We start from the raw sequence: 272,591 nt of genomic DNA, 5'->3' as shown, positions 1-272,591 counted from the left end.
TTCTGTGTCTCCCTCTCTCTGCCCCTCCCCTGCTTGTGCTTTATCTCTCAAAAAATAAATAAACATTAAAAACATTTTTTTAATAAAAATAAAATCCAGATTCAAAAGAAATGCAAATAGCCTTTTAAACATATCAAAAGATGCTCAACCTTGCTCATAATGTGATAAAATAAAAACAATCCTGAAACACTGTGTTTTGCTTAGCACATGGGCACCCATCTCACAGTCTGGCTACAACGTGCCGTGGGTGCTCTGGTCTCACAGGTGCTATCACGTGCTGCTGGTGGGAATGAGAGGCGTACAAACTGCCAAGGGCAAGGTGAGAGGGCTACATGTGTGTGGACCCTCTGACCCAGCCATCCCACTCCCAGGATTCTAGCCCCAAAGATCCTCTCGCAAAACTAGGAAGAGAACACTTGTCGCCCCACCAGAAGCAGCCAGCCAAGGCCCTTGCAGCACCTGAGAAGCCATATCGCCCCCCCGTGGAGGGGCCAGCTGCATCCAGAAGTGCCCAGGAACAAGTGGTTTACACACACATGATCATACGTTTATTACCAAGGAGGTTGTGGAGACTCTGAAGGCCACCACCCATGTGAGTTTCAAAAAAAAAAAAAAAACCAAAAAACTTGGCATCCAGAAGTTTTTTTTTTTTTGGGGGGGGGGGGGGCGCCTGGGTGGCTCACTCAGATAAGCTGACAGCTCGGAGCCTGGGGCTTGCTTCAGATTATGTGTCTCCCTCTCTGCATTGTGCTGGATGCTTTATGTGTATTACCTCATTTAATCCTTGCGGCTCTTTTTTTTTTTTTAGATTTATTTATTTTTTGAGAGCAAGCGAGCAAGCAGGGGCAGAGAGAGAGAGGGACAGATGGTTGGAAGTGGGCTTTGCACTGACAGCAGCAAGCCTGATGCGGGGCTTGAATCCACAAACCATGGGATCGTGACCTGAACCAAAGTCAGACCCTCACATACTGAGCTACCCAGGCGCTCTCCCCGCTTTTTTTTTTAAGTGAGTTCTCTGGCCAACATGGGGCTTGAACTCACAACCCTGAGATCTAGAGTCACATGATCTACGGACTGAGCTAGGCAGGCCCCCCCAGTCTTTAACTCCTGAAGGAGGAAACAGGCTCGGGTCCACGAAGAGCTCGGCTGACTTGAAGGCCACTCCTTACCCCTGAGACGCCCTACTGGTGGCAGAGGCTGCCAAAGAGCAGACTCAAGTTCCCTCCATAAGAGTGGCCTGGATGTCACAGGAGGGCCTCTAAGGATCCCTCTATTGAGCTGGGACCTCAGGCAGGGCAGAGGCACTGCCAGCACTGATCTGGTGCAACTCCTCTACCTGCTCGGGCCCAAGTCCACCATGCAAACCAGAACCAGAGGCATAAAAAATAGTCTAATTTTGGAATAACAACTCATGACCAAGCTATAGCACAGCTTTTGAAAATTAAAAAATATTACACCTCTAGGCACAAAAATAAAAACTGTTCCCCCAACAAAGACTCAGCACCGTTAACTTCATGTAAGTGGAGAAATCTAGCTCAAGTGTGAATGGAAAAGTACCCATCATGTGCAGCCACTGAAGGAGGACGACATGGGAAGGAGCAGGTGCCAAGTGGCCCCGGAATGGCCTTTGGCAGTCTGCAGTCATGCTCACGGTGGTGGGGACTGGCATCCCACCGAGCCGTGGTTGCCGCACTGCAGATGGCAACCCCAGTTGTGTGATATGTGTGGCTGGGGGAGATCCTGTTTGAAAGAGGAACGGGATGAGTGGGAAACAGTAACCAGATGAGCCCTGTGTGGTCCCGTGGGGTATGAAGGCATGAGGGATGGACAGACTAGGGGACCGTCCCAGGAAGGTGCCAGGGCTAGGGAAGCAGAGGCAGGAGTAGGGAGGAGGACGGGCAGTCTGATACCCTCTAAGCCAGTAGAGAGAACTGGGTTTGAAAACAGAGGGAATAGGGGTGTGTGGCCAGCTTAGTTGGTGGAGCATTCGACTTGATCTCGAGATTGTGGGTTCGAGCCCCACGTTGGGTGTAGAGATTACTTAAAAATAAAATCTTAAAAGAAGGGGTAGAGAATCACGGTCGGGGAAGGCAGAGACACAGGCTGGCCTCCCTTCCCATGGTTCCTGATACCCTCCCCTTGGGTCCAGGGCCCAGACATCAACTGTGACTCAGCTGATGAAATGCAACCCCATGGCTCATTAATTAGGGAGCCTGCAATTAGCCTGTCTCAGGAACCAGGATCCTCCAGAGAGAACCCCTCTGTCCTGCCTTCCTCTCCCTCCCACCCAAAAGATGAGATCAGGCTTGGGGGGAATCTGGCCCCTGGGAACAAGGAGGGGCAGGGGAGCATGAACACCAGGGGAAATGAGATGCCAGGGCACGCGTTTATGCATGAGATGGCCTTGCAAATTGACCCTTGGTAATGAGACGACGGAAATGACAGTAGGCACCCCCACCCTGAAAGTTTCTGGGGACAGGCTGGGTGCGGCTGGCTAGACCTGCCCCAACTTGGTCTGCATAATGCTTGCAAGTCTGACCACCACAGCTCAGTCTTAGAGCCATCCAGTTCGGGGCCAAAGAAACAGATTCAGCAACCTAAATGCCATTTCACACCGGGCTGTTACTCAGCAACACCTCCTAAAATCCTCCCGTCCCGGCCACCTCCTGGCCACCTCCCATCCACCCCTTGTCCCCGTCCCCTGGCCAACTTCCGGCCACCTCCCATCCTTCATCCATCCCTGACCACCTCCTGGCCACCTCCCGGCCACCTCCCGTCCCCTGGCTACCTCCCATCCACCACCACCCCCGCCACCTCCCGTCCCCTGGCCATCCCCCCGGCCACCTCCCATCCACCTCCCACGCTACTCCTCTGCAGCTGTTCTGTCACCTCCCTTTCCAAGACTCCTTGGAAAAATGGATCTCAAGTCTTAGTCTTCATCCTTTCCTCCTGACCTCATGCCCCTGTGACTATTCTGTTTTTATTTTTTAAGCTTATTTGTTTATTTTTAAGTAATCTCTACCCCCAACGTGGGGCTCAGACTCACAACTCCGAGATCAAGGGTCACACGCTCTTCCAACTGAGCCAGCCAGCCGTCCCCACTGTGACTATTTTAAATGACCAGTTGCCAGAGTGCCAAGTGCTCCTCCATCCAAAGGGGCACGCTGTTCCTTCTTTCGACTCCGGACGGGCTTGTGGCTGCTTTGACCAATTGAGTGTAGCAGCCCTGACCCTGTGTGATTTCTGAGGCTGTCACAAAATGCCACAACACTCCTGCCTCATTTGCTGGAACACTTGTCAAGCCCTGGTTTGCTAGAACACTCCTGGAGCACTCTGGAAGCCGGAACACTTAAGAAGTCCAACTATCCCGAGGCCACCAAGCTGCAAAAAGCCCCACAGAGGGGCCACAGGTAGTACCACAGTACCACAGGTACTCCAGTCAGCAGTCCCAGCCAAGCCCAGCCTTTGGGTCACCCCAGCCCAGGTTCCCCAGGCATGCAAGCGAAGAAGTCGCCAGAGGACTCCAGCTCCTAGCCATGCACACGTCCAGTCATTGTGGAGCAGAGAAAAGGTGCCCGCTGTGCCCTGTGTGGACTTCTGATCTACGGCAGTAGTAGACGCAACAATGAAAAGATCCTAGACGGCTGTCCAGAGAGGGCTGGGGGGGGTTATGGCGAGGAGAAACCAGGAAGGCAAAGCCAGAGTCCTCCTCGGCAGAGAAAGGTGAAAACCCGAAGACGTTCCTAGGCTAATACTCTGCATCCTGACACGTGTCTGTGCTCCCGGCACAGACAGAGGCACATGACGCTCACTGGGGCTCGCCACTAAGTCAGTCATTGACCGAAGACCCTGTGTGGGATGCACTGGGTCCGGGGACCCACTGTAGAAAGGAACACTGTCTGGTGGCACAGAGGGACAGGGAAACACGTGAACCAAGCATTTTGGGGGTACCATGTCGACCCACAGGAGGAGGAGGTCAGTTCTGCTAAGGTTAAGTTGGGGGGCAGGAAAGATGGGACTCTGGTTCTGATTTCAGAAAAATCGCTCTGTGGATGTTTTTGGTGGGGGGAGGAGTTCGCTCCGCAGCATCCATTTGCCCCTTCATAATACCGCCTTGGTTTTCCCTCAAGCCTCGGCTTCTTTCTCCATTGGATACAGTCTGAGGGAGCTTCATTCAGACACCTAGGGGATGGGCATAGGAGGCGAGCAAAGCCAGACTCCACTCCCCAGACCGTGAATCTGAGCAGAGGGACGAAGTCATCCCACGGCGGACGCCGGGCCCGTTCGTCCCCCAGATGCTGTGCACATTGCACATGGCTTACGGCTGACCTGTCTCTAAAGACCTGCCCTCGGCCAAGGGCAGCCACCTCACCAAGAAAATGCCTGGGAGATCCCCTCCCCCCGCCCCCAGCCCCCAACTAATACTCAGATATGTTAAAAAAAAAAAAAATCAACCCAGGGGCACCTGGGTGGCTCAGTCGATTTCAGCTCAGGTCATGATCTCACAGTTCGTGGGATCGAGCCCTGTGCTCCCTGCGCTGACAGCGCGGAGCCTGCTTGGGATTCTCTCTCCTCTCTCTCTGCCCCTCCCCCAACTCGAGTTCTCCCTCTCCCTCTCTCTCTCTCTCTCTCTCTCTCTTCTTTCAAAATAAATAAACATCAGGAAAAAAAAAAATCAACCCCCTGGCCTCAAAGCAGGGCAACTCTGGAGCTGTCCGCGGAATCAGGCTGAGGCTGGTCTCCAGCTGACCCACCTTTGCCTGGCTTCTTCCCCAGCCCAGTCCTGCTTCACTCACTCCCGAGAGCCCTCCCTCCCTCCTTCGACAATCACGCGTGCAAGAGCCCCCATCTCAGGGGCTGCCGCTGGGGAGATCCGACACAGCCATTCCAGGAGTCCTTCCCAGGTTCCTGTTTCATGATTCTCCAGAAATAGTTTCTGAGCCCCGGGTCTCCAGCTTTCCCTTACATTATGAGCCTTTCAGTAAGTTCCTTTTGCTCAAATTTACCAAACCTTGTTAGAGAACACGGAACCAGGAGTAGAGGGCTGGCGCCAGACTCTCAAGAACATGAGGGGCATGTCGGAGTGTCCAGAAAGGGCCAGAAGGTAGTGAAACTGACATGCACATTCTGGTTTGGACCCCGCTGCCCTGTGGCAGGTGGGGGATGAAGCAGCTGGGTCGTTGGAGTCACGTGGCCTCCTGAGGGCGGGGTTCTGGCAGATTCCGGTCTGCTACCACAGGATTTCAGGGTTTTAGGGCTTCAAGGACCAGTAAGGCCTAGGAGAGGGGCCTCGGCCCTGGCCTCATGCCTCAGAGGGCCTATTCTGACCCTCCTCTGGGTGAGACCAGGGGACATACCTGCCTTGAATGGGTACCCTGGGGACTGTGCCCTGGAACACTCTGTTGTTCCCATGATTGTTTCTGGAGGAGCTGGAGGAGTCCTTTCCTCTGGGTCTGTGCTCAGGGGGACCCACTTGAAGTGCGCAAACATGTCTGCGTTGTGGCAAGAGGAGGCGGTTTGTGAGCCGCAAGGGCAGAGCGTCCACCTGTGTGCATGTCCCTGGGGATGTGGGACAGAGCCAGGCTGCAGGGAGAGGTCAGCTCCCCCGCCGCCAACTCTGCGGCCGGAGTCCCAAGAGCAGGAGACTCCAAATTTGAACCGGGGCTTCCAGATCATTATGAGCACATACGTGTCAAAGTAAGATGACAGAACATGCATTATTTAACATTTTGTCAGCCTGACCTACAACCTGGGTCAGTAACTCTGTTACTGCCTAGCTGTGCGACCCCGGAGGACAAGACACTGAGGTTCTTTGCGCCACAGGGTCCTGCCTCGTGAAGTGGTCTATATGAGTCTACAAATCCCTCCCAGCCTGGGGCCTGCAGCAAACATAGTCACTGGCCAACAGCCACTCCCTCCTCTTCCTCACTAACAGAACCCCATTTTGGAAGGAGCCCGTGAACACACCCAGCCCTGGGGTGAACCTCTGCTGGCCTAACACACAGCCAGTTTCTTGCCCAGCCTGGAGGAGCTTGGGAGTGGGGATCCCGGGTCTCCTGAGGGCCCCTGAGAAGGGAAAAGCTCAGAGGAGGGAACCATTTTGTGGCGGCCCTCCTTGCCATGAGGAGAGACACCCAGACATGTGGAGGGTGCCAGAAGGGAATAAGAAAGCCCTGGGTGACCCCTGAGCCAGCCACAAGACCACCGACCTCCAACTTTGAATCCTAGTACATAGTAATGTCTTGGTGAGTCAGCCATAACTGGCCAATTATGAGACAGTGGAGTGGTGAAGGACACAGACCCTGGGGCCCAGTTCTGCTGTTTTGTTTTGTTTTGTTTTAACTTGTGCCTCCTTGGGCAAGCCACTCAACCTCTCTGTCCCTGTCTCCTGTCAGCAACAGTCAATAAAAAATACTTCCTCCTTTCTTAGGGTTTTATGGGGCTAATGAGTTTGAACAATTTGGCCCCGTGATGGCATAGCTCACTGCTGTGGAAGTCTGTGTTGTCCTCTGTGGGTCAACAGGTCCTATAGCCTGTGTGTCCTGTGCCGTGTCCTTACCACACCGAAGGACTGAGGCACCGAAAGAATATTCTAGAAGCCTTCCCGGCACCTTGGCCTCTGCTTCCTGCTCTCCCTGCGGTGCACCCCTTTCTCAGACGGGAGCGCAGGGCCTGGCCGGGTCCCCAGGGGCGCCCCCCACCCCGCTGGTCTGGCGGGGCCGCAGGCGCCTCGCTCATGCGGCTCTCAGCAGTCAGGGCACGGCTCTCGCCGCCACTGGGTCCCCGAGGCCCTCGGGGCCTCTTCCTGTCTTCCTTTCGGTCGCCCCACAGGGCTCCTGGCCTTCCCCTGGGCTGCTGGGCGGCAGGAGGCGGGATAGCGCAGGGGACGGCCTCTGTGGGCCCAGGAGTGGCAGCCAGTAACCCCAGCAGGGACACAAAGCCAGGCCACTGCTGGAGCTGAGCCCCCCAGAGGTGACTCCATCCATCCTGCCGCCACAAGATTTTAACACTGGAGAGAGTGTCAAAAATACGTCTCCTAGCTTATTTTGCCTCTTATTTAAGTTGTTTTTTGCAAATTAGACTTTTTTTACGAGGCCTTTTCATGTCTGACTCCTTTAGGCTTAACGTAACCCCCTGTAGACATCTGATGAATATTCGCACTGAGCTCTCCCCATGAGTGTTTTCTCCCCACTCGTGGCGTGGATGCATCTCAGCTCCACACCTGTCTGCCTGAAGCCCAGCATTTTCTCCCGTTGTCCTTGCTCAGTGTGTCGTCTGGGATTCAATTCAGTAAGCAGTTTGTGTTCACTGCTGTTCACCTCTTCACAGTTGACAGGGCATTTGTGCGTCTACACTGCTGAGGGTCCTCGAGTCACACTTGTGGAAAACAGGTGAGGAGGGGGAGGGACAGACTTACTTCCGGCAGCAGAGTCCCTTAGAAGAGGAAGATGAGGCCAACCCCTGCCAACAGGTAGCATGCATGTCACGTGGTACAGCCACCGGGTTGATCCTGAGAAAAGGAGAATAAGAAACGAAGAAACGAGTGGAGGGACGGGGGCAGTTAACTGTTACCTGTTCTCAGAAAAGAGGGTCTAATGGTGAGGAAGTCCTTTAAAGAATATTCTGAGATTCGAGGGGCGCCTGGGTGGCTCATCTGGTTAAGCGCCCGGCTTCGCTCAGGTCATGATCTCAACAGTTGGTGAGCTCAACCCCACGTCAGGCTCTGTGAGGGCAGCTTGGAGCCCTGGAGCCTGCTTCGGATTCTGTGTCTCCCTCTCTCTCTGCCCCTCCCCAGCGCATGCTCTGTCTCTCTCTCTCTCAAGAATTTAAAAAAAGAAAAATAAATAAAAATTACATGTGAATAAAGATCCATGAGCCCAGGTGTAGGAAATGTAAGGATAGAGAAGGTGTGAAAAAGCAGACTTGAAAAGGGAACATATAAGGGAAGTGTAGGAACATGGAGTGTCCAGAAGGTCCATGTGACATGTGAGGTGATATATGTGAAATGCCACTCAGCACAGTAACAAGACTTTTTCTAGCCCATGTGTGTTCCAAGAAGATGGATATAAGGAGAAGCAGGCCTTCCAGCTTCTCAACGGAGATGGTGCTTGGGGTCTTTAAGGGGTCCCTGGTGTGAGAGGCAAGTCTTAGAGTGATCGTCTGGGTAGACATGACTGGTTGGGACATGAGTGTCCTGGCCTGTGTCAGGGCCTGACCCCTTCAGTTAGTGTAGTGCCATCCATTTTCAGATGACAACTCAGACCTGAAGTGCGGAGAGGGTAAGGTGCCGGGCCAAGACCACAGAGCTGGCCTACACCAGGCCTGTGGCCTCCACAGCCCAGTGTCTCAGGAGGCAATAATTTAGACCCAGCTTCTCTCTGGGCCCCATGAATGGAATGAAAATGTTCCTGCTGGGTTAACCCAGAAAGCTACTCTCTCTGGAAAACTCTCTTCAGTTTTTAATAAGAATAAAGGCATTAATAAGACAATACTATCGGGGCACCTCAGTGGCTCAGGCGGTTAAGCATCTGACTTTGGCTCAGGTCATGAGCTCATGGTTCATGAGTTTAAGTCCCATATTGGGTGAACCCTGTTTCTCTCTCTCTCTCCCCCTCTTGCTTTCTCTCTCTCTCTCTGCCCCTCGCTTACTTGTGCCCTCTCTCTCTCTCAAAAAGAAAAAAAAAAACTACAATACTGTTATTAATTAGCTTTACGATGGTGCAGGACTTTTCTAAAGCTCTTATAGAGTACATTATTTCAGTCTTCACAACCCTGTGAGGTGTATCCAGTATCTTCCCGACCTCACACTGGAAGAAAGTGAGGCACAGAGAGGTTGGGTAACCTGCCCAAGTCATGACGCTTTGAGAGACCAGATTCTTGACAGGCCATTGCCTCCAGTGTCCTCACCGTCCCTCAGGGGATGTTCCTGAAAAGCCTGGCATCAGGTCCTGAGTGTGGTGGTTCCCTCCCTGGGATACTGGAGCCCCTCCAGCACTTGGTGGGGAGAAGGCAGTCAGAGCTTTCCCGCGGCACCCAAAGAGGAGGCAAAGAGTCTGGGGTTAGAAGAGCTGGGGGCTGAGTAAATCCTGAAAGGACTCATGTGGCTAGCCTGGGTCCAAGGACGGGACGGGCGCTTCGGTGGCCCAGGAGAGGGAGGCTTTAGTCCCTTCATCCCACGAGCCTGAGGTCACCAACCAAAGTCTGCTTTCTCAGGCTGGGCTCATTTGGCTGTGGCTCCTCCCATCCCCCAACAAGAAACCTTCCGTGCCCCTACTTCCACCCAAAGCCTGAGATGGTACCTGCCCTGGTCCCCATATGCTCCTTAAAGGAGTAGGGATTGGGGCAGGTGGCTCGCCCCTCACCTCTGAACCTTATTGGGTTTGGATTTCTCCTTTCCTCCACAGAAACTCCCTTACCTCCGTATTCCCACCTGAGAGGGGAGTAATGGGAACGTGCCAAGAAGCTGTCCTCGAGGTCTCCAGCGTCTGAGTCCCTGAACCCTGCTCCGGGTGTGTGTTTGGGGGCTGTGTGTGTGGGAGTGTCCCCAGCTTCCCCTGGGAGCCTATCCACTCACCCTGTCAGTCCGGATTCCACGTTGGTCCCTCTGCCTGGTCCATGGCAGCCATTTCCTTTTCTGGTGCAAAGCCCTCTGTCTGCACCACCTTGGGTCTGTGCCGTCCTTGGTCATTTTTCCTCTCACAAGGCTAACCATCCTCATGGAGTTCTACACACCTGACTGTCCCTTGTCCCAGCACTCCTGGGCTGGGGCCTGACCCTGCTCCTTACACACCAGCCACTTGGGCCTCCCTCACCACTTTCTCAGGGGGCCGTGTCTGGGCACAGGCTCACTGACCCCTAGCCTCTTCTGGGCTGCCGGAAAGATTGGGGACGGTCTCCTAGAGACCCCCTCACATCTGTCCCTCTTCCCAGGTCCAGAGAGCCACAATTACAGTCACTGCAGCTCCTGTCACATCGCAGCCACACAGCTGCCAATGACAGCACAGAGGCTGGCACCCCTCCCCCACAGGCCCCCACAGACAGGTCCACGTGCGTCCCCAGATGCCTGAATCACTGCTGACGGTTTGGGACCTGGAGGCCATGGGCTCCTGGGGAGCCACTGGGGAGGGGGGTGGCGGCCACGTTGTCTCCCAGGAACACCTGCGGACATAAATAGGCAGCGAGCGAAGGCAGCCCAGCACAGTCCGCACAGCGGCCCCACACACTGTGCCCACCTGCTCCAGGATGCCGGACACCATGCTACCCGCCTGCTTCCTGGGCCTGCTGGCCTTCACCTCCGCCTGCTACTTCCAGAACTGCCCGAGGGGTGGCAAGAGGGCCATGTCTGACCTGGAGCTGAGACAGGTATGACTGTGGCCCATCTCAGGGCTGCATGGAGGGGGCAGAGCCCTAGGGCTGGCATCTAGTGCAGGGGCTGGGAGGGAAGGAAGTCATGGGGGAGGCAAGGCTTTAGGGGACCGGCCCAGAAGAAGGGAGGCTTGACATGGCTGGGCAGAGGGGGCCAGGCTGCCGGGCAGGCTAGGATGGGCTACAGGACTTCCTAGACACTATCCCCAGCCAGGCAGGGGATGCAGGAAAGACAGCTGTTACCCCGGTCTGTGAGACCTGGGATTGGGGCCGGTCCATGAGACCTGGACAGCGAGGCCTCCTCTGTGCCCATGGGGACCTTGCAGCCCCGACAGGCTCTGTCCCAGCCAGGATTGGAGGCTTTCCCATCCAGCCTTCAGCCTCTGCTGGCCACAGGCCCCTCCCAAGCCTCACACAGAAGCTGGCCATTGTTCTGAGCTCATTCAAGTGAGGGTGCCACTTCCTTCGAGGAAGTTCTGCTGGGTACCTAGCCCAGTTCTGTGCTGCACGACCTGTAGATTCTCTTTTATCCATTCCCTTCCATTTCCATTGGAAGGAAATCCAATCAGCATGCCCAGTTCTGCCCAGGCCACAGGTGGCTAAATTTTGAGCCACTGAACAAACTAGAGTGGATAGGGAGCAGCCTCCACAGACTACTCTTCTCTCTGCTTGGCACCTTTGGAAGCCTGAGTCACCAAGGGGCCTCATGCTCTCCCTGGGTCTCCGGCTCCTTTCACCCACAGTCCACAGAGGTGAGCAGAGGTCAGGGCCCAGAGAGGCCCACCAGCTTGCTGCGATGGGACAGGAAAGGGGAGGAAGGGCCTGGAAGTGTTCTGGGCATGGCAGGACGCTCTCTCCTAGGGGCGTGAGTGCTGAAGATCAAGTTTGAGTGAGGGCTCGGGAGAAGGTCTGAGTAATGGGAAGGGCGGTGGGCAGCTGAGAAGGGTGCACACCACTGATGGCTCCAGAGCTGAGAGGGAGGGTGTCTTCCGTGTAGCCCGGGGGTGGGGGTGGGGTGGGACAGGGAGGGTGCTGAGGGCTGTCACTGAGTGCGGTATCCTCAGTCACCTGAAAACCAAGGGGGTTTAGTGGACGTGAGCCCCCGCCCGTGGGCCCCTGCACACCCCGGGCCTCGCAGGGCCCGCGCTCACCCCCCGCCCCCCGCCCTCCCGCCAGTGCCTCCCCTGCGGCCCCGAGGGCAAAGGGCGCTGCTTCGGGCCCAGCATCTGCTGCGGCGACGAGCTGGGCTGCTTCGTGGGCACGGCCGAGGCGCTGCGCTGCCAGGAGGAGAACTACCTGCCGTCGCCCTGCCAGTCGGGCCACAAGCCGTGCGGGAGCGGGGGCCGCTGCGCCGCCGCGGGCATCTGCTGCAACGACGGTGCGCTGCCGGGGCGGCCCGGGGGTGGCGGGGGCGCGGCCGGGGTCCAGGTGGGGGCGGTGGGGAGGTTCCGGTGGGCGCGGCCCCGGGGACGGGCGGGGGCGGGGCCGGGGTCCAGGCGGGGCAAGTCCGGAGGTCCCGGTGGGCGTGGCCCCGGGGGCGGGCGGGGTCCCGCGGGCTCCGGCTGGTCGATCAGGGTCGGTCAGCGGCGCGCTCTGCCCGTGCCCCCCGCAGAGAGCTGCGTGACCGAGCCCGAGTGCCGGGAGGGCGCTGGTTTTCACCGCCGCGCGCGCGCCAGCGACCGGAGCAACGGGACCCAGCTGGACGGGTCGACCGGCGCCCTGCTGCTGAGGCTGGTGCAGCTGGCGGGGGCGCCCGAGCCCGCGGAGCCCGCCGCACCCGGCGTCTACTGAGCCGCCCGCTCCCCCCTCCCGCCCCCGCAGTCCAGAAAATAAACCTTTTAAAATGCACCCGCGAGTGTCTGTTTCCGTCTCCAGGGGTGAGGAGCGGGGCAGAAGAGACGGTGGGGCGCGGACCCCCCCACCTCACCCGCCGCAACTAGTCCGGGATCTTTAAGGGAAGAGATCTTGGCTCTGCAGAGTTCTAGGGACCGGGCGACCTGGGGGGGGGGGGAGCGGGGGGGGGGCGCAGAGCCAGAGCCGGGAGTAGGGCATCCTCTGGCAGAGGCATAGAAGTAAAGGCAAGGAGGAGAGAGACATTGGTGGACAAGATAGTGAGAGAGGACAGAGGAAGCCGAGATGGAGAGAGAGAGGTTGAGAGCCTCAGAGGGAAGCGCGAGAAAGGCCGAAGGGGAGGAGCCAAGGGAGTTCCAATCCCTATTTACATCCCAGGAGACTGAGGCACAGCTTCAGGGACCCACCCAACACCCCAGATTTCCAGTCTACTATTTCATTCAGGGTTGTGCCGTGTGTGTGTGTGTGTGTGTGTGTGTGTGTTGGGGGGGGGGTGGCAAATCACCCCAGATACACCAGAGAGAGGGCCAGGTACTCTCTGTCCAGGAAAAAGCTAAGCAGGTCCCATGGGGGCCCTTCAGCCAGAGTGGGAGAGGGAGCCCACCGAGACCCTAACTACATGCCCCCCATCCGTGCTGCCACACAGACCAACAAATAATCATGAGCCGCATTCCTTATGATCCTTGACCACAGTTACAGATGTAGACCCTGAGATACTCATTCAAAATCACAAACACAACAGACTCAACCATGGACAGGTGCACACACTCACATTAGGGCCTTCCACCCTTGGACACATGCAACTTCAGGGAAGACATCCCCTGGCATTTAGCCTGTGCTATTCTGTGTCCCTATGTCCTTCTTTGTCCCCTCTATTCCTTTATCCCCTTTGCGCCTCACTCCCCTCTCTTTCCCCATCCTCCAGCTCCTTGGCCCACTCTTGCTTCTCTCCTTGTCCCATTACATCCCTCCCTTGCCCCTTCTGCCCTCTCACTCCCTCCGTCACCTCCTAGCCTCTCTTTCTGCCCCCTCTGTTCTCCACATCCTATCTTTGGGATTTCTTGCTCCAGAACTTGGGGTGAGAAGAGGCTGCATCTCCTCTGGAATCTTCCACTTAGAGGCCAGGAGGGAGCAAAGACAGACTCTGTGCCCTGACCCTGACACCCTACCTTGGGGCAAAGCCTTATGACTCAGCCTCAGTCAGACCTGGCCAGGTTCCACGTGCCAAGCCAAGGTCAAGTTTTTTCTGGTCTTAGAGCTCCGTTTTCTGTCACCCCTGACCTGGCTCAGTGCCCATCATGATTAAATGTAGAGGGAGGGCAAGAGCTGTGTGGGCTTTTATCCCTGCCATGGTCTCCTGCCTCTGCCCTGGTATGGCCCATCCAGGGTGGGTCCCAGGTCTTGGTAGGACTGTCTGTGGCAGGACCAGATCTAATAAGAATTTAGAAACCCTTCCTGACACAAGAAAGTGGAAAAAAGCATCTTTTTTTTTTTAATTTTTTTAATGTTATTTATGTTTGAGAGAAACAGAGACAGAATGCGAGTGGGGTAGGGGCAGAGAGAGAGGGAGACACAGAATCTGAAGCAGGCTCCAGGCTCCCAGCTGTCAGCACAGAGCCCGATGTGAGGCTGAAACTCACAGAGCTGTGAGATCATGACCTGAGCTGAAGTCAGACGATCAACTGAGCCACCCAGGCGCCCCACAGCTGGTTTAAAAATGGATCATATACCTAGATGTAAAACCTAAACTATAAAACATCCTTTTTTAAAAAATTTTTAAATGTTTTGTATTTATTTTTGAGAGCATGTGAGAGAGAACAAGTAGGGGAGGAGCAGAGAGAGAGGGGGACAGAGGATCCGAAGCGAGCTCTGAGCTGACAGCAACAAGCCCGATGTGGGGCTCGCACTCTCACAAACCAAGAGATCATGACCTGAGCCAAAGTTGGATGCTCAACCGATTGAGCCACCCAGGAGCCTCCAAACTGAAACATCTTGAAGAAACTATGGAAGAAATGGTTCATGACCTTGAGCAACATCTCAACTCAAATTTTTATTCTTTTTTTTTTAACATTTATTTATTTTTGAGAGACAGAATAAGACAGAGCACAAGTAGGGGTGGGGGTGGGGTGGGGGGGACACAGAATCCAAAGCAGACTCCAGGCTCTGAGCTGTCAGCACAGAGCCCGATGTGGGGCTTGAACTCACGGACCACGAGATCATGACCTGAGCCAGAGTCAGACGCTTAACCGGCTGAGCCACCCAAGTGCTCCTCAACTCAAATTTTTAAATGGGCAAAAGATTTGGGGCCCCTGGCTGGCTCAGTCAGTAGAGCATGTAACTCTTGATCGCAGGGTTGTGAGTTCGAGCCCCACGTGGAGTGCAGAGATTACTTAAAATCTTAAAAAAAAATAAAATAAATAGGCAAAAGATTTAAACAGACATATAGCCAAATAACATATATAGGTGGCAAATAAACATATGTTAAGATGTTGAACAGCATTAGCTGGTGGGGAAATGCAAATTAAAACCACAATGAGACATTCATTACAATGACTTTAAAAAGTGCTAACAATATCAGGTACTGACAAGGCTATGGAGTGACTGGGACTTTCGTATATTGTTGGTGAAGACGCAAAATCAGGCAACCACTCTGGAAAAATGTTTAATAGTTTCTCATAAAGTTATGCTTTTGCTTACTGTTTAACCCAGCCAATCCCATCAGTCATCCAAGTGAAATGGAAATGTTTGGAATGGCTCTGTTGGTAATCAGCAAAACTGTGTAAGTCTGAAACAGGTGAGAATTTGAGTTAACCATCCTGAGTTAATTTCTATATTGTCCAAGTTATGGGTTGCGGTTCGTTTTTGGCATCTGGGTAGTCATTTGTCCCTGCACTGCTTGTTCAAATGATGAGTCTTTCCCTTTTAGGTTGTCTTCGTAACTCCCACAAAATCATTTGACCGTATCCATGTAGGTCTATTTCTCGACTCCTTAGTCAGTTCCATCGGTCTGCAGAGCTGTCCCTTCTCCATTACCATCTTGTCTCCAATATGATAGCTTTTAGTAAGTCTGGAAATCAGGTAGCATGACTCTTCCAACTTTGTTCTTTTTCAGAATTGGTTTGGGTAGGGGTGCCTGGGTGGCTCAGTCAGTTAAGTGTCCAACTCTTGGTTTCGGCTCAGGTCATGATCTCACAGCTTTGTGTGTTCAGGTCCCACATCGGGCTCTGTGCTGGCAGCGCGGAGCCTGCTTGGAATTCTCTCTCTCTCTGCCCCTCCCCTACTCATCCTGCCTCTGTCTCTCTCAAATAAATAAACTTAAAAAAAATTTTTTTTAGTCTTTTTTTTTGGTTTTTTTAATTTTTTATTTTTTATCTTTTTTAATGTATGAAATTTATTGTCAAATTGGTTTCCATACAACACCCAGTGCTCATCCCAAAAGATGCCTTCTTCAATGCCCATCACCTACCCTCCCCTCCCTCCCACCCCCTCTCAAGGCTCAGTTTGTTCTCAGTTTTTTTTTTTAATTTTTTTTAATGTTTATTTATTTTTGAGACAGAGAGAGACAGAGCATGAACGGGGGAGGGGCAGAGAGAGAGGGAGACACAGAATCCGAAACAGGCTCCAGGCTCTGAGCTGTCAGCACAGGGCCCGATGCGGGGCTCGAACTCACAGACCGTGAGATCATGACCTGAGCAGAAGTCGGACGCTTAACCGACTGAGCCACCCAGGTGCCCCTGTTCTCAGTTTCTAAGAGTCTCTTATGCTTTGGCTCTCTCCCACTCTTAAAAATGTTAAAAAAAAAAAAAAAAAAAAAAAAAAAAAAAGAATTGGTTTGGGTATTTTAGTTCCTTTGCTATTCCATATAAATTTTGCAAGCAGCTTAATGATTTCTACAAAAAAAAAAAAATCCCACACAAACAAACAAAAACACACTTCTGGGAGTTTGGAATTACGTAGTAATAGATTTGTAACTATATTTTCCAGCTTCCTTTGCAGGGAGGTGTGTCCATATGACCATGTTCCTGTTAATAAAATGTGAGTAGGGGCGCCTGGGTGGCTCAGTCGGTTAAACGTCCGATTTCGGCTCAGGTCATGATCTCGCGGTCCGTGGGTTCGAGCCCCGCGTCGGGCTCTGTGCTGACTGCTCAGAGCCTGGAGCCTGTTTCTGATTCTGTGTCTCCCTCTCTCTCTGACCCTCCCCCATTCATGCTCTGTCTGTCTCTGTCTCAAAAATAAATAAACGTTAAAAAAAAATTTTAAAAATGTGAGTAAAAGGGATAGTGAACTTGGGGTCTTATGACAGTGGGTGTGCCTCCACCCCACTCTTTCCTTTCCCACCCGTTGGAATCCACGGCATCGTAGACTCAAGCATCAGACAATGACAAGGACGAGGAGATGCCAGAACTGCATGGCAGAAGAAATCTGGGTCCCTAAGTGGTGGAATGGGACAGAGCCAGGAATGCTCATCTTAGGCTGATAAGAAACAGAGAAATAAACATCTACCCTCTAGAAGCCTCTAAAGCCTCCTTACCATTTCAGTGTTTTTATTACAGCAGCCTAACCTTAACCTTAACCAACCATAACCCCTGAATTCCGCAACGATTGAAAAGTGAAACAAAAGAACGTGGCCTATGGACGCCGCAATACCACCTTTATTATTGATAGAGCTGATGTTAGAGAGTTTCTATCTGCTGGCAAGTGGGCTTTGTCAGGCCGATTAACAAGTTGGAGGCAAGTTTACCGTCCCAGGCACAGGGAGCTGGACCTTCTTCCCAGGACTTTCCTGCTTCTTTGCTTTTCCATGCACTTACCATGATGACAGCGTGTGCTTCCCAGGCTGGCAGCCTGATCCCATGAGGCATCAGAGATGAAGGGGTGGGCTTGTGCACGTGCACATTCCTTTCCCCTCAAACCATCCCATCAGCTACTCCCCCCCTACCCCCCCCCCCCCCGCCGCCCCACCTCAAGGAGAATTACCTCAGGGATGCCTATAAGAAGGAAATATCAGGAATGGGGAAAAAATATCCCCGACCTCTGCCCCATAGACAATCGTCTTTTATGATGCTTGAAAAACTTTTGGTAGATTTTCACGCCATTCCAGATTTAAAAACTAAATTACACTAAACTTAGGTATGGAAGAGAAGCAAGCTTGCTTAACCTATGCGTACGGACCCTACAGAAAACAGAAATTGCGGCCCTTCAGCATCGCACCGCAGATCGTCGCTAATACAGCACGATGGGAAAATAAATCGGCCGTAAATGTTCAGCGATCAAGTTGATGTTTATAGTTTTCAGACTGGGGCGCCTGGCTGGCTCAACCAGTGGAGCTCGCGGCTTAACCTTGGGGTCATAGTTTAAGCCGCATGTTGGATGTTCGGCTTTGAGTTTACATAAAAAAAAAAAAAAAATAACAAAACAGGGGCGCCTGGGTGGCTGGTGAAGCGTCCGACTTCAGCTCAGGTCATGATCTCACAGTTGGTGAGATCGAGCCCCGAGTGGGGTTCTGTGCTGGTAGAGCCTGCTTGGGATTCTCTCTCTTCTCTCTTTCCCTCTCTGTCTCTCAAAATAAATACAATAAAATAGTGTAAATTAGGAATATGAATTATGTAAATAATAATACTAATTTGTAAAACAACAGCTGTGTGAGACTTTAGGACAAGAGTGTTCCAGTCTGAAAACCATGCTTTTTTTTTAAAATTAGTTTTTTCTAATTTTTTAAAAGTTTATTTATTTTGAGAGAGACAGAGCGTGAGTAGGGGAGGGACAGAGAGAGAAGGAGAAAGAGAGAGAATCTCAAGCAGGCTCCATACCATCAGCGCACAGCCCATGTGGGGTTGAACTTTGAAAACCAGGAGGTCATGACCTGAGCTGAAACTTACAAAACCACGAGGTCATGACCTGAAACTGAGAGTCTGACGCTTGACTAAGCCACCCAGGCGCACCCCTTTAATTTTTTTAAATGTTTAATTTTGAGGGAGAGAGAGAGAGAGGAGAGCGAGAGCGAGCATGAGTGGGGGAGGGGCAGAGAGAGGGAGACACAGAATCCAAATCAGGCTCCAGGCTCCAAGCTGTCAGCACAGAGCCTGACACGGGGCTCGAACTCAGGAACCATGAGATCCTGACCTGAGCGGAAGTCAGACGTTTAACCCACTGAGCCACCCAGGTGCCCCTAAACAGACTCTTAACTGTAGAGAACAAACTGATGGTTACCAGAGGGGAGGTTGGTGGGGAGATGGGGGAAATAGGTGAAGGGGATTGAGTGCACTGGTCGATGAGCATTGGGTGATACATGGAACTGTTGAATCACTACATTGTACACCTGAAATTAATGTAACACTGTGTGTTAACTATACTGGAATTAAGGATAATGAATTAAAAATAAACATGACCACACACTGTTGCCACGCATATGCAAACTCAACGATATATTAATATCATAAAGCATTCAGGCACTATTTAAATTTCCCCAAGTGTTCCATGACTACACTCTTTGCAATTAGTTGATATCTGAGCCTGTATTTTCCTTAAGGTACAAAAGAGAATTTTTTTTATTTTTATGTTTTTAAATTTTATTATTATTTTTTTAACATTTATTTATTTTTGAGGCAGAGAGAGAGAGAGCATGAACAGGGGAAGGTCAGAGGAAGAGGGAGGCATAGAATTTGAAACAGGCTCCAGGCTCTGAGCTGTCAGCACAGAGCCTGACGCAGGGCTCGAACCCACAGACCGTGAGATCATGACCTGAGCCGAAGTCGGACGCTTAACTGAGCCACCCAGGCACCCCAAGAATTTTTTTTTAAAGTAAGCTCTACTCCCAAAGTGGGGCTCGAACTCATGGCCCCTAGATCAAGAGTCACCTGTTCTACTGACTGAGCCAGCCAGGCACCCCACAAAAGAGAATATTGATCCTGGTTGCCCTTCTACCTTTTTATTTTCATTTTCTTTTTTTAAAAAAAATTTTTTTAACGTTTTATTTATTTTTGAGACAGAGACAGAGCATGAACGGGGGAGGGGCAGAGAGAGAGGGAGACACAGAATCCGAAACAGGCTCCAGGCTCTGAGCGGTCAGCACAGAGCCCGACGCGGGGCTCGAAATCACAGACCGTGAGATCATGACCTGAGCCGAAGTCGGCCGCTTAACCGACTGAGCCACCCAGGCGCCCCTATTTTCATTTTCTTACGTTATTTTCCTGAACGTCTTATAGAGAATGGGTCCCAATTTCTTTTTATTATATTTGTTATAAGTAGAAACTGGATTGTGTGTATGTTGCCTAGCGTAGCCTTGCCTGTTTGGTCACGTATTAAAGTAATATTTTGTACTAAATTCCTTTTCTCTATATTACTGCTAAGACTAATTATACGTTTTTTGAAATTATGTGTAGGTGGGCATATTCTCTAGGAATTTCACTTCCGGGTAGAAGAAGAACAAAGAATAAAGTTACACAAAGTGGGAACCACTGCCCTGGACAAGCCCCCAAGCACTTTGGAGGTCTGAAGGGGTCATTCTAGCGAGGACCAAAGGCCGTGGGACTGAGCAGCCAAGAAGAATGGAAAATGACACCCAGCTCGCTTCTGTGCCGGTGGGGCCACTGGACCCAGCTTGACGCCACCTCTGGGACAAACTCAGGAAAAGAGGCGTCAGTCTGACCCTGTGTTTTGAGGCAATAAAATACTATCGACCTTTGGATTCTTGGGAAGAGTGGGACAGCAAAGTGGGTGCCTGAGTGGGTGAGGGGACCTGAGCTCTTTCCCAGGGTGGGGACAGCTGGGCTGGCACCCCAGGACACTCAGGGGAAGCAGTGAGGTCTCAGGGAGAGATCCCAGACTTCCTGCTAAGGTGGCGGGGGGGACTCTCCAGCTCGGGAAAGCACAAATCCGTTCCCACACGTCTCTAGTTGAGGAGCTCGGTCACCTCTAGCTGCAGCCGTCTCTGGCTGTGTGGTTTCTGAGGGACACAGAACTCTGCGACTGTCCTCAAATACCCAGCTAGTGCACCGAGTCCTTCCTCATGGTTGGTTTAAACGGGACTCCGCTTTGAGTTATCTCGTGTCCCTTTTGATGACTAATCCCCCCAGATGTGGGGTCAAAGGAGGGGCTAGTCTCATGGCCTCAGCAAGGACCGCAGTCTATACAGTGGAATATTACTCAGCCATGAAAAGGGTGAGATCTTGCCATTTGTGCCAACGCGGATGGACCTAGAGGGTATTATGCTAACTGAAATAAGACAGAAAAAGACAAACACCGTATGGTTTCACTTATATGTGAAATCTAAAACAAAACAAATAATAAACTAAAAAAACAAACAAAAAGAACCACAGTCCAGGTTGCTGTAAGCCACTGGGATTTTCAAAAGCCTCATCTCTATTCTTCTTACACATCTTAGCAATAATGATCCTTTTTTCATTTTTGAAATGAATATTTATTCAAATACGATATGCATATAAAATATAAAAATATATTCAAATATGATATACATATAAAAGTTAGCAAATCACATGCACATGTTAAGTTTTCGGAAAATGAACACACCTGTTTTACCAGCTCCCAGACCAGGAGAAGAGAGTATGACCAGAATTGCCCTTGGACCCCCTCCAGTCACCACCTCATCCAAGATTTTGCCTGTTTTCGTAATTTATAGTAAAAAAAGTCTTAAGGTCCGCTTCAGGGTATTTTTTTCTCTCTCCACCCGGTGAGACCCACATACTGCTGTGTGTGTGGAGTGCTATGCAGACCTCCAGTGTGGGAGAAAGCCCTAGAAACTACACTTTTTCTAACAGCGATCTGTTGCTGTTTCACTTGCAGGGGGGAGTGTGGCCGTGGACCTTCTGAAACTGCTCGGGTAAGTGAATGACCGCATGTTTTGGGAAAGAGGAATTAGGCCGTCTTGATTCCCAAAAGGGTTTTGGATCCAGGAATGGCCGAGAAATAGGTTGAAGATTCTGTTTGTTGGCGGCTTTTGTGTTTTGCGGTCATTCTGTGGCGGTGGGCTCCCAGGAGTCCCTGGCCCGCGGGGTCCCCAGCACTGCCAAGTTCCTCAGCCGCACAGGCAGAGGCAGGCCTGCTGGGTCCTCGGCAGCTCGGCCACCTCTTCTGCGCACCAGTGGCCTCCGGTGGCCTGGAGTCCAGCTCCTCGGAAACGTGAAAGCCCTTCAGCTGAGAGGCCCCAAACCCAGCCCTCGGGTCGCGGTTCAAGCCTCCCTCCAGAGGTAGGGAAGTCATTCCCCCGCCACTGGCCGCCTCCCCTTCCTCTGGTTCCCTGTCAGCACCCCCGTCGTTTGGGTTCTTTGAAATGTTCCTGGTTAGGCCACCTGCTACAGGCCCCCAGCTCTGTTTGGAGCGGGAAGCTGGGGTCTGTTTCCGTCTCCCTCCTTCGCCAGCCCGTGCAGGACTTCGGCTGCGGGAACGGCGCGCCCCGAACCCCGGCCCTCCCGCTCGGAATTGCCCGGACACGCAGGCCCCGCCAGGCGCGACCCTCGGGGTTCCCCCAGCGCCCTCCTTCCCGTTTCTGAAAACAAGACGCCAGACGAGTTGCAGGGGGAGAAAATTCTGCTTTATTTTATTTCATTATTTCTGGGGGTGGCTGCGGAGTGGCGAGGGGCGCGCTGCGCCGCTGTCCGGGCCGTCGGCTCAGCGCTGGGAGAAGGCGGCCTCGGCGTCGCAGGCGGGGTCGGCGCGGCAGCCGTCTGGAAGGACAGCGGGTCAGGGGCCGCCCTGCGCGGTCCCCTCCGGGTCCCGGGTCCTCGGCCTCTGCCCCCCCTCCGCGCCCCCGGCCCCGGCTCACCCCGGTTGCAGCAGACGCCGGCAGCGGCGCAGCGGCCCCGGGGGCCACGCCCACTGGGACTTCCGTACCGGCACCACCTGGACTCCGCCCCCGGGGCCGCGCCCACCGGGACCTCCGCACCGCCCCCACCTGGATCCCGGCCCCGACCCCGCCGCCCCCGGGCCGCCCCGGCAGCGCACCGTCGTTGCAGCAGATCCCCGCGGCGGCGCAGCGGCCCCCGCTTCCGCACGGCTTGTGGCCCGACTGGCAGGGCGACGGCAGGTAGTTCTCCTCCTGGCAGCGCAGCGCCTCGGCCGTGCCCACGAAGCAGCCGAGCTCGTCGCCGCAGCAGATGCTGGGCCCGAAGCAGCGCCCTTTGCCCCCGGGGCCGCAGGGGAGGCACTGGAGGGAGGGCGGGGGGCGGGGGGTGAGCGCGGGCCCTGCGAGGCCGGGGTCCCGGGCTCGGGGTGTGCAGGGGCCGCGGTCACGGGCGGGGGCGCACGTCCACTAAACCCCCTGGGGCCCCGGCGGGGCGGGCAGAGGCGGTGGGTCGCGGCGGGGGCTCACCTGGCGCACGTCGAGGTCCAGCGCGGCCCTCTTGCCGCCCAGGGGGCAGTTCTGGATGTAGCAGGCAGAGGTCAGCGCCAGGAGGCCAAGCAGGCAGCAGGCGAGGCTGGAGCCGGCCATGGTGTGGACACACTGGGTCGGGGGCGGCGGCTGCGGCGGCGACTCTCCCACCGGCCTTTTTATGGCTGGGGCCGCAGCAGGCGGAGCCCTGTCTAAGAGGGCCGCTGTATGACTGGTCACAGCGGGTCACTGCGGGTCAGGCCCTGGGCGCCCGGCGCGCCCCCTCATTTGCAGGGGCCTGGCCCTGTCACGGTCACCGCCTCAGCTAATGGACTGGGGGCAGGGGAGGCAGACAGTGAGGCCGTGCGGGGGAGGGTGGCCTGTGCGGTGACCTAGGGTGGGACAGGGAGTATGGGGGTCTGCGGCCCAACCAAGGACTGTGTAGCTCGTCTCCCAATACCTGGTGGATGGGTTACAGGGCAGACCCTTGGACCCCGCCAGGCTCCCCATCTGCCCTCTGCCCTGGCCGCAGCACATCCTGTTTCCTCTGTTCCCGAGGTCCCCGATTGCTGAGCCCAAAAATCCAGGAACCCACTTCCACCCTCCCACCAGCACCCGCTTCCCTGCACCTGGAACTTGTATAGGGAAAGGGCTTTATTTTCTCTAACTTCTAACCGAAATTTAGCCTTTGCTTCAACCATGAGGTGGGCAAAGAACCAGTGGGATTTGCAACGCATGTGGCTTTGTCACAAATCAAAATGACAGATATTCTCCTATCACATTACAGCTATTGCAAATGTCTCCAAACATTGTTTAGACTCATTATCACTTTGAAATTATGGCAGTTACTGGACGTTATCTAATGCTGCATTTATGTATTTATATTTTTAATATATATTTTAAATTTTTTATATCTAATGCTTTAAATAAGCATTGTGACTGTATCACAAATTTGTTTTAACATTTTGATATCTGATATAAATATAATTGGTTTCTTTTGTAATCCTATGTCTTTTGTTTTATGCATTTAAAAAGAGTGCTTTTTTTTTTGCATTTTTAATATATCTTAAAATGAAAATAATTACAGATAAAGACAGACCGCCACAGTGGAAGGGATGTTGGTCAATGTCATGAACAAGGAGATGCTCAGAACCAATCCTTCTAGAAGGGACCTGCGGGGGGTGGGGACCTGGGTGGCTGAGTTGGTTAAGAGAAGGACTCTTGATTTTGACTCAGGTCATGATTTCACGGATCATGAGTTCAAGCCCTGCATCAGGTTCTACGCTGAGAGTGGGAGCCTGCTTGGGAGTCTCTTTCCCTCTCTCTGCCCCTCCCCTGCTCATGCTCTCTCTCTCAAAATAAATAAATAAACTTAAAAATAAATAAATAAGAAAGAAAGGACCTGCTGGGGCACCGGCTGGCTCAGGCTAATGAGCATGCAATTCTTGATATCAGGGTGGTGAGCTTGAGCCCCACATTGGGTGTAGATAGATATATATATATATATATATATATATATCTTAAAAAAAAATGAAGGGAATTGGGGGTGCCTGAGTGGCTCAGTCGGTTGAACGTCTGACTTTTGATTTCCTCTCAGGTCATGATCTCTCAGTTTGTGAGTTTGAGCCCCATATGGGGCTCTAAGCCTGCTTGGGATTCTCTGTGTGTCTCTCTGCCCCCATCCCAATCACTCTCTATCTCTCTCTCTCAAGATAAATAAACATTAAAAAAAAAAGAAGAAGAAGAAGGGACTTGCCACCCAGCTGCTGGGAGTGTGGTCAGCAGACAGCCTTTGGTGGCCACCCATCCAGGGCCTGTCTCAGCTGCAGAGAGCTGCCTGGCCCAAGGTCACACCCTTCCCTGGCGGCCCATATCCAAAAACTGGTCCATTGTGGCCGAATGCCAGGCAACTATGAAGGACTATTTCGGTTCCGTACCTCTCCATAAGGTCAACTGAGGCCTGCATACAAGTTCTCCCTCTACCTAATCCTGTTTCGACCCCTTCCCTCCCACGGGTGTGGGTCCCGAGGGCCCCTGGTAACGAACACCCAGCATGCTGGACGCCATCTCAGAGGGCTCCCTGGGAAGCCCAACTTGCCACTGCACAGAGGAAATGAGGCCAGTGTCAGAGCAGACTCAGTGGGCTCAGGCTCTACACGTAGGCTAGGATGGCCCCAGCCGCTCCGTCACTCTTGTGGACCCTCCTCAAAAAGGGTGCTGAGGCTGCTGGGGCTGCGCAGGTCACAGCGCCCGGCTGGCCCCGAGACACTTGTGTCAGCCGCCTGGCATGAGGAGCTGGTCAGGCCGACCTCATTACTGTCAGCGGCCAATCCTGTTTCTCACCCAAATCAGCCCATCGGTATTGCCGGGCTAGAAGGCCAAGGGCTTGACCCTGGAGGCAGCCCCAGAAGGGCCTCCTGCCTGTCCCTTGGGCACCCTGACCTCACCCAAGTTAACACATGCACATAAACTGCCCTCGCATAAAGGCCCCCCAGGGCTGGCATTCCTTTAGCTCATCAAGGCCTCCTCCTCCGAAGATGCACGGGCTCCCAGTGCAGATGCCTGAAACACTGGCGAACCAAACGGACAAAACTCCCCGCTCTCAGGGGCTTATATTCCAGCAGAGGAAGGGAGGCATTAAACAATAACCCTATTTCAGCAGGTTAGGAGGTAGCGAGTGCAGTAGAGAAAAAGGGGGGGGCATGTTGCAATTTTTCTCAGGGTGCTCAGTCCAGGCCTCTTTGTGAATGTAACAGCGGACACTTGGGCATAAGGAAAGAAGGAAGCCACGTGGCTATCTGAAAGGTGGCCCTGTTTTCTATGGTTACATAACAAATTACCACAAATTTGGCAGCTTAAAGCAGCACCCACTTATTTCCCACCCCCGCCCCCCATCCCCAGTTTCTGTGGGTCTGGGCATGGCTCAGCTGGGTTCTCTGCTCAGGGTCTCACAGGGGTCATGTCAAGAGGCAGCCAGGCTGCATTCCATCCTGGAGCCTGGGAGATTGTTGGCAGAATTCATTTGCTTGCAGCTGTAGAACTCATGGCTTGCTTCTCCAAGGCCAGAAACAGAGGGAGAGAGATCTCTCTCTTTTTGGTGCTTCCAGTCTCTGAGCATAGGGAAACTTCTTTTAAAAGGATCACCTGATTAGGCCAGACCCACCAGGATCTACATTTTTGTTATTATCCTTTTTCTTTTAAACGTTTACTTATTTATTTTAAAAATTTAACATTTATGGGGCGCCTGGGTGGGTCAGTCTGTTAAGCGGCTGACTTCGGCTCAGGTCATGATATCACGGTTCGTGAGTTCGAGCCCCGCATCGGGCTCTGTGCTGACAGTTCAGTGCCTGGAGCCTTCTTTAGATTCTGTGTCTCCATCTCTCTCCACCCCTCCCCCCTGCTCATGCTCTGTCTGTCTCTCTCTTTCTCAATAATAAATAAATGTTATAATGGCACAAGAACAGACACTCAGATCAGTGGAACAGAATAGAGAACCCAGAAATGAACCCACAAATGTATGGCCAACTAATCTTTGACAAAGCAGGAAAGAATATCCAATGGAATAAAGACAGTCTGTTCAGCAAGTGGTGCTGGGAAAACTGGACAACGACATGCAGAAGAATGAACCTGGACCACTTTCTTACACCCTACACAAAAATAAACTCAAAATGGATGAAAGACCTAAATATAAGACAGGAAGCCATCAAAATCCTCCAGGAGAAAGCAGGCAAAAACCTCTTTGATCTTGGCTACAGCAACTTCTTACTCAACACGTCTCCGGAGGCAAGGGAAACAAAAGCAAAAATGAACTATTGGGACCTCATCAAAATAAAAAGCTTCTGCACAGCGAAGGAAACAGCAAAACTAAAAGGCAACCGACAGAATGGGAGAAGATATTTGCAAACGACATATCAGATAAAGGGTTAGTATCCAAAATCTATAAAGAACTTACCAAACTCAACACCCAAAAAACAAAGAATCCAGTGAAGAAATAGGCAAAAGACATGAATAGACACTTCTCCAAAGAAGACATCCAGATGGCCAACCGACACATGAGAAAATGCTCAACATCGCTCCTCATCAGGGAAATACAAATCAAAACAACAATGAGATACCAACTTGCACCTGTCAAAATGCTAACATTAACAACGCAGGCAACAACAGATGTTGGCGAGGATGCAGAGAAAGAGGACCTCTTTTGCACTGCTGGTGGGAATGCAAACTGGTGCAGCCCCTCTGGAAAACAGTATGGAGATTCCTCAAAAAATTAAAAATAGAACTACCCTACGACCCAGCAATTGCACTGCTAGGCATTTATCCAACGGATACAGCTGTTTCGAAGGGACACATGCACCCCCATGTTTATACCAGCACTATCGACAATAGCCAAAGTATGGAAAGAGCCCAAATGTCCATTGATGAATGAATGGATAAAGAAGATGTGGGATATACATACAATGGAGTATTACTCGGCAATCAGAAAGAATGAAATCTTGCCGTTTGCAGCTACATGGATGGAACTAGAGGATATTATGCTAAGCAAAATTAATTAGTCATAGAAAGGCAAATATATGACTTCACTCCTATGAGGAATTTAAGATACAAAACACATGAACATAAGAGAAGGGAAGCAAGAATCATATAAAAACAGGGCAAAACATAAGAGACTCTTAAATATGGAGAACAAACAGAGGGTTACGGGAGGGGTTGTGGGAGGGGGGATGGGCTACATGGGTAAAGGGCACTAAGGAATCTACTCCTGAAATCATTGTTGCACTATATGCTAATTTGGATGTCAATTTGAAAAAATAAAAAATAAAACAAGTTAAACTAAAATAAATAAAAATAAAAAAATAAACGTTATAAATTTAAAAAAAGTATTTAAAAAATTTAACATTTATGCATTTTTGAGAGAGTGTGAGTGGGGGAGGACAGAGAGAGAGAGAGAGAAAGAGATAGAGAGTGCAAGTGGGGAAGGGGCACAGAGAAAGGGAGAGAGAGAATCCCAAGAATCTGTCAGCACAGAGCCCAACATGGGGCTTGAACTCACGAACTGCGAGATCATAACCTGAGCTGAAGTCAGATGTTTAACCTATCAAGCCACCCAGGCACCCCTCTTTTCCTTTTTTTTTTTTTCTGTTATTGTTCTTTTTCTTTTTTTCTTAAAATATTTTTACTTGAAAGGTGCCTGGGTGGCTCAGTCAGTTAAGTGGCCAACTTCGGCTCAGGTCATGATCTCACAGTTTGTGGGTTTGAACCCCACATTGGGCTCTGTGCTGACTGCTCAGAATCTGGGCCCTGTGTCTTCCTCTCTTTCTGTCCCTTCCCCGCTCGTGTTCTGTCTTCCTCTGCCTCTCAAAAATGAATAAATGCTAAAAAAAATTTTTTTAGGGCGCCTGGGTGGCTCAGTGGGTTAAGCATCCGACTTCAGCTCAGGTCATGACCTCGCGGTTCGTGAGTTCGGGTCCCACATCGGGCTCTGTGCCGACAGCTCAGAGCGTGGAGCCTGCTTTTCGGATTCTGTGTCTCCCTGTCTCTCTGCCCCTCCCCCGCTTGTACTCTGTCTCTCTCTGTCTCTCAAAAAGGAATAACCGTTAAAATTTTTTTTTTAATTTAAAAAATATTTTCGAGTATAGTTGATACACAACGTTACATTAATTTCAGGTGTACAACATAGTGAAATCTCTATCATTCTTTTAACTCAAAATCAAATTGGTTAATTTGGATAATTGGGACCTTGAATATATCTGCAAAATCCTTTCACCTTTACCATATAATGTAAAGGGAGTGATACCTCATCATTTTTACCATGATTTTTATTGGTTAGAAGAAAGTTACATGTCCTACTCATATGCAACAGGAGAGTACACAAATGTGTGGATATCAGGAGTGATATCAGGGGCATCTTGGAATTCTGCCTGTCATGGAAGGGGAGTGTTCTAGGCAGCAGAAATAGTAAGTGCAAAGGTCCTGAGGTGCAAATGTGTCTGGCATGTTCAAGGAATAGCAAGGAGGCCAGAGGGGCCAGAGCAGAGTGAGTGACCAAAGACCTGGGGTCAGAATGTTAATGTGGGGCTAGGTCAGATTGGGCCAAGGTCAGATTGGGCCAAATGCAATGGGGAACCAGGGAAGGCTCAGCAGAGAGAAGCGATGTGACTGGATTTACAAGTTATTAGGACAACTTTGGAGATTATGCTGTGAAAAAAACTATAGGACAAAGGTGGAATCAGGGAAGCCGGTGGGGGAGCTACTGCAGAATCCCCACAGGGGATGACAGTGGGCTGGACCAAGATGGTGGGTGTGTGGAGGGAGAAGTGATCTGATTCCAGGCATGTTTAGAAGGAAGTGTCAGTTGGGGGTTGTTGATGGGTTGGATACGGGCGAGAGAGAAAAAGAGGAATCCAAGATGACTCCAAGGTTTTAGAGCTGAGCAGTGGGCAGGACAGAGCTGCCATCAACTGGGATGAGGACCCTGAGTGTGGCACAGCTTTGGGTTGGGAAGGGCAGGAGCTCAGTGTGGGCATATGATGTTCGAGATGCCCATCCCACATCTGAAGGAGACTTTGAGCAGGCGTTTGGATACGAGGGTCGGGAGTTCAGGAGAGGGCTAGGCTGAAGACATGTTCATCTGGACATCATCAGTATCAATATTTAAAGGCATAGACCTGAGCGAGCTCACCCAGGAGGAGTAGAGATGGAGAAAGGGTTGAATTGTGCTCTTAAACAGACCATGGATGGAGTGCAGGTAAGAACAAGAATGTAGCGTGAAGACAGGCTTTCAAGGAGGAGGCAATGATCAGCTGTGCCAAATGCGGCTGTCATGAAAGTGGAATTTCACTATTTAAACAATTTCAATAAGGTATAACTTGTGTAGCATAAAACCCACCCATTGTAATCACACAGTCTGACGATTTTAGTAAACGGTTGTGCAGCCTCTACCCCAATCCAGTTTTAGAACACTTTCATTCCCTGAAAATGTCCCTCATGCCTGTTTGCCATTGCTCCCTGCTCTCATTGCCAGCCCCAGGAAACCACTGATGTCGTTTCACCCTTTGTAGAAAGTTCCTATTAACGGAGGTATATGGTGTGTAATTTTTCGTGTCTGGCTTCTTTCATTTGCCATAGTGTTTTTGAGGCTCATCCAAGTGATTGCATGTGTCAGCAGTTGGTTCTTCTCTATTGCTGAGTAGTTCACGGATGTACCTCGTTTTGCTTATCCATTCACCAGCTGATAAACATTTAACTGTTTCCTGTTTTGACCATTATAATAATCTTGCATTTCTATACAAGTCTTTGCATGGATACGTTTTCATTTCTCTTGGGTAGTTATCTAGGAGTAAAATTGCGGGGTCATAAAATATATGTCCCGTTAACTTTTTAAGAGGTGAACAGTGTCGGGATGCAAGGGTGTTTCAATGTTTGCAAATCAATCAATGTGATATATCGCATCAACAAGAGAAAGGACAAAAACCATATGATCATTTCAATAGATGTCAAAAAAGCATTTGACAAAGTGCAACATCAATTCATGATTTAAAAAAAAAAACACACTCCACAAATAGGTTTAGAGGGAACATATCTCAACATAATAAAGGCCACATGTGAAAACCCCATAGATATCATTATACTCAATGGTGAAAAACTGAGAGCTTTCCCCCAAAGATCAGGAAAAAGACAAGGATGTACACTCTCACCACTTTTATTCAACATAGTACTGGAAGTCCTAGCCACAGCAATCAGACAAGAAAATAAATAAGGCATCCAAATTGGTAAAGAAGTAAAACACTCACTCTTTGTAGATGACATGATACTATATACAGAAAACCCTAAAAACTCCACCCAAAACTACAATTAGTGAATTCAGTAAGATTGCAGGATACAAAATCAATGTATAGAAATCCGCTGCATTTATAAACACTAATAACAAAGGAACAGAAAGAGACATTAAGAAAATAGTCCCATTTACAATTGCACCAAAAATAGGGGCACCTGGGTGGCTCAGTCAGTTGAGTGTCCAACTCTTGATTACAACTCAGGTCATGATCCCAGGGCTGTGGGATCAAGTCCTGTGTTGGGCTCTGCATTGAGTGTAGAGCCTGCTTAGGATTCCCACCCCCTCTCTCTGTCTCTCTCTCTCCCCCTCTCCCCTGCTTGCGTGTTTGCCCTCTCGCTAAATTAAAAAAAAAAAAAGATATTAAAACAATTAAACAAGCAAGAACAATTGTACCAAAAATAGTAAAATAGCTAGGACTAAACTAAACCAAGAAGGTGAAAGACTTGTGCTATGAAAACTATAAAACACTGATGAAAGAAAGTGAAGATGGCATGAACAAATGAAAGGATATTCCATGCTCGTGGCTTGGGAGAACAAATATGACGAGGATGTGGAGAAAAAGGAACCCTCTTGCACTGTTGGTGGGAATGCACACTGGTGCAGCCACTGTGGAAAACAGTATGGAGTTTCCTCAAAAAATTGAAAGTAGAGGGGCACCTTGGTGGCTCAGTCGGTTAAGTGTCTGACTTCGGCTCAGGTCATGATCTCTTGGTTCATCAGTTTGAGTTCCGCATCGGGCTCTCTACTGTCAGTGCAGAGCCTGCTTTGGATCCTCTGTCCCCCTCTCTCTTTGCCCCTCCTCCATGCACTCTCTTTCAAAAATAAATAAACATTAAAAACAATTGAAAGTAGCATTACCATATGGTCCAGTAAATTCCACTACTGGATATTTACCCAAAGAATATGAAAACACTAATTCAAGAAATATATGTACCCTTATGTTTTATTGCAGCATTATTTACAATACTAAATTACAGAAGGAGTGTCCAAGTGTCAACCCACAGATGAATGGATAAAGAAGAGGTGATATATATATACATATACACACACATATACGTACATATACACATATACATGTATACATATACGTATATGTATATACACATATACATATATGCATGTATATGTATATACACATATACATATATATGTATATGTGTATATACACATATGCGTATATACATATATGTATGTATATGCATATACACATATACACATATACATATATGTATGTATATATATACACATACATATACATGTGTATGTATATACACATACATACACACATACAATAGAATATTACTCAGCCATACAAGCCATACAAAGGAATGAAATCTTGCCATTTGCAGCAACACGGATGGATCTAGAGAACATAATGCTAGCTGAAATAAGTCAGAGAAAGACAAATACCATACGATTTCACTCGTACGTGGGATTTAAGAAAGAAACGAACGCTAGCAACAAGAGACTAACCAAAAAACAGACTCAACCATAGGGGGGAGGTGGGTGGGGGGATGGGTGAAATAGGGGAAGAGGATAAGGGCCCACTCATCATGACCACACTGAGGAATGGAGACAACTGTTGAATCACTATATTGTACCCCCAAAGCTAATATAACACCGTATCTTAACTATACTGGAACAAAAATAAAGATAAAATAAAATAGAAACAATAGAGTGCTGTAGAGCAGTAATCTTAAAAAAAAAAAAAAAGAAAGAAAGAAAGAAAGAAAGAAAGAAAGAAAGAAAGGTGAGCGGTGTCCCCTCCGCCTGATGGTCCTGGTGTGGAGCCAGTTGAAGCCCCAGAGGAGGACTCCCAGCGGTGGCTGGAGGGACAGTAGGGCTGACAGGGCTGAGATGGCGTGTGCATGCGTCCCGCAGAATGGTCTACGATGCTGAAGCCACCTTCTCTATTCTTATGCCAGAGGGGCTGAGCAGTTCCCACGGAAATCGCACAGCCCCAAGGACAGCAGCCCCGGGAGTGGTTTCAACGAGGCTCTCAGGACTGTTCGGGAATGAGGTTTCTTTGTTGGGGCTAACGGTTCTCTCCCCACATCTTGGTTGCAGATCTCGAAAATAGCCGCCCCCCCCTCCCCCTCTGTGGTCTCTGAGCCCTAAGTCTACCCTCAGGAGGCTGTTTCTGGTGTTTTCCGAGGCCCACCTCTCGGATGGGTGCGCGGACAGACCAGAGAATCCATTGCCCTCTTTCTTTTCCCATAAAGGGAGTTCCTCCATCAGAGGCAATTTGGTGGGACATCCATCGTGCTGTATGAGGCGTCCGGTGGGTCCCTGCCGCTGTCGGGTTGGGCTCTCAGCAGTGACGGTAGCCAGGTCGGCGTTGGTGAGGGCAAGTCCGTGAGCTCGAGCACGCACTCGGCCGCAATCCCCACCACCGTGACCACGTCATTCTTGAGTCCAAGCAACAAGACGTGCGGTGGGAGGGGCTGAAGGGTGCCTGACATGTGCAGGCACGGAGTTACCTTATTCCCGGATTACTGACAGCCCACCTCTGCTGTAGGTCCTTTTGGTGAGCTTCCTAAAGAGACACAAATATTCCCCAACTTCAGGTCCGTTCTGAAAGTCCATCCACATACTCTCCCACAGGCCTCCGTGTTACCCTCCCCCCCCACCCCACCATCACATTGCTGCTAAGCGCCAAGCTCCTTATCATGCAGCCAAGTCATCAGCTACTTGCCTGTCCCTAAGGGTGTCTCTAGTCCCAGGTAAAGCGGTTGTGATACTGCGTCTCCAGGGCTGCTAGCTGGGGAAAGCCATCTCCTCACTGTCCTTCAGGGCCACTCGTGAGCGAGACAGCAACACCACAGCCATCTGCCATCTGGATATGAGCTGTTTAAAAACAGGACTCCGTTTTCCTCCTCTTTGGTCAGTTGGCCACATAAGACTCCCCATGAGATCACAAATAGGACTTGAGGAAGGCGCATGCGTTCGGGGACAGTGCATCTGCCCCTGCCCCTGCTGCCATCTGCCCCACAGCGGGCCGCACATACATGAGGGAGCCCAACCGAGGGCAGACGAATCATCCAGACATAGACTTGTGAGCAGTAACAAGTATTTATTGTTTCAGACCATGAAGGTTTGGGGTGGTTTGTGATACAGAATAGGCTAACCGAAACCCACCTGGAGTGTCAGCATCAGGCAAACTCTGACAGGGCTGGGGGACTAGGGAAGATCTGTTTTTCCAAGGGTGCTAGAGACTTGTCAAAAAGGGTTATAGCTTTGTTCTGAAACCTGAGGGACTTCTGACGTGAGATCTCACTGGAGCTTGCCACAGGCTTCCCCAGCATTCTGGTCCACGGGGGACATCTTAAGCACGAGGGGACTCTCTGGGTCACAGGTCTAGAAGGCAGAACTGCTGCATGGCCCGTGGTGTCCTCTTGGCTTAGAAGACTCTCCGAGCCGGCAGTCATTCTGGTTCGGGCACATGGGTCAGAACAGCACATTCAAGGGTGGCCAATGTGGACCCCAAAATCGAGAGGGTCATCATGCACTGTGTCCCCTTTTCAGGGGTAAAAGGCGCAAGGTATAGCAATTGGCCCATCATCTTTTGGGGGTAGAAAGACCATCTGTTTTGCTGTTAACTATAAAAGCAACATACATATTTAGGGGCGCCCGGGTGGCTCAGTCGGTTGAGCGACCGACTTCGGCTCAGGTCATGATCTCCTGGTTCGTGACTTCCAGCCCCGCATTGGGCTTGCTGCTGTCTGCCTGCTCTGGATCCTCTGTCCCCCTCTCATATGCCCCCCTCCCTGCTCATATGCTCTCTCTCTCTCTCATAATAAACAAACTTTAAAAAAATAACAAAACAAAAGCAACACATGTTTATACAAAGAGGATGTTCATACGATGCCCTCTTTACCTTCGTGGCCAACAAATTTATGCAGTCACTTCTCACTACGTCATCGTGCCCTTGTGATGGAAAGTATTTTTCCTTCGCTTTTATTTACCAGAGTGAAATTTATATAAAGTGTACAAACCTGAGATGTACGGTTCAATGGATTTTTACCTATTGACACACTGTGAAAATAGTACAACGACCAGCACCCGCAGAGACGCCCGTGCACTCTCTTGTTCAGCAGCCCGAGAGCCTCTCCTCTAATGAGTATCGTAATTGGTTAGTTTTGCCTGGTTCCCAATCCATCTGGGTGTAATCATAGAGTATGTCCTGTCTTATGTCTGCCTTTCTCTGCTCGACATAATCTCCCGGAGATTCACCCACTGCTGTTACATACAGTCGTGGCTCAACTCTGTGTTATTGCTGGGTAGGGTTCAGTTGTACGAACATACTAGAAGCTGTTTACCCATTACTCTGTTGGTGGACTTTTGGGTTATCTTCAGTTTTTAGCTATTATGAATAGAGCTTCTATGAACAACCCTCTGTGTGTCTTTCGGCAGACGTATCATTTCTCTTGGGTATATACCTGTGAGCGGAATTGCCAGATTCAGGAGTTTTCGTATGTTTAGTTTTCCCTATCAGCACAGTGTGAGACATCTCTCTTACTTTTGACGACATGTCCCAACTTGCCCCAGACACAGGAGTCCCAGAAATGTCATTGACGTGGCAAGCCATTGGGTTTCCATGGGGTTATCTCTCACCGCCCCCTGCCCCCCCAACACACATATATTTTATAAAGGTACGAGGCTACATCCTGTTTCCTAGGTCCTACTTACGTCCTGACTGCCACAAGCTTTGGTTCTGATCAGAGGGCCACAGTGGAACTCTGGGTCCCTGGGGATTAGTGTACCCAGAAATTCCAGGAAGGTCTGGGTATTTTTCCTCCCCCACTCCAGTTACACAGGTAACTGGACTCTTTGGCAAACACTAGGAGGAAGATGTATAGTACAAACATGTAATGTTATTGTAGGGTTTTTCCTTTACCCAAGTGGCCCTGGTCTATGAATGAAGACAGGTCTGGTGACTGGGCAAGGGACTACGATGCTATATTGCAGGGGTGCAGGTTGGGCCCCAATTCACCACAGAGAGGGTATTTTGGCCATTTAGAGTGGGACCTTAGTGGGCTTCCTGATTATTTAAGACCTGGGAGACCCATGATAATTAGTACCTCCCAAAGATCCCCGTGAATCAAATCACTCTTATTAGCACAGCATACACACTCAACAAAGGGCTCACAGTCACAATCTGAAACTCCTACAAAATCAACTGAAAAAGACAAACGAGCCAAGAGAAAGCCACAAAAGAAGCTATACAATTATCCAGGGGCCCCTGGCTGGTTCAGTTGGAAAAGTGTGTGGCTTTTGATCTCAGGGTCATGGGTTTGAGCCCATGTTGAGCATAGAGATTACTTAAATAACCTTAAAATTTTTAAGAGAAGCAAAACAGTTGTCCAGTAAAAATGAAAAGGTACTTATCCCACTGGTTATTGGGGGGAAATTAAAATTAAAATCATCAGGAGATACATGCTCACAAGAATAGCTAGAATTTGGGGCACCTGGATGGCTCAGTTGGTTTAGTATCAGACTCTTGGTTTTGGCTCAGGTCGTGATCTCACAATTTGTGAGTTGGAGCCCCACATTAGGCTCTGCGCTGGCCGGGGCACAGCCTGCTTGGGATTCTCTCTCTCTCTGCCCCTCCCCTGCTCTCTGTCTCTCTCTCTCTCAAAAACAAAAAAATAAACTTAAAAAAAAAAAAAAAAGAATAGCTAAAATTTAAAAGGCTAGCATTACCACGTGAATACAGAACAGCAGGAACCTTCATACACTGCTTGGTAGGGAACTACTTGGGAAATCTCCCTGCAGTGAGATTTCTAAAGCTGAATCTGTACTTACCACATGGCCCAGCAGTTCCACTCCAGAAACATACCTCTGAGCATCAAAAGACACATCCAAGGGTGCTTATCTTGGCGGCACTATTTGTAACAGCCCCAAACTGGAAACAGCCCCTGTGTCCATCAACACCAAAGTGGACTAAATGAACTTACACAATAGCAATAAAACAACGAAAAGAAACAAACTACTACTATGTGTGAAGACATCTCCCAGTCATTGTGTTACATGGAAGGATGTATATGGATAGAAAGGTGTGATTTCATTTACATGAGGTTCAAACGGAGGCCCACTGAATTCCTTGTGCTGGGGAGGGGAAGGAGAGGAGAGGGGCTCCCATCAGAGAGATGCTTCTTGATCTGGTGTTGATTTTGCACTAGGCTTATTTTGTGAAAATTAGCAAAATATTTAAGATTTGTGCACTTTTAGGTATGTATATTTCAGTTAAAAAGTTTGAAGTAAGAAGAAGTTTCTTGTTCTGTAGAAGATGAAACACGCATACTTCGCCCTGACTCTCTCACTGAACGCTAGCATGCTATAATTTTGGACAAAATGCGTGGAGTGGCTGCCTGAGGACTCTGAAATGTGAACGGTAGCAGGCAGGTGGGGAGGGAGACTGGAATACAAAGTTCCAGGGCACGGGTGGGTGAGCCGACCATGCTTTCCCCTCTAGTACTGTCCGGCCACAACTCAACGTGCGCACCAGTGTGGACAGAAATGATTCCGAAAGTCCTGTCTGGTCTGGGGAGTCAGGATATCGTCTCCTAAAGTCAGAGAGAGTGGGGAAGCTCCCTTTTTTCAGTCCTCACCGCCTGATGCTATGGCAGCAGAAACGATAGCAAAATGTGGAAGCAAAGCAAAAGCAGTGGTGCCCAGACGGGCACTTAACCGTCTGCGGGAGGGGGATGCTTGTGACTGTCGCGCAGCATCACGAGAGTACTGGATTGGGTATCGCTGGCCTGAGAAAAGAACAAAATTCAAAAGTCGAAGTACGGTTTCTACTGAATGTATATTGCTTTTGTACCATTGTAAAGTCGAGCCATCCTAAGACAAGTACTACAGCGGTCAAATTCTTACATTTTTTGAGGGTGCTGTCACTGTCTTGATAAGACTGCCCTCTGCTGGAGGTAAGGGGAGCTGCAGGGCAGATCTTGGCCTCTTCCAGAAATTCATTCCCAGTTTGACTGTATTTGGTATGTAATTCTTCTTGGCCCATGGTATGATTTGAGATTGTTCTCTAGTTTAATTAAAAAATAATAACACAACCCCCCCCCAATAATCACATTAAAAATGAGCAGAGGATGTGAATAGACATTTTTCTGAAGATATACAGATGGCCAACAGACACATGAAAAGATGCTTAACAATACTCATCGTCAGGGAAATGCAAATCAAACCATAGTGAGATATCACCTTACATCTGTCAGAATGGCTAGAACCAAAAAGACAAGAAATTACAAGTGTTGGCAAGGATGTGGGGGAAAAAAAGTAACACTCATGCACTGTTGGTGGGTATATAAATCAGTGCAGCCACTGTGGAAAACAGCACGGAGGTTCCTCAAAAAATTAAAAATAGAACTGCGTATGAGCCAGCAATTCTACTACTGGTATTTACCCCTAGAAAACAAAACCACTAATTCAAAAAGATGCATGCACCCCTATGTTTATTGCAGCATTATTTACAATAGCCAAGACATGGAAGCAGTCCAAGGATCCATCAATAGATGAATGACTAAAGATGTAAGACACACACACACACACACACACACACACACACACACACACACACACTGGGATATTACTCAGCCATATAAAAGAACGAAATTGTGTCATTTGGGACAATGTGAATGGACCTAGAGGGTACGATGCTAAGTGAAGTAAGTCAGAGACAGAAAGACAAATACCATATGATTTCACTTATAAGTGGAATCTAAAAAAAAAAAAAGACAAAACAAGCACCTGGGTGGCTCAGTCAGTTAAGTATCTGACTCTGGATTTGGCTCAGGTCATGATCTCACAGTTCATGGAACTGAGCCCCATGTTGGGCTCTGCAATGACAGTGGGGTGCCTCCTGGGGATTCTCTCTCTGCCCCTCCTTCACTCTCTCTCTAAATAAACTAAAAAAAAAAAAAAATTAAAAAAACAAAACAAAACACTCTTAAGTACAGAGAACAAATTGGTAGATGCCAGAGGGGAGGTGGGCAGGGGGACGGGGAAAATAGACGAAGGGGAGTGGGAGGTACAAGCTTCCAGTTATGGAATGGATACATCACGAGGATGAAGGGTACAGCATAGGGAATACAGTCAATGATACTGCAGTAGCCTTGTATGGGGACAGATGGTAGGTACAGTTGTGGTGAGCACAGCATGATGTACAGAGTTGTTGAATCACTGTATCGTCCACCTGAAACTAATGTGACTTTGCGTGTCAACTATACTCAAAGAAAAAATAGCATTCAACGTGTACTGAGCACTTACTGTGTTCCAGGCACTGAACTTAGCTTCACGTGAATGTCTCATTCAATTGCCACAACAATCTGATGGGTAGATACCAGTATTGTTCCTGTTTTACTTTTGAGGAAACAGACCCACAGAGACTAAGAGATGTTCCCAATGATACTTGAGGGATCTGGGATTCAAGCCCAGGCAGATTGCACCAGGCCTGTAACCACTTGCAGCCTTGATTTATTCATATGGATTTCTGGATTGAAGCAGTGAGGGGGGCAATCAGGCAAACCATCTCCTATTTCTTGGAGAATTTTTTTTTTTTCTTTTACCAGATCTGATTTTATTTTCATTATACACTCACAGGAGGGTCCAGGTAGCTAAGAGGTGTGACTCAAATCAGCTCAAGTCACCCCCAGATCAGTTGCACCTTAACAGCAGTTAGTATACATGCAAAGATCATCCAAAATCAAACACAGATTTAAATTTCACCAGGTCAGGAACTGAAATACTGGAAATTTGTTACTAAAAATTTTCTCTTAGGCTTTGAATGTTACAGGGAGCAACAAAATATTCAGAGGGAAAAAAAAACACGTGTCTCACACAAGGAAGTGACAGTCCCGACGAATGATGGTAAAAGGGGTATAGAAGCTGCTTTCAAAAATACACATTTTAATGATGATTTTTGCCAAACGTTAATTTGGAGATATTTTACACAAAATCCCTCTTGACAAATACAGTTTATACATTATTAGAAGTTGGAATTGAGCTACATTTGTTTTGGACAAAAATTACAAGTGTCAGAATGTTTTCAGATTGGAAACCAAGTGGGTGGGGCACCTGAGTGGCTCAGTCGGGTTAGGGTCCAACTTGGGCTCAGGTCATGATCTTGCGGTTTGTGGGTTCAGATCCGGCATCCAGCTCTGTGCTGGCAAAGCCTGCTTGGGACTCTCTTTCTCCCTCTTCTCTTCCCTTCCCTGACTTGTGCTTTCTCTCTCTCTCTTAAAATTAATAAACTTAAAACAAAACAAAACAAAACAAAACAAAACAAAACCAAAGAACAAGGGAGTGACGTATGGGGTACCTGAATAGCTTAGTTGGTTGAGCATCCGACTCTTAACTTCAGCTCAGGTCATGATTCCAGGGTCGTGGGATTGAGCTCCTTGTTGGGCTCCGTGCTGAGCAAGGAGCCTGCTTAAGATTCTCTCTCTTTCCCTTTGCCCCCTGCTTGAGCTCACTCTCTCAAATTAAAAGGAAAAAAAACAAAACAAAACAAACAACGAATCAAGTGATATAATTATTAATAACTTTACAGAATTTCAGAAAGTATAAATCCCTAATTGTCAAAATATATTACTGTCTCCAAGTTCATTTCACTTTTTAAAAATTTTATTTTTTTAAGTGATTATTTTTAAAAATAGTTATTTTACTTTTGAGAAGGACAAAGCGTGAGTGGGGGAGGGGCAGAGAGAGGGGAACAGAGGATCCCAAGCCAGGTACACGTCGACAGTGGTGGGCCAGATGAGGGGCTTGAACTTGCGAAACATGAAATCACGACCTGCAACATGAGGTCAGACACTCAACCAGCTGAGCCACACAAGGTGCCCCTTAAAGTCATTTTTAAAAATGTTTATTTATTTATTTTAAGAGAAAGAGACAGAAGGGGGGGAGGGGCAGAGAGAAAGGGAGAGAGAGACAACCAAGCAGGCTCCACACCCAGCACAGAGCCCCACATGGGGCTTGATCTCATGACCAAGAAGAGATCATGACCCGAACCAAAATCAAGAGCTGGACGCTCAACTGACCGAGCCACGCAGGTGACCCCATTTCACCTTATTTTTAAAAAGTCCCTGCAGGGGCGCTTGGGTGGCTCAGTTGGTTGAGTGGCCCACTTCAGCTAAGGTCATGATCTCATGGTTTGTGGGTTCGAGCCCCGTGTCAGCCTCTCTGCTGTCAGCATACAGCCTGCTTTGGATCCTCTGTCCCCCCCGTCTCTCTGCTTCTCTCTCACTCATGCGCTCTCTCAAAGTAAATCTAAAAATCTTTTTAAAGATTGAAAGAAAAAGTCCCTGCAGTACAATTCTGCAGAGCTCGCTCTACATACTGTAAGTTGTGACAAACAGTGCCGCAAAGTTGTTCATCCACGATCCTCAGTTCCACAGGCGGCTGGAGGTCTGCACACCATATGTCCACACTTCCTTGCCAGCTGGCCTCCGTTAGGACAATAACCTAAAAGTCTCTGGCAAGGTTTGTTCTTGTGGCCAGAGGAAGGGTGAATCCACATTTCCCCTCAGCATCTGGGTCACCTCTTGCAGCCACAAGTGGCTCCTGCTTTCCTGCACGAGACTGGACTTCAACAGCAACAGCAGCAGGTCCGCCAGCACCAGCCCCTGTGGGCTTGGGGTCTGGCAGGATGGGCAAAGGGGCAGTAGCCATGACTGACATCCACATGTCAAATTTCGTTTGTGTCTCAAACGCACAAGACCTTGACCACCCACCCGTAGGACATCACAGTGGCTATGGAATCCGTAGGCACAAAATCCCACTCCTGGACCATCTCTTTCCCCCAGGGGCCAGCAATGAAAAGAAAAAATAAGAGTGTGAAAGAGAACACAACTTCCCAGAGACTTTCAATCCCTTACCTGTGTTTTTACCCTCAGCAACGGGAAATGCCAAAGCATTTGTGGGTGATTATTGGCTCTGTGACCCACAGCGCCAACGTGGAGTACTGGTGAGGGTGGGGCCTATGTAGCTCTGACCTTGTCCCTTTACTGAGGCCTTGGAAGCAGAACTATGAATTGGACGCCATGTTCTGTTTCTTGACATGGATGTTCACTTTTATGGATTATACACGTACTTGCAGTGAGGAAATATTCATCAAAGCGACCAAGAGAAACGCTGGTCTCCGGATTTGGGGTTGTAAATATCGCTTTTGACTTCCTTCCTGGGAAGGCAAGGGAGTTGCAAGTTTGACTCTTCCTGCTGGAACCCAGAATTGCCTTATTTCAGCAGTCTGCAGGGCTTATTTCCCAGGGAGCCCTCTCACCTCTGCACTTGTCAGGAAAACCACCACAGGGTTAAGTTCCGGAGGGAACCTCCCAAAGATTTCAGGGAATATTGGATACCTGTAACTATATTCCACACAGAAAATTTGGAGTATACTGGAAAAATCTGGGGAATGACCTTAAGCTTGCTCAGGTCTAGTGTGGTCTCCTTGATAGAAGAGATTACGGCGGCACCCGGTGCCCATCCGTGTGGCAAATGCACTCGTCTCTTTTCCTGCCCACTTGGACTACCACAAGCAATTTGCCTTTACCTGGCGGCAGTATACCACTGCCACCCAGCCCAAGATGTGAGTAACTCTGCAGTTTTGTGGGCTTTTTGTTTTTAAGATTTTCTTTTTAAGCAATCTCTACACCCACCGCAGAGCTTGAATTTACAACCCCAAGATCAAGAGATCAAGAGTTGCACATTCTACTGAGTCAGGCACCCCAATAAGTCCGAAAATTTGCTCAACCTAATCCTCAAGACCTTGACCACCCACCCCAGGACATCTTGATGGTCCACTTCACTGATGTCATGTTGCTTATCTCGGAGAACTGGAAGGGGCAGTAATCCAGGTGTAAAACATTGATGCTTGCTTGGGGAGATAAATCCTAGGGAAAAACTGGCCACCCAGCAAAGTTCCCGGGGTGGGGGGTTGGCATACTGCCACCCCCCACCCCCAGCCAAGTGAAACACAAATTGCACTTGCCCCTCAAACTACCCTCACTGCCCCATTGTGCACAGAGCATGGTAGGGAGGCAGGCCTCTTCAAATCTTGGCGAAAGCACTTTCGTTTGGGTATTGTTACCCAAATGCATTTACTGGGTAGCCCTCAAATCTACTATGCTCAGATGGGCCTTGAGCAAGAGAAGATTCTCTAGGAGATCCAGGCTCACATTGTGTATAGCAGACCCAAGGCATATTTGGAACTTGAGGTAAAACTCAGAAGAGCCTCTGGTGTCTTTGAGGCCATCAGGTTAACTATCAGGGTTCTATTAGAGATTAGGCATTCTTCCGAGGGATACCACATAACTGCAGTCTGGACCAGACAGGATACGATAACTTCCCTATGCACCTGACGACACTCTATGATCCATTAGATATAGGTAGAGATGGGATTGGGCTTGATTTAACCTGAAGGTACCAGTAAGCTGCCTATCAGTGCCTATACCAGGAAGATGGGTGAAAAATAAAAACACCGAAGCTTGGTTTACAGGTGCTTCTGCATGACATACTGGCATCAGCAGTGAATGTTAAGGAATTACAGTCCCATGCAGGACCCTAAAGGACAGCCGCAGCCCAAGGGAAATAAGCAGCCCAAAGACAGAGCTTCAAGTGTGATACACTCTTCTCTGGTGAAGACAGATAGCTTGTGTCTGGATCCTGGTGCAGAAGGGCAGGGACTTAGCAAGAAGGAAACCAGATTTCCTGACACAGGCCATGTCCCATGTGACAGGCTTCCACTGCAGGAGACCAGATGGTCCACTTCTTACCACAACAAAGCCCAAGGCTATGGGCACAGTTGTCAACCCATGGCCCACAGTGTGCACCCATCAGCTCTCACCTCAGAAGTTACACTGAGCACCTGAAATCAAGAACTGCACTGTCCTGTGCCTGGGCTCATTGCCAGGGAAAACATTAATCAGCCTGAGAAGGGAGGCCATTGCCGTCAGGGGTACAAGGCCCTGATGGGAGCTGGGTACAAGGCGATATAACCACTGGCCCTCTGCTTATACCTCTATACCTGCTTCCTCACCTAAATGTTGAGGGGTGGCTCATATTCCCTAAAAGGTTTTCACGTCTTAGGTGTTTCCAGATCGTCTCAGCAACATGGGAGCTGGGGAAAGAAACTAGGATTCTGTTCATTTTCCTCTGGTGGTAACTGGGCAAGTTCAGGTGAACGGTGACAAAGGGGCACCAGCTCTGGCTCCGAGAAACATGAGGACTTATGTCTGAATAGGGGCCATAAATCTGTATGTTCACTTATTCCACCTTGTGAACTTCAATTACAAGTATTTCTGGTACCTGTAGGGTTTGGTCCAAGTGCTTGATAAGCCATATTGACCTTGTAAAGGTCAACCAGTACCAATCTGGGGCATGGTCCAAGGAAGCTGGCAGTGCCAGGGTGCATGTGAGCCACTGAGGCCATGGGTAGAAAGAGCCACCAGAAGAAATGGGGTCTCCTCCTTGTCTTGTGTCTTGGGCACACCAGACCCTAGCCGCAAATCTCAGGGTCAGGCAGAAGCAGGTCTTTGGCTAGTGGTTAGCTTGTTTCTCAGGTACTGGGTGATACTTGATAATCTGGTTGGAGTCCTAACGCTCTAGATCAGGAGCTGACAAATTTCTTTTGTAAAAACCCATGTATAAAATATTTTAGACTTTGCAAGTCAAATGTCGCTGTTGCAACTACCCATTTCTGCCATTGTAGTGTGAAAGTAGTCAGTGAACGAGTGTAGCCGTGATCCAATAAAATTTATTTACAAAAATAGGCAGCGGGCCAAGTTGGGCCCAAGGACTGTAATTTCCCAACCAGTCTTTGATGACACTTAGTAGACGACCTGGCTGCCTGAGGGGACTATGATCCATTCTGCTTCTGTGAGATGGAAACCTCTAAGGTCTGGTGCTTTGCAGACTTGTACATGGGTGTAGAACAGGGCATTGTGTATGGGAGTTTCTGACCAAGTGGTGGGTGCAGAGGCCAGAATGTGAGGGCCACACCAGAATATGTTGAGCTTCCTTCTTCGTAAGAAACATCAACTGGTTTATTCCAGATCAGGCCCAACCCTCCTACCCCATACACACATGGTCCCTGGGTAGGCACTGTCCTTACTGGGCCCTTAAGAGCCCTTGTGCTGTGGCCTGACCACCAGGCCCTCTCTGGTGATGGCCCAGTTGTAGCTCTTCGGGGAGTCCAATGCTTCTTCCACCCGTGCCTCCAGGTTCTCTCGGGTGATGAAATTTTTTGCCTCCTCCTATTGTGAGAGAGAAGGCCAGCTGAATGGAAGTCTCCAGCACATGCCTGCTGCCTGCTGGCCTTTTGCCCACTAAGGGAGAGGCTCCAGCTCTCTTTGGATGGATGCTTGGAGCCTAGGACCTCTGTAGAGGAGGATCCCACTACAGCTACGATCCTGCGGACCTTTCAGTGGAAAAATATCAGGCAGCCTTACCACGTTCGTCTTTCTCAGAGAAGAAATCGCACCAGTTGTGACAACCTCTGGACCTGCTAGGTGGAATCAGTTCCTCAATGTTGCCTCAATGTCCTTCTTAATCTCTCTCAAACTTGTCCTTCTCCTTCTGCTACTTTAATTCAGACCCCGTCCTTTGTTGCTGGATCACTCCTAACTGGTCTGCTTTTAAGCCTCATACCTGATATCCTAGCCTAGAACATAACTTCAGCGACTTTATCACCTGTAAGGCAAAATATGAATTCCTTGTGGAACCGGGGGTCCCTCCCAGATGCAGGCTTAACATCACCCAGGTACTTGAACACTTTCCAGTGTCAACTCTTACTTCTGCGCCTGCCAGGCACTCTCCTCGCACGCCATCTTTCCCAAATCCTCACCTACTTGCTGACTCTCAAGACCCAAGGCTGTTCGCTCTCTCTTTGCACGCAGCCAGTGCCCCATTTCGCGGCGCCCAGGACTCCGAGTGCGGCCCAGGCGGAGTTCCTGGCCTCTAGCCCCAGCCCCTGGAGACACGGCCCACCTGCAGCTGCAACGCTTCCTGCTCCTTGAGCTGCGTCCAGGCTTGTGCCTCTCGGGCCCGCCGGGCCTTCTCCTCCGCCTGCCGCTGCTCCTGCTCCCGCGCTTCCTGCCGCAGCCTCGCTAACCTGGGGTGGAGGGCAACAGGCAGAGACTCAGTGCGGCTGGATCTCCCCCGCGCCAGCCAGCGGCCCGCCCCGCCTCCCGGCCCACTCACCGCAGCTCGTGCAGCCGCTGGTTCTCCGCCTGGTTCCAGGCCATCAGGTCGCGGTGCTCAGTGGCTTCCTGCAGAGCCTTGCGCTCTGCCAGGACCCCGGCCCGGGCCTCGTGCATCTTCTTCCGCACCTCGGACACGAACTCAAGCCTGGGCAGAGACGCGCCAAAGTCGGCACCCTCTACGCCCGCCCGGACACACCGCCCACGGCGCCGACGCCCGCCTCCCCTTAAGTCGCACACACCTGAGGGCGCGCACCGTCTGGCGGTACTGTCGGTAACGTTCCGTCAGCACGAAGAACTCTACAGGATCCACCGCAGGCGGGGTTGTCACGCGCCCGAGCTTGGACTTGGCCGGCGGGTCATGGCGGGTCTTGCGGCCGCGAACCGGCTGCAGCAGCGGGGCCCAAGGCCCGCACGGGGGTCTCGCCCCCAGGACCCTCAGCGCGCGCAGCATGGCCCAGGATGCCCCGCGTCCGGCGCGCCGCAGGGCATCACGGGGCCCGGAAGCGGGCGCGGGGCACCACGGGACTCGTAGTCCGCGGGCTCCGCCTCCCACCTCCTGGAGCCGGGTCGAGGGGAGCGCACCTGCCAACATCTGCATCTACCCTTCAACGTCTGCGTCCACCCCCGGCCCGCTGGCTCTGGCTTCGCCCTTCCTGCGAGGCCTGCCATGACCCGCCCCGTGTCCCTCCCGCCGGCGGGCCGGGCCCGCGTCCCTCCAGCCCCCGCGCGGGGTAGGGTCTCAGCGCGGGTGGGCAAGGGAGGGGACGACTGAGAGAACTCGAGGCAGTAGCTTCAGGGAGTTCACATCGTTATTGGAGGGCTGCAGGGCGCGGCGCTCTAGGTTCGGTCTGCGCGGGGAGGAAGCGGGCATTTTAGCAGATGCCCTGGCAGCCCAGCTGCGACCTTGCCCGCCCCCTCTCCTCCAGACCTGTCCCCGCGGAGCTGGACGTGGCCTTCTGGCGGACGCGCCTTGGCTGCTAGAGGACCCAGCGTGGGCGCTCTGTAGCTCCTTGGGTGTTGCCCACCCTTAACCTGGTATGTAAAAGCCTGAGCTCACACCGACTTAAACTCGGTGATAAGTTTTTGCCTTATGGGAATTTACCACTTTCTCCTTCAGTTGGCGCCCTGCTGGTGCACTTTAAAATAAATTTGCAAAGTAGTAGTAATCCATCTCTGCACTCGGTCTTCTGCAATCACCAAGTCATTGCTAGTGCAGTGACCACCTGATTCTGGGGCCCCTTCTATTAGTGTGAGTTCACACTCCTCATCTCTTCCCACTGGGAGACACACTGGGTTCTCCTGATGATGAGAAAGAAGCCTAGAGGATCCCGCTACAGCTATGGTCTTACTTATGGAGGCTTTAAGCACAATTGTCTCCTCCTACTCCACTAATGACTTCTAATCTTTTACTTTAACATAAGTATCTTATCATAAATTGTTCCAAGAATTCTGGGAAATAGGAAGAATAGCAGATGGCATCTGGCTGTGTGCCTGAGGGTGCTTTGGCAGGGGGCGTCTCTGTGTTTTCTCATTACCCCCTCTTCTGTCCACATAGCCCAAGTCCTTGGCCATAATGGCCCCTGGTGGCCAATGCCTGGGCCTCTCTCTGTACTTACCAGCAGTGTCTGCACCAGGCGCTGCTTCCTGTGGAGGGACCACCAGCCTGTGGTTCTGGCCTCCCAGGGCACACTGTTCTCAGGGGGAGCCAGGGCATCGCTTGGGAGGTTATGGGCAGCCTTGTCTGGTCTGCTTGCTGCAGTGCCCAGGACCCTTCCTCAGAAGGGAGCGAAGGCTGTGGCCTGCCCACTACCCCATCCCAGGCTCACGGTAGGTGAAGGAGCTCCACCCAGCACCTTCTTCCTCCCACTCAGGCTGGGGAGACCCTTAACCTACCTGGGAGCCTTGGGACATGCTGTGAGTGCTGGGCTGAGCTGGAAGCCCGCTTTCCTCTGGGGTACCAGCCCTGGGACCAGTGCTGAGCCTTCGAGCGTCCAGGGTGGGCAGTCGGCAGCAGCAGTAGCAGAAGGCCTAGCCTGCAGTCGGCCATGACAGGGCTGCTCCCACGGATAGTGGACAGCACTCAAGAAGGCGGATACTTCCATCCACACCTCCTTCCTTTTCTTCCGGGGTCCCCTTGGACAGCTGGCGCTTCAGGGGCAGCTTTAGTGGTTCCTAATGCCCTTCCCTCTTCTGCCACTGCTCCTCATCCCAGGAGTCCAGGGATCTGGACCCCAGAGGCTCCTGGCAGCTAGCCTTCCCCAGACACCACCCCCCCCCCCCACCAGGGCATAGAGGATTCCAGCCTTGCCAGCTGAGGGCCCTTCCTGGTCAGTCAGGCCTACCCCTCCTCCCGTCAGGGATTCCAGAAGTAGAAGGTTGGAAAAAGTAACAGAGACTCGGGTCAGGGGAGCCCTCCAAGAGACAGGCAGCAGTGTAGGGGCACTGGGGGCACCTGGTGCACAGCACCCTGCCTTTTCTCTGTGGGTTGCCATCTCTCTTCCATGGCAGTTGGGGATGTGGAATGGATGTGTGGTGGTGACAGGGGCAAGTGCTTTTACCCCTCATCCCTCCCACACTAGAGGCAGCAGGCATAGAAACAGTGTTGGGGAGAGAAAGGGAAAGGGTTCTTTTTGGGACGTGATTCATGGGTAAGAGGGACTTGGGAGGGAGAAGAGGAACAGAGTGCCATACACCCAGGACAGACTGCCATCCAGGAGTCCCAGCCCTTGGGGGAAAGCAGCCTCTTCACTCACGGAGGGAAAGCTGTGGACGAGGTGGCTCCTTGAGGTGGCTCCTCCAGGTGACAGTGGGACCCCCAGACAGCCAGCTCTGGGATTTATGGTGACTCCTCCCCCTGCTCCTGGTCCAGACTCCAGTGACGTCTCTATGAAGGGAGGAGGAGTAGCCTGCCACCCAACAACACTCTTCCCTTCCCAGTGCATGTTCCTAGCCACTGACCCTGGGGTCACCAGACAGATTGCTCCCGCTCCCTGTCTTCCCAGGGATCGGAGGTGGTAGGACTGCTCCAGCCGGGCCACACCCTTAAGAATCCTCCTCCCACTTCCGGGGCTGCATCCTCAGGCTCCTGCCCTTAGGCCTACAATGCCCTCAGTCTTCCCTGACCCGAAAAGGAAATTGTGGCCCGGAGGCGGCAATGGCTGGGGACCCGTGTCCCACGCAGTTGGCAGCCTGAGTGGGGAGCCAGCAACCTGTGGAGAGGTCTGGGGGAGGCCATGGGGACCTAAGGGCTTGTTTGCTCAACTGTAAAAGGGGGTGGATGGAATGAACCTCATCCACACACCTGAGCACCAGGGCTGGGTCGCTCTAGATGGAGGTAGTTTTGGGTGGGCCTTCTCTCTCCTCCCTGCAGGCCCATGAGAGGGGGCTCAGCTAAGGGGGCAGTGCAGCATCTGTGGGCCTATGAGCAGGGGGTAGGAATAATCTTGCCTCTCAAGGTTCCAAGCCTTCCCCATCCTGTGCTCAACCCAAGACTATTCATGGAGTTTGGCACAGCTCACCTAGACACTTGAAACATGCCCCTGCCTCTCATTCTGCATCAGCTCAACTTTCCACCACGGACCAGCTATTAGCTTTCCACCAGCTATTCGCCTGGAGCGGGGGTGGCGGGCAGAGGCCTGTTTACAGGGTTAATAGGCAATTTCCGCATTTGGGCTGAACAGCAAATGCAAGTGCCAGGGTCAGGCTTGGTGGCGTGGTGGCCAGTCATTAGGAGAGCAGGTGCGTCAAATCCGGAAGCAAAGAAGGGGGAGGGGATGGCACAACAGGCACCAGTTATTCATGGGCGCCTGGACTTCAGCTTCCCATGCAGGAAGGCACACATCAATTTCCAAACAATGTGTGGATTGTATGTTCAGTGAAATTGTTTTGGAAAATACTTTGTTCCTATATGTGTTGGTTAACCAAATAATTTTTAGGAAAAACATTTGTTTTATGGTTTAGTGAAAATGATTCCTTTGAGTTCAGTAAACTAGCTTAGTTCTGGTTTGGGTTTACAGAATGTTTTATTCAAAGTCCCTTGTGTTTATTTTAAAAGAGGAATGGGGTGCCTTTATTTTTTCTGTAGTTTGTGGTTTTTCCTAAAACATCCAAACCAGAACTAAGCTTCCCAAAAGGATGCTCTTGTTCCTTTCTGGCCACATACATAGCTTTTCAGGAACGTTTGCTGTCCTCTTCCAGACTGTAGACTCTGGAATTGATCCTCATATCCCTCTCAGCAGGACACAGAAAGCCATGTGTTCACCACTGAGCAACTAATGCTCGGTCCTGAGGATAGGACTTCATTCCAGTCTGGGAACTGCTTGTAGCCGGCTGGGAAAGCAGAGGCATAGAGCAGTGTGCTCGGGTGCTGCTGGAGCACAGAGGGGCACAAAGCCCTGAGCAGATGGTCTGGATGAAGGATGACAGAGTTAGCTGGAGTCCGCACACAGGGCAGCAGCGGTGCTCCAATATAAGGAACAAAATGGAGAAGAGTCAACACAGGAACTGCTGGCAGGTCTGGATCTGTGGGCTAGGGGTGGAGGGAGGGAGGCGCAGAGAATGCTGGAAGGCTGGAGGAAGGGACCGAAGACTCTGGAGAGACAGGGTGAACCCCTGGGCATTGGGAGTGTGAGACAGGTGCCGTGGATCACCGCGTGCAGTCACGTGGCAGGAAGCCGACCTGGAGCTCAGGGTTGGAGAAGAGCTAAGGGGGCATAACCTACAGACCACAGGAATGGCCAGTCTCTGAAGAAGGAGAAAGGAGGAGCAGTGGCTCCAGAGTGAGGATAAAGTCAGAAGGCGGGAACTAGTGGACAGAGAGTGGATCCCCGGGAACTGGAAAGAAAGGAATCTGTGGGGATGAACTATGGAAGAGGTGAGAGTGAGTCTATCATAAAGGCAGAAGACTTTAGGCCTGGGGGAAGTGGTGTTTGTTTGTTTTTAAAATTTTTTAAATGTTTATTTTTGAGAGAGGGAGAGAGAGTGCGCAAGTCAGGGAGGGGCAGCGAGAGGGGAATAGAGGATCCAAATCAGGCTCTGCTGTCAGTATGGAGCCTGATGTAGGTGTTTGGGCCCACGAACCAGATCATGACCTGAGCTGAAGTCAGACACTTAACTGTCTGAGCCACTCAGGCACACCCCCCCCCCTTTTTTTAAATCAAAGACTTGTACATTTGGTGGTGGTCAGAGGGGTGTTGAAGGGAACTGAATGCCCAGGAGGGTGCTGACTTGATGAAGTGAGGTCTGAGCACGGTGGGCACTGGATGCCTCGCCCTCCCCCTTCTGAGAAATCTGCACTGGCTCACGCTCCCTGGGGCATAGCTAACTAGCTGGAGATGGGCAATGGATGAAGCAATCACCCTTGCCATTCTCACATGACTGTGTGGTGTGAGCCCTGATACACTTCCCTTTAGCCTCGACTAGTTCCCGTTGGGTTTATGTCTCTTGCAACCATGCAAGGCCTGCTTGAAGATGTCTGTTAAGCAACCACTGGTATTTAAAATACTGGCCTAGCTACCAAGCAAATCAGCGTGGACTCCAGCAGAAAGCTGCCAGCCCACACTGGTGAGTTGGTAGAGATACTCAGTCCTTCTGTAAAAACCCTTGTAAGCACTGGTGTGTAAGCTGCTCAATGCCAGCCCGAGCAACAGGAGGTAGGCAGCCTGGTGGGGGGTAGCGAGGCAGCACAGGCATGAGAAGGGCTCTCCTATAAGTTGGCTATGTAGCTTGTTGACCCCAGCCTGCCCTTCTCCATCTGCCAGGAGGTAGCCTGCAAAAAATCAGGGTCTCCTTCCCAAACATGGCACCTCTCCTCAGAAATCCTTCATATTCTGTCTTTGCTTAACTTACTTATGCTTCTTTGAAAACCACTGAGTTTTTAATTTATTGCCCCTTGGAGTTCCTTAGTTCTTACAGAAGGACCGAGTACTTCTGACACATACTCACCTCACAGAAACTTCCAGAGGTTGTCTGTCATGGTGCCCCTGCCTCCTGAGGATATCCTGAATATATGGTGAACTTGGCTTCCATCTTGGAGCCAACCCATCTGTTCACCTGGGCTCTGAGGCCTTCTGTAATGTGGCTCTGTATGACTTTGCCTCCTTTTGCTCATCCAAATTCCCAGCATCCCTTGGGTAGCTCAAGTCCCATCTCCACCAAAAAGCACACCAGCAATGACCTGAGTGTGCCTCCACGGCCCAGAATGGAGTGCCACTTCTCACTCCTGAAAGCCTGAGTAGCCCAGGGCCTATCCCTGCTTCTTGAAAAAGGCCCCACAGGCCACAAGACTCTCTCAGCCTCGCACTGAGGCTGTCGCAGCTGTGGCAACCAGTTTACGCTCCTGTTCCCATCAGGAGCTGCTCATGAGGATGAGAGGCAATGAAGAGACCCACCCTCCCAGCTGTGCCAACCAAAGACTACGTTTCCTAGCAATTCTATTGTCCTATGGTACAGCTTAGGACTAAGTTTTAGCCAATGGGGTATGAGTGCAAATGGAAAGAAGGCTGTAGGAAGCTTCATGTCCTTAGAAATGAGGTTGCTTGCTCTCCATCTTCTTTCTGCTTCTCCATGGGAGAAGACGGTGATCCAGCTTCAGCCACAAGGACATGAATAACTTCCTAAAGGGACACTGGGACCACAAGATGGGAGGACACTAGGTCTCTGGACTGGGCACACCGTTACATGAGAAATAAATGAAACACCCACCTTATTTAAGACACAAAAGTTAGACACTTTTGTGTAATACGTCAGGCTTGATACCAAGTTGGGATCGAAGACTCCCATCACCCTGGCCTCTGGGTCTGAGGCACTTCTCATAAAAAAGTCCAAATATGAAATGAAGTGAAATTTTGTTAAATTAAATGAAAGCTATTTAACCCAGTAAGTGTGGATATAAAGGCTTATCCTGGACAAAGCAACACAATCCAGAGTTTTGTAGCACAATCCAGATTGGCATTACTTAGCCAGCTACCTCCTCTCTCTTCCATGCCCCGCGCTAGGCAAACAGTGGGGACCCTGGCCATGTTCCCAGGGAGCGAAGCTGGCTGGGATCACCGCACCAAAGACGTGCTGAGAATGAGACATGGGTCCTGGCAACTAGCTAAGAGCTGGAGAGGCTGCGCGGGTCCGAAAGGAGTCGTCGAGAAGACTACGGCTTCTGAGACCAGCTGAGACAGCACACTGAGAGCAGGGCCAGGAGTGGCCTGGGAGAGCCCTGGCCCTGGTACAGCTGCCCCACCCCAGACAAAGGGAGACGCTTCCTTAGGGAGTCAAAGCTTTTATTACCTGATAATCCCTAGTGTGGTGCCAGAGATACCGCTCTGGTCCCCTTACTCCCCACAGTGGGTTGTGAGTGGTGGGGGAGGGGGTAGAGAGGGGAGGGATTATTTACAGAACAGGGGGGGTGGGGGTAGGCACCAGGACAACCAGTTTCCTCAAGAGCTCTGAAAACTTTGTGCTTATTTTCTTAGTTGACACTGAGCTACCTGGAATGAGTTTTGTGTTTCTTCTTCAGGAAAAGATGTCTAAACCAAAGAATAATACAGCCCAATTTCCAGGCAGAGGATTTCACGATATCAATCCAAACATCACACTATTTAATTCCCCAATAAAACATTGGAAAAAGGACTATCAGTGCTAACACATTTACATATAAAATCTCCACCTAATAGGTAATAGAAGCCTATGTACCAATTTCTAAAACAGTTATAAGATATATACACAATTTTGGGTATATTAACAAAACAGAATATTACAAAATATTAAAGGCAATTTTCCTGTCCACCGGGTCTCATCGCCTCTTACTTGAAGTTGGCATAGTCTGAAAATGCGTCAATATATTCCTGCACCACCTTGTAGCAGAACTCATACTGTTCCTGGAGAGCACAAGGAGGGAAAAGCCAGGGTTACTGACAAGAACAAGGTACCTGCAGTTCCTGACAAACCTATTTTACAAAAAATGGAAAACCGAGAGGAAATGAACGTTCTTGGACTTGCACCTGAGCCCTGACCTGCCTGTACTCTCCTTCTGGGTTGAGTACAGCTAATTTCCTCTGGATGGAGGTGAGCTGAGAGGAAGATGTCGTCCTAGGCCTACAGTGGTCAGACGTGAGTGTGCCGGGCTGGCAAACCACGCAAGCAGGGAGACGGCTCTGTGGGGCCCACACCTCACCATGGTAGCCAAGCTGCAGGCGCCCTGGCTCTCAAAGCCTCACCAACTCCCCAAACTCTTAAAATGTATTTTTCTTTCCCCTTCAGACATGTCTCTCGGAGGTTCAGGGACCCTTTTGGATGCTTATCCCCATACTCGGTGGTTACTGGTCACCGAGACGGTCAGGAGCCTGAACCAAAGAAAGGAAGCACTCCTGAGACTTCCCACGCCAGGACCCATGGAGCCCCGTGGGGCACCCAGGCACCCCCTCTAGCCTTCACAGAGTCCGCTTGGTTCTCTTACTGGTGGCAGGGCTGTGCCCCTCTGCTCTCAATGCCCGCAAGGCTCATTCTGTATGGGGCACCTTGGGGGAGGAGGGGCTGCTTGGAAAAGCCTCCCCCTGAGATGGCCCCGACAAAGAAGGGCTGTAGATGGGGCGGTGGTGTGGGCAGCATACCAGTGTCTGGACCATGTGTGGCCTCTGTAGCCGCAGGCTCTTGACGGTCTGGAAGACGTCCAAAATCCCCTCTGCTTTCACCCGTTCCAGGACTGTGCTTAGGGCACAGAAGGTCCCCGTCCGTCCTGCCCCTGCGCTGTAATAGAGCAGATGCACTTACCACATCTGTTACAGCCCACTGTGCTGATAAGGTGAAGACAGCGGCAACGAGCACATAAAGGCCGAGGGTAATGGTGACAGCTCTTGGGAAAGGCTGTCATCTAATGGAGCTGCTGGGGTGGGGTTGGGGCAGGAGGCCCATTTGCTCCTCTCCAAGTAAGCCACATGCTCAATCTGCTCTGAGGAGGAAGTGGCACCCCAGCTGTCCTTCCTGCACGGCCCACTTTGCGTGCTGAGGGACTTGCCCACAGGACAGCGAAGAACCTCACACATACCCCCCTCCTACCCAGCACTGAGCCTTCACTGTCTACCTGCAAATGTGCCTGAGTTGCCCTGACCCGCTGCTCACTCATGTTGGGATTCTAGTCTTGTCTTTCCTCTCCTGAGAAACCCTGCCCCTCTGCGCTGGGGTGTGTGTGTTGATTCTTTTCCGTGTCTCTCATTTGCTTCCTAAGTCCCAGGAATCCAGGCTCTGACCATGATATTATCTGCCCTGTTCAATGTCATCAGTTGCTTCAGCAGACCTTTCCTGAGGGCCTGCTGTGTGGCAGGGGCTGTGGAGGGGAGCAGTATCCCCAGACAATACGATATGCAGTGTGGGAAGGAAAAAGAGGAACAGGAGTTCTAGGCAGGGTGGTTGGGGAAGGTTCTCTAGTAGGAGGTCACATGAGCAGAGACCTGAAGAAGGCGAGGACCAAGGCCCAGTAGCTGTCTGGGAGAGGAGTATCTTAGGCACAAGGCAGGATGTCCAGGTGTGGAAGCTGTGTAGCTGGATCTGATGGATGGACGGACGGACAGAAGGAAGGAGCGTGGTCGGGGCGAGGTGAGAGCCCTCAGATCATGTTGGGATTCTAAGTGATGTGGCCTGACTGAAGTTTTAAAAGGGTCTCTCGGGCTGCTGTGTTGAGAACAGGTAGGAAGGTGGGACAGGGAAATCAGTGAGGCCAGTATAAGTACTGGGAAGAAGGGGTGGTGGCTTAGAGAGGTGCTGGTGGAGGGAGTGAGAAATACTTGATTCTGAAACTGCTTTCCATGTAGAGCAAGGTCGAACATGAGATGTGCATGGGTGAGGAAATAAGGAGAACAGTATGGCTCCAAAGCTTCTCATAGGAGTTAGATGGGGGACTGAGATGCCACTTACTGACTTGGGGGAAGGCTGTGCAAATAGAAGGCTTAGAAAGAAAGACCAGAAGTTCTTATCTGAACCCTTTAAACTGAAGATGCCCAAGTGGAAATGTTGAGTAGGTAACTAGACATATAAATCTGGAGTTTAGGGGAGAGGGTGAACCAGTGATAATGACATGTGGGAGTTGGGATGAAAGCCAGGTGACAAGATGGGCTCACAAGAGGTCCAAGGACGAGGCCCTGGACCATGGATGAGGAGGAATCAGTCAATGAGGACACAAACCAGGAGAGAAGTTATGCTGAAAGCATTCCACAGAGAAGTGAGTGGTCAACTGTGTTTGATGCTGATGAAGGTCAAGGGTAATGAGACAGAATGATCTCTAGACTCAGCAACGTGGACGTCACAGGTAGCCCCCACTGGGGCAGCTGCAATGGAATGTGGGAGGAAAGGGGTTAACTGGAATGGGACAGAGAGAGAGAATGAGGAGAGAGGACCTGGGGCGTTAGTCTGGACAAATCTTTTGAGAAGCTTTACTATTAAGGAAAACAGAAACAGAGGGCTACCTGGAAGGAAATTAGAGGTAAGAGTTTTGTTTCTTTTTAAAAATTTTTTAATGTTTATTTCTTTTATTTATTTATTATTATTTTTTTTTTAATTTATTTTTGGGACAGAGAGAGACAGAGCATGAACAGGGGAGGGGCAGAGAGAGAGGGAAACACAGAATCGGAAACAGGCTCCAGGCTCCGAGCCATCAGCCCAGAGCCTGACGCGGGGCTCGAACTCACGGACCGTGAGATCATGACCTGGCTGAAGTCGGACGCTTAACCGACTGCGCCACCCAGGCGCCCCAATGTTTATTTATTTCTGAGACAGAGAAAGACAGAGCATGAGTGGGGGAGGGGCAGAGAGAGAGGGAGACATAGAGTCAGAAGCAGGTTCCAGGCTCTAGGCTGTCAGCACAAAGCCCGACGCAGGGCTCGAACTCACAAACCGTGAGATCAAGACCTGAGCTGAAGTCGGTCGCTCAACCAAATGAGCCACCCAGGTGCCCTGAGGTAAGAGTTTTTAAAATATTAAGATGGGAGAAATTATAGCACATCTATATGAAGATGGTAGTTATCCAGACAGTTATTCAGAGGAAAACCTGATGATGTAGGATACTGAAGTCAAGTCCTGAGGAGACAAAAGCGGATAGAACTGATATCCAAGTGGAGGGTGTGTGGCAGACAGGCCTCACCGTGGCCCCCACGATCCCCCACGATATCTTCTGTTGTTCATGCCCTCGTGTGATCTCCTCCCCTTGGGTGTGGGCAGGACATGTGCTGTGCTTCTAACCAACAGATTTACAGCAAGCGTGATGGGATGTATGTAACTACATGCATATGATGTTATGCGGGATCATAATGCCTGTTTTGCAAGGAGACACCCTCTCTTTGCTGGTTTAGAAGAAGCCAGCCGCCACACTGGGAAGGTCCATGTGGCATGGAATTTCAAACAACAGAGGCCCTCAGTACAGCCGCCTATAAGGAACTGAATGCTACTAACAACCAGGTGAGCTCAGAAATGGATCCTTCCCAATCGAGCATCAGATGGGACCGCAGCCCCAGCCAAAACCTTGCCTGCAGTCTTGTGAGACCCTGAAGCGCAGGACTCGCCTAAGATGTGCTCAGACTCCTGACCACAGAGACTGTAAGCTAAATGTGTGTTGTTTTAAGGTGCGGAGATTAGCAATAGATGGTTAATGTAATGGGCTACAGAGAGAGCTCAGACAACTCATCCACTGGACAGGAAGGATGCAGGGTCCACAGCACCACGGCAGGTGGATTGGCAGCTGTGGTGGTGGGAGCCTGTGGGAGTTCGGATTGCTTCTCTTTTCTTCGTCAAACAGAAATCACCGTCCTCTCTTAAGCGTGAGGACAGAAGAGGCAGTGGTGGTTTTAGGTTTGAGAGGAGGTGTGAAATAGTCATACAGGACAAAGTCTGGCAAGCTTTTCTATCAAGGGCCAGATAGAATACATCATAGGTTTTGCTGAGAAAAGACAAAATCAAGATGTAACAGCGCAACTCTGACTTCTTATGTGCTGAGCAGCAGTGTGAGGTGAGGAGAGGACCACGTATGGTCTCAACTCTTTTGCTGGAGCACCAGAGCAGCCAGTACAGAAACAAATGGGCACAGCTGTGTTCCAATAAAACCTTATATGGGGGCACTGAAATCTGAATTTCAAGCAATCTTCAGGTCATAAAATAGTCTTCTTTTGAGTAAAAAAATCTTTAAAAAATTTATTCATTTGTTTTTGAGAGAGACAGAGCACGAATGAACGAGGGGCAGAGAGAGAGGGAGAAGGACTGTAGAGCCCCAAGTGGGGCTCGAGCTCAGCTGAAGTTGGGGCTTGAACTCACGGACTGTGAGATCATGACCTGAGTCGAAGTCGAATGCTTAACTGACTGAGCCACCCAGGCGCCTCTAGTCTTCTTTTGATTTAAAAACAAAAAAACCAAAAAACCAAAAAAACATTTAAAAATGTAAAAATAGTTCTTAGCTTGCAGACCCATATAAAACTAGGTGGCAGGCCAGATATGGCAGTGGGTCCTAGTAGGTCCAGCCCTGGTCTAGAAGCGTGGAAGGTGCGGAAGGACAGCAAGGCAGCGCTAAGGGCCCACCATGAGACCAGCGGTCAGGATCATAAAATGAGGCCTGTAACCCAGTGCTTTTCTTCAGCCACACTCAGCTGCACGGTGCAGACGCAGGGTAGCTAGAGAATTTGGAGTTTGCCAAGAGAGGGTGACCAAGGGAGAGAAAAAAGTGTAGGGAAAGAAGTGTTTATCTGGCAGGCCAAGAAATCCTTTTTCCTTAACATTTTTATTTATTATTTTCTAATTTAATTTTTAAAGTAATCTCGAAACCCAACATGGGGCTCAAACGCACAACCCTGAGGATCAAGAGCTGCATGTTCCACCAACCAAGCCAGCCAGGCGCCCCACCAAGGAATCCTTTTAATTTTGCCAATCCAATGGATAAAAAGCCACGCTGCACTATTTTCATCCTCATTTCTCAGAATATTACTAGTAAAGTTTAGCATCTTTTCATGTTTACCATCCGTCTGTAGTAGCTGCTGCACTTGACCACTTCTTCCTTAAGATTTCTTTCTTTTCTTCGTTTTCTTTTCCTTTCTTCTCTTTTCTTTCTTCCTCTTTTCCTCTCCCTTTCCTTTACCTCTCTTTCTTTCCTTTCTTCCCTTTCTCCTTCCTTCCTCCCTCCCTCCCTCCCCTCCTTCCTTCCTTATTTTGAGAGAGAGAGAACAAGTGGGAGAGGGGCAAAGAGAGAGGGAGAGACAGAATCCCAACCAGGCTCCACAGTGTTAGTGCAGAGCCTGATGTGGGGCTCAAACTCATCATGCATGAGATCATGACCTGATACAAAATCAATAGTTGGATCCTTAACCAACTCAGCCACCCAGGCGCCCCTTTATTTTTACTTTTTTTTTTAAAGTTTATTTTGAGAGAGTGTGTGCACATGCAAATGCAAGGGCAGGAGGGGCAAAGACACAGAGTGAGAGAGAATGTGAATGGGGGAGGGGCAGAGAGACAGGGACAGAGAGAATCCCAAGGGACTCGTTCTCATGATCTTGAGATCATGACCTGAGCTATGCTTATCTGCCTGAGCTGCCTAGGTGTCCCCTTCCTTAAGATATTTTTAAGTGATCTCTACACCCCACATAGTGCTCGAACTCAGGACCCTGAGGTCAAGAGTCTCATGCTCTACCCACGGAATCAGCCAGGTGCCCCCCAACAGAAACCTACGTTCTTTCCCTATCTCTCATTTGCCTTGCTCACAAAACAGTAAGTCTAGAGGATTAACCCATACCCAGTATATAAGCAGACTCCTCATTAATCTTTGCAGCTCTGTAGCATGAGATACATCAGAGCTTATGGAATCAGTCCCCTATTAATGTTTAGATAATTTACAACCTTCCTGAAGCACATTCACTGGATACATTCCTAGGAGTTCCTTTGCTCATTTTTCTATTTTTAAAACTAATTGGCAGGGATTTATACTCTAGTTTTCATTCTCTTTTAAGAGTTTTTTTTTCTTCCTAATTATAAAAGCAATACAAACTCATGGTACATTTTTTTTTAAATAAAATGCAATCAAACATGCCCCAAACAATTCACCTTCACCACCCCGCCTCAAATGAGTCCCCTTACCATCTTCTGTCAGTGGCACCAACTACTATCAGTAACCCCGTTTCACACTTCGGATATATCCTACACCCTGGACTCCTCTTCTCTTTCACAAGTATGTTTTTAGTTTTGTTTATTTTTCTTCAAACTGTTTGAAAATAGTTGCCCTTTTCTCTTTTCCTGTGTTTCCTTTTTTTATTAAAAAAATTTTTTTTAATGTTTTTATTTATTTTTGAGACAGAGAGAGACAGAGCATGAGCAGGGGAGGGGCAGAGAGAGAGGGAGACACAGAATCCGAAGCAGGCTCCAGGCTCTGAGTTGTCAGCATAGAGCCCGACATGGGGCTCGAACTTACAGACTGTGAGATCATGACCCAAGCTGAAGTCGGATGCTTAACTGACTGAGCCACCCAGGTGCCCCTCTTTTCCTCTGTTTCTTTTTTTTTTTTTTTTTTTAAATTTTTTTTTTTTTTTCAACGTTTATTTATTTTTGGGACAGAGAGAGACAGAGCATGAATGGGGGAGGGGCAGAGAGAGAGGGAGACACAGAATCGGAAACAGGCTCCAGGCTCTGAGCCATCAGCCCAGAGCCCGATGCGGGGCTCGAACTCACGGACCGCGAGATCGTGACCTGGCTGAAGTCGGACGCCTAACCGACTGCGCCACCCAGGCGCCCCTCTTTTCCTCTGTTTCTTAAGGAGGCCAGACCCTCACCCCCACATTGTCCAACTGGTCTCTCCACTGTCAGTCTCCGCTGTTGCTCTCCTGTATCCCATCATGGTCTCAAATGCTCCTCCTGCCCAATATCTTAATATCACCGATTCCCTAGCACTTAATGCGAAGTTCAAACACCAAGACGCTCTTATCATCTGGCCCCGTGCTGGTCGTCAAACTTGACTGCCACATGCTCACCGGGATGCTCATGGTCGCCTTCCCTGCCTGCCTCTCGTCACTTTCTCTGCCCCTCAGAGGGCTGGGGAGAGTGGTACCTGCAGTGCACAGTGATGGGGTGGTTCCCTGACTGCTGCTGCTGCTTCTGCACGGCTGCGATGATGCTGATCATGCCCTTTCCGTCGCTGGGGATGCCCACTTCGGGCCAGCCATGGAAGTGGAACTGCCGGATCTGCCGGCTCTTGTTCTCCTTTGGAAGAAGGGGGATCAGAGATGCAGGGCACTGTGGCTCTCCCCGTGGGAGGAGGTGCACCCACCGGCCACCTTACCCTGGTGTTGGTGACTAGGAGGTCTCGGACGGTGTAGCTCTCACATTCCTCCTCCTTCTTCAGCTCTACTGTGATGTCTCCATAGGACACTACTCCATCCGAGGGCCAGTACTGGGCACATTTCTCCTGGAGAGACAAATGGGAGAGGTGAGGCATCCGGGATATGATGTGTGGCAGAGGCAGGGCTGCCTTCTGAGCTGCCTGGTCCCTTCTTAGCCAGCTCTTACTGGACACACTTCATCTCCAAGGTACCAAAACCTCAGTGCCATTACATTACTTAATATCACTCCAATTAACTTCTGATCCTCACTAGGACATCTATAGCTGACCCTTGAACAACACGGGTTTGAGCTGCATGGGCCCATTCATATACAGACTCTTCTGGATAAATACAGTACAGTACAAATGTATTTTCTCTTCCTTACAATTTTCTTAATGCCATTTTCTTTTCTCTCTAGTTTATTATGAGAATACAGTATAGAATATGTAAAACATACAAAATATGTGCTAACGGTTTATGTTACCGATAAGTCTTCAGGTCAGCAGTAGGCTAGCTATTCATTACATTTTTTTGTTTTCTTTTGTTTTTTACTTTTTTTTTGAGGGCAAAGGGAGAGGCAGAGGGAATCTTTTTTTTTTTTTTTTTTAATGTTTTTATTTTATTTTTGAGACAGAGAGAGAGCATGAGCAGGGGAGGGGCAGAGGGAGAGGGAAACACAGAATCCGAAGCAGGCTCCAGGCTCTGAGCTGTCAGCACAGAGCCTGATGCAGGACTCGAACTCACAGACTGTGAGATCATGACCTGAGCTGAAGTCGGGACACTTAACCGACTGAGTCACCATGAGCCCCTATTCATTACATTTTTGATGAGTCAAACGCTATAGACAGGTTTTTTTTTCTCAAAAAATTTTTAAGTTTACTTATTTTGAGAGACAGAGCAGAGGAGGGGCAGAGAGAGAGGGAGAGAGAGAATCCCAGGCAGGCTCTGTGTTGTCAGTGCAGAGTCCGATGTGGGGCCCAAACTCATTAACTATGAGATCGTGACCCGAGCCAAAGCCAAGAGTCAGACGCTTAATCGACTGAACCACCCAGATGCCCCGGCACAGATTTTTTTTTTTTTAATTGAAGTACAGTTGACACACAGTGTTAATTTCAGGTATATGACACAGTAATTTGGCACATCTATCCATTATACTGTGCTCACCCAAGCATAGCTACCATCTGTCACCATATAACGCTATTACGATACCACTGACTATATTCCATATGCTATAGCTTCCATCCCTGGGATATACAGATTTTTTTTTTTAATGTTTATTTTTGAGAGAGAGCAAGCGAGCAGAGGAGGGGCAGAGAGAGAGGGAGACACAGAATCCGAAGCAGGCTCCAGGCTCTGAGCTGTCAGCACAGAGCCCAATGCGGGGCTCAAACCCACAGACCATGAGATCATGACCTGAGCGGAAGTTAGATGCTTAACTGACTGAGCCACCCAGGTGCCCCTACAGATTTCTGACTGCACAAAGTGGGAACAGGGTGCTAGGGGTTGAACAACAACAACCCCCATGTTGTTCACGAGTCAAATGTAAATTTAAAAACTTAATTCCCTTACTGGACATAATCCCTTAACGTTTCGGTGTTACTTACAGTCTAATTTGCAATATATTACGGTATCTCTGAAGAGCTCTGACCATCACCTCAGCTGCATCCAACACTCAATGGCAGGGTGGAGAGAAATGTCTTTGCTCCAATGCCTCCCCATCCCTTGTTCCCTTGGGGTGTTTCCACATCTTACAGATGTTTACATATGTCAGACTGCTAAGCCAGAGAAACTGACCCCAGTGACATTCCCATCCAGCCATGGTGCTTCAGACAGCACAGGCCACAGCACCCTTTCATCCCCTTCCTCTTTTTTTTTTTTTTAATGTGTATTTATTTTAAAGAGAGAGAGACAGAGAGCGAGCAGGGGAAGATAGAGAGAGAGAGGGAGACACAGAATCGCAAGCAGGCTCCAGGCTCTGAGCTGTCAGCACAGAGCCCGACGTGGGCTCATTCATGAGATCATGACCTGAGTGGAAGTCAGATACTCAACCGAGCCACACTGGCACCCCATCATCCCTTCCCTCTTTATCTTGTTTTTGTTCTTTTTTGAGAGAAAGAGACAGACTGGGGGAGAGAGAGGGAGAATCGTAAGCAGGCTCCATGCTCAGCACGAAGTCTGACACGGGGCTTGATCCCACAACCCTTGGACCATGACCTCAACCAGTCGGCTCAACTGACTGAGGCACCCAGGAGCCCCTCTTCTTTATCTCTTGATCCTGCAATGGCACCCGCACTGCTGTCCTTGCTAGTGAGCAGGAGATGGTTTATGGCCTGTCTTGCTGGCATCTGGCTCAATTTCCTCCACAGCTCCTTGTGGGCAGCGACTGCCACTTTTCATCTTTGTCTCCCCGGCACCTTGCACACTGCCTGCATGTGGTAGGCTCTCAGTATCTGGTAAATGAATTTGTTCAATGCTTGCAGAATGGGTCAGGCTATAAATACATAAATAAAACAATATAGTTATACTGTCCATTTATTCAGAGCATTTCGGTGAAGATCTCGGACACTTCACTACTGGCAATTTTAAAATCCTCAACCACAAATGTATTTTACATTCACTGGGAAAATTATGAGAAGTAGAAAAATAAAAATCACCAGTAGTCTCTCAGTCCGAATAAACTAATCATTAGAAGTCCATTTTAGTGACTCTTCTTGCTTTTCATATGTGTAATCATTCATTACCCACTTTATAAATGATGTTGAGCTCATTCTAAAACACACAATTATTAAAGTGGTGGATCACAGCAATGTCATAGACTAGTGCTTTTCTACAATGTGCCCACTGGGGGCCCTGGGGATGCCTTGGGGGTTGGGGCCCTGGGACCTCTTCTCAAGAAGAACAGCTTAAAAAAATTCTAATTAAGGCTCTTAAACAAGAGATTATGTTGGTTTTTAGGGCACTAGTGAGTGGAATGAGTTTTGCTGCCATAGTTCCCTCCCAACACTGCCTTTACACAGCTTACCAGCTACGAGTGAAGACTGGAACTTTAAAACCATTACCAGTGCTAAGATCCAAATGGGCTTGAGAGAAATGAAGTGTATGAGCTAGAATCACAGTATGACTAGAAAAAGAAATAGTACGGACCCACAGTTGATGGCTTTCAGGTATTTAAGACCTTAGTGGTGAGGCACAACAGAGAAGAAAAGGAGCAAACTGGAAGGAGGCCTCCAGGGATACAGAGTTAGGGAACTAAGTTTTGAGGGAGAAGGCTCTGGAATACACAAGAACAGCTCCAGTTTAGAAATCTCCTGGGGTGACTTTTCTCTGGGCCAAAGGAGAGGAACCCCCTTCCTTAAGCAGGCAGAATGGGGACCTGAGGAATCCAGAACAGGGGCCAGCAGCCGTACCTACTGATGCCCAGGGCTACAAAGGCCTTGGGATCCTGCTGAGGAGGGAGATGTGAGCTGGAGACCAGGCCTGTGCAGAACACAAAGCAAGGGCAAAGGTGGGACCCCCCCCCCTCGCAGGGAGTAGGCGGTGACCCATCTCAGAAGCCATGCTCCACTCAGCAGCTAGAGGGCAGAAGGGAACGAGGGAAAATGGAAACTGTATTTAAAATGAGCAAGGGAAACTGTGAGGAAGAACAATGTAATTCAAGTCTTGGGACTGGATATCAATATGAAAGGTTCCTAAATTTTGTATGCATAAGTAAATTTCCCCTCAAGATCTCAGGAAGCCCCAAATGGACTTTAAGCAGTGACCACAGTTAGGTTTATGTTTTCAAAATGATCTCCGGCTGCCATGTGAGGTGACTAAAAGTGGGTGGAATGGAAGCAGGTAGACGGGCTGCCAGGCTACTTCAGTGGTGCAGGTGAGGGGACGGTGGTTTCTAGGACGGGTCAGTAGTTACACTAGAGAGAAGCGGATATGGTCAGCACAGGTCAGACCTCACCGGTGTGAGGAGTGAGGAAAGGGGAGCGATGAAGGGAACTCCTAGACTTCTCCCTGAACAACCGGGTGGAAGGCGGCACCACCTACTGAGATGGCAAGACTGGGGTGGACTAGTATGGGGGAAGGAGGAAATCAAGTTTCATCTGGGCCAGGTGGAGTTCGAGATCCTCAACGGAGAGCCATGTGAAGATATTGGGTGGGTACGTGGATACACAAGTGGGAAGAGGGGGCTGGGTTAGAGACACAGATTTGGGGAACTCTGGCGTATAGACAGCATCTGAAGCCACAGGACTAGATGAGGTCCTCAAAAGATAGTGTGTTAAGACAAACTACAGAGGGTTAAGGCCTGAGTGGAGGACACCTCAATGATTAAAAGGTCATGCAGAGGAGGAGGTGGTCACAAAGAAAATGAAAGGAACTGCCGGGCCAGTGAGGGGGTGATATTATAGAATTCAAAGGAAGAAAGTGTTCTGAGGAGGCGGGAGGCGTTGAGTGTTCAGATGCTGCAATAAAAGGACCAGAGAGACAAGAGAGAAGAAAGGCCTTTGGAAGGGCAAGAAGGCAGTCACCAGTGATCCTGACCGAGAAGGAACAGGATGAGGACAGAAGTAGAAGGAAGGAAGCCAACTCCTCAAAGGAGTTGTGCTGGGAAGGAAGGGGTACAGAGAGACGGGGGGGGGGGCAGAGGGAAGGAACTGTGGGACAGGAGAGAGATTTTCATCTTGTAAAGACAGGAAGTGCAACAGTGCGAAGGCTGGTTGGCGTAATTGGGTCGGAGAGCGCTGCAGCAACACACTTGAGAAGGCGGGGGTGGGGGGGGCCCGGCACAGTGGACAGGTGGATAGAGAGGGGCAGGGACCCTCTCCCGCTGCAACAGGAGAGAAGGAGAGAGAATGCCTACAGATCTGAGGAGGCTGGGTGCTTGCAGCAGGGAAGATGAACCTGCTCTTGTCTGATTTCTTAGAGAAAAATGAGCCAGGCTGAGAGATAAGGTGCCATGAAAGTAAGAGACTGGGGGGAATAACAGATGTTAGCAAGGGAAGGATTATAATAATGACAAATCACAAAAACTCTAGAGAGAGTAGGGAGGAAGGTGAGAACATGAGTGGGGAGTCCCAGGCTGAAAAGTGGAGGAGTCAGTGGCTCTGGAAGAGGATTTTAACCACTTCCATTTTGACCTCAGTCTGTACTTTCTGATTAATTTTCTTTCCAGCTTCTCTCTTAACGCAGGCAAAAGATCCGGCAAGCAAAGCATCCAGGGATGGGAACTGAAATTATCCCTGAGGCAATGATGACTGCCATGACTTCAGCAAGACCCCACATGTCTGACCATGATCGACCTGACCTTTTTGCCCACCTGCACGTACCCACTGAACTTTGTCCCACAGCTTCCTTACATGAACCTAGAAATATTTTCAGCACTTGGAGATAGTCTTTGAGATGTTAGTCTGCTATCGTCCCAGTGTCGGCCTGACTGAAATAAATTCCTTTCTTGTTTCACCTCCACTCGTGTCCCTCGGTCTGTGGATTTTGTCAGTGGTGAGTGGCGAAACTGTCTGTGTCGGAGACGTGGAGCCAGGTGCTCTTATGCCCCCGGGCCCTGGTCACACTCTAGAGATTTGGTGGAGAGAAAAACTTAACTGGAGTAAGAGGAGGGAAGTAGTGAGGCTGGCGATCAGCAGATGGTAAGCAGGGCAGGACCCAGGGTTGAGATCTCAAAGGCAGCGCAGATATTGGCAGGGACAAGGCTGTGATTTGACTGGGTGGCTGAGGGAGCCGAGAGGTGGAAAGACCAAGAATAAGTGGGTCGCCCACGTGGATACTTATGCCTTCAAGAGCAGAGGCAGGCATCAGGCACAGGGGCCACTAAGGGGCAATAAGGCAGGTGTTAAAATCATCAGTAGCAGAGGATGGGAGATTGGGAATAGATGTGCTCAAGTCCAGCAGCAGAATACTTGGGAACAGGGCTTTAATCTCAGATTTATGTTTTCGGGTTATGGATTCTGGAAAAGATAGCCTAGAGAAGCTACAGCAGAAGCTTCTGTGTCTTTTCTCCTGCTGTCTTTAACTTCCTCCCCCTGGACAGCAACTGGTCTCTGGCATGGTCCGAGGCTGACAACGGTTATGGGGACACACGCTTTATGGCAGGTGCCTAATGCAATCTCATTCTGCCGACACTGGGTAAGGGGCACACAACCTTGGGTTGGGCTGTCCTCATGCAGAAACTGCTGGAACTGCTCTGCCCACTCGGACGAATGGTCCAACTTACAGCTGTTGAGGGCACCCAGGCCTCACAATCATCTTGGTGGACCCCTCTGGTTAGGATAGAGGAGAAAAAGAAAACAGGGAGAAGAGGACTCTGGATTTTAAGTTCTAATTCTTTTGGGATTTTAATGTATATAAAATTTACATTTTGGAATTAAGACTTTTTCCTTGAGAATTTAAAACCAGGCGTGGGCAGTGGTGGTGTCATGTTGTATAAATGTATCAGTTAGGCTTACTGTGTTCGCCTCCCTGGAGGCTACACTTGACAAGACGAACAGGAGATGGAACAGGAAGCGGAATTAGGTCTTAGGGGGGGCAGTGAGGCCTTGTAAAGAATGTTATTAATATCCTGTTCTGATTCATTTCAGAAGCTTCTGAGGGCAAGAGCTGCTACCTGTCTCCCCGGCCCTGCAAAGACAGAGGCATAAGGCCGAGTGGTAGGTAAAGGGGAACGGGCCTCAATCAATTGACTAAATCCCTATGTATTTAGTGAGGTATTCACTGGCCACATTTCCTTCCAGGGCAGTGGATGGAGACAGGATACTTGTGCTTGCCATCCCGGCTCTTCTGTCTGCAGTGTGGGCCTGTCCACCATAGATCTGGAGGCAGGGGGCGTGGGGATAACCTCGTGCAGGTCTGTGGTTTACGTGCACCTTCCATCCTAGCTTGTCACAGAGGGCCAGGAGACACACACCTAGTTCCTGATAACACAGCAGCTCACTGCACAACTGCAGAGCCAGGAACTGTGCCCCAAAACTCCACTTCATCAGTATTGTCATTAATGATAGATGAAGACCCATGAAGTATGTCTGTTGATTAGAGACGTGATGGAAACTTGGAAAGAAAAGCCAATGTGCTAAATGATTAAGCCTGAAAAAATTCTTGGCGCACAGAAGAGCTGGGTGTGCAAATATGTATAAAACTGTATCAAGATTAAAATAAACAAACTGTACAAGTACAGAACGGGGAAGATGTAGCTGGTAACAACTAATGTAGGATGTATTTAGTAATTTTTATTTTTAATTGGTTGCAAATTCAGTGACTCATAAGTGGGTGTCATCCTTAATTCTTCACCCTGCCCAGTCCATGCATCTCTTCACTATCTTTTGGGACAGACCCCTTGTCACCATCCCTGAGTCTAGGCCACCAGCAGTACTGCCACGACTTTCTCTCTGCCTTTGGTGTGCTCGTTTCTGATCTGTCCTCACTCAGCCAGAAGGACTTCAAAAAAACCCCACAAATCTGATATTGTCAAGGGCTCTTAAACTGCCCTATAAAGTCTAAACTCTTCACTGTGGCTCAGAAAGATCTTTATCACCAGGCCCTTGCTGGCTTCTCTCAATTCTGATCCCTGTTAAGTCACGCGCCAGGCATAACGAAGCAACCATTTACTGCACTCTCACCACAGCAGAAAGAGTTTTTAAGATCAGAAACACTGTGTGAACACACACTGGGCCACCCAGCAGAGGTGGGGTGGGGGTGCGCAGAGAAAGAGCGATCTCTGAGATTCAAAGTGCTCAGGAGAGGCTGCACGGTGACTCAAGAACAGTGTTAAGAGAGCTCCTACACTGAATGGAGCTGACCTAAGGGGGCTTCTATGGTCCCTTATATTCAGAGTTCCCAAGCAATTCTACTTTTTAAATGACTAGAGGACATTTTTCTTTAAAAGATTTCCTTGTTGGGGCACCTGGGTGGCTCAGTCGGTTAAGCGACCGACTTCAGCTCAGGTCATGATCTCGCGGTTCTTGAGTTCGAGCCCCGCGTCGGGCTCTGTGCGGACAGCTCAGAGCCTGGAGCCTGCTTCAGATCCTGTGTCTCCCCCTCTCTCTACCCCATCCCCTGCTCATGCTCTGTATCTCTCTGTCTCTCAATAATAAATAAATGTTAAAGAAAAAAAAATTTGAAAGATTTCCTTGTTAACTGAATGTTAACTTATAAATATCCTTTTGTGTTGTTGTTATTTCTCAAGTTCCACTGTTTCCTTTACTGTAGTCTGCAAAGAGGCAACTCATCTTCCCACAGTCCTTTGGTTCATTTTTCTGGCCTGGAAGGCACCCTCTTCTTAGAGACACTCAGGAACTCCACATCAGAGCCTCGGTCTGGCTCTGCATCCCTCATTTCACCAGCTCTGTCCCTGCCAGGGGGGTGGGAGGAGGAGGTGTGCACAATGCTAGGCTCGGGGCGAACTGTATTCAGGACAGAAGTAAAAGGGTGGGAACTGTCTGGGGACTCAGATCACACTGCCCTTCCAGTCCTGAGAGAAGCTCCAGACTGCTCACATATCAGCTGCTTGGATATGGCTCTTTGGGCAGTTTATGCCAAACATATCTTCTTAGCTCCCCTCCACCCCTTTTCCTGTGGTCTCTTTCTCCCACAGCCCAGGACCTCTTTGAGCTCACCTGGCCTCTCTCCTCCAGTTCTGTTAGCATCACGATAGAGCAGGATTTCCACTCCCAGATCATTCGCCAGAAGTCCTCAATGGTGTGGAGAAGAGGGCCCTGGCTGGCGATGTAGGAGTCCTTCTGTCGGTAGCCCTATGCAGGCCAGGTCAATGGTAGGAGTAAGGTGGTTTAATCAGGGAGGGGAGAGCAAAGAAGACAGGCCACTAGGATGGGATGGGGCTGCTTGGAGGCAAACTCATCCCAGGCAGAGCTCCCTTTGGTCAAGGACCAAACCCTGTGTGACACGCTAGTCTCTTTTTAAGAGGGTGAGGGATGGGGGTTTGGAGCTGGGATGAAGAGAACAGATATGGGAAGGACCAGAGGCGTTTAGCCTTTGGTGTGTGCTTTCCCTCTAGCTATCACTCTGGTGTGTGCCCTCTGTTTCCTCCCCACCTTCTGCTCTCTGGGGCCTGGAAGACCTAGTGTACAGGTTGGTATCAGTTCTGTATTTGTTGACTGACTCAAAGACAACCCTCCCAAGCACTGGGAGGGTGGCACTGCGAGGCCCAGCTGAGTCTCCATGGAGGGTGGGGAGCTCTGGGGACACAGCCACCACTTACATCAATGAAGGATGCATTCACGTAGTCGGTGTTCTCCTCACCCCTCTTAACTGGAATGATCACTCTGTTGAATTCATCTGCAGGAAGGACAGCAGCTGTGGCTCCCCAACATCACCTTCAGGCTCTCTTTCAATCTCTCCTTCCCACCCATCCCAGCTGGGCAATAACATGCCTGTTCCCAGCGCAGGAGGGAGAAACCCTTTGGCCTTCATGCTTTTTCATTTCCAGAAGCCACTGAAGAACTGAGAGCGACAAGAGGCAGTGCCCTAATTCTTGTCTCCAAGGTGATCATTAATTAGTACCTGAGAAGTGGAAGGGGTGAAGGGGAAGGAGGGAACGGGACACTAAGGCTTTGGGATGGGGAGAGGGCTCTTACATGGAATGATCTGTAAAACCCGGTTCTTCTTCATGTTGGCTGGAAGGTTTCCAGTCCGCATCTTGTCATTCTGGATTTTGATTGATGTTAATTTCTGAATTGGGAAGGAGAGGGGAAACATTACTGCGCCCCATAACTTGGCAAGATGATGCCTTCACTGGACCTGCATCTCTAGGCTACTCTGGCGTCTACTGCTCCTCACTGGAGCCCTGACCTCCATTTCCACATTTTCTTGCTGGAACCCAGTTCCTTCTGTCATAAGCTCAGTGAAGAAGCCAAGAACAAGTGTTTGGGAAACACTGCCTTGAGGGCTCCTGTGGACGCTTCTGGGATTCCCTGGGACTGGAACTTTATGATCCTGGAGCAAGGATCCTAGCTTCATAGGAAGGAGTGTGCCTGCCTTTCCTCTCTCCCCGCTGCTCTGCCAGAGGAAGACTGGACTCTTTAGAAAACTTTGTTCAAATGCAAATGTCCCCTTCTCCTGATTCTGAGGCTCCTTCTAGATCCTTACTACTCAAAGTGTAGCCCAGAAACCAGCATCAGTCTCACTGTGTTAGAAATGAAAAATCTTAGGCCCTAACTCTATTTCCCCCTGCTGAATCAGAACCTGCACCTTAACGGGATCCTGTGGTAATCTGTGTGCCATTACAGTTTGAGAACTGCTTTAAGGGATGTGGTCTTTCCCACTGCAACCCAGAAATCTCTTCTTCTGGGAACACTTGTATTGACAAGGGTGTGACATATTCCTTAGGTGTGCTAAGAACCATTGTCCAATGGCACACAGCAGAGGTCAGCAATCTATGCTCCATGGGCCAAGTTTGATCTGCTGCCTATAAATAAACTTTTATGGAAACACAGCCATGCTCATTTGTTTACATAGCATCTATATGTAGCTTCTTTTATGTTACAGCAACGGTTGTAACTAGTTGCAACAGAGACCACATGGCTTGCAAAGCCTAAAATATCTACTCTCTGGTCCTTACAGGAAAGGTTTGCTGTTCTTATGCATTATAATCACCTGTGTGTGGGGGTGGGGGGGCAGACTTGGGGACTTAAAAAAAATATTGCCTGTTTTTTCTTTCCTCCTAATACCACCAAGTGATTTTAACATACAGGATGGGTTGAAAGTGACTAGGGTGTGAGTAAAGGACCAGAAACCCACATAACCCCTTAACCACCCACATACCTCACAAGGGGATTCCCCAGAGCACGTGACTCCTCCAGTCTGAATGAAGGAGTTCAGCTCCAACTCACCTTAAACTCCTCCTCTAATCCATTGTTGCTGGTCCCTGGGATTTTGTTGTAAATTTTCTGCAGATGTGTTTCTAGAGAGGTCACCTCTAGTTCTGTATCTCCGTACAGATAATGCTCCAGAAGGGCTTGGTATATGAAGACATACTGCATCTGAAACGCCACGATGCCCGAGTTCTCAGTTATACACAACATAGATCACACCCTCCCACCTCCAGTTCACTCCGGTCCACTTCTCCTTTGACCCTAGCAGGAATAAAATAATTCACCCTCGTCCCGGGGCAGGACCTGAAATGCATGAGTCCCTCTGGGGGTGCTTCACTTAGGAGGGAGGGTCCTACTCTGGCAGCCTCCTAGACTGGAAGCCTGGAGAGAAGGACAGATCCAATTCCTGCTCATTCTGACAACACACATTTAATAGTCTGAAGGGGTTGTCAAAATCTGGTGACACACAAAACCTCTGCCAGGCTCCCTTGCAGTGCTGTGCGCTTTGAACCCCATGCCCCAACTACAGAGCGGATTGCTGCTCTGTGGACACGGCCACTGCTGCTCCTGGACATGGCCAAACTATGTCACAACTCTGTGGGCACTGGTTCTCTCAGCTGCCTGCATGCTTCTCTTAGGACCTGTTCCTTATCCTTAGGAGTCTAGTGCAAATGACACCTGCGTTCCCAATTCCCGTAGGCACAACTTCCTCTATGCTCCGTGTCTCTTTTAATACATAATTTATAAGGGTCCTTCATTACACTGCATGCTGATCATTTACAATAACCTAGGAGCTGAGTAATCCATGAGGCTAGCAGATGTTTTGGTCTTGGAATGTGCCCCCCCCCCCCCGCCCCACCTTATCCACAAATCACTCACATCTGTTTGCACCATCTGGCAGCGCTGTGCCCGGATCCGGCTCACGAAGCCATACACGTCCACTTTCCGCTCTGTATGCATCATGTCCAGCATGGCATCAATGACAACAAAGGTACCTGTACGCCCTACACCCGCACTGTAGCCAGAGAGCAGGGGTGTTACTGGGACGGCCAGCATGCCTTATGGGAACATACAGGGAGGGGGCAGCATAGGCCAGGGCTCTTTCTTCAGGCCACTAAATTCTAATTCTGAATGGTGACTAGCTGGAACTCTCATGGAGCCAACAATCCCACTGCACCCCGGACTGTGTACCTTTACTTATTAGGACCAGGGAACCTCGACACTTAGAAAGGTCAGAAGGCTCCAAGTACACAAAGCAGCACTCAATCTAGCTTTCTGGCTTCATAGCAGTGGTCTGCCCATCCCCAATCTTGGAGGACTACCCTTCCTTCTTTCCTCAAACGCTCTATACCCAGCACCAAAACTTGAGGAGTCTCTCTGGCTGCTGTCCCAGGACCCTAACAGCTGATCTGCTCTGTGCTAGCCCCCTCTCCTCAGCCAGGGCCCCCGTGCTTTCCCCTGCTCTAACTGTGGGAGAATATGGTATATGGGGAGCCAAGGGTCAGCCACACTGACCTGCAGTGGACCACGATGGCCCCTGCATACTGAGGGTTACAGGCTTTCACCTTCTTGAGGAACTTGAGCATGCCGATCGGGGTGAAAGGCACCCCAAAGTCTGGCCAGCTGGTAAAGTGGAACTGAGTGATGAGGCGCTGTGGCTTCCTGTTGGTCATGTCGCCCACCTGTGGAGTGAGGAGATCGTGTGTGTTGGCCCTGATAACCTGGGGTAGGGGAGTGCCAGGGGAGGGGAGGTGAGGCTTGGGGGCCAGGGCAGCTGTGGTGGTCAATGACAATGGGAAGATGAGAGTGAACCCAAGGAAGTGTGAACTACGGAGACAGGATCTCTTCCCAGGAACCCCATGGAGGTAGGCAGGGTTGTTACTATTATTCCCAGCGGACAGGTGTGAAACGTGAAACTCCGTGAAGCTGAGTGACCCCGTCAAGGTCTCAGAACTAGTTAATGGCAAGATCAGAACTAAAATGCAGGTCTCCCAACTCTTGTTAAGTCCCCTTTTCATAGCACCACACCACCCCGCAGCTCTGAAGGCAACTTTTGCTCAAGCCTCCAGGGTCACTCTGGAGGACCAAGAGGAGGGCCCACCATATCCTTGATGTCAGGAGCCTTTGGAGTAAGAAAGGAGAAGGTGGGTCAAGTCCCCAGAAGATTATACCACCTCCTGATGCACATACATCATCCCGATGATGATCAAACTCCATCTCAATAATACTTTTTTTTCTCCCAGTCATGAAAATGCTCCTCCCTTAGCTTTGACAAAGTTCCTTGGGAGCCCAGATCTCTAATCTCAGAGTCCAAACATACCTCACACTCAGTGATTCCTGACCACCCTGGATAAGAGGGGGGATGGCCCAGTTTGTTCCACTCTCTTAGTGGTCAGCAGATCCAAAATACGAGAGGAGAAAGGAGGAAGGAGGCAGTACCTGCTGAATGCAGAACTTTCGCACTGTGTAGTCCACCAGGACGGTCACATCCTCTACTGACACTCGGATATTCCCATAGGTCCAGCAGCCTTGGTCTGGCCAGTACTGGGCACACTTACACTGGAAAGGAACAGACACACATCACCTGATGACCTCAGACCTCCTGCCCCCAGCAGATGTGAAGGACCTGAAGGAAAGGAGCACAAAAGCCCAGACAGAAGTCCCCAGAGAAGGCCTCTTCTCTCACCTCCGTCAACTGCAGACTTATTTAACTTCTTTTTTCAAGTCCCTCAGCTTCCATCCTGTTTAGCACTATCTCTTAAATTATACATAGCCCCAGCCCTATACTTCTTGCTCTTTCCCACCCCTGTTCCCTCAGTTCAGGGCAAATCAAAAGCTACTTTACCTATAAAATGTGCCCTTCCACTATGCCAGGTCATGGTCTAGGGACAGGCCTGCCTGATTCCCTGGAACCAGCAACCTGCTAAGGGGGTAACCAGGGCAGAGTGATGCCTTCTCTGGTGCCTGGACCTTGAACAGCTTCTGAGAGTCAGAGGTCAGGTTGGAGGAAACAAACCTACAGCCCAGCCCTAGTACCAACCCTCCTAAGCACTGTGCAACTGCTGATTAACACACTCAACACCTCAGAGTGGGGATCAGGGTAATTTAAGGGCCATTCTAGGAAGACTGTCATGAATGGGGGTTATTCTCTGGGGCTTGATCTAGAACTCAGAACTGGTTTTAGCTATGGCGCAGTGAAGGGCCTTGCCAGGCATGGACTTGGCAGCCACAGACACAAAAGGAAAAGGATCAGTCAGAAAGTTGAGTGCATGATCAGACCAGGGCCTCTGATTCCCTTGCACCCCACAGGGTCTCAGTTCATACAGTTTCCTCTGTTGACTCAGAGAAGGTGCAGGAAACCAGGGTAACGAGGGATTGGAGAAGCCACGGGGGAAAAAAGCTCCTCTGGAGCTTTTCTTGGCAAATGGCCCAACCTTTCCTTCAGGTTGTTTTGAAACCAGGGTGAGTTGTCTGACTATCAGACATAGGCAACATGCCCTAGGCACACCCCTGAAGTTCATCTGAGACTTCCAGGCCATAGGAAAGTCTGATAAGCACAGTGGCCTGGGCTTTGTCTGATCAATGACTGGCACAGGAACCACAAAGGGTAGACAGCCCAGGCTCAAACACAGAGGAGTTCCTCTGCTAGTTATGCTGGCCTATCTAATGTCTCCACTCACCTCCTTTCTCTCCTTCAGGTTGGTCACCATGACAATGGTGGCTGTGTTTTGTTCCCAGATCATCCTCCAGAAATCATTCACTGTTTCTTCTTTTGGTCCTAAAGTAGCCAATAGCAAAGATGAGGAGAACACACACCAAGGGGAAGAAATCTGCTGGGAAATTGGGAACATTCATTCCTGACTTTTGGAAGCCTGTGCCCAAGTGTCCCCAGCTAAATATCCAGTCCATCAATCCATCCACCCACCTACTAACTGAACATTTCCCATCCACTCTGTATGTGCCAGGTACTTCACTAGGGAGTGAAGTGGGGGGTGGGATGTTGTCGAAATGTAAAGAGAACATAAATAATGTCTCCCAAGGGTATTATAAATGAGGATTAGAAATCATGACTGCTTGCTAAATACCTGTGTTACTGGCCAGACAGTGAGCTAAGTGCTTTGCATCTCATTTACTCCTTCCTATCATGTTCTAAGGTGGGTGTCGTTAGCCACAAAGAGGACAGGTTGATTTGCTCAGGCTAGAATTTAAAATTTACCCCAGTCCAGCCTTTCTGGGAAAGCCCCTGAAAGATTTCTTCACAAAAATGAGGGCGCAAACAAAGAGAAGGAAATGGGAGCTAACATAGGATAGAGGCTAATGGAATTCCCTGGGTATTGGTGAAGGGAAGGCTCAAGATGGGAGCTCTGAGGCTAGAGGGCAACTGAAAAAAGTTCTAGGAGGATCCCAAGATTAAAAAATTAAATTTAAAAAGAATTAAACCTCATGTATCTGAAGGTACTGAGAGAAAATACATACTTCTAGTGGAGAGTCTGGGGGGAACATCATTGAATACTATGTACTTTAGCTGTAAATAATACTAGCACAGTAATAATAATGTAAATAATAAATATTGTCTTAACCCCAAACTGTGATTTAACTCTATTGGGAGAATGGGGAAAAAGGATTTGTGTATGCATGTCTGTCTGACTGAGTGTGAGGTAATCTGTAAGAGGATTAAATAAATTCTCTATCCTAAGAAGTCACCAACAGATAAAAATGGCTGAATTAGAGTGAAAGGAAGAGGAAGGGGGGGACATTTTTTTTTTATACGCCTCGCAATACCTTTTTGACTTTCTTAAACTTTATATTCCCTTTGGTTAAAAAAAAAAAAAAGTAACAAGAAGAAAAACAAATAATGGCAGAAGTGGACACATGCCAAAAAGATGCACAGAGGCCTTGCCACTGCCTGGCAAGGTCAGGAAAAATCTCCTGGAGGTGGTTCAGGTGGATGGGAGTTTAGAAAGGGGACATAGGGAGAAGAGGTGCTCCAGGCAGAAGCGCAGGGGATAGCAGCAAGAAAGAGCATGAGATGTCCAGGAATTATAAGGAGTTCAATAAGGTGATTGTGGACGGTACACGGAGTGGCAGAAGACAGAGCTGGAAAGACAGGTAAGGTATCAGAATCTAAAGGGGTAGAGGTCAGACTAAGGCAGGCTTGTTCTATAGATAATGGAAAAGCGTTAAAGGATTTTCAGGAGTTCTAACAAAAGTTTTGCATCAAGAAAGGCCATTTTCGTGGAAGGAACCCAAGAAGCAAGGCTGGGCCTAGAGGGCCAATCAGTAGGCTATGACAACACAGCTACAAGAGATGACAGGAGTAAGACAGTGTGACAGAGAAGACAGATTTTGGAGAAAGAAATAAGAGGACCACTCATACTCAGAGAAAGGAATGGGTAGGAAATTTGGATGATCCCGAATCTGGCTTGGTTGATTAGATGGGTTGCATTCCAGTCATGGTGACAGCCAGAGAATACAGGAGAAAAAGCAGTTTGGGGGCTGAAGGAGAGGTATATTTTAGTGAGTTTCTTTTTTTTTTTTTTAGATTTTAAGTAATCTCTACACCCAATGTGGGGCTCAAACCTGCAACTCCAAGATCAAGAGTCACATGTCCCACCAACTGAACCGGCCAGGAGCCCCAAGGCATATTTTAGTTTTTGATGTGGATGGGTATGTGGAGGTATCCAGGTGAAGGGGTAGAAAATTAGTTTGAAAGTGTGGCTCAGAAGCTCAAGAGAGGCAGTAGCCAGTCAAACAGGTAGGTATGAGATGAGGTCTCTCAAAGAGAATACAGAAGAGAAGAAAAGAAGGGGTCAAACAGAGAAACCTGGGGATCTGAAGCATTATGCAAGTTCAGATAGAAAAACTTGGGAGGAAGACTAAGGAAGAGCGGATGGAGAGGCAGACCTGAGAGAAATGGTGCCACGAAAGATAAGAATGGAGCTGCAAGAAAGTAGTCATCCACAGGTTTGGGGAGAAACTATATCTAAGAGGCAGAAAGAAGAAAAGCCAGAGAAGGGATATTTAGAAAAGTGAGAAAAATCGAGAACTGAATGTCAGGGAATAATAACAGGGGAGAATTTCAAGGAGTGTGAAGTATTGGGGAGGGGTTCAAGAGGATGGGAGTCTGAGAAAAGGTGCATCAGAAAATCATAGGTGACCTTAATTCAATAAATATATTGAATATTGTTCAACAATAGCATCAACAAGGCCCCGTGGCAAATAGAGAGAGGAAGAGACTGCACATAACTGTTCGCGCTAAAATGATCACTGAGTAGGGGGCAGTTGAGTTGGGCTTCAGAGGGTAGACCTGACCTGATGGGTGGCTACAGAGGGTGAGAGAAAGCAGGGCCTGGTTAGGCAATGGCCAGGCCCTAGTGGGAGACTGCAAGGGCAAGAAGGATCTAAGGTTTTTCCTAACCACCTTATTTTACCTCTCTATCTGTTTTATCTCTACCATGATACTCATCCAATAGAATTTTCTGCAATGATGAAATGTTTCATATCTGTACTAGTATGTTAGTCTCTAGCCACATGTAGCTATTAAGCCTTAAAATGTGACTAGTATGTTTAAGAAACTGAGTTTTAAATTTTATTTAATTTCAGTTAATTAAAATTTTAATTTTAAATAGCCACACGTGGCTAGTCGCTATTGCATCAGTATAGCTACTTATCGAAACTTGTTAATTTTGGTGTAAACTGTCCTCTACCAACTAAGGGCCCCAAAAAGGCATGAACCATATCCTGTTTTATCCCTTTACATATCCCCATCACCTAGGGCAGTGCCTGACACATAACAGAGAGTCAAAAAACATTTGCTGAATGACTAAAACAATGGACTTTGATGGACCACCAATAACATCCATTATTTTTAGTGCTGCAAACATCGAGATACTTTTGCTAGGATCCCAAAGGTGGAAGACATGTGTTAAAACTCTGGACTATGGAAACGTGTGCAGAGCACGTACAAGGCAATGGCACTGGGTCCCTGCTCTGAGGGTTCCTAGACAGCTTTTCTGTGAATAATAGATGAGCTCAGGCTCAACAACTGGGGGAGGAGATGAGCCAGCCTGGACCCTGTGAGGTGGCCGATCCTCTCCGGACACCAAATTCAAATTCAAACCCTTAGCTGCCTGGCCTGAACCTAAGGTTCCCATAGGGCCCCCAAACAGAGGACCTCATCAGACTGTGGTGTGTGTGTGTGTAGCCTTTTCCAGTCCTTTTTATGCACATACAAAAAAGGACTACTTTTACAGGACCCCTGGATACTAAGTCATCAAGATGAAGGCCCTTAATTATAAATGTGCAAGGCAGACTGCATTTCTTTCAGGTGACAGTAATTACAGAAAAGTTACAGCATTCTGGTTAATCTATTTAGCATTTGGAAGAAAAAGTCCAAGCCCACTAATGAGCTCATGGTTAAGCCTGAAAGTAAAAAACTGTCATTTACTTTACCTTGTGCAGCAATGAATTTGTTCTTTTCTTGGTAGCCCTGAGGGTGGGGTAAGAGAGGAGGGAGGGAGAAAAAGAAAGTGAGAACCAAGAATGGATAGGAATGAAATTCTCCAGACTCCCAACCAGTTAACAAAGCCTCCCTTGTGAAAAGGTCCAGGCCACTAACAAGATTTCCATTCTAGAAATTTCCAAAGGATTAGCTTTGGGTATCAGGAATCAAAGATTACAAAGATCACATGGTCTAGGTAGTCTTCTCAAAGGGAATTATTAATGAACACTGATGTAAGAACATCCAAATACCAACTCGTAGGCTAGACTTTTTTTTTTTTTTTGGATGAATAAGTGTATTATTGTCTTTATCTGAAAAATCTTCATAGAAAATTGTGGTTTGAAATTATGGAAAGAGCCTAAATGTCCATCAACTGATGAATGGATAAAGAAATTGTGGTTTATATACACAATGGAATACTATGTGGCAATGAGAAAAAATGAAATATGGCCTTTTGTAGCAACGTGGATGGAACTGGAGAGTGTGATGCTAAGTGAAATAAGCCATACAGAGAAAGACAGATACCATATGGTTTCACTCTTATGTGGATCCTGAGAAACTTAACAGAAACCCATGGGGGAGGGGAAGGGAAAAAAAAAAAAAAAAAAAGAGGTTAGAGTGGGAGAGAGCCAAAGCATAAGAGACTGTTAAAAACTGAGAACAAACTGAGGGTTGATGGGGGGTGGGAGGGAGGGGAGGGTGGGTGATGAGTATTGAGGAGGGCACCTTTTGGGATGAGCACTGGGTGTTGTATGGAAACCAATTTGACAATAAATTTCATATATTAAAAAAAAAAAGAAAAGAACATTGTGGTTTGGTTTATTAGCTCTCAGCAGCCCACTCCTCAGCTTCTAAGGAAGCTTGCCTTCTTCTGAGCTACCCCATCTTTCTGCTGGGCAACAGACATTTGGGGATGGTTCCACCTCTTCTTTTTAACTTCTTTCTTAGCCCTGCATCCAAACAGCAGGTGAAGGCACCGAGTTGACCTCAATGCTTTCCACATTGTATTCATCTCCAGTCACTTCTACTTGGCCTTTATAGATCTTATCCATGGAGATAAGCCTGGAGAAGCCTGCAGGCCAGCAGCAGGCCAGTACAATATGCTGCAGCATAACTTGTCAGGCCAACCTTCACACCACACTTGGGGAGTTCATGAGCATAAGCTGTATAAACTATCATGTCTCCTTCTATATGGGAATAAACAATCTGACAAATGAGATCTCTGTTGGTTACATGAACTATTATTCTGTATTTAGGTGTGTTGTACTTATTTTTATCCTGAATTACCAAGTGTTTCCGGGCATAGTAATCAGTTTTACCCTCTCGTTTTCTTCTAAATTTCACCTGGTATCTCTTGAAGTAAGCCTTATTCTTGACAACTTTAACAAACCCCATCCTGTGGAACAGAGACCCGCGTCCGCAGTTCACCACAGACCAGCAGCTAGACTGTTTCTGATGCTTTCTCAGCAGCTGACAATCTAGGTCTTAGTGTTAATGTTAATGGACAGGAACCCTCTAAGGCAGAAGCATATGTGGTGGTTCCAGGGATGAAGCTGGACCCTCATGAGGAAGGAAAAGGGGTTCTTCTCTTTTAAGGGGTTATTTCTTTGATAATGCTTTACCCAGGTATAAAAACTTTTGGGGAATAGCCTGTGGTATGTGGAATAGTTCCCAGTGTTAGACAATGGGGTTCTCCATGACAGGTAGTAGGAGACAAGAAGGGGCCTGGGAATGCCATGTAACAGAAAAGGGGCCTCTGAAAAACTAACAGCTGGCAGTAACTTTCTTTTTCAGTCTTTGTTTTAGTTATGTATCTTTTCAACCTCTTGTTTAATGTAGTGTTTACTTGCGAAGTCCTAGGTAAGTGAAAATCATCTGATTTAAGGATTGTAAATCACCCTCTGCTGCTCAAAGACAGACACAGAGTGGGCAGTGAGGAAGGAGGCAGCTTCACAGATGGGACACCATTTCACACCAAGAAAACGGTGTGGAATACAAGTGTGCAAGGCAGTAGCAGAAAAAAGGAGGGGGCCTGAGTCTGAGAAGCCATGTCCTATTCTAGTTCAAACCAGAGCAGGGCTGAGTTCCTTCCTAGCACAGTAGAAAGCTTTAAGCCCAGAACAGTAATGAGCTTGTTAAAGTTTTTATTGAGAAGGGGAATTCACGTTTCTGCAAATGTTTTTAATCATTAGAAGATGAAAACTGAGAAAGCCTTAACTGGCTGAGAAGCTCTTAGAGTATGTTAAGCCATGTCATATCCTTGCTCCACAAGAAGGCACTGCTAAATTCTCACAGGAGCATGTGGGCCATGAATAGTTAAAAAGCACTGTTGGAGGGCCCAGCCACAAAGTGCTTCCTGTCCCAACCAAGAGTATGCCATATGTCCCCTACGAAAGCATGCTGATATTGTGATATGGCAGCACTGCTTAACCAATAAGGTGTAACTAGAATGAGGCAAAACTACTGCTTTTCCTTGTGTTATGATCAAGGGAAAGATAAAATGTGACTGCCTGGTTTCTGAGACATCTTAGAATTCTGAAATTCAAAACTTGGCTCGCTCCAGTAGCTACATTCCTATGAGTTAAAAATAAACACTTCTAAAGACCCTATATACTCTTAGACATCTAAGGTAAGACTCCAGGTTGAAAACCCACTTGCCAACTGTGTCACTGTCGGTTTCATCACCTCCTGTGACCAATGTCAGGTTTGCTTTCAGACCTTTGTGCTTTCTGAACCTTAGGTCTCACTCCCCCCTGCTTGCTGCCACCACTCTATGGTGCTGGGAACCATGTCTCTTCAAGACCCACATTTCATCTCAGCTCTCTGTGAAAAGGGCTTATTAAAGGGTTGCCAGGGGTGGAAATGGGGGTTAACTGTAAATAAACAATAAAGTTCTTTTTTCTTTTTTTTAAGCAGGCTTCACGCCCAGTGCACAGCCCAACATGGGGCCTGAACTCATGACCTGGAGATCAAGACCTGAGCTGAGGTCTAGAGTCGGATGCTTAACTGAGCGACCCAGGTGCTCCAAACAATAAAGCTCTTATTGAGGCAAAATGTTCTATAAGAGGCAATAGCTAGGGGGTGAAAGTTTCTTTGAGGTTACGAAAACATTCTAAAGTTGGATAGTGATGATTACACACATCTGTGAATATACTAAAAACCACTAAATTGTACACTTTAATGGGTGAAAATTATGGTATGTGAATTACATCTCAATAAAATTGTTAAAAATGTTTTTAGGGGCGCCTGGGTGGCTCAGTTGGTTCAGCGCCTGACTCTTGATTTCCGCTCAGGTAATGACCTTGCGGTTCATGAGTTTAAGCCTTGCACCGGGCTCCATGCTGGCAGTGCGGAGCCTACTTGGGATTCTCTCTCTCTCTCTCTCTCTCTCTCTCTCTCTCCCTCTCCCTCTCCCTCTCCCTCTCCCTCTCTCATTGCCCCTCCCCTGCTCATGCTCTCTCTCTCTCTCTCTCTCTCAAAATAAACAGGCTTTAAAAAATGGGTTTTTTTAATGTTTATTTTTGAGAGAGAGAGAGAGAGAGAGAGAGAGAGAGAGAGAGAGAGAGAGAATGAGAATATGAGCGGGGGAGGGGCAGAGAGAGAGGGAGACACAGAATCCAAAGCAGGCTCCACACTCTGAGCTCTGAGCACAGAGCCCAACACGGGGCTCGAACTCACAGACTGCGAGATCATGACCTGAGCCAAAGTCGGATGCTCAACCGACTGAGCCACCCAGTCCCCCTACCCCCCAAATATTTTTATAATGCTGATGACAGCAGAACTGTTATCACTGCAATTCTGAATTCTACACTTTAAATATTTACATTTTTGTTGTAGAAACTATTCTTCAATAGAGGGAAAAAGTTTGGTTAAGTGTGAATAACTGACAGCCCACAATAAATGTCCTCTATTTGTTTCAGCAAAGGACACTGTTTGCCCCTATACTCCAAGTCCAAAGCATATCTGCTCTTTATTTCCCAGTGATTTCTAACCCTGCTGACAACCTGATGCTTCCTCAATGCTTTCTTTATCCTTTTCCCTCTGAGATACTCTTCTCTCCTGGTCTCCCTCTGTGTCACTCATGAGCCCCTCTTGCTCAGTGTGCCTGGCAGAGGCTGGGGGGGCCCAGGCCCCACTTTTCTTTCACTAATGACTTCCAAGGCCATGGCTTTGGAATATCTCCTCTGAACTCCAGATCAATATGACCAACTGTCTGGTGGATACACCCATGTGGACCACCCTATACTCCATATACGCCCTACGGAGTATCACCCTATAGTCTCTCACATATATAATCAATCACCAAGTGCTAGATTCTACCTTTAAAGTTTTTACTTTGTTGCTTCCTCTCCAACCCTTCCATAGGCCCTCATTATCTGTACCCTGCTACTATCCAATTGGTCCCTCCTAAATCCATGTTGCACATGGTAAACCTAAATGATCAATAAACAAATGTGGCCATGTCACTCCTTGTCTTTAACGCCTTTAAACCTCACTGCCTAGAGAATTAATCAAAACCTTTAGCTGTACTGAAAATTTGCAGATACTGCAAGATGGCTCACTCAGCACCCAGTCCCACCTCCTTGTAGCTGGACTTTCTTACTATAGAGGCTCAGAAATGAAAAGCTATATTCCCCAGATTCCCTTGCAGCTCACTTCTGTATAAGATCTAGTTTGTTACTAGCAGATGCTCCCATACCAAATCTGGGACAGAAGTAAATAAGCAATGTGAGAAGGTGACTGTGCTAGAGGGTCTTTGGCTAAGTATGGCAGCAGAAGCATCCAGTTCTGTAGCACCTGTGCAGAGGTTTTCAAGTCACATGGGATAGCTGGGCTCATCTACAGCTGTTCTGTTCCATGCTGACAGCACCTTAGCTTGATTCACTGGCTCTCCCACAGATTTTGTGAGCTACCCAGTCAGTATCTTATAATAAATCCTTTCTTGACTATGAGGGTAGATAAAAAGTGGACTCTGTTGTCTGCAACTAAGAATCCCAGTGGACACATCTAATATTCAGTGCCTTCTAAGACGCAGTCCCTACCAATTCCCCCATGACTTCTTATCTTTTTTTTTCTTTTTTTAAATTTCCCATCTTATACCTTATAATCTAAGATTGCAGTTTCCAGTCTCTGACTTTGCTCATGCTTCTCCTCTTGCTTTGAAGTTTCTGCCCATCTTTCTTCTCTTGATCTCAGAGTTATCCTTCAATATTTAGCTCTACTGGATCACCAAGTTGTCTGAATGGTTCTCTACTAAGTCCCACAGAACTTGGCAATACTAGCTTCATACACATTGCTCACTAAAGGAAATGGTCTGTGTGTCGTAACAGGGACCAAATGTTATCTCTGTAACCTTTAAGCCTACCCACACGGTGCTCTGCACAAAGCAGGTGCTCAAAAAAACCTGTGGACCTAAATCTTCTTTAATCCCTGACTCTTACTCATAGTTAACCTTAAGCTTTTTCCTGCCTTTCTACTTTCACTGAGATCATAAGGGTCCGAAATTTAACTCTCTTCATCTAAACTTTCATCTCACCTGTTAATAACTCTTCAGTAACCATCAAAGCATTATAGGATGCCCCAACGTGAGCTCCAACTAAGCATAGTCAAAGGAATGGTCTTGTTTCCTCCTAGACCCTTACTCACCACCACCATGAATAAACCCATCTTACTGCTTACCATCTTTAACATCCAACTTTTTTTTTTTTTTTTTTTTTTTTTTGAGCAGCAGGCAAAAGTTTATTAGAGTATAAGACCAGAAAGGAAGAAAAGTAGAAAGCTCTCAGAAAGGGGACATTCGAAAGTGAATGTCCTTAACATCCAACTAATTTTTGACTGTCTTCACCCTCAAGGCAGGGAGGAGGCAAATTGATTACGGTGATACACAATGCTGGTTACCAACTAAAAAAGCCACTCTTCCTTTTCTTCCTTCCATCAGAACCATGATTTTGTTTGGATATTTACTTTCCACTGGCTTGTAAGGTGACCACTCCCAGCTTCAGAAGGGTAAATCACGGTAATTCTCAATGCCCTATCTAGTGACTAGAGACAGGTATAAGCATGTGATCCAACCCTGGCCTGCTGACCCTGAAGAGCATGGTGCTGCAGAAGCTTCTGGAAAAGGTCACATTCCCTAAAAAGGGTAAAGCATGTGCAGAAATGTTCCCCATCTATGCTGTTTGTTGTATTTATAAGGAATGCTTGGAACTGCTGCAGCCATCTTGTGACCACAAAGATAATGTGGACAGGAAGAAGGTAAGCAAGTAGAAAGATGGGAGCATCTGGGTGCTTCTTAAGAAAGTCACGGACTCAGCCAACGCTAGAACTGGCCTACAACTGTCTTCAGATTATATGAGATAAATACATGTTGCCATCTAGACCACTTTTAGTTGAGTATTCTTTTATCTACACATGGATACATTCTATAGCAATATATTGCTATATTCTTCTGTGTAACAGTCAAGCTGTTCCTCCCATCCCCTTCATCACAATCCTTGAAAGAAGCCTGGGAATCCCAGCTGATCACTAGCCTTTCTTTATTTTCCTTATCTAGCGGCATCCATCATGTCTCTTCTAGGCTGCCTTTCCTTCCAACTATAAACACATGACCATCGTGTTAAAAACATACAAGAATGTCAGCAAATCTACTCCAGTGAGCATGTCTGGACTGCTCCATTTCTGAAGTTCACCCAATAGCCTATTTGTTGGGTAGTCTCTTGTTCCTCCATCTTTCTCCTTGTCTTATCCCAAGATTGTTCTTCCACCTTCTCAAGACCTAGAGTTACTTGACCCCACCACCTTTCCCTAGTGCAGTTCATTCCAAATGTTACTCTGTTTCTCTACTGAACCTCTAGCACATGGCTGACTACTTGAAGCAGCCCCTTTGTCTGAATACCACAACTTCTCTGCATATTACCAATCCTAGGGTACAGTTAGAGAAAAATCACACAACTGAGGCCGTACACATCAATGGTTTCCATCTTGGCCCCTCAGTGCAGCTAGACATGCCCTTTTTTTTTCTTTTCAGTATTCTTTCTTACTGATCTCAGAAGCTACTCTAAAACTTTCATTACTCTAATGTCACAGTCCAATCCCTTTTTTTCCACCAGATAACCAGCACTTGACTTCTTAGAAAACAGATGTGGGGCACCAGGTGGCTCAGTCGGTTAAGCATCTGACTCCTGATTTTGGCTGAGGTCATGATCTCATGGTTCATGACTTTGAGCCCCACATTGGGCTCTGTGCTGACAATGCAGAGCCTGCTTGGGACTCTCTCTCTCCCTCTCTCTCTGCCTCAACCCTGCTCGCATGCTCTCTCTCTCAAAATAAATAAACATAAATACCCACATCTACAAACCATCTCTATCTATTCAATATTCTCCTTTACCATCAATCTCAGGGGAACAAATGCCGTTTTTCATGTTCAATGCTAATCTCTCCATCAGTATTCTTTAAAAAATTTTTTTATATTTATTTTTGAGCAAGAGAGAGACAGAACGTGGGCAGGGGAGGGGCAGAGAGAGAGGGAGACACAGAATCAGAAGCAGACTCCAGGTTCTGAGCTGTCAGCACAGAGCCTGATGCAGGGCTCGAACTCATGAGCCGTGAGATCATGACCTGAGCCGAAGTCGGCTTAACCAAGTGAGCCACCCGGACGCCCCCCATTTTAGCCATTTTTAAGTGTACGGTTCTTAAGTTTATTTTCACTGCTGGGCAACTATTACCACCATCTACCTCCAGAACTTTTTCATCTTTCTCAACTGAAACTCTCTACTCATTAAACAATTCCCCATTCCCCTCTCACCTCAGCCCGTGGCAACCACCACTCTACATTCTGTCTCTATGAATTTGACCACTGCAGGTACCTTGTGTAAGTGGAATCAGAAAATATTTGTCCTTTTGTGGCCAGCTTCTTTCACTCAGTATAATGTCTTCAGAATTGTAATGTGTCAGAATTTCCTCCTTTTTTTGAGACTGAATAATACTCCACTGTATGTATATACATTGTACTTATCTATTCATCCACTGATGGACACTTGGGTTGCTTCCACCTTTTGGGTACTGCGATTAATGCTGCTGTGAACTGTGGTGTGCAAATTCTATCACTGTTCTCTTCACACATCCTGCTTCGGTAGTCAGGTTTGCTCTTGCTAGCTTGCGGTCACTTTCCCTCTCTCTTTCTCAAACCTTCTTTACTGGTTCCTCACAGCCCACAAAATGTACTCAAGTCTCTTAAACCATTTCTGTAAACATTCTCTAAATCACCACTAAAAAATCCCCTCCCAGTTTCAGCTCTTCCCTCACAGCTAACCAGACTTACCTGGTGTCAGATATTCTTGCCCTGTTCTCCCGTACTTTTACTAAAGATAACAAGACCTGCTTTTCTTAGTCATCTGAATAAGTTCAATAAAGGATTCACCGACTCTTACAGAAAAGTACACATTTAGATTCAGATTTTTGCATGGGAAATCTCTGGGAATGATGACAGGGTAAACATAAGAATACACATGAAACTACCTGGTCTTTAAAAAGAATTTTTCGGGGCGCCTGGGTGGCGCAGTCGGTTAAGCGTCCGACTTCAGCCAGGTCACGATCTCGCGGTCCGTGAGTTCGAGCCCCGCGTCGGGCTCTGGGCTGATGGCTCAGAGCCTGGAGCCTGTTTCCGATTCTGTGTCTCCCTCTCTCTCTGCCCCTCCCCCGTTCATGCTCTGTCTCTCTCTGTCCCAAAAATAAATAAAAAACGTTGAAAAAAAAAATTAAAAAAAAAAAAAAAAAGAATTTTTCGTGGGGGGCGCCTGGGTGGCGCAGTCGGTTAAGCGTCCGACTTCAGCCAGGTCACGATCTCGCGGTCCGGGAGTTCGAGCCCCGCGTCGGGCTCTGGGCTGATGGCTCAGAGCCTGGAGCCTGTTTCCGATTCTGTGTCTCCCTCTCTCTCTGCCCCTCCCCCGTTCATGCTCTGTCTCTCTCTGTCCCAAAAATAAATAAACGTTGAAAAAAAAAATTAAAAAAAAAAAAAAAAAGAATTTTTCGTGGGAATGCAAGCTGGTGCAGCCACTCTGGAAAACAGTATGGAGGTTCCTCAAAAAACTAAAAATAGAACTACCCTACGAGCCAGCAATTGCACTACTAGGTATTTATCCAAGGGATACAGGAGTGCTGTTTCGAAGGGACACATGCACCCCCATGTTTATAGCAGCACTATCGACATAGCCAAAGTATGGAACGAGCCCAAATGTCCATGGATGAATGGATAAAGAAGATGTGGTATGTATATATACAATGAGTATTACTCGGCAATCAAAAAGAATGAAATCTTGCCATTTGCAACTATGTGCATGGAACTGGAGGGTATTATGCTAAGTGAAATTAGTCAGTCAGAGAAAGGCAAAAATCATATGACTTCACTCATATGAGGACTTTAAGGGAAGGGAAACAAAAATAATATAAAAACAGGGAGGGGGACAAAACAGAAGAGACTCATAAATCTGGAGAACAAACAGGGTTACTGGAGGGGTTGTGGGAGGGGGGATGGGCTACATGGGTAAGGGGCACTAAGGAATCTACTCCTGAAATCATTGTTGCACTATATGCTAACTAATTTGCATGTAAATTAAAATAAATAAATAAATAAATAAATAAATAAATAAATAAAACAAGTTAAATTAAAAAAAAAAGAATTTTTCAGTTTCTTAAAAAAATTAGACTCCTTAGGGACAACTTGCCATCACAAATACTCCTTCTAATGTGCAGCTGGGAAGGAGCCAGTAATGGTAGCCAACGGTCATTCAAGGTAATAATGAGAAAAGCTCAAGTTCCTTACATTGATGAATGAAGCATTGATGTAATCAGAATCTGGAACTCCTTCAACTGGTGTCAGATGGACTCTAGAATGATCATCTAGAAAAAAAATTTAACGTTTCAGTTCACGATACAACCAGGCCGGTTGAGACATCTGTGCCTATGTGCACAGAGACACACATGTATTAAGATGTCAATGCAGCACTGTTTAAATTTTTTTTTTTTCAACGTTTATTTATTTTTGGGACAGAGAGAGACAGAGCATGAACGGGGGAGGGGCAGAGAGAGAAGGAGACACAGAATCGGAAACAGGCTCCAGGCTCTGAGCCATCAGCCCAGAGCCTGATGCGGGGCTCGAACTCACAGACCGCGAGATCGTGACCTGGCTGAAGTCGGACGCTTAACCGACTGCGCCACCCAGGCGCCCCAATGCAGCACTGTTTATAACAGCAAAAATTTGGACACATCTCAGCTATTATTCAGGGACTAGTTAAATAAATTAAGATATATTCACAACATGCAACAGTAAGCAGTTGATAAAAAGGAAAGTGAATGCTTCTGTTTCTTGACAGATGAACTGCCAATATACACCATTAAAAGAAAAAAGTCAGGGGCGCCTGGGTGGCGCAGTCGGTTGAGCATCCGACTTCAGCCAGGTCACGATCTCGCGGTCCGGGAGTTCGAGCCCCGCGTCAGGCTCTGGGCTGATGGCTCAGAGCCTGGAGCCTGTTTCCGATTCTGTGTCTCCCTCTCTCTCTGCCCCTCCCCCGTTCATGCTCTGTCTCTCTCTGTCCCAAAAATAAATAAACGTTGAAAAAAAAAAAATTAAAAAAAAAAAAAAAAAAAAAAAAGTCAGAACAATGTAACCAGGATACCAATTATGTTTAAAAAAAAATTATGTAATATGCATATGTTCATATATTAATAAGAAAACTTCAGTATCTATAAAGGCCTAGTATAGTGATCTCTATTATAGTATGTACCCAAAAATACACCAGAAATTTTTTTAAAGGATATTTTTTGAAAAGGCAATTATAAAAACAAAGCACAGTTCAACATTTTGCTCTCCCATCCCACTGGATTATACACACCCCATTTTGGAGACCACTGGCCTAGACAAATGTCTGTTAGGTTATAAATCAACTGACTAGCAATGACTAACTCTGGGAAGGGGTTAATGAAGAGAACTCTGTATTAGGATTTCATTGCGATAAGCACTACAAAAACCTGTAACAATCACATACTTCCTATCCGGTCCTGGTGAAATTGCTCCTCTTGACCCAGAAACTTGAGGCCTATGGGCAAGCTCCTCATTGAACTTGATGAGCACCTGGGGTCACTCTGGGGTCTACAAAGGCTCTCCCAGCCCAAAGGTTTGACCCTACTCTTATTACCAGCTCTCCTGTGATCAACCACGAGATTCTTTCCATCCTCAAAAAATCTGGCTAGAGATGCAGTTTCAGATTATACGCCAGGAAACTCTACAAACACTCACAAGGCAAGATGTTGACATATCGATTTTTTTCCTTGTTTTCCTCCTTGGAGGCAGCTTCACAGGTGGCTTGGATAGGACAAGCAGGGAGAGCCTGAAAGGTTAAGAGAAATTACAGGAAGTTACTAACAGGGATAAATACCAAACATGCCAAATGCTGCACTATCCCCCAACCTGACAGCAAGTTGTACCCTTACTTGGGGGAAAAAGATGGGCCCAGGGAATACTTTCAGCCTAACACAGAGAGTGCACCTCTCCTCTAAATATAGCCTGCAAGCTCCTTAGAGTTTAACACCAAGAATCCCCAGGGGGCAGAATACTCTTTCTGTTACTAAAAGTGCAGCATGCTCTTTATATGATTACTGAGTGGTTAGGGATCTGTTACAATGCTGGGTCAAAATGGACCACCCCTGTAAACAGGAATGGGGACAGAACTGAAGGGATGGGCCATTTATCCCCAGGTTAACCAACATGCAAAGATGAGAAGCATGTCAGAGTGAACCACACAGGAGGGGTCTGGATGGTCAGCTGAGTTAAGCCCTCTCTAGGGACCTGAAGGGTATGACAGCCCCGTCTCCCGTACCACGTGGCAAGAAAGCAAGGACAAGCAGATGGGTGGGAGGGCATTCACATGGACACAGCAGTTAGGAAGCAGAGGATTTGGGTTAAGTGACATTGAATCTGCACCATTTTAGCACTGGGAAGTGTGTGGGTAGAAATAAATGGTTTGACATGAGACAGTCTGGATTGTATGAACTTGAGAAAATCTGTTAAACTTTCTAGGACATTTCCTCATCTGTACAACTGGGCTAATGATATCTGCCACATGAGGAGTAAATACCATAATCTCATGTCTGGCACAGAATAAGCATTCAATAAATTAGTTTTACAGGAGTGGGAAGCTAAGTTTTATTAATTGAATTGCTTTCTTCTTACATGCTCCATATATTCAAAATTCAGAAAGCAAAAAAAGAAAGTTTCAAATTCCAACCTAGATAACCTTTCTGACAAATGATTTGGAAATATGTTTTATGAGCCTTAAAAGTATCCATACTCTTGACCTAGCAACTCTACTTCTGAGAATCTAGCCTGAGGAAATAAAAATCTTTGCTCAAATTATTTACTTTATCATTGTTTGGAACGACCCAAAACTGAAAACAACCTCAGTTTTCAACAGCAGGGGAACAGTTAAGTAAATCATGGTTCATGTACTACTTTTCATTTATTTTTTTTGACAGATATACATTATGTACCTATTAGGTGCTGGGATAAATACAGAGCCAACAGTGGTGAATCAGTCATATACACAGTCCTTCTTCTCAAGGACAATACAAACTTGTGAAAGACATTAAACAAATAAAACAAATAAATACAAATTACATACCATGATAAGTACAATGAAAGAACAGAATGTTACTACAGAAAGTATCAGAAAGCCTAAGAAACACCCAAATTTAGATTAAGGGTAGGTCTCGATGAGGAAGGAGAAGTGTGGAAAGTAGTATTCTAGGCACAGAGACCAACATCTGTGATGACCCAGAGGCAGGAGAAGGCCTGGATGTGTGAGGCGAATGAAAGGTTAGTGAGGGTATTCGGTAGACAACGTGGAATGTGGTTGGTGAGGATGGCAAGAGGAAGTGGAGGGGAGAAGCTTGGCAAGGATAGTATGTACAATTCCATGTAGGTCCTTGAACAGAGGGTTTGAATTTTATTTTCAGTGTATGAGAAAACCATGTAAGGCTTTTCAACTGTACTCCAACTTACATGTTAAAGAATCACTCTGGCTGCTATGTGGAAAAGGGACCAGTGGGAAGGCAAGAATGGGAGCATGAAGGATGATGGTACAAGGAAAGATGCATCTGACACATATTCTGGAGTTAGAATTAGAGATGGGAAGGTGGGTTGGGAAGAGAGAGACAGGAATAAAGGATGACTCTCAGGTTTCTAGCTTTGAATATCAAAGTGTACCATTAAATAAAAGAAATGCCAGCCTAAACGCAACAAATTTTTCCAGACAGGTGCAAAAGCTTTAAGAAGAGAACAAATACACTTCCCAGGAACAAGCAAGATCACAGTAGGAGAAACTAAAGTGGGAGACCCTAACAGAAGTCAGGGTCTCATAGTCCACCTGCCTTCACTCGCTCATGAGAATTTCCTTTCAGAGTTAAAGTCCTGCAGGTTCTACATGTCATTTTACGGAGAGAGGCATTTCCTTAGACCCTGCGCTGCCAATACCTAAAGGGGAAAAGGGAGTTTCCTGGGCTGGACTCTTGCACATGGAACAGAGACCTGACTGAAGACTGGAATTTCCCAGTTCACCCCCGGTTTGCCTTCTCTTCTTCCAGACAGGTTAGATGTCCATAGGTTTCCACCCTGCTACAGGGCAGGATGAGATACAAGTCCTCATGACAAGCCAGAGACATTATTTTTCCGTACACCCCTTGTCTAAAATGATGTAGAGCACAAGTAGTGACAGCAAGACTCTTGAAAATAGGCCTCAGGGGTCGGTTAGGACAATGACCACACCTTATAGTCCAATCAGCATTCCCAGCTTCCCATAGTGACGATGCAGGAAAACTAGGTCTCCAGCAAGGCTGAGACCCCTAAAAGGAAAGTTAGGGAGAAACAGGCACCATTGTTTGGCAAGAGAAAAGAAAGGGCCTGACCCAGAAAACTTGGTGCTACATGCAATGGGTCACACTGAAGAATCCAGGGCAGGGGTGAAAACAAGGTGGGGGGTGGGGGGGGCGGGGAACTCTATACTTTCAGTTTCTACTCTGAAAAACCTAGTTCACGGAGCGAGGCACAAGCATCTGAACCAGAAGGCTACCAGATGTTAAAATCTCTAGAAACACTAGGTGGCATCAAAGACCATGTCATCCCTTGCTTAAGCTCTTTCTGGAAGCCAGGCTATGAATGAAATCATTTTTTTTAAATGTCAAGTTTTTTAAAAAAAAATTGTTTTCAACTTTTATATTTATAAAAAAGGATATCCATTGCACAATTTAAGTCTATTTATTTATTTTTGAGAGAGAGAAAGAGAGCAAGCAGGGGAGGAGCAGAGAGAGAATCCCAAGAAGGCTCCTCACTATCAGCCCAGAGCCTGATGTTGGGCTTGAACTCACAAACCCTGAGATCATGACCTGAGTCGACACCAAGAGTCAGATGCTTAACCGACTGAGCCACCCAGGCGCCCCTCCATCACACAATTGAACTTAGAAGTTCTCTTTGGGCCCTTCCTCTTCATATCCTCTTCCTTTTCCTCCCACAAGTAAACGCAGAATTTTGTGTTTACCATCACCTTACTTTATTTGTATCCCACACATTCTGTATCTTTGAACATTTTATATTTTTTTGTTCAGTCTCTTTTTTTTTTTAATAAAAATGGAATCATAATCAAGGGGTGACCTTTTCTCTTGCCCAACATTATATTCTGAAGATTCACTCAGGTTGCTCCAGGTAGCCAAAGTTCATTCACTTCAACTACTTTGTAGCACTCCATTTTGAGACCACACCATTTATTTATCCATTCTACTACTGATGAATATTTGGGTTGTTTACAGTTAACAATCCTGCTCTGAGCACTAATTTCTATGTGTTTCCTCGTGCACATGTGCAAGAGTTTCAGGTATGAGCATCTTTAATCTTACCAGATAAGGCCAAACTGTTTTTCGAGATAGTTGTACCAATTTACACTCCCAAAAGCAATGTGAAGTGTTTTAGTTTTTCTGTATCTTCACCAACATTTGCTGTCAGACTTTAAATATAGCAAATGTAGGTTTAATTTACATTTCCTTGATTATTAATGAGGTTCACCATCTTTCCATAGTTTCCTGGTCAACGGGATTCCCTCCAAGTGTTTCCCCTACTTTTCGACTGGATTGCTTATTTATTTTCTTATTTATTTGTGGGAGTTCTTTATATATTCTAGATACGCATCCTTTGTCAGTACAAGGGTTACAAACATATTTTACAAAGTTGTGGCCTGCGCTTTCGTTTTCTTTGTCATATCTATTTATGGACAGAAGTTTTGCATTTTAATGTAGTCAAGTTTATCAATGTTTCCCTTTATCAACATTTTAAATCTTAAATCCTTTTTCACTGTGAGTTCATAAGTATACTTCCCTCCATTACTATCTCTATGTTTCATTGTTTTTGTCTTTTAAATTACAGTGTCTACACCAACTGGGACCAATGTTTTGTTTGGTATGAAACAAGAATTCAACTTCATTTATTCCAAAGGGTTACTCAATTGTCCCAGAACTACTCATTGTAAAGACCATCCTTTAAACTGCCATGGTATTTCGGCCATAAATAAGTTTCCACTCATACATGAATCTGCTTTGGGGCTCTCTATTTTGTTCCAGTGGTCAATCCGTCTATCCCAGTGCCAATACAAAACTATCTTAATTAATTTTGTAATAACTCTTTATATCTGGTAAGGCAGGTCTCCTCACCTTGTTCTTCTTCTTCAGGAATGTCTTGGCTATTCTTGAATCTTTTCTCCTCCATATAAATTTTAGAATCAGCTTGTCAAGTTCCACAAAAAACCTGTTGGGATTTTTATGGGAATTGCATTGAATCTATATATCAGTCTGGGGAGAATTGACATCTTTACAATATTGAGCCTTCTAATTCACTGATCTTAACTCTTCACTGTTTAGGCTTTTTCTTTAATGCCTTCAAACATTTTTATAATTTTCTCCAAAGATTCTGTAAAATTTTGTTAAATTTATTCCTTTTGGATGCTACTGTAAATGACATATTTTAAAAATTATTTGATTTTCTGATTGTGGCTTATGTGTAGAAATTCATTAATTTTTTATGCTGTTTTTGTATCTATCAACCTTGCTAAAATAACTTATTAATTCTAATAATTTAGCTGATGGGTATTTGGATTTCTCCAAGGACAATTATTCTCTTCTGCAAAAATGCATATTTTGTTTCTTCTTCTCTAATCCTTAATGCCTTTCATTTTTTTTCTTGCCTCACTGTGCTGCCTAAGATCTCCAGATGGTTGCTGGGTCTCATTCTCTTCTAAATCTGAATCCCCTTGCAAACACTCTCACCCAAGCAAGAGTCATCAGTGCCTAAGGACTCTGACACGACAGGGTATCTACTTCCTTTTAAGGCAGTTCATCTCATTGCAACAATTCTGGTTAGGAGGACCCAATACCCAGACACACATTTCTTTTGTATTTACCTTGCACTGACTAGTGGAAAACTCAGAGGTCAGCTGGTGCCTTCTCTGTCCCTTGGACACCCCAAACCCCCAATTCCCTGGACTCTGAATTCCAAAGCCCCTGACACATTTCCTGTCGATGCCTATAGGTTTCTGACTCTGATTCATTTATTTAGAGACAACTCGGTCAATGTACAAGCTATTCTGCCTTCCTCTTACTCAGATGCCACACAGTTCTGTTGCCAGATCACACACACATGCTTCTCTACTTGGAAGTCCAAGAGTTAAGCTGTCTCTATAAGGATGTAGAGTCCTGAGTTGGAGCAGGGAGGGTGTCACATCCTGCTTGCAATGTGACATGGCAGATCCAGACCATCTCACTGTCTCCACTCTTCTCTCTCTTCTCTGTCACTTTTCCTCTCAGAAGCTAACTAAATTTTGTCTTTTTCTTTTAAGCCTTGAACATGCTTTAGGGACCTCAATAAGTGGCTTTTCAGAGTGTTTCTTTTAGATAAATTCAATGCTTCTAAGACAAATGCTGGTCAATTTAAAACGTCCAGCTTATACCTCTAGGACGAAGGCCATCGCCTAGAACTTTCAGCCGTTGTTGGGTTTCATAGAAATGCTACACACTCTCCTTTTAGCCTCAAATATCTGAAAACAGCTGTCATGTCCTATGCTTATTATCCCTTCAGCTGTTCACCTCCATGGTCCAATTTTTCTCCACAACAATTTCCCATTTGGTGATATTCCTTTCCAAAGAGACTGGATCACAAGACTCCTGGGCACAGTTCAAGCTGGGACATCAACTTTTATTTCACATGTTATATATCCATTAAAGTACAGTGGATATTATGCTAAAGCTAAGCTCCATTAGTTTCATTTACCATATTAAAAAACTCTACTTTTTAAAATGTTATGAAAAGAATATGCTTATAAAAAAAGTCAAATAATTCAGTAAAAAGTGAAAGTTCCCGATCATGTCTCTCCTATATTCTACCCTCCTTGTAGTTAACCACTGCTCATAGCTCACAGTATTTTTCCAGACTTTAAAAAGTATTTTTTTTTTCAACGTTTATTTATTTTCGGGACAGAGAGAGACAGAGCATGAACGGGGGAGGGGCAGAGAGAGAGGGAGACACAGAATCGGAAACAGGCTCCAGGCTCCGAGCCATCAGCCCAGAGCCTGACGCGGGGCTCGAACTCACGGACCGCGAGATCATGACCTGGCTGAAGTCGGACGCTTAACTGACTGCGCCACCCAGGCGCCCCTTTAAAAAGTATTTTTGGGGGCAAATGGCTGGCTCAGTCAGTAGAACATGTAACTCTTGATCTTGGGGTCATGAGTGTAGAGATCTTGGGTGTAGAGATTATTTAAAAAAATAAAATCTTTAGGGGATGCCTTGGTGGCTCAGTCGGTAAGGCATTTGACTCTTGATCTCAGCTCAACTCTTGATCTCAGGATCATGAGTTCAAGCCCACATTGGGCTCCATGCTGGGTGTGAAGCCTACTTAAAAAAAAAGATAAAACCTTTAAAAAATAAGAAGTATTTTTAAAAAATGGGATTATACCATGTATAGTCCTCTGCAATGTGTTTTCTCCCATAACAATGACTTAGAAATCTAGGTCAAGACATTTATTTTTTATTATTTTTAATTTTATTTATTTTTTTAAAAAGTTTATTTCTTTTGGGTCGGGGGGGAGTATGCATGCACTCGTGTCAGCAGGGGAGGAGCTGAGAGAGGAGAGAGAGAGAATCCCAAGCAGGCTCAATGTTGTCCGCGTGGAACCTGATGCAGGGCTTGAACTCATGACCTTGAGATCGCGACCTGAGCTGAGGAGAAGAGTCGGACACTCAACTGACTGAGTCACCCAGGTGCCCCTCTTTTTTAAATCTTTATTTTAAGTAAGCTCCACACCCAATATGGGGCCTAAACTCATGACACTGAGATCAAGAGTCGCATTCCCTACTAAGTGAGCCAGCCAGACACTCCTAGAATTTCATAATAGATGCAAGAAATAATTTAGCCATTCTGCTATTTGACAGATATTTGCCTTTCATTTTATTTTCTTTGCTATTATAAATAATGCTGTAATGAACAACCTTGTACAAATACATATTTGGTTTTCTGTTAGAGTCCCAGAAGTTAGGTCAGATAGTATAAACATTTAAAATTTGATTGATATTGCCAAATCATCCTCCACTGCTACCCCAATTTAAAACTCGCTCTTGGGGCGCCTGGGTGGCGCAGTCGGTTAAGCGTCCGACTTCAGCCAGGTCACGATCTCGCGGCCCGTGAGTTCGAGTCCCGCGTCAGGCTCTGGGCTGATGGCTCAGAGCCTGGAGCCTGTTTCCGATTCTGTGTCTCCCTCTCTCTCTGCCCCTCCCCTGTTCATGCTCTGTCTCCCTCTGTCCCAAAAATAAAAAATAAAACGTTGAAAAAAAAAAATTTAAAACTCGCTCTACCCGTGCATAAGAGTATCTGTATCCCAATACCTTTGCCCATACTTCATCAATCTTCTTAAATTTTCAAATCTAACAGGCCCAAAATAATGGTTAGTTTTAATCTGGATTTCCTTGACTACTATATGTAGTTGAGCTTTTCATATGTTTATAGACCATTTGGTTTCTTTCTATGAACTATCAACTTTTCTACTGCACTGTTTACTTTTTTCTCACAGGTTTATAGAAGCTCTTTATGTATTATGAAAAATTCTCTACCTGCAGCAAACCGTTTCTAACAGTTGGCCATTTTATGACATCATTTTTCATAGGAACATTTAATATTTTAATATATTTATTATCTTTCAATCTATTCCACTGTGGATTCTGAATCTTGTGTTTTGCTTAAAAAGGCCTTTCTCACCCCATGATCATATTATTCTGACAGTAGACACAAGCTGGTATGTTTGCCCTATGTGTTACTCCTTCTCTTTCCAGCCAGGGCTGACTGATGTGGGCACAGTCACACCTGAGCTGCACTGTGCCAGACCAGATTCTCAGGACTGTGATACCAAGAAAGGACCAGAGGCTTCCATAGAGAGCCCCAGAGCCACCACGATAGGGCTTGTTCTGCCCCAGGGCTAGTAGTCCACATCAGCTTTTGATTCTGCCAGCTTCCCCAGCTTGATGCTTCCCAATTAATGCTTTGGGTTTTTGTTGTTGCTTAATTTGGTTGAGTTGACTTCTGTTTTTAAACAAAAAACCTTAACTGACTTAGCAGTTTAGTATTAGGGCAGTGGTGGAGAGACCGAGGGGGGAAATGAGGGCGATGTACCCCTGATCACTGGGTTCAGATGAAGGGAAAGGAAATGTCAACCAAGTTACAGGATGAGAAAGAGCAAGTCACCCATAGTTCCCGACTTCAGTTACTGCTTGCAATCGCCTGGGATATTTTCTCACTGGTGGTAAAGATGTGGAAGAATCCCAATTAAAAGGAAACGAGAAACATTAAAACCAAGGTGTGGGGTAACTTCCGGCACTATTAGATAATAAGAAAAAGCCCAGCTCCAACATCAAATGTTTATGTCCAAAGACAGCACAAAACTTAGGGCCTTTCTATGACTGTGCCATGCATTTTGGTGAACCAAATGTTAAGATTTCAGTATTTTGCTGATTGCTGAATGTTAATGCTAATGGAATTTACATCTTTCCTGGGTGGCTCATGTGAAAGACAGGGCCTTAAGTGAGACAGTGAAAATGATGCCGAAACAGAGGAGTTGGGAGAAAGCCAACTTCTAAAAATCTTTATTATGCTCTCCACTGCACCCTACTTTTATGAGGAAGAAAACTGCCCCATAACTCAGCTCTCATCGCTCATGGATAGCCAGGATACAAGCACAACACAATTTGGAGGTTAAAATACATAAATAAAAAGAAAAGAAAAGAGCTAATACTTAGAGGAAACTGCAGGAATTCATGGGTTGGATCATCAAAAATCACATAGGAACAGTTGTTGATACAGATTTTAGAGATTTCAGACCAAGGAGGGAAGAGCATCATTCTTGGATAAGGCCAAATTTCTAATTTCAAATTATAATATGGTTAAGTGAACTTCTGCAGGTAGCGTAACAGCTCAGGAGACTGGCCACAAAATGGCAGGCTAGGCTGGCCAGTGGAAACCTGGACTGCATGCTAAATCCAGCTAAGTAACAATGAAAAGCCAGAAAGCCTTTGGCACAAAGTGTGGGATATCAGTGCTACAGGGGCTCCCAGAGGCTCAACCTTCTGAGTGACACCTTCACTGTGTCCCTGATAGGATAACATTTGCCTTCCCAGAGAGTGCACGTGTGTATGGAAAGCACTGGAATCTTTCAGAAGAGCTTTCCAGTCTTTACCAGAGTGAGATGCTGGTGGAAGGGACTGGCTTCAAAATGAGATTCGTGATGTTAGTGGGATGGAAGGAGCCTCAGAGGCCATAGTCACCAGGGCTCTGACATCTCTAGTTGTGGATAAATCATTGTGAGGCTCCTAATAATAAAAATGGGAGGCAGCTAGCCTAGGTCAGTGAAGGGGGACTGCCTAGAGCACTAAGGTACAGAAAGGGCTCCTTTGCATCCAACTCCTGGCCTGGGTCAGTTCACGATCCAGAACCCTTCAGTGTTAGGCATATGTAAGGAAGAACTCTGCCCCATAACATCAACACTCATATACCATGAACTTCCTCTTCATCTTCCCTTAAGAATCTACAGCCACCTACCATGGTAGCTCCCCGGGGTAAAGAGAAATACACTGTTCGGGATCTATTAGGTTCTGGCCTTGAGCTAACTAATTCCTGGGAACCCAGAATGTCACTATTTTATGCTAGTTAGAATGGACCCTTTGCAGGCCAGGAGATGGAAAGAGTTTTGGCCCAAACTGCACTTACATTAGGAACTACCTATTTTTCCCAATGTATGGTTGGAACAGCTATCTAGAGAAAGTGATAGAATACCCACACTGGTCTCTTAATCCAATGGATAAGGAGGACCATTAAAATAGCAAGAGCAAATGCAAGCTTTGCCAAAAGGCTAAGTCTCTAGGTGAGTTACAGAGGTCTGAACTGCTACAGAAGATTATAAGTTGCAGGAAAATGAGATACTACATCTCCATGTGTGAGTTTAGTGATGGCATGAAGCGAGTGCTCAGTTAACTACTAGTATTAGCTATTCTGATGCTTCCTATTACCACCTCCCCACATGCAAACTACAAATAAACTAGCATAAAAGACTGGCAGTGTTTAAGGATGTCAGATTATAATATACGAATCGTGTAGAGGTGCCGATTTACAGGTGCTTTTCCAGATGCACTCTCCTTTCTACAAATTAGCATAACTGCTGGAATATAGCTATTGACTAATAGCTGTTTTTTCCTCTACCGTGCACAAAGACCACATGAAGCAGTTCCCATTCTCATGGCAGGAGCAGCCTCAGGGATTAATCATCTTGACCTCTCTCTGATGTGATCTGGTTCGTGAGGATTTTGTCTGTTTCACAGGGCATCACCCTGACAACTATGCTGATGACATCAAGCTCATGGGACTTGAAGGAATTATGTACCTTAGCTGTTCAGGCTGGACATAAAAAATATGGCCTGCCACTTCTGCCAAATTTTCTGGAAGTCAAAGACCTGTGGCATGTCAGGATATCCCCTCCAACATAAAGGACAAGTTGCTGCTCCTTGCCCATCCCCCTCCCTCCTTAGGAAGGACTGATGCATGCTGAGCCATTTTAGATTTTGAAGACAGCCTATACCACAGGCATGCTGGTGTCCTGTTCTGATTCATTTATTGAGTGGTATGAAAAGAGAATGCTCTCTAGCTAACCCAGGCCACAAAGAAATTGGTTCTGGTTGATTCTGCGGGGCCCTAATTGTGCTTAAGGCTGAGCAGAAAAATCATAATGAAAAAGTTTAGGATTTGGGGACAAAACCATGATCCTGTCAGCAAGTTTAGCTGGGTTGCTAGCTTAGCACTGGGCTCTGGTAGAGACGATAAGCCTGACCATGGGTAACTAGATATTCAAGTCACTTCAGCTGCCCATTATCAGCTAAGTAGTATATGACTTAATAAGCTACAAATTTAAACATGTCCAACAAAATTCTACCACCAGATGGAAGTGATGTGCACAGAACACCTGCCACCTAGCCACTCTAGACACACCTAATTTCCCAATGATATCAATAGTTAACAGAAGAAAAAAGTCCAGCCTAGTGCACAAATGGCTCTGTGAGACATACTGGCCCATTCTGGAAGTGGACTAATACGGGATAATCTACTTAAGAGATGTTCTGAATGAGTACAGAAGAGAAATCCTTCCAGGAAACAGAACTTCAAGCAAGGTATCACACTACCTCACTGGAGGTCAGGATCTAAGCCGATCCCTGGGTGGTGGACAACTGGAACAAGAAAGACAGGAAATATTTATGCTTCACCTGTATGCTCACCAGATAGCATTCACCGTTAAAAACCCAAGAGATGTTGCTTGGCCCTTTCCTCCACTACCTGCGGTGCTAGCCCAATGAACCCATGAACACAGTGGCCACGGTAGCATGGCAATTGGCTCTCACCACAGTATCTGTTTAAATCTGCCTACCACGCCTCTAGGAATACCACCTCCAACCAGGGATTTACTGGAATGTTTTTATCTCAGGCAATATTCCTCCAAACAAAAAACTCATTTCACAGAAAAAGACATTTGGCCATGAGGTCACAAACCCTATTACCTAGAAGCAGTGGGCACTATAGATTATGAAACAGTAGACTGCCTATTTGGGACCTAGCTATGGTATTCAGGCTGGGTGCTATCTTCGGGGATGAGGTAAATGTTCCCAATCAATAATGAGCACTACACAATGCCATTTTTCCAATAGCCAAAAAAGAGTCCAAGTTACTCCATTAACTCTTGCCCGGTAAATGGTCTCCTGCTTTAACTCTTGCCTCTTTCCTATCTATTCTCCACATCATTGCTAATGATTTTCTCAGAGTGCAAAGCTGCTCACATCACTCTCCACTCCTCTAAGCCCTTCAGCAATAAAACAGATATGAGTGGTGACTCACCCACCCAATAACCATTCTTCCCTTCCCCCTTGCTACTATGGCTTCCATTCTGTGGGCTTGTCTGCCTAACCCTGACACGACACAGGAAAAATCTGGACTGATCTCAGTCAGTTGCAGTAAGCTTAATTCTCCCTTGCTTGTGACTGATTTAAGAAAGGGCATGTGACAAGGGAAGTCTTCAGAAGCTCTTGGGAAAGTTTTCCTCACTGATAACAGGAGACACACAGGAAGAAACAGTCATCCTTTTCCCACTGGACCTTGTTATACCTCCATGTGGCACTTAGAACTGAGGAAGACGTTTTGGCAACATGAGGGGAGTCAGCCTAGAAGACAAAGCTGACACATGGCTGAGTGGGAAGATGTGAAGGAGACTGAGAGTTTAACAATGCCCCAGTTGATGAATTAGCCAACTCTGGAACTGTTCCTCTCTGTCCATCCCCCTCTCTCTAATCATTACCACCTTTTGTCAACCTATCAGCACCTCGGCTCTTAACAACTGCTGCAGCCCCTAACTGTACTCCCTGCATCCATTCTGGTCTCCCTATGGGCTCTTCTCTATTTAGCTGCCAGAATGATTTTTCTCAAAATATAAATCTGGTTTGTCCATGGCTTTCTCTTCTCTCATCACAATCCACAACATCTACAGCCTGGCCCAGTTGCCTTACACAGTTTCATATCTTACCACTTCCCCAAGTCTCTGCCCTTTAGTCACACATAGCCCTTCTTTATTTTTTGGATGCGCTCTTCCCTTACCCACCCTTACTAGTGATAGCTTGGCTCCTGCTATTTCCAGTGCCTGGAATATTTCCCACACCACTTTTACCAATGCCCTTGCCTATGATTAGGTCTCAATTAAAACATAATTTTTTCAAGGAAGTTCTGAACTGGAATCAGAACTGGTGGCTGGGAATATCAACTGCTAGATCCCCAAACATGTTCAGCTTCCTTAAGGGAGTTACAAAAAAAAAGTACAAATCTAAATACCCCAAATGATGCCTGTGCTCAGCAGTCTTTCATGGTCTTCATTTCTATACTGATTTATTCCTATTGTCTATTGCTTAAGACACTCTGTGACCCCTGTTCCAGACTCTAAAAGGCCACCTCTTAATATAGGCTCCTACAACTATGCACCAGTCCTTCATGTCTTATATTACTGTCTGAATTTATATATTTTTGTTCTTATTTATGGGGGTTTTCCTATTGGACAGTGAGTTCCCTGAGTGCAGGGACTGGATCTGTTTTTGCTCCCCAGCAAATCCTTGGTGCCTCACACATATTAGATGCTTGGTAAGTATTTATTAAACAAACAAAGTAACAGATGCGATGATGGATGGATGGATGGGTAGATGAGAGAGGTGAGGCAAATCTTATTTCATTTCCTGTCTATGATCACATAGGAAAGGAGTCAGATGAACCTGGTAGAAAATTTCTCACCTCTTAACCCGTTAGAAACCTGTTTTCTACCCCATGACTCAAAAGGCCCGACCTTCGGTCTGCCTTCCTCCCTGCTGACACACCAGCCTCAGCAAAGAACTCACATTGAATTCTTCTCTGAAGAGCTTATTGTCATCAGCCATTCTCCGGTTAATCTCCTCTTCCAGCTTGTCCACGGGTAGGGGTGGATACTTCCTGTTGGTGCTTGGAGACCTGGCCAGAAGTGGCACACTCTGGGGTTCTGCAGTATACAAGGGGGAAGGTTGGTCAGGTGCTCTGGAGACCCAGCCCTTCTCTGGAGACTAAACTGGGTGTTCTATCTCATGCACCAGGCCTCCAAAAACCAGGACTGCTTTCTTCAAGTCTTCCCCCTCCCTGCCCTTTTAGGATGGGAAACCCCTAATTTCTTGATTTTCTTCTCCACAAAGGTTCCCCATGTCATTAAGGGGGGCCTTACCCACATCCTCAGTGCGGCCATTGGATAAGCGGAAAGAATTGGAATGGCTCCCAGCTTGCTTGTATTTCTTAAACCTAATGAGAAAATGTTCATAGTGAAAAAGCAAGCATAGAGTCAGGAGAGACCAATCACTAGCTTTATGTTTCCATGTATCAATTCAGCATCCTAAATCTCCTTTACCAAATAAACATGTTCTTTTAGAGACAGGTCCTGCACATGCTGAGGCAGCTCCATTCCAGAGTGATTGGGTGCCTCAGGATGTTCCTGCTCATCCTCAGCACACTAGAATCCAACCCAGGTGCCATAACAGTATATTCTGGCTTGTATGGCTCCTCTGTGTGGCTCCAGTTCCAGGACTCACTGGAGATGACAGCCGCACCAGGTGGAGAAGGGGTAAGTGAGTAGAATACAGTGGAGGGGAGATAAGAATATCCCTATTAAGCTAAAATGCTGGTATTTCCCCGGTGCAATCAGGGAGAAGCCCGGACCTTCAGACTGGGTGGGCACAAGTCTGGCTACAAGTCTCCTGCAGAATGGTGGAGACACATGACAAATTGTAGGGGTGTGTAAGGTTCCCTTCTCTTTATCCCTGCAAAAGAACAGAGGGAGCACAGAGCAGCTTAAGCCAAAGATAAGGGCAGAGTTAATCCCAATTAGCCAGGGCAGTAACTTTAGCAGGAAGAGGACAAATGCATCTCTCTCTTCTCTCCCCTGGCTTCCCCTTGCTTGCTTTTCCTTCCTGTTTGAGGAACAATATCTAGAGGACCCTGAAGAAAGTCAGAAGGGGGAACTCTAATTCACGCGGTTCAGTTCAGCACACCAGGGTCAGGGATCCTAGATCTTAGGTGTGCCCCCAAAACCCCCAACTAGAAATATAGGTCTCTAGTCAGCGCACCTTCTCCATTCAGGTACTTTTAGGGGTTGCTACAGTAGGGTTAGATCTGGGGATCTTAACCCACCTAACAGCAATGACACAGATTATATCTTTTCCCTCAACCTCAAACCACCATCCTGGGCTTTAGGTTAAACTGGAGCTGGGGACTGGATTTGGGCAGATGGAAGCAAAGTGGAGGGGCTGGGTCTTGAGGAAGACTATGTAGAGCTTTTAAACCATTACTATGTAGAATTTTAATTTTAGTATCACAAGGCAGTCCCCTCTATCCTATTCACTGTTCTTATCTCACTATCTTCTGGACTGTGTGGGCATACTGAGACCCTGGGGTATTGAAACAGAGTCCAAGAGAACGTAGAAGCTTTAGCATGCTCACCTTAACATGTACAGAACTATGATAATAAACACGATCACGAGCAGAGAGGACAGGGCTACCATCACTGCAATAATTGGCGTCTCATCTGAAATGGAGAGAATACGTCATTACCATTGTATGCAATGGAGAGCTCACTCAATGCTTCTGTAGATGGCAGGCCATGGACAGTGAGTGAGAGACAGAACATGTTCCACTGCCACCCCAGGGCCAGTGTGGGTGGAAGGCGAGGCAAAAGGTAGGGTGAGGACCCAGAGTGACACGCCCATCCCATCTCTGATTTGGACATTTGTTTACTGGCTCCCTGTATTAGAATAAAAGCCCTATAAGGCAGAGACTCTGTTTCTTTCATTGCTATAGAGTCTAAAACAGCGCGTAGCGCATGCGTGCGTGCGTGCGCACACACATACACACACACACACACACACACACACACACACACACACAACAAGAAACAAAAACCAAAAAACCCTCAAATATTTGAAAGCATGAACATGTCAATCCTGATGGCAAGCTAGGTGTGTAGGGCCATCAGTGCACTCGGTCCTAGTCTCAATGGGCTCCATCTAGAGGAAGATAGGAGAGGAAGGTAAAAGGGCAGTTTTCCTATTGTAAACTCAAATGGTTTCCTGGCATAGAGAATAATGTTCCTGATTAAAGCAAGGGACATTAGATCCTTAAGCACTACATATCTAAAAATGCCGGGTACTCTTTTGTACCTCTTTGCATGGCTACCTTTTACCAGGAGCTCAACTACAGCAACATCTGGCTCAGAGACAGAACAACTTCTCCCTTCATTCCAAAGGGCCTGGCTTCCTATCCACCCAATACTTAGCCTCCTTTCTCATGGCAGCTAACCAGGTGCCGACTCATCCTCCTCCAGGCCCACACCCCCACCATGAACCATACAACTAGTCTGTGTTTGTAACTAACTTCACCATTTCCGTTTCGCTAAAAGGGAGGGTGTGTCCCTCCCATGCAAAGATCAATCCTGTCACATATGGTCTGGATTACATCCATTATTGTCACCTCAAAGACTTGTCTTACTTTTTTTTTTTTTAACTTTTTTTAACTTTTATTTTTTATTGAGACAGACAGACAGACAGACAGAGACAGAGCATGAGTGGGGGAGGGACAGAGAGAGAGGGAGACACAAAATCTGAAGCAGGCTCCAGGCTGAGCTGTCAGCACAGAGCCCGACTTGGGGCTTGAATTCGCAAACTGCAAGATCATGACCTGAGCTGAAGTTGGAGCTGAAGTTGGACTGAGCCACCCAGGTGACCCAAAGACTTGTCTTCTTGATCAGTAACTGTAGTGGGGCACTGTTCCAGACTCTGAGAACAGAGAAGTCATCAAGCAGACAAGTGACTGAGAGCCTACAATCTGGGGGAAGTAGGGGCATATTAATTGACAAACAAGTAAACATACAATTTCAGACAAGGACAAGTGTTATGAAGAAGAGTAAAGGGAGAGACTGATGGGCTAGAGGGGGTTATTTTAGAGTAGTCTGGGAAGGTCTATAGTGCTTACACTGAGCAGACGTCTAAATAATGTGAAGAAGTAAACCATCGAAGATCTGCACAAGGAGCTTTCTAGGTACAGAGAACAGCAAGCATAATCTCCCTTAGCAACTTGGCAGGTTCAAGAAATAGCACAAAGGCCAGTTTTAGTACAGGATGTGACTGCAGAGGTGGGCAGGAGCCAGAAGACTTGGGGCTTTGTAGGCCATGGTAAGCAGTGTGGATTTAATTTTGAATGTGATGAGAAGCGCTATGTGATTGGAGGGCTCTGAAAAGGGAAGAAATATAACTGGATTTACATTCTTTTAAAAGATCAGCTAGCTAAACTGACTCATAAGCAGCAGTCATGAGATGGGAAGTAATCTGGCAGAATATGGCATCATAAAAGCCAAGAAAACAGTGTTTCAAGGAGGGAGTAATCAACTCAATCAGATACTGTCAATAGATTTTAAGTAGGTGAGTTTCACAGAGAAGTGAAACAAGATATGACAAGACAGCAGCTATTGGTGACTTTTTTTTTTTTTTTAACATTTATTTATTATTGAGAGACAGAGAGACATAGAGCATGAGCAGGGGAGGGGTAGACACAGAATCCGAAGCAGGCTCCAGGCTCCGAGCTGTCAGCACAGAGCCCGACGCGGGGCTTGAACTCACAAACTGGGAGATCATGACCTGAGCCAAAGTCAGTCGCTCAGCCAACTGAGCCACCCAGGCACCCCTATTGGTGACCTTTCAAAGAGTGGTCTCAGTTGAGTAGTCGGTGAGAAAGCCGAAAGGGAGTGAAATAAAGATGGAAAGAGAAGAGAGTGAGATACTACCTCTTCTCTGAGGTGAGGACTTTGACCATAAAGAGGTGCAGAGAGAAGGAACAGCAGCTGGAGGGAGATGTGGGATGGAAAGGTTTTTTAAAAGAGATGGGAAGGGGGCACCTGGGTGGCTCAGTTGGTTAAGCGGCCGACTTCAGCTCAGGTCATGATCTTGCGGTCCGTGAGTTCGAGCCCCGCGTCGGGCTCTGTGCTGACAGCTCAGAGCCTGGAGCCTGTTTCGGATTCTGTGTCTCCCTCTCTCTGACCCTCCCCTGTTCATGCTCTGTCTCTCTCTGTCTCAAAAATAAATAAATGTTAAAAAAAAAAAAAGAGATGGGAGGTATACCATGCTTCTTTGTTGATGGCAATTTTCAAACACACCCTGGTATGTGGCTCTCATATGAAATGAGCATTCAAACCGGCTACGTACTCCCTCCTTTTTGAAGAACTTTCAGCTCTTGGTTCCCACAACAAAGCACTCCTCTGATTTTCTACCTCTTGGCTGCTCCACCTCATTTTAACCTTACTAGCTGTTCCTCTTTCAACAACAGGTCTCAAAGTGTCTGACTTCCTCAGGGCTCCGTCCCTGGCCTCTTTTCTTTTTCTTTATTTAAATTCTTTTAATTTTTTAAATGTTTATTTATTTTTGAGAGAGGGAGAGTGTGAACAGGGGAGGGGCAGAGACAGAGGGAGACAGAGGATCCCAAGCAGGCTCTGTGCTGACAGCACAGAGTCTGATGTGGGGCTCGAACTTACAAACGATGAGATGATGACCTGAGCGGAAGTCAGAGGCATAACTGACTGAGCCACCCAGGCACATGCTGGCACTCTTTCCTGACCTCTATCTAGCCAATCTGATCAGACAGATGGCTGTAAGCACAAATGATATGCTAGCAGCGCCCACATTTGCACTGGTTGGTCAGACCTCTCTTCTGGGCCTATATGCCACCTCCACTTAAATTTCACAGGTAGTGAAACCTTCCGTGTCTAAAACCTTTCCCTCACCATTCAGTAGTCAGCACTACCATGCACCCTGCTGCTCAAGAAACGTGGATATCCCCTTGATTTCTTCCTCTTGCTTATTATCTATATCCAACCCAGCTACAAGTAATATGTTTTAGGGCTAAAATCAATGCCTCAAATTTGTCTGCCTATTTCCATTCTGTTGCCATCACTGTAGTTTCAATCCCCATCCTCTCTCCTCTGGACCACAGTAAGCCTCTGTCCACTGCCAATCCATTCTCCCCAAAGCAGGCAGAGTGGTCTCTAAGAAAGCGAGTCAGACCATCTTCTTCTCTTATAAAACCTTTTGATAGTTTCCCAAGCCTTTAGAAGGAAATCTAACTCCCTTACCCTGGCCTAGAACAACCTCCCCCGCTCGCCCCTGCCCACCCTATCCCCTGCTACACTTTGCTTGCTCACTCCACTTCTGCCTCTAACACCCTTCATGCTGAGTTCATTCCTTCCTTAGGCCTTCAAATATGTTATTCCTTCCTGCTTTACATAGCCTCCCTCCGTTCTTTGCTTGGCTACCTCCTAGTCATTCAGTTCTCATTTTAAGTGTTACTTTTCCCAGAGAGGTCTCTCTTGACTTCCTAAAACTAAATTAGGATCTGAAGTCTTAGTTTCCTTATCTCTAAAATAAGTTATCTGCAGATTAAATGAGATCATCCATGTAAAGTTCTTGGCGCAGTAAGCAGGTACGCACGGTATGTATTCAGTCAGTATTGGCTACTATCTTCCTTGTTATTCTCACAAAGCATTCTGTTACTGCTGTTGATAATACTTCCCACACTTTGTAGTTATATACTTATTTGAGCATAGTTGATAATGAGTGTCCTTTACACCATAAATTCCACAAGGGCAAGAATTACATATCTGCTTTGTTTCTCACCACATACCTAAAACCCAGACAGAATTTCACATACATTTGGCACTAAACAAATACTAGATTAATGACTTATTGCTAAATATGGCTTTGTTAAATGTCAATCACAAAGGGCTGTCCACCACGCATAAAAAGAAGGTAATTAGAGACATCTGGCTCAAGAGACTGAACTGAATCCATAATCTTACTTCTTTCTCTTCCCAAAATTACATTGAAATGATAGAAGAAATATAAAAATACTAATGAATCAAAAGCATATCTGGAAGGCAACAAAGAGTGGCATTAGTAGACCTGAAACAGGGATCTGCAGAAGACAACGCAGAAGGACTAGACTACTGGAGAGATCAATCAGAGCCGAAGAGCCTCCAGTTGAAAGGTTAAGTACTAGCTCAACAGGTCTGGGAATGGAAACACCCCAAGCTTAGAGTCAACCAGGCCTACCCGTGGATGAATGTAGGCCTTGGGGTAGCAGGATGGTATTTAACCAAAGGTTTGTCAATGCAGGGCCCGTACACCCACAGGCTGGGTAACAAGCTGTGTGCCCCATTCAGACTTAGCTGGGAAGACAGCACTCTATATAGAGTAGAAGTTCTGTCAGAGAGTGCTGATGACTTTTTTTTTTTTTAAATATAAGTTGCACATATATTTTTAAACTTCGTATTATGGAAAACTTTCAAACTTACATAAAGAGAACACTACAGCAAATTCCTGTGTACATATCACTTTACTTCCAATGTTATCACTATATGTCAGTTTTTTAAATCTCTACCAGGGCTTCTCAACCTCGCACTACTGACATTTTGGGCCAGATAATTCTCTGTTGTGGGGGGACTGTCATATGCACTGTAAAATGTTTAACAACATCCCTAGGCTCTACCTACTAGATGCCAGCAGAAAACCTCAATTGTGATGACCAAAGTCATCTGCAGACATTGCCAAATGTCCTCTGGGAGAAATCCACCCTGAGCTGAGAACCACTGGTCTATACCCACTCCACTGGATTATTTTATCTTATTCTTTTTTTCTTTTTTGAGAGAGACAGAGCGAGAGAGCACGTGCACACGCAGGGGAGGGGCACAGAGAAAGGGAGAATCTTAAGCAGCTCCACACTCAGCATGGAACCTGACACGGGGCTTGATCTCACAACCATGAGATCATGACCTGAGCTGAAATCAAGACTCAAAGGACTGAGTTGCCCAGGCGCCACCCCTCCCCCACTGGATTATTTTAAAGCAAAGCTGAACTTATCATTTCAGCTGTAATTATCTCAATATGTAACACTAAGAGATAAGGATTCTTAACATATCCAAAATACCATTATCCTATTTATAAAGCAACATTAATTCCTTAATCTAATCTAATATTCACTTACTGTTTAAATATCCCCGATTGCCTCATAAACGCTTTTTTCTGGTTTGGTTAGAATTGGCACCCAGAAAGGGTTTTTACATTGCACACGACTGCTAGGTACACTGGGCCCATAGAGAGTTTCCTGGGTCAGCCCTGATGACAGAGAAAGGGCAAGGATTGGGCCTGAGGTAATTCTAGGTGGCCACAAGACATGAAGAAGGGGAAAAAAGAAAGGAAGGCAGCTCCACCTACAGGAGAACTGCGTCCAACTTCCTAAACCATGACTGAACCACTAGTTTAGGATACGTCCCTGTTTGTCCTCCTGAAGCGAAACCTACTGTGAGCACATTCTAATCCACTCAATGCTCCAGGGTAAAGCTCAACCAGAGCTCTGTTAAGTGACCTTCACAGATACCAAGGACAGCGATGGCAGTCCTGGGAAACAGACACAATACAAGAAATAGAGTATTTCTTTAAATAGAATAATCTTTAAAAATATACTGCAGGGCATCTGGGTGGTACAGTCAGTTAAGCGTTCGACTCTGGCTCAGGTCATGATCTCATGGTTCGTGAGTTTGAGCCTTGCGTCAGGCTCTGTGCTGACGGCTCAGGGCCTGGAGCCTGCTTCAGATTCTGTGTCTCCCTCTCTCTCTCTGCCCCTCCCCCACTCATGCTCTCTTTCTCTCTCTCAAAAGTAAATAAACATTAAAAATATATATATTAAAAAAATAAAAATATATTGCAACAGCACACTGCATCAATTTTTTTAAAAGGCCACTATAAAACAAGGAGCAATCTCACACCTATCAGGGACTGCTGCTATCAAACAAACAAACAAACAACTCCAGAAAATAACAAGTGTTGGCCAGAATGTGGAGAAACTGGAGCCCTGTGCACTGCTGGTAGGAATGTAAAATGGTACAGCTACTGTTGAAAACATTATGGTGGTTCCACAAAACATTAAAAATAGAATTACTATATTATCCAGCAATTCTACTTCTGGGTATATGCCCCCCCCCCCCAAATTGGAAGCAGGATCTTGAAAAGATATCTGTATTCTCATGTGTGTAGTAGCATTAGTCACAACAGCTAACATGCAGAAGCAATCACATGGCCACTGGTGAGTGAACAGACAAGCAAAATGATGTATACACACACAATGGAATATTTTCAGCCTTAAAAAAGGAAGGAAATTCTGACATATGCTACAACATGGATGAACCTTGAAGACCTCATGCAAAGTGAATAAGCCAGTCACACAAAGACAAATAAATACTGTATGATTCCACTTGTACCTAGCGTAGTGAAATTCAGAGTCAGAAAGTAGAATGGGGGGGGGGGTGCCAGGGGCTGGAGGGAGGGGGGAATGGAGAGCTATAGTTTAGTGGGTATGGAGTTTCAATTTTACAAGATGAAAAGAATTATGGAGATGGATGGTGGAGATGATTGTGCAACAGTGTCAGTGAACTCAATGCCAGTGAATTGTACACTTAGTAATGGTTAAGATAGTAAATTTTGTTATGTGTGTTTTACTACAACAAAAGAAATGGGAGGGAAAGGAGCAATTTGAAAATTAAGAAAGTTCTTAGAAACTAAAACACGACTGGGGGAGAAACAATCTCAACAGAAAGGCTGAACAGGAGAACACATGAAACTGAAAAACCAATTAGTAATGTGAAAAACCACATCATGGAAGTTCCCAAGACACAAAGCAGTAAGAGTGAGATAGAAACTGTGACAGTAAAGAGACAAACTGGACAGATCTAGGAGTTCCCAAAGAAGAGAACAGTAAGGTAGGAAGGAAAGAAATTATACAAGAAAGTTTGCTCAGTTATCAGGCCAAAAGGGATCATCAAGTTTGAGTGGCAATACTGAAAAAGAAGATTTACCTAGATACATCCTGACCAAGCTTTTAAAACTTTGGATTGAAATCAACCAATTAACCAGAAGCCACCCTTAAAAACTTCCAACGGCGGGGGGGGGCCTGGGTGGCGCAGTCGGTTAAGCGTCCGACTTCAGCCAGGTCACGATCTCGAGGTCCGTGAGTTCAAGCCCCGCGTCAGGCTCTGGGCTGATGGCTCAGAGTCTGGAGCCTGTTTCCGATTCTGTGTCTCCCTCTCTCTCTGCCCCTCCCCCGTTCATGCTCTGTCTCTCTCTGTCCCCAAAAAATTAAATAAACGTTGAAAAAAAAAAAAAAACTTCCAACGGAAGAAAAAAGTTTCCCTATAATAGAGAAACAAGAATCAGATTTATGTATGACTTCACATCTATAATACCATCGCCAAAGCCAATGGTGCCCTGTCTACCAAGTTCTTAGGAAGCACTTTGAACCTGGAGTTATTCATCTAGCCAAATTTTCATTTCAGCAGGAGGTCAAAAGAAAGCCATTTCCAGAGCATGGGGCTTTAGGGTCAGACAAACCTGAGAGTTCAAATACCTATTATCCTACTTAGTAGTAGTGTGACAACCTCTTGGAAACTTTGTGGAATGCCTTATGAAATACAAACGTATTATCACTCTCCACCTCTTCCAGTTAATGGATGATTTAAAAGAAGCAGCATTTGCAAAGTGCCTGATATCAAGGGAAGACATTTGGCCTTGGCATCCAAAAGTTCACATATTAGCAGAGAACCTCAGTCCAGATTTTGGGCTCAGGCAAGTCTCTGTCTAAAACAGGAAAACTACAGCCCAAGTGTAGCCCACTGCCAGCTTGTATAAATAAACTTTGATTGCAGCACATCCGTATTCATTTACACACTATCTATGACTGCTTTTGCACTACTAAGGCAGGGTTGAACAGATATGACCAAGATATTATGATTGCAAAACTGAAATTATATATTATCTGGTCCTTGATACAAAAAGTCTGCCAAACCCTGATCTCGAATGTTATTACCACCTCTCCACTTATACAATTCCAGATCAAATATCACCTTTTGTGAGTAACGGCTCATTTCCTGTACTTCCATAACACTATGTACCTACTCTGCTACAACACTAATCACACTGAATTAAAGTCATTGCCTATATGTCCATTAAATTACAAATTTCTTGAAGGCATGGATTCAAGATCACACTGAGATATCCCTGCACTCAGCATTTATTCTTTCATTCAATAAATATTTGAGTGACTTATTGTGTCAGGCAGGTCTTGAGGGTACAGTAATGAATAAAATCAAAATTTCTTACCCTCATGAAGCTTACAGTCTAGTAGGGAAGAAAGAACAGGTAAGTAAAGAAATATATAATACATGTAGTTATGAGTGCTGTGAAGAAAAATAAGGCAGGGTAAAAGAGGAAATGGAGGAAGCATTCTGTGATGTAAAGTGGGGTGGTCAGAACAAGTCCTGAATGAATGAATGGATGGAACAAGTACCAGGAAGCAGTGCAGTTTATGACCAATGCAACCACTGCAAGCAATATGACAAGAGACTCAGCTAGCCTGATAACTTAGGAATTAATAAAAAATTATTACAGTGAGTATTTTTGCACTTCTATAGCAGGCACAGAGCAAAGCACCATGCACATATTATATCACTCAATTAACCTAAGAACCCTTAGATACCATTATTAGCCCTGTTTGAATGGGTGAGGAGACTAAGCACAGACATTAACTTGCCCATAAAAAGCTGCCACTCTAAAGCAAAACCACAAAGTGACACTATTCTCCAGGCTCTTAATAAACTACAGGACAACACCACTTTAACTATTCCATGCTTTTAGGCCAGAACAGTCCTCTGTCACAGAAGCAAGATTTTACCTTTTGACATATGAATTATATCCATGGTTTTTGGTTTTTTTTGAGAGAGTTGGACACACATGGACATGAGCGGGGGATGGGCAGAGGAAGAGAGAATCTTAAGCAGGCTCCATGCCCACAGAGGAGCCAACACAGGGCTCAATCTCATGATCATGAGATCATGACCTAAACCGAAATCAAGAGTTGGGACACTTAAGCCACTAAACCACCCAAGTGCCCCTACACCCATGTTTTTGATGTGGTTAAAAACAATACAGATAGGAAAGACATCCCCACGCTGCTGTGAGGGAAGGAGACTCAGATCTATTAACAAAAGAGGAGAGAACTTATAGCTCCCTGTATCAAATCTCAGACTTGGACACAGACTCAGGATCAAGGCACTCTCCTAGAGTTCCTCCATAACTGGATAGACTGGTCATATCATGCTAAGGCATGTCCTGGTCTAGGTCTTCCAGAGAGGTGGCCTTGCATGATACAGGCTGGCGTAGTCGGCAAGGCAAGCACATTGGTCTATTCCTTGCCCTCCCCCACCTCCTATCCACTATCCATTCTAGCAAAATTTCACTTTTTAGACTCCGACTATGGGACAGAATTTCAAAAACACTAAAATGATGTTCTGGGACAATAGATGTCTATTTGCTATCTCCCTTTTCCAAGAAAACAAAGGGTCATGTTATTCTAAGGGTTCACATGTAGACAGGTGAGTCACTTAAAGACTTAGACACACCTTGGCCAACTACAAAAATAACCACTGAAGTAAAAGTCATACTCCTCTAGCTCAATTCCTGAGGTCCATTTTGTGTCATCTCTACAGTTTTTGACAGAAGTATTTATCAGTTCTCAAAGGCAGAGTTAAAATATTAAGTCCTTCCTATTGGCTCTAAAAACAGCAAAAATCATCAGGTTGCCTCAAGAGCCCAAACCACTGGGCTGAACCCAATCTTGTCTAGGGCCAAATTATTACTGAGAAACTAATTTCCATTGCCTACCTATCTTCCCTAAGGCCTCTGGCGTTATCTTTCTAAAACAAAAATCTGACTATGTCATCATTTCCTTCCTTCCCATCACCAAGAGACACCCTGACCCTTGGGCCCACTGTACCACCGGGTCCACTGTGCCGAGGCTAGATCTGGCCACTCCCCAACTCATGCACATCAACGGTGCACAGTTCCTCATACACCTGACTTACTCTTTCACCCTACCTGGTACATCTTCATTTTCCTCAGTCACCATATTAATTTAAACTGCCTAAAGCTCATCCTCATGCCTCCTTCCCACTCTCCAGGCACAAATGTTTTCAAGCTCCCTGGCAGCACTTTGCATGGTATATCCAAATAGTGTGTAGCCAAGTGGGCTCTGATGCTTGGTGTTCACGAGTTTCTTCCATGAGACAGGGAATGTATATTTTTTTCTTTCTGGAATCCTCACATCTAACAGGTACTGAATGAATATATGATTACTTAGGGAAAGCCATTATAAATGGAGTTCACAATAATGTCACTTACTATGATGATAAAAAAAAAAAATACTTCTTTAAACAAGAATGTGAACCCCTTTCTAGATTCCAACTTTAGCAAAGTATGAAAGCCAGGGGGAGCAGGTGATCTGATGAGAGCTGAGAAACTTAAAGGAGCCTCTGTGGTTCAGTAGAATGCTTACTGTGTCTGGTTCTAGAACTCTGTAGTTCAAGGGCTCCTTCTTCACAAATGTTTAGAGGATACCATTTCTGGATATAAAAAAAAAAACACCCCAGTTATATAAACTATTACACCTAAAATAATCTAAAGTATGATTACAATAGCTTTACCTTGTGTTCTTGCTATTTAACAATTATCAGTGATAAGGTCTTTATGTAAAAATCCTATTATTAAAAAAAACTATTAAAATAAAAGGTAGGAGGAGATGCGTTTATGCAGAACCTTGTTTAAAAGGTACAGGGCAGAGGAACAGCTAAATGTCTACCGTTGTAGTGGTACCGTTGCAAGATGATCCTGCCTTGGGATCTGTGCACACACCAGCCTCCAGGAGGCCTACGATTGCCCCTGTTTCTGTGAGTCCTGATTGACCAACTGAGATTCCTGACCTCCTTAATCTCCCATCAACTGTAACAATAACAGAATAGTAGGAGTAGCAATGTGATAGCCAGCACTTGCTGAGCAACTGCTATGTGCTGACCCAGCACTAGGTCAAGTACTTTATATGTGTTACTTCATTCTCCAAAACAACCCTATGAAAGACACTGTGTTCCTATCTGATTTTGCAAATGGCAGAAAGAGTCACAGGAAAGTTAGACAACTATCCCACCCTGCTAGTAAGTGGTTAAGAGTCAACACACAAACCCAGATGGTCTAGCTCCAGAGCCCAGGCTTTTAACCAGCATACACTGCTTCTCTGAACATTCCACTATGCCACTCACTCCCTAGCCTTTATATATCAAGATCATTCAATAGCATTTTCTCACACAAGAAAATCTCTAAATAGATGAATGAGAATATGCATCACCACCTGCTCAAACTTCCTGAGAACAGTAGATGTTATACATTCCCCTTCAAGACCAAAGAACCCATTCTCCTAGCTGCTAGGAGGGTTAGTGGCTAACAATTCTTAGTCAAAGGCTTTCACAGGAACTGCCCTTGGCCTACAAGAGTAGCCTGGCCCTGGGGTGCCTGGGTGGCTCAGTCGGTTAAGCCTCTGACTTCAGCTCAAGTCATGATCTCACGTTTCATGAGTTCAAGCCTTGCATCGGGCTCTGTGCTGACACCTCAGAGCCTGGAGCCTGCTTTGGATTCTGTGTCTCCCTCTCTCTCTGCCCCTCCCCCGCTCACGCTCTTGTCTCTCTCTCTCTCAAAAATAAACATTAAAAAAAAGAGAGAGAGAGAGTAGCCTGGCCCAGGGAAAAGCTCTTACAACCCCATTCCAGCTCCCAAGCTCCCTGCAGGATTTGAGGCCTTTCCTACGTTTGCTCTTGTGGCATCTCATGTCCTGTCTCTACTCAATACTACTGCCTTTACTGCTTCACAGGTGCCAGAGAGAGAAAGTACTCTCCAGTAAACTTGCTGCATGCAAATCTGTCTCAGAGTTGGTTTTCTCTAGAACAAAACTAATAAAATTGTTATGCAAAATTAGTGAAGACTAAATAACAGCTGGAGAGTGTACTAGTGGCCAGGGACTTCATGGTGAAGATGTACTTAAAAGATAACACCTGAACTGCACTTAATGCATTACTATATATTACACAAACCACCCAAATTAATACCAGTACGAATGTTTTAAAAGAAAAGCTGGTTACAAAAGGAAAAATATTATTGTGATTCCACTTAAATCAGGTATCTACAATAGACAAATTTATAGAGACAGAAAATATAGTAGTGGTTACCAGGGGCTGGGGGAAGGGAGAAACGGGGAGCTAGCGGTTTTTGTTTAAAAAAAATTTTTTTTACATTTATTTATTTTTGAGAAACAGAGTGAGACAAAGGTGAGCGGGGGAGGGGCAGAGAGAGAAGGAAACACGGAATCTGAAGCAGGCTCCAGGCTCTGAGCAAGCGGTCAGCACAGAGCCTGATGCGGGGCTTGAACCCACGAACTGTGAGAGCATGACCTGAGCCGAAGTTGGACACTCAACCGACTGAGCCACCCAGGTGCCCCGAGGAGTTAGTGTTTAATTTGGGATGTTTCAGTTTGGGATGATTAAAAACTTCTGGAGATGGATGGTGGTGATGGTTGCACGACAATGTCTTAATTCCACTGAACACAGTTAGAATGGCAAATTTGATAGGAAGTATATTTTACCATAATCAGAAAAAAAGCTAGTACTACTAAATAATGAGGGATACATTAAAAAAAAAATACACATGAGAAGACAACCAGTTTCTTAGACTTCAAAAGAAAGGAAGCAAAGCTGCCTGCCTCCCTTCCTCTCTTTTTATTCCTTTCTGTTTTGACAATTAAAACACCAGCCACTGCTGTTCAAAAGCACCCCATCCCAGAGACCAGTGCAGAAAAGCTGGTAATTTAATTCATCTGCATATGACATACTTCGCTTAGCAAACCCATTATGATGCAAATATTTTTTAAAAATTTGCCTCATTTCTCAGAAAGCACTTGGCTTTAAAATTAGAATGTGATATCAAAATTTATAGAAATATTTCTAAAGATCTGCTCTGGTAAAAGTGTCATTACATTTGGGGCTTTAGATATTGCTGAGAATATGTATGTCTCTTCATTTTCCTGTTTGGTCAAAAGCAATTATATAAAATTATTTTTTTTAACTTAAAAAGGATATGGGCTAGTACATATAAATAATGTCACAATTAGCAATAATCTAGATAATCAAGGTCATTTTATTTCTTTTTAATCATAATATTAAAACTACTCAAATCCTTATTTGTTACCTAGGTAAAACAGGGATAATACCGGGGCAAGGAAAGGCTAAATATTAAGAAAATACACACTATGTAGAGGAAGAAATCAGAGAGCTATATGTTTAGTCTTCAAGCCTACACCACTTGGACTTTTCAGATTGGTTAAAAGAGTTTTAAGGAGCAAATATAATTATCTATTGCAACATAAATCTGTTAAGTTCTACATCTGATAGTGAAAATCTAGTAAGCAAATGTGAATAGCAAAGACACTACTTAATAGAACCCAGTTCCTGAGTTTAAGAAAATGAGAGCTGGATAATCAAAAGACATGTGTGCACAGTATAACACCTCACTAATCCTCACCAAATACATTGGCAGATGGACAACACATAAAGGGTTATATATCTACTTTTCTGATTCAGATGCTTTCTACTTAGTGGGAATTCATAAGCCTTCAAATGTTCCATTACTTAATTATGCAGGAAAAATTGTGCATGGTTAAATAACAGAATAAGAAAACAAAAAGCCTCAAGAAGTCTCATTTAATAAAGTAGGTGACATATGAGAAAAACTGGTTCACAGATTAATATTTCGAAACTCAAATGCAATGATCATTCCTTAGATTTTGGATGATCTCTTTCTCTTACACCCTCTGATGACAGTCTTACTACTCTCCTAAGCAAAATGTGTCACTGCACATGAGTACTCCCATATCTGTTCTCTGGTGACCAGGGGTCCGGCAGTCCTGCTTAGACCACTGACACAGCATCTCCAGTCACAGGGATGTCACGCTAGAGGGTGAAAACCCATAAAATCCATACAAAATGACAAAGGGTCGATGCTTTATAGACTAGGGAAAACAACACAAAAAACTAGGATGTTTATAGGCAATTATGGACTAGACATTAGGAATTAGCTCTGGTGTAGAAATAATGGCTTAATATCACCAAAAGGTGATATTAGCAGGGTGATATGGTAAAATAAGATACAGCTGTTTTATTACTTGTTAAAAGATCTAAAAGATATTATAACTGCTAGAATCCATAATCTGTACTTGAAAACATAATGAATATTTGTTTCCGTTACTCTTGTGAATGAGGTTAATATGGAAACAATTTAAGGGAAAGTAAACACACAACCGTACAGATGCACAAGGTTACCAAGACTGAGCAGAGGAAACATGATGAATTCTGTACACTGTAAAAGGGACAACAACAGACATAAGGTGACTGGCTCACCTCTTCTGTCCTTCGAGTCAGAATTACCTGTGTAGTAAGTGAAAAATAGAAACATTCACTCAAATTAAAGAAAAACATTACTATTCAACCTAAGTTAAGACAAAATCAGCTCTTTCTTTACGTATGTTGGAGCTAGAATGAGGTACCCTCCAACAAATGGGAAACAAGATTGCCCAGACCCACTAAACTTTAACCAGTGGTTTGTCCTCTCAGAGCACAAAGGCAACACAGCACCAATATTCATAAAAAGTATAAGAAGGCAAAGAAAAATACAAACATAACTGTATTACAGGCCTTTATGTCTTTTAGGTCATTCATGAAATACAACAGGGCAAAATTAAGTTAAGAATATAAAGGACTTAAAATGGCAACAGGTAATAAAATCTAACCAGTGTAGACCAAATTCTATATACTAACAGAGAAAACTTTTTCAAAGTTTTGTCTACTTAAGTCACTGAATTTTGGTCTGTCTTTATCAGAATATTTAGAATGCACCATAACTAATATAACTACCCACAGGAACACTTATGGAATATGGCTGAAGCTGTGCTTACAAAAATTCATAGTATTAAATATATTAAGTGGGAAGACTATAATCAAGTCAAGCATTCAACTCAGGAAGAAAGAAAGAGCACAAAATAAATCTAAGAAAAGCAAAAAGAAAGAGTAAGAATTGAAAAGAAATTAATGAAATAAAAACTGAAAAATAAAAACTGAAAAAAAAAAAAACCACTCTTTGGAAGGAAAAAAGCAACAAACTGTGAAACAGATAAATGGTTAGCCAACTTAAGCATGAAAATGGACATAAGTATGTAAGATAACAAATATTAACACTATGTAGGAAATTAATCTTAAGAGATGACTTTTCTTCAAATCCATTCAAGTAATTTTGAAAACATGAATGAGATGCACAATTTTCTAGGTTAAGTTCAATGATTTCTGTGAAGCAAAACAAAACACTGACAACTAAAAGTTATCAAAAATAGCACACAATTAAAATTAAAAAACAGCACACATATAAAGGAAAGATATAAACCAATTTAATTTAGAAATAACTTACAAATTATCGATGGAAAAATCCCAAATAAAGTAGTATCAAACAAATTGCTACAGTTCATTCAAGAAAAATACAACATGCCTAGTATGATTTTTTTTTTGCAGAAATGTGAATAAAGTTAGGAAATCTATTAAAATGATTCACCATAGCGTATTATAAAAAGAAGAAAAAAATCAGAAAGATCTTGCTCATTGATGCTGAACAGGCAACTGGCAAAATTTGACATATATGCTCTTCAAAACAGGAATAAATTAATAAATCCTAAACATGATAAATATGTTTATATCTCAACCCAAGAGTCAGCGCCATATTAATGGAAAACCACTAAAAGCATCCTTGAGAGTCAGGTACAAGACAAGGCTGACTTTTACCATTGTTTTCTAACCTTGTTCTGAAGATACTCATCAAATCATTTAAAGACAAAAAGAAAGACTAATTTGAAGGCATGATAATTAAAGAAAATTATGTCAAACACTGAGGAAATTTATTTTTTTAAGTTTACTTATTTACTTTGAGAAAGAGTGAGAGAAAGAGACAGAGGAAGGGAGGGAGAGACAGAGAGAGAGAAAGAATCCCAAACAGGCTCCACACTGTCAGTGCAGAGTCCAATGTGGGGCTCAAACTCACAAACCGTGAGATCATGACCTGAGCTGAAATCGAGAGTTGGGCGCTTAACCAACTGAGCCATCCAGGCACCCCAAACACTGAGGAAATTTATTAAGATGATCAGGATAAAATATACCTACAAAACCCAACAGCTTTATGTAGTATACTCAAAACTAAAATAATGATGTGTGTCAAAAATGACAGTAAAAATAATGACAGTAGCAGAAGCCTTCACAGCCCCGACAGCAGCCAGTTAGAGGACACAGTGGAAGAAAATACTCCATTTATACTAACAACAAACAAAGCAAAACACCAAAGTAACAAAGAACCCCTCTGAAATATCTAGAAATGAGCTGAACAAAACATGTGCAACATCAGTGGCAAAAACTTTAACACTGCCAAGAAATACAAAGTAAGAATTCAGCAAATGGAATACACTGCATTCTTAGATAGACTTGAAGACGTCAATTGTCCCTGTTAATCTATAAATGTGACATGATCAATAGAAACTTTTCTCCTGCTATATAAGTTGATTCTAATGTTCATAAAGAAAAATAATCAAGAATTGCTAGCAAAATTCTGAAAAATAAGATTAACAAGGGATGACTCACTTTATCAAATACTGATTATTTTAGTTACAATTATTAAAACGGTGGGGTTCTGTACAGAGAACCGAACAGTGGGGTTTCTGGACAGAGAAAACGATTAATAGAAAATAAAAATGCCAAGAAATCGAACTCACATAACAAATGAGAACCTAAATACATATCAGATATCAGAATTCAATATATGATAAGGTGGCATTTTGAATCAGTGAGGAAAAAAACATAATTCATTAAAGGGTACTGACATAAAAAAAAAAAAAAAAACAACACCAAACTAAGAAACAAAAAGAGGCCGGGGGGGGGGGGGGGGGGGGGAGGGGTTGCCTGGGTGGCTTAATTGGTTAAGCGTCCGACTTCGGCTTAGGTCATGATCTCATCGTTCGTGGGTTTGAGCCCCATGTGATGCTCTGTGCTGACAGCTCAGAGCCTGGAGCCTGCTTTGGATTCTAGGTCTCCCTCTATCTCTGTGCCCCACCCCCGCTCACGCTCAGTCTCTGTCTCTCTCAAAAATAAATAAACATAAAAAAAAAAGCTAAAAAAAAAAAAAGGTATTGGGACAGGGGCGTCTGGGTGGCTCAGTCAGTTAAGCTTCTGACTCCTGAGTTCAGCTCAGGTCACGATATCACAGTTTGTGACGAACACCTAGTACAGCTCTGAGCTGACAGCATAGAGACTGCTTGGGAGTCTCTTCCTCTCTCTCTCTCTCTCTCTCTCTCTCTCTCTCTCTCTGTGCCCCTCCCTCTCATGTTCTCTATGTCTCTCTCTCTAAATAAATAAATAAATATTTAGAAAAAAGGTATTGAGACAAGTCATTAACCATTTTGGGAAAAAACAGATCCATAGTTCACACTTCACATCAGAATAAATTTTAGATCGATCAAAGATTTATGCACACACCTGCATGCACACAAACGTACATATACAGAAGAAACCATAACTCTAGGAGAAAACGTAAGGAGAACTATTTTGTAATACTGGAGTAAGGAAAGCCTTCCTATATATGATCTAATACCTAGAAAATATTTAGTCAAAATAAACTGACAAATTTTTTAATTAAAAAAAATTTGAAATTGCTTATGATAGCTTCTGCAATGCAGAAAAGCTAGATGAGCAACTGGGGAAAAATATTTGCAACTTTATCACAGGTACACAAAGTTTCCCTAACATTTAATACAATTTTTTAAATGGCTGTTTATTTTTGAGAGAGAGAGCGTGTACGCGCGCAAGCAGGGGAGGGACAGAGAGAGAGGGAGACACAGAATCCAAAGCAGGCTCCAGGCTCCAAGCTGTCAGCAGAGAGCCCGAAGCAGGGCTCGAACCCACGAACCGCGAGATAATGACCTGAGTGGAAGTCTGACTGTTAACTGACTGAGCCACCCAGGTGCCCCAGGGTTTCCCTAACATTAAAGAGCTTCTATAAATGAGTCAGAAAAGCCTAACATTCTAATAAGAAAAACGGGCAAAGGATACCAACAGAGTTCTTAGAGAAAGAAATACAAGTGATCTTTCCAAATATGGAAAGATGCTCAACCTCACTCAGTGAAATGCAAATTAAAGCTACACTTGAGATGCTAATTTTCACCTGTTAGATTGGCACAGATCCAAAAGTTTGATAATTTACGGCACTAAAGACAGCAAAGGAAAACAGGCACTCTTACACACTATTTACAGGAATAAATTTCCCAACAGAGGAAAATCTGGCAATATCCACCAATTTACAAATGGACACTTAAAATAATTTATCCTACCAATATTCTCATGTATGCTTGAAATGACAAATTGTACTGTTTCTAAGAGTATTCTGAAAACAACCTTAACGAACACTGATAGGGAAGACAGATAAATATGTTAAGGTATATCCATACAATGAAGCAGTTCTTTACTGTAATACAGAACAAGCATGACAGGCTAATGGAAAAAAGCAATGTGCAGAAATGTACACAATCCATATGTGTATAATTTGTGTTATAAACACAAGAAAAAGGAATATATACATACTTGCTTATTTTAAAAAGGAAAAGAACAGAGATTCAAAGCAAAGATCAACGGGAGAGAAAAATGTAAAAGATTAAAGAATTAATCTAGGATATGTCTAATATCTAAATAATAGGAATTTTAGAAGAAGAAAACAGAAAATGGACAATGGAAGAAAATTTCCAAATATAAGAAAAATCTCCCGAACTGAAGAACCAAAAATTTCCAGAATCAAAGAACCAAGGCTCCAAAAACCCTATCAAGCACCCAACATAATGAATGAAAAAGATACACATCAAGACACATTTCTGTAAAATTTCAGGACATGAATGATAAAGGAAAGATCTTCCCAAAACACACAAAGTGTGATTAAGAATCAGGATAGCAGTAGACTCCTCCATGCCTGGAAATTAGGAGTCAGGGAAATGTTTTAGACATTCTGGAGAAAACAAATACATCCTCAAATTCTATACACAGCCCTATAGCCAGTTTTAGACACGTAAGGTCTCACGCAATGTACCTCCCTTGGACCTCTCTCTCAGGAGGCTACTGGAGGATATGTTCTACCCAATGATGGAGTAATCCAACAAAGATGTCAATATAGAAGCCAGGAAACAAAGGAATTCACAAAATAAAAGAGAAGGGAAATCCCAGACCAACACCTAGGCAGCAGCCCTGACAATCAAGCCCAGATTTGAGTAAGACAATGGAGGACTCAGGAGGAAAATCTGTAGGAAAAAACAAAAAACAAAAAACAGATTACCTGACAGATCTGACTTTGTTGAAACTATATCGAGAGTCTATGGAAAGTATGAGAAGAACTGGCTGGCAATAGGCAAAAAGAAAACTAAAACAGAAACATAAGGCAATTATAAAATCCAGGAAAAAAATTGTACAAGAAAAGAAAAATGATCACATTACACCTATAGCTCAGCAGGGAATAACATCACAGTTATAGTAAGATAAAGCATTAAATACTGATTTAACCAAAAATTATTAAGTAACGATTATGGGAGGACTGGTAAGATGGTAGTGATGAGAAGGATGTGGGGTTCAGACTGTGACATCCTGATGTACTATAAAGGTTTCCTTGAGTTTTACTCATCTTGAAAAAGTCACCAGTGAAATGTAGCCTCAGTCTCTCCTGAGACATGAAATGTGTTAACTGTATAATAACTGGTTTCTTAGCTGTGGCATAATTTGGACCTAAGGCAGATTATGGAAAATTTGTTCCCTTAACAGCAGAGTGGAAAGACCACAAGAGTGAGAAATAGGCCTAACTTGCTACCTGCTGGCTCTGAGATCTAAGACAAATCATTTAACCTCTATAGTCTTACATTAAAGCATCTATGAAAAGGAGAGAATTATCCAGTCATCTCACAGAACAGTTAAATGAAGACAGTGCAGAACAGAAGTGAGGAACACAGGCTGCAGAGTCAGCCAGGCATGGGTTACTGGCTCACCTTTCCCACTAATTCAGTTCATACGAGTTATTTCATATGTTATTTCGTCTTCCCTCCCTAAGCAACAGCCATAACTCACAGCAAGAAATATATTTTACACTGTTACTCAGTATGTGCTTCTGTATAACTGAAATTAAAGTTTCACGAAATAATACACATTACATAAAAAGAACACAAAATGGAACAGGACCATCCACTTAAAAAACAAAGAAACAAATCACTCAGGATGGCCCACTTAAAATGATGTCATGAATTGGTCACGACCTTTACTTTGAAAAACACTCCTGGAGTTAGTTTCATCACTGTAAAACTCCTTCACCTGCAAAACAGAAAACAGAACCTACCTCATGGGATTCATAGGATACCTCCGTAAAACTCTTAGTACAATGCCTACCGCTTAAAAATAGTGCCTCCCGTGTGCAGGTGTGCACTGTAAATGCTTTCCCTGTATCAACTCATTTAATCCTACTAGTTCCTGAGTGAGGGAAGTATTATTACTATCACTTGTTCTCATTTTACAGATGAGGGAACTAAGGTACAGAGGTGAAATAAACCTGCCTATGGTCACACAGCCAGTGTACAGCAGAGATGGAATCCAAACTCAGGGAGCGTGGCTCAGCAGACTGCTCGTAACTGCAAGTGCTGCATAGCCTTTACGGTGGAAAACAAGGGATTAAAGCAGGCAAGTGCAGGGTCTGGGTTATACGGTCTAGCTAAAAAATGTCATGTGTAGTAACCGAATGAGATTCAATTCAGCGAATACTTTCTGAATGCTCTCCATAAGCCAGACGTGATTCTAATCTAGGGGCCCTCACCATCTAACAGGGAGGAAATATGAACCAAAGGGGTGAGACCACAGAAAAGGGAACAACGGGGCACCTGAGTGGCTCGGTTGGGTAAGAGTCTGACTCTTGATTTCAGTTCAAGCCACATGTTGGGCTGCACATTGGACATGGAGCCTACTTTAAAAAAAAAAAAAAAAAAAGGCACCTGGATGGCTCAGTCGGTTAAGCATCTGACCCTTGATTTCGGCTCAGACCATGATCTCATGGTTTGTGAGTTCGAGCCCCACAGTGGGCTCTGCACACACAGTGCAGAGACTGCTTGGGATTCTCTGTCTCCTTCTCTCCCTGTCCCTCCCCAGCTCTGTCTCTTTTCTCTCTCTCTCTCAAAAATAAACATTCAAACAAAACAAAACAGAGGGAACAGTGATTTCTGCTAGGAAAGGAATGACAGTTACACAGCTGTCGGGGGACAATTTCCTTTACTCTTCACAGAAGCCATCTGAGGGACCCCTTCTCTTTTATAGACCAGGACCCTGACTGAGGCTCAAAGGGGTCAGAAACTTGCCCTACCCCACCTGGTTTCTGACTCAAGGCTGATTCTATTTCTGGTGCCACTTGCAAATCAACTAGTGATGAACTGAAGGAAAGAGTGGGCAGGGCTGACGCCCTGAGCAAACTGGCACTGCAACTTAACTGTTTCCTGAGCTCCTCTAACTCCACCCCTAGCCTGTGTATTCCTATCCCATATCTGTTATGCACGTCCAGACCCATTCGCCTTCCCATGATCTCCAAGGGTCCCTTCTGTTCAAGGCTAATCCTGTCACCCAGCTTCTGCACCCTTTCATCTTTAGCTTCTCGAATTATTATTTAAAAAAAAAAATTTTTTTTAACGTTTATTTATTTTTGAGACAGAGAGAGACAGAGCATGAACGGGGGAGGGGCAGAGAGAGAGAGAGACACAGAATTGGAAGCAGGCTCCAGGCTCTGAGCCATCAGCCCAGAGCCCGACGCAGGGCTCGAACTCGCGGACCGTGAGATCGTGACCTGAGCTGAAGTCGGAGGCTTAACCGACTGAGCCACCCAGGCGCCCCAGCTTCTTGAATTATTAATTAGCTTCCCTTTCTCTTGTATTTTCAAACTTTTTCCTCCACCTTTGACACTTAAGCCTTCCTGGTCTAACCGGAATGTCAGGCAAAGCAGGACAGCCTCCGGAATATCTCTTCTTTCCTCTTAACTCTATGTTAGCCAGATATTCCTAAGAATTCTCTATATCTGCTAACATTAGTTTGCAATGTTTATTATTTCAAGAAATCTTATGGCTAGAAAACACAAAACAATAAAATGGTGAGTAACCTCAAAGAGAAAAAGAAAAACAAACAGAAACCATCTCTAGTACCTGAAGGAGGGAAAGTTTCTGGGGTGGTTGCCGCGGTGCTGGAGTTCCCCTCCCAAGGTTCTGTGCTGGCATCTGTGAGCTGGTTATCTGGAAGCCACGTTCCATTCGGTGCAATTGTAGTGACTACAGAATCCGTGCTTGCTGTTCTTGTGGTCCCATTGTCAGAGTCTGAAGAATTGACAGTGGTTACATAGGTGGGTCCCAGTGTTAGATTTGGGCTGAATGTTGGTGCCACAGACAGAGAAGTTACTGAAGAAGCAGGACTTGAAGTTTTGGTCTCTTCTTTAACTGATGCTGTTGTTGATGTTTTCATAGATCTTGTAACGCTTACTGAAGGTGAAACTATAAACACACACACACACACACACACACACACACACACACACACAAAAGAAAGAAAACAACCCATGAAGAATGTGATAGCTTGAAGTTATAAGGCACAAAGCAGCAAGCCTTAATAAACTCTTAAACACCAGGAGACCAAAGAAAGACCTCTCCCTCTCTCTCTCTCCCCAACCCCCCCCCCCACCCCACACACACTTTTATCTAATGCTGGGCCCTTTCTAGCACCTCCAAAGGACTACACTACTGTTTAAGGGAAGAAGAAAACTGGATTCATTACTTATTTCCTCAGAATCAGTATACAGGAATCTTAAGTAGCAACATTTAAAAAAAAAATTTTCAGGAATGAACATATAATCTACTTATTTAAAGTAGTATATTGTATATAGAGCAATGTTGAGCATTCACTACGACTCAGATTTCCAAAGATATTTACTTTATACCATCACTTTAAAGTAAAACTTTAGTATTTTTTTTTTCTTTAATATCACCTAGGTCTCCAATTTTAGGTCATTAAATGTGACAGCAAAATTCCATTTTGAATGCCAGCTTTATTCAATGACAACTTACCTGTGGTTGCATTGTTGGCACCTACACGTATCAGACTACTGCCAAGCAGAACAAGAATGAACCAGGAATCCATGCTGGCCTAGAAAACAGACAGCCATGTTAGATAAGGCCCTATATTATTGTTAACCATGTCCAAAATACTCACCAAAGGAGCATGTGGAGTAAAATCTTCCCAGCAATAAAATGTGCACATAGGACCAATGATCTTTTGGGAGTCTGATATGCACATTTCCCCCCAAATCCAACTACTTAATTGAATCATTATATCAATACAAATAATACTTAATAAGAACCTACTTTTTAAAGCGTGATTCTCAACCTTGACTGCACTTTAGAATCACCCAAAGAACTTTAAAAAATTCCCATAGCAGACTGCATCTCTGGGGTAAGAGCCAGGCAGCAGTCCCGTGAAAAGCTCCCCTCGTGCTTGCCATGTGCAGCTTTAGCATGTTCAGCATGAGAAGTTTGGAGAAGGTAGGGTGACTGTATGAATGTGATGCCCTTTGAAACAGACCTTATACAGCTGTTCCCAACCTTTATTTCATCACAAACCGCACCAGAGGGCTGTGGCACATTCTTACTGGTAATAGTGGCTCATTGGTCCATTCGGATTTTTGTGCCCTTCAGTGAACTAGGTACTAGGGAAAGAACCAGGGAGCAATACACTCATACATCCCATCTTCAGGAGCCTCACAGCCTGGTGGTAACTAAATATGGTCATGATGCTCAAGGGAAGCAAGGGGTACTTTCCAAGGGGTACATGAGAACCTCTGAGGAAGGGTGGGGAGATGGAGGTGGTTCGTACACATCTCAGGAGTTTGACTCTGGTACCAGCAACATGCCTAGTAGGGAAATGGGGTTAGTAATGCCTTCCCCAAGGTGCAGCCATACAAGATTTGATCACTTCTCCACTATTCCCACCTGACCATAATCTAAAATTGGGAAAGCATACAATTTCCTCCAAAAGGGTTAGAAAACAAACTGGAAGGCTGATTACTATATATGCGTACATGTCTATTCTTGATAGGAAATGGTTTGGGGGAAAAATAACTATGTATTTAGGGGGAGAAGGTTAGACTGTCACCTCATTCCAAATACCAAAAATAAAATCCAGATGGGTAGAAGAATTAAATGCTTAAAAACACATTTTTTTTTTTTTGAGAGAGAGAGAGGGCACAAGTGAGCAAGAGGCAGAGAGAGGGAGAGAGAGAATCCCACGAAAGGCAAAGAAAGAAGGGGAGGGAGAGAGAGAAGTGGGACTCACTCGCGGTAGGGCTCGAGCTTGCCCAATGTGGGACTTGAACTCATGAACCATGAGATATGACCTGAGCGGAAGTCAGATACTTACCAACTGAGCCACTCAGGTACCCTAAAAACACATTTTAAAAGGAAAGAAATGAATATTTATGTGAGCTCAGAATGAGGAAAGATTTTCTAACGTAAGAAACCACAAAGGTAAAATGGCATATCTGATGATAGAAAAAATAAAAGCTACTAAATGTAAAAGAAATCAGTCATAAATATGTTCATGAACAGGGAGACTCGATATTGTTAAGATGTCAGTTCTTTCCAACTTGGTCTACAGACTCAATGCAATCTCAATAAAAATCCTAGCAAGTTATTTCATGGATTTTGACAAACTAATTCTAAAGATTATACAGAGAGGCAAAAGACTGAGAAGAGCTAACTCAATACTGAAGAGGAGCAAACTTGGAGGGCTAACACTACCAGACTCAAGACTTAGCATAAAGCAACAGTAATCAAGACAGTGTGTTGGGAATGCAAGCTGGTGCAGCCACTCTGGAAAACAGTATGGAGGTTCCTCAAAAAATTAAAAATAGAACCACCCTACAACCCAGCAAATTGCACTACTAGGTATCTATCCAAGGGATACAGGTGTGCTATTTTGAAGGGACACATGCACCCCAATGTTTATAGCAGCACTATTAACAATAGCCAAAGTATGGAAAGAGCCCAAATGTCCATTGATGGATGAATGGATAAAGAAGATGTGGTATACATATACAATGGAGTATTACTCGACAATCAAACAGAATGAAATCTTGCCAATTGCAACTACGTGGATAGAACTACAGGGTATTAGGCTAAGCTAAATTAGTCAGAGAAAGACAAAAATCATATGACTTCACTCATATGAGCACTTTAAGACATAAAACAGATGAACATAAGGGAAGGAAAACAGAAATAATATAAAAACAGGGAGGGGGACAAAACAGAAGAGACTCATAAATATGGAGAACAAACTGAGGGTTACTGGAGGGGGTGTGGGAGGAGGGAGGGGCTAAATGGGTAAGGGGCACTAAGGAACCTACTCCAGACATCACTGTTGCACTATATGCTAACTAATTTGGATGTAAATTTAAAAAATTAAATTAAAAAAAAAGTGTGCGATTGGTGAAAGAATAGAAAAATAGAGCAATATAACAGAAGAGAGAGCCCAAATACAGACCCATGTAAATATAGTCAACTGACCTCTGACAAAGGAGCAATGGCAATACAATGGAGCGAAGACAGTCTTTTCAATAAATTGTGCTAGAACAACTGGGCATACATACACAAGAAAAAAATGTGGACACAGACCTTATACTTTCACAAAAACTTATTCTCACAGACCTAAATGTAAACACAAATTATAAAACTCTTAGAAGATAATATATGAGAAAATAAAATGACCTTGGGTATGGTGATGACTCTTTAGATATAACACTAAAGGCACGATCTATGAAAGAAATAATCAATAACCTGGACTTCATTCAAATTAAAAGCTTCTGCTCTGTGAAAGACAATCTCAAGAGAAAAAGAAGACAAGGCACAGTCTGGGAGAAAATATTTGCAAAAGGCACATCTGATAAGGGACTGTTACCCAAAATTTATAGGAACCCTTAAAAATGAACAACTAAGGACATAAACCAATTAAAACATGGGCCAAAGGCCTTATTAGACACCTCAATGAAGAAGATAGAAAGATTACAAATAAACATATGAAAAGATATTCAATAACATGTGTCATTAAGGAATTGCAAATTAAAACAATGAGACACCACATCTGTCAGAATGGCCAAAATCCACAGTACTGACAACAGCAAATACTGGTGAGCCTGTGGAGCAACAGGAAGTCTCATACATTGTTGGCAGAAATGCTAAGTGGTACAGCCACTCTGGAAGACAGTTTAGTGGTTTCTTACAAAACTAAACCTTCTCCATAGGATCCAGCAATTGTGCTCCTTGTTATTTACCCAAGCAAGTTTAAAACTATGTCCACACAAAAATCTGCACACAGATGTTTACAACAGCTTTATTCTTTTTAAAAAAAAATTTTTTTAATGTTTATTTCTGAGAGAGAGAGAGACAGAGTATGAGTGGGGGAGGGGCAGAGCGCGAGGAAGACAGAATCTGAAGCAGGCTCCAGGCTCTGAGCTGTAAGCACAGAGACCGACATGGGGCTTGAACTCACAAACTGTGAGATCATGACCTGAGCTGAAGTTGGACACTCAACCGACTGAGCCACCGAAGTGCCCCATAAAGCCCCAGCTTTATTCTTAATTGGCAAAACTGGAAGCAACCAAGATGCCCTTCAGTAGGTGAATGGATACGTAAACTGGACTCCATCCAGACAACGGAATATTATGCAGCACTAGAAGGTTATGAGCTATCAAAGCACAAAGAGACATGAAGGAACTTTAAATGCATGTTAGTAGGTGAAAGAAAGCAATTTGGAAAAGCGACATACTGTATGATTCCAACTATAGGACATAATTCTTAAAAAGGCAAGGCCCTGGAGACAGTAAAAAGATTAGTGGCTGTGGAGCTAGGAAGGAGGGAGGGAATGAAAAGGCAGAGCACAGAGGATTTCAAGTAAAACTATTCTGTATAATAATACAATGGTAAATACATGTCATTATATATTTGTCCAAACCTACAGAATGCACAACACCAAGTAAATCCTAATGTAAACAAGATGGTAACGATGTGTCAATGCAGATTCATTTGCTGTAATAAACGTACCATGTGGTGCAGGATGACGAGCGTGGGAGGTTGTGCATGTATGGGGGCAGGGAGTATTGGGAAACTCTAATTTCTGCTCAATTTTACCATGAACCCAAAACTACTCTAAAAAATAAAGTCTATTTTTTAAGGGAAATAAACTAGGTAAATTGCCACCAATAAGACAAAGCGTTAAAATAAGAAGTCACATCAATATGGAAAACACGAAGACCTCAATTTTGAAAACCCTAAAAATCCTAAAGAGACAATTTACAGAAGAGAAAAAACAGCTAAGAAAATACATGAAAAAGTGCTAACCATCCCCATTAATCAAAGGAATATAATAACGAGATAATATTTCTACCTTCCAAATCAGAAATGATCAATTATATGAAGTATTCAATGCTAGCAAGAGTCTCATGAAAAGGAATCAGACACTGGTCGGAATGGCCATTAGCCTGTAACAACAAATGCCTTCCCAGAAAGATTATACAAGGATCTTAAATGTGTCCATATTGTTTTGTGACCCACTTCCAAGGCTCTATTCTAAGTAAAAGTAAATTATCTGAAACTCAGGTGAAAATGATACAGAGATATTCATTAAATGGAAAAGTAGAAACAATCCAAATATCCAACAGCAGGGAAAATAGGAAAAAGCTGAAATAAGTACTATGTTGCTGCTATTCAAGATGATATACTGTTACAATTCAAAGAATTTAAGAAAATGGAAAAAGACCTTCATTTTTTAAGCTTAAAAAAAAACAGATCAAAACTGAATATACCATATGATCTTAACCAGATTCATGTATGTGTATGAAAGTATATGCATGAAAGTAAAACTGGAAGGGAAAATCTATAAACATTTAGCATGGCACTTTATGATTTTTATTTTCTTCTTTGTATTGTACTTACCGGGTTCACTATCAGCATAGATATCCTGTACCCCTCTCTCTGCCCCTCTACTTGCACGCAAGTGCACGCATGCTCTCTCTAACATAAATAAAAATTAAAAAAGTAACCAATCAAATTAACTCAAAAAGAAATCAGATTTCACTACAGAGCATGAATATATTAATCAAAAAGAAGGAAACTGCAGAAGAAAGACAGTACTTCATGCGAAAGGCTGCAAGGGAAAAGAAGTGCACAGTGAATGGCAAGTTGGAGAGGATCTGTGCATGTAAACTAGGCCGTGAGAGGTATGTTAAGGTAAAAAGATCCATGTCGGTAACAAGGTGTAGCTATAGACCACAACCAGGAAAACCACAGTCAAGGCCTCATTCTTCTCAGAGAGAGACTTTATAATGTATTATAAATTTATATTATAAAGTCTCTCTGGCAAATTCCTGTGACTTCCTGCCTCCCAGACTAAACTGCATGCATACCTGTGCTTGCTTACTTCCTTCCTCTTCCAGTCTCCAAATCTATTCCAAGTATCCCAGACCTAGTCACCAAGGAGAGTTGAGGTTTCCTCACTCAAGGATCTCATATGCAAACCATTCTCCCTAGAACCTGTTCTAATGGTCTCCATTCTTGAGGGCTTTTTTGCCTAATAATTTGCTAGCACTCCCTTATCACTGAAAAGACTGCAATGTGGCTCACAATTTTCTCCCCATCCCCCAGTCCTGATATTCTCCTGGAAGATGGTTCAACATCCTCACAGATGACAGCCACCACAATTCACATCCGGGCCAGCCTATGAATTACTGGACTTCCTCAACTCCAAGAACCTTACATCTCTACTCCACTTGGGCCAGCCTTGACAATGGTTCTGTCATCACCAGGAAAAACTCAGACTGAGGCTTACCTTCCCACTCTCCACCACACTCTCTATTCCTTACAGTTCCCTCTCTTTTATGTCTACACCTGTTCTCTGACCTCACCTAGGCTTCCGGTCCCTTGAACCTCTCTCTAATTTTCTATCTAGTATTTCTGTCCTGTCTATTTCCTTCTCTACCCAAGAAGGCTTGGTGTCAATTCCATCACTACCTTGCTAACATCCTAAATTCTTTTGCTACCCCTTTTCTATTCTACTTACATGGGGAAAAACAAAAACAGCCCAATCCTAAACTAATCCAACCAACAGCCCCACATTTGGGACTGCCAAATGCTGCTTAAGAAAACCAAACAAGCCATAAGGCTGATACTACTTCTGCTTCGATGGAACTCCAAACAATTTCTGCAATGTTTCTATATTTCCCTCCTCAGCTCTCTCCAATTCTCCATAGCAGTGATTTCAAAGAACCTCCTCTCCTCTCCAACCACCTCCTCCCACACTCTTGGCTGTTGGCTTTGCCTTCACTTGAGAAAATAGAAGCCACTGGACTGCATGACACCCTTAACTCCCAGTCAACATATTTACACATTTCCTCCTCATCTACAGTTCCTCCTAAAAATCTCAATTCATTAGGAATCCTGTCCTGTAGATCCCCTACCACCACCTCCACGCTTTAACTTATAACAGCATTTAGACATAAGAATTTAAAGGAAAGGGAGAACTCTTTTGACTCTACATCAATCCTTCAGCTAGCATTCTCTCTACTCTACTTTGCAGCCAAATTTCTAGGAAGAGTTGTCTCCATGGCAATCTGGCTTCTTTTTCCACCATTCCACTAAAACAACTACTTCTATATTTTTAAAGAATGAGCTCTTCAAAAATCTTTCCAACTCATTCACAAAGGTCTTATTTCCCTAATATATAAAGGATTCCTCCATATTAATAAAAGGGAACCACCAATCCAAAAGAAAAATGGGCAAAGATATGAAACTGACAATTCACAGAAAAGGAAACCGTTCTCTTATATATATATATAAAAAAATGCTTAAACTCAACTCATGATTAGAGAAAGCCAAATTAAGGCTACACCATGATATCAGTGTTTGCTTATCAGATAGGCAAATATAAAAAACTTAACAACAATGTACTGGGGCAAAGATTTGAGAAAAAAGGTACTCTCATATGATTTAAATATTTAGCAGAATTGCAAAAGCACAATCCCTTTGACATAATTCCAACTGAGAATTTTACAGATATATATACTCATACTTTAAAAATGCCCTAAGTACAAGGATATTCAATGCAGCACTGTTTGCAATAGAAAAATATTGGAAATAACCTAAATGTTTATCAACAGGAGAGAGAAATATGATTAAATAAATGATGGCCTATTCATAAAATGGAATACTATGAAGCCTGTTAAACAGAATGAGGCGGCTCTCTGGAGATCATTTTATTTCAATATACAGGACACCTTTTGGTTTTGCACAGAATGAGGAGGCTCTCTGGAGATCATTTTATTTCAGTATACAGGACACCTTTTGGCTATCTTAAAAATAAACTTTGCAAAAATTAAAATTCATGGGGGAGGGGAACCATTGGTATTTCTCTCTCCCTCCCCTGCCCCTCTCATTCTCTCTCACATACACACACAACCTCTTTGTTGTTAAATCCCTCAACCTCTTTCTATCATATCTGATTTACTGACACTCCATACGCTCTCAAATTTATCTCTTCCCCACACCTCTCTCTCCGAATTGATTTTAAAAGCTGGTTCTATGATGAAGGTCTAGCCTTTGATGAATACAGATACAGATGAATGGTTACGAATACAGATGAATGGTTAAGTAGTTTGAATCCAAAGGAAATATGTACTATGAAATGTCAGACGGAAACCAGAACTGCCAGCTGTAGTCTGCACAATGCCAAGAACCCAGCGCACACAATCTAATAGTAGGAATGGTTTTGCCTTTCACAGAATGGTTTTTAGGATGGGCTACTATTTGTGAAATTTTTATTTTATTTTTAAATGTTTATTTTGAGAGGGAGCAAGTACACACACACATACAGGCATGCACAAGTGGAGGAGGGGCACAGAGAGAGGTAGAGAGAGAATCCTAAGCAGGCTCCATGCTGTCGTCGCAGAGCCCAACACAGGACTTTATCTCACAAATCGTGAGATCATGACCTGAGCTGAAATCAAGAGTTGGACGGACACTTAACCGAAAGAGCCACCCAGGTGCCCTGTATTTTCATTTTATTTTAAAAATTAGTTTGTCTGACAGCTTCAGGTACCCCTGCAGGTACCAGCTTCTTATAAAACCAAATATATACTTACTTCGTGATCCAGTAATTCCATTCCTATACATTTACCCAAGAGAAATATAAACATATGAGCACAAAAAGACTAGTACAAGAATATTCATAATAACAGAAAACTGAAAACAATCCAGGTAACCATCAATAAGAAATTATATAAACAGTGGTATGTTCTCACAATGGAATATTACTCAGCAATGAAAGGAAAGAATTACTGATATGACGTGAATGAATCTAAAATACATCATGCTGAGTGAAAAAAGCCTTACATAAAAGAGCATATAACATATGATTCCATACATGTGAAGTTCTAGAACAAGCAAAACTAATCTATAGTGGAGGGGCGCCTGGCTGGCTCAGTCAGTAAAGCATGTGACTCTTGATCTTGGGGTCGTGAGTTTGAGCCCCACAATTAGGCAGAGAGATGACTAAAAAAATAAATAATTGAAATTAAAAGAAAATTCAAAATAAAAGATTAAAAAACTAACCTATGGTGGGAAAAAAATCAGAACAATGTTTGCCTATGAAAGAGATGAAAGGTTTACTGGAAAAAAATATAAGTGTATCTTCCTGGACAAGAAAAAAACTGTTTTCTTTTTAAAATTTAAATCCAAGTTAGTTAACTTACAGTACAATAATGGTTTCAGGGGTAGGATTTAGGGATTCAACCACTTACATAGAACACCCAGTGCTCATCCCAACAAGTGTGCTCTTTAATGCCCATCACCCATTTAGCCCATCCCCCCACCCAATACCCCTCCAGCAACCCTCAGTTTGTTCTCTGTATTTAAGAGTCTCTAATGGTTTGCCTCCATTTCTGTTTTTATCTTATTTTTCCTTTCCTCTCCCTATGTTTATCTGGTGAGTTTCTTAAATTCCACACGTAAGTGAAATCATATGACTTCTCTTTCTCTGATGGACTTATTTTGCTTAGCATGATACTCTGTATTTTGATAGGGAAATACATTTGTACATTTGCACATAAATTTCACCTCTGAAGACAATTCCACCCATAAACAAATATAAATGATATGCATGCTTAAGTATTTGGGAAGAAGTATCCTGATATAAGCAATTTACTTTGAAATACATTAAAAACAATAGGAATGATGAATGAATATGAATGAACAGAGGAATGGCAGATAGATGGACAAATAATTTGATAAAACAAGTATAATAAAATGTTCATTGTTGGGTCTATGTGGTGGGGGTGGGTAAAAAATGGTCTCAATTTTTCTCTATATTTGAACATTTTTATAATAAAAGACTGATAAAATAACCAGATCAGAGAGAAATGGCATTTTATGGTACTGAATTTTATAATCCTGGGACACAGTATTCTCCCCACTTATTATTTTTTTTAATGTTTACATATTTTGAGAGAGGGGGAAAGACAGAGAGGGTGTGTGGGGCAGGAGCAGAGACAGAGAGAGGGAGAGAGACAATCTCAAGCAGGCTCTATGCTCAGCACGGAGCCTGACACGACCATGAGATAATGACCTTGGCTGAAATCAAGTCAGACACTCAACCAACTAAGCCACCCTGGTGCCCCTCCATTTTACTTTTTCAGAAAATGTTCCTCAAGGTGTTACTGTATTTACTCATTTTTTTTTGTCCTATTCATGTCTTCTTGCATTAATTCCTGATTATATTACACTGCCACTGTGAAAGGAATCTTTTAAGTTTGTCTTTAGTGAGGTATAATTGATATATAAAATTATGAGATATTTAAAGTATATATTATGGGAATGGCATCCAAATCAGCCAGGAGGAGGAGGTCAAACTTTCACTCTTCACAGATGACATGATATTCTATATGGAAAACCCAAAAGATTCCACCAAAAAACTGCTAGAACTGATTCATGAATTCAGCAAAGTTGCAGGATATAAAATCAATGCACAGAAATCAGTTGCATTTCTATACACCAACAATGAAGCAATAGAAAGAGAAATCAAGGAATCGATCCCATTTACAGTTACACCAAAAACCATAAAATACTTAGGAATAAATCTAACCAAAGAGGTAAGAAATCTATACACTGAAAACTATAGAAAGCTTATGAAAGAAATTGAAGAAGACACAAAAAAAATGGAAAAAGATTCCATGCTCCTGGATAGGAAGAACAAATATTGTTAAAATGTCGATACTACCCAAAGCAATCTACATATTCAATGCAATCCCTATCAAAGTAACATCAGCATTCTTCACAGAGCTAGAACAAATAATACTAAAATTTGTATGGAATCAGAAAAGACCCTGAATAGCCAAAGCGATCTTGAAAAAGAAAACCAAAGCAGGAGGCATCACAATCCCAGACTTCAAGCTACACTACAAAGCTATAATCATCAAGACAGTATGGTACTGGCACAAAAACAGACACTCAGATCAATGGAACAGAATAGAGAACCCAGAAATGGACCTACAAATGTATGGCCAACTAATCTTTGACAAAGCAGGAAAGAATATCCAATGGAATAAAGACAGTCTCTTCAGCAAGTGTTGCTGGGAAAACTGGACAGCGACAGGCAGAAGAATGAACCTGGACCATTTTTTTACACCCTACACAAATATAAACTCAAAATGGATGAAAGACCTAAATGAAAGACAGGAAACCATCAAAATCCTCCAGGAGAAAGCAGGCAAAAACCTCTTTGATCTTGGCCGCAGCAACTTCTTAGTCAACATGTCTCTGGAGGCAAGGGAAACAAAAGCAAAAATGAACTATTGGGACCTTATCAGATAAAAAGCTTCTGCACGGTGAAGGAGACAATCAACAAAACTAAAAGGCAATCGATGGAATGGGAGAAGATATTTGCAAATGACATATCAGATAAAGGGTTCATTTCTAAAATCTACAAAGAACTTACCTAACTCAACACCCGAAAAACAAATAATCCAGTGAAGAAATGGACAGAAGACATGAATAGACACTTCTCCAAAGAAGACATCCAGATGGCCAACCAACACATGAAAACATGCTCAACATCACTCAGCATCAGGGAAATAACAAATCAAAACCACAATGAGATACCACTTACACCTGTCAGAATGGCTAACATTAACAACTCAGGCAATAACAGATGTTGGCGAGGATGCGGAGAGAGAGGATCTCTTTTGCACTGCTGGTGGGAATGCAAACTGGTACAGCCACTCTGGAAAACAGTATGGAGGTTCCTCAAAAAATTAAAAATAGATCTACACTATGACCCAGCAATTGCACTACTAGGCATTTATCCAAGGGATACATGCCTTGTTAAGGAAGAGTTAGCTGTATATGATTTCTTCCGCTATCCCACATATCATTTTTGATTAGACAAGACTAGCTGAGTAAAGACAGAATTACATATTTCAGGAAAGGCAAAATAAGGAAGAAACTCAAATCTATACCTTGTTCATTTTTCAAAAAGCACTTGTGAACCATAATCCTTTGGTTAACTGTGAGTTACAGAATAACTGAGCAGGGAGGCTTTGGGAGATGAGTCATGAACTCTGGGCAGTTCCCTAATTTATTAGACACAATGGTACACACATTCTGTTTTCTCTCCTACTCTACCACACCCAGAAAAAGGGCCAATATACAGTCCTTATTTCATTACAAAAGCATTTCTTAGTTAAAAAAAAAAAAAAATCAGTTCCATTGCACATGCATTAGAGTGTTGGAAAGTTTAACATTCAAGTAACAGAGGAAAACCAAGATGCCACCGGCAATACTTAAAAGCTCTAGGATATATGACAAAGAAGTTCTGAAAAATTGTAACTATCGTTTTCCTGATATCTGAGGGTCTAACAACATTTTCTAAATGTTCTTAAAATCTGAATTCAGTGTAGATCTGAGACATTCTCTAGGGATACATGTGGAGGCTGTACACTCAGTGGTGGCGACAGTGGGCAGTGTCCACTAACTGTTAAATCACTCACACTTGCCATCCTGTCTCAAAGCCCCATCTGCACTGAGCACTTTGTATGCCTCCTCTCACTTAATCCTCCCCAACCCTATGATGCTGATAAAGGCGTTACTGCAACTTACTGTGTTGTGCACCTTTGGAAGCAGGGGTAGTTCCCTTGAACTACAGAAATCTTGGATTTTAACTTTATAAGCAAGCGATTATAGATGCTTACATGCATTTCAGGGGTAAATTATTTGAAATATACAACCTGTATCATTACAGTCATACTGAGTATCTGCTAGAGAATGATTCCTTTGGCTTCAGGCCAAAAAGAAATAGTTCTTGATCAAACATACACTCCCTGTCAGTGGACCCTGAGAGGTCCTGAGAGACATGCCATCTTCATTTAAGAGGAAGAAGGGCGAAAACTGGTGGTAATAGTAAGGAGAACACGCACCCTTCCTGAGCTAGTTGTGGACAAGTGATTCAATTCTAGCCAAGAAATTATAAGCTACAGTGTATGATGAGATTTCTAGGAAGGTGGTTTTAAGAGGAAGTTTTTTTCTCCTGTCCTCTCTCCTATAATGTGGAATTTAGATGTGATGATTAGAGCCCCAGCAGCCATTATGGACCCTGAAGTGACATAAAATAGTATAGAGAGTTAGAAAGAAACTGAGTTCTCTGATGACACTGACCAACGGGCCATACCAGTCCTGCCTGCTTTCAGATTTCATATATATGAGAAAGAAAGAAACCTATTTTATTTTCTGATATATACAACCAACCCCAATCCTGATACATACAGCTAGTTATAAGGAATAAGAAGACCAACTCTTAAATGTTATGACTTGTGATCACCTAGGATGGGAATGATAAAGTGCTCTGGAATGTATTTTTCTCAGCCCCTTTGCCAGCAAGTACAAGGCTGCCTTCACTTGCTACAGAAAAAATGTTTCAGGAATCAATATTGTGAAGCCCCCACTAGCAAAGGAGAGTTTGACCAATCCGCCCAGAGTGTAGACTTTGGTTGTGATAGCTTCTATTAAGAGTACACCTATTCAAAGTTATGCATTCAATACTCAATACATTAGTACTGATAAAATATGATGAAGCATCAGGTACAAATTATCTCAGTATTTGGCATTTTATCTCAGTTAAATCTCACAGCAACTCTACCAGTTACATACTCTTCTTAACTCTCATTTTGCAGCTAAAGAAATTGAGAGACGATCACATAAGCTGGTAAAATGTGGAAGCAGAATTCAAGTCCAGGACTATCTGACTTCTCTTTACAAATCTTATCACCATTTGACCCTTTAAAAATGTAAAGACTAATGGAGAAACAGATAAATCTTTCTAATACCAACGAAAACTAATTGATGATTATTTCCATTTTATAGATTTCTAAGTAATGGGGCAGTGACTGACTTAAATGTGTTCACATTAATCAATCACTGATTTTCAGATATTCAATATAGATGACCGTTCAAGTACTAGCCTTGATTTTAAGTAAACTCACCTTTTTCACAGAGATGAAGCTCTCTGTGAGAAAAGTAAGTATTCAACTCTCAGCCCTGCTGAGGATGTCTCCCAGGTGTGGGAGAAACAAAGAAGTGGCAGCTAAGAATGTCAAACTCTGCCTGGGCCTTCTCCTAGAGCTGTTCAGGTTCTTGATTTGGGCTGGGGGGGGGGGGCGGGGGGAAGCCCCTTTCTCTCCGCCCCTCCCCAACTCAGGCTGTGTCTCTGTCTCTCTCTCAAAAACAAATAAACGTTAATTTTTTTTTTTTTAAAGGGGTGCCTGGGTGAATCAGTTGGTTAAGCGTCCGACTTCAGCTCAGGTCAGGATCTCCCAGTTTGTGGGTTCAAGCCTCGCATTGGGCTCTGGGCTGACAGCTCAGAGCCTGGAGCCTGCTTCAGATTCTGGGTCTCCCTTTCTCTCCACCCCTCCCCAACTCATGCTGTGTCTCTCTCTCTCTCTTTCTCTGTCAAAAATAAATAAACGTTAAGAAAGAAAAAAATTTTTTTGGAAAAAAAAAAGCACCTAGAAGGAGGTTTCAATCCCTTCAGCTAACAGTTCATTCAATCAACATTATATCATTTATTATTAAGAACAAAAACTACTTTTACAACTACAATCCACGGTTGCCTGATAGGTGCTTAGCACTAGTACTAGGCATTCTATATACTTTAATCAATGTAATCCTCAAAATGAGTTACATACTGTTCTTCCACTCCAGAGATGAAGAATCTAAAGATCACAGGTTAAGGAATTTCTTCAAGGCCACATACCTAATGAGTGGCTATTAGGATTCAAACTCAGGGCATTTAAAACTCCAAAGCTCACGTCCTTGCCTTCACACTTTACCTAACATTGGGAATACCAGAAAGATTAGATAAAACATTGTCGTCCATATAGTTCCCTAGCCAGCTGTGAGGCACAAATAAACTATTTCTTCAAACCCTGAGTCATCACCTGCCATAAATAATGCTAGCTGATTAACATTAAGGTGAGGTGGTGAAACTGCAGAACCAGAAGGAATTTTCAGAGGAGGTAATTCTTGAACTGAACTTAGGAGGATAAAGAGTAAGTAGTGAGCCAAGAGAATGGCAGAAACAGTCTTTCAAGTGAGAGGACTTGGAGGCCTGAACAGGCCTATCTGGTTCCAGGAATGGCAAAGAGCTGGGTGAGGGCATCCAGCAGGACCTCAATAAACATGCATTAAATGAGTATGAAAATGACAGACACGAAAGACTGGGGTCTGTGAGGATGTGTGGAGGTAACGCAGGTGGTGGGGTAACAGGAAGCAGTGATCAGATCAGACAGGGGCTCCCAGGCCACAATAAGAAGTTCTGATCTTGCATGGAACACACTCAAGACCCACCAAAGGCTTTAAGCACAGGGAGACTGACTGGAACAATTTGATTTTAGAAACCACGACAGCAGGAATGAGGATCAACTGGGGTGGTTTGAGGTTAGAAGGCGGCTCTGACCAAAGGTTTCAGAAGTCACCTAGCCAACAAACCAGGAGGACCTCAGGGCAGGGCAGGAATATCTAGAGGAATCTGATAAGAGAATTTACAGGGCGTGACACTGTGATTTATAAGAAATATATACAAATGTACAGACTTGTTGAATCTCAATGTTGTACACTTGAAACTAATGTAACATTGTGTTATATATTTGATCTTTATTCACAGCTCCTGGCTCACAGCTCCCAAAACCCTTAAAATGTCCTGAGAGACAGACAGGGACAAGGGGAGCATCTTTTGTTATATTTGGTCTCTTGCTCTCAGTTCCCAAAAATGTTCAGAGCCATAAAGATGAAATGTGTGTTTCACTATTTATAATAAACCTATTCACCACAACTGGGTTTATATTAATGAAGGTGACTTTTGCAAAGCACCTAAGAATGAAGACTGGTTATCATGGGAACCAACCATGAATAGAAGATTTGAACTTTCAGTCCCACTTGGATTTCCTGGGAAGAGGGGCTACAGGTTGAATTAATCACCAATTACCAACAAGTTAATCAATCCTGCCCATGTAATGAAGTCTCTATAAAAAACAAAAAAGAAGGGGGTTCAGAAAGCTTCCAAACTGGGAAACTAGAACACTTCCATTTGCCACTGTGCCAAGCCCCAAGTTCCACAAAGACAGAAGCCCCTTGTTTAGGACCTCGCCTATGTATCTCTTCATCTGGCTGTTGATTTGTATCCTTTAATATCTTTTGTAATAAATAAAAAATCTAGTGAGTAAACAGGTTTTCCTAAGTTCTGTGAGCTCTTACAGCAAATTAATCGAACCCAAGGAGATAGTCCTGGGAACCTTTGATTTATAGCCAGTTGGTCAGAAGTACAGGTAAGAACCTGGACTTGCAGCTGGCCTCCTGAGTTGGAGGGGGTTACTGGAACCACCAATTTGTAGACAGCCAGTCATCTGAAGTAGAGGGAGGTCTTGTGGGATTGAGCCCCTTACCTGTGGAATCTGATTCTATCTCCAAGTAGACAGTGTCAGAATGCATTTGAGTTCTTGAACACACTGGTGTCCAAGAATTGCTTGTTGGTGTGGCAAAGCCTACACATACACACACACACGTTGGAACTGGGTCCAGGAAGCCTTTCATGGGGATAGAACTGAAGACTTAACAATAAGATGCCAGAGGTAAGGAAGGCCCAGCTATCTCACTTAGGTGAGTCATAATGCTATAAACAGGAGGATGACCACTTTGGGAACACAGCATACCACGCGGAAGGTGATAAAGCTTGGTTCTGAACACGGAGAATGTACATCACACACCTACGTGGGGCAGGGGTGCAGGGTATGAGGGTAGGAGAAGGGGCAGAATGGCAGACAAGCAATGACAGAGCAGCTGCCACGGAAGTCAGGCAGTAGCCAAAGAAAGGAAGAAGACAGCTGTAAGAGTGACAAAAGCAGCAATGGGAGAGCCAGGCCAAGAGACATCTGACAGGAGCAGGAGGCAGGAGTAGGTGGGTGTGGGTGACTAGAAAACTGATACATGCCATTAAGAGAGGGTGGGGTGGGAACAGCACACTGAATACTTGCCATGGAGCTAAAGCAGCTTGAAAAACCGCCAAGGGCTTGTGAAGCAGTCCTAGAACACCAGAAATCAACTTGCGTTACTACAGGTCTTCTCTCGAGAAAGGCAATGTGGTAGAGAGGTCCAAAATAAAAGGAAGAGGAGCCCCCTGCCCCCACTAAAACTAGTAAAAGTCTGAGGCCCTGAAGAGATGCTCACTTCCATACATGAAATGCAGGACCACCAAAGCTATAAAACAGATGGTTAAATTCTACTGCCTTTAAGTTATACCTAAGGCAAGATTCAGTTTTGGGCCTGGAGAGAAATAAGCCTGGAGGCAAGGAGGTCAATCAGATTACTTCCACAAGCAAACAAACAGTTTGGTGCACATTTATATTGCAGTTAAGACAAAGAACAATATGGGAAAATATTTGCTGTTTAAATACACTGGAATAAATTACTGGATATATGAAACCAAAGTATAGTATAGGTTACATGTGTAAAATAAAAAATAAAAACAAACCAGGGGCAACTTTGAAAAAGAATAAAATGGGAGAAATCCATTTACCCAGTATTAAGGCTCAGTATACAGCTACCATAACTAAGAGTGTGAGATTAGCAAAGGGATAAATGTACAGACCTGTGAAATAAAACAGAACTAGAAACAAATCCACACAAACATACTCAAATAATTTTTTGACAAGGGTGCAAAAATGGAAGGAGGACAACCTTTTCAACAAATGCTTCTAGGAAAACTGGATACTGTCTCCACATGCAAAAGAGTGAAGTTGGCTCCCTACCTTACACCATATACAAAAATTAACTCAAAATGGATCAAAGACCTAAACATAAAGGTTAACACCATAAAACTCTTAGAAGAAAACATACGGGGAAACGCTTCAAGGCAACGGATTTGGCAATGATATTTTAAATATGATGCTAGAAGTATAGTTCAACAAAATGAAAAAATAGGTAAGTTGGACTTCATCAAAATTAAAAATGTCTGTGTATCAACAGTCACTACTAACAGAATAAAAAGGAAACCAACAGATGGGAGAAAATGTGTGGAAATCACCTGATAAGGGATTGAAATCAGAATATATAAAGAATTCCTACAACTCAAAAACCGAAAAAGTCAACCTGATTTAAAAATGGGCAGGGGTTCCTGGGTGGCTGAGTAGGTTGAGTGTCCAACTCCTGATCTCGGCTCAGGTCATCATCTCGCTGTGTGATCAAACCCCCACGTTAGGCTCTGCGCTGACAGCACCACCTGCTTGGGATTCTCCCTCTCTTTCTCTCTCTGCCCCTACTCTACCCTGCTGGGGTGTGTGTGTGTGTGTGTGTGTGTGTGTGTGTGTGTGTGTGCGCGCGCGCGCGCGCGCTCTCTCTCTCTCAAAATAAATAAATAAATGTAAAAAAAAAACTTCAAAAAAAATGAGCGAAGGACTTGAACAGACACTTCTCCAGGGAAGACAGACAAATGGCCAATAAGCATATGAAAAGATGCTCAAATCACTAATCATTAAGGAAATGCAAATCAAAACTGAGACACCACTTAATACCCATTAGAATGGCTATTAAAAGAAAGAATTAGAGGGAGGAAGGGAGAGAGAGAGGAAGGAAGGAAGGAAGGAAGGAAGGAAGGAAGGAAGGAAGGAAGATACGAAGGAAGGGGAAAATGACAAGGATGTGGAGAAATTCAGGCCCTGTGCACTGTCAGTGGGAATGTAAAATCGTGCAGTCACTGCAGAAAACAGTAAGGTGATTACTCAAAAAATTAACCATAGAATTACCATATGACAGACCAATTCCACTTCTGAGTATACAGCCAAAAGAACTGAAAGCAGGGACTCACACAGGTATTTGTACACCAATGTTTATGGCAGCATTATTCACAATAGCCAAAAGGTAGAAGCAACCTAACCACCAAGGGAAGAACGGATAAACAAGATGTGGTATATACATACACTGGAGTATTATTCAGCTTTAAAAAGTAAGTTCTAATACATGCTACCACATGGATGACCCTTGAAGACATCATACTAAATGAAACAAACCAGTTGCAAAAGGACAAATATTGTATGATTTCATTTACATTAAGAACACAGAGTAGTCAAAGTCATAGAGACAGAAGGTAGAATAGTGGTGACCAGGGGTTGTGGGGTGGTGGGGGGAGGATGTGAAGAGTTGTTCAACGGGTATAGAGTTTCAGTTTTGCAGGATGAAAAGTTTTAGAGATGGACAGTGATCATAGCTATCCAATAATGAAGAAACTTAATGCCATACTGTAGACTTAAAAATGGTTAAAATGGTAATTTTTTTTATATAGACAGCAGTCAGAAAACAAGGATCCCAAAAAAATAACGGGAAAAAAATCTGAACATTTTCACCAAAGAAGATGTATGTGAGGCAAACAAGCACATGAAAGATGCTACAAATCATTAATCATTATGGAAATGCAGAGTAAAACACAAAATACCACACTCAAGTGGCTAAAATTAAAAGATTTTTAATACCCAGTATGGTCAAGGATATGGAGAAGTCACAACTTTCACATGTTGCTCACGGGAATGTAAAATAATATAACCCCTCTGACAAAATCATTTGTCAGTTTCTTAAAAAAGTTAAACATAAACCTACCATACAATCCAGCCATTCCACTCTTGGGTATTTATCCAAGAGGAATGTATGTCCATACAAAAGCTTGTTGTACATTAATGTTCACAGAAGCTTTATTTGTAATAGCTGACTGGAAACAACCCAAAATTCCATCAGTAGATCAAGGGATAAATAAATTTTGTTATACCCATATAATAGAATACTCAGCAATAAAAACGAATGTTTTTATTCATTCACAACACGAATGAATCTCAAAATAATTATGCTAAGAAACAAGACAAAAGAGAGCATTACTTGTTTTAAAACATAGGTTTTATTATTATTCAGTTATGAGACCAAAAAATCAGATGACTGCCACTGAAAAGACAGTTTGCTATTCACAATTCCCAAGAGGAGGTGGCATGCCATGCCACACAGGGGCCACATGGGGAAGCACTAGGTTGGTTAGAAGGCAGGGGGAGTGAGAGGCAAATACCAGTAAGAAAACTTTATATTGTGGTTTCAGCAGGAAGACACGGGCAGAGGCAAGGCAAACAGGTTTGGGATTAGCTAATCTGAATAATAACAGTGGGCTCTGGGGTTTAAAGGCTATCCCTAATTGCCTAGCTCCTGGTTGGGGGTGAAATCAGGCAGATAGTGACCCAGAGTGTGAAAGCCCTAAAAAGGAGGTGGTTGGGGTATGGGCTCTGGATTGGTTGGTTTGCATATGAAAGGCACACCAGCAGGTGAGTTGTTTATCATCTCTAGAAATTGCTTAACCCTGAGAGGGGCAGTCTTTCCAGGGTGAGTAAGGCCCCAGAGGTCAAAGCATCAGAAACACATAGTTAGTACAATAATGCATGATTTCACTTATATAAAACCCTAGCAAATACAAACTAATTTATAGCAACAGAAAATAGATCGGTACTTGCTTGGGGACAAAGGTGTAGGCACCAGCATGACGGAAGGATTATAAAGGTACACAAGAAAAATTGGGGGAATGACGGATATGTTCATATTCTCTTGACTGTCGTGATAGTTTCACCACATACACATGTCAAAACTTAATAAACTTTATACTTTAAATGTGTATACAGTTTTATTTTATATCAATTATAAAGTTGTTTAAAATTATAGGGACCATCTGGGGTGCCTGGGTGGCTCAGTTGGTTGGGTGACTGACTTCGGCTCAGGTCATGATCTTGCAGTTTGTGAGCTCGAGCCCCGCGTCGGGCTCTGTGCTGATTGCTCAGAGCCTGGAGCCTGCTTCGGATTCTACCTCTCTCTACCTGCTCACGCTCTGTGTCTCTCTGTCTCTCAATAATAAATAAACGTTAAAAAAAATTTTTTATAGGGACAATCAATGACAAATGTAATAACACAAAATATATACAATAAAAATTAAACAAGGCTCAAGGATAGTTCCTTGACAAATCAACAAAAGATAAAAAGAGAAGGCACAAATATTATAAGTAGAAATAACTACAAATATAGCAGATGAAAACTGAGACTATTATCAACAACTATTATCAACAACAACAAATGATTTTGAAAACGTAAAACAGACAAATCTCTAGAAAGAAAGAACTTAAAAATCAGCTCAGAAAGAAATAAAAAAACGGAATATTCTTATAAATATTAAAGAATTTGAACCAAAAGTTAAAAATTTTCTCACAAAGAAAACACTAGGCCAAGATGATAGATGAGAAAAAAATAGGGTATAATCCCCAACTCATTCCAAGAGGTGAGTGAAAATTGGCACTAAAATTAAACAAAAACATTACAAGAAAAGAAATTATAGTCCCTCTTCCACTCAATAATCAATACAGGTCAAAAATCTTAAACAAGGTATTAATGAAGTCATTCTGGTATTTAAAAAAGATAAACCACAATCAATCTGTGTTTATCGGAGGTATACAAATATGTTTTGATATAAAATCTATACATATAATTCACCCATATTAAAGAAGAAAGATCATAAAATCATTTCCATTTATACAGAAAAAGTACTGGATAAAAACACATGAATTCATGATTTTAAAAAATCCTTCTGAATTAGGAATAGAGGGCTCCCTTAACCTGATAAAACAGTTCCCATTTTAAAACAGTAACACTATCTAGTTACTCTTTTCAACAGGGAAACACTGAAAGCATTCCCTTAAAAATTTTTTTTTAATGTTATTTATTTTTTTTTTTTAAATTTTTTTTTTCAACGTTTATTTATTTTTGGGACAGAGAGAGACAGAGCATGAACGGGGGAGGGGCAGAGAGAGAGGGAGACACAGAATCGGAAACAGGCTCCAGGCTCTGAGCCATCAGCCCAGAGCCCGACGTGGGGCTCGAACTCACGGACCGCGAGATCGTGACCTGGCTGAAGTCGGACGCTTAACCGACTGCGCCACCCAGGCGCCCCTAATGTTATTTATTTTTGAGAGACAGAGAACGAGCAGGGGAGGGGAAGAGAGAAGGAGACTCAGAATCTGAAACAGGCTACAGGCTCTGAGCTGTCAGCACAGAGCCCGAAGTGGGGCTCACACCCATGCACCGTGAGATCATGACCTGAGCTGAAGTCGGATGCTCAACCAACTAAGCCACCCAGGTGCCCCTAAAATCAGGAATAAGACAAGATGACCCATTATCACTTCTTTTATTCAATAATTTATAAGAGGTCCTAGCCTTGGCAATAAGAAAAAGAAATCAGAATAATAAAAATTAGATAGGATAGGATTATTTGCAGGAAATGCAATCACTTACATAAAAAAATCCACAACAACCTACAGGCAAATCATAAGAAATAATGGCGGGGTAGGGTATCAAGGTAACTAGATAGAAGATTTTTATATCCAAGCAAAAATGGCCACTGATTTGCACTCAAGAAAGGGTTTGTTTGTTAGGTTAAGAGAGAACTAATCAAATGCATATGCTGATGAGGACTCAGTAGGAAGACAAAAGAGAAAGAACAGGAAAAGCGAAGGAGCTTCAGTTTGACATCTTTGAGATTTCTTGTGAAGTATGTAGAAAAGTCAAAGGCTAAAAAAGAGGGGGAGACAGTGGAATAAACTTTCAAGAAGTGATAAGTCTACTGGGGTGCCTGGGTAGCTCAGTCGGTTAAACATCTGACTTGGTTTCGGCTCCGGTCGTGATCTCACAGTTCACGCAGCCCCCGCATGGGCTCTGTGCTGACAGCATAGATCCTGCTTGAGATTCTCTTTCTCTGCCCCTCCCCCACTCACATTCTCTCTGTCTCTCTCAAAAGAAAGAAAGAAAGAAAGAAAGAAAGAAAGAAAGAAAGAAAGAAAGAAAGAAAGAAAGAAAGAAAGAAAGAAAGAAAGAAAGAAAGAGAATCCTTTTCTGGAACAATTCTCTAAGCAGTGATGGTTTGGAAAACACGGAATTAAGGTTTGTTGGCTGAATGTAACAGAACTATAAGGAACAGGGTTGAGTAATGGCAAGAGAATAGCTGAATTGCTGAACCAGAGTCTACCTTTGATAGGAAAGGATGGTAAGACATTAAAGATGATTCAAAAAAAAAATAAAGGACTTAAGTGACTAAAATCAAAAGATGTCAGAGTATCTTATAGTGGCAACAACAGAGCAGGCACCTGGAAGGCCCCAAGAGACTAATTTCACCAGAATCATTTGGAATCTATTATAACAGATAGGCTTTTGTCCTTGAAAAATCAATAAATATCATTAACTCTCTACAGTTATAGTTGCCTTGAGACACGAATCTTAACACCAGTACGATGCAAATCCTTTACTACCTTCAGATTATGCCACAAGCAGCTTGCTAAATGCCCCTCCATAATTTTGTGTTTACTTTCTTCTTCTATTCCTGCAGACAAAACTTACACTTGCAGTGCTGCTTCTCTTCTTTAAAAAAAATGATGGGTATGTAGGTTATTTGAAGCATTCATCAGCCTCCTATCCAACTGCTTAGACGGAAATTATCTAGAGGCACATTTTATTTAAAAATCATTTTAATACAGACATTTAAATTTTGGCCTACGAATTTGGCAAAAATTAGGCTGCCAAGTCGTATATTAGTTCCTGGCAGACGCTGATTTCCATGCTATGGCACTAGCCAATACTGAAATCTCTTATCTGGAAGGAGGACTGTTCATATACTCGGTGTCTGCAAGAGTCCCTACCGAGCTGCACACAGGGCAGTGTGTACTCTACGAAAGAGTCCATGAGGCAGGCACTGGGGGGGGGAGGGTAGTTTAATTCTTTCACAAAGCCTGTGGAGAGTCTGGGAGTGATGAAAGCCTAGAAAACTAATGAAAGGCCCTTTTATAACCAGGGTGAATGTGGTGCACAAAAGCAAAGTCAGATGACCTACTTAAAGCTTTGCATTTACTGATTGAGAATTAATTCTCATTCCACATTAGTCTCTTTCTAGAAAAAGAAAACCTTACATAATGGTTGGAAAGTTAAGATACAGGGAGTATAGGTCTACTAAGTTCCAATCTTTCCCTCTCAAATATCAGCTCAAGACCCAGAGTCTGTGGCCAGAAATAAAATATACTTCATAAGGCTCTGAGAGGTACGCTTTTGTTTACCTCAGTGTAACAACGTGTTCTCTGACTGCTGGGCTTTGAGGAAATTTAAGTTCTATAATCCACTGATCAGATCAGAAGTTTGGGCTAATAATATTATGAAAGGAAATAGTTTCTTAATCTCTTCTTGGACCTTATACAAAGCAAATGGATGGTAAACCTGTCTTGTGAGGTAAGAACAGCCTACGTTCCTTCAAAGCAGAGAACCAATCATTGACTCATTTGTTCAACTAAGTTCTTGTCTTGTGCCAGGCAACGATGCAGAGAGAGAACCTCCTGCCCTTGAGGAGCTCACATCTCAAGTGTTTTCTTACCTACCTTTCTCGTGTTACCCAAAACATTTCAGGTTAGTCGGTAGAACTCCTATCATACATGAGGGTAGATAAATATGGTCTTTCTTCATCTAGATTCATTTGCTCTCTTTTCTTTAAATGGAGGAATAAGGGATACCTGGGTAGCTCAGTCAGTTAAGTATCCTACTTCAGCTCAGGTTATGATCTTGAGGTCTGTGAGTTCGAGCCCCGCGTCGGGCTCTGTGCTGACAGCTCAGAGCCTGAAGTCTGCTTTGGATTCTGTGTCTCCCTCTCTTTCTCTGCCCCTCCCCCACTCATGCTCTGTCTCTCAAAAATGAATAAATGTTAAAATAAATAAATAAATAAATAAATAAATAAATAAATAAAGGAATAAGATGGAAAATTTTTATCTCGTTTTTCTATGATTTCCCATTAAAAAAAATCTCTCATCTGTTCTAATTTTGTTAAATCAACAGGCATTTACGGAAAGCTTACTATATGTGCGAAACTGTGTAAACACTTATGAGGAATATGAAGAAACCTAGTACGGTCTCTCTCCTCATGTACTTCTTTCATTACTTCCCATCCCACTACCATGTGAAGTCCTCACCTTCCTCCCACAAGCCTGACCCCCCCACTTTTGCTTTGAATGAAGAATCAGGTAACTAGTACAGGACCACACAGCTAGATCTAGAGCCTAGACTGATTAGTTCCTAATTCACTAATCTTCTGAAGGAAACTAGGAGAAGAATGGTGAGGGATGAGGGACAACTCTAAATCTCAATTCTCCCTCCACCACTCCCCCTGCCATTACCCCCACTTCTTTTTGGTGTCATTCAGTCTTTACATTGACAAATGCTTCTGCCTGGAAGCTTCTGGTTCCAGTTCTCTCAACATCAGCCAGGTCTCAGCTTAAATGAAACATGTTGAAATTAAGTTATGGTAGGACCATTCTCATACCCTCCCCACTCTAAATATTCACTACCATAGCAACCTTTTCATTGTTTTCACAGAACTTGACTGTATATACATCCATCTGTCATTTAATCAAGATTCTATGCTCAAATGTAGATCAAAGACCATGTGCGCTCTGCTCACAGAACCTATCCAACACTTGGCAAAGTGTCCCACACATAAAAGGTATCCCAGGCAGTGGACTAAAGTAGGACTAAAGTCCTATTTAAAAGAATCTCAACCCCTGAAACTGTATTAAAATGATTTAAGAACTTTAGACAAGGTGAGAAACAAATCTAAATCCTATCTAGAAAAGGATATCATCCTAAGTCTCAAAATACTTTTACAATTTAAAAAATACAGTGTCTGGTCCATGAGGAAATAACATGATAATCAGTAGAAAACAAATGAGAACAGTACCACAGCATTAAGGATTTCAGCTAAGAATCAACGCTATTAAAAAAAAAAAAAAAAAAAAAAGGTCAAATAGAAATTCTCAAACTGAGAAAATACAATAGCTGACATAAAGTCTCAACAGATGGATTTAAGAACTGCTGAAGAGAACTGGTGAAATGGAAGGAAGTATCTATGATAAAGGAGAGGGAAGCAAGGGGATAAAAAATACAAAAGGGAAGGTAAGAAAATACAATGAGATGATCTAATCTACAAGTAATTTGAGTCCCAGATAAAAGGAAGAAGAGAAATAAGACAGAAGAAATACTTGAAGGGACAAAGGCTGAAAATTCTCCAAAACTTACAAAAGACATCAAGTCTCAGATTCAAGAAATCCTAAGAACCCCAAGCCAATAAAAGAAATGGAAATCTGTGTCTTTACATACCACAGTATTATTTCTGAAAACGAAGAATTGAAAAAAAAATTTTTTAAGCAGTCAGAAAAAAAGACAATGTGGTAGATTGTGAAGATGGCTACAAAAATTCCTACTGTTTCTGCACACACATCTTTTATAATGAGAATCTGGCGCTCCTATCAAAAGGTGGAGCTTATTTCCCCATCCCTTGAATTTGAGCTGGCCTTGTGACTTGCTTGAACCACCAAAATGCAGCAGAAGTGATGGTATAACTTTCAAGCTGACACCTCAAGAGACCCTGCGCTTCCATTTTGCTCTCTGGAAACACTGCTGCCGGAACATGAAGCAGCGCTGGCTGACCTTTTTACATAGAGCGGGCCAGCAGACAGCCAACACTAACTGCCAAACATGTGCCTGAGACAATCTCAGCCCCCAGATTAACCAGGAGCTGGCTACAGCTGCACAAATGACTCTAGTCAAGACCACACAGGAACCAAAGAGCTAACCCAGCACAGTTTGCTGATTCAAAGGAGAGTAAGCTAATTAGATGGATGCTGTTTTCAGCTACTACTAAGTTTTAAGGTCTTCTGCAATAGAAAATAGGCAACAATAGAAAATAGATACAGAAATATTTTATTCAGGGAATAATATCAGATTAAATAGCTGATCATAGTACTCCAGCATTGTTAACTTTACATCACAGTATTTAGGTTACAGGTTATCAAGAAGAAAAGTAAACATCATCCAAGGGCCTTACATCTTCTCCTGGGGAAAAGGTAAGTGAGTTTTTGGTTATAGGAAGGATAGTTATCTCATGTTAGGTGGAAGCATGACCTTGTTACTGTCTTTATTCAGAGATTAAATATGGTTTCAGGAGATACATATGTGTGACAAGTTGACATGGGATAGACCTGTGATGATTAATTTTATGTGTCAACTTGGCTAGGCCACATGTTACTCAAATATTAGTCTGATGTTTCTGTGAAGGTGTATTTATGAGATACACATTTAAACCAATGGGCCTTGCTCTTTCCACCATCTTAGAACCTGTGGAGGCCTCCGGGGAACAGGACTCTCTAAAACAACAAATACGTCCAAGGCCAACTTTGCTGGGTATAAGCAGGGTCTTCAGAACCAGAGGGAGCACACAGCTCTTCTTAAAATTGAAGGTGACTGTGCTCGACATGAAACTGAATTGTATTTAGGCACGAGATGTTGGGGTTGGCACCCTGCTTCTCCTAGCACTCTAGGGAGGTCAGGGAGCCGTGCAGGCACCCAGCCCTGGCAGCTAAGAAGCAGTGACCGGGATGCAAGTTTCGGTGACTTGTGGGATGGCCTTGACCCTGTTTTCGTGTGTTTGTGTGTACAAAGCAAAGAACAACACAGTGACTCCTGGTGGCAAACCAAACAACACCAGAGTAACGTGGGGGAAAAGTAACTCAAGCTCATGGAAACAGTGGCATGATTTGGGCCAAATTCCGAAGCAACCTTCCTGCTAAAGCTATGGGCCACAGAATCTGTGTGATGCTATAACCCTGAAGGATTTAAACTTACTGAAAAGTAAATAAATATAGGTGTAGATTTGTTCTCTTGTATTTTGTTAAAAAAACTAAACTAAACTAGTGGACTCTGAGTAATGCAGACTGGCCTTCATAATATGGGCAGGCTATATCTAATCAGTTGAAAGCATGAACTGATTCCTCCTCCAAGCCAGAGAAAATTCTCTAACAGACTTGTCTTTGAACTGCAACTTTTTCGAGGCTCCGGCCTGCTGGTTTTACTTCAGAAATTTAACCATGATCTATTACTAAGAAACATATTGGGGCATCTGGGTGGTTCAGTCAGTTTAGAGTCCAACCTTTGATTTGAGCTGAGGTCATGATCTCACAGTTAATGAGATGAAGCCCCATGTCGGACACTGCACTGATGGTGCGGAACCTGCTTGGGATTCTCTCTCTCCCTCTCTTTCTACCCCTCCTCTGTCCCCTTTCTCTCTCTCTCTCTCTCTCAAAAGTAAACATTTTAAAAAAGAGAAACATATTAATAAAAATCCTCATTAAAATAATGCAAAATACTAAAAAGGCACAAGATTACCCTGACCGATGCTAAAACAGCTGCTGGTAAAACTCCTGATTTAAAAAAAAGAAAAAACGCATTTGTTAGAAAAAAAAATTTATTGATGGGGTGCCTGGGTGGCTCAGTCAGTTGAGCACCCAACTCTTGATTTCAGCTCAGGTTATGATCTCACGATTATGAGACTAAGCTCCCGCACTGGGCTCTGTGCTAGGCATGGAGCCTGCTTGAGATTCTCTCTCTCCCACTCTCCCTCTGCCCCTCCCCCACTCATTCTCCCTCTCTCTCTCAAAAAACAAAAACAAAAACAAAAACCCCCAAAAATTTATTGAGCATTTACTATGTGTCAGGCCCTGTTCCTGGCACTAGCAATGACACATTAACAAGCAAAACCTAACTACATCCCTACCTTCATGAAACTTACAGTCTAAGAACAAAAAAATGACATTCAACAAATCACCTCATGGACAAATGTGACTAGTATTAGGAGAAGAATTATAGGACTCCAAGAGCCTATAAAAAGAAAACCTGACCTAGTAAGAATGCTCAGTCAAGGCCTCCCTGACGCACTGATTCCTTGAACTGGAATGTGAAGAATGAACAGGAGTTAAACAGGAAAGGAGGACAGGAGACTCAATTCTAGCTAGTAGTCTCAGCAATGGTGGGAGCAGGGCCTGAAAGAGGCCACTGTATCTGGAGCATGAAGAGCATGGTACCAGAGAAGGTTGGGAGATGTATGTGGAGCAGGACCATGTAAGGATGATTTTTCTTTGTCCTGCAAGCATTCAGAAGCCTCTGGAGAGTACAAGCATGAGAGAATGAACACTCTGGCTAGGGACAGAGGACAGAGGACAGGATCTAAGTAGCCCAGTTAGAAGGTTAGGCTATCGGCAGAGATGTAAAAGCATTCCAAGTAGGCACTATAGGACTTGACAGTGGTGGATCTGCTCTTGAGGTGAGGGAGAGAGAGCTGTCGAGTGCTACTCCTCTTAGGTTTCTACTTTACCTAGCAGGTGGCGCTCAAAGAGTCAGGGAAGGGAGGAAAAGAACCATATTTGTGAGGGGAAGTTCTCAGGAATCTCAAAATCAGAAACAAAATAACCTTTCAGCTGAAATGATTATCTTAGCCTAATGGTCAATGACATACTGAAAAGCAGGATGCGCTGAAGTAAGAAAATACGAAAAGCATGTTGGCTATCACCGCTTTGATTTACTGATCTTCCAAGGGCTGGCATATGGTCTCTGTAGCAACTACTCAACTCTGTTGCTGTCCCATGAAAGCAGCCATGGACAATATGGAATATGACTGTGTTCCAGTAAAACTTTATATGTGATACTGAAATCTGAATGTAATATAACTTGTATTTGATATAGTTTGCTTATATTATTCTTCTTTTGAGGTTTTTCCCAACCATTCAAAAATGTAAAACCATTTTGAGCTCATATGTCATACACAAAAAAAGACAGTAGGCTGAATATGGGAGGCAGGCCCTAGTTTGACTTTTGTTCTAGAAGTTCTAGCTAATGGGATGAGAAAACAAAATGAGATGTAGTCTTTAGGGAAAATCCTCCCAAAATTTAATTGTAGGTGAAAGACTATGTACTTAGAAAAAAAAAAAAAAGATGAAAGATTGTGTACTTAGAAAAAAACTAATCTTCCTTAACTAAAGTTCGTATTTTAAAACTGAAATGGGGTTTTCTAGGTCTTCTAGAGTATGCGTATTCTACCCTATTTCAACATAAACATACCCTAATTACAACAACAACAAAACAAAACAGACAAAATTCAAGAAAGAACGGACAGAAGATCCTGAAAAGTGGAAAAAAGAAGGTGGATTGGCTAGGTCCCATGGACCAAGGGACTGACCGACCAAGCAGGAAGTTTCCTAGTTTTTGTTTGATTTGGTTTGGTTTGACTTTTGCTATGTCCTAGTTTGAGCTCTGGAGAGGCCTACAACCTGCAAACAGTAATGAGCACAATCAAAAAAGTGCCAAGACTGCTTTCTCTAGACAAAGGATCAGGAAAAGGGCAGCTCAGGCAAGATAAAAACATCCTGACCATATATGTCCCACTCCAGGCAAACAACAACCAAAAAAGTGGCACCCCTCCCTCTCCTCACCTCACTGTGGCCCAGAAACTGTGAGCAGAGTTCTGTCTTCCAATCCTGCATTAATGAGGCAGCACTTTTTCTCCCTCCCCATGGTGCAGCTGTGGAGAATATGGGTAGAGGCATGTAGTCTATCTCCACCCTGGCATAATGAAACGGAGTTCCAACTCCAGCCCAACTAGAGAGTAGGGGGGAGGATCATGGTGAAGAGGGAGTTAGGGAAACAAATTTTCTAAATATGTGTACAAAATACTAGACATACCTCTGAGTGACCCATGTGTAAAAATGACCAGAAACAACACAGCAAAAAGTTTCAGAACTAAACACTGGTCTAAAACAATACCCAGAGGCACCTGGGTGGCTCAGTCAGTTAAGCATCCAACTTCAGCTCAGGTCATGGTCTCGAGGCTGGTGAGTTCAAGACCCGCATAGGACTCTGTGCTGACGGCTCAGAGCCTGGAGCCTGCTTTGGATTCTGTGTCTCCCTCTCTTTCTGCCCCTCCTCCACTCACATTCTGTCTCTCAAAAATAAACATACACTAAAAAAAAAATTTTTTAAAAAAAACAAACCTCTCTGGTAAAGATACAGGAACAGACTAACAAGTAACAGATTCCATATATGATAAAGCATTTCAAATCAGAAAAAGATAAATATTTATAAACAGTACTAGGAAAACTACTAAACTGGTGTACCTGGGTGGCTCAGTCGGTTGAGCATCCGACTTCAGCTAAGGTCATGATCTTGCAGTTTGCGAGTTCGAACCTCACATCAGGCTCACTGCTGTCAGAATGGAGCCCTCTTTGGATCCTCTGTCCCTCTTTCTCTCTGCCCCTCCCCCACTTGTGCTCACTCGCTCTCTCAAAAATAAACATAAAAAAAATCCACTACTAAACTGATTGAGCAAAAAGTAAATTAGCTCATTTCACGCAATATTCCAAAAAAACATATTCCAAAATGGTTTAAAGTTCTAAGTATAATAGGGCACTGGGTGGCTCAGTGGGTTAAGCATCCAACTTCTATTCAGATCATGATCTCACAGTTCATGAGTTTGAGCCCGTGTCGGACTCTGCTGACAGCTCAGAGCCTGGATCCTGCTTCAGATTCTGTCTCCCTCTCTCTCTGCCCCTCCCCCATTCACACTCTGTGTGTGTGTGTGTGTGTGTGTGTGTGTGTGTGTGTGTCTCAAAAATAAACAAACATTTAAAAAGTTTTAATTTTAAGTATAAAGTACAATACTATGTATGTAGTTTATACTAAACATCTTGAAGAAGGCATTTGTAAATATTTGTCTGTTCTTGAGGTGTAGTAACACTTTCCAAAACACAAAAAAACAAAAATTGAGTAACTTCAAATACATAAAATGTTTAAGCTCCTATACATCAACAAAACATCACAAACAAAATTTAAATCAAAATACTATGAAAAGCATTTTCAAAATGTTACAGGCTGGGTCGCCTGGGTGGCTCAGTCAGTTAAGCATCCGACTTCAGCTCAGGTCACGATCTCCTGGTTCATGAGTTCGAGCTAGGCGTCGGGCTCTGTGCTGACACCTCAGAGCCTGGAGCCTGCCTCAGATTCTGGGTCTCCCTCTCTCTCTGCCCCTCCCCCACTTGTGCTCTGTCTCTCTCTCTCTCTCTCTCTCTCTCTCTCCTCCAAAATAAACATTAAAAAAAATGTTATAGGCAAAGGGCTAAATAACCTTTTTAAAGTGTTTACAAATCAGTAAGTACAAACACATCCATGGAAGGGTGAACAAAAAGCATGAACAGGCAATTCATACACAAGTGAAAAAAATTCATCTTTAAATGGGGAAAAAAGAGCACTGGGTATTGTATGGAAACCAAATTGACAATAAATTTCATATATTGAAAAAAAATAAAAAAATAAATGGGGAAAAAAGGCAAATTAAAGTGGTTTTTTTTTCACCTCTCAAACTGGCACATACTCATAAAAGTGAGAACATTTAAGTACCTATTCTACTCATCCAGCATTTAGTCTATAATGCTATGTGCTATATGATAATTTAGCTTTATACATATATATAATACACACACACACACACACACACACACACACACACACACACACACATAAAATCTCTCTCCTCCAGGCAGGAATTTTCTTACTTTGTTGTTTTCCCAACACCTAAAATAAAAACCAACACATAATAGGCATCCAAACTGTTGGTTAATGATATTAATGAAAATTATAAAAGCCTCTGAATCATTGAGGAGAAGAGTGAATAAGAGTACATTTCTGTTACAGACGGAATGTGTTCCCCTCCCAAATTCTCATGCTGAAGCTCTTAATCCCCAATTCGATTTTGGAGATAGGGCCTTCAGGAGGTAACTGGGGTTATATTAGATCGTGGGGTGAGGCTCTTGTGAAAGGATTAGTGGCCTTATAAGAGGAAGAACGATCTCTCTCTCTCCTCTCACCGCTCCCCTGCCCCCCACACACCAAAGAAAGGCCATGGGAGGTCACAGCAAGAAGTCAGGTGTCTGCAACCCAAGGAGAGTATTCTCACCAGACACCAATCCTGTTAACACCTTGGTCTTGGACTGCCAGTTCTCCAAAAACTGTGAGAAATTAATTTTAGTTGTTTAAGTCACCCAGTCTATGGTCTTTTGTTATGGCAGCCTAAATGGAGTAAGACAATCTCCATCCCATAACACTTTAATCTACAAAAAAGTGCCATCTTGATTTATGGATTATCCACGCCATGTGGTTTCACCATTCCTATCTCAGGCTGCCAACCACAGCTCAAAAGTATCACACTCAGGGTCTCAGTGCTATGCAGAAAACATCCTTTGTCAGTCTCTAGCACAGTAGCTCAAAGCTCCCTCTGGACAGATGGCTTTAGTGACAAGAGGACATCACCCTCCCTTCTCTACAGAGCCTCTATTCTCTGTTTGGACTAGAAGAAGAGATTCCCTCATCCTTTCAAAGACTATTAATCTCTGTGTCCCTGATTCCATTTCAGATCTTTCACCCTACATTATTATGCCTTTCCTTCTGGTACCTTCAAACCTTCCTCTCCAGCTCTCACTTTCCTCTGTTTTACAAATAGGCACAGATGTTCCAAACAGATTTTTTAAAATGCAAACACAGGAGTGCGTGGGTGGCTCAGTCAGTTAAGCGTCTAACTGGTGATTTTGGCTCAGGGCATGATCTCACCGTTTGTGGAATGAAGCCCCATGTTGGACTCAACGTGAGGAGCCTGCTTGGGTCTCTCTCTCTCTCTCTGCCCCTCCCCACTCATGCACTCCTGAGCACATGTGCCTTCTCTCTCTCAAAATAAACTTTAAAAAAAGAAAAGAAACAAAATGCAAACACAATAACTTACCCCATTTAACCCTGCAGCTTCCTGTTTTCCCTTCTTTCCTCATACCACCAACTTGGGTAAGATGTACTTTGCTTTTCTTTCCTCACTTTCCACCTCTCCTTAATGCCCTCATTGTGTTCTTCAAGCCTTCACTCTCAAGTCTACAAATAAATTCTTCAAATCCAATTTTTTCCCCAGAGTTTTCATCCTCTTTAACTTGCACTTGACATGTGATAGTAGTTATCTCCTTTCTCAAAAGTTTCTCAGGTTCTTGGTTCTCTGGACACAATGACAACTAAATTTTAGCTCCCACAGCTTTTGTTCCTCTACTACTCACACACAGGTATTTTATTTGAGTCCCAATTACAGGCAAGGTGTTGCATTAAATATTAGGGATACAGAAAGAAAAAGCCAAAGTTCTTATCCTTCATTTTCCAGTTCAGCCACTCACTTAGCAAACTTTCGTTGAAAAGCCAGTAGGTGATGGGTTTAGAAAGCCAATTATTTTAAACTTACATTAGAATTTTGAAGGTTTTGGGGTAAGTTTAAAGTTGAACTACCTGTCCCTGTCTTCAGGGGAAAAAGAAAAAAAAAAAAAAAGACTTGTCCTTGTCTTCAATGAGCTCCTGGCTCATAGGCAAATATCTTCTTTTGTGTCCCCACCATACACTATATACTCCTTGAGAGCAGAATCCAAGTCTACTTCACTGAGACGCCAAAAGTGGTCACACTCATCAAATGCCCAATACATGCAAGGAACAAAGAACTAACAGTGCTCAGGTTAGCAATATACAATATTTTTGATCATACGTGAGAAATTAAGAAAGCAATTATTTCCTTAGAGAAGCAACAGGGTAGAGTGACACAAACTTAGCTCTGTGTCCCTACTACAGCCTGGTATTTAACTTTTGAGTTTTCATTTCATCTTTAAAACAGGACTCTCTCCCACCAATATCAGAGGATTACCGTGAGGACTATAAACTAATATACATAATATACACGTAAATATATCTACATGTAACAATATATAACCTCTATCACTGAGTTTAGTATACAGCAGGCACTATCCAAGTTTCCCTCTTCATGTGCTCCTTACTTATCTTTGTATTCACTAACCCTTTACCAGGACCAAAATGATGATTGGTATTCAATTACACATTTCTTATGTAATTGATTTCTAGGACTCAGATCAAGCCATCACCTTAATATACACCTTCAAGATGAGGAATTCAAGTTCCATATAAATAAGTATCACAAACCCATATTCTAATACTTTACACTTAAACATTTTCCCTAAGAAATATTCTATATGTTCCTTGAGCCTCAAACTTTGCACCTGTAATGACAAGGATGAACAGGTAACACACCTATATAGGTAGTAACAGCTCACTCAGTTCCTCTTTTCCACAGCCACTATGGAATGTAAGAAGGAGCTGAGGGCTCACTCTGGGGCTCCTTCTGCCATAAACTAGAAATCTTCTATTATTAGTGACATTGAGCTTCTTTTCATGTGACTGTTGGGCCATCTGTGTGTCTTATTTGGAAAATGTCTCTTCAGGTCCTCTACCCATTTTTTTTTTTTTTTTTAATAGACTCCCTACCCTACATGGGGCTCGAACTCACGACCCTGAGATTGAGAGTCATATGCTCTACTGACTCAGCCAGCCAGGTGCCCCTCCTCTGCCCATTTTTAAATCAGGTTGTTTTTTTGGTGTTGAGTTGTATAAGTTCTTTATGTATCTTGGGTATTAACGCCTTACTGAATATATCGCTTGCAAATATCTTCTCCCATTCAGTTAATTGTTGATGGTTTCCTTTGCTGTGCAGAAGCTTTTTACTTTGGTGTAGTCCCATTTAATCTTTCATTCTTAAAAAAGAAAGAATGGGCAAGTATCACCTGACCAAGATAAACAAACAGGAAAAGAAAATGACTGGAGGAAATAGGGATAATTAAAAACAAAAACAAAAAACAACACTTCTAAAAACTATCTTCAGAGATAAAACAAAAACTGAATGCAATTATTTTTTTTTAATTAGAGAGAGAGAGAGAGAGCGAGCAGGCAGGAGAGAGGGGCAAAGGGAGAGAGAGAGAGAGAGAGAGATAATCCCAAGCAGGCTCCACACTCAGAGTGGAGCTGGACACAGAGCTCAATCCCATGACCCTGGGATCATGACCTGAGCTGAAATCAAGTCAGATGCTCAACTGACTGAGCCACCCAGGTGCTCCTGAATGCATTTTTAAATATCAGGACAAGAATCAGTTCTAAAAAAATTTTTTTAATACACTGAAAAAAAAAAAATCAACAGAAAGACTGAGAGATAAAATCATGACAGTCTCCCAGAAAAGAGAAGCTAAGGCACAGAAAACAAGAGTGAATAGATAAGAACATTACAGAACAATCTGAGAGGCCCGATATTAGAAAGTTTCTGACAAAAAGAAAAAAATGGAGGGGAGAACATTATCTAAGAAGATAACTTCATTAAATGTGAAAATACTGGTTTTCAGATTAAGGGGGTCCACCAAGTATATCACTATGAAAGTATAAAATATATGGAATATAAAAGATAAGCTTCCAGAGATGGGAGAAAATTAATTTCCTACAGGGAACAAAAATGAGGCTAAATTTCTACATCTCATAAGCAACAATGAATGTCAGAAAAAACAGAGCAATGACTTCAAAACTCTGAGGGAAAAGAATCTGCAATCCAGAATTCTATACCCAATCAAATCATCACTCAAACATGAGGGAAGAGCTGACATCAGAAAGTATCAAAGTTTATCTGCCATGTACCCCTTCTCTCAAGAAGTAGCTTAAGAATGAACTATAGCAAAATTTAAAAAAAGGGAGGAGGCAGGAAGACGGAAACCAAAGATCAGTGGAGTGGGTCCAACTCAAAAATGTGGTAAGGAAAATTTCAAGAATGCAGTTGTGCAGATGGCTTAAAAAAAAACAATGAGTATAAATGAAAAGGGTCTTCATAGACTAGAATGTGTATGACTAAGATAGGGAAAAGTGAAATAAAAATTCAGACAAGAAAAAAAGGAAATTAGAATCACCAAGAAAAAAACTGTATGAGAAAGTCTAAATATGAAATAAAAATATGACTGGAAATAACTGATAGTTTCAAAAACAGAATTAACTTTTTATTCATTTTCTCCTTTCAATAGCCCAGGGTCCACAACATAAACCTACAGGGAAAAACATTATAAACCCAGAAAACAATGCTTGGCCTGACACTGAATAATATTACTTACCTATAGTAATGTAAATGCTACATGCACTCGCGCGCGCACACACACACACACGCAGAGGAATATTATTCAGCCATAAAAAAGAATGAAGTTTTCCATTTACAATGACATGGGATGGAGCTACAGAGTATAATGCTAAGTGAAATAAGTCAGAGAAAGACAAATACCTTATGATTTCACTTATATGTGGAAGTTTTAAAACAAAACAAACAAGCAAAGGAAAAAGAGACAAACCAAGAAACACTCTTAACTATAGAGAACAAACTGATGGTTATCAGAGTAGCACAGGGTGGGGGAAATAGGTGGCAAGGAGGAAGGAGTATACTTGTCATGATGAGCACTGGGAGATGTATGGAATTGTTGAATCACTGTATCATACACCTCAAACTAACATAACACTGCATGTTAACTATACTGGAAGTAAAAAGAAAGGAAAGAAAGGAAAGAAAGGAAAGAAAGGAAAGAAAGGAAAGAAAGGAAAGAAAGGAAAGAAAGGAAAGAAAGGAAAGAAAGAAAGAAAGAAAGAAAGAAAGAAAGAAGTGCTGGTGAGGATATTGAAAAATCAGAACGCTTGGGCACTGCTGATGGGATTGTAAAATGGTGCAGCCACTGTGTAAAACAGTAGGGTGGTTCCTTAAAAAAACACACACACACACAAAAAACAAAAAACAAAACAAAACAAAAACTGAACATTAAATTACCATCTGATCTAGCAATTCCACTTCTAAGTACCTACCCCCAAAGAACTGAAAGCAAGGACTTGAACAGATATTTGTATACCAATATATATTACAGCACTATTCACAGCAGCCAAAAGGTGGAGACAACTCAAATGTCCACTGAAGGATGAATGAATGAATAAAATGTTATATATGCATACAACAGAATATTATTCAGCTTTAAAAAGGAAGTAGGGGCCCCTGGGTAACTCAGTTGGTTGGACATCCGACTCTTGGTTTCGGCTCAGGTCATGATCTCACAATTCTCGAGTTCAAGCCCCATGCCAGGCTCTGCACCAACAGTGCAGAACCTCTTGAGATATTCTCTCTCCCTCTCTCTCCCTGCTCCTGTGTGCTTTCTCTCTCAAAAAGAATAAACTTAAAAAAAAATAAATAAAAATTTTCTTTAAAAAAATAGTAAAATTCTGATATGTGCTACAACATGGGATGAACCTTGAAGACATTATACTAATTAGCGGTTAATTAATGGTCGGTTAAGCGGCAGACTTCGGCTCAGGTCGTGATCTCGCAGTCTGTGGGTTCGAGACCCGCATTGGGCTCTGTGCTGACAGCTCAGAGCCTGGAGCCTGCTTCAGATTCTGTGTCTCCCTCTCTCTCTGTTCCTCCCTTGCTTGTGCTCTGTCTCTCTCTCTCAAAAATAAATAAAGATTAAAAAAAAAAAAAAAAGCCAGACACTAAAAAGATAAGTGTCATGGGTTAGAGTTTCACTTGGGGGAAGATGAAAAAGTTCTGGAGATGGATGGTGGTGATGGGCGCACAACAATGTGAATGCACTTAATGTCAATGAATTGCACACTTAAAAATGATGAAAATGGTAAATTTTATGTTATGTACATTTTACCAAAAACAGGGGAAAAAAAGAAAAAGAAATAAGTATACAAACACAATAACATAAACCTTTTCAGTGCTGCCAAGGCTCTCTCGTACCCTCCTCTAGTCATAACCTCCCACTTCCTGCTAAAGGAACCACTAGTCTGACTTCCATCATATCTCATCTTCCGGTAACTAAACATCTACTTTGTGTCTGACTTCTTTCACTAAACATTCTATCTCTGAGATTCATCCATGTTGGTATGTGTATTGGTAGTTTGTTCCTTTCTATTGCTGAAAAAATTCCATTGTAGGAATATATCACTACTTATATTTATCTATTCACCTATTTTTGGACATTTGATCATTTCCATTTTTTAGCTATTACAAACAAAGCTTTCATATCTCAAAGGCAAATATGTAGGAATGGGACTCCTGCATCACTGGATAGATGTCTGTTTAGCTTTGCAGAAAATGCCCAACAGTTTTCCAAAGCTGTAGTGCTGATTTACACTCCCACTTAAAACTTGGAGCAACGGGAATGTTGAATAATAAAAATCCATTTTTCCCTTATTAATACACATTACTCAATGCCACACATAAGACAGAGTATTGCACTCTTTGCCTCAATGCATCGGTTCTTCAACAAGGATGCCATCTGGATTACTTGTACTCTACCCACAGAAACTTTAATTCAATAAAGGCAAGGTGGCAGGGCATAGACTTCGGTCATTTTTAAAAAAACCATCTTGGGGCGCCTGGGTGGCGCAGTCGGTTAAGCGTCCGACTTCAGCCAGGTCACGATCTCGCGGTACGGGAGTTCGAGCCCCGCGTCGGGCTCTGGGCTGATGGCTCAGAGCCTGGAGCCTGTTTCCGATTCTGTGTCTCCCTCTCTCTCTGCCCCTCCCCCGTTCATGCTCTGTCTCTCTCTGTCCCAAAAATAAATAAACGTTGGAAAAAAAAAAAAAAAAAGAAAAGTTCTCTTTAAAAAAAATAAATAAATAAATAAATAAAAAATAAAAAAAATAAAAAAACCATCTCTTTAAGTGATTCAAATTCATGGCCAGTTTGAGAGCCACCCTCTCAAAGGATGGTAATTATAATGCTTTTAATCACACAAAAATAACCTAGTCATACAGCTTAGAAATAAAATGGAGTGGTAGAGAACCGGATTTTAGCTTTATTTTGTGAGGGCACTAACTCGGGTGACAAAGCTCCTCACCACTCTGGTTTTATTTCTCTTACCTTAGTTACTTGAACTGCATCATCCATCACCACTCATTGGAATTCCATAAATACCTTTTTGTTTTTTTGGTGTGCCACCTGCAACTAGCAAAGGAAAAAAAAAAAAAAAACACCTTTAGAAAGACAAAACAGTCCTATTTAAACCCCTGCATTGTTCCCAGGGAGAGGAATACACTCTAACAAGGTGTCTCGTAGAGATGCGTTGAACCCTGCAGGAGCCACAGGACAAAGCTCCATCTTAAACAGTTCAGATTACTGAAGAGCTCATGAGAACTGAATTCAGTGAGAAATCAGGTCCTTCCAGGGAAGGCAGGAGCATTCCTCCCTTATCCCCAAACTACGACTTTTCTACTGCACTGTCCTTCTAGGGAACATCTGGCAATGACTGAAAATACTTTTTGATTGTTTTGTTTGGGTTTTGTTTGTTTGTCTGTCTGTTTTTAAGTACCCCAGGTAATTCCAATGTGCAGCCAGGGCTGAGAACCACTTCTCCATCCACTTTTCTGGATCTCATCTATCTCCAGCCTCAGTTCTTTTCAGAACCCTAGATCTATGTATACCCTTGTTAGTCAATGTACACAGTGAGACTTTCTAATCACTGTCTGACTGAATAAAATCAATTGGAAGAGCCAATTCCTTGATATAGCAGAACTTCCTACTCCAAAGATGGAAAACAAAAACTTGTGGCAAATTAAAGGGACACTGCCATGATTTCATTTCCTACTGTTAATAGAGTCACTGCCAGGAAGTCTCATGCTTACTATAGCAACCAATGGTCTTGCTATTCACCAAGTTTCAGCCTTTTTGCTTCCTCAGGAAGTAGATGGCAAAATCAGGCTCCTGATCTCTTTTTTAAAGAGGAGCTGCCATTTAAAAATAGAAATTAATAAATGAATATGTAAAAAGTAGTTTTAGGTTTGGCTGACACCCAATATTTCTGTATATTAAACTCAATCTTTAAAGCACAGAGTCATCTATTTTATTTCACAATACAGCAATCTAGAAAATGTACTAAAACTCTTCAGTTATTATAGTAACTGGATAAATGCTAACATATTTTGAGAAGCTTAGCTAAGTTCTCAAGAAAGTAAACAAAACTGCCAGTGGCATGAAACAAAGTATGAACCAAAAGCTAGAGTTCTGGGGCACCTGGCTGGCTCAGCTGGTTAAGTGTTCAATTCTTGGTTTGGCTCAGGTCATGATCTCATGGTTCGTGAGTTCAAGCCCCATGTCAGGCTCTGCACTGGCAGTGAAGAGCCTGCCTAGGAATCTCAATCTCTCTCTCTCTCTCTCTCTCTCTCTCTCTCTGCCCCTCCCCCACTAATGCTCACTCTCTCTCAAAATATATAAACTTAAAAAACAAATCTAGGGGCTCCTGGGTGGCTCAGTCGGTTAAATGTCTGACTTCGGCTCAGGTCATGATCTCACAGTTGAGTTCATGACTTTGAGCCCCACATCAGGCTCTGTCTGTGCTGACAGCTTGGAGCCTGGAGCCTGCTTCAGATTCTGTGTCTCCCTCTCTCTCTGCCCCTCCCTCCCTCACACTCTCTCTCTCTCAAAAACAAATGAACATTAAAAAAATTAAAAAATAATAACGTAAAAGCATCAAAACCATAACAAAAGCATAAACACTCTAAAAAGATACGAAAACAGAACAACTAAATGGCACTTACAGAATAAAAATAGCCATTGAAATCTAAAATTTTATAGACAAGTAAACCACTAGAGAAGACACAGCTGAAGAGAAAATTAATAAACCTGAAAATATATCTGAAGAATTTATGCAAAATGCTGCAGAGAGAAATAAACATACCCTGACCTAGAAAAATAACTGCAGAGCTAAAAGTTGTAAAGCTGATTATAAAATTTACATAGAAATGCAAAGAATGCAGAATAGCCAAAACAATGTTGATAAAAAGAAAGTTGGGAGAAATATCTGAGTTCAAAAAGCAAGACCACTTTATGCTTTCTCCCTATAATCCAAACCATCCCAACAAACTTCTTTTAGAAAACTGGGAATTATAAGAAAGCTTTGTCAACCTGATAGAAACTGTCTCTGGAAAACTTAAAGCTAATGCCACATTTAATGATGAAATATTGAATGCTTCCTCCCTAAGCTCAGAAACAAGGCAAGAATACCTACTTTTATCACTTTTATTCAACATTATATTGGAGGGTCCTAGCCAATGCAACAAAGTAAGAAAAATAAATAAAAAGGTATCTATATTGGAAAAGAAGTAATAAAACTGTATTTATAGAGAACATGATCTTATAGATAGAAAACCTTAAGGAGTCTACAAGAGTTAGTAGAAACAATAAGTTTATCAAGGTAGCGGAATATAAAGTCAACATAAAATAAACAGATGCAGGGGTGCCTGGGTGGCTCAGTAGGTTGAACGTGTGACTTCGGCTCAGGTCATGATCTCACGGTTTGTGGGTTTGAACACCGTGTTGGGCTTTGTGCTGACAGCTTAGACAAATAATCTGTCGAATTCTGTGTCTCCCTCTCTCTCTCTCTCTGCCCCTCCCCTGCTCACGCTCTGTCTCCCTCTCAAATATGGATAATAAAACCTTAAAAAAAATTTTTTATAAAAACCATATACATAATAATCAATTGATGAGGGAGCGTGGAACAAGCTGAGGGCAAAATACAGGCTGGCACACACCCCCCACTCACCAGGTGGAATATGTGTGATGTTCCTCAGACACTCTTGGCTACCCAAGAACAAAGGAAAGGGGTTTAAGTGCTTGCCATGGTAATGTGGGAAACTAAGGCAAATTAAATTCCCTTACTGCCTACAGCCCATTGACAAGTCCTTGAAACCGGCAAAGTGACCTCCCTCTAGGAGCTCAGTTGTCTGGATGAGGACACTTCGCTAGGGGCAAAAGAGAACTTAAGCTTAACATTATCCCAACCTCGAGGATCCTGTAAGTCTACTTCCTTTATCTCAACTGCCCCAAGATATATGCTGGCAATCATACTCCAAGCTTATGCCCCAACATACATCTGAAGGGTCTCATGACTGAGGTTTTATTAAATGGTAATAAATGGCATTTCCCTAGCAACAGCTAGCCCCTCAAGGTCCTGGAAACCTTGCTTCCAAAATTCCTTAGAGACTTACTCTATCCCTGACCCCCTCCCAACCTGAGGGTATATAATGAGTTACCTGCCACAACCTCAGTGCAGCTCTTCCTGCCCATGGGTCCTGTCCTCATGCTTTAATAAAATCACCTTTTTGCACCAAAGACATCTTCAAGAATTCTTTCTTGGGTGTCGGCTCTAGACTCCACAAACCTCCCCCCACCCCAAAACTTCATCCTCAATTGTATCTTTATATATCAGCAGGAGCTGAAAATTTAAACTTCTTAAAGTACCATTTACAATAGGATTTTTAAAACACAAATTATTTAGGGGTAAATATTAACAAAAGATGTGCAAGACCTGTACTCTGAAAACTACGAAACACTGCTGAAGTTACAGAAGACTTAAATAAGTGGAGAGATATAATCTGTTCGTGGACCAAAAGACTTGATGTTGTTAAAATGTCAATCCATCCCAAACGAAACTACAGATTCAATGGAAGGAATCCCAATCAAATTCTCAGGTTTTTTCATAAAAACTGACAAGCTGATTCTAAAACTTACATGAAAATCTAAAGATCTTAAAATAGACAAACCAATTTTGACAAAGAAAAAAAAAGTCAGGAGACTACCTGGCAGGGAATAAGACACTATGCTATGGGTATGCAAACAGACATAGAAATCAAGAGAATAGGCTAGAGAGTTCAGAAATAGAATAACAAATATATGACCAGCTGATTTTCTATAAAGATGACAAGATAATTCAATGGGGCAGAACAATCTTTTCCACAAATAGGGCCAGAATAATTGGATACACAGACAGGGAAAAATGAACTTTTGCACTGGATTCTCATGCCATACACAAACATTAACTTGAAAGGATATTAGATCCAGACCTAAATGTAACAGCTAAAGCATAAGAACACATAAGACAAAACTTCACAATCTTGAGACAGTGTATTAATTTTATATTACTAAGTAACAAATTACCAAAAAATTAGAGGTCAGAAGTCCAACTACAGCATGGCTGGAACTTCTGCTAAGGATCTCACAAAGATAAACTTAAGGTATCTACCAGGCTGTTCTCATCTAATGCTCCTCTTTGAAGTTCACACAGTCGTGGCAGAATTCAGCTCCATGCAGTTGTAGGACTAAGATCCTTCTTTCTTTGCTACTTCTCAACCAGGAGCCATTCTCAGCTGCTAGAGGCCATCTGCAATCTTTGCCATAGAGACCTCTCTCCATCTTAAAAGCCAGCAGTGAAAAATCTCCCTCTTATTGAATTCTCATGTTTCAAGTCTTTTGACTTCTTTCTAGACCCAGATTTTAAAGATTCATGTGATTGGACAGGCCTATCTGTATAACCTCCCTTTAGCTGACTCAAAGTCAACTGATTAATACCTTAATTACATCTTTAATATCCCTTTTGCCACGTAATGTAATATAATCACTGGAGTAAAATCCATCATATTCACTGATCTTGCCCACACCCACAGGAAGGAAATAATACAAGAGTGCAGGTTGCTAAGGTCCCTAAGGTCTTCTTAGAATTCTGCCTACTACAGATAGACTTCTTAGATTGGATACAAAAAAACACGAAAAAAAAAAAAAAAGCAATAATTTGCACTTCATCAAAATTACAAATTTCTAACACTTTGGTAAACCCCATTAAAAAACAAAAAACCAGGGGTGTCTGGCAGGTTCAGTAGGGGTAGCATCCAACTCTTGACCTTGGGGTCATGAGTTCAAGCCCCACACTGGGTGTAGAGATTACTTAAATAAATACTTAAACAATAAAATTATTTTTATTTTTTTTTAACATTTATTCATTTTTGAGAGACAGAATGTGAGTGGGGGAGGGGGAGAGAGGGAGACACAGAATCTGAAGCAGGCTCCAGACTCTGAGCTGTCAGCACAGAGCCTGACCAGGGCTCGAACTCAGACTGCAAGATCATGACCTGAGCTGAAGTTGGATGCTTAACCGACTGAGCCATCTAGGCGCCCCATATAATAAAATTATTTTGTAAATAATAAAATTCTTTAAAAAGTATTAAAAAAAAAAACCCAAGCCACAGGCTAAGAGAGAACATCTGTAATACGTATATATAATTAGTGGCTATATCCAGAATATATAAAGAACCCTTACAACTCAAGCATAAGATATTACTTACTACCAAATAATCCAACAATGGGCAAAGGATTTAAAATGACACTTCATAAAAGCAAATACACAATTGGCCAGTAAGGACATAAACAGACACCCATCACAGGGAAACACCATTAGTCACTAGGAAAATGCAAATAGAACCATAATGAGACACCACCACAAACCCATAATGGCTAAAAAGTAAAAGGCTGACAATACCAAATATTGGTGAGGAGGTGGAAGAAATGAAACTCCAACACAGTACTGATGAGAATATAAAGTGTAAAACTATATGGGACACCTGGGAGGCTCAGTTGGTTAAGCCTCTGACTTCAGCTCAGGTCATGATCTCACAGTTCATGGTTCGAGCTCTGCGTCAGGCTCTGTGCTGACAGCTCAGAGCCTGGAGCCTGCTTCGGATTCTGTGTCTCCCCCTCTCTCTGCCCCTCCCCCGCTCATGCTCTCTGTCTCTCAAGAATGAATAAACTTGAAAACTAAAATAAAGATTTGAACACATGTTTCCAGTAGCTTTTATTTAAAGTTTATTTATTTGTTTTGAGAGCTAGCACACAAGTGAGGGAGGGGCAGACGGAGAGGGCGAGAGAGAAAGAGAATCCCAAGCAGGCTCCACATTGTCAGCTCAGAACTCGATATGGGGCTCAAATTCACAAACCATGAGATCATGACTTAAGCCAAAGTCAAATGCTTAACCAACTGAGCTACCCAGGCGCACCCCTAGTAGCTTTATTCATGAGGCAATCAAACTAAAAAAACCTAAGTGCTTATATTCACATAATGGAATACCACTCAGAAAAAAGAAAAAAGGGAAATGACTACTAATATACCTAACAACATGAATGAATGTCAGAAACATTATGCTCACTCTTCCCCTAAGCAGGCCTGAGGTGATTTCTGAAAACGGTTTGCTATTCGCTTGACCCAGAATACCCCGCAAAATGATGTAAATCAAGAGGTTCAAATCTTCACGTTCACTTTAAGAACACACATGATGGCTCAGGCCATCAAGGGTACGCATCTGTGAAAAGCCAACAAGTATCTGAAGGATGTCACTTTGCAGAAGCAGTGTATCATTCCATTGCTACAATGGTAGAGTTGGTAGGTGTGCCCGGGCCAAACAGTGGGGCTGGATACAGGGTCGGTGGCAAAAAAAGAGTGCTGAATTTTTACTACACATGTTAAAAATGGTGACAGTAATGCTGAACTTAAGGGTTTCGATGTAGATTTTCTGGTCACAGAGTACATCCAGGTGAACAAAGTCCCCAAGATGTGGCACAGAATCACAGGGCTCATGGTTGGATTAACCCATATGTGATTGCTCCCTGCCACAGTAAGATGATCCTTACTGGAAAAGAGCAGGTTGTTCCTAAACCAGGAGAGGAGGTAACAAAGAAGAAAAAGATATCCCAGAAGAAACTAAAGAAACAAAAACTTATGGCCCAGAAGTAAATTATGCATAAAATAAATGCAAATAAAAGTAAAACCAAAAAACCAAAAAACCCCATCATGTTCAGTGAAAGAATCCAGACAAAAGAGTACATACTACATGATTCTAGTTTTACAACACTCTAGAAAAGAAATCTAATCTATAGTGAGAGAACAGATCCCTAATTGCCTCGGGCCCAAGAAGGGTATGGAGAGGAATAACTGTGATGGGCACAAGGAAAATTGTGGATGTTAAAGAAATGTTAGGTATCTTCACCATGGTGACAATCACTTAGGTAGATAAATTTGGCAAAAACTCATTCAACTGTATAAGAAAAATGGTATGTTTTATTGTAAGAAGATTGATTATACCTCAATAAAGTTGATTTTTAAAAAAAACTTTAGAGATCATTGAATAGAAACCAAAACCTTCTCTTTTTTTAAAAAATTTTATTTATTTTGAGAGATGGCATGAGTGGGGGGAGGAAGCAGAAAGAGAGGGAGAGAGAGAATCTCAAGCAGGCTCTGCATTGCCAGCACAGAGCCCCATACAGGGCTCAAACTCACAAACTGAGAGATCATGACCTGAGCTGAAACCAAGAGTCAGACGCTCAACCGACTAAATCATCCAGGTGTCCCTCAACAAAGTTGATTTTATTTTATTTTTTTTAATTTTTTTTTCAACGTTTTTTATTTATTTTTGGGACAGAGAGAGACAGAGCATGAACGGGGGAGGGGCAGAGAGAGAGGGAGACACAGAATCGGAAACAGGCTCCAGGCTCTGAGCCATCAGCCCAGAGCCTGACGCCGGGCTCGAACTCACGGACCGCGAGATCGTGACCAGGCTGAAGTCGGACGCTTAACCGACTGCGCCACCCAGGCGCCCCAGATTTTATTTTTTAATGTTTATTCATTTTTTGAAAGAGACAGAGAGAGAGCAGGGGAGGGGCAGCGGGAGAGGGAAACACAGAATCCAAAGCAGGCTCCAGGCTCTGAGCTGTCAGCACAGAGCCTGACACAGTGCTCGAACCCATGAACTGTGAAATCATGATCTGAGCTGAAGTCAGATGCTTAACCAACTGAGCCACCCAGTTGCCCCAATTTTAAAAGATACTCTCATTAATGTTTGATATACTGAAGACATGCCTGCAATACAATCTTGCCAAACAGTCATTCATAATAAACCCAACATACAATGCAAAAGATGAGATAAAACAGAAGCTAACCGCTATTTAAAAGTCTATGTATTGGTGTTATATACCAATCTTAATAAAGAAGCAAAACACATCATCTCAAAACAGGAAAGCATTTAACAAAACCAGACACCTCCTCATCACAAAAACACTTACGATGCTCATAGTAGACAACAACACTGTGCACTGTGCAATTTTTATGTTTGTGATCTCACAAATCCACAAATTTACCTACTTTTCCATAGATTCACCAAGCACTACAGGTGTTTACCTTAGTACTTTCTAGAGTGACCTCATGTACAGATCAGCAAATATCCTCTTCTTTTTCCTGGATATATCTTTTGTTGTTGTCGTTGTTTTTTAAGTAGGCTCCACACCCAGCGCAGAGCCCAGTGCAGGGCTGGAAATCACAACCCTGAGATCAAGACCTAAGCTGAGACGCTCAGCTGAATCAGACGCTCAACTGACTGAGCCACCCAAGTGCTCCTCACTGTTGATTCAGTAATACTAAACTCCTAGCCAGCAGCACTATAATATATGATTGAACAAAGCTTGTCTAATGTGCGTGTGTATGCACACATGCACACACACACACACACACACACAAAGATGGATGCATGTGTAAGGATACACATGTTTGTGTATGTATATACACGCATATATTACCCAGTTCTGTCCACTGACAGGGCCTAGGGGCAGCAATTCCCCAGTAGAACAATCATACACCTACCATCCAGGCCTGGTTTCTAAATACATTCTCCAATAAAAGGAACCAGGACTCCTTGGTGAAATGACTGGGCTGGGGCAGGAAAAGTACAGGAAGAGACTGGAACATCTTGTGCCAGAAAGTCAGGAAGGGAAGTAATCAAAGAATGATAGAATATGTCAAAAGGATACAAGAGCCAGGTTGAAACCAGGGGCTTCCACTAGCCAAATATGAGACAAATTCAGCATCAAAGTAACATATTAATAGATAATAATTCACTGAATAAAACAGAAATGCATAAATACATATTAATATAAATTAATAAACAAACAGGGAGAAAAGGATTTTCCTTATGATATGTCACTGGATGAATGTTACAGAAATGATAAAAGTAGAAAAATCATCATTTGGCAACTGCTGCAGCAATAATCCAGCCAAGAAATATCAATGAAGCTCAAACTAGTAGGGTAAAGTTTGAGAAGGGAGATAGGAAATGAGATATTTACATGGTCTCAAAGTGCTTCCTCCTCATAAAGTACTTACTGACTACAAAGGAAAAAATAGGTAAATTTACAGCAGAGAAAACCAAGAGACCCTATTTTAATCAAGTGGTCACGATTAACATCATAAGAAACAAGGCACATGGAAATTGTGTACCTCTGACAGAACAGAGTAAAAATACAGCACCATTTATGTGGTATTCCTGACAAAATGCATATTCTGAATCTAACCATGATGAAACATCATGCCCAAACTGAGAAATACTCAAAATAATTAGCCTACACTCCTCAAAAATATCATGAAATCAAGTCAAAGGCAAGATAACAAAATGTAATATGTGTTTCTGAACTGGATCCTTTTGCTGTACAGGTTCTTATTGGGACAACTGGTAAAACCTGAATGGGATCTGGGGATTAGCTGGTACTACTGTATCACTGTTAAGCTCTGGATTTTAATGGATGTATTGTGGTTATATGGGAGAATGTCCCCATTTGTAGGAAACACACACTAAAGTATTCAAGGCTGACGGAGCATCAAGTGAGCAACTTACTCTCAAATAGCTCAGAGAGGGAAAAGGCTCTTTGTACTATTTCTGCAACTTATCTGTAAACTTAACATTATTTCAAAATAAAAAACAAAATGCACATATTAACAACAAAGAAGCACACACCAATGTCTCAGGATTATAAAAACATAGTTCTTCAGTAAAATTTCTAGATAGGAAAGTACACTATTATCCTTTTTATAAGCTTTTCTAATAATATATCTCATTTTCACAGCACTTCCAAATAGAAATTTCTGTGATGGAAATGTTCTACATACATGCTGCCCAATACAATAGCACATATGGCTGATGACTATCATATTGGAAATGCAGGTCTAGAGAATAGCAATAAAAGCCATAAAAGGTTAAAGGGCTTTTTCATTAAAAAATTAGTTTTAATACTAATTAAATTTTAAGACAACTTACTTTACTTTTTCTAAACTTGCTGACAGACTGCCTGTATTTTTCAAAATTCCCTATCTTCTAATGTCTTTTTTTGTTTGTTTACTTATTTGTGTGTGTGTGTGTGTGTGTGTGTGTGTGTGTGTGTGTGTGAGAGAGAGAGAGAGAGAGAGAGAGAGAGAGAGAGAGAGAGAGAGAGAGAGAGGCTGGGTGGGAAGGGAGGGGCAGAGAGGGAGAAGGAAGGTCCAAAGCAGGCTCTGCACTGACAGTAGAGAGCTGATGCGGGCTCGAATTCACAAATGATGAGATCGTGACCTGAGCTGAAGGTGGATGCTTAACGGACTGAGGCACCCAGGCAGCCGGTCTTCTAATTTCTTAATCAAGTCTGAATATCTATCAGAAGAAATCACTTACCTATCTTTGGTTTAAGGGCAGTTTTTTTTGTTTGTCTTTAAACTGCCCTTCCTTTTAGTATACAACTCCTACTGATTCATACTCCTATCTTGTCAACTTGTTGAAGTATATCTTTCTAAAATCTAGGGACATGTACATGTCCACCCAGTATTCCCAATTTTGGCTCTCACAAAGTTAGATCACAAAGTCACTTTCTCCCAAACTTGTAATTTACACTTTACTTTTACTTTCTCTCATACTCATCTTTCGCTATGTATAGCTGGTACACTGTATGTTAGCTGCTATTACAAGTTCATTTCCTGCCATGCTCAGGGTAAGGTTCCTCCTGATCAGATCAGCTTATTTCAATTCCACATGAAATATAATCATCACTTAGCCAATCATTCTAGTATTTTAAACCAAGATCTAAAAGCCAAAAAAGCCAAAATCTAGGGGCACATGGGCGGCTCAGTCGGTTGAGTGGTTGACCCTTCGTTTTGGCTCAGGTCATGATCTCATGGTTTGTGGGTTTGAGCTCCATATCGGGTTCTGTGCTGGCAGCATGGAGCCTGCTTGGGATTCTCCCTCTCTCTGTGCCTCTCCCCCGGCAGCTCTCTCTCTCTCAAATAAATATATATTTTTTTAAATAATAAAAGCCAAAATCTAGTTTAATGACATCATCTACATAGACCACAGGAAAAGAAAACTGCATGCTTCAAGCGCATCAAATTCCACAACTCTTGATTTGAAAAGAAAATGCAAAGTAAAATTCTTCTCCTTGTGATTCACCTTGGTAACCGAATGCCTTGAGGGAATGCAATAGCAGTCACCCACCTATGAGGAGGTTCTGTTATTCTTGACTGACTTAATTCAGAACTTGGAAGAAGAAAAAAAACTGGCTTGTTTACAATAGGCCCATGAAGTTAATACCTATGCCAAACATCTTTAGAAACATTTAACAAATCTAGGAAAATCAAGAATTCTACCAAAGATAAGTTTTTAAGAGTTGATTTAGAAGAATCCCTCCATCCCTCTTACTTCTATTAGTAACTATTTAGGGGCCCCTAGGTGGCTCAGTCTGTTAAGCGTCCGACCCTCGGTTTCAGTTCAGGTCATGATATCACAGCTCATAAGTTCAAGCCCCAAGTCGGGCTCTGTGCTGATAGGGCAGAGCCTGCTTGGGATTCTCTCCCTCTTTCTGGGCCACTTCCCTGCTCTTACTCTGTCTCTTTCAAAATAAATAAACAAACTTAAAAAAAAAAAAAACTATTTAAAACAAAAATAAAATTAAAAAGCAATTCAAAATCCCTAATGTCAATATTATTTAGAAGATGCATAATAGAACAAATTTCCATCTTCATTTGAAAAATCAAACCCTAGATTTCCAAGTCAACATGGCATCAATGCAAGCAGTACCCATTATGTTGGCCCAGTAACACACTCAAGAACATATAAAAGCTGGACTAGGGTGGGGAAATCTAATGGGGCCTAAGCTCCACATGCTGTCTTCTAAACCAGAGCCACACATATAGCAGAGCAGAGGCAGGAAAGAGAAAGAACACACCCTTTTTTTTTTTTTAAATCTCCATGCAGGAAAACAAAATTTAGGGACCAGAAAACCAAGCAACAGTTGAAAAATTTTATGAGAAAACTTTTGGGCTATTTACAAAAATACTGATAAATGTAGTATCTGATTGCTGTAAAAATCTCAAACAATGGGGCACCTGGATGTCTCAGTTGGTAGAGTTCGGGGTTGTGAGTTCAAGCCCCACATTGGGCATATAGCTTACTTACAAAAATAAAAATAAAAGGAAAATTTTTAAAAGAGCAGCTTAAAAAAAAAAATCTCAAACAATACTAAAGTGTATGAAGTGTAAAGTGAAAGTCTCCCATGTTTTCTTTTGCCCTTCCCAGTTCAGTACCAGATCAACAGTTGATATAATCACTGACATAGATTTTATTTGGTGAACTTTTTACACTCTTTGCCTATTTTTCTAATAGTGTTTTGGTCTGTTTCTTATCTGCAGGGACTCCTTAATACTAGGTGACATCAATCTTTTCCTGACATAGGGTTACAAATATGCTTCCGCTGGGGTCCCTGGGTGGCTCAGTCAGTTAAGCATCTGACTCTTGGTTTCTGCTCAGGTCATGATCTCAGGGTTTGTGAGTTCAAGCCCATGCTGGGCTCTGTGCTGCTGACAACATGAAGCCTGCTTGGGATTCATTCTCTCTCCCTCTCTCTGCCTCTCCCTCGTTCATGCTTGCTCACTCTCTCTCTCAAAATAAATAAATAAACTTAAAAAAAATACATTTCCCCAATCTGTAGTTTATCTTTTAGTTTTGTTTATATTATCTTTTTACGCAATCAAATTTTAGTCAATTTTTTCCTTCTTGATTTTGGCCTTGGTATAATGCTGTATGCAGAATGGAGTAGAACAAACCATCTGTTTTAGTGAGGCTTGCAAGCTAAGAATGATTTTATACTTAAAAAAAATATTTTTTTAATGTTTATTTATTTTTGAGAGACACAGAGAGACAGAGTGTGAATAGGGAAGGGCAGAGAGAGAGGGAGACACAGAATCCGAAGCAGGCTCCAGGCTCCAAGCTGTCAGCACACAGCCTGGCACGGGGCTCAAACCCACGCAGGGTGAGATCATGACCTGAGCCGGAGTCAGATGCCCAACTGACTGAGCCACCTAGGCGCCCCACTTTTTAATGGTTGAAAAAAATCAAAATAGTATTTCATGATGTGAAAATTATATTGAAATTCAAACTCCAGTATCCATAAACAACATCAAACATAACTGCATTCACTCATTGACATGTTGCCTATGGATGCCTTCAACACTACAGTGGCAAAATTGAATGGCTACCTGTGTATGTGGTGCTCACAGAGCTGTGCACTGCTGCTCAGTGCACCACAGAGTGGAAATCACACTGACGAAATCAGCGAAGAAGCTATATAACTCAGCAGCATCTTGACTGCCACATGCGCATACTGACATACTGCACTGTGATAGCTTATTTCTTTGTGTTACCAGTGCATAGTCATTGTATCAAAACAAGAAGAGAAAGTAGATAATGTCATGCTTTTTTTTTTTTTTTTTTTTGGATAATGTCATGCTTTTTTTTTTTTTTTGATAATGTCATGCTTTTAAGCAAAGTGGATGGAGAGTGTGGATTACCTTGCTATTAAGTCACACGAGGAAGCACTGTGTTTATTATGCAATGACACTACAGCTGTGCTAAAAAAAATTCAATATACACCAACATTAGCACACTAAGTAGTCACCCAGTATTTCTAATTCACAGGAAAAGCCATGATCTGAAAAATCCAAGGCTGATCTATTAGCCAAGAAAAGGAAGTAATTTATTAGTCAATGGTGAGTTGCTTAAGCCATGCTCAGTTCTAGGCGCTGAAGGAGGATATTCAGAGAAAATAAACTTAAGACTACTAGCTTTTCAAAAAGACCAGTTACTCCAAAAGTTGAGGATAAAGGGAGTTAAGATTAATCATTTTAAGAAGGCAAACGTGGGCCACCTGGGTGGCTCAGCGGGGTAAGCGTCAGACTCTTGGTTTTCAGCTCAGGTGACGATCTCACAGTTTGTGAGTTCAAGCTCCACATCGGGCTCCACGCTGACAGTGTGGAGCTTGCTTGGGATTCTCTTTCCCTCTCTCTCTGCCCCTCTCTTGCTTGTGTGCTCTCTTTGTCTCTTAAAACAAATAAATAAACTAAATTAACTACGTAACTAACTAAATAAAGCAAATGAGGGGGACCTAAGTGGCTCAGTCTGTTAAGCATCCAACTCTTGATCTCAGGTCAAGTCATGATCTCATGCTTCACGAGATTGAGCCCTGTGTCAGGTTCCACACTGACAGTGTAGGGCCTGCTTGGGATTCTCTCTCTCCCTCTCTCTCGTGCCCTCCCCTGCTCGTGCACATGCTCTCTCTCTCTCAAAATAAGTAAACTTAAAAAAAAAAAGGCAAATGAGTTCATGTAAAGTCCCTGTTTCTCAATGAGTGGACAGATGTTACCAATACCGCTCAGTTGTTTATTCAAGGAGTCAATGCCAAGTTTAAGCTGGATGAAGTTTAAGCTGGCTGGCTCAGTCTGTGGAGCATGTGAGTCTTGATCTCAGGGTTCTGAGTTCAAGACCCACTTTGGGTATAGAGATTATTACTAAAAAAAGAAATCTTAAAAAAAAATTAAGTGAATGAAAAATTGGCTTCCATGAATAGTCTGTTAAACAACTACAGGCCAGAAATTGAGAAAATACTAATTCAGTACAATTTGAATTGCAATCTGCTAAAATGTGTTACCACTGATAATAGTAATGTGGAGTAGAAAAAAGCTCAGTTGGATAATTTGCAAAGTTTGTTAAGATGCAAGGCAGTTATTCAATATATTCTTCATCAGCAGGTACTCTGAAAAATATTTAAATTTATCATGTGTTATTGAGCCAACAGTGCTGATGGTGAACCTCACTCACTGTCATGGTCTTAATTATTGCCAGAAATAAAAGCTGAATAATCTGACTTGCCTGACCACAGAGCAGTTCAGGGACTTTGCTGTAGGAAAATTTGGTGATTTTTAATCTTTTTTTTTTTTTTTAAGTTTATTTATTTTGAGAGAGAGCACAAACAGGGGAGGGGCAGAGAGAGAGGGAGACAGAATCCCAAGCAGGCTCAGACCCGTCAGCACAGAGTCTGATGCAGGGCTTGAACTCACTAGCTCAAGATCATGACCTGAACTGAAGTCAAGAGTCAGATGCTTAACTGACTGAGCCACCCAGGCGCCCCTGTGAATTTTAATCTTTTAAGCTCTGGGTTGAGAATGAAAATTTTCAGAACAATAGACCTCTTTCAGATTATCAAATAATGAATGGCTCTGAAACTTTGCTTTTGCTGCAGATTTACAATATTTAATAAAGTAACCCTGGGGGTGCCTGGGAGGCTCAGTCAGTTGGGTGTCTGACGCTTGATTTCTGCTCAGGTCATGATCTCACAGTTTCTGGGGCTCTGCACTAACAGTGTGGAGCCTACTTGGGATTCTGTTTCCCTCTCTCCCTGCCTCCCCTATTCACGCCTTCTCTGTCACTCTCAAAATAAATAAACTTTAAAAAAAGAATTAAATAAATTCAATCTAACATTACCAGGGCAGAACAACACTTATATGTGAAAGTCAAACTACAATCAAGTCATTGAGATAAAAATTAATATCTGAATCATAAGCAATGTCAAGTTGCTTTATACACTTCTCATGCTGTTAAATTTAAAATAAGAAGTGAGATCTACATTCCAAAACAATTTTTTTTAAGTTTTTTTTTTTTTCTTTTTTTCTTGAGAAGGGAAGGGAGGGTCAGAGACTGGGAGAGAAAGAGAATCCTAAGCAGGCTCTGTACTGCCAGCACAGAGCCCGACTCAGGGTCCAAAGCAACGAACTGTGAGATCAGGACCTAAGGCACAGTTGGATGCTTAATGAACTGAGTCACCCAGGCACCCCCCAAACAAATTTTCAGAGGACAGATTTTCTTAGCTCAAAACTACAGTTCCAAGCAAAACAAAACAAAACAAAACAAAACAAAACAAAACTACAGCTCCAGAAGCAGTTTTAGGACTTCAATGAAAGTGCAAAGAAATTTCCATATTTCAAAGTCTACTTAACAGTGAAATTATGGAGCTTCCATCTAACCCTTAATTGGAAGTAATTAATCTGCTATTTAACGATATGCTAAAAGGCAAATATTAAAAGAATAATATAATTTTATAAATGCTTCCCAAGTGATTAATATGCTCAACTAAAATCATATGCTTGTGGGCTGATACCGATATTTGGCTACACATCTATGTAAAGACATTTTCAAAGATGAAATATGTAAAATCTTATTACAGACCATCATTAACATTTGAAATCAATTTTGATAGGAAACAGTAACTCTGAACTCCAATTAAGTGAATGTATCACCTTAAAAAAGAATTCCCTTTTTCTCATTAATATACCTATTGTTACAAAAAGTTGTACTCAATAATTATTATATTTTAATTTCATCAATAAGAAATTTGTGGAAATGTGTTTTTTAAAGTACCTTGAATAGCCTTGATTTTGCTTATTGGACCACAAAGCCTAAAATATTTACTCTTTGGCTCTTTACAGAAAATATTTGATGACCCCTGCTTTTGAGAAAGGTTTTCTTTAGCCTAAGCATATAAAAGCATCTCCTCTGTTTCCTGAAGGGACAGGTAAAAACTTTTACCCAACACAAATAGGGATTGGGGCTGGTTGGTTACACAAAAAAAAAGCAGTAGATCAGGTAACAAAAAAAATATATACATATGTAACTTAAATATTTGATTTTTACTTAAAACAAATATACATACATTCATTCATCTGCCAATACCCTGGTAGAAAGCCAAGGCCTCTGTGAGTATGGATAATTTATGTTTCACATGTTCTTTCTTACATGTATCATATCGATAATATATACCCATGATTTTTAATTTCAATTTCTTTAAAATGGAACAAGGCGGGGCACCTGGGTGGCTCAGTTGGTTAAGCATCCAACTTCAGCTCAGGTCATGATCTCGCAGTTTGTGAGTTCGAGCCTTACATCAGGCTCTGTGCTGATGGCTCAGAGCCTGGAGCCTCTTCAGATTCTGTGTCTCCCTCTCTTTCTGCCCCTCTCCCGCTCAAGCTCTGTCTCTCTCAAAAAAATAAATAAACATTAAAAAAAATAATAAAATGGAACAAGAGGCACCTGGGTAGCTCACTCAGTTAAGCATCCAACTCTTGGTTTCAGCTCATGCCGTGATACCACAGTTCATGTGTTTGACCCTACATCGGACTCCTCACCAACAGTGTGGAGCCTGCTTGGGATTCTCTCTCTCTCCCTCTCTCTTTGCCCTTCCCCTGCTCATGAGTACTCTCTCTCTCTCAAAATAAATACACTTTAAAATACAATAAAATAAAAATAAAAATAAAATAAAAAAATAAAATAAAATAAAATAAAATAAAATAAAATGGAACAAGTATTCAAACAACTGTGAGACAATTGAGCATAGAATCTTTAACAAGATTTTTATGATTTTTTTTTCTAATCTTCTAAAATGTGCCCACAACCAATAAGATAGTAATTTGGGCAGGGTGGGGAGGGGGCTGGCTCAGTCAGAAGAGCATACAACTCTTTTTTTTTATTTGAGAGAGAGAGAGAGAGAATGCACGAGAGCAAGCATGAAAGGGGGAGGGGGCAGAGGGACAGAAGGAGGGGGTGGGGGGAGAAGGAGACAGAGAGAGAGAGAATCCCAAGCAGGATCCAAGCTCGGCGCGGAGCCCAATGTGGGGCTCGGTCCCACAACCCTGGGATTGTGACCTAAGCTGAAATCAAGAGTCAGACAGTCAACTGACTTAACCTCCCAGGCGCCCTGGGCATGCAACTCTTGATCTTGGGGTCATGAGCTCAAGCCTCACGTTGGGTGTAGAGATTACTAAAGAGCAAACAAATAAACTTAAAAAGAAGATAGTAATTCTCGGGGAAAGGGACTTATCTAATCCTTTCAAGATCTTCAACTTAACTTTCTTAAAAACAACTACCTTTATACTCATATTTCATTATACTCACATTTATATAATATTTAATTAGGTTATAAAATTATAGTAAGTAAAACTGGCATAAGCAGGTTTGGAACATATTCACCCTTGAAAGTATAAAATTCAATTTGTGATTGTAAAAGGCAAGGTATACCAGAGTTTATTACCAACCATGAGTGTTCAGTTTAAGAATCATTCCGTACAGGGGCACCTGGCCGACTTCAGCTCAGGTCATGATGTCACGGTTTGTGAGGTCAAGCCCTGCACTGGGCTCTGTGCTGACAGCTTAGAGCCTGGAGCCTGCTTCAGATTCTGTGTCTCATTCTCTCTCTGCCCCTCCCCCACTTGTGCTCTGTCTCTGTCTCTCAAAAATAAATGTAAAAAAAAAAAATTTTTTTAAAGAATCATTCAGTACATTCCAGAGAAAAGATGAAGAATGTGGTTAGTTCAGTAATTCACCTAAGTATCCTCTATAATCTGGTGATTATTTGAACACAGTCTAATTTAGTGGTCTTTACATATTTTTGTTCCCAAACAGCCCACTTTTGCAGGACCATTTATTGAATAGTCCATTCTTTTCTCCCTTTTTTTTTTTTTTTTTTTTTTTTTTAGTTTACATCCAAATTAGTTGGCATATAGTGCAACAATGATTTCAGGAGTAGATTCCTTAGTGCCCCTTACCCATTTAGCCCATCCCCCCTCCCACAACCCCTCCATTAACCCTGTTTGTTCTCCAGATTTATGAGTCTCTTCTGTTTCGTCCCCCTCCCTGTTTTTATATTATTTTTGTTTTCCTTTCCTTATGTTCATCTGTTTTGTCTCTTAAAGTCCTCATATGAGTGAAGCCATATGACTTGTGTCTTTCTCTGACTAATTTCACTTAGCATAACACCCTCCAGTTCCATCCATGTAGTGGCAAATGGCAAGATTTCATTCTTTTTGATTGCCGAGTAATACTCCATTGTATATATATACCACATCTTCTTTATCCATTCATCCATCGATGGACATGTGGGCCTTTTCTCCCTGATTTTTATTTTTTTTTTATTTTATTTTTGAGACAGGGGGAGACAGAGCATGAACAGGGGAGGGTCAGAGAGAGGGAGACACAGAATCTGAAACAGGCTCCAGGCTCTGAGCTGTCAGCACAGAGCCTGACGCGGGGCTTGAACTCACGGACCGTGAGATCATCACTTGAGCCGAAGTCGGCTGCTTAACCGACTGAGCCACCCAGGCGCCCCTCTCCCTGATTTTTAAATGCTACTTTTATTATATTCTAAATTCCCACACATATCCTTGTCTGTTTCTGAAATTACTACTCTGCTCTACATGCTTGTCTATTCTAACACAAATGTCAAACTGTCTTAAATATCTTTTTTTTTAAGATTTTATTAAAAAAATTTTTAATGCTTATTTATTTCCAAGTTTATTTATTTATTTTGAGAGAGAGGAAGAGAGAGAATCCTAAGCAGACTCTGCATTGTCACTGGAGAGCCCAATGTGGGGCTCGAACTTGAGAACTGTGAGATCAGGACCTGAGCCGAAACCAAGAGTCAGATGCTTAACTGACTGAGCCACCCTGGGGTCCCTATGTATTTATTTTTGAGAGAGAGAAAGAGAGAGAGAGAGAGAGAGAGAGAGAGAGAGAGAGAGAGAATGAGAATCCCAACCAGGTTCTGCACTGTCAGTGCAGAATCCGACATGGGCTCCACCTCATGAACCATGAGATGACAACATGTGCCCAAATCAAGAGTCGCATGCTTAACTGCCTGAGCCACCCAGGTGCCTCAATATTTTATTTTTTAAGTAATCTCTACACCCAACATGGGGCTCAAACTTACAACCCCAAGATCAAGAGATGCATGCTCTACTGACTGAGCCAGCCAAGTACTCCCTGTCTTAAATACCTTTAACTCTGTGATATATTCTACTATCCACAGAGTCAAGTGTCACATACCTTCCCCATTTCTACAGCTCTCCGATTATTGTTCTTTTCAAAAATTTTCAAAATTTTCTCAACTACTGAATTTATTCTTCCAAATGAACCATACCATACAATCTGTCAAGCTTTTAAAAGGTTTACCCCAGGGGCGCCTAGGTGGCTCGGTCAGTTGAGCATCTGACTCTTGATTTTGGCTCAGGTCATGATCTCACAGTTCGTGGGTTCAAGCCCCTCATTGGGCTCTGTGCTGACAGCACAGGGCCTGCTTGGGATCCTATCTCTCCCCCACCTCTCTCTCTGCCCCTCCCCTGATTGCGCACACTATTTGTCTCCCAAAATAACACATAAACTTTAAAAAAAATTAAAAAAAAAAAAGGTTTATCCCACTGGGCTTACAAAACAATATGCATTAAATCTGCTGAATAATTTGGAGAGCACTGACATCTATACGGTATCTATAATATTTAAGTCTTTCACATTCAGGAACATAGCATACATATTGAATTTGTATCTTTAAAAATCCTTCAGTAAGGCTTTATAGTTTCCTCATATTAGTCTTCATATTTCTTAAATTAATTTGTGCTCTCTCCTATCCCCATATCATTTTTTAAAATTTAAAAGTCTATTAGTGCAGGACTTAACACAATGTATAAAGAATTAAGTTTTGTAATAGGTCATCTTCACTTCTTCACCCTTCTCCAACTACACCCCTCCAAAACAGGAAGCTCTCTAAGGAAGAGGATGTGTCTCATTCACCTTTGAAATTCCAGCACCTACATATCATGTAGCAATCAAGCAATCAATGTTTGTCAAATCCACAAATATCTTGCTAAATTGTGTAAACCCAATACTAAATCTTTAAAAGGGATCTGAAAACAGATGGTTTATCCATTTGCAGTAGGGATGAGATTCCTAAATCCTCCACCACCCTTGTTACCTAAAAAATAGTACATATGTCAAAAATGCCTTCCTTCTTTTAAGTCTTTCACAAATGAATTCAGTACAAACCTTCTCTGAATTTATTATTCAGCCTTATTCCTTGTGTATAAATGGAATAGTCAAATCTGTTGAGTGCTCCCTATGAGTTAGGCATGTGACATAACTTAGCTCATTTTCTCCTTATGACAACACAACCCTATGAAGTGGAGGTTATTATCCCCCATTTCACGGATAAGAAAACTAAGGCACAGAGAGGTTAAGTAAATTGTCCTGTGTTACATAGCTAATAAATAGCAGAGATGGGATTGAACCACAGCAGTCAGCTCAGAATCCAAAAAATATTTTAAAGAGCCATTATTTCTTTTTGCATTTCATCAGATTTTATTTTATTTTTCAAGTAAAACAGATGAAAACCTTCATTGTGTTAAATAAAGTATAGCTATACAACTCTTAGTATTTTGAATTCATAAGGTTAAAAACAAAAAATAAAATCCTGAAATTAGGAATGTTTTAAATATCCTAAAAAAGGACTATTAAAAAACATTAATAATTCTGTAATTTTAATCCTTCCAGTTAAACTAGACATAAAAATCTTCAGGTAAATCACTGCAGTTTTGTTTAGAAACCTGTTAATATTTAACTGAATCGCTTTAAGCTATTCAACAAAATTCCCAACCCCTTTGAGATGACCTGGAATCATTTGGCATCAACCTTCTCAAAATGTACTACTAAAGAATCTCATGCTTTTAAAAGAAAAGATCAGACCAGTGCTAGTAGCTGCCAAGAATGAGTTTACTGCCTGGTTTCCATGACTGCGTCAATCTGAGACAAGCATAAGAGAGGAGATGTATCCTTGGAAACCAGCTCTTTGCTTCCCTCAATTAAGAAAGGGAGTAGGAAAAAGAGAAAAAGCTTCAGAATAATTTAACTTGTGTTTAATGTGCCCATTGCACATGACAGTCATGGCAAAAGTCCTGTCCCAATCAAACCTGTGAGAAAGTTATGTGATGCGTACTGGAAAACTCCAAAATGATTTTACTTGTGACTATCTTATGATAGTCATATGAAACTATCTTATGATCCATATACAATATTTGACTTCAGTTCTGAAAGAAAAATCACAGAAGCTGTACCATAAGAACTTCATGAATAATATTTAGTTGGGACAATATTTAGTACCCCTTCAATCTCCTTACTATACAACTGTATGCTACCACCTGAATTCTCTGCACACATCATGCAGTGCCCTTTGTTTTAGGCATTGCAAATTGTGAAATTTCAAAATGGAAGATTTTTCCAAATTCAGGAGCAGACTGCATATACTTATGAAAATACCTATACTTCTAAGTCCATTCACTTCAACTACATTTCTAAGGCAAGAACTTCCTATGAAGTGTAAATGAACTCTAATGAAATATAAATAAATGAAGTACAGCCTCCCAGGTTTTCTTAAACCAGGGCCCTCCTTCCTTGAAGCTATAAATATACTTCCTGTCATCAATAGCAATGGCTGGAGCAACCCCTGTTCAAAAGAACTAAAAATACATTATTGTACATATCCTCTTTTCTGCTACCCACCCACTATTCCAAGAGGAACTGACAGAGGGAAATGCAGAGCTGTGTAAAGTTCAGCTGAGAGCAGTACAGAGATGGTAATTTTCCAAAAAAAGAACAAAAAAGTTACCTTCAACTGAATGATGTCTAGGGAAGTATTAATCTACTACAGGGTCTGAGTAAATTTTAAAATTTTTGGAGAAGCTATTCCAGCTACTCGTTATTTGGGGACTAGTCTTGTTTAATTAAACCATGTTAGGGGGACCTGGCTGGCTTAGTTGGTGGAGCCTGTGACTCTTGACCTCAAGGTTGTAGGTTCAAGCCCCATGTTGGGTGTAGAGCTTACTTAAAAAAAAAAAAAAAATTAAAAATCATGTTAACAGAACTTCATGCATGAGAACAGTACGAAGTGAGAACTGTCTGTATATAAAAATGGCTCATGGAACTAGATGGGGTGCTCAGCCAGCACTTTCAGTGAGGCTGGAGCCAATGAGATGGTCCTCATAGTCAGGAGATTATTACCTAAGGAGGATGGAGCAAAAAGGACAGAGAGCCAGATTCTCAATGACAGAAAAAGAGGAATAAATTCAAAAAGGGGAAAGACTAGGGAAAAAATGCTGTGGTGTTAGAACGAAATCAGTGAGGGTATAACAGTGAAATCATGGCTTTCAACATTCTTGGGCAGATATGGATGCTCATATATGTTTATATGCATATGTATGTATATGTAAAAAATATTACAAACCCTCCAACAACAATTACAACATCTGTGTTTCACTTCCTGCCTAACAAGGAACATTCCAACAGCTTCCCACACTATAGCAATAAAGGCTCTCACCCATGCTTTCTTCTTGCTCCTTCTGCCTCCTGCTTCCCCCATGTGGCCCTGCATAGCAAGGTGTACTGCCTCCTGCTTCTGGAGAACTATGAGTAAACTTCCTTCAGTGGCACTGACCTCTTCATGGCATCATTCAGTCATACTTATGAATTTAAATCCTGGGTACATTTATTTATTTATTTATTTATTTATTTATTTATTTATTTATTTATTTTGAACATTTATTTATTTTTGGGACAGAGAGAGAGACAGAGCATGAACGGGGGAGGGGCAGAGAGAGAGGGAGACACAGAATCGGAAACAGGCTCCAGGCTCTGAGCCATCAGCCCAGAGCCTGACGCGGGGCTCGAACTCATGGACCACGAGATCGTGACCTGGCTGAAGTCGGACGCTTAACCGACTGCGCCACCCAGGCGCCCCAAATCCTGGGTACATTTAAAAACAATGTGCTACCTCTGACCTCTAATAGAACCTAAGAGCAGTGACACCCCAGTAACAAGGAACACATCTGGTGTCTGGATCTTGTTTTATAAATACATCCTCTAACAAAAGAAACCAGAGTTCCTTCATGACATGGGTGCTCCTAGCATTGGGACAGTGAAAGTACAAGATGAGCATAAAAACCTTGTGCCAAAAAGTAAGAGATCAAAGAATGATGAGGACATGAGAAAAAGGCATAGGAGCCAGCTTGAAAGGGTTCCCGCTAACCAAATCAGAGAAAATTCAAGCATCAAAATAAATGCAAAATGTATCAAACAGGAATTTAGGAGTCCATGCTGATATGTTTAAATGATTTTTTAAAAACAGGGAGAGAGCTTTTCTTTACAGGGAAATGCCAAATTATGAATGCAGAAGGGATGATGAAATTTTAAAAAATTCACCATCTGGCAACCACTTAGTAATAACTGATTCAGGCACAAATCATCAATGGATGCAAAAACTAGTAGGTGAAAATTTGATGAGAAATGGTCTATTTATATAGCCTCAAAGCATCATGCCACAAAATGTGTATTGTTTACTTATCAGCAAGTGCAAAATACTTTTCAACTAACTTACAGTATAGAAACCTGTCAGATAACATCTTAGCCAAGTGATAAAATTTTACGTAACCAGTAATGGGACAAGTTGGCCAGTGCCTCCTGATATGATGTAGTGAAAACACGACATCATGTCTGTGGTGTTCCTGCCAAAAATGCACAACCTAAATCTATTTATGAGGAAACATCAGACTAACCCAAACTGAGGAACATTTTACAAAGTAACTGGCCTATTCTTCAAAACTGTCAAGATAATTGAAAACAATGAAGACTGAGGAACTATGCCAAATTGAGGGAGACTGAAGAGACATCATGGTTGTGAATGATCTCTGAATCAGAATTACAAGGAGAAGGGGAAAAGGTTTTTCTTGCTTTGTTTCTGGAGGGAGGAGCTGATTTTTTTATTGTTCTTTTGGGTTTTGTTTGTTGGTTGGTTGGGTTCTGCTGTAAAGAATGTAATTGGGAGATCAGAGAAATTTGAGTGGTGTCTGTGAATTACATAGCAGTACTATATCAATATTTATTTCCTGATTTTAATGGGTGTGCTATGGTTATATAGTAGAGAATCTTTTTTTTAGGAAACACACACTGACTGGGGTGCCTGGGTGGCTAAGTCAGTTAAACATCTGACTTTGTCTCAGATAATGGTCCTCGTGGTTCATGAGTTCAAGCCCCATCCCATCAGCTCTGTGCAGAACCATGCTTGGGATTTTCTGTCTCCCTCTCTGCCCTTCCCCTGCTCAAACACATTCTCTCTCAAAAATAAATAAACGTTAAAAAAAAAAAACAAAAACAAGGAGGGGCGTGTGGGTGGCTCAGCTGGTTAAGCATCTGACTTCAGCTCAGGTCATGATCTCCCGGTTTTTGAGTTTGAGCCCCGAGTCGGGCTCTGTGCTGACAGCTCGAAACCTGGAACCTCCTTCAGATTCTGTGCCTCCCTCTCTCTCTCTGCCATTCCCCAGCTCACGCTCTTTCTCTCTCAAAAATAAACATTAGGGGCACCTGGGTGGCGCACTCGGGTTAAGCGTCCGACTTCAGCCAGGCCACGATCTTGCGGTCCGTGAGTTCGAGCCCCGCGTCAGGCTCTGGGCTGATGGCTCAGAGCCTGGAGCCTGTTTCCGATTCTGTGTCTCCCTCTCTCTCTGCCCCTCCCCGTTCATGCTCTGTCTCTCTCTGTCCCAAAAATAAATAAACGTTGAAAAAAAATTTAAAAAAAAAATAAAAAATAAACATTTAAAAAAAAAATTTTTTTTTTTTTTAAAAAGGTATTACATTGGGGCGCCTGGGTGGCGCAGTCGTCGGTTAAGCGTCCGACTTCAGCCAGGTCACGATCTCGCGGTCCGTGAGTTCGAGCCCCGCGTCGGGCTCTGGGCTGATGGCTCGGAGCCTGGAGCCTGTTTCCGATTCTGTGTCTCCCTCTCTCTCTGCCCCTCCCCCCGTTCATTGCTCTGTCTCTCTCTGTCCCAAAAATAAAAAAATAAAAAATAAAAAAATAAATAAATAAATAAATAAAAAGGTATTACACACTGATTTAGAGGTGATAGAGCATTATGTCTACAACTCGTTTCTCAAAATGATTCAGAAAACCTGTATAAATAGAAGGATAAAGTGACAAAGATAAGGAAATTATGGTAAAATATTAACAATTTAACATTAACAATGTGGAATCTGGGTGAAGGATATACTAGGCCAAATAGCAAATAAATATTAACAATTTCCAAAGGACTGAAATCATATAAGCCACATCTTTAACCACAATGCAATTAACCTATAAAGCCTTGACAAAAAAATGACTAGAAAAACCTCATGTTTGAAAATTAAAAGGCATACTTATAAATAACCCACGGATCAAAGATGAAAACCACAATTTGGGGCACCTGGGTGGCTCAATCGGTTAAGCATCCGACTTCAGCTCAGGTCATGATCTCGCAGTCTGTGAGTTCAAGCCCCATGTCGGGCTCTGTGCTAACAGTTCAGAGCCTGAAGCCTGCTTTCGATTCTGTGTCTCCCTCTCTCTCTGCACCACCCCCACCCCGCTTGCATTCTGTCTCTCTCTCTTAAAAAATAAACATTAAAAAAAAATTTTTTTTTAAGATGAAAACCACAATGGAAGTTAGAAAATAGTCTGAGCTAGGGGCGCCTGGGTGGCTCAGTTGGTTGGGCAGCCAACTACAGCTCAGGTCATGATCTCACATTCTGTGAGTTTGAGCCCCACGGCGGGCTCTGTCCTGAGCGCTCAGAGCCTGGAGCCTGCTTCTGATTCTGTGTCTCCCTCTCTCTCTGCCCCTTCCCTGCTTGCTCTCAGTCTCTCTCTCTCTCTCAAAAATAATAAACAATAAAAAAATTAAAAAAAAAAGAAAACAGTCTGAGCTGTATTAAAAAAAGTTCTAACCAAAATATTAGTAACCTAATGCCATCAACATATAAGATTTAAAAAGGTAATACAGTACATCTGGGACCAAACTGTGTTTAATGTTAAGAATTAATGAAAGGTAGGGGCACCTGAATGACTCAGTTGGCTAAGCGTCTGACTCTTGATTTCAGCTCAGGTCATGATCTCACAGTTCATGAGTTCAAGCCTCGAGTCAAGCTCTTCTGCTGACAGCATGGAGCCTGCTTGGGATTCTCTCTCTCCCTCTCTCTCTGCCCCTCCCCTGCTCATGTTTTCTCTCTCCCCCAAAATAAATTTTAAAAAATACTTCCTTATCTTTGAATAAAGGAAATACAGTATTTATTAAAAAAAAAAAAAAGAAAACAAAAAAAGAATGAGAGGAGCCTGGGTGGCTGTCAGTTTAACATCTCACTTCAGCTCGGGTCTTAATCTTGCGGTTCGTGAGTTCGAGCCTTGCGTTGGGCTCTGCACAGACAGCTTGGAGCCTGGAGCCTGCTTCAGATTCTGTGTCTTCCTTTCTCTCTGTCCTCCCCTGCCCCCACACTCTCTCTCTCAAAAAATAAACAAACATTTATAAAAATTAAAAAAGAAGAATTAATGAAAGGTAATTGCTAGGGAATAGGGAAGGGAGAAATGGGAAGTTACTGTTTAAAGGGCAGAGAGTTTCGGTTGGGGATGATGAAAATATTCTGGATATGGATGGTAGTGATAGTAGCACGATAACCAATGTGAATGTACACTGATGTATGCACTTAAAAATAGCTAAAAGGGGGACCGCCTGCGTGGCTCAGGTGGAAAAGCATCCAACTCTTGATCTAAGGGTCGTGACTTCAAGCCCTATGTTGCATGTGGAGCCTATAAATAAACAAACAAACAAATAAATAAAAGGGCCACCTGGGGGCGCCTGGGTGGCGCAGTCGGTTAAGCGTCCGACTTCAGCCAGGTCACGATCTCGCGGTCCGTGAGTTCGAGCCCCGCGTCAGGCTCTTGGCTGATGGCTCAGAGCCTGGAGCCTGTTTCCGATTCTGTGTCTCCCTCTCTCTCTGCCCCTCTCCCGTTCATGCTCTGTCTCTCTCTGTCCCAAAAATAAATAAACGTTGAAAAAAAAAAAAAATTAAAAAAAAAAAAAAAAAGGGGGCCACCTGGGTGGTTCAGTTGGTTAAGTGTCTGACACCGGAATTCAGCTCAGGTCATGATCTCATGAGATCATGAGATCAAACCCCACCCCAAGTCAGGATTCTCTCTCCCTCTCTCTCTGCCCCTCCCCCTGCTCATGTGTGCATCCACTCTTTTCAAAATAAAAAAATAAAATAAAAATAAATAAATAAATAAATGACTGCACAGCATCTAATAGACTCAGTCTCTGTACTAACATCCCCAGGATGCCTCTCCCTTACCATGAGACCTTTATCTTCCCTTTACTCTGACTTTTTCTTTTTTACGTATATGTGTATAAATTTAAATTTGTCCTTATTGAGTAGATAATCAGGCACACGTTATAAAATTCAAAATATATAAAAGAAAATACACTGACTAGAAGGCATCCTTCCCAGTGGCCATCCACTACCCTAGCCCCCAGAGGTAATTATTATTATTACCAATTTCTTTGGTGTCTTTCTAGAGAACTTCGAAACACACACACAAGCCATCATACATTTCAGGAAATTACTTCAAATTCTCCTTGGAAAGAGCTTGACCGTAAGTACTTCCTTCACTGGCCATAATATTTTAGAAATTACAGTGTTTTCAAATTAAGTAATTTTAGGGATAGAAGGATCTTAAACCATCAAGTTCCTTATCACTTTACAGATGAAGAAATTATGACCCAGAGAGACTTGTGTAGTCAGATGGCTAATTAGTATCACCAGAAATAGAGCTGAAGTCTGCTAATTCCAAATCCCTTTTTGTCCAAGGGTACTAAAGTTCCTCATTTTACTAATGATATTTTCAGGTGTTTAATCTCTCTTAACCATATGAAAGTGGAAGCAAGAAGTTTCCCCAGCAATGCATCTTTTCTCAGGGGGACAAAACATTGTTTATTTGTGATTAAGTTGTTTAGTCACCATCTGTACACAGATTTGTCCACATCAAATCCAACAACACAGACATCATCACTAACATTCTCGGTAACTTAATTCTCAGTAATAATAAGCAAAGCTGAAATTTAGCGTAGACACACAGTGCTCCAAATCACTAAAAGAAAAAAAAGTGTTATTATATTCTTGACCTCCACATTTTGTTGTTTTTTTTTAATTTTTTAAATGTTTTATTTATTTTTGAGAGAGACAGAGTATGAGCAGGGGAGGCACAGAGAGGGAGACACAGAATCCGAAGCAAGACCCTAGGCTCTGAACTGTCAGCACAGAGCCTGATGCGAGGCTCAGACCCACAAGCCGTGAGATCATGACCTGAGGTGAAGTTGGACACTAACCAACTGAGCCACCCAGCCACCCCTCCACATTTTGGTTTTAATCAGTACCTGTTGCCTAGTACTTCATTCAATGTTCAACGCAAATGTATTAAACTCTTACAGAAGACATGCTCATCAATAAATAATTGTCCTCAATAAACTACCAGGAATTAGACATGAAAATAAGTAATTAAAACACACTGTGATCAACAGTACAGTTGTTATGCCAATCCTAAAGAAAGGAAAGGTAATCTCTGGGTGAAATCAGGAAGCTTCACTAAGTAGGTGATACATCAGTGGAGTCTAGAAGAATAAGTAATAGTATGGTTAGTTTTGTTTTATGAATTCAATTTCAAAGAGAAAGATAAACTGGATCATATACGTATAGTCTTTGGCAGTTAGAGTGACCATCACAAACTGGTAGCACAGTGTGTTAAAAAAAATCGAATGAGGGGAGCCTGGGTGGCTCAGTCAGTCAAGCGGCCGACTTCAGCTCAGGTCATGATCTCGCAGTCCGTGAGTTTGAGCCCCGCGTCAGCTCTGTGCTGACGGCTCAGAGCCTGGAGCCTGTTTCAGATTCTGTGTCTCCCTCTCTCTGACCCTCCCCTGTTCATGCTCTGTCTCTCCCTGTCTCAAAAATAAATAAAATGTTAAAAAAAAAAAAAATCGAATGTGAACTCCTTTAGGCCATGGAACCTCCAGTGTGGGCACAGGACCCGGCAGATCTACTCCTCTCATTCAGAGTGCCCGCCTGGCCTCCAAATACATGTTTGAGTTTGCATCCCCTAACTCCTGGCCAACGATAAGGAGGAGTGGAGAAGGAAAAGAAGAAAAAGGCATCTCAAAACCTTCTGAGTTTTGAGGGCATAATCGGGGCTTAAAGTTTCTTGTTTTAAAACTATGTTCCAGTTTTTGGGGCACCTGGGTGGCTAGTCCGTAAGTGTTGACTTCAGTTCAGGTCATGATCTTGTTGGTTCGTGAGTTTGAGCGCTGCGCTGGGCTGTCTGCTGTCAGCACAGAGCCCACTTCGGATCCTCTGTCCCCCTCCCCCCCTGCCCTCCCCCTGCTTGCACGCTCTCTCTCTCTCTCTCTCAAAAAATAAATAAAACACATTAAAAAAAAAAAAACTTTTCCAGTATTGGAATCAGAAAATAAAACTTACAAAACTAAAAATGAATAGGAAAAAAAGCAGGAAGGAAATAATAAAAGACAGCTTTTAGATCCTGACAGTGAGGTTAGGCTCACTGAAGAGCTAAGTGAACCCACTTGCTGCCAAACTCAAGGAGCAGGTAACATGAATTTGTGCCTCAGCAAACTACATATTACTACCATTTTCAACCACCAATACCATTCTAAGAACACTAATCTGCACGTGCTAATGTCTGGATTATTATTACAACATAACTGTATGGATTACCACACAATATGGTAAGTGACTTGACAGAAATAAGGCAGGATTTATACCTAGATCAGACTTGAGGCAGTCAGTAAGGCAATGCTGACTCTAGGAGGTAATCCTCATATAAGAATTATAATGCCAGGCAAAGAGGGATATGGGCAGTCTAGCCGAAGGCAGACAATCTGAAGAAGTATAGCACAATGAGCATGGTGGGGGGGGGGGGGATGGTAAGGCTAAAAAGGCTAAGAGGAGTTGGAATGCAAAACTTGGTATGATAGGATATGAATTTTATGAGGATTTTCTTTTATTTTGAGGGGGGAGGGGCAGAGAAATAAGGAGACGAGGAGAATTGCAAGCAGGCTCCACACTGGCTCGAACCCATGAACCGTGAGATCATGACCTGAGCCGGAAATCAAGAGTCAGATGCTCAACTGACCGAGACACCCAGGTGCCCATCCAGAGGATTTTAAACTGGAGAGTGCTGGGGAGCCTGGTGGCACAGTTGGTGAGCGTCCGACTTCAGCCAGGTCCCGATCTCGCGGTCCGTGAGTTCGAAGCCCCACGTTGGGCTTTGTGCTGACAGCTCAGAGCCTGGAGCCTGTTTCTGATTCTGTGTCTCCCTCCCTCTCTCCGACCCTCCCCCATTCATGCTCTGTCTCTCTCTGTCTCAAAAATAAATAAACACTTAAAGAAAAAAAAAATTAAAAAACAAACTGGAGAGTGCTGTGATTAGACAAGAAAGTCAAACAAGTACTCTTAGTAGCAAGGTGACAAATGACCTGGAACAAGGAAGTAATGAGTAGGACACCTAAGAAACCTGTAGCAGTCATCTACGTGAGTAAAAACCTGAGCTAAGGGACAAATGGGATGGAGGAAATTAGGCAAATTTGAGAAATGTTAAAGGTAAAACAGACAGGAACACATCATTAACCACATGAACATTATCATCCAAGTCTCTGGTCTGGGTTTACTGGGTTGTGCCATTCATCCAAAATAGAAAATATAAAAATAACACATTTAAAGGGAAGATGAGGGCAGTTCTGAGCCTGCTGGTATCTGGGAAACAGCCCAATGAGAGACGACCAGTAGGTTGTTGGCTATCATCCAGTCTGTGCTGAGGACAAATTTCTCCTAATTAGCAAGAAGCAGGAAGCTGAAGCCATGGGCCTAGGCATGTGCTTCCAGGAAGAATGTGTAGGATGAAACACAAGAGGGCTGAGGATGGAATATTTGAGAAGTTAAAGAGTTGATTAGAGAAGAGGGGCCTAAGGGAACTGAGGAGTGGCTATAGAGGTAGAGAAAAAAAACAGGACAGTGTGTCACAGAACTCCTGGAAAGATAGTTAGAGGAGTAAATGTACAGTTTATAACATTTACTCCTTTCTTTTCCCTCTCTCATCCTTTCTACATTTTCCCATTTCTTCCTTAATTGGGTAAATGACATTACAACTCTAGAAGAAAAAGACATAAACAAGATAAGGTATATCATACCCACAGTACTAAGTTTGGGTTAGGTTAGGATAGTGGTTTTTAAATGTGGTAATTCAGATTCAGCTAATGAAAAGCACTGGAAGTCTTAAGAGAGTCTGCTTTCTAAATTTGTAAGTTTAATTTCTCAGTATTGCTCAAGTGCTTAAGGAGATTCTGCTTATTAAGGTGGTAACTCTGACCTATCAAAGACTGGCTGTACTTGACAGATTGAATGTATAAATATATTTTAAACATCCAAGGAAATTTAATCCCCTAATAAAGGAATATGAAGGAATTTCATATGTTAAGCTTGAATTACATTAATTAAAGAGCAAGTAAAAGTTATTGCTCTTATTTCTGTACAAAAATTACAATGCTTACAAATACAATAACAAGACCAAAGGAAAACCAAGTTTTTCATTTGCCACTTAAATCAAATGAATATTAATTTAAACCCAAGTAATTTTAAGTAGTCCTTTCTGTGCACAAAGCCCCACTCAGACATTAAAAAAAACACACAGATAAGTGAGCTGCTCTGTTAACCACCACCTGCTCTCCAATAGCCTTTAAAGTAGAACCTTTGAAAACTAAAATGCAACTGAGTAAGTATGAACTGTTTAAAGCAATCTCTCCCACTAACACTGGAGAAACTACTGAACCTCCACCTAACCCCCCACCCAAAGGTAAGAACAGCACACCTCAATTTGCCTTAACACTCACCCCCTTGAGGTAAACATAAAACACCCATAGCCTCCTTCAAGTTAGCTGAAATGTCAAACTTAAGAAACACACTGTATGAGCATGTACTATTTATGGAAGATTTTACAAGTTTAATAGTACCTGGGGATGCTTCTGAAGAGGGGAACTTGGAAGATGGGTGAGAATACCTTTATTGTGTATTTTAATACTATGGGAATATTTTAACATGCCATGTACTAATTATTGAAATGCATACCAGATTTTATTTTATTTTTAAATTTTTTTATGTTTATTTATTTTTGAGACAGAGAGAGACAGAGCATGAACGGGGGAGGGTCAGAGAGAGGGAGACACAGAATCCGAAACAGGCCCCAAGCTCTGAGCGGTCAGCACAGAGCCTGACGCGGGGCTCGAACTCACGGACCGCGAGATCATGACCTGAGCCGAAGTCGGACACTCAACCGACACAGCCACCCAGGCGCCCCGCATACAAGATTTTAAATGAAGCAGAACTTAAAAATACACTGACTAAAAAACATAATACCATGTTTATTTTTTTTTCATTTTTTTTAATGTTTATTCTTATTTTTTGAGAGAGAGAGAGAGCGAGCGAGCAGGGGAGGGGCAGAGAGAGGGAGACACAGAATCCGAAGCAGGCTCCAGGCTTCAAGCTTCCAGCACAGAGCCCGATGCCGGGCTCAAACTCACAAACTGCGAGATCATGGCCTGAGCTGAAGTCGGACACTTAACCGACTGAGCCACCCAGGTGCCCCATGTATTTTTTTTTGTTTTTTAAAAAACTTGGAGCACCTGGGTGGCTCAGTCAGTTAAGCGTCTGATGCTGATTTTGCCTCAGATCATGATCTCACAGTTCGTGGGATCGAGCCCCAAGTCAGGCTCCTCGTTAACACCACAGAGCCTGCTTGAATTCTCTCTCTCCCCTCTCTCTGGCCCCCACCCCACTTGCTTGCGCACACTCTCTCTCTCTCTCTCTGCCAAAATAAATATTTAACAACAACAACAACACTTTCCTCAAACTTGCCTCCCCTCCACCATAGACAGCCACTATCAAGAATCACTGCCTGAAAGGTTCACAACTGCTGCAACAGCACTACTGCTAACTGGGTATGAACTACAAGAAGAAAAAGCAATCTTTTATGACTTCTACCAACGAGTAGCAAAACGCTGGGCCAGGCTTAGCACCCCAGACTGGGTAAAGAGAGAAACACCAGCTGGAAGTCGCTGTGAATTTAGCCCGTTTAACAAAGTAAGCGGGCTTCAGTCGGGCAGTAAGGAGCACCAAAGAGCAGTGGTCTCACAGAGAAAGCATGGCAGATGGTACTGAATCAGGGACTGGCCTCACTCCCTGAGAGGTGAGTAAAGCATTCACATCACTGGAGACATGGAAAGGACCACCAGAAGAAAGAAGCATCCCTGTATAAGCTCTGCCACCCCTCCCCCAGTTCCTTTTAGAAGAACAGTCGAAGTCCTGGAACTATTCCACATTGCTCTGGTAACAGTACTGCTGATACATCAATGGAAGACATTCTCTTGCTTAACGGTAGTATTAATGTATTTACGGCATTGTATTAAGCCAACCGGCCAACCAACGTTTTGAAGCTAATTGCTGGTTAAGCTACTTACTTGTCAATCAATATTTGAGAACCACTGCACAATTCATAGCAATGAGGTTTCAAATTCTTCCCACCACACAGAAGCTCAGTTCACTGACAAATCATCTCTTCTAAAAAGCCAGGGTTCTGGAACCCTACTAACATTTCTATTGCTTAAATCATACTTACCCAAGACATTTCCCATCCCCATCTCTATCCCCCACTCCAGCTCCTAACCCCAAACCATTCCTGATGCCATCACATACCTGGCTCTAACCACCATACAATTAGTCCTCTATACTCTGATCCAATTCATCCTCCACAGTAATGACAAACCTTTCAACTATACACCAGCCAATCAACCAATATATACATCCCCAAAAAACGCTCACCTATAAATATGACAACAGTACTAATAAATGTGAATGCTACAAAACACTGATTTTCAAATGTAACAAAGTAATGATCACAATAATGGTTTCTATATGGGTAAGTATAAAAACTATTGCTATCATTAAAATATTAAGTTAATTTTAAAAATATTAGTGTGATCCATATAATCAAATATTTCTCCCTCTGCTTGAAAAACCTCATTCTAATACTTTACGACAGAGCAATCTAAAAGTTGGTCTCAAATCAATGCTTGGCTTTAATGGCTATCATAGCCAGAAAGAAATATGGGTCCAAAAGGAAGGAGCACTATGGCAGTGCTTACTAAATCATGGCCATTTATTTTTCCAACCCCAACCATTATACAAACATTTTCCTTTAAATCTCGCTGGCAAATGTCCATCTTCCCTGATGCAATTACTCTTGAAAACGAATCAGAAGATGTTACATTTTTTATTCCTAACAAATGGATTTGCAATCCCACTAAAACTATTCACTTTTTTCTTTTTAACTTTTTACTATAGAAATGTTGAAACACACAAAAGAAGTGCAAACTCTATATAAACTCTTTTATACATATATCCAGCTTCGATAACTATTAATATATGGTAAATCATCTATAAATGACCAAATTAAGTTTATTTATCTTGAGAGAGAGAGAGAGAGAGAGAGAGAGAGCGAGCGAGCACGCACATGCATACAAGCAGGGGAGGGGCAGGGAGAGAGAGGGAGAGACAGAATCCCAAACAGGTTCCACCCTGTCAATGCAGAGCCCTATGCAGGCTTGATCCCACAAACTGTGAGATCATGACCTGAGCCAGACACTCAACTGACTGAACCACCCAGGTGGCCCCACAATGAATTATAATTTTTTTAACTTTTAATTTTTTTTTTCAACGTTTATTTATTTTTGGGACAGAGAGAGACAGAGCATGAACGGGGAGGGGCAGAGAGAGAGGGAGACACAGAATCGGAAACAGGCTCCAGGCTCTGAGCCATCAGCCCAGAGCCCGACGCGGGGCTCGAACTCCCGGACCGCGAGATCGTGACCTGGCTGAAGTCGGACGCTTAACCGACTGCGCCACCCAGGCGCCCCATTATTTTTTTAACTTTTAAAAAATGTTTTTATTTATTTTGGAGAGAGACAGAGTGTGAGTGGGGGAGGAGCAGAGAGAGAAAGAGACACAGAATCTGAAGCAGGCTCCAGGCTCTAAGCTGTCAGTATAGAGCCCAAGGCGGGGCTCGAACTCACAGAACTATGAGATCATGACCTGAGCCAAAGTGGGACACTGAACCCACTGGGCCATCCAGATGCCCCCACAATGAATTATTTTAAACAAATTTGAGACATTGCATTATTTCATCCATAAATACTACAGTACTTATCTCTAAGAGAAAACAGTCGGGTTTTTTTTTTTTTTTTTTTTTGAGGTAGGGAGGGGGTAGAGAGAGAGAGGGAGGGAGAATCCCAAGCAGGCTCCACATCGTGGCTCGATCCCATGACTGAGATTATGACCTGAGCCTAAACCAAGAGTTGGATGCTTCTGACTCAGCCACCCAGCACCCCAGGAGTCTTGCCTTTTAATATAACTCCAATACTATTATCATACTTTAAAATAATTAAAATAATTTTTCAAAAATCATCGAATATACAGATGATTTCAAATTATTGCCAATGGTTTCATAAATATCTTTTACAGCTGGTTTATATGAACAGGATCTAAACAAGGTATACATATTACATTGAGTTAATGTCTCAGGTCTTTTCTAATCTGTAATAATTCTCCATTTTTTTTTCATTATTTGAAGTAACTGGGTTCGTCTGTAGAATTTCTCACATTATTTTCTAATTACATTCTATAAACTTGTGTTAAATCTAGAATTTAATAAGTCAGATTTGATCTTATTTTGTTTGGGGGAGAATATTTCATGAATGGTGTTATATTTTTCCTACTGTACAACACTGGAGGAACATAAGGTTTAGTTGTATCCATTTTGGAGATAACATAATTAATCATAAGACTGTCAGTCTGATCTATTATAAACTTTCCTAATGGTTTTAACAACCACTGATGATCAATGTCTAGGTCCTTTATTTCACTAGATCATCTGGACATTTTCTAGAAATCATTTGGAGATTTTTATCAGGTAACAAATTATGTTTCCAAGTTTTTCATGTGTAGAGTTATGAGAGTTTTTATAGGTGCAACAAAATAACAATGATATCATGAATCACCAGAGAATGCAAATAAAACCACAATGAGATACTACTTCACACCCACTAAGATAGCTTAATCAAGAATGCAGAGGGGGCACTTGGCTTGCTCAGTCAGTGAGCCCCCAACTCTTGATCTCGGGGTTGTGAATTCCAGCCCCACATTGGGTGTGGAGCCTACAAAAAAAAAAAAAAAACAAAACAGACAAGTGTTGTTGAGGATATGGAGAACCAGAACCCTGGTACACGGCTGCTAGAACTGTAAAATGGCGCATCTGCTTTAGAAAGCGGTTTTGGCAGCTCCTCTAAAAGTTAAAGAGTTATTACCATTTAACCCAGCAATTCCACTCCCAGGGCATATACTCAAGAGAAATTAAAACATATGTCTACGTAGAAACATGTTCACGACAGCATTATTCGTTAATAGGCAAAAAGTGGAAACAATCCAATGTTCACTAACTGATTAAGGGATAAACAAAATGTGGTGTATTCATATATGGGACATTGTATCACTCAGTTACAAAAGCAATGAAGTACAATACTGCCCAACATGCAGGAACCCCAAGACATTAACTAGGTTAAAAGCCACACATTGTACGATTCCATTTATATGGTATGTCCAGAACAGCATATCCATAGACTCAGAAAGTAACCTGACTGCCAGAGGCTGGGGAGTGCTGAACGGGGAATGACACTAATGGTGCTATTTCCTTCTTGGGATGATGAAAATGTTCTGGAAAAAAAAAAAAAAAAGAAAATGTTCTGAAATTAGATGGCGGTGATGACTGTACAACTCCAAGAATATACTGAAAACCTCTGAACTATACATTTTAAAAGGGTGAATTTATGATATGTAAATTATATTTCAATAAAGCTTTTTTTTAATTACGAGGAAAAGACTACTCCAGAGCACATTTCTTTGTAAGAGAAGAAAAAGTGGTTACTTTTCATTCACTGTTAAGATAACACCTTTTACTTGAAGAGACAGATTGAGGATATTAATTTTTCAAATAATATTTGCCAGGTAGCACACACAGAAAAAGTCAACAATTTTTTTGTAAAAGAAAAATGCATAACATCAACTCTACAAGAGAGCCAACAAATGATAACCTGCCTCAATAGTCCATGAAGAGGCAGTGAATGAATTTCATCCTTTTATTCAGTCAAAGCAACTTTGTCGGTAGTTTACATTTAGACAATTATTCCACACAGCAGTGTCATTAAAGCAATCATTGACTATTATGTCTTCTCCAGTATAATCTTCCTCCAGTAGCTCACAAAAGATGTAATGGGGGGGGGGTATTATTAAAAGAAAACCTAGCAAATACTAAGACATGATAGAAGCTTCTATACTTTTATAATTACATATAGCAAAACTCCCATACTGCAGAATTTGTCCTAATACTGTTCAAATCTTCAGCAACATTTTCTGTTCATCATACAAGAGTATTTGCTGAAAAAGGAATGCATTTTGGTTTCTTGACATATTGTTTTCCATACTTTTTTTTAAAGCAAGCCTTTTGGTGGGTAGGGCACAACAGGAAGAACCTGTCAATGGTATGTGTCTTCTTGTCTTCCATAAGAACGAGAAACCTCAAAATACATACTTTAGTCACTAGGTTAATAAAATTGTGTAAAGCATCTCACTGAATAGCCTATAACTTGAAACATCACTGGAAAAAGAAAAATGTAGAGTTTCTCTGTATGCTGTTTTCAGATGTCTTGGTACTAATGACAGGCTTATATTTCATTATTTCATATCTCAAGGTTCTACATACTCTTAAAACAAGATTCCCATCAGTGACAGAGGATGTAAATCCATGTTTTAAATAGGCTTCTCTATACTTTCCAATATATTAAGGGCTGACTTATTTAACCTGATTTAGTAGCTCACCAAGAGTTTGTAATAGCTGAACAAGGGTCAGCTATTTGTGCTTGCATTATTCGTATTTTCTTCAGTCCCTGGTTTCTTTGCTGAAATTGCTTTAAGTCACTTGTCCATTTTGTGAGGGTTAGTTTAATAAAAACTAACATAAACTGTTATCAATGATGCAATATACTGAAAGCAAATGTATGGTTATGGATCTGCTTGCTCACAGCAGAACTCCCTTGAGGACACCCAAAGTTCTACAGTTAACACATTAACACTGACTTACAGACCCAAAAAGATGCCGGTGACAATACCTAAATTTAATGCTTTATCATAAAAATGATAAAAAGCTCTAATTTTCTTCCAGCATCACAGTGAATCATCCTACCTACCCCACTTTGAAAACTACCGCTCCAGGGCGCCTGGGTGGCGCAGTCGGTTAAGCGTCCGACTTCAGCCAGGTCACGATCTCGCGGTCCGTGAGTTCAAGCCCCGCGTCGGGCTCTGGGCTGATGGCTCGGAGCCTGGAGCCTGTTTCCGATTCTGTGTCTCCCTCTCTCTCTGCCCCTCTCCCGTTCATGCTCTGTCTCTCTCTGTCCCAAAAATAAATAAACGTTGAAAAAAAATTTAAAAAAAAAAAAAAAAAAAAAAAAAAAAAAAAAAAACTACCGCTCCAGATTGCAGCTACAGTGAACTTTTTACAACTGCAAATCTGATTAGTTCACTCTCCTCCTTATAATCCTATAATGGCTTAGCTCTGCCTTCAGGATAAAGTCCAACACCCTTGCATGTCATATAGGGCCCTTCAACTCTGGCTCCTGTCTCTCTCTAGCCCCGTAGTTCTCAGCCCTGGCTGCCTACTGGAACCACTTGGGGAGTTAAAAAAATATACATTCTCAGGCCTCTCACCCTAGACCAACTAAATCAAAATACCTGGGGGTGGGGTATTTGCATCCCTGATTTTTTAAGTTCCTCAGGTGAATCTAAAGTGCAGCCAGTGTGGAGAACTACCCCTCTTACTCACAAAGGCCTCAATTAGGCCTTGCTACTCTAAATGTGATCAAGCCACCCACAGCAGTATCTGCCTCACCAGGGAGCTGGTTAGTAATGCAGAATCCCAAGTCCCACCCTAGACCTACTGAATTAGGACTTGGCATTTTAACAAGGTCCCCTGATGGTTGATGTGAACATTCAAGTTAGAGAAGCAATGCCCTAAGTTACTAAATCCCTTCTCAGCTCAGGGCCTTTGTAAATTTTTAAGTACTGTCTAACATTGAATTTCTCTGGCATTAGCTCACAAATGTGAAAGGTCATACATCACATCCATGTTACTCTAGGATATCCCCAGTTCCTGGCACAATGTCTAGTATTCTCAGTTAAACAGCATCTAGTCTTATGTTTCATACCTAAATTTCCACAATATTTCTGACCTATTAACCATGTATTTCCTTAAAAACAAGTTGCCTTTAGGGGTGCCTGGGTGGCTCAGTCGGTTGAGCGTCTAACTTCAACTCAGGTCATGGTATCACGATTCGTGGGTTTAGGCCCCACATCAGGCTCGCCGCTGTCAGCACAGAGCCCCCTTCAGATCCTCTGTCCCCGTTTCTCTCTGCCCCTCCCCTGCTCATGTTCTCTCTCTCAAAAATAAACAAACACTGGGTGAAAAAAAAAGTTCTTTAAATACATAACTCTTGGATAGGATACATAACATAGCACTGTACTTATTTCAAAATCTAAATGAGCTACTGATCTCTTTCCAGAGAAACGTAAATTAAACCTAATTCAAAGTGCCATGACGTTTTGGTTAAATTAATAAAATCAAATATTAGGTTTTGTTTGTAATACCATTGACTGGATTGTCAGGAAAAAGGGCCACATAAATTGCTGATAATGTTATAATGTAGTTCAACCTTTCCAGATAGCAATTTGGCACTGGAACCATAACCTGACTCAGTGAACCCATCTCAGGAGCAAGAGTCCAAGAAAATAATCCAAAAGAAGTATTTGAAGAAAGGTGCTGAAAAGTACCCTTTATGGGGCACCTGGCTGGCCTAATCAGCAGAGGATACGAGTCTTGATCTTGGGACTGTGAGTTTGAGCCCCATGATGGGTATAGAGATCACTTAAAAATAAAATCTTAACCAAAAAAAAATCTTAACCAAAATCATTTATAATAGTAAAAAGAATTAAATTACTGTTATCAATGCATAGAATACTATTCTGTGATTTAAATCAGATACATAAATGAGGGCGCCTGGGTAGCTCAGTCAGTTGAGCAACTGACGATTTCGGCTCAGGTCATGATCTCACAGTTAGGGAGACAGAGCCCTGTGTCAGGCTCTGAGCTGAGCGTGGAGCCTGCTTAAGATTCTCTTTCTCTCTTCCTCTCCCTGCTCGTGCTTTCTCTCTCTCTCTAAAATAAAAAAAAAATTAAAATTTAAAAATATTTATAAATTAGATACATAAATGAGTATAAAATATTTGATGCTCTTCAAAAATACAAAAATCATATTCCATGTATACAGACTATTAAAAAAGCCATGCCTGTATACTGACACAAATAGATGTGAATTTAAATGTACAAGAGCCTGCCTGGCTTAGTCGGTAGAGCATGCAACTCTCGATCTCAAGGGCTGAGTTTAAGCCTCACATGGGGTGTGGAGCCTACTTAAAAATAAACAAAGAAATAAATAAAGTAAATATAGTTTGGGTGGGGGGATGGGTTAAATAGGCGACGAGGATTAAGGAGTGCACTTGTGATCAGCACCAAGGATGTATGGAGTTGGTGAATCAATATATTGACATGTCCATGATCTCATGGTTCTTGGGTTCGAGCCCTATGTCGGGCTCTGTGCTGACAGCTCAGAGCCTGGAGTCTGCTTCAGATCCCTGTCTCTCTGTTCCTCCCCTGCTCAAACTCGGTCTCTCTCTCTCAAAAATAAATAAAAGATAAAAGAATTATAAATGTATGTATATTTTGCACACCTGAAACTAATATAACACTGTATGTTAACTGGAATTAAGGTAAAAATTTAAAAAAATAAAACAAATACAATTTTACATTTAAAATTTTACAATTTAATAAATTCTCTTTTCTATAGAGAGTATATATACATAATTTTGGTAAACGCTATACCCAAAATGGGGCTTGAACATCTCGGGCTTGAACCCTGAGAACAAGCGTCACATGCTCTAATGACTGAGCCAGCCATCCTTATAGAGAATATATTAAAACAAATTTTAATGTTGGGTTATTTACGGGTTTGCTGTTCAATTTTATTAAGTTTGTGTTATATAGTGCTATTTTTGTTGTACTCAGTCTCACTAAAAACATATTTCTTCAGCTTTGGTATTTGGGAACATTTATTAGTTATTGCACTGGAAGTAAAAAGACAAGATTCTGTATTTGGCCAGCTTCCTGCTTATAACTCATATTCAAACTTCACCTGCATCCCATTTTTTCCACATGAAGGTGGAGAAAAATAATACAACAATGTTTACAAATCAATTCTGAGTGCCTCCAGTGAAAGGTGCTGGACCAATACACATATCAGAACTGCTTAAAAAACAACCACCACCCATGCTGACAAATCACACAAGGCACTTATCCTTCTGAGCCTCAATGTCTCCCTCCATAAACCCAAAGAAATCAGTTAGAATCACATGGCGGGGGGGGGGGGGGGTGGGAAGTAGGTGAAGGAAAAGTAGGCTTATGATATCTGAAAAAGCATCGCATACACACGCTGATCAAAATCCACTGAGTCCCATTCACATTTTGGGAGGAGAATGACTGAGTTAGTACAACCCCCTTGAAGAGGTGGCGATTTGGCTATATGTCTGAAAATTTTAAATGCACATATATTCTTTGACCCAGTAATTCCACTTCTAGAAATACATGGTTCAGATCATTTTACACATAAGTTCCTAACAATGTACTATCTACAAAAACATTCATTGTAACACTGTAATAGAAAAACCTGGAAACTTAAATGTTGCTTAACACAAAGACTAGTTACAAACTATGCTGCAGCCATACAATGAAAAAACTTTAAAATGTCAACAGAAAGAATGAACAGCTTTATATCTACAAATATGGAATGATTTTCTAAATGTGCTAAGGAAAAAGGAAAAAGGTGTGACTGGTATGTACCACGGGCGGAGGAACCTGGACAGGTAGACATGTGTTTCTAAAGCAACAGTGTCTATGTAAGGCCACCGAAACTGGAAACTTCGCCATCTCTGGAGGAAGCAGGGTAGGAGGGAGACTTATTTTCTTCTCTCTTCCTTTTTATACTGCTGGAGTTTTTTCTCAGATGTATCGATCTTTCCCAAAACTGAGGATTCTCTGTAGGCCTCCCTCTGAGTCTAAGAGGCTATCATTCTGCCCCAGTAGGGCTTGGTCATTGCCTCCTAAATTGCAAGGGCATCAGCATCTGGCCTCACACTGCCCCGAAGTGATCTTTTAGAGCCCAGTCAGCCCAGGTCCCTGACGGTCTTTAAAATCCCCCAGTGGCTCTCCACTGCCCAAACTCGAAAACAGCACAAACAGCCCTGCAAGCTCACTCTAATCTCATCTCCCACCCTTCTCCCCTCTACCCAACCCAGTTGTTTAACCTCTCCCTGCTCCCCAAGGATAGTGGATTCCTTCCACCTCCAAGCCCTCCTTCTTTCCTACGCGCTGCTCCTTCTTTCCTACATCCTGTCTACAACCCACAAACTCATATGCACCCTTCATGACCCAAACACCCCTCCCAGGAAAGCTTTCTTGGACCTCTCAGGGAAGGAGTGCTGTCTATGCAGCGTGGCAGATGCTCTGGAACTAGACTGCCAAGATTCAAATCCTGACTCTTCCTCCATCTGCCCACTATATGGCCTCAGTTTCCACCCTTGTCAAACAGGAATAAGCCCCTACTTGGCTGTTGAAAGATTAAGTCATTCATAGAATGAATTTATTACAAAGCGTCTCACAAGGCAAATAAAATAACTATTCTTATTATTATCACATTGTCATAGCACTTAGGATGTATTTGTATTCACCTTACCTGTACTATGAGCCCCTAAAAGGTAAAGATTTTACTCCCTTGCTTTTATTTTGCATCCCAAGCACTTCACGTGGCAAACAGAAGGCACATGAATGCCTTTACTTAAATCAGAAGATTGGCTTTTCTGGTTCTGAATTTCATCCAGATGGTAAATAACTAGCTAAAAGGTACCCAGTGAACAGCCTCCTGGATCCCACACGCCCTAGAACGCACATCTGAGCCAGACCACTTGAGGCCAGCAGAGGTGAAAAAAGACCAGGGGGCTTTGAGGCTTTCAGAGACAGGCAGATTGGAGACCAGGAAGATGTTGAGACCTGCCGGTTCCTGCTGACTGACTACTTACGGGGACTGGGTGAAATGGACACAGGGAGACAGGCAACCAGGATCCTGAAAGTCCCGGGCGTGCCAGGGACTCCACGCAGACAGGCCTTCAGGAAACACCCAGGAGAAGATGCTCTGGGGCAGTGGGGTTCTGGGAGTACACAGAGACAAGACACCCAAGGGGGAAGAGATGGGATGGGACCCACAGGACAACGGAGAGGAAGAATCCTCCCGGCACGGCAGATGGAAAAAGGAACACAAGACACAGCTCCTGGCCTCAGGAAGCTTCCCAAAGGAGAAGATCTTTAAAGAAAGAGGTAGAGGTTGGCAGGTAAAGGCGGGGCGGGAAGAGGCTCGCACGAGCAAGGGCGTGCAAAGGCGTGAAGAGGCAGTCCAGCAGGGGTGAGGGCTGAATGGCTAGGGTGAGGGAAGCTCGGAGTAAATATGAATGGCCAGCCTGTCCAGAGGCTCGCATGACCTGATGGGACATTCTGGGCTTCATTCATCCCGTGGGAAAAGGAGAGCGAGGAGTTTTTAAGTAAACAAGTGACAGCATCAGATCTGTGTTTTCTGAAGGAGTGGCCAGGCAGGAGGATGTTCGCCCATCTTCCACCCTCGCTCGGTTCTCTCCTCGCCCACCATCTTCTGGTTCTGGGGCTGCCGTCACAGCAAGCAGGCGGCAGGCGAAGACGCCTCCTGGGAGAGGTGACTGGTCCTGGAACACGAATCCCTACCCCGGGAGCAGGTTTCTGAAGGCATTTGCCCCTGCCTACGGAGGCTCTGAGCATTCTCCTCTCGGTCCTACAAACATCATCCCTGATCGAAAACACAAGCAAACAACCCACCCTCGGCTCTGCCATTGTCATTTGTATCTTCAGGACGTACAATTAGGAACCAATTCTCCAAAAACCAAGGTTGCTTCTATTTACCAAAAGTAAAAAGGAAGGAGATCTGCGTTCCCAATCGGCTCATTTTGAATTCTGGGCAGCTCTGAGCCCCTATTTCCCTTCTTTAAGCAGCCTCAACAGTTGGGAGTGGGCGGAAAAGAGGGGGCCTGGGACAGGGGCCAGGGGGTTTAAGGGAAAGAAAAGTTGGTCTCCGCAAGAGCAAATTTTCTCATGCCAGGAGCTCTCCTCTTTCTCCCCATTAAATGGCCCTGAGCAGATTCTGGTCTCACCGTTCCAAGTTGCTTCGTTCAGAATGAACTACGGCAGCGCCCTGGCCTGGCCCCAGGAGGACGCACGCGAAGTTCCCGGGCAGTCGAGAGGGGTCGGCGCCCTGTCCGGCACGTTTCCGGGGACCCCCCCTCTCCCGCGGACAGCGCAAGGACGCGGGGGTCCCACTAGAGCCGCCTGATGGCTGCTACCGGGAAAAGAGGGGCCGGGGCTCCGGCCCGCGACCCCTCCCACCCGCGCCTGCGGGCCGCCCCCCTTGCGGAGCCCACGGGGCGGCGGCGGCCGCGAGCACTCACCGAGTCCGGCGCTGGGCGGGACCGCTGGACGAGGACGGGCGGCTTCCCTCTCTCCGCGGGGCGTCCTCGTCCCTCCACACGCCCTCAGGCCGCCTCCCCTCCCCTCGGCTCGGAGCTCCTGCGGTCGCGGCTTCTGTCCTCGCCTCCATTGTCGAGTTAAGTCGTCTTTTTCTCACTTTTCGTTCGTCGTTTGATGTCTTCTCGCGCGTGGTCCGAGCTGGCTAGCGCGCGCGCGTCTCTGTCAGCGCCGCACTCCGCAGCCTCGCTCCCGACCCGGCCTTGGCTGTAAGGCGCTTCTTCATTGGCGGTTCAGAGACGGGCGCTGATTGGCCCATACCGAAAGGGCGTCTCCGGCCCGCGCGGGCCCCGCCCCTGCGCGCCTCCGAGCGCTCGCTCGCTAGCTCGTGTAGGGCGCTGAGCCTGGGCTCACGGTCTCGCCCGCTCCTACGCCGCCGGGGAGGCTTGAGTGCGCCCCACCGCCGCTCAGACGTCGGGGAAGCCGGAGCCCGGGGGCACTGGTGCCGGTGCCCCAACGCCTTCCGCTTCGACAGTCCCAGCCCCCTGGACGTGGGCCTTCTTCCCAGCTTACAGATGCGGAAACTGAGGCCAAATGCAAGTTATACCAATGTTTAGCAACCAGGACGGCCTGGAACTCAAAAGCTGCCTTTCCACCCCGCTCTCCAAATGTGTTCCATTCTGACTTTTTACCCTCCCCCCAGTTGCTGCAAGGTGCTCAAAAGGACGTAGGCTCTCTCGGGGAGAGGAACCTGCGAAGCCCCTAGAATGGACCTGGCACCATAAGTGTCCTCTTACGCACCATGTCAGCTCACGCCATCCCCACCCAAACCCCAAGGAAATCTCTCCCGCTTTCTAGATGCGCGTACCGGGGCCTGGCTTGCCACGGAGTCGAGTAGAAAAATACGACACACGGTGCTCTGCGGAGGGGATGTCGTTTGCGATACGCCATGGGGGAGGGGAGGCTCAAACCGCAGAGAGGACCGGGATATGCGTTCCGCCCCTGGGACTGGGGTCAGGGTTGCAGGCGTGGCCCTCCTCCCCGGGGCTCCCTGCCCCACGTGTGGTGTCCCAAAGCTACGCGTACGTCTGTCCGGCCGCAGTGGGTTCCCAGGCTACCGGACTTGGGCGTCCGCAGCTGAAGCCCCTTTACACGGGGCTGGTGTGTGGCGGGTGAGACGTTCTCCTGGTTGTGGCCCCCACACGAGGTCCCTCGAAAGCTCCGATCCCCGATCAGGGCGAGTGGTTGGGCGTCTGCAGGCTGGAGACATATTGCAGAGCAGTGTGCAAACAGAGATTGCTGGGGGGCCCTTAATCCCAGAGCTGGAGTCCGCGCCTGCGGTGGGTGGCTCCCGAGGGGAAGTCTGGCCAGCGGCAACTCTCCGTGACAAGGGGTGCCTGGGGGTACATTTTGGCGCAAGAGTCCACGTCAGCTGCTATTTCCTCGGGGTTGGTGCCCCGATTACCTCCAGTCCCCACCACCGCTTGTAGTTGGGGCGCCAATTTAGGACTGTATATGCACGCTCCCTCCTCCACATTTGTGGAATAAGTGAGTGTATGCTGACCAGAGCCAAGGCCTGGGAATACGGGGTGCGGTGGGCCTCCTTCAGGCCGTCCCTTCCCAGGCAGGGAAGTTCCTTCTCTATGGAGAGTGGTGTCTCTTGCTCCCTCTCAGCAGGGCCCGCCCAGCGGGGTCACCGAACTGCCAAACCCTCCGCGCCTCTGCCCAGTGGACACTCTAGCCACATGCCCAGTCTCTGTTAGACCCCAGGGGCAGCCAATGGGGGCAAGTTCTTCCAAACATTTCCCAGAAAGTCCCAAGTCAATCTGCCTGCACAGGGGAAAAGCCTGAACTCAAAGCATTTAGAAACCCTGGGGGGAAAAAAAAAGACTGTATGTGCAGGAGGCATGTGGGTGGCTAGGGTAGCAACAGTTCCTTAAGACCAGACCTCACCAGCTTAGTTTTGCCTTGTCTACATCTGACCTACCCTATTATCTCTTAGTATGCTTCTTTTGGCTGATTTGTTTCTTTACAATTTTACTTACATTGCCATAAAATGTTTGACATGCTACTTACACTTTCTAACATATGTTAAAATAACTATTAAAATAAAAAGTGTCAGGGCACCTGGCTGGCTTAGCAGAGCATATAGCACTTGATCTTGGGGTTGGGAGTTTGAGCCCCACGTTGGGGGTAGAGTTTACTTAAGTAAAATTTAGAAAAAAAGTGTTTATCCTCAAGATCATCTGAAGGATACCCCTTACACACACACACACACACACACACACACACACACACACACACACAAATGTGGTCACACTTGGGAAAATGCTGCTGGTTGGGTGTGAGAGTCACAGAGCCCTGGGGTTCAAGCCCTGGCATTGACTGAGTGACCTAAGTCTACCTCTGCTACTCTTCCTGGAACGTCCCAGGCCTGGACTGAGAATTATAAGCATGTACAGCTTGGCAAGTGACCCATTCTCAGGAAATGCAGTTCCTTCTCTCCATGAGACAGTGGCCCTGTGGTCAGTGCATTTGTGGTGTGCATGTAGGGGTGAGAGAACCTCAGACCAAGGAGAGGCAGGGTCTTGGACATCCCATCCTGAAGACCCTGGTTTGGTTCAGCTCGGTAATCACACAGACCCTGTTTCCAGTGGAGAGGACAGAGTTCCATCCTCATCTGCCCACCTATGGAGACCTGCCCAGCCTCCCCTTCCCATCTGAGGCCCAGGGGTTCCACACTTTTGCCCCATCACCACAGGACAAAGGGATGTCTTCCAAGAGGAGAGAATAAGAGAGCAGGCCCGAGAGAGGAAGGCAGGCAGGTTTCCTGTACTCAGGCCCACCCACGTGGGAGGCCGAAGCCCTGCTCCCAGTCCTGCTTTAGGCCCTGCCCGCCGGGGCCTATGCCTACACGTGTAGGTGCATACACGTATAGGTAGGCACTCGTCATCCACCCCACAGGTGCCCCAAGGAGTCACAGGGTTCACAGAAAAGGGCTGGACTGAAGAGCTGGAGAATTGGGGTAAAGGACTCCTATTTCATTAGGTAGATCACCTCCCCTCTCCGGGGCTTCTTTCTCCATCTAGCAAATGGAACAATGAATCATTCACTCGACAAATACTGAGGGCAAACCATGCGCTGGACGCAGCAGGGAATAAAACAGAAAAGGTCTCCGCTCTCAGGAATTTAGATTGTGGATGGGGAGACAGACAATAAACAAACAAGTGAAAAGAAAATTTCCTAAATGCTGTAATGAAAATAAAGCAAGGCAAAATGATAGAAAGTTGGAGTAAATGAGAGCCAAGTGCCTTTCCAGGCCACTGTTCTACCTCCAAGGGTCATTTGCTTGAGCTTTGTACCTAAAAAAGATTGCAGCCCCCTTATCTTGAGAAGGCCTCCACCCTCACTCCAGGGCTGTCATTGATATCCTAAACCAGAAGAAAGGTTTCCAAATTTTTTGCCCCCAGTCCCAAAATCCTGGTCCTAGGCGCAATCCTAGCCCCATTCATTGGCCAAGACATGGCCCCATTTATGACTGTAGACCCAGGGCAGCTGTGCAAATCTTTCAGAGTAGAAGGCTTTTTACATTAATTTTAATTGAGCAATCTAAGATTTTGGGGGAAAAATACCGTTTTAAAAATATCACTGTAATGTATGCATTTGTCAAAACTCTGCAAATGTACACTTAAGATCTGAGCATTATATATAAATTGTATCTAAAAAGAAAAAAAATTGCAGATAATGAACTGTAGTTAATGAAATTCTGAAGTATTTAGACAGAAGTGTACCAAGGACTGCAACTTAGTTTGAAGTGCATCTTAAGATGGATAGAGGGATGGATAGATGGAGAAATGTATGATACAGTAAGTATAGTAAAATGCTAACGGCAGAATCCAGGTGGTGGGTACATAGATGTTCAATGCAAATTCTTTCAACTTAACTAGATGTTTGCAAGTTTTCATGATAAATATTGGGGGAGGGAGGGAATCAGTGTTTAACGTTACAAAAAAGTACACAAAGCTGCCTTTAATTTTCCGACAGCTCTCCCCTGGGACAATTCTGGTGCTTCTCCACATGCATACACCCTGTTATGTAGTCGCCTCGTTTGTATGTCATCGTTATTTCTCACCTATTTCTAAACTTCCTATGTATAGTGCTTAATGTTTGCACATCACAGGAGTTCATATGGGGCATGTTACTTTGGGGGTGCAGGCTTTTTACTGTGTACATTCTCAATGCAGTGCCCAGGGCCCCCTTTCCAGAGAGGGCACGCTGGGTTGCAAAATACCAACCCTTTTTCACTGAGAACAGTTAGAGGAACTGGAGGCAACATTTTAAAAAGGCATCGAAGAACTGCCAGGGCAGTGAGCAATTGTGAGGCCAAGCCTGGGGAGGAAGAACTCCAAATGATGAGCCTAATATTGGGATCTCTTTTCCTCTCCCTGGACCTGTCTGCTGATTGTGATAGAAGGCTGACGGGCTGTGCCTAACTGGGATTCCCAAAACTGGCCACAGTGTGGGCTCTGCACACTCTTCCAGAGCCTTGCCTCTCCCCTAGCAAGAAGAGTCTATATGCCCTTGAAACGGGGTGGGAATGTCCCCCCACCTGACAGAATGTGGCAGGTACTCATGGGCCCTGTGTGACTTCCAAAGCTGGTTTGGGAAGGCTGCACAGCTCTGTCTGGGTCCCTTGGGAGGCCGTCCTTGGAACCCGGCTGCCATGTTGTGAACTCTCCTGGGTCACAGGTGTTCTGGCCCACGACCCCAGCCAAGGTTCCCGTCAACAACCAGCTTCAACCCCCAGACTTGTGAGTTAGCAAGCCTTCAGATGATTTCAGCCCCCCGATGTCAGGTCACCCCAGCCTTTGAGTCTTCCAGCTCATGTCCCAAATATCGTGAAGCAGAAATGACTGTTCTATCCTGTCCAAATTCTTGCCCCAAGTAATAAGTGGTGAGCATAACAAATGGCCGCTTTGTAGTGTGATTTATATCCCCTTGGAAGATATTCAAACTTACATTTTTTACAAATCATATGGAGGGAAAAGGAAAAAGAAACACCTTACCAGGCTCTGAGTCACTCTTTTCAAGCACTCAATTCAAGTCAGCTCTAGGGGTGTTAAGGAGGGAAAGCCAGAAGCTCCAGTGAGACTTGCCCTCCCTCTGGGCTTTGGTCTCCTTCTTTGTCCTTCTCCTAGACTAAGGGCGCAACAAGAGGAAAAGGAAATGCCCTCAGTGTTGGGTGGGGGCACAAGGGCATGAAGCCAAGGTAACTGGAGTGCAAACTGGAGGCCAGAGATGGGGTCTGGAGGGCCAAGAAGGGCTCCTACTGATGGGGATGAAGCTTCTATTTTGGGTAGGGGAGAGTCAGGGGACTCCAGTTTGTGGTTCTTCCTTGGCAGAATTGAGATCTTCCGTCCTTTTCTCTTCAGCCCAGAGACCACTCAGGAGTTGCTCACCACGGGGAGGTGGGCAGGTTTGTGGAAGCTTCTCCTCTAACCCTTGAACACACCGGCCACACGCTTATCAGTCCTCCAACCCTTACTGTAGTGCAGACGGGGGCCTTGCCTCAGACTCCTCTGCTCAGAGGGACTGATTTTAGTCATCCTTCCTCTGTCACCACAATAGCCAAGGAGAAGCCCTGAGACCCCCAAAAGCACAACCTGGTTTCAGATCCCAGTTTTGCCACATACTCACTGTTACCAAACCTCCTCGGTCTGCAATTTCCTCTTCTGTAAAAGGGGGTGATGTTACCTATCTCATAGGGCGGTCTTGTGGAATAAAGGAAATAGCAATGTTGAAGTGTTTGGCATGGTTCTTATGTGTATGTGTATAATGCTTTTCAGTGTGGCTCTTGATGAGCTGCTGCTTGAGTTTTGCACAGTCCCCTGTAAGCTTCCTAAGGGCTGTGAACTTGAGAGGGGGCTTCCTTCTGTAACAGTGGAGAGGGGCAAGTCTCTTGTAAATGTTGCTGAGCAGCTCCCCCTTCAGCCCCAAAATAATCAAACACATAGAGTTCTGCTGAGGCACCTGGATGGTTCTGCTTCCAGCATGCTTTTGCTTAGGCTGGACTGCATATGACAAGCACTCTAAAATGTCCCAACTTTATTTACATCCAGACCCCTGGCTCCGACCCCACCCCAGCTCCTCAGCTTAGCTCTGGGGGAGAAGCTGGATGCGCAGTGACGCTTCGGCCAAGGCTACAGCTCAAGGAGATGTGTGGGGTGAGCCCCTCACTTCTTCTGGGCTTGTGCCCTAGCCCGCTGAATTTTGTCGGCCGTGGCCCCATCTGTGGCTCCAGTGCAGTGGGATAATACAAGGCTCAGCTCTGCTTCATTCCTGTGCTCGATGGCCACATCTGCGGCCTGAGCCACATCCCTGTGGTTGTGAGGAGAGGAGATGGTGTCAGTCTGCCCAAGGGCACAAACCATGCCCCTCATCAGCCCACTGGCTCAGCCACCCAGCACCCACAGGGCTCTCAGATGACACACCCAACGAGAAGCAAGGCCTTGACCTTCTGCTCCGGACCCACACGGGAGGCATACTTCTTGGCCTCATATTTGTTGTGTTGCTTCATGCAGATCTCAACAAAGGGCTTAAGAGAGGAAGGGGTGGAAGGAGAAGGTATGTCAGATCCTCTCTCTTATGAGCAAAAGTCCAAAGGGCACACTGCCCCTATGCATTTCATATATCCTTCAGTACATATAACCCCATCCCACCCCCTCCCTGACATGTGCAACAGTTGTGATCTCAACATTCTCAGGGCAGAAACCACCTAAACCACAGATCTGTTAGTGCCTTGAGGCTCCACCATCTGCTGCCACCCTCTCACAATAGAAGTCTCTTGACTTCTCGGGGCCTGTGTTTTCTCTCATGGCTGCCCTTATCCCACCTACTGATCCACCTGCCACAGAAAACAAACCTCCTCGGTGTCCTCCAACTGCCTCCCACACATGCCCTCCCAGTGCCCCTCCACCCCCTACTCAAACAAGACCTTCCCCTTTAGTCACATGGTGTGGGCTGTGGGCCTCCTTGGAGAAACCAGCTCATTCCTTCTCTCACCAACATCTGCGGCCTAACTCAGCCTGCTCTCCCACAGATCTGGCCCACAAGTGTGCAGACACGGGAAGCACCTGCTAACTACGTGGGACAGCTGAACAGATGCATGAATGGGCCATCTGCCTGCCTATCTCTGGGCCTGGTTCTCTCCCCAGGACTACCCTGCCTGAAGGTGGGGCACAGGGACGGCCCGTGTCTCACCAGGTAGCCAATGGGTGATTTCTTGCTCTTTGAAAACTTCTCTAGCTCCTCCCAGTCTTCCAGATCGGCCAGGGCAGTCAGCTTCAGCCACCAGAGCCTGCGGGGAAGCTGGGCTTGAAGGTATCGCAGGATGGGCAGGTGGTCCCAGGACCCATCTGCAGCCGGCTGCCCTAACCCACCTCTTGTCAGGAATGCGGAAGTCACGTGCCAGCTGCTCTGCGCGCTTGTTGTGGCCTCCAAGGATGAGGGTAGTGACCGTGTCGTGTAGAGACAAGTCCAGGAACCGGCCCCCCAACTCATCTTCTAGGCGTCGCTGCAGCCGTAGGAGCCTCATTTGATCCTCTGTGGCCTGGGATGGAGATGAGGCAGGATGGGGATGACAGGGACAAGGAGGAAAGACCAGAGAGAGGAGAGGGGGTTCTTAGAAAAGAGGAATGAGGGGAGCCTGGGTGGCTCAGTTGGTTAGGCATCCGACTCATGATTTTGGTTCAGCTCATGATCTCACAGTTCAGAGGCTGAGCCCTGCATCAGCCTCTGTGCTGGCAGTGCGGAGCCTACTGGGGATTCTCTGTTTCTCTCTCTGCCCCTCCCCTGCTGGCACAGGCTCCCCCTCTCCTCTCCCTCTGAAAAAAGAAAGAGAGAGGAAGAGAGAGAGAGGAGAGAGAAGAAAGAGAAAGAAAGAAAGAAAAAAGAAAGAAAGAAGAAAGAAGAAAGTAAGCCAAACCTTGGCTGCGAACTCGTTCTTGGCTTTGTAGAAGGCGTCAGCTGCTGTCTGCAAAGCTGCAACCCGCCCCTCGATACGCTACAGCCACAAGAAGGGAAGCCTGAGCTCACAGCACAAAAAATCAGCCATCCTCATTTGGGGTACACTTCTCTCCCCGGTCCCTGTGCTCAGGGTTGCCAGGGCCAGCCTTACCCTCTGGGTGCACCACTCCGGTGTCCCCAGGGGGTAGGCTAGCTCCTCTGGGACCAACCACCATCCTGGCCTCACGTCTTCCCAGAATCTCCCGCAGCAGAAGGACCAGATGGGGCATGTACCAGGAGGCCTAGATCCCTGGAGAAGGAACCTGACCGACAGCCCAGCCCACGGGCCCCACCCGGCTGTGGACCTCAGACCTCCTCTGCAGCATAGCTGGCTCTGATGTGGAAGCTGCCCAGCTCCTGGTGGTTGTCATCCTGATTGTAGAGGTCCTTCAGCGTCTCTAGCTCCTGATGTTTACAGAACTGGGGCCATGGACAGGCAGGCAGTCAGCAAGGCCAACTCAGGGGCTCAGGAGGCTCTAGCCCCATCCCTGCCCAGGGCGCACCTGTCGGTACAAACTCAGGGCCATGGGCTGGTTCCGAAGAGTCATGAAAAAATCTCCTCGATTTAGCTCATTCTTCAGGTGCAGCAACACCGTGAACACTAAAAGACAAAAAGGTGATGTAGGGACTCCAGCCTGGCCCCTTGCTTAGCCCAGGGGCCCCAGCCTGGCCCTCCTCCAAACCCTGCTCACCCAGATCAGTGTCCCCACTCTCAATGGCCTTGCTCAGTGCCAGTTTGCTCCTCTTCATCTTTAGGAGAAGGGGTACCTGCTCCCCAGAGCGTGGCTCATACTCCAGCAGCTGTGGGGTGGGGAGAAAGGCACAGAGAGAAGGAGCTGGCCTGGTGGCCTCTAATACCAATGTCAGAGCATCTGGACAGGGCTGGGCGCCCACACCTTGATGGCCAGCTCTGTGCGGCCACAGCCATAGGCCCTCGCGGCAATGTCAGAGTAAGAGACGCCAGGCGTATCCCCCAGCTTCTGGTTAATGGCCCGAGCAACATCCTCGTCGGACACGTCCTTCTGTTGCACCTGCAGATAGAGGGAGTGGTCACACACACCTAGATCTCACCCTTCACCCTACACCCCCACTTGCCCTCTATCACGATCTACCCCTTCAGCTCTACACTTCATATTTCCTATACCTCACCAGGGCCTGGAATCCCCTAAATGCCCTTGAACCCCACCCTATATCCTCACCTTGTAGCAGGCCCATGGGCCAGGATCCTGCTGACGCCCTGCACTTCAGGAAGGCGCAGGTACTCACAAATCTGGATCGCCAGGGGGTAAAGCCTCCGCAACACAAGCCTGGCAGGCGAGGGGGTAAAGGGTACAAGAGTGAGGTGGGATAAAGAGGGCAGCCTGACCCCAGCCTGTAACAGACCTCCCAGATCCCAGAGAAACGGGTGAGGAACAGTGACCACAAGAACCCAGCAGGGGCTGTGACGCCTGCCCACGTACAGCCCTCCTCCCAGAACCCTGGGGTTTGCTGTACCTGTCCAGCAGCACCTGGATGGTGAGCTGCTTATATCTGTAAATTACTTGGTTAAGGATCCAGCTGGGGGATAAGCCCTATTTGCCAAGGACTTTCAGGAAGCATCTTCAGTCCCTCCCCTTCGCCTACCACCACTGGCTGTAAACATCCTTGTAGCTGGCCTGAGGATACTGGCTATAAGTGAGGGGGATCCCGATGTGATAATCCCGAATGGCATTGAGCACACGCAGGTCCTGACACATGCGCACAAAGCTGTCAGGTGGAAATCTGTCGAGGAAACACTTCCCAAAGGAGGCCGCCTGAGAAGAGCCAGAGGTCAAGAGATCTTACCCCCCCCAACCACACCCCTCCTGCCAGCACACCCCCTGCCCAGCACCAGCCCCCCGCAGCCCCGCTGTGCAGCCCAACCCTGAGCAGGCTCTTCTGCATGTCTGGCCGGTGCTCATGTCCCGCGGCCTCGATGCACTGCTGCACGGCCTGGGTCAGCTGCCCCAGCTCCTGGATCTCCCGTAGGTACTCATCTGCCTTCTGGCTCTCTTTCTGGGGGTGGGGGAAGGGTACCAGGGATGGAGTGCCATGACAGAGAATACCCCGTGTCTGGTCCCCCATCCCTCTGGACTGTGCTTCACATGGGCTGGTTTGGAGGGGCTGCAGAGGCCAAAGCCCAAACCCCTTCAGCCCGCAGTCCACCTGAGGTGCCCATACCTCCCCCCCGTATCAGCCCACAACTGCCAGCGAGGGGCCCGGATAGTAACCCTGACTTGTGCCTGGGCTGAGGTGAGTAAGGGCTCCCTGCGCCTCCCCATCACCACACGGAGGACACTTCAGTGCACCTGAGCTGACTCTCTCCAGCCCAGTGTCCAGCCTGGACTCTTCTCTTGACAAGTGGCACCTGGCTGAGTCCACCATGCCCAGCCAGGGGCACAGGGCTGAGCCAATTAAGAAAGGAAAGGAGAACATCCTGGGGCCCAGGGAGAAGCCCAGGGCTTTACCTCATACTCTTTCTGGGCCTCCAACAACAGCGCTCCAGGGGCCATTGAGGCAATTTTGAAGATCTCCTCGCTGGCCACTAGGGGAGGGAGATGGTGCGGGTTAGTGGGGCAGGGAATCCTCAGCACTCGATGACCTGATCCTGCCCTGGGTCACATGGTGCCCTTATGAGGGCCTCACCTGGAACCTCATGTAGGAACTCGTGGGTGCTACGAGAGAAGATGCGGACCCCATCCAGCTCAGGAACCAAATAGGAGTCTTCGTCCAGCACAAACCTGAGCTTGGTCAAGGTTCCCAAGAGCATCCAGAAATGGGGCGAGGCAGGTGAACCTCCCTCTCCTTCCCTCCCGCCCCCGTCCCCAGGCAGTCCTCCAAGGATACTGGATGCTCTCGGGCGCATCACCCCCACCATTAGCCGCCTCTCCCAGGCCACCACAACGGCCCTCTCTTTGCTGCGAGGGCGGCTGCACCTGTGGGCAGCATCACGCACATCTGGGACACACAGGACACCGCCAGCCAGCACAGCCACATCTCCCATTCTCCCACATCACTGCTTACACCACTTTGCCTTGGTAGAGCCCTGTACATACGTGCTACCCCTTATCCCGTTCTCTGATTGACATCTGCCTCCCTCTCCCCCTGTGCTGTCAGCTCCCAGGGGCATCTGGGGCCCACAGCGGGGGCAGGGGTTTCCCTCAAGTATGCAGTGGCAGAGAAGACAAGATGCAAGCTCCACCTGGCATGGCCAGTGGACAGGATGAATCCAGGTGTTTCAGGAAACGAGGCTGTGCCCACCCCCAGCATAACACCCCCATCCTCACCAGACCATCTGCTTCGGGGGGCCCGGATGTTACAGTTGAACTCACACAGCTTCTCCTGAAAGGGCACAGGGAACACCATGGCCTTGTCTCAGTTTACCAGTCTGGTTAAAAAGCCCCCCCCTGCCCCTAACAGATCGCTCTTGGACAAGGCACGGTGCCCGTGTCATCCCAGGATCACACCTTGAGTGATGCTGTCCCCATCCAGATGTAGCCTGTGTCCGTGAAGAGTGCCAGGTGTCGGTAGGTGAAGGAGACGGCCATCTGCAGGAAGCTGCTCACTCCTGGCGCCAGGCCAAAAGGTGTCTGGGGCAGGCCGGGGGGGACACCAGATGTGATTTCTCCGAGCTTCCCTACTGCCTCCCTCACCCCTTCCATTTCACTCTAACCCGGGGCCCTCACCACTGCAGAGCAGGCGGACTGGTCCAGGAGGTAAAGATCAGGCCCCACAGCCAGAAGAATGTGTGCAACTCGGTCCTGGCAGAGGGCGGTCCAGCACGTAGGTGCACCCTGCAGACCTGTGGCCGGGGAAGAGGACGGCTTCAGGATGACCAGAGCCCACAGCCTCCGCCTCTGTTGGCCCCACAGTCTGGAGGCACATCTGTGGGCACTGAATGGCTGTCTCGGGGATGTCAGGGCTCACCTGGCACCTCTGGCATCCGGCGGAGTTTGAGGTCACTGACATTGGCACTGAGAGTAAAGCGGTGGGCCCCGGTGAGGATGGCCACCCCTGAACCAAACTCAGTATGGAAGATCCGGGCGTCCAGAACCCGGTTCTGGAGCACCTCCTGGGGAGAGGGGCCGAGGGTTGAGGGGGCCACAGAGTCATGGACTGCATCCCTTTCCCCAGCCCCCTGTGGCCCCTACATTGCCCATGCTGAAGTGTCTCCGGAAGTCACCGTGAAGCCCATACACCAGCACTCCACCATCCTCCTGCACGCAGAGCAGCTCCTCTTCAGCTGACCAGCCTAGGGACACCACGGGCCCACTCTTCCACTGCAGAGGAGAGGAGGTTCCTGAGGCTGTCCTTGGGGCACGGACCCAGCGCCCCAAGGTGGGTCAGGCATGCTCACCAGCAGACTGGCCAGAGGCAGGCCGAAGCAGAATAGATCTCAAGCACGGCCGTGACGCTGGCAGCCTTCTCTTTCCGCCACGGTTTCCTCAACAGTGCTGTCGTTTACGAAGAGATTTTCTGTCCAGGTCCCCAGGCCCACCCCATATGAAGCAGGCTTCAGGAGAACCACAATTTAAGCATCTCAGTAGGGGGTGAGAGGTGGGGGGGAATCGGAGTGGCACACATCAGCAAGAACCACCCGACAGCAAGGCCCCCGAGATCATGGACCTTGATCCACCCTATTGTCCCGGAGCAGGCAGTGGCAGACAGGTGACATACCAATGGGCCCCCGTAGGGCGCAGCAGCTACCAGGCAATCCCTGAGTTCCTCCTTCAGGTCCCAGTCCATGCTGTACAGCTCATATTTCCTGCCCGTGCAGAGGCAAGCAGAGATTAGCCTCCTCATGACCCTGCCTCCAGATGGGAGTGAGCCCCAGAAGAACCCCTAAAACCTCCATTTGCCCTTCACAAGGCAGTCGAGGCCCCCCACAGGTGGGAGAGGGTGATGATCAGAAACATCTAGGGCCGCTGACCACTAGTTGCGTAGGGACGCAGGTGAGGGAGCAGACGTGCTGGCAGTGCAGGATGTGGTTCTCCTGTCCGAGGATGGCAGGAGCTCCTGGCACAGGAGCCGGCTGTGCAGCCAATATCCAGGTAGGACTAGGTAGGTACAAACTAAGGTAGGGCCAGGGTGGGGTGGGCTGGCTTTGGGCCTGCATCAGCAGGAAATAGACCCTCTGAGAGGGTCTCTCAGGGCAGGCAGACTTTCCTCTATGCCTGGTTCTTAACACCAAATCAGGTTGTGGCTTTATAGCCAGGGGTCCAGCTCAACACTTGCTGATAATGAACTCTGTTTTAGAGGCATTGAGTTAGCAGTGGCTGAGAGAAATCCAAGAAGAGCTCTTTGTGAGTCCAGAGCTGGGGACAGAGTCCCTGGGTAGATGTCAATCTCTGAACGCTCAGCTTATGCAAAGTAACAAAATCACAAGCCCGCATGAGATGGCTGCAATCTGAGACATGTGGATCTCCAAGAGAGTGCACACTGTGTGAAGACAGCGTGGGACACCTGACACATGCCGTCATTTGATGGCTCAAGGTGGAGACAAGGGGACAAAGAAGGAACGGGCACTATCCCAGAAAACCAAGAGAAAGCAGTAATTAAGGGGAGTGTTTCCTTCAGTATCATTTCAGGAGTCGTCCTGATAAGAATCAGAAAGATGCCTACCATTACCTTCTATTTGACATTCTTTTGGGGGTTCTAGCCAAAATAATTTAAGAAAAAAAAGAGAGAAGTTTTTATTTTGGAGAAGGAGTGAGTTTGCTCTATTCACAAATAATGTGATTGTCTACTTAGAAAATCCAAAGCAGGACGCTTGGGTGGCTCAGTTGGTTAAGCATCTGACTTCGGCTCAGGTCATGATCTCCCAGTTCATGAGTTCGAGTCCTGCATCAGATGACTCGAGCTCCGCTTCAGGTGAACACAAGCCCCTCCTCGGGTAAAAAACGAGCCTGGCTTCGGGTGAGTCACACTTCTCTCTCTCTTCCAGCCCCCCTGTCTCTCTCTGCCCCTCATGGGATTCTCTCTCTCTCTCTCTCTCTCTCTCTCTCTCTCTCTGCCCCTCAATCACTTGTGCCCTCTCTCTCTCAAAAAGAAAGAAAGAAAGAAAGAAAGAAAGAAAGAAAGAAAGAAAGAAAGAAAGAAAGAAAGAAAATCCAAAGCAGTCTATGGGAGAATGAACAAAAGAGCTCAGTACGGCAATCAACAAAAACCTACATATTTTCTATACCAATAACTTTTCTATACCATAGCAAGAATCAATTAGAAATATAACTCTAAAAGATCCTAATCATGAGAGCAATAAAATGACGATAGGCAAGAATAAACCTAACAAACATTTTTACAAAATAAAATCATAGCGGGGGGAAAAGAGAGGCAAACCAGGAAATAATACTCCTAACTACAGAGGACAAATTTAGGGTTACTGGAGGGGAGGTGGGCAGGGGGATGGTTAAATAGGTGGTGGGCATTACAGAGGCCACGTCTGTGATGAGCACCAGGTGTTGTGTGTAAGTGATCAATCACTAAAATTCTACATCTGAAACTAACATTACACTGTATGTTAATGAACTGTAATTTAAATAAAAATTTGAAAGAACAAAATTCAAAGGACACAGAAGACATGAAGAAACATCCCAAAATGATCTATGAGTACACAAGAATTCCAATAAAAATTCTCCCAATTGGTGGGGGGGGGGGGTACTAGAAGAGCAAACTGATTCCAAAACTCATTTGCAGAAAAAAAAAATATCTTAAACAGAAAATGTTGGAAAATATCTAAAAATATTTTGAAAATAAAACAACAGACATACACCAAATATCAAATACAGTATATAAAACTAAAGTTGATTAAAACTGTTGTTTTGGCACAGGAATAAGCAAATAGATTGATGGAAGAGAAAAGAGTCCAGAAAAGAACTGGGAATTGAGCATTACTAGCATTACTAGAGATGGCATTTCAAATTGTTGCAAATTGATACTTGAAATGAGACAATGGGCCATATGGAAAGAATTTCCATGAACGCTATTTCATTACTTAATCTCTACAATAAAATATTTCCAGATGGAATTCAAACTTTGAATGTTAAAAAAAAATAAAGCCGTATCAGAACATATCTTGGCTATTTTCACATTCTCAAAATAGAAAACAATTTCTAAGCATGATACGTAACCCAGAAGTCACAAAAAAAGAACAACAAATGAGTCTAAATAAAATGGACTTCTGTAAACTTCTATATAAAAGGGGTAAAACAATACATGTGCTTTGTATTTGCTTCCATTTGAAAAAAAAGATTCTGGAAAGATTTCTAAGAATCTAGTAACTGGTTACTGGTAGGTGATGGGGTGGAATCCAGTTGAATAGGGACAGGGATGGGAAAGGGACTTTGAGTTTTTAAATCACTTGAATGGTTATTTATTAAAATGATTAACATTAAAAAACTTTCATAGATTTAAAAAAATCCACTGAAGACAAACTATGAAGACAAACAACGATAAGGGATCTTCGAAAATGTCTGTGACACATGTGGAAAAGAGGTACTTTCTTAAAAATACAAAAGGCTCTGAGTCATTTTCAAAAATGAACATAAAACCAAAAGAAAATAAAATGGTCAAGAGCTATAATCATACTATTTTATGTGAAAATATTTAAAAACTAAACACAAAACCTTGAGAAAATATGAGCTAATATTTTTATAATGTGAACTATGGCAAAGTCTTCAGAGCAAGACAGAAACCTAGAAATTATCAAGGGAAAAAATGATAGATTTTATTACATAAAAATTAAAATTCTGTATATTGGGTGGCTCAGTCGGTTAAGCATCCGACTTCAACTCAGGTCATGATCTCACGGTTCGTGGGTTCGAGCCTCACGTCGGGCTCTGTGCTGACAGCTCAGAGCCTGGAGCCTGTTTTGGATTCTGTGTTTCCCTCTCTCTCTGCCCCTCTTCAGCTCACACACCTCTCTCCTCTCAAAAAAAATAAAATAAACTTAAAAAAAATTCTGTATATTAAAAATATGTAAGAGTCAAGTGACCTTTTAGTTCTCCCCCAAATCCTAGAAAAACCCCCTTCAGTACAGTGCCGGTTAAATAAACTATGGGATGCCCATTCTGGGGAATATTATGTGGCCATTAATAAGCTGAGTCTGTGTATTGACATGAATGATTTCTAGATGTCCTGTTAAATACCAACAAAAGGTGCAGCTCAGTAGGAACCATGTTAACCCATTTATTTTATACAAAAACTGAGCACATACTTTGACAAGCATATTTACACATAATTACATGTAGGTGTGTAAACACATGGAAAAATGCTCAGAAACATGGAGCTGAATTCAGCCAGAGATAGTGGGTACCTGTGGGGGGGGGTGGTGAATGAAGGAGGGATGTTGGGGGACTGCCAACTTTTAGACTTTTGCTTATTGAATTTTGATAACCCATGTGCATTTTTTGACATTTTGTTACTAAAATCATTCCATGAAAATCTGATGGGAAAATAGATGTTCACACAGACCTACCATGCCAGTTATCAATTTATTGCCACTTAGCTCCCAGATCACCCTCCGACACTGTTCTGTGAGAACAGACAGCGTGTCTTTACGCATTTCTCCTCCACAGTGTGATCTTAACCTTTCTCAGTAGAGGGCGCTTGGAGGGATGCGGAACGGGCTCTCCTGACTGCTTCCAGTTGGAGTTCACCCGGAATCACCTTCCCGTGGCTCCCTGGTCCAGACACCACACTCCTAGACTCCTGCCCATACCAGGCTCTACTTCCTCTGCTGCCAAGATGCCTGCCTGTCCACTGGCTACCCTGCCTGTGCCCTTGGGTTTCCACTGACCCTCTCCGCACACCTGTGCACCCAACCACTGCTTGTGGCTCAGCTTACAGACACCATGTGCTCCCGGGTGCCTCCCTGCACCATTACCACCATTCCATTCCATGCCCACCCCCTTGGCCACCAGCCGCAGCTCGCCTGTGTCCCCCTACCTTCTGAACTCCAGAGGGCTGCTTCTTGCTTGCCCAGCAACCGGGGACCAGCTCTGGTCCGGGCAAACCAGTGAACTTTACTCTCCAGTGAGCTGCAATTTTTATTTTCTCCAGCAAGATCTGAATTCCAGCCTGGGGAGGGGACAAACTTCCAAGTTTGTCATTCGTTGGGTACTCTCCCTCAGCCCTGGCTGATTCACACAAAACTTTCTTTTACCTTATACTTACTCTTTTATCAGTTTAATAATTCTTCATGTTTATTAAACTCTCTCAGTTTAAGTCTCCCAACTGGACCCAAACTGCTATAAACCTGGTGCAGGGAGTGGTGGCAGAAGACAGACTCCTAAAGATGTGATTTGGGGATTGGTTTGGTTGTGTGCTTGGGCTTGAGGGCAGTGCTGAGCTCCCCGGCAAAGGGAAACAAATGCTAGTCACCTACTGCATGAAGTGGCACCACAATTAATCAAGCCTGCGGTTTACTGTGGTGAAATGCCAAGTCAAACACGCACCTTGGGGTGACTTCTGGGCCCGAATGTATGGCAGTAATGGTGATTGTAAGGGCTGGGGATTGGGACAGATTATTTTGAGTGCACTTGGACATTTACAAAGAGAAAACGACAAGTTTGCGCTCATTAACTTTCAGCTCAAGTCATGGTCTGAGAAGCAGAAAGCTTCCATTACAGCCCTAACATAATCTCTTCTTTGTTGTGGCCACACAGCCTCTTACTGCTAAAAATCAAACACAAAATTTAATTGTGTGGGTTGTTAAATCATCAACATACCATTTCTCGTGTGAGAATTAATGGCTCTTATGAGGAAAAGAATTGGATCCTGAAACCTGCAAACAATGGAAGTAGGATGCCTTCCTGTGTCCAAGGAGACTAGCCTTTGGCTGCTTGAAAACCCTATGATAACCTCACTTGGGGTAGATGTCTTGGGAGCCTCCCTACCCAAGGCTGACCTGGCCTAACACTACTGTTGAGTGGCTAACCTCTCTGCCAATAGCAGAGACTAATATCTGATCCCAATATGGCACCATTCCTGGGGGGACCAGCCTGCAAGCGGCTTATGTATGACTTTGCAAGGGAGGGGGTGGCCATCAGCAGCTGAACCCACTGGTCAATCAACTTCCCTCAGAGTGGGCAATCCGATGTAATGATGCCTCCAGATTTCATGCAGCATAAACACCACAGCATCACCCATGAAATGTTTCTGTCCAAAATGTTCAACCTGAATCTATTCAAGCCTCTAGATCTACAACACAGTTTCAGGAAATTCAGACTACGATAGATTATACAGTTCAAGTTCAAAGGCACCACAAAGAAGTAATGGGACAAATCCAGATAAACCAATGGTCTATTAAACAAGTCAATGTCATGAAAAACAAAAGGTAAGGGTGGGAGTGGGGATAACAATAGTCAAGTTTATGAAAGACTTAATTAAGACAGGTAAGAAAACGAGTAATTCTAGTTTAGGCCTTGATTTGAACTGATTATAAAAAGACACTTTGGGGGCACGTGGGTGGCTCAGTTGAGCATCCAACTTCGGCTCAGGTCATGATCTCGCAGTTTGTGAGTTTGAGCCCCATGTTGGGCTCTGTGCTGACGGCTAGGAGCCTGGAGCCTGCTTTGGATTCTGTGTCTCCCTCTCTCTCTGCTCCTCCCCTACTCACATTCTGTCTCTGTCTCTCTCAAAAATAAAATAAAAACATTAAAAAAAATTTTTTTAATAAAAAAAAAAAACATAAAAAGACACTTTGAAGACAATTGGGTAAGTCTGAGCAGGGACTGGTTGTTAGATGATTTTAAATGTTAACTTTGTTAGGTGTGAAATAGTATTGCAGTTTCATAGAAAAGACTGCATTTTCGCAGGAAAAAAATTGTCATTTTTTTAAAAGTAATGCACATTGAAGTTATGTCTGTAATTTATTTTAAAATATAGCAGAAAAAGTATTTGATTGAAAAGATGTGCCTATGCATGCCTGGGGGGTTTAGTCAATTAAGTGTCTGACTTCAGCTCAGGTCATGATCTCACAGTTCATGAGTTTGAGCCCCGTGTCGGGTTCTGTGCTCACAGCGCAGAGCCTGGAGCCTATTTCAGATTCTGTGTCTCCGTCTATCTCTACCCCTTCCTTGCTCACACTGTCTGTCTGTCTCTCAAAAAAATGAATATTAAAAAGGGGTGAAGAGAAAATAGCAAACTGCTGATACTTATTGAAGCTAGGTGATGAGTACATGAAGATCCACTAAATTACTTTTACTACGTTTATGTATATTTGAACTTAAAAAAAAAAGTTTATTTATTTTGAGAGAGAGAGAGAGACAGCACAAGCATGGAAGAGGCGGAGAGAGGGAGGGAGACAGAATCCCAAGCAAGCTCCACCCTGCCACCATGGAGCTGAATGGGGGGCTTGAACCTACCAACCATGAGACCATGACCTGGGCCGAAACCAAGAGTTGGACGCTTAACTGCTAAGCTACTCAGGTGCCCATAAAATATTTAACTTCCAAATTGCTGAAGCAAATATTGTAACATAACAATTTTTAAGCCTAACTGATAGTGCTGGGTGTTCATTCTACTATTCTACTTTGTTGAACACTTGAAAATGTTCACAGTAAAAGGTTAAGGTGTATTTCCGAGAGAAGTGAAGATTCATCTCTAACCAGTGTTCCAGGGAGTAAAGTTCAGATGAGGCCTGAGATCTGTCCGCTGAAGTGACAGAATGTCACTAAGAATAGGGTGGTCTGACCAGAGTGAACGGTCAGTGGGAAGAGAAAAAAACAGAACCAAATACAGATGGCAATCTTTAGACCTTTGGCTAGAGCGGCGAGAAGAAAGAAGGGGTGAGAAGGAGGGACCTGTGGAACGGGGGAGTTTATTTTTTGTCAGGATGGGGAGATACAGATCACATTTCTAGTACCCGCCCCAGAGATAATGGAGTAGGTTTGGCCACAGAAGCTCAATGTAGATGGCATCTCAGGTGACCTTGATGCAGGGGGTCCTGGACAACAGCTGGAGAAGCCCTGTGGCTGAGGGAGGGCATGGGTGGATGGTGCGTGGTTTCTGGGAAGGCAGGGAGACAGGCACATCTCCTCACTGGGTCAGGAAAGACAGCTGGCAGGTTTGGTAGGGGGAAGTCTTAGCCCTTCTATGTGACTTCGAGTTCTCTGGGAAGCACAAGGTGAAGTCAGCTGTGGGCAGAGGGGCCAAGAAGACTATGATTTGCAATATTTTGAAATTATTTGAATTGTTGTGTAATCTTTTAAAAGGAAAAGCAGTGGAGCGCCTGGGTGGCTAAGTTGGTTGAGTGTCTGACTTCGGTTCAGGTCATGATCTCGCGGTCCGTGGGTTCGGGCCCCACGTCGGGCTCTGTGCTGACAGCTCAGAGCCTGCTTTGAATTCTGTCTCTCTCTCTCTCTCTCTCTCTCTCTCTCTCTCTGCTCCTCCCCTGCTCATGCTCTCTCTCAAAAAGAAATAACATTAAAAAAATTTTTTTTAAAGGAAAAGTAGAGCCCTTGTGATGAGTGTAGGCTGACCGCACATAAAAGGACTGCGAGGGCCCACTTGAGGCTGGTGGGCACAATTTGCAGTAGTCCCACCCTGCCTGTCTGTGGCCTGCCTGGCAGCACTCAGTAGCCTGGGCGCGGGTAGAGATGGTGAGTGGCTGGTGCACTGGGAGGTGCCCCTGTGCCAGGCAGATGCAGCCAAAGGACAAAGGAACAAAGTTGTTGGGGAAAAGGCAAGAAACTGAAACGACTGACTATGGCTGCACTCCAAGCTGGACAGGGAGGGGCATGTGTATAGAAGAGGGCTCTGCACATGATACGAAGAGAACAGAGGGTTCCTGGGATGGGGAGCCCGATGAGGTTGAAGGACAGGTGTATTAGGAGGTATCGGAGTATAGTGAAGACAGGAGCTCATGGTCACAGAGGGAGCTGCCTGAATTGAATGTTTCAGAGGGAAAGCAGTTCTGGAAGAACACAGGCGCCAGGTAGAGGGTGGCTAACGTAGATAAAGTCACTTGAGAAGAACTCATGGAACTATGAAGCCTGGTGGCCACTTAAGTCACCCTGGAAGGTCGCAAGAGCTGGGATGTCCAGGAAGCTGTCCAATCAGTCAGTGGGGGGTGTGGTTCAGGAGGCTGGCGGCAGCACAGACCTAGCTGGGAAGAGGGCAGAGCCCCTCCACGGGGTACACGAATTAAGAGTCAGGGAGCGAAGAACAACAAACATGGACCACCTCCCAAGGCTTTGAGGTGAAGAAGCCTTCTCAGGGACAGTCAGATGACTCAAGCTGTGCCTACAGGGTGGCATGGGGTATGGATAGGCAAGGTAAAAGGCAGCAGGGAGAGCGGCTTCTCAGAAGAGCCGAGGGGTATGGACTTTTATAAGGACAGCCACAGCCTTAATGAGGAAGGCCAGTCCCATATTTCTCCTCTATTCCCGGGTTCCAGAAGTGGGAAATCTCAGCAGCAGTAAACAGACCCTGGATTCTAATACCAGGAAATCACTGAACCTAGCAGCTCTTGCAGCCTCAGTTCCAGCCCCCTCCAGGAAACACTGAAGAAATCCCTGTGGCTGTGCAGCTGAACTCCTGGGAAGTTCCCAGTTCCAAGCATGGTCTGCCACAGTGTGGGAAGAGCCCTTGTGTGAAAACAGATGATCTCCAGCCTTTGCCTCAAGGGTCCACGCGGGGCTACTGAACCACTGGGGAGGAAGGGGCACATCAAGTCTAGCCTTGGGGAACAATCTACTTATTCCAAAATCCTCAGGCCCGAAGGAGAGCCCACCATCACCCCTGAAATCCTTCGATTCCAATCTGCCTCAAAAATAAATACTACTAAAGAACTCTTGTACATTGTTGGAAATGTAAAATGGTGTAGCTGCCATGGAAAAACGTATGAGAATTCCTCCCAAAAAATAAACAGGATTACATGTAATCCAGCAGTTCCATTCAGTATCCAAAAGAACTGAGAACAGTCTCGAAGGGATATTTGCACACACATGTTCCTAGCAGCGTTATTCACAACAGCCACGAGGTGGAAGTAACAGAAACAGAAACAGAAACCAGAATGGTGGCGGGGCGCCTGGGTGGCTCAGTCGGCTGGGCGTCGACTTCAGCTCAGGTCATGATCTCACAGTTCGTGGGTTCGAGCCCCGCGTCGGGCTCTGTGCTGACAGTGCAGAGCCTGGAGCCTGTTTCGGATTCTGTGTCTCCCTCTCTCTCTGCCCCACCCGTTCATACTCTGTCTCTGTCTCAAGAATAAATAAACATTAAAAAAAAAAAAAAAAAAAAAAAAAAGAAAAAAGAAACCAGAATGGTGGCTACCAGGGCTGGGGGAGGGGGAAAATGGGGAGTTATTGTTTAATGGTTATAGAGTTTCAATTTTTTTTTTTTTTTAATTTTTTTTTTTCAACGTTTATTATTTATTTTTGGGACAGAGAGAGACAGAGCATGAACGGGGGAGGAGCAGAGAGAGAGGGAGACACAGAATCGGAAACAGGCTCCAGGCTCTGAGCCATCAGCCCAGAGCCTGACGCGGGGCTCGAACTCACAGACCGCGAGATCGTGACCTGGCTGAAGTCGGACGCTTAACCGACTGCGCCACCCAGGCGCCCCTAGAGTTTCAATTTTGCAAGATGAAAAAGTTCTGGAGATTCATTGCACAACATGAATGTACTTACTACTACTGGAGTGTACCTTAGAATGGTTAAGGCAGGACATTTTATATTATGTATATTTAACCACAATTTTTAAAATCGTTTGTGTTTAGGGGCACCTGGCTCAGTTGGTACAGCATGCGACCCTTGATCTCGGGGCGTAAGTTCAAGCCCCACACTGGGTGTAGAAATTACTTACAGACAAAATCTTAAAAGTTCATGTTTACATGTTCCACCCCCCCCCATCCCCCGCAATCCTACTAAAATAGTCAAGCCCTTTTCTAAGAAGAGTTTTAGGAGAACATAATGTATCTTGCCTCCTTTCTCTTACCATAAGGGATGTTTCTAAAGTACCTGAGATAATGTGCCCCAAATCAAGTTAACCCTTTCCGCACAAAACTCACTCTTCCTTTCTCATTATCTTAAGCCAAAACCCCAATCATCCTCAATTCCTTGCTCTACCTCCTTCCTACTGAGTGCAACCTATCACAATCTCCTTTGATTTTGTCCCCTAAATATCTGATGCATCCCCTTTTCTCCATTTCTACCATATTGCCACCATCAACTTCTCCCTCGTCTACTCCTCCAGCCCCCCTCACCAGTCTCCCTTGCCTCCATATTTGCTTGTCCCTTCTAACTTGTCCTCCCTAATGCCTCTAGAAGTTACACACACGCACACACACACACACACACACACACACACCTGTGGCAATCTAGCAACACTGGCTCTCTGTTTAGACGATCGAGGGTGTCCTAGTCTTGTCTGCCTCAGGGCCTTTGTATATGCTCTTTTTCATCACAGTCCCTGCACTTACGTTTACTCATCCCCTGGATGGGGGAATTATATTTCCTTCAGAAAGTTTTCTTTACCTCTAACCTCTAGTCTATTCTATATACTCTCTTAGGACCCTATATCTCTTCTTTATGGTGATTATGATTAAACAAATACTAAGTCATTAATGGTTATCAACTATCTCTCCTGCTGGCTATAATCTCCATGAGAGTAGACAGGGTCTGTCTTTTTATTGGTCACACTAAGACACTTTAGTGTCTTTTTATTTACACACGGCCTGGCAAAGGGTTGAGCAAAATTAATCAACAGGATCAATCCAAGTTTGGTTTTTAGGATAAAAATGGCTAAAATTCTGGAACTCCATAGGAACTAGTAACCATTCCCTCTCCTTGCATTCCCAAATTCAGTGAACTTTCCAAAACATTACTTCCAATGTAAAAGTATCCTATCCTGTAGAAAGGATTTGAAAGGCAATGTCTGCCACTTGTTTATCATTAATTCACTTACTGGAACATACCCTGGCATAAGGCTATGCACAAATATGAATAAAACCAAATAGTTGCATTTAAAACATTTCCACTCTGGGGGAGCCTGGGTGGCTCAGTCGGTTAAGCGTCCGACTTCAGCTCAGGTCATGATCTCACGGTCCGTGAGTTCGAGCCCCGCGTCGGGCTCTGGCTGATGATGGCCCAGAGCCTGGAGCCTGCTTCTGATTCTGTGTCTCCCTCTCTCTCTGACCCTCCCCCGTTCATGCTCTGCCTCTCTCTGTCTCAAAAATAAATAAACGTTAAAAAAAAAAAATTTAAAACATTTCCACTCTGGGGGAGCCTGGCTGGTCAATTACAAGAGTATGCGACTCTTGAACTCAGGGTCATGAGTTGGAGCCCCACATTGGGTGTAGAGGTTACTTAAGTAAACTTAAAAAAAAAAAAATTTCCACTCTGGTGAAGCTAGAATATGCTGTTATATTTTCCTGTTAAAACAAGACAAAATAAAACAAAACAAAACAAAACAAAACAAAAGGAGTACCTGGGTGGCTTAGTCGGTTAAGCATCTGACTTTCGCTCAGCTCATGGTCTCAGGGTTTGTGAGTTTGAGCCCAGAGTGAGGCTCTGTGCTGACAGCTCAGAGCCTGGAGCCTGCTTCTGATTCTGTGTCTCCCTCTCTCTCTGCCCCTCCCCCACTCCCGCTCATGCTCCCACTCTCTTTCTCTCAAAATAAATAAACATAAAAAAAAAAAAAAAACCCTATGCTTTAACACATTTAAAGGTTCTAAAAGACTGGATTCAAAGCCTGCCTCCACCGCTTACTGGCTGGGTAACCTGTCTACCTAATCTCTCTGCGTCTCAGTTTCCCCATCAGTAAGATGGGGCTAATGATAACTACCCCATGGGGTCATGAAACAAACAAGTTAATACATATCAGATACTTAACACAGTGTCTAGAACAGAGAATGGCTCAACATTCATTAGCAAAAGTCAAAGGCTTAGACCTTTACCCTTTCTGGCAGTACAGCACAAGGAAGGGGAGGCTAGCCAGACAGGTCATGTCTATGGCACATACTGAACAATTACATTCATTTAAAACTTTCCTGATGCATCAACAAGGCTAAGACTTTGTGTGATAAACAGGAGCTCTGTGGCAATGACGTCTTTTGTCTTCAGCATTCTCGGATTTAACAAACCTGTGTAGGCAATATGTATTTTCAAAACACACAACGTGTGTTTTCATACTTTTAAAAGGGTATGCTGTATGTGTAAACACTAAGTCGTATGGCTACTTCTGTCAAATGACATCCCTTCTCCACAAGAAAAAAAAACAGTTGAAATCATTGGTACTTCCTACTGACTTTACTGCTTCTTCATTAAGTTTCTGCATTTTTTCACATTGTATATGCATATTTACAAGAGATAATAATTATAAATAAACAACAAAAGCAACCGAGCTCTAAAAATTGCCACAAAGCATTTGTCCGTCTTGAAAGTGTTAAGAGCTAACATTTTGTGTTATCAAAAATTACGCTGAAAACTTTTAACATGTGAATAAAAATGGTATAGAGTTTCACTAACACAACAGGGTATTTTGTACTGAAATACGACCCCAGTGCAGTATCTTCTGACCTTTAGGTGCAATCAAAAGTATTCTTAAAACTTTATGGGATTACTACACAGCAGGCATTGTCCTAAAAATGCATTGGACATAAAGAGATAAACATAGTCTTGGTCCTCAAGGAACTTAGTTTATACCATAAGAAACCTATGTAAATATTGCTCTACTGTACCATTCATAACAGAAGTAACACTGGGCCCTATGAAGCCCAAGAAAGTCAGCTGACTTAGGACTGGAAGAGCGACGGTTTCAGGAAGAAACCTTGAACCAAGTCCTGAAAGATGAGCAAGAATTCTCCGGTGAGATAAAGAGGGCAATGACAGTACCCACAGAAGGAACTGAAAGCTGGTGCAAACATCGGGAAGCCATGAAACATGGCGGTGTTTTGGGGTCCTGCAATTCTGTGCAACTCGAATACAAGACTTGGGTAGGAGAGGAGCAAATGGAGCTGGAGACAAACAGAGGCTGACTTACAGATGTTCCAATAGAAGAACTTTGTGTTTTAACCTACAGAGAAGGGACGCCATTGAAAATCCTTATCAGGGTAATGATGCGACCGGTTTACACTTCATATCAATAGTTTAGGACTCTACGACTTCCAGGAGAGGGTTACCCCTAACTGAGGGTCCTCACTCGCGCTGCTCCTGAATTCACAAACGACTTGCCCCCTTCTCCCAGCCTGGGTTTGCTGTTACCCCGCCCGCCCGCCGTGCGATCCCGCCTCCCGCGGAGCGCCCCTGTAGTCTGACTTTGGCAGCACTTCGCCGCAGGAGACTAAACACTCGCTGTCACCCGCAGGCCGCCTCCCTCAACGTGATCTGAGCATCCTTCCGGAGGCTGACAGATCGGGGCTTCAGCGTTAGACGCTGCTCTACTTCTGTGACCGCCGTGCTTGCCTCAGTTTCCTTCCTGGATCTGGGGAAGGCCCGGCCCCTTGGCCATTAGGCGGCTGTGCGTTAAGTGGTGGACGCCGGGGGAGAGCCGGCGAGGGGCGGACCCCAGCGCCCACAGTGACGGGGGCGCGCGCCGCCGGCTCCGCCCGAAGACTCTAGTCGGCGGGCCAGCGGGGTAAGCCGGACCGCGCGCGGGAGGGCGGGGGGGTCTCACCGGTAAAAGGCAGAGTCCCCGAGCGGGTTCCAGTTCGCCGTGTAGCAGTCCATGGCTGGTGCAAGCGGCTGCTGGGCAGCGCAAAGGAGACACCCGCCGGGCGCGGGCTCCGGGCCGGCACTTCCGCTTCCGCCCGTCCGGGTCACGTGGTGAGGCTGCCGCCACGGCCATCACCACTGTGGGCAACTTGAGCTCGGCCGCCGCCGCGCCCCCGCCCACACCGGGCCTCGTGCCCGCCCGGGTGGGCCCGGCCCTGGCTCCTGCTCTCCGCCGCGGCTACCCACGCCGCCTCCTTGTCCCCTCGGGCGCTGGGGGTCGCGCAGGGCGGGACATGGGTGACCGGAAGTGGAAGCTGTGAACGTCGCCGCCCGGGGCGCCGAAGCTCCAGGCGCCGTCGGGCCGCCGCGACGCACGCATGGAGAGCGCTGGGCTCTGGGCTGCGCACCGACGGCTAACCGGGACGCACGGGTTCTGCCGGGCGCGGGCTGTGCAGAACCGACCGGCCTCTCGGGGCGCGGGAACATGAGGCTAGGCCCGGAGCCCTCAGTGGGCGAGGCGCGCGGTTTGCGGGCCTGCCCCGGTCGCGGGTGAACGGTGCAGAGCCCCGGGACTCGGTAATTGGCACGAACGGGCGCGCGCATGCGCGGGGCGGCGGCGGGCACGTGGCGGGGCTCAGGGCGGCGCCGCGCGGGAAGCGCCTCGGTGCCCAGGCCAGAGACCCCCTGACTCCCGTACCAAGTGTCACCGAGGCACGCGCCACCATGAGCCCCCCTCTGCCGCCACCACCTCTCCCCTGTAGCCCTGAGTAGCCCTGGAGGGGCCGGCGCAGCTCTCGTTTAGCGGGCCCTGGGCCCGACCTGTCCTGAGTCCCCACGCGCGCCGCGGCTTAGTGGCCTCTCCCTGCAGCCCGTCATTGGCAGCGGCAGCATGGTCTTCTGTCTGGACAACGAGCAGCCACGCCTCCCGCTGCGAAGCGCCATGGTCCACTTCCAGGCCTCAGAAGTCCAGCAGCTGCTACACAACAAGTTCGTGGTCATCTTGGGGGACTCAAGTGAGTGCCCTTCTAGGTTCACACTACCCAGCCTCGCACCTTCAGTCTGTTTCCTATGACTGGACCCATTGTCTCCATCCCAAATTTCTTTCTACCCTTAGCCTGTTCCAGGCCGGTAGGTTTTCTTTTATTTTCCCACACACCATCCACAGGTGTCCCGACAGATGTAGCCTGTCAAATTTTTGACCCCGTCCTTGTTCAGCATTTTTTTTCCCTGACAGTCCCCCATGGGACTCCTTGTATGGGAGCAGTAGATTGTGTTGTCTCCTAGTCTCCTGGGACTACTTATCTCTGCCAGGTGATCTTGGGTCACTGTGTACTAAGTTGAGGGTGGTGCGTGGCCAGAAGGCGGAGGTAATACAGGATTTTTTTTTTTTTTTAATTTTGGGACAGAGAGAGACAGAGCATGAATGGGGGAGGGTCAGAGAGAGAGGGAGACACAGAATCGGAAACAGGCTCCAGGCTCTGAGCCATCAGCCCAGAGCCTGACGCGGGGCTCGAACTCACGGACCGCGAGATCGTGACCTGGCTGAAGTCGGACGCTTAACCGACTGCGCCACCCAGGCGCCCCAATACAGGATTTTTTTAACCTTACCTTTTCTCCTACCTCTGTTAACACTCCACAGAGGTAGTGGTGGACAGCCCTAACCTTGGGAAGATGAGGCCTGGACTTAGGAGGAGCTAGGGTGGGGCGAGGCCTGACTTAGCCTCAGGATCTCTGTCTCCCTGCAGTCCAGCGGTCTGTGTACAAGGACCTAGTGCTCTTGCTCCAGAGGGACTCCCTGCTCACAGCTGCTCAGCTGAAAGCCAAGGTGAGGGAAGCTCGATAGTCATGCCAGTGGTGGTGGGCACAGACCCTGGCCTGGCAGGGTCTTCCTCCCTGGCCCGGGTCTGACCAGCTGGGTTGGGGGGGCACAGACCCTGGCCTGGCAGGGTCTTCTTCCCTGGCCTGGGTCTGACCAGCTGGGTTGGCAGGGGGAGCTGAGCTTTGAACAAGACCAACTGGTGGCTGGGGGTCAGCTGGGCGAACTGCACAACGGGACACAGTACCGGGAGGTCCGCCAGTTCTGCTCGGGTTCTGGCCACCACCTTGTGCGCTTCTACTTCCTCACCCGCGTTTACTCCGAGTACCTCGAGGGCGTCCTGGAGGAGCTGACATACGGGCCTGCCCCGGACCTGGTGATCATCAACTCCTGCCTCTGGGATCTCTCCAGGTTGGGGCGGCGGGGAGAGGGAAATACTGGTTGGGGGTGGAGGTGTGGCTCAGAGGCTCTCCACCCTCTGCCCTCGCCCACCCTGCGTGTGCCGTCCAACAGGTATGGCCGCTGCTCAATGGAGAGCTACCGAGAGAACCTGGAGCGGGTGTTTGTGCGCATGGACCAGGTGTTGCCAGACTCTTGCCTGCTGGTGTGGAACATGGCAATGCCCTTGGGGGAGCGCGTCACTGGGGGTTTCCTTCTGCCAGAGGCAAGTGACCGGGGCCCTTCAGGTTGGGGGAGGAGGCAGCCGACTGGTAGATAGAAGGCCTTCCCTCCCCGACCCTGCTTCATTGTGTGGCTCTTAGATGCTACGCTTTCTTACTCACCTCCAGCCCCTGGCAGGGTCTCTGCGGCGGGATGTGGTTGAAGGGAACTTCTACAGCGCAACGCTGGCCGGGGACCACTGCTTTGATGTCCTGGACCTCCACTTTCATTTCCGGCATGCGGTACAGCACCGTCACCGAGACGGTGTCCACTGGGACCAGCATGCCCACCGCCACCTCTCACACTTGCTTCTGACCCACGTGGCCGACGCCTGGGGTGTGGAGCTGCCCCAGCGTGACTATCCTTCTGGTGAGCCCTACCACAGGGTGTAGGATAGTGATGCAGAGGGGGTTCACAGAGCACAGGGCTCAGAAACAGAACAGGACAGAGGTACTCGGGGGGGAGTAGGGACCTCTTGAAGGACTGCTGTGGCCCCTGGGTGCTCGTTCCTCATCCCGTGGGGAGAGTGAGATCACAGGAGCAACATCCCGATAGGAGCTTTGGTTCTGTACGGTCTAGCATGTAGAAATCTCTGTGTAGGTGAACGAGCTTATATAACCTTTGAGCATGTAAGGTAGCGGGTCAAAAGACCCCTATCCTACAGGTGAATAGGAAAGAAATGGGGGTGTTTCCAGCTAGGCATGGGGGTGGGGGGTGGAAAGACAGAAGTGGAGGAAGGGTAATCATGCAGTGTGGCAGAAGCAAAGAAGCCCCTCAGTTGGTGTCACCAGCCTCTCCGTTCCTGCCTGCTCTTCAAAGGGGGCATGGTGGCTGATGGTTTCCATGTCTGCGTTCCCCTGGATCATGTCCTCAAAGAGCAAGGTTCCTGCTGTGTGGCCAGCTCATCCCTTTTGGCTCCAGCGTCTAGGACGATTGTGTACATAGCACCTACAGAATTGTGTTTGTTGAGTCGGGGGCACGAGTCATATTAGAAGGCTGTTTGTAGCAGCACTATAGGGTGTGAGGGCAGAGAGAGACCAGGAATGTCATAGAGGTGAACTTCTAGGACTTGGTAGCCAGGAGTTGGAGCCCTTGGGAGGTGAATTAGGAATTTGATTACATAATGGTTCAGTTTCCTTGTTTTTTAAATGAGAAGAACTAATCCTCAGCAAAGAGAGGGATGCTCTAAAGGTTGTAAGGCTAGTTTGTGGTGGCTCAGGTCTTCTGAACCCGGTTTGGAGCTCCAGAAATAGAAATGTGAAAAGGAAGAGTTGGGTGGGAGGATGTGATTGGTGAGTCTGGTGCAAGCAGACCTCTGAGGTGCTGGGGAAATGTGCAGTAGATCTGGAGTCAGCAGGGCCCGGCTGAGCGCATGAGTGTGGACCGTGAAAGGAGAGAGCAGATCAGGGGCCATGCTGTAGAAGGGAAGAGGGCTGCTGGAGGAAACAAAAGGAAAAGAGAGCAGAGGCACTTTCAGGGAGGACAGAGTCTATTGGCTGTGTCACGTGACTGTCAGGAAAAGAGGAAGTGGTTGCTTGTAGTCAGAAAAGTGCTGAAGGTGTAGAGTTGGGTTAAGAGGCAGAAGCAATTGATGAGGGAATGGAAAATGGTCAAAATACCCCTTTTGGACATTTGGGAGGCATGGGACTGCTGGGACAGGAGAATGACAGGAAGAGCTCACGTTGTCCAGAAGGAAGACCTCTTAAGCTCATTTATTGTTCTGTGGGGAGAAGCTGGGAGAGGAGAAAGTTACAGACACAGGAGCTGGGCATACAAAGGAAGAAGGCTCTAGAGGGGAGCAGGAAGTCAGAGCAAAGGCAGATCTGTGACTTTGAGAAAGGTAAGGAAGAAGGACTGTACTCTGGACTTGGCCTGAAATGAGAGGGAATGAGGAAGACTGGGTAGGAAGCAGAGGGTGCTTTCACCTGGTGGCCCTGTTTTCCGAGAGGAGGGAAGAGAAGTGTGGACAGCCAGATTTCAGGGCGAACTGGCTCTCAGGCCTAAAACAAACAACCATCCCATTCCTAGACCCATGGATTAAGAACTGGCCAGAGCCGGATCATCCGTTCCAGGGGAGCCATGGGCAGCCCCCAGACTTCGGGGAGCAGCTGTGTTTGCCCCCACCCAGCCTTCTCCTCTGCCCCCTCCCATACCTTTCCCCTACCCCATTCCTCAGCCCTCGCCGCCTCCCCTGTTTCCACCCCTGCCCCAGGACACCCCCTTTTTCCCAGGCCAGCCCTTCCCAGCCCATGATTTCTTCAGTTATAATTCAACAGAAGACTTCTCGATGTCACCCCACTTAGGTAGGTGCCTCCGTGGCCTCCCTTCACACCTCTCCCAGGTTCCCCACGCACCTTCCCCAGCCTAGCCTTTTGTGCCCAGGTGGGCTGAGGAGATGGGTAGCTCCTTGTGCCCCCAGGACTGGGTTCAGTCACTGCTGGATCTAGAACAGCGTCTATAGACTCATTAATCCATTGATTGTCACAATTTGCTGGTTTGGAGGTAGGGGAAGTGGTATTGCCATTTTGCAGATGGGGAAACAAAAGCCTCAAGAAGCTCACCCTGGAGGATCAGAGCTGCCTGAAGGCAGAGCTGGCCTCACCTTGGCCACAAGCCCACTCTGATCATGACTGGTTCTTTTGTAGGATGTGGCCCTGGAGTGAACTTTGTGCCTGGCCCCCTGCCACCTCCAGTCCCTGGCCCTGTCCCCCATGGTCAGCACCGGGGCCCAGTGGTCCACCGGGGGATGCCACGCTGTGCTCCCAGCAGCCCCTATCATGTGCCGAGGATGGGGGGGCCCTGCAGACAGCGGCTCAGACACTCAGACAGACTGATCCACACAAACAAACTGGACAGACAGCCTCCTGCCCATTCGGGGACATGGCCTGGGTAGACTGGATCTTGGGCTGGGGCTGGATGTGCCGATGGCCCTGCAGGGCCTGCTTGCCACCCCCGGTGCTGGGTCAGGGTGTCTGTTATGCCTGACATTGTTCTTGTCCATTGCTGTCACTAAATAAAGGCGTGGAAGAACAGAGTGGCATCTTCCTGTGTGAGGGAATGGGTCTCCCAAACCATGATCTCAAGGGTTGGGGAGCTGCCTCTGGATCCTCTCCAACCTTGGACCTTTCACCTCTCACCTCATACTATTTAAAAATCATCGAATGCGTTCTTGCTATCTCACACACTCATTTCCACCCTTACCAGAACACAGGTGTGCTAAAGATCCCGGAGGGGTCTCCTGTTGTCGGCTGCTCTTTGGATTGGAAAATAACAAGGGCTGAGTTGCAATTGTCAATATTAGGAATTTTGGATGTGGCTAGTTCTCACCCATATTTCCCAGTCTTCATGCCTTCAGCATTCGTTTATTTCTGAGCACATACACGTCCCTGAGTTATCTGCACAATTCTTGGCACAGAGTGGACACTCATTAAGTGGTTCGAACTGTTAAACGAGAAGCTTCCAGACTCCAGTGGAAGGCTGATTAGAAATCCATTACTTAATAGACATATTGTGCAATGGGAGCAAACTGAACACAGACCAACTTCTTTGGTTGGGGGAAGGTGGCAGTAGAGGAGGAGCTGAGGGAGAATTCCAAGGTGTGGGGGGGGGGGGGGGGGGGGGGCGGTTAGAGGCTGTGCCAAACTCTGTAAGTTAAAGAGTACAGGGTTTCAGCCTCGACAAGTGGTGTTGACCCTAGGTTTGTGACTCCTAAGTATCAAGGGTGGAGTGTGGGTCATATGGTGACATGGGTGGGTGTCCCGGGTTTGGGGGATGGAGCATGACAGTAGGCTGACAGGTGGTGTAAGACAGGAGAAGAAGGTGATGGAGACCCGCTAAATCATCTTGAAGGAGAATTGGGTGGAAGAGAGAGACACAGATTTCTTGTATTGAGTTTCCACGCTTGTTATTAAAATTTTATCATGGCAAAGGAGATCGTATCTCACACAAAAGGAGACTAGAAAAGTGTTGGTCATTGATGACAATCAACTAAGTGCAAAAGAAAGGAAGCTATTAAGTTAGCCCGCTGGTGCTGGGGAAACTGGTACAGACAATGTGAGTTAATACGCTTTTGAGAGCAACCTTGACAGGGTAGTTGAGAATTGAAAGATACAAATAAACTTGGTTTTCTTTGGTATAGATGTAAGATGGAAGGGAACCTACTAAAATGAAAGAAACCCTTGTGTTAGGGAGGTAAGATTTTAGATTTTTTTTTCTCAGAAAACTTATTTTTGTTAATAAATACCCATCCTTGGAGCAGACCTGCACCTGGTTTGCCTACTCTTTCCTGCCTTTCCACAAACCCTTTCCTCTGGACACTTTTGCACCTCTGATTCTGGAACTTCTCAGTGTTGCTGGAGAAAACTGTCCACCTGGACTGACTGACATAAGAAAAGAGTGAGTTACCCAGTCTCACCTGGCCCTCTCTGTTGCTTGCCATCTTGTCCTCTAAAAACTCCTTGTTACCTTCCCCTATCAATCCTTCCCTAGGCTTTTCCATTCCCTTCACATCCCATCCCAATTCTGGAACTCTCTGTTAGCAACCTTGAGACTGTCAGTGTGCTTCATATCCTAGTCATTCTACCCCCTGCATTTCTAATCACCCCATCTCACTACGTAGCTCCCACTGCCCACGGTTCTGTGTCATAACCTTTCCTTCACTTAACATAGACTTGAAATCTATCACAAGAGTATAATGGAGATAAACTTTTATTTTCAGTTGATCACATAAGCATATAGTACAAGATACTTCTCTGGTATAGGTTTTATTCAGTTGTGACTAGGAAACAAGAAACTTAAAACAACAGCCACATACATATCATTACATACATTTAAATTGTTTCCTGACCTTTGAGATGTAAAAATGATGAAAATCTTGTGTTTCTCCGGTATGTAGGCACACTATTTGCTACTTAAGCATGGCAGAACCCAAACTTCATTGTCTCAAAACCCATTCACGTTTAGTAGACCATCTTACACAGGCTCCCTCTCATTCATGGAATCTTGGTTTTTTAAAAATGGTTCCAATATCGTTTCCTTTGCCATACTTAGGTAGTCCTGAAAGGAGGTAAAAGATACATGAGCACGTCAGCTGTGATGCCAGTCTTTATTTTCCAAGGAAAGTAAGTGTTTCAAGAAAAGAAAATCAGTGGAATTTTTTTTTCAAAACATTTTAACCAAACTGGAATTTTCCCAACAAAAGCAGATCGCTGCTTTTCCAGTTCCTTGCATGTTGAGTTCATTCAGTGTTTAAGTACCCCTACCATGTACACTGGTAAAAGATAAACTCTGCATGAAATGGACCTATGCTTAAAAAAAAACAAAAAACAAAAAAACCTTGCTTTATTGAGATGTAACTGACGGACGATAAACTGCATATATTTAAAATGTATAATTTGACACATTTTGACATGCGTTCATGAAGCCTTCAGCACAATCAAGATAATGAAATGTATCTTGCCTTTTTATGAACCCTTCCTTCTTTCTCTCCCCACAACCTCACATCTCCCTCCTTCCAACACCAAGGAACCATTGATACTGATCTGCTTTCTGTTACTATAGATCAGTTTGCACTTCCCAGAATTTTACGTAAATGGAATCATTAAATAGGCACTCTCTTTTTAAAATCTGGCTTCCTTTTTTCAAAGTTTATTTTGAGAGAGAGCATGCACATGTACATAAGTGGGAAGGGGCAGAGAGAGAGAGGGAGAGAGAGAATCCAAGCAGGCTCCAAACTGTCAGCGTGGAGCCCCATGCAGGGCTCAATCTCATGAACCATGAGATCATGACCTGAACTGAAATCAAGAGTTGGATACTTAACGTACTGAGTTAACTAGGTGCCCATTTAATCTGGCTTTCATTCAGCCTAATTAGTGGGATAAAAGGAAAAAACATGCAAATTCATGTTATGTGTATCAGTACCTCATTTTTTTTTAATTTTTTTTTAACATTTATTATTTTTGAGACAGAGAGAGACAGAGCATGAACAGGGGAGGGGCAGAGAGAGAGGGAGACACAGAATCTGAAACAGGCTCCAGGCTCTGAGCGGCCAGCACAGAGCCCGACGCGGGGCTTGAACTCACGGACCATGAGATCATGACCTGAGCCGAAGTCGGACACTCAACCGACCGAGCCACCCAGGCGCCCCAATACCTCATTTTTTACAGCTGAGTCTATGGCTGTACCAATGTTTACCCATTCACCTGTTGATGGACATTTGAGTTATTTTTAGTTATTGCCTATAGCAAATAAAGCTGCTACGAACATTTATGTACAATCTTTGTATGGACATATGTTTTCACTTCTTTAAAAAAAATTTAAACTTTATTTATTTTTAGAGAGAGGGTGCGAGCAGGGATGGGGCAGAGAGAGAAGGAGAGAGAATCCCAAACAGGCTCTGTGCTGTCAGCTCAGAGCCCCACGCGGGGCTCGAACCCACAAACCATGAGATCATGACCTAAGCTGAAACCAAGAGTCAGATGCTCAACTGACTGAGCCACCCACAGTCCCCAATGGACACATGTTTCATTTCTGATACCTAGAATGAAATGGACTGAATCATACAGTAGATGTATGTTTAACTTTTATTATTTATTTTATTAATATATTCTTTTTCTTAATGTTTATTTTTATTTTGAGAGTGAGATGTGAGCGAGCACTAGCAGTGGAGGGGCAGAGGGAGAATCCCAAGTAGGCTCTGCACGCTCAGCACAGAGCCTGACGTGGGCTCAAACTCACGAACCTTGAGAACCGGTGAGCCAAAATTGAGAATCGGACGCTTAACCAACTGAGCCACCTTGGCGCCCCTGTATGTTTAACTGTTAAGAAACTGACAAAGATTCTCCCATAGTGGATGTCCCATTTTATATTCACACTAGCAGTGTGTGAGGGATATAGTTCCTCCACATATTCGCCAACACTGGTATTAGTCTTCCTAATATTACGTATTACAATACGTGGGTGATGTGGTTTTAATTGGCATTTCCGTAATGACTAATGAAGTTCCAGCTTCTTTTCCTGTGGTTATTGGCAATCTATTTATCTTCTTTGGTAAAGTCTCGGTTCAAATTGTTCCTCCGCTCCTCCCTCCCCTCCCCGCCTTTTTTAAAACTTCTCAAGCTTTGAAAACTCTTTATTCTGGATTCAAGTCCTTTATCAGATGGGTAGTTTACCAATACTTTTTCCTTCTGTGGCTTGTCTTTTTCTTAGCAGTGTCTTTTGAAGAAGAGACCATTTAAATTTTGATCAGGGGCAGTATTTCGGGTTTATACTTTTGGTGACATATCTAAAAAAATCTTTGCCTAACTCAAGGTCACAACTATTTCCTGTATGTTTTCTTCTAGAAGGTTTGGAGTTTTACTTGTAGGTCTGTGATCTATTTTTTAAATATTTTTTTAAGTTTATTTTTATTTTGAGAAAGAGAGAGAGCACACAAGCAGGGGAGGAGCAGAGAGAAGGAGAGACAGAATCCCAAGCAAGCTTCCAGCCATCAGCACAGAGCATGATGCAGGGTTTGAACTGGCAAACCGTGAGATCATGACCTGATCCAAGATCAAGAGTTGGATGCTTAATGGACTGAGCCACCCAGGCGCCCCCTGTGATCTATTTTGTATTAACTTTTGTATATAGTGCAAGGTGATTAATTTTTTTGGCATATGAATATGCAATGATTCCAGTACTATTGTTGAAGGCTATCATTTCTCCACTAAATTCTCTTTGCTGCACCTTTGTCGAAAATCAGTTGTACATCTACTTATAGATCCATTTCTGGACTCCATACTCTGTTCCACTGATCTATTTGTCTGTCTTTATGCCAACACCATTCTCTCTTGATTATTATCGCTTTATGATAAGTCTGTAAATCAGGTAGTGTTCTCTTTGTTCTTCTTTATCGAAGTTACTTTGGCTATTCTAGATCCTTTACCTTTCTGTATGAGTTTTTTTTTTTTTTTTAATTTTTTTTTTTTCAACGTTTATTTATTTTTTGGGACAGAGAGAGACAGAGCATGAACGGGGGACGGGGCAGAGAGAGAGGGAGACACAGAATCGGAAACATGCTCCAGGCTCTGAGCCATCAGCCCAGAGCCCGACGCGGGGCTCGAACTCCCGGACCGCGAGATCGTGACCTGGCTGAAGTCGCGGACGCTTAACCGACTGCGCCACCCAGGCGCCCCTCTGTATGAGTTTTAAATCAGCTTATCTCGGGGCACCTGTATGGCTCAGTCGGTTAACTGTCTGACTCTTGATTTCTGCTTCAGGTCATGATCTCACAGTTCGTGAGTTGGAGCCCCACATTGGGCTCTATGCTAACAGTGCAGAGCCTGCTTGGGATTCTCTCTCTCTCTCACTCTCTCTCAATCTCTCTCTCCCCCCTCCCACACATGCACCTCTCTCTCTCTCTCTCTCTTGCTCTGCTCTCACTCTCTGTCTCTCAAACTAAACTGAACTAAAATCAGCTTATTTCTACAAAAAATTCTGGGATTTTTATTGTGATTATATTGAACAATATAAATTTGGGGAAAATTGACATCTTAGCAATATTGAGTTATCCATTTCATGAACAAGATATACCTCTTCATTTATTTAGGTCTTCTTTACAATCTCTCAGCAATGGGGTACCTGGGAGGCTCAGTCATTTAAGTGTCTGACTCTTGATTCCGGTTCAGGTCATGATCTCATGGTCTGTGAGTTCAAGCCCTGAGCGGAGCTCTGCACTGACAGTGGAGAGCCTGCTTGGGATTCTCTCTCTCTCTCCTCTCTCTCCTCTCTCTCTGCCCCTTTGTCTCTCTCTCTCTCTCAAAAATAAATAAACATTAAGTCTCTCAGCAACATCTTGTAATTATCAGCGCACCGATCTCTCACATCTTTTGCCAGATTTACGTCTAAGGGCTTTTTTAAAAATTTTTAAATGATGCTGCTTTTTAAATTTCTGTTTCTGATCATTCATTTCTAGTACAGAGAAATACAATTGATATTTTCATATGGACCTTGTGTCATAATGGTGACCATGTACACATTTAGTTACTTTGCTAAATTCACTTATTCTAGTAGCTTTTCTTTTTAAGTTTATTTATTTTGAGAGAGAGAGAGAGTGTGTGTGTGTGTGCATGTGCATGTGCACATGTGTGCACCAGCAGGGGAGGGACAGAGAGGCCTCCCACATGGAGCCTGACTTGAGGCTCAATCTCATGAACCATGAGATCATGACCTAAGCAGAAATCAAAAGTCAGATGCTCAACCAACTGAGCCACCCAGGCACCCCTCTAGTAGCTTTTTTATAAATTCAATTGGATTCTCTACTGAAGAAATGGGCAGAAGACATAAATAGACACTTTTCCAAAAAAGACATCCACATGGCCAACAGACACATGAAAAGATGTTCAACATCGCTCATCATCAGGGAAATACAAATCAAAACCACATTAAGATACCACCTCACATTGGTCAGAGTGGCTAAAATTAACTCAGGAAAACAACAGATGTTGGCAAGGATGTGGAGAAACAGGAACCCTCTTGCACTGTTGGTGGGGATGCAAACTGGTGCAGCCTCTCTGGAAAACAGTGTGGAGTCTCCTCAAAAAATTAAAAATAGGGGGCGCCTGGGTGGCTTGGTCGGTTAGGCGTCTGACTTCGGCTCAGGTCATGATCTCACGGTCCGTGAGTTCGAGCCCCGCGTTGGGCTCTGTGCTGACAGCTCAGAGCCTGGAGCCTGTTTCAGATTCTGTGTCTCCCTCTCTCTCTGCCCCTCCCCTGTTCATGCTCTGTCTCTCTCTGTCTCAAAAATAAATAAACATTACAAAATTTTTTTTTTAATTAAAATAGAATTACCCTACAACCCAGCAATAGCACTGTTGGGAATTTATCCAAAAGATACAGGAGTGCTGATCATAGGGGCACATGTACCTAATGTTTATAGCAGCACTATCAACAATAGCAAATTATGGAAAGAGGCCAAATGTCCATCAACTGATGAATGGATAAGGAAGATGTGGTTTATATATATAATGGAATACTACTTAGCAATGAGAAAGAATGCAATCCTGCCATTTGCAACAACATGGATGGAATAGGAGAGCATTATGCTAAGTGAAATAAGTCAGGCAGAGAAAGACAGATATCATATGTTTTCACTCATATGTGGAATTTGAGAAACTTAAGACCATAGGGGAAAAAAAGGGGGAAAAATAGTTTCAAACAGAGAGGAATGCCAACCGTAGGAGACTCTTAAATCCAGAGAACAAACTGAGGGTTGATTGGGAGGGCGGGGGAGAGTGGAAAATGGGTGATGGGCCTTGAGGAGGGCACTTGATGAGTACTGGGCATTGTATTTAAGTGATGAATCATGGGAATTTACTCCTGAAGCCAAGAGCACACTGTATACACTGTATGTTAGCTAACTTGACCATAAATTATATTAAAAAAAAAAAGATTCAGTTGGATTCTCTACATAAGCAATCCTGTTTTCTACAAATAAAGAGTTTCACTTCTTGCTTTCCAATCTGTATGCTTTTTAATTTCTATTTCTTGTGTTATTGCATTGGCTAGGATGTTTCATACAATATTGAATAGAAATGGTGAAAACAGACATACTTATCTTTTTCCTGACCTTAAGGGAATAGTATTGTTTTTTCACCAAATGTGAGATTAGCTGTAAATTTTTCTTAAGATTTATTTTTTAAGTAATCTCTACACCCAGTGTGGGGCTTGAACTCATAACCCCTAGATCAAGAGTCGCAATGCCCCACTGACTGAGCCAGCCAGGCATCCCTATTTTTTAATAGGGATCCCTATTTTTTAACTGTGCCTTCTACACAGTTGAGGAAGTTTCCTTCTATTCCTAGGTTACTGAGAGTTTTGTTTTGTTTTTAATTAGGAATGAATGTTGGATTTTGTGAAATGCTTTTCTGCATCTATTGAAATGATCACATGGTTTTTAGTTTTTAGTTTAATATGGTGAATTACATTTGTGTGTGTGTGTGTGTGTGCGTGCGTGCGTGTGTGTGTGTGTTTTAATGTTGAACCACCCTTGCATTCTTGGCTTTAAAAAGGAGAGAGGTTGTACAATTTGAAGGTGATAGAATAAAGGTGGTATTTCCTCCTCCTCTCAGAAATTCCCCAGACACAAGTGAAAATGAGAAACAAATGTAAAAAAAAAAAAAAAAAAACAAAAAGAGAGAGAGAAACAAATATAAATACCATATCTCATGACCAGGAGAGGGCAGACACCCTACACCATGAATTAGGTGGATAGGCTGAAAAAAGCTGTGGAATCACTGCTTGGTATAAATTGCTTTGAAAATCATTGGGCAGAATTTACCAAAGTTGAACATTCACATACTCTACAATCCAACAATTTCACTTCAAAAGAAATGAGTGCCTCTATCTACTCAAAGACTTACACAAGTATATTCATAGAAGTTCTATTCATAGCCAAAACTCGGAAACAAGCCAAATGTCCTTCAACAGGAGAGTAGATAAATAGTTGCCTCCCTTACAGTAGGGTAGTATACACTAATAAAGGAGAGCAAACTGTTGATAGATGCTAACAACATGGATGAAATCTCATAGCCGCAACCTTGAAAGAATCCAGACGCTACAGTACATGTTGTATGAGTTTTGTTCTGCATGATTTCAAGAATAGGCTAATCTATGGCGATCGAAGTCACAATAGAGGTACCCTTGGGGGGAGGTATTGATTGGGAAAGGACAACATGGAACTTGCTTAGATGATGGAAAAGTTCTATATCTTGATCTGAGTGGTAGTCACATGGACACCCAAGTATATAAAAATTCATTGAGCTGTACCCTGAAGATTTGTGCATTTTACTTGCACATAAATGTGTGTGAATTTGATGTCAGTTAAAAAGGAACAGGATGGGTTTTTTTTTTCTAGAAGTTTAATTAATATTAAGAACCTAAAATGTAATTCACCATATAAACAGAGTAAAGCGGAATAACCAAATTGTCCTTGTAGTGGATGCAGAAAAAAAACAATGTCATTCAATATCCAGTCACAGTCAAAAACTGTTAGCAAATTAGGAATAGAAAGGAACTTCCTTAGCTGGATAAAGGTTAACTACCAAACTCTACAGTAATCTACATTAAAAAAAAGTTGTTTTTAAGTAGGCTCCACATCCAACATGGAGCTCAAACTCAAGACCTTGAAATCTAGAGTTGCATGCTCTACCAACTGAGCCAGCCAGGTGCCCCATCTACAGAATTCTTAATGGTGGCACCTTCGGAGAAGTTCCTTTAAAATCAGGATCCAGTCAAAGGTGCCTATGAATAACAATTCCCATGCCATTATGTGGGACCTCAGCTTGCACAGTTAGATGAATGCAGAGGGAGAGGCCTGACGACATACTGATAACATGTGGCTTTTAGATGGCTGTGGTACCCTTCAGTTTAGAGGACTTACTACTTTCATATATGTTACAATATTTTACAAGTATGCAGTATCACATATCAATTTTCAATATTGCGGGGGTTTTGTTAGACATTTAAAGACACAGGCCAGAAAATACGGTAGAAGCATCAGATCTTAAATCAAGTTATTTTATTTTTTTAGATGGCAAATATTTGAAAGGAAGACGGTATAAAGGAAGCAAGACCCAGAGCATAGATGTTTGCTCAGCAGGAAAAAAAAAAATTTGTTTAAAACTGGTTGCATCCAGACCCTGACAAAACCTCGCAAAAAAACAGCTCTTCACCCCAGGAGGGATGGGATAATAGATTGGGGCTGGCCCGGGAGTCCGTGACGCAGTGAAGACGGCTAGACTGACTCTTCCTTTCCCAGGTTCTCAAGCGCCCTGCACTTGACGCCCCTGGGTTTCCGGCTGGGGGACCCAGGCTGGAGATTTGGAGAAAGAGGTGAGGAGTCAACGAAGCCCTTACTGTGATGACAGCGGGCCGAAGATGCCCCTCCCTGGTCCCGGGATCTACCCTCGCCCCCAGTGCCAGCGTTCCGGCCAGTGAGAGAGACCCTCCCTTCCTTCCTCCCCACACCCCAACCGAGCCCTACTCTTCGCTGCCAGAGGAGCAGGTATCCGCTAGGGGGCGCGCCTTGCATCGTCGGCCACCCGCTCCACAAGCTGCGATTCCGGGGGCTGCCGACTTTCCGGATGGCCGGCGCATTCCCTTTGGGGGTGCCCACAAGCCCTCCGATACCCCGCTTGGCCCAGGGTTTCCTTCCCAGCCTCAGGCCGTTGCCCGCCCCGCTCTGCCGCCACGGTCAACGCACCCGATTCGACGCCCTCCAGCCGTCACCCCCGGCTCCTATCGCGCGCACCTGAGCCTAGCGAAACCGCGCCGGGGGCCCCACCCGGCTCCTGCTCCTGGCCTGACCTCCCCAAGGCGGCGCGGGCCGCCCCCCGCCTCGCCCCCCTCCCTGCAGAAGCCGGTCTCCTCCCTCCTCGGTGAGGACAGCCGCTGCCCGCATCCGCGAGCCCGGACACACTTTACCCTGCACCCCTGAATCTGAGGGAGAGCGCCCCCTCTCGGTTCCCCGCAGCTGACCCTTAGAAATCCCCTGGAGCCCCACCGCCTCCTCCTTCGAGGGACGCCTCACCGTCCCCAGGGTGGCCAGTGACAACGGTCTCAAGTGGTGTCCCCGCCTCCTGAGCCTTGATGCCGCCCTCTCGGACCCTCCGCGTCCCGGCCGCTCTTACAGTTTGCACTTGGGACCCAGGAGAATCCTGGGTGCCGACCCCCATCTGTGTATGCCGCTGTGGATCCTTCTCTGCTCTCTTAGCTGCACCGCCCCCCGCGGCTGACGCCTCCTCCGCTCCCGTCCCTCCTGCCCCGCCAGGTCTGGTTATCTTTCTTTCTGGTCAGGCCATCCGGTTACTGGGTCCCCACCCCCACCCCCACCCATCAAAGCAGGCTGCAGGGGGGCAGTGGGGGAAGCCAGACAAAGATACCATCCGGGTCACTCAGGCCAGTGGGGCAGCTCTCCTTGTTTGGCCCAAACCTGAAAGGCTTGAGAACGCCTTCATTCCAGCACATTCGTTCTCCCCAGGCTTGCATTTTCAGTCTTTTCACTCCAAATGGGTGATTTTGTCTACATTTAAAGGAATTCCAGGAATTAAATTCATGTTATCATTTTTCTTTCATCTCTGCAAGGTCCCTCACGTTTTCCCCTTTTATCTGTATATTCCACTCCCCTTTGCCCACCCCTAGACTTGGTCATTCCATTCTGTCGATCCTATGTTTTTCCGCGTTCTCAGGGAGAGGAAAAAAAAGGTGGTTTTGCCGGCATGCATTTTCACTTTGTCTCAGAAGAACTGTATTATTTCTCACTCAGGTTTCTTTCCACTCAGTGCTAGGATTTCAACATCAACACACAGAGCTGTCTCTTCTAACGACGGTGCTCATCCCCCCACCGTATTTACCTTTCCCATCTCCTGCACCACTCTCAAACATATCCTTTCTTGTGCAATGCTTCTCAAACATTTGTGTGCATGGGTAGCACTCGTGATCTCCTTAAAATGCAGGCTCTGATTTGGCAAGCCTGGGGTGGGGCCTGACACTGCATTTCTAGCCAGCTTCCAGGTGAGACCTATACTGCCGGTCCTGGTGGGACCACACTTTGAGAAGCAAGGCCCTAAGGGCCTCGGTGAGAATTCATTTTGAATTGCTGGGTATGTGTTGATCTGATAAATATTGCCCATCAGCTCTCCAGTCTGTCCTTACCACCTTCTCCTCTACCAGCAGAGCAGGAGGGTAGAAGGTATATATTTATGTAGGGAAGGGAAGAAGGCTTTCTCCTTGTTCCTGTCCATATCCTTCCTCCCCCTCCCCTGCAGTGTGCCTGGTCTGGGTCAAAATGTCCTGTCTCCTTTAATCAGAATGACCCCAAGGCTCTGAGGTGATGACCCTGACCACATTTGAGGGAGAACCATAAGGAGATGGGAAGGAAGGACTGTGCCTGGAGTTTCAGGCGCAGATGCTGAAGGCATCTGACCAGTGGCCTTCATGGTTATGAAACTCCACAGCAAATGGGTTTTGTTTTTTTTTTTTTCGTTTTTTTTTTTATTTATTTTTGGGACAGAGAGAGACAGAGCATGAATGGGGGAGGGGCAGAGAGAGAGGGAGACACAGAATCGGAAACAGGCTCCAGGCTCTGAGCCATCAGCCCAGAGCCCGACGCGGGGCTCGAACTCATGGACCGCGAGATCGTGACCTGGCTGAAGTCGGACGCTTAACCGACTGCGCCACCCAGGCGCCCCAGCAAATGGGTTTTAACAAAAAGAAACTTGTGTTCTAGGGGCCGGTCCCTATTGGCCTGAATGTTTAGGTGGTAGGAGAGGGGAACTTTGGTTCTGGGGCTCCAGGAGCAGAAATTTTAGGCTTAGAGATGCAGTGGGGTGAGGACTGGGTAGGGGTCAGGTGGGTGGGTCTTAGCTGTGATTAGAGCTGTCTGCCATGTGCCTTATGTGGTCATGACAGATCACTATGTTGCTTGGAGGGTTAGCGGGTATATGAATGGCCGCCAACATGCTGGGTATGAAGGGATGCCGCCTTCCAAGATCTTCCTGGTACTTGTGAGCAGCTTGTTGGGACAGTTTCAGAAACCCACGGGCTATGCGCTCCCCCACTCACACAGCTGGCCAAGTATCTCCTGGCACTGAGTCCCAGCCCCAAGCATTTCACAATCAGGAGAGTCCAACATCTGCACATTTTGAGATTTCATGTCACACGATCTTTTACATTTTGTCCACACCCATCCATCCCCGTTTAACCATCGGAGGGCCAAAAGGGTACCCATGACAGAGCATCTCTCTGAAGGCCTAGGGAAGCTTCCTGCTCTTTCGACCACCTTCGAGGTCAGAAGACCTTTCGAGCCTACAGATTTTTCTTATAGTTCAATGCAAAAATCTTACAGTTTTCCGGTCTTTGTGAAGTGCTTCACACACAAGGTATTGCCTTTGACTCACACCAGCCCCGTGACAGGGTTGAGACCCACTCACCCCTGAGGTTCAAAAGAATTAACTGGCCGTGGCCACACATTGTGTAAGTGGGGGAAATGGGACTTCTCGTTCATTTTGCCATAACAGACCTTAGGAATCTTAGCGCGGGGAACCCTTTGGGATCCTCACTACCCTAGTTGGCCCGCTTAGAGATGTGCACTGAGGCAGAAGGTAGGAGATCTAGGGAGTGGGGAGTGCCTGGGCAGAAAGGACTGGGAAGTGAGTTCGCTGAGGTCTCATGGGGGTCCTGGCCAGCCCTTTCTCGGCCAGCTTTCTGTCCGCGGGCCCTTTCTAGAGCCTGGGGAAGTGGAAAGAGGGGGTGAGTGTGAGGAATACCAAGCTAGAAGTTCTCAATGAGTCTGCAGCTGAGACAGCTGAGCACCTGGAAGAAAAAGATGCTGCCAGTTGCTAAGGGAGCCCTGGTGGTGTCTCCACCCTGGTGGGAGCTCTAGATGGCTTGGCCCAGCTCTGCCCCTGGCTAAGCCTTCTGCCTTGTCCCTTCTTCTCAAAGTCCCTGACGCCCCACACCAAGTACCCGCAGCCTGGGCTTGAGGGAGGTGCCTGGAGGTCAGGCCAGTCTACCCTCTGGTCTCTAGCAACATCACCTATGGCCCGAGCAGCGCTAGGGACTGGTCGTCCGGGGCCTGCTGAGGCCACTGCCCTCCCCCCCCCCCCCCCCCGGGCCTCAGGCCCTAGGCCAGGGCTCAACAGACACAGGCAGCAGGATGGGGTTGCCCTTCTATTGGTCCGAGTCCTGAGCGAAGTCTGGGTGAGACATGGAGGTGAGAAGGCCCACGAGGCTCAGCAGCGTGGAGAAAAGCAGCAGGAAGGAGGCAGTGAAGAGCAGGGCCGGGAGAGCGCTGAGCACCAGCAGCAGGACAGCTGGCAGCAGATGGCTCCACGCTGCGGCCGCGACAGGCCACAAGGAGCTCAGCAGGTAGGAGCCGGTGGTGAAGAGCGCGTGGCACAGCATCAGCGACAGCAGCAGGTAGAGGACCCCCTCCAGACCCCTCAGCACACGCTGAAATGGTTGCCGCCAGCCCGACGTGGTCCACCACTGGGCCCAGCTCCGAGGCACGTGGCACCTGCACCAGTGCACCCAGCCCTGCCGCGTGACCCAGGCCGACCAGGGCACTGCCTGCTGCGGCCCCTCGCCGGCCCCGATGGCATCTGTCTCCACTTGGGGCTGCGGCATCATGGTTGGTGCACCTAGGGAGAGGGCCAGGCCAGCTGCAGACGCAGCCCTGGAGATGCCTGGGACCTCAAGGCAGGTGGGGGTCCAGGGGTCGGGAGGGAACCAGTGTGGGTGGGGTGGGGCTTTGAGCTGGGGCGTGGATCTTACCTCTGGGCAGAAACCCCTAAGTCATGTTGCTTCCTGCAGCGCTCAGGACCGCCTGGCAGCCAGAGTCGAGCCCCCACTGTCATTCCTCCCCCTCCTCCCCCCCTCCCCGGGGATCCCCATTGTGACCCGGGAGGGGGTGGAGTCCAGCCAAGAGAGGAGCCAGCCGCTGCGCAGCCTCTCCATGGCCCCTCCAGCCTGGCAGGGGCATGGGGTGAGCCCACAGATGTAGATTCCCAGGCTTTCCTGCGGGAAGCCCCCTCGGGATCCCCGTTCCTACCCTGCTACCTGATATCCAGTCCCACTCTGCTCTCTTGTCCGTCTTTCTGGACGCCCATTCTCTGGAACCACAGAGGAGGCCAGAATGGCCAACCCCAACCCACAAGCTCGGAAATGGCTGCCACATCCTGTCCTGCGCTCCCTGTCCCTCACCTCACCTTCTATTTCTTGTCCTCAGACTCAGACCCAGGTGTCCACTGTCCATATTGTGGGTCCGGAGGTCCCCTGAGTTCAGAGGTACGCTCCTGCGTGCTCAGCTCAGGATGGAGGAAAGGAGACCTGGGAAGCAGCATGGCCAGTGTATTTCTGGAGGGCACTCAGATCCAAGGATGGAGGCAGAAAGCCAGGCCGAGCAGGGCCACGGGCACGCCGCGCGCTCCCAGGAACAACCCCAGGCCCAGAAGCAGCAGCAGCAGGGCCTCGTGGGGGCTGAGTCTTCCTGGGACCACCGCCGCCGTAGGTAGGAGGACAGCCTCCCGCTGTCCCGGACCCTCACCGGCCCCCTGACTCCGGCCTCCCATGAGAAGTGTGTGCTGTGGCCCGGGGGCGTCTGCGGGCCTGTGGAGAGAGCAGGTGGCCTCTGGGCTTCTAGAAGGTGACCACTTACCCGCCTGCCAGGCCTGCAGCGCAATTACCAGTGGAGCAGGCTTCGAAGGCCAGGAAACTGACCAGAAGCAGCAGCAAGCAAGGCTGGGCCAGCCGTGGAAAAGACTGTCCCAAATCGTCAGCCCCAGTGCCCCCAGCCCTAGGACGCTGTCGAGGAGCTGGGCCAGGTTAGGGCCCCAGGGGGACGTATGTGGACCCACTGGACTACACGACCCCTCCCCCGCACCCAGGCCCCTGGGAGGGACTGGGATAGGATAAGCAAGGGCTTTGGGCCTGGGTAAGCAGAGCTGGGTCATGGAGGGAGGTGGAGGTGACAGGAAGGACTAATGTGGGAGGGAGTGTGGGGAGTGGGTGTGTGGGAGGGAGTGGGGCCCTGGCAGACACTCAAGGGTGAGCTCGGTGGGAATCTCCCCCTCCCCACACACCCACCCACCGAACCCTCCTCACCTCTCTTTTCAGTCAGCTATTCTGGGAGGGGCAGCTGGGGCATTGTGACCTATTGCCAGGTGGGGCCCTGGGGCAGAGAGGGGGGCTGCTGCTGGTTTGGGCCTCATAAGCTTAGCCAGAAGGGAGTCAGTGATTTCTGAGAATGAAGACTCATCCCCTTGCCTTTGGGAATTCTCTGCCCTAGGGCGCCGTGGGGATCTGAGTTACCAGGAAGGCATTCTAACCCCATCATCACATGGGCAGCTGAGCACGAGAGGAAGGACTGCTTTCTTTCTCCTGCGGGTTCCCAGAGCTGTGTGTCCAGGGGCAATCATTCAATCTTCCTGAGAGCTGGGTGATACCTGGGTGATACCTGTGGGCCCCCGTGGGGGGAATTTTCAGGATGGTAGCCCTGGAGTGCAGAGATAGGCTCTGCCAGGAAGTTCCCTGAGGCTTTCTGGGGCGGAGCTCCCACCAGACTGCTAAGGGGTGGGGCAGGAGGGGGCTGTTTCTCAGCCCTGTGGCTTGTGGGAAGTGTTCCAGATACTGGGATTCCAGAAATGGCATAGATAACGTGAATGTAAGAGGGCCACATCATAGGAACCCCCAAACTGGAGGTTGAAGTTACCCTCTGAGAATGAAATTAAGGAAAATGGACAGATAAGGAAGAGATTGATCATCTGGAAAAAAACCCAAAACCCTATTCCCATGATAATCTGTAAGTGGGTGGTGGTTACAGAAGTTCCACCGCATCTCAGTTTAGTGACTTGAGAGGCAAGAGCGGAAGCGGATCATAACTAGGAACAGAATCCTTGCGCATATACCATACTTTGAAGGAAAACTGAATGGGGTGGGGGAAGAAGGGGACAGTGACCATAGAGCCCCGAGGAGAGGAGACAGCAAGAATCAGGCACCAGGGGCTCCTGGTTGGTGGCTCAGTTGGTTAAGCATCCAGATTCTCCGCATGGGCTCAGGTCATGATCTCACGGTTTGTGGAATCGAGTCCTGCTACAGGTTCTGCGCTGACAGAGTGGAGCCTGCTTGGGATTCTTACTCTCCCTCTCTCTCTCTCTCTCTCTGCTCCTCCCCCGCTTGCATGCATGTGTATCCACCTTCTTGCTCTCTCTCTCCACTAAAACAAATAAATAAACATTAAAAGAAAGAATCAGGTGGCGTATCTCATGTCTGCCTCCAGTGGGCCCTGTCCAAAGACTCAAGCCTGCTGGACTTGACATCTTTGGAAGTGATGGGCTCAACAGTGCATGGAGCCAATGCTGCTGGCCCTTGGGACCATTCATTGGTGGTTCTTGCTTTGGTTCTTCCCAGAGTAATAAAGCAATGCCTGCAAAATTCTGAGGGAAGATTATTTCCAACCTAAACCCAGGTATCCGTCCAAATGATTATCACATATGAGAATAGAATAAAGACATTGTAAGCCATGCAAGTTCTCAAAAATTTGACCTTGCATACACTCTTTCCTAGAAAGCTGCCGGAGGATGTGCTTCAGCAAAATCAGGCATTAAACCGCAAGGACAATACGAGACTAAAGAAATGAGGCTAAGTACAGGAAAGCAATGATGAGAAAGGCTCAGGATGTCAGCTGTGCTTCCCAGTGAAGAAAGCAAACAACCCAGCCTGGACTCAAAAGCAAGATGCTCCGGGAGGGATGTCTCCAGAAGAAAATGAGATTGATTATCTGCGGTTTTTAGATATGTTAAAAATAAATGTTCAGTTCCGCTGGTTGCTTTGGGATTAAATTATCCATTGGTGCCCAGAAAACCAAGCAGATGATAAAACAAAGTAATCACTAACTCCAGGGAACACAAAAAGCTGAACAGTAATATTTACATGGCCACAAGGTAAGCCCTGAATATCCATCCCAGTGATTTAGCTCTTTGGGAGGATGGAAGAAGTGTGTTAGTGTCCTTGAACGTATGTGTGGGGGAGGGTGGTAGGAAAAGCGAAATCCTTAATTCCATAGCAGGAAATCTACAGATAACATCTAGACCTAGAAAAATTAAGAGGTAGTAATAGAAGCATAGAGATAAATACAAGGAGAAATAACAATTAAAAGTGGCTGACTCGGGAATGGAGAAGCATAGAAAAGAGTCTTCTCTTGCAAGCCTAAAATGTGATTTACCTTTAAAACTATACTCTGTAGTATTTTGGTCAAAATGATTTAGTTCAAAATAAAGAAAATTAATGGAGGGTCATATTGTAGAGGTCAGGAACATACCCTCCCGGGATGAAAGAAATACCAATTTCCAAACGTTACCTGGATGTGCTCTTGTAGCTTGAGATAGGATTTCCGGTGACAGCCTCAAACGCCATCCAATTTGAAAGTTGTGAATCTCATGCATTTTAGATGGAGGTGCTCTAAATCTCCATCTAGTGCTTCTCAGCCTTTAATGTGCACATGAGCCTCCTGGGGTTGACTCCTCTGGGGATCTCGTTAAAATGCAGATTCTGATGCAGCAGGTCTGGGGTTGGCATTCTGCATTTCTAACAAGCTCCCAGGGGATGCCGGTCCTGTTGGTCCTCTGCCACATTTTGAGAAGGAGGGCTCTCAGAGACATGGATGTACAAAAGAGAGAGAGAGAGCTGGGGGAGAGGTGGTGAGCAAACGACGGGTAGGTGGGGAGATGCCTCCTAGTGCATGTAGGTGCCATGGGGGGGGGGGGCAGTCTCCATCAAGGCTCACCTCCATCACAGGGAGAGCACTTAGTACAGAGTGAGTTCTGCCCCTGCATCAGGGACAGAAGATTAGGAGGCCCAGGCAGGCAGTAGATTCTACGACTTCTCTACTGTTGCAGCCAGACACATGGCCTCCTTTCTTTTCTTAATTTATTCCATCCATGCATGGGGGAATAAGAGGGCTGTATTATGCTGTTTTCCCACCCTTAGTTCATCTGGTTAGTTTAGGAGCCCCTGGGAACCGCACATTATCTCGCTTCATCACAAAACCCTGAGATTAAGATATTATTGCCCCCATTTTACAGATGAGGAAACAGAGGCTCAGAGAGCGAGGGACTGTCCAAGGATACCCACACAAAATAATACAGCAGAGGCGGGTGTGAAATTAAGCCTATGCGGTACCAAAGTCAGCTCTCCTCTCCACCTCCAGCCACCTGACCACCCTGGGGAGCCGGCAGGAGTGGAGCACCTCAGTGCAAACCTCGGAGCTGCGCCTCCAGAACCTGCTTCCAGGTAACCAAGTGGCAAGGGCCGAAGGCAACAGCCGAGCTGGGAGCAGATGCGAGGCGATGAGGAACTAATGAAGGAGCATAGAAGGTTCTGAGGGGTTCAGGGGGGCATGGAGGGACACGAAGGGGCCCTGAAGGTTGTTACAGGGCAGAAAGGCAAGGGGTAAGAGGTGAAAATAAGGATGAGGGGGCACAGGGGACACAATAGGTATCAGCATCCCACAGACCCGAGCCTCTGAGGGATCAGCCAGGGGTGGTCAGCATGCCCCATCCAGCCAGTCCCTTTGGGGGAATGTCCCCCAGTTCGTGGTCTGCCATCTCTTCCTACAGAACCTTGCGCTGTTGGGGAGAGTCAGCTCCCCTCAGCCCTGCTTGGTCAAGGTCTCTCTAAACCTTGAATATATACACAGATACTTTTTTTTTTTAGTATTTATTTTTGAGAGAGAGAGAGAGAGAGCATGAGTAGGGGAGGGTCAGAGAGAGAGGGAGACACAGATTCCAAAGCAGACCCCCAGGCTCTGAGCGAGCTGTCAGCCCAGAGCCCCACGCGGGGCTCGAACCCACAAACCGCAAGATCGTGACCTGAGCCGAAGTCAGGCGCCCAACCAACTGAGCCACCCAGGCGCCCCTACACAGGTACTTTTTGAGCACTGACTAGGGACCAGGTGCTGTTCTAGGTCCTGAGGTGCAGCTTTGAACATATGGGTACAAGAAGCTCTTCTGGAGTGTGGCTTATCTTTGCTGGGGGGTGGGGACCCACACAGTGAACACATAACAAAACAAGATCATCTCAAAATGTTGAGTTGCCTTGAAGACAATAATAAAGCAGGGTGAGAGGATAGAGTGGGTGTGGAGGATGGGGCTTGCTTTCATCAGAATGGTCAGCAAAGGCTTTTGGAAACAGGTGACACTGAAAAGCAATCTGTAGAATGAGGATGCGAATTTGGTGAACCAGTGCAAAGGCCCTGAGGCTGGATGGGCCTGATGTGTTGGAGGGACTGTTAGAATGCCAGTGTGGCTGGAGGAATATGAGCCAGAGGAGCCCAGGGTGATGAGAGGGGAAAGGTGTGGGTAGGGAAGAGCCTTGTCGTAAGGGCCTGGCCGGTGAAACCCCTAGGGACTTAAGGCAGGAGCAAATTGACCAAATTTTTTTTTTTTTTAATTTTAAGGGAAGGAGGGAGGGAGGGGGGGGGAGGGAGAGGGAGAGAGAGGGAGGGGAAGAGAGAGAGAGAGAGAGAGAACACAGTGGGGGAGGGGCAGAGAGAGGGAGAGAGAATCCCAAGCATTCAGTACCAATCCCTAGGTGGGGTTCGAACTCCCTAACCATGAGGTCATGACCTAAGCCAAACCAACAGTTTGACGCTTCACCCACTGCACCACCCAGATGCCCCAGAACTTGCCCCGATTTAACTGTAGGTGGGAGCCTCAGAAGGCTGAGATGTCCTAGTTGGGTGGCCCCTCACACCCGTCTATCAAACTTGGGTGGGGTTGGGGTTAGAGACAGAGAAGTGGCCAGATTGGGCTTTGGAGGAAGAGGGAGCAGCCCTCAGGACCTGTTCAGACCCACTTCTAGCTCCACGGGAGCCTGTCCTAATCTCCCATGGCAAAGAAGCCTCAGCGTATAGTACTGTCTTTCTGCCCCTGATCTGGCCAGCCCCGTGCCTCAGGAACCCTTGGCTTTGGCGCCTTTCCTTGAGTTTTTCTAATCCCCCTTTGGTGCCTGGGACCCAGCAGTGTTTCCCAGGCGGGACGCTCCAAGGCAGAAGTGAGGCCGTGCGGGGCTCTGACCCGGTTACTCCCGTTCTGGGGACTCTCTACCCAGAATGCTTGGGTTGGGGCAGATGCCTTGAGGCGTTCCAGGACTCGCTTCTGCGTTGGTGCTGGGTCAGTTCCAGGGGTACAGTGGGGTATTTCTTGGGAGGGATCATGGGAGACTGGGCCGCCAGAATGGTTTGGGGGTGATACAAAGTGTTTATATAGATAGAGGCCCTGCAAAATATATTTGCTCAGGGCGGCACGCACTCCAGAGGATTCCTGGCCACCTCTGGGCATCGCTTCTTAGGTGGGGATGGCAGTATCTCCCTGGCGGGCTCCTTGCAAAGACAAAACACTGCCCAGAGGAGCACAGTGGACGCATTTCCTTCCTTCTGGGAGGCGATCTGGTGTGGGGGAATCAGAGGGGGCTGGGGAGCAGGAATGGGAAAGGGCCTGCGCTCTGGAATCCCGGGATCCGGGGCAACCAGCCAGCAAGAGACCCCGGGCTGCTGGCCCCCGGGAGGACACTGAGGTGGCGGTGGGGAAGGCAGCAGGGAGGGCCGGACGCGCGCGCATCAAGCCTCGGCCCCTCCACCCACGGCCCCAGCCCGTTGGGTATCGGCTCCCGCTCCTCTCCTCGGATTATGTAAGCCCAGAACGTGGCAGCCGGGTGAGCAAAGGAGTAGGGGAGGGCAGGGGGAAGGAAGAGAGAAGAGAGGCGGGGCCGGAGAAGGGGATGGCGGTGGGAAGCACCGCCTCTGGTTGGGCCCCTCGAGTGGTCTTTCGGAAAGATTCCCGGAGGGCTAGTCCTCCCCCCACCCCCGCTCCGCCCCCGCCCCACCCGGCGCCTTAGTTTCCCCCCTGTCTTTCTGTCCCATCCACCCTGGCAGGGGGTTTTCTGATTCTGGGTGGATTTCCCTCTCGGGTAGCAGTTTCCTCCCCAAAGTTCTCAGCTTTTCTGCCTTGGCCAAGTCAGTTGGGCGCTCTGAGCCTCAGTTTACCAGTTTGTAAAATAAGGTTTGATCGAGAGGCCACGTGCAAAGCGCCTGGCACAGTGTGTGACGCCAAGTAGGTGCCCACTGTGGGGCGGGCGCCTCACAGGATTTAGTGGGATCAGGGGTGCCGAGGGGCTGTACAAACCCCAGAGGGCAGCGCACCAGCCGGGCGGGTGAGCTCGGGACGGCCGGAGGGGGCGGGGCAGGGTCGGCGGGTGCGGAGACCCGCGGCGGCCGCGGAGACCGGCGGCGGCCGCTCCGGGGTCTGTCGCTGGAGCACCGCCCGGGCCCTGCCCTGCCCACCCCTCCCCTCCCGGGTCCCAGGCCCGCGGGCGTGCGGTGGGCGGGCCGGAGGCGCAGGGGGCGTGCGGTGGCGGCAGGAAGGGGCGGGGGGCTCCCGAGCGCCCGGCAGGAAGAGACAAACCCACCGACCGCAGCAGGCCCCGCGCATCCGCACCTTTGGACTCAGCCATGTGGGGTCTCCTGCTCGCCTTGGCCACCTTCGCGCCTGCCGTCGATCTGGGTCTGGGGACGCCCGGCGCCTCCGGGCTGGGCCTCGCGCCGCCCGCTACCACCAAGGCCCCGGTCTCGACCCTGGCCCCGAGTAGCAACCCGGCACAGCAGCCCTCGGGGAAGAATAACGGTGAGCGCCCGGACCGAGGGCCCGCTTCTCGGGCTAGTCGGTCACCCTACTCTCCCGTCCACTGTGTGCCGACCCTTCCCCAACACACACACACACACACACACACACGCACGCACACACACACTCACGCTCACACACTCCCTGCCTGGAGCTTGTGTGCCGACCCTTCCCCAGCGCGCGCGCGCGCGCGCGCGCGCGCACACACACACACACACACACACACTCTCTCTCTCTCTCCTTCCTTCCTTCCTCCCTGCCCCTTGTTACGGCTGCTGACTCAGCAGCCCTAGTTCCCGGCCAGACCAAGTCAGCGGTCCTGGGACTGGAGCCAGTAGGAGGTTGCCTCTTTCAGCCCCAAACCTTCCCTTTTCACAGATGAGAAAACTGAGACCGGAGCCAGCAGAAGGGGAGAAAGAGGGACAGACAAAAGCACCGAGACTAAATGGTGCAGAATTAGACTTAGGGCAGAGAGAGCTTAAGGGCAGGGGCTGGAAGGAAAGGAGGAGAGCAAGGCTGGGAGAGTGCTTTTTGCTGAGGCTGCCTGGAGGATAGGGGCACCATCAGGGGAAGGGGAGAGGCAGGCTGCCCGACTTCCTGACTTTTCAGAAGTGAGTAGGTAGAGGAGGAAGTCAAAGGGATGGCCCCCAGGAGGGCTTCTCAGAGGAGGCAAAAGAAACTGGGTCCTGAAGGGTGGATATCTCTGAATTAGGAAGAGCCAAAAAGAGAGAGCAGCGAAGAAGAAACAGTATGTGGAAAGGCATGGGTCACCAGATAGGAAAATGTACAGCCCGTTCTGGAGGTACCTGGAGAGCCTGCGTGGGTGCGTGGGGAGCTAGTGGCATCTACCGTGTTCCAGACCCTGTGCTGAGGGCGAGCAGGACACAGGCCAGCCCTGGAAAGCCTGAGCACCCAGACAAACATGAATCTGAGGACGGAACATCTCAGCCCAGAGGGCAGATGCAGCGATAAAGGCAGCACGGAGGCTTTGGAGCATGAGACTAAGTCTGGAGCTGAGGAAGGCTCCTGGGCTGAAATTCAAAGAATGGGAGTTAGGCAATGAGATCAGGGGTGGGGGACGGTGCGATGGAGAGGGTCAGCCCAGGCAAAGGCCTGGAGATAAAGAACTAAACTCAGCTCTTTGGAGCAACCAAATAGTTCCCAGTGGCTGGGTGTAGCTCTCCATTGGGGAGGGTCAGCGATGAGGCTGGCCAAACACGTAGTCACGTCAAGAAGGAGAAGAAGCCAAGAACGTGCCGGGAGAGGCAGGTGGGGGTCAGACTTCAAGTCCATGCTAAGGTCTTTAGATACTTAAGGTCGGGGGTGGGGTGCTGCTAGGGGCTTGCATGCTTCTTGGGCTGGCAGACCACTCCATCTGCCCTGATGTGCCTCCCTGGTCCCCAGGGACCTCAGAACAGCACGTCCGGATTCGCTTCGTCAAGAAGAAAAAGGTCATTATAAAGAAAAGAAAGAAGCTAACTAGACCCAGACCGCTGGTGACTACCGGGCCTCCAGTGATCACCACCCCTGCGGGAGCCCTTGACCTCCCAGAGGAGAAGGAACCAGGTACTGCCCTTCCGGGGGGCCCTGCCCAAACTTGTAGCCCATGGGCCACATACTGACGTCATCTTTGGCCTCATGGGCAAAGGCATGGCCCCAGCTCGCCCAGCACATGGGCAAGCGTAGGCTCGGCTTCCTACCTGCCCTGACCTCTCTCTCTCTCTCTCTCTCTCTCTCTGGTCCTGTTTCACTGCTCTGTCCCTGCCCCAGGCTGCCCCCCTTTGGGCCTGGAGTCCCTGCGAGTTTCAGATAGCCAGCTCGAGGCATCCAGCAGCCAGTCCTTTGGTCTTGGACCACACCGGGGACGGCTCAACATCCAGGTCAGCAGTCCTGGGTCCAATTAGGGCAACCCCTAGGAACTTCTTCCCTGCGCCTCCCCAGGCACCATCCTGGCCCACCCTATACTGTTCACCTGGGTCTGATGGCCATGTCCTGTGCCCACAGTCAGGCCTGGAGGATGGTGATCTCTATGATGGGGCCTGGTGTGCTGAGCCTCAGGATGCTGAGCCGTGGCTTCAGGTGGATGCCAGGCACCCCACCCGCTTCTCGGGCATTATCACACAGGGCAGGAACTCTGTCTGGAGGTGAGGCACGCTAGCCCAGTCCAGGAAGTCACGGGCAGACTCGGGAGGGTTGGGGTGGGAGTCCTGAGGCCACGGAGGATCTCTCCCGACCTCTCCTGCCAGGTACGACTGGGTCACATCATACAAGGTCCAGTTCAGCAATGACAGCCGGACGTGGTGGGGGAGCAGGAACCGTAGCAGTGGGATGGATGCGGTGAGTGGTCCCATGGGGGCTGAGCCCCACTGTAGGGTACTAGGCTGGGCTGGGGCTCCTCTGAGGTCAAGGAACAGACGCCCACTCAGCATCCCAGGAGAAAGGGGGTTGTCAAGATGTGTGGCACCCACCAGGCAGCCTTGGGGCCAAGCTGCTTTGGAATATGCCTACCTCCTCCCCAGATACCTTCTCCACGGGGTGGGTCCACTTCATGCTGTAGCTTCCTGCTGGAACACCCTTTCTGGTCGATGGGCCTCACACCCTTGCGCCACTTCTCACCTCCCCGCCGCTCTGGCTTTCCCATCTCACGGACCCCTTTTTATACCAGGCTACAGTGTGGGGCCTGGTCAGCTTTAGGACTGGCTGTTCCTGAGTGATGGGGCCATATTGGTCTAATAAGCTGCGACCCAGCCAGAAAGCATGGTTGCCTAGAGCGGCCTGTTGGCAGGGGGTAGGAGGGGTGGGCGGGTGCTCTTTGTTTGACAGAGAGTGCAGGTCTCCAGGCAAGCCTGCCAGGGTGGGTTTGGTGGTGAGCTCGGAGGCCTGAGCTCCTTCTCTGCTTCCGGGCCAGGCTGCTGGGGTTTGAGCAGTCCCATTAAAGGACTCGATGCCCCCAGGTATTTCCTGCCAATTCAGACCCAGAGACACCGGTGCTGAACCTCCTGCCTGAGCCCCAGGTGGCCCGCTTCATTCGCCTGCTGCCCCAGACCTGGCTCCAGGGAGGCGATTCCTGCCTCCGGGCAGAGATCCTGGCCTGCCCTGTCTCAGGTGGGCAGTCGGACAAGGGCTGGATGAGCAGGGTGAAAACCTCCGCCGTGGACTCCCCCTTGACCGTGAATTCATTCTCCACCAGATCCTAACGACCTATTCCCTAAGGCCCCTGCACTGGGATCCTCTGATCCTTTGGACTTCCGGCATCACAATTACAAGGCCATGAGGAAGGTCAGACATGAACTCCTATGACCCAGGAGGGAGGAGCTGCCTAGCTCAGGTCCCCTTCCCACCAGGGCATAACCTGCTATGACTGTCCTCATGTCCCCACTCCCCCTACTGTCTCACCCTTCTCGCCCGTTGACCCCTAAACTCTGCCCCAGTTTCCTTTGCTGTGGTTATTTCCCTCATCCTAACCCTTCCTTCTGGTCTGCTATTGCTCTGGTCCTATTCGGTGCCATGGTGCCCCATCTGTGTGGGCCACCGCTGGTTTTTGTGAGCCCTTCCATGGCCTCATGTGGTCTGACCCTTGGGTCTAATCCTCCCGTGCCCCATGCCGTGCTATACTCTGCCCCCGCCCACCCCCCC

General features: G+C 45.4%; 11 protein-coding genes across 14 annotated transcripts in view; 3 read left to right on the top strand and 8 right to left on the bottom strand.

The window, feature by feature from the left end:
• The first annotated feature begins 10,146 nt into the window (after positions 1 to 10,146).
• Positions 10,147 to 12,206, top strand: LOC115509667 (arginine vasopressin). Its single transcript, XM_030309003.1, has 3 exons — positions 10,147 to 10,362; positions 11,542 to 11,743; positions 11,978 to 12,206. Exons 1-3 carry the CDS (start codon positions 10,243 to 10,245, stop codon positions 12,154 to 12,156), a joined length of 501 nt encoding a protein of 166 aa, XP_030164863.1. The 5' UTR covers positions 10,147 to 10,242; the 3' UTR covers positions 12,157 to 12,206.
• A 9,637-nt stretch (positions 12,207 to 21,843) lies between these two features.
• OXT (oxytocin/neurophysin I prepropeptide) lies at positions 21,844 to 22,663 on the bottom strand. Its single transcript, XM_030309002.1, has 3 exons — positions 22,544 to 22,663; positions 22,177 to 22,378; positions 21,844 to 21,899 (listed from the first exon to the last, which is right to left on the bottom strand). The coding sequence occupies exons 1-3, from the start codon at positions 22,661 to 22,663 to the stop codon at positions 21,844 to 21,846; spliced, it is 378 nt and encodes a 125-aa protein (XP_030164862.1).
• Positions 22,664 to 44,122: 21,459 nt separating this feature from the next.
• MRPS26 (mitochondrial ribosomal protein S26) lies at positions 44,123 to 46,078 on the bottom strand. The gene is made up of 4 exons (XM_030309936.1): positions 45,829 to 46,078; positions 45,588 to 45,734; positions 45,375 to 45,498; positions 44,123 to 44,641 (listed from the first exon to the last, which is right to left on the bottom strand). Exons 1-4 carry the CDS (start codon positions 46,038 to 46,040, stop codon positions 44,507 to 44,509), a joined length of 618 nt encoding a protein of 205 aa, XP_030165796.1. The 5' UTR covers positions 46,041 to 46,078; the 3' UTR covers positions 44,123 to 44,506.
• Positions 46,079 to 46,679: 601 nt separating this feature from the next.
• LOC115510280 (progonadoliberin-2) lies at positions 46,680 to 48,655 on the bottom strand. Its single transcript, XM_030309937.1, has 3 exons — positions 48,343 to 48,655; positions 47,483 to 47,643; positions 46,680 to 47,342 (listed from the first exon to the last, which is right to left on the bottom strand). The coding sequence occupies exons 2-3, from the start codon at positions 47,634 to 47,636 to the stop codon at positions 46,996 to 46,998; spliced, it is 501 nt and encodes a 166-aa protein (XP_030165797.1). The 5' UTR covers positions 47,637 to 47,643; positions 48,343 to 48,655; the 3' UTR covers positions 46,680 to 46,995.
• A 4,191-nt stretch (positions 48,656 to 52,846) lies between these two features.
• PTPRA (protein tyrosine phosphatase receptor type A) lies at positions 52,847 to 214,580 on the bottom strand. Of its 4 annotated transcripts, XM_030309928.1 has the most exons (23): positions 214,524 to 214,563; positions 168,928 to 169,011; positions 129,636 to 129,714; positions 128,724 to 129,065; positions 120,838 to 120,864; positions 105,918 to 106,002; positions 104,650 to 104,723; positions 104,297 to 104,433; positions 90,542 to 90,632; positions 89,069 to 89,145; positions 79,200 to 79,236; positions 75,428 to 75,525; positions 74,187 to 74,306; positions 73,263 to 73,429; positions 72,627 to 72,762; positions 71,766 to 71,915; positions 70,512 to 70,605; positions 70,136 to 70,212; positions 69,534 to 69,668; positions 60,879 to 61,004; positions 60,648 to 60,799; positions 54,193 to 54,328; positions 52,847 to 53,460 (listed from the first exon to the last, which is right to left on the bottom strand). In XM_030309928.1, exons 2-23 carry the CDS (start codon positions 168,952 to 168,954, stop codon positions 53,386 to 53,388), a joined length of 2,442 nt encoding a protein of 813 aa, XP_030165788.1. In that variant the 5' UTR covers positions 168,955 to 169,011; positions 214,524 to 214,563; the 3' UTR covers positions 52,847 to 53,385. The 4 variants fall into 4 exon arrangements, with proteins under 4 accessions (XP_030165788.1, XP_030165790.1, XP_030165789.1 ...); XM_030309930.1 differs by lacking the exon at positions 168,928 to 169,011 and having other exon boundaries at positions 214,524 to 214,580; XM_030309929.1 differs by lacking the exon at positions 120,838 to 120,864 and having other exon boundaries at positions 214,524 to 214,562.
• On the bottom strand, positions 80,055 to 82,196 carry LOC115510277 (60S ribosomal protein L5-like). The gene is given in 3 exon segments (XM_030309933.1): positions 80,055 to 80,234; positions 80,237 to 80,303; positions 80,305 to 82,196. Coding segments are annotated over 3 exon segments (516 nt in total). The 5' UTR covers positions 80,644 to 82,196; the 3' UTR covers positions 80,055 to 80,124.
• A 6,047-nt stretch (positions 214,581 to 220,627) lies between the features above and the next one.
• VPS16 (VPS16 core subunit of CORVET and HOPS complexes) lies at positions 220,628 to 241,359 on the bottom strand. Its single transcript, XM_030309935.1, is given in 28 exon segments — positions 220,628 to 220,917; positions 221,031 to 221,134; positions 221,800 to 221,896; positions 221,979 to 222,148; positions 222,524 to 222,601; positions 222,916 to 223,023; positions 223,107 to 223,204; positions 223,296 to 223,404; positions 223,500 to 223,634; positions 223,803 to 223,819; positions 223,822 to 223,910; positions 224,098 to 224,133; positions 224,269 to 224,396; positions 224,506 to 224,637; positions 225,090 to 225,166; positions 225,268 to 225,362; positions 225,469 to 225,493; positions 225,496 to 225,557; positions 225,909 to 225,930; positions 225,933 to 225,963; positions 226,089 to 226,211; positions 226,308 to 226,423; positions 226,549 to 226,693; positions 226,773 to 226,901; positions 226,979 to 227,004; positions 227,007 to 227,075; positions 227,295 to 227,386; positions 241,234 to 241,359. Coding segments are annotated over 28 exon segments (2,511 nt in total). The 5' UTR covers positions 241,287 to 241,359; the 3' UTR covers positions 220,628 to 220,772.
• Positions 241,360 to 241,409: 50 nt separating this feature from the next.
• PCED1A (PC-esterase domain containing 1A) lies at positions 241,410 to 246,787 on the top strand. Its single transcript, XM_032592591.1, is given in 9 exon segments — positions 241,410 to 241,847; positions 242,140 to 242,284; positions 243,017 to 243,096; positions 243,260 to 243,498; positions 243,601 to 243,751; positions 243,870 to 244,116; positions 245,776 to 245,871; positions 245,874 to 246,050; positions 246,393 to 246,787. Coding segments are annotated over 8 exon segments (1,362 nt in total). The 5' UTR covers positions 241,410 to 241,847; positions 242,140 to 242,160; the 3' UTR covers positions 246,641 to 246,787.
• A 13,627-nt stretch (positions 246,788 to 260,414) lies between these two features.
• TMEM239 (transmembrane protein 239) lies at positions 260,415 to 261,137 on the bottom strand. The gene is made up of 2 exons (XM_030309001.1): positions 261,070 to 261,137; positions 260,415 to 260,986 (listed from the first exon to the last, which is right to left on the bottom strand). Exons 1-2 carry the CDS (start codon positions 261,135 to 261,137, stop codon positions 260,452 to 260,454), a joined length of 603 nt encoding a protein of 200 aa, XP_030164861.1. The 3' UTR covers positions 260,415 to 260,451.
• Positions 261,138 to 261,647: 510 nt separating this feature from the next.
• Positions 261,648 to 262,232, bottom strand: CA3H20orf141 (chromosome A3 C20orf141 homolog). Its single transcript, XM_030309000.1, is given in 5 exon segments — positions 261,648 to 261,888; positions 261,966 to 261,976; positions 261,979 to 262,014; positions 262,016 to 262,048; positions 262,050 to 262,232. Coding segments are annotated over 5 exon segments (504 nt in total).
• Positions 262,233 to 268,765: 6,533 nt separating this feature from the next.
• Positions 268,766 to 272,591, top strand: part of CPXM1 (carboxypeptidase X, M14 family member 1) — a 7,942-nt gene continuing 4,116 nt past the window's right edge. Inside the window, exons 1-7 of the mRNA XM_030309927.2 lie at positions 268,766 to 268,958; positions 270,360 to 270,521; positions 270,726 to 270,835; positions 270,960 to 271,099; positions 271,202 to 271,292; positions 271,910 to 272,060; positions 272,146 to 272,234. Coding sequence (XP_030165787.1) covers positions 268,787 to 268,958; positions 270,360 to 270,521; positions 270,726 to 270,835; positions 270,960 to 271,099; positions 271,202 to 271,292; positions 271,910 to 272,060; positions 272,146 to 272,234 — 915 coding nt within the window. The 5' untranslated portion in view covers positions 268,766 to 268,786. The remainder of the gene's footprint in view (positions 268,959 to 270,359; positions 270,522 to 270,725; positions 270,836 to 270,959; positions 271,100 to 271,201; positions 271,293 to 271,909; positions 272,061 to 272,145; positions 272,235 to 272,591) is intronic.

Source organism: Lynx canadensis, chromosome A3, assembly GCF_007474595.2.
Source record: "Lynx canadensis isolate LIC74 chromosome A3, mLynCan4.pri.v2, whole genome shotgun sequence".
NCBI lineage: Eukaryota > Metazoa > Chordata > Mammalia > Carnivora > Felidae > Lynx > Lynx canadensis.
The sequence above is the reverse complement of the archived record's forward strand: the minus strand, read 5'-3'. Positions and strand labels throughout refer to the sequence as shown.

Coding starts and splice junctions, on each gene's coding strand:
- LOC115509667 (XM_030309003.1), top strand. CDS start 10,243: ATGCCGGACACCATGCTACCCGCCTGCTTCCTGGGCCTGCTGGCCTTC. Junction 10,363..11,541: donor CTGACCTGGAGCTGAGACAG/GTATGACTGTGG, acceptor CCCTCCCGCCAG/TGCCTCCCCTGCGGCCCCGA. Junction 11,744..11,977: donor GGGCATCTGCTGCAACGACG/GTGCGCTGCCGG, acceptor TGCCCCCCGCAG/AGAGCTGCGTGACCGAGCCC.
- OXT (XM_030309002.1), bottom strand. CDS start 22,663: ATGGCCGGCTCCAGCCTCGCCTGCTGCCTGCTTGGCCTCCTGGCGCTG. Junction 22,379..22,543: donor TGGACCTCGACGTGCGCCAG/GTGAGCCCCCGC, acceptor CCCTCCCTCCAG/TGCCTCCCCTGCGGCCCCGG. Junction 21,900..22,176: donor GGGGATCTGCTGCAACGACG/GTGCGCTGCCGG, acceptor CTGTCCTTCCAG/ACGGCTGCCGCGCCGACCCC.
- MRPS26 (XM_030309936.1), bottom strand. CDS start 46,040: ATGCTGCGCGCGCTGAGGGTCCTGGGGGCGAGACCCCCGTGCGGGCCT. Junction 45,499..45,587: donor CAGCGGCTGCACGAGCTGCG/GTGAGTGGGCCG, acceptor CCTCCACCCCAG/GTTAGCGAGGCTGCGGCAGG. Junction 44,642..45,374: donor AGGAAGCGTTGCAGCTGCAG/GTGGGCCGTGTC, acceptor CTCTCACAATAG/GAGGAGGCAAAAAATTTCAT.
- LOC115510280 (XM_030309937.1), bottom strand. CDS start 47,636: ATGGCCGACTGCAGGCTAGGCCTTCTGCTACTGCTGCTGCCGACTGCC. Junction 47,343..47,482: donor GCATGTCCCAAGGCTCCCAG/GTAGGTTAAGGG, acceptor TGGGCACTGCAG/CAAGCAGACCAGACAAGGCT.
- PTPRA (XM_030309928.1), bottom strand. CDS start 168,954: ATGGATGATGCAGTTCAAGTAACTAAG. Junction 120,865..128,723: donor AGAAACTTTCCCTCCTTCAG/GTACTAGAGATG, acceptor CTTACTACACAG/GTAATTCTGACTCGAAGGAC. Junction 74,307..75,427: donor ACCTGAAGGAGAGAAAGGAG/GTGAGTGGAGAC, acceptor GTTCCTTTCCAG/TGTAAGTGTGCCCAGTACTG.
- TMEM239 (XM_030309001.1), bottom strand. CDS start 261,137: ATGACAGTGGGGGCTCGACTCTGGCTGCCAGGCGGTCCTGAGCGCTGC. Junction 260,987..261,069: donor AGGAAGCAACATGACTTAGG/GGTTTCTGCCCA, acceptor CCCCTGGACCCC/CACCTGCCTTGAGGTCCCAG.